Source organism: Amblyomma mixtum, chromosome 1, assembly GCF_055824585.1.
Source record: "Amblyomma mixtum isolate Tamu chromosome 1, ASM5582458v1, whole genome shotgun sequence".
Lineage (NCBI taxonomy): Eukaryota > Metazoa > Arthropoda > Arachnida > Ixodida > Ixodidae > Amblyomma > Amblyomma mixtum.
In genome coordinates, this window is record NC_143012.1 from 295,691,604 (window position 1) to 295,979,961 (window position 288,358).

Consider the following 288,358-nt stretch of genomic DNA (forward strand, 5'->3'; position numbering starts at 1 on the left):
TAAGGAATACATTCCGCATTATAAAACATGAGTCAAGAAGAGGCTAGCCAATGGCCCGTGGAATTACGAACGTTCGAATTCTAACAAGTCACTGCGATGCAGTAACAGGCTGTGGTCCCGGGTTAGATCACCGGTACAAGTCGAATTTTTCCTCGACTGCAAAGCTTCTGAAGCACCTGTACATATTTCCTTCGCAGCTGCATGGCTACTTTATTATGAATTCTAGAGAGCAATTTCTCCCTTCGCTGAAATATACTGCATCTCGGGGTTTCCAATCAATATCTTGAAATAAACATAATGCTCGTTCCGGCTGATCTAGCTCCGCTCTTGAAAATTTGCAGAGCACTGGATGCTTTCAATTCACCCGATATTATCTCTTATTTTTTTCTCTTCCTTTTAAGAACAGTTTTCGGTGTTCGTTCTTGCTTTGTTTCCGCTTAACTGAAACGATGTACAGTCTTTGTCAAAAGTATACAGCCCAAGGGGTCCGCTTCTGAGCCACGCAGCGCGGCTCCTCTTGCGCACTGGTTGACCATCATCTCACGATGACGAGAGGGGCTTAAGTCCCCAAATCTTCAAAGCATAAGACTGCCTAATATGCTAAAGAGCCCTGCTTCAAGGCTTGGACGCAAAACTCCTTGGGCTATATATTTTTGACAAAGACTGTACATAAGTAAATACGACCAAGTATGTGTTAATTACTGGTACGTGAGCAGCTCTTGCTAAAATAAAATGAAATAAGCTCCACGACAGTTCTGGCTGCACAGGGACATCATATATTTCATCAAAATCAACCAAGAATTACTTAGTACAAAATGATACTCGCTGAAAAAAAAAAACGAAAGTTTCGCTATAAAATAAATACCGGAAATAGCCCGCCGAACTTTAAATAAATAAAAGCCGAAATGTCCAACCCATACTTAAAACGAACAAAACCACCTACGACTTGTTTTGAGAAAGTATACGTTCTCAAAACAATATTTAACCAATAATTAGCACATACTTGGTCGTATTAAGAATTACGTTTGCTGAAGGAAGTCCTAGAGTCATAACAAAAAGTAAAAATGTCGAAGTTATACCATCGGGCTGTGAAACAAAAACGTGAATGGATGTTTGGTTACACAAACTTGGTCGTCATGTTCTGGTTGCATACGGAGGCCATACCTCATAACTGGAGTCCATCTGTATAAAATGATATGTGGCGCTAGCTTGTTCGTTGTCATCGTTAGGGAAAGGTAATCTTCCGAAGAGCGTAACAAGTTGGTCGCAGAGTTAATATACTAATTTTCCTCTTTCATAAACCTTAGGAGAAACCAATATTCCGATAAAATGAAGAAGCAGTCACTGGCCATAGTCAGAAATAGATTACTTAAGGATTTTTTTTTCTCGAAACGTGCCAAACCCAGAAACCGAAACTAAGTCATATTGAATTTTAATGGGATGTGAATCCATAATCTTTACCTTTTGAAGAAACTATGAAAACGACAGAGGCGCGGCAACACCTGGATGACCTGCGCGCGAATCTTACTTCAAGTCAAAAATTAGCGTGATCCTGCTTATATACAAATCAAAGTATCAAAATGATCCAAATATAATCGTGAGAGCCTTCTTTGTCAGCTTGAGCCTCATAGCTTGGACTGTTGCGAGCGCGGTGTCATTCATTCTTTATACAGCGCTACTTTGCGATCGACTGTATAGGATATGAAGATATCGACGGAAAATGGGAACCGAGAGACAACGATAACGAAGGGGTCACTAGCCCCGTCGGCAAAAAAGCAAATATCCGCCCCTGTTAAATTAGAATTTAACGTTTTCAATTGGGCTAGTTGGCACTGCCTTCTTAAATTCATTGCTACTGGCGAAATAGCCGACGCACAGAGAAAATAGCACTACTAGTGAAAGTGACAGACGCCCGCTGCTCACATTTACCTGCTTTGTGTTGGTGGAACCCCGGATTGCCCGTGATTGCACACAATGTTCTAATTGTTTTTTCTGTTCAATTGACAGCATAATCATTTTTAGCATTATTTTCATAATCATATCATAAATTATAGTTGTAGGAAAAGGTTTTAGAACAAAATTGGGTAAAATCTAGCACTTCACATAGAAAAGAGCCAAATCTAAATTTTACGTGCCGATATTTACCAGATTTTTAGTATATTCTTTTAGTACTCGGTAGTGTAGAGTTGTTTTAATTCACATGTAAAAAATAAGCAGTTCGCCTCGGGCAGATTGCGTCTATATCTGTGAAGAGTAGGGAGTGATGACTGAGCATAGATGCTTAGCAAGGTGCCTTCATTCATGTTGTAAATTACTTGCGTAGTCTCGATAGATATTGTAGGTGCGTCTTTAGGTTCCTTTCTTAGATAACATACAGAGGTCCCTACAATCGATCTGGTGACCAATTTCGTGCTCGTGCCCGGGAGTTCATTAGCGTCGTGCGGGTTGTTGCTGACATCGCGTTGATGCTCCTTCATACGTAGACAAATGTAATTGACTGCTAATTCATTTCACTGCGTCATCATGCCTGATCAGACGAAGTGCCGTCGAACTCTCCATTACGGTGTCAGTGTTCAGGTTTCCGAATACTATACAGATTTAACTCCATGAGATATAGCGCCACCGGCATTTGCGGCTTGGCATGAATATTGTTTTGCATGAATATCCGCAGAAGTGGCGAATAATCATGAAAATATTCGATTCGTATTTGAGTGGGGTTTTTCACTATTCGATTCGTATTCGGTTTGGTTTTTTTACTTTATTTTCCGTATCGATCAGGTATTGAAGCTTGGCAATTCATATTAAATTCGGTTTATAAAGAAGGGTACTATTCGCGTATCCCTGCAAACTGCGCATCATGAGAGAATTATGCATTCACTTAAAGCGTGCAAATTTAAACTCCTGAAGAGGAAGGGCTAAGACGCCGCATTGGGGATGGATTGTCACGCCGTGAACCGTTGCAACGCTGTGAGGCATCGAAGGGGGGGGGGGGGGGGGGGGGGATTGATTACTACTGGATGTCTGGCTTGAACGAGTTAGATCCAAAATTATTCGAAACGATTGGACAGCACGAGAAGTCTGTAATGAGTAGCTCTTTGGTATGACATGATTTTAAAACATAATATTGACAAGCCAAAGGGTAATACACAGGGAAGAAACAGACGTAAGTCTACATTCGTCCTGGCTAATCCTTCCCTTCGTCTCGTCTCCCGCGCAGTTTTATGCTTAAAAATGCAATACCGTATTTGATCCTATAAGGAACGCACGTTTTTTTCCTCCAAAAGTGTGCGGGAGAAAAACATTCTAATGGAACATATGTTTCATCCGGTACGACTTACCTCCTAGAGGAAACAAAATGCGCTCTTCAGCATGATTTGCGAGTTCTACAGCATAGTCAACAAATTTTATGTCAGTCCAGCACGAATAACTGGCGTTGCGCCTAGTAATTTTGTCCAAAGAGAACACTAATGGAGTTCACTCTACCACAACTCACAGCATTCAGCGCCAAGCCCAACTGTGACAAGTTCTTCCGGTAGGGTGAGGTATTATAGTACACCTAACATTATACAAATGGGGCTCAGCAAAGCAGAAATCTGGGCGAGTTGGTAAGTAATCATGATATTGTTCTCAGCGCAACAAGAACGGGAAAAACGAAAGACGTCTTTCGTTTTTCCCGTTCTTGTTGCGCTGTGAACAATATCATGATTACAAATGGGGCTGTTTATTATTATAGTTTTTTCGATGTTCAGACAAGGGCATCTGCTAAGCTCCTACGTTATCAGCAGACTGCGCACCAAAACGAAGGGATGCCGCGTTTTGATGGTGGCGAAATGCGAAAGGCGCCCGTGTGCTGCACGTTAAAGATCCCCAGGTGGTCGAAATTAATGATGATGATTATGATGTCTTCAGTCTTAATGGCACATATCCACGGCGGAATATTCCGGATACCGGCGGCAGAAAGAGGTGGGCGGAGGAGATTAAGGAATTTGCGGGGATATGGTGGCCACAATTGTCAAAGGATAGGGTTCATTGGAGAGACATGGGAGAGGCATTTGCGCTGCACTGCGCGTAGTCAGGATGATGATGATGATAATGACTTGATAGACAGAAGACGTAGAATTGGACTGGGTACTGGCTCACTCCTCAAACACGGGGAATGAGGCAGCCCACGATAAAGCTCGCGAGGATCTATCAGCCGAGCTGTGGATGCTAACTCGGACGTCGGAATGACAAGAGACGGCCATAATACCTATCGCGGAGATGACGCGGCATTACAGGCTAAAAAAGGTTAACCTTCCCACCTCCGCGCAAGAACCTAACCAAAGAACAGGAGGTATTGCGGAGACAACTCCAAGCTAAAACTCTCCCTAACCCCGCTGTCCTAAGCCATGTGTACCCGCACATATTTAAACCGGAGGGCAGCAAATGTGGCGGCAACACTACCGTAAACCACATCTTCTGGGACCGTACGACAGATCACCCACCAATATCGCTTCAGGGACTCAAGCAACCGGGCCCGTGGAAGACTTTGCTGCTCAGCTCCAAACTGGAAACACAAGTACAGGGCCTGACAAGAACCCATGAGGTCGCCGCCAGTCTCCGCTGATGGCCACCTAGCAAGAACAACTAATCCTCCTGTTACTCAAGCTGATAATAAAAGTTTGACCAACATTTGACCGACAAAAATCACTTTTTTAGAGCCAACGTGGGACATGCGTTCATTATGCAAGTAAATACTGTAAATAATTTGTCACAATCATAACTGTTATTGGTGTGAGTGAATTCAATGAGCTCAAATCAGTCGCGCAATAGTAGCCAAGATGCTAATGCATGCCTCTCTGCATCAATCCCATTGATCGCCCATGAGAGACTTGGGTATCGTCCTTTACTCTGGCTCAGCATGAGCGTGGTGGTGGTGAAACACTTTTACTGGCTTACTGGTTTTAATAGGCTTGTGTTTGTAACTTGTTAGTGCTTATAACTTGTTACTAGATCCAGATGTAAAAAAATCCCCTGGACCAGATGGCATTCCAAATCGTTTTTTGAAACGTTACGCGGAATGATGCGCGAAATAGTTGTGTTCTATATGTTAAGCCTCTGAATCAATCTTCCCTACCGGAGGAATGCAGAACCGCAAAGATCAAACCGTTACACAAAAAAGGCGATAAAACACTTGTTCACAACCACCGAGCCACTTAGCTAACTTCAACTTTATGTAAGATTCTCGAAAACACAATTCATCAACACTTGATTATTTTTCTTGAAGAGCACGATAATCTTTCTGAAGTATAACAAAGGTTCGGGCGCGGCTACTCCAAAATCACTCAATTAGTTGAAACTATACATGGCTTTGCGACGTCAATAAAACAAAGAAAAGAGACAGGCGCAATTTTTATGGGGTTTTCCAAGGCCTTTCATAAACTCTCACATCGTAAGCGGCTTCAGAAGTTGGGATAAATAATAAATAACCATAAACTATTCTATTGCAGCTTTTCTAAGAGATCGACATCAGTTCAAAGTAAAGTATTAACACATCTTCCGATGCCATACCTGTTGATTCTGGCATTCCTTCGGGGTCCGTACTGGGTTCCGTTCTCTTGTTTATTATAATAGACATTGTTAACAATCTTTCTGTCCATATTAAACTGCATACCGGTGACTGTGAGCTCTACAACACAATTAATACTGCAGGATCAAATTGGATTAAGTAATGAGTTGTCAAAAGTAGCTTGGTGTGATAGGTGGCAAATGACCGTTAACATATAAACGACTGTTTTTATCAGAATAACCAAAAATAAAAGTCTCATATTGTTCCCATTCAGCACTAAACACATCATTCTTTCAGAAGTAATGCATTACAAGTACCTCAGTCCACTGGATAACCAAAAATCTGTCATGGAGAAAATACATCGATACTGTCATAGCTAGCGCCGTCCGTAAACTCCTCGTTTTTTAGACGGTCTCTAAACCTATTACACAAGGTCTATGATCAATAACATATAGCTCCATAATCTGTCCAGCACTTGAATATGCCGTACCAACTTGGGACCCACTCAACGCATCTAATGTAAACAAACTGTTGACATGTTCATATGTTCATATGTGAACATGCATGTTCACATGCTTTTGTATGACCGCTTTACACCACTGTCTCCCCTCCCCTGACCCCCCCCCCCATTAATTAAAGTCCCAGACGCGATCTATAAGGATACAATAAATGATGGGGATGAAGATGAAACTGGAACGTGTCCAATGAAAAGGGAAAAGATTCATCTTCAGCAAATATGTTCGTGCTTCTGTAGGTGAGCTACGTCGACAATGTGATTTTCCTTCATTAAGCGAAAGAAATCGCACATGTAGATTAAAATTCTACACCACCCTATCATGGTCTTGTGCAAGACCGCAGTATTAATTAATTAATCAATTAATTAATTGAAAGAGAAATAAATATCTGAACAGATCTGTACATGCAAAATTTTGCGTTCAGTGTTTCTGGACCGACCCATGTTTGCTCTTTCTGGCATGAAATGGTAGCGCGTGCAATAAAAACATACATATGTTAGTTTCACCTCTCATCTGTGCAATTATTGGTTTTGTTGCAGTATCGTGTGAAAGTTAACGCTAGTTTTTCTATACCGTCTTGATATCATTTTATACATTTACTTCACCTCTTATTTTTGTAAGTTTATGATAAAGTGTGACTGTTTTTTAGGTATAGCAATAGATATCTTGCGTAAAATTTTTTGTGCTACTGTCACTGTTGCCTTCCGCCGGCTCCCATGCCTCGTTAAGCTGTTGCTACAGTTTTTTGCCTTGGAAACTGTCAACATTGTGAAATGTGCAAAATAAAGGTGAACTGAAATTGAAACTGAAATTCAAATTAAGAACAAAGCTCTATGTAGCAGCGCCACTCCGGTGGTCTCGACAATGTGGTCAACCCCGTTAAACAACCACACGTGTAATGTCGCTGCCATAAATTTATCCGCGAGTTGAGGGACCTGACTCGCCATCAATAGAGCATGCCACACCACCATACGAGGAGCGACATTTCCCTCAAAACACCTGCTACAAAAACAACTTTTTTTTCTTTCTTTTTTTTTCTTTTACTGTCTACCCCCAGGTTGCTGTCCTCTCCACATGCAGCGAAAACTATCCGGCCGAAGCTTTCCTTTCAGCGGTGAAGTCGCATTCGTCAAAACGGCGCCGTTTAGCCGCCCGTGAGAGCTCGGTGGGGAAAGTGTACTTCGTTGGTGACGTCTTTATTTGAAAAGCCTGTGCTTCGCCTTGTGGCCACCCGCCTACACCGATCACAAGCGCTTTGGCCTGGGGACCATTGCAAGAGATGGTATGTTTTGGGCTATTTGACGCCGCTGCTGAACGAACTAGTTCAGCGGGCTCGACCGCAGTTCAGCTTCGAGCAAATTTTCCTGAAACTCGTAGACAATAACTTTGAGCTTTCTTAACCACGTTCCTAGAGAAAATGCGACAGCATTTGGAACTTGGCCCACCCCTAAATTTTCCCAAACCAAATTTGGGAAGTAGGCCCACTCGTGATAATGAATTGAGAATTAGCGGGTATTGCTTTATATTTCACAAATATAGCCATATTTGTGAAGCCCTCCCCCCCCCCCCCCCCTCCCCCTGAGCCAAGCTTCATTTTAACCTGGTGACAAAGCTGGGGCGACGTCCTAGCCATCGTCCGGTGTTGTGTTACGTTGCTTACTCATAAAAATACGAAAAAAGAAATTGAGTTATTGAACTAAACAACCTGTCGCGTCATGTCTCGCGTGATGTTATATGTGCCATAATTTTTGCTCCACAAAAATATCGGCGGGACGACGCCGTTTTTTCCGCTGTACGGCAGCCGTAACGTTATCGCGTTAAACGGGCTTCTTTCTCTGGCACGCACCGAAAAGAGGGCCTGGGTGTTAGTGCCCGGTAGAGGGCGCATTCTTCACGTACCGTCTTTCCCAAAGGTAACCAGGCTGCATGATTTGCTTCTCACTCGCATATTGGAGCTCTTGCGGCTTCCCTTAAAATAATAAAAGTTTTGAAAGGTGAAAAAACCGAGTAGACCTGCGAAAGTAGGTGTTCATTCTACAATTGTAGGCGGCAATTAAACTCCGTCTTAGGGGTGTGGTATGATACCTTTAGCGGGTTAATGCTCATGTATGCTTAATTGGTAATTCCTACTTAAGATTCACAGATGGCGGAGAGTCCTCATATAGCACTACCAGCGCAGTGGCGCAGCGGTTAAGCGATGCGCCACTGCACTGGCAGGTGGCTGTTTCTATCCCAGCCACCCGTCGGGATTTTGTGAGCCATGTTCCTCTTCCCGAGCAGCCTCTCGCGCAGATATTCCGACGCTCGTCCGAACTTACCCGAGTAACTCGTGTAAGCTCGGGTAGTAACTCGGGTTGCCAGGCAACGGCACAAGATCGTAAGTGCCGTTTTTTTGCCAATACGCTTGTGGTGTTAGCTTGTGGTTAAGCGTTTGGTTTAGCTCGTGCCGGCTCCCTGGCCGGCTCGACGCCATCATGAGCTGTGAATCCCAGCGCCTGTGCGAGGTTGGTGTCCTCGGGGTGTGCAGGCGACAGGCGGCAGTGGTGCGGTGCCATCTGTTCGAGCGCGGCTGAAGCGGTTGCTAGGCAACGGCGACTCAAGGTCGTTTGGTGGCCGCACCGCCACGAGCATACGCGACGAGCCGATCCGGGCTCCAGTAGTGTTGCTTTCGCAACAAAAAAGTTCTCCTTACCTTCAAGATATTTATAGCTTTAGAGCTTCTGCTCACCTTACAGATATTAATAGATTGAGCGGGGCTATAACTGCTCCACTTCTCGACTGAGAAGCAAACCATAAGCCTAGTTACTTTTGGCAAAGACACTACATTAAGCGTAAATGAAATAAGAAATAATGTTTTAGACAGCGATCAGAAGCACGACTGCACATGTTCATACCCGTAAAGGAAGCAGAGCCTCACTGGCCGCTAATACTATTTTTCTACATGCAGGAGAGAGATAGGGTAAAAGGGCGAGGAGACATAAAGAGGAAAGAGAGAGATGAAGTAAATTTCAAGCACGTCAGTTAAAGGTTGAACATTTGGCAAAGCGAGAACCTGTCGAAAAAGAATGACGCCCTCAGAAAGCGGAACGGTGTCTGGCGAACCTCCATGGCCCGTAACTTATGTGGCTGCCGTCCGAGAATTTCTCATCATCTTCCCTATGAGCTCATTCTGTTTTGGTGCCACTTGGCTGAGCATAGATAGCCTGCGATTTTTTTTTTCACAGCGCACAGTACTACATGTAAAGTGGGACACCTTGCAGGCGCTGATGGACAGCCTAATGGAGGCGGCGCAGTTCCCTGGCGTCGTGGCTCTCAGCAGTAGCATATCTGTGTCGCTGGCCGCCGTGCTGCTGGCGTCGCTGCTGGCGCTCGCGTGGTGGTCCCACCGGGACGGAAGCGGCAAGGCCCGTCCATCGCTGCCCCCAGGTCCTCGGGGGCTGCCTCTGCTGGGGAACCTCCTGTCCGTGAAGTGCAACTCCGGACACTTCCACTTGACCCAGTATCCGCGGTGGGCCGCGGAATACGGAGCCGTCTTCATGTGAGCATCCTGTTGCTGCACACATCAGCACATCGGGGCACACAAGTCCAGAATGTGTAAACAAACAGCGGCCAGGACATCTAACCCGTACACGCTGGACACACTGCTAGTGACCATGTATCAAATACACTTGCTGTGGAAAATAAGGTTTGAGATCGAGGACGAACAATGCTATAATGCACGCATGAGACGGACAGAAAAATAAAGCTCTGTGCACCGAAGGAACAACAAAAATTCTCAAATAGTTTTTTATTGATCTATTGATTGAAGATTTACCTTCTTGAGCTAAATCTGTGAACATATACAGCGTGCACAATTCATAAAAAAGAAGTCAAGGACTTGAAAAATTACAAACCGATCAGTTTATTGTCCGTTGCCTACAAGGTATTTACTAAGGTAATCGCTAACAAAGTCAGGACAGTCTTAGACTTCAGTCAACCAAATGATCAGGCAGGCTTCCGCAAAGGATAATCAAAAATAGATCATATCCACGCTATCAATCAGGTGATAGAAGAATGCGCAGAATATAACCAGCCCCTATATATAGCCTTCATTGATCACAAGAAAGCATTTGATTCAGTGGAAACCTCAGCTGTCATGCAGGCATTGCGGAATCGTTGTGTAGAAGAGTGTTATGTGAAAATATTGAGATATTTATAACGGCTGCACAGCTACTATCATCATCATCAGCCTGACTACGCCCACTGCAGGGCAAAGGTCTACCATGTCTCTCCAATTAACCCTATCCTTTGCCAGTTGCGGCGACCTTATCCCCGCAAACTTCTTAATCTCATCCGCCCACCTAACTTTCTGCCGCCCCCTGCTACGTTTGCCTTCTCTTGTAATCCACTCCGTTACCCTTAAGAATCAGCGGTTACCTCACCTCCGCAATGCATGCCCTGCCCAAGCCCACTTCTTCCTCTTGATTTCAACTAGGATGTCATTAAGCCGCGTTTGTTCCCTCACCCACTAACCCTGCTTCCGATCTCTTAACGTTACACCTATCATTTTCCTTTCCATAGCTCGCTGCGTTGTTCTTAACTTAAGCTGAACCCTCTTTGTTAGCCTCCACGTTTCTGCCCCATAGGTGAGTACCGGTAGGATATAGCTGTTGTATACTTTTCTCTTCAGGGATATTGGTAAGCTACCATTCGTGATCTGAGATAACTTGCCATATGCGCTCCACCCAATTCTTATTCTTCTAGTTATTTCCCTCTCATGATCCGGGTCAGCGGTCTTTACCTGCCCTAAGTAGACATATTTCCTTACTACTTCCAGCCCCTCGCTACTAATTGCGAACTGCGCTTCCCTTGCTAGACTGTTGAACATTACTTTGGTTTTCTGCATGTTAAATTTTAGCCACACCGTTCTGCTTTAACAAAACTTCTGTTTGGGCTAGATGGTGCATAGCTTATTTTGAAACGAATTCAAGCGCACAACAACACGCACACAAGAGAGTAAAGACACAGGACAGGCGCTATCCTGTGTGCTTTGCCTGTCTAATTCATTGATCATGCTTTGCAGTTCATTTCCTGAGTGGCTTAGCAAGGCAATGTCATCAGAGAATCGCAGATTACTTAGGTATTCTCCGATAACTCTTATCCCCAACTGTACCCATTTCAGGCCCCGGAATACCTCCTGTAAACAGGCAGTGAATAGCATAGGCGAGATCGTGTCTCCCTGCCTGACACCTTTCCTTATTGAAATTTTATTGCTGACTTTATGGAGAACTATGGTAGCTGTCCAGTCGTTATAAATACCTTCCAATATTTTCACAAAACACTCTTCTACACCCTGATTCCGCATTGTCTGCATGACCACTGAGGTTTCTACTGAGTCGAATGCTTTCTCATAATCAATGAACGCTATATATAGGGGCTGGTTATATTCAGCGCATTTTTCTATCACCTGATTGATAGCGCGAATGTGGTCGGTTATCGAGTATCCTTTACGAAAGGCTTCCGTAGTTCTCCATAAAGTCAGCAATAAAATTCCAATAAGGACATGTGTCATTCAGGGAGACACAATCTCGCGAATGCTATTCACCGCCTGTTTACAGGAGGTATTCCGGGGCCTGAAATGGTAACAGTTGAGGATAAGAGTTAATGAAAAATACCCAAGTAATCTGAGATTCGCTGATGACATTGCCTTGCTAAGTCACTCAGGACATGAACTGCAAAGCGTGATCAATGAGTAGACAGGCAGAGCAGAGCGGTGGGGCAAAAATTTAACACGCAGAAGGCCAAAGTAATGCTCAACAGCCTAGCAAGGGAACAACGGTTCGAAATTGATAGAGGGGGGCCGGAAGTAGTAAGAGTATGTCTACTTAGGGCAGGTACTGACCGCTGATCCGGATCATGTGAGCGAAATAACGAGAAGAATAAGAATGGGGTGGAGCGCATATGGCAGGTTATCTCAGATCACGAATGGCAGTTCACCAATATCCCTCAAGAGAAAAGAATACAACAGCTATATCTTACCGGTACTCACATATGGGGCAGAAACGTGGAGGCTAACAAAGAGGGTTCAGCTTAAATTAAGGACAACGCAGCGAGCTATGGAAAAAAAATAATAAGTGTATCGTTCAGAGGTCGGAAGCGGTAGGAGTGGGTGAGGAAACAAAGGCGGGTTAATGACATCCTAGTCGAAATCAAGAGGAAGAAATGGGCTTGTGCAGGGCATGTAAAGCGAAGGCAAAGTAACCGCTGCTCCTTAAGGGTAACGGAGTGGATTCCAAGAGAAGGCAAGCGTAGCAGGGGGCGGCAGAAAGGTAGGTGGGTGGATGAGATTAAGAAGTTTGCGGGGATTTGGTGGCCGCAACTGTCAAAGGACAGGGTTAATTGGAGAGACATTGGAGGCATTTGCCCTGCAGTAGGCGTAGTCAGGCTGATGATGATGATGATGATGATGAGGATGATGACAGCGTGGATCGAGCGGGAAATAGACAATGGTGGAAGGAACTAAAGAACCAAGGTAGGTTTCTCAACTGAAATGCTCGTGGGAAAAGCCGTAGCATATAGATATTCACAAGGCGCTCAGAAACAGTCAGACAAAATATTAGGGAGAAGACACTAAGTGGAAATACGAACGTTCTTGTCTGCTGTCGCTGTGTCCCCACTGATTCAACTTGACTGCATCATGTTATGATTTGCTGTGACAAGGATGGAGTGGTATATAGGTATTTCCACAACAAGTCTTTTTTTTTTTTCATTCATAGCCTTCCTCGGCTAGCATACCGGACAGTCTGTAAACGCCGGTATGTCACTCACCCTTTCACTTTGCAAATGATCTTACTTGCGTACGATCCGCAAAATAAATATCGAAAAAATAAAGAGAAACATGAAACAAAAACTTAGTAATACAAGTTGCAATCAGCAGAATTCGAAATACAATCTGTGGCACTGAGTAGGGTTACGAACCGTCCAACGGAGGCAGTCGGTACGGAGGAAGAGTGATTAATGAGCTTGACGGGGCACGTTGGCAAATAAAAACTAGTGCAGACTTAACAGCAAAAAATACCATGCCATCCAATTAACGTTTATTTATGTGGTTTTTAAAGGAACCTTTCGCATTTCGCTTGCCGCTTTTATGCAACCTCCGTTGAGACCACGTTTATGACGCACAGTCCTTTGGTTCTTGTGGCCTCTTACTTCGCCTGAGTGCGTGATATATGCAAAACATTGTCGTACTTGAAGCAGTACCCATAGATATCTGAGCATTTAAGGCAGAATTTCGCCCCAATGCACCGTTTGGTTTCAAATCCGACAAACGCCCTCGCCAAACCCTCTTTGAGCGAGAGATTTTCCAGGGAAATAGCATTTTGTTCTTTACGTTTTTTTTTTTTTTTACACGAAGAAAGTTGAGGGAATTCATTGTGTATACTCTCCACCAACGTGGGTGTTGCACATAACCTCACTCTTGTCACTCTCTGTTTGATTAGGAGCGCCTGCCTTTCTTTTGTGGCTCTATAGCAAATTCCCTTCATCATTCTTTCTTCGCAAGCTGCATGTTCCTCTTGATGACGAGGAGCACAGCGAGGACAGAAGTAAACTTATCAACAAAACTACGTGAAGAGGATAAATCTGGAGCCTCGTTTCCCTGAAAGCTCCACGTTTCCTCACTCCACACCAGGATAAAACTTGCAGGCGTCAAAGTGGTGTTCCTCAATGATTACGAGACCGTCAAGAAGTTCTTCACCCGGAAAGAGCTGCTGGAGCGCTCTTCGAAATGGGCACTCAGGAACGAGATGAAAGGTAAGCCACGTCAATTGCCATCGCTGCTGGTTATGCAAAAGAAAAAAAAAGGAAAGTGTCCAGAAACGTCTCTGGATGGACAGCAGCCTCTAGGCGATTAATTCGCCGCGGTGGCTCAGTGGTTATGGTGCTCGGCTGCTGACCCGAAAGACGAGGGTTCGATCCCGGCCGCGGCGGTTGAATTTCTTTGGAGGATAAATTCTAGAGGTCCATGTACTGTGCGATGTCAGTGCACGCTAAATAACCCCAATTTCCGGAGCCCTCCACTACGGCGTCTCTCATAGCCTTAGTCGCTTAGGGACGTTAAACCCCATAAACCAAACCAAACCAGAATTTTATGCAATTAGTCCAAATCTCTCCAATGAACTGCGCATGCTGATGACTGCAAACAAAGAAGAGTGCCTATATGAGAAGGCAAAGCAGCGCAAAGAACATGGACGACAGAAAGAAACATTGCGCCAAAATACATGCGCTCGCGAGAAGCTTGCAGGCAAAGAAACCCCTCGAGTGCACATACCTCATCGAAAGAGCATGAATTTGTTCGCCCACAGTGAACTAAAAACTGATATGGAGTAGTGAATTCGGAAAACTGACATGGATACGGTCGATCCCGGATATATTTAAACCAGATATGTTGAATTACTGGTCATATCGAGCTCACAGATATCCCCTTGAAAATCCAGTAAAGGTAGTACGGGAAAGTCGCTTAGTATCATCATCATCATCAGCCTGACTACGCCCACTGCAGGGCAAAGGCCTCTCCCATATCTCTCCAATTAACCCTGTCCTTTGCCAGTTGAGGCCACCGTATCCCTGCAAACTTCTTAATCTCATCCGCCCACCTAACTTTCTGCCGCCCCCTGCTACGTTTTCTTGAAATCCACTCTGTTGCCCTTAAGGACCACCGGTTATCTTGCCTTCGCACTCCATGCCCTGCCTAAGCCCACTTCATCTTCTTAATTTCGATTAGGATGCCATTAACCCGCGTTTGTTCCCTCACCTACTCCGCCACTTCCGATCTCTTAACGTTAAACCTACCATTTTTCTTTCCATCGCTCGCTGCGTTGTCCTTAAAGGGCAGCTGCATGACTTTTTTGAGAATTTCGCGATATTCAAGGATTCAAATTTATGTAGGCTGTAGGTAAAGCATGCCAAGTGTTTCTGTACTAGCATTTAAAATAGTGACGTAATCGACGATTGAATTTTGCGCTTCCCCTCAATGCACAAGAGGAGTGCGGAGAAACTCAGCGTGACGTCATGAAAGGTATGATTTCAAATTACCGCTGTCGTCCGCCACACCCTGCCCTGACGCTTTAGACGCTGCCAAACAACTCTCGGCAGGGTTTGCCTTCGGTGGCGTTGGTTTCTCTTCCTTGAAAGCAGGCGTTTGTGCGTTGAAAATGTAGCGATACCTTCGATGACGTCATCAAGCGCCCCCCGCTTGGCGTTGTGCGCTGCGGAGAAGCTTGGTGGGCGTCCGGATTTTAATCGGCGATCACTTCACTAATTCAAGTGCTAGCCCAAAATGACTTGGCATGCTTTACCTGAAAGTTTCACACATTCGACCCTCTTAAGCTCGTTGATTTCTAAAACCGATGCAGTTTCCCTTTAACTTAAGCTGAACCCACTTTGTTAGCCTCCACGTTTCTGCCCCATAGGTGAGTACCGGTAGGATACAGCTGTTGTATTCTTTTCTCTTGAGGAATATTGGCAAACTGCCATTCGTGATCTCAGATAACCTGCCATATGCGCTCCACCCCATTTTTATTCTTCTAGTTATTTCCCTCTCATGATCCGGATCAGCGGTCACTCCCTGCCCTAAGTATACATACTACTTCCTACGCAGTATATCCATGTCCAACAATTCTGGACAAACGCATCTTTGAGCGGAAAATCATTTATGATCGCAATTGTTTCATATAATGTCAGACTTCACTATAACATTCAATATATCCGCATACCACCCGACGGCAGTCTTGTATTTCTTTTTTTTATTAATGTTTTGGCTACCCTCAAAAGCTTTCCCCATTGGTTTTCTATGGCAGTTAACTATTTGTTGCGATTGATGGAAACACTTTAAAAGAAAGATTTTGCTACATATCAGAAGAATAGCTGATTGTCTTCAATGCTTTCATAGCGGTGTCTAACAATTTTCGAAATTCCAAAAATTTTGTCTGAGAATGCTAGATATGCGAACAGCACTACATGCTACACGCGTCTCATTACATAAGAACGCTAACACTAATATTAAAAGTTCAGTACCTAATATTAGTTAACCAGGCTACTAGTTATCATGTCTTAGATGTATTCTGAAGTGCTACACCGTTGACAATGCTATGGCGAAAAAAGCACTCTTCTAACACATAAAGCCTATTCTTAATAATTTCAGAACATCTTAGGTAAAAGATGCGGTATATCTTGCTCGGTATCGTTTAGAGATTCTTTTTGGAGCTATTTCGGAAACTTTTCGAGCAGTAAACTGGCTATGATAATTGGTAGTTTTGTTATTCTCTGTAACAAGCACGGCTGGCTCGCTTTCAGGTGTATGCTCTCTGAACGGCAATGCATGGATGGAGAACCGGCGGGTGTGCTGGCAAGCAATGGTCGAGCTGGGATTTGGAAAGGACAAGATGCGGACTCAAGTACAGGTACGAAGCCCTCGGTCATCGGAGCGCACTCTTTGAACATGCGTTTGCTGTCCTCAACTCTCTCCTTTATCGAGGCGGTCGCGTAGTCGCAGTTTACTGAGTTTAAAGGCTTAAAGGCTTCAATTGTATGTGTAGAAAACTGCAGGGATCGCATACATTGCGATCGTAAGCATCAACTCTAACGAGTCAGTGCTCGGAATGATGTTAAAAGCATCGCAATGCGCCCAGTCGTACCAGGAGTGGTCGCCAGTCATACGACGTGTGGCTCCAGACTGGAGTGAAGCAGCAATATATGAGGCAGCGCAACCATTTTTGCGGCTTTTGTAGTTGCTTTGAACGTACAGGTTCGATAATTCATAGCGGGATCACTTTAATCGTGGTTTCGCATAGGGCTCCTCAACTTTTTAATAGCATCGACAGCTACTCGCGCACCCTCTCGGAGGTTCCAAGGAGCAGCGCTCGCAGACGACGCGTGGTAGACCTATCGCGCTATAGGCAGCGATAGGCTCAGTCCGCCATAAGCCAGTTGGCGACACGTGACTTCTTCGGCTTTGCACTCCGCCCCAAGGGTCCAACTGTTGGTTCCGTTGAAAATGAAGAGGGACCTTAGTTTCGCACTCGTGCAGCGCCATCTGCATGCGCCTAACATAGACGGCGGGACCATATGTGTGACAGGGTCCGGAGGATGTCGCAAGGTTCAGACAATGAGACAGCGCGCCCCCAGTTGGCACTTCTCTAAACGCAGAGCCACGGCTCAAGTGTTCCTGCTAGAGTTGTCGACACTGCACTTTTTTTAGGGTCGGAATCACAGGGTATGCCCTAATAAAGAGAAAAACCATAATAATTTTATCACTGCGCGCCTCCCCGCAAGTCTCGCGACAGTGGCTATGTTCATGAAGTAGTTTATAATGTGCTTTGTTGACGTTTTCTGTTGTCAGCATTGTATATCGTAGCTGATAACAATACACTGCAGTGCTGTTAAACACAAAGTTGACCTAGAGTGTGGGTCGTAACGGCCATTTAAGCCGTGGAAAGTATGCTGTGGAGAAACCACGTTATCCCCGTGGGCTCAGGATGGGCCGTAGACGCAGGCTAAGAAAGGAGGGTGACGTGCTAGTTAGTTGGACTTATTTACGCACAGGCAACTACACCAAACGCATCGCGCCAAAATACATACGCTTTCGAAAAGCTTGCAGGCAAAGTAACCTATTTAGTGCACGAACTCGTCGAAATAGCCAAAACTTATGGGACCGCAGCGCCGAGGGTAACCGTGGTTTCGAAATTCTAAAAACTGCTATGAACGTTACTTACGGTGGGCTACACGTCTCTCAATAATTAAGGAGCCTAACGGTAATGGTTAAAAATTTAACCATTAAGTATTTGTTAACTGTTGCTAGTAAGAACTTCTTAGCTGTATTGTGATGTACTATACCGCTGACAATGTTATGCCGAAAAAAGCGCTCTTCTATACTTCGTCTCACAAAATGTTTGCGGCACTACGGAAGGTAGAGCTCTCCTCCAATCAGGGCTGGAGGAACACAAAGAATAGTCCCTCGAATATTTGGGAAATGTATGACTAAAAATCAAAACAATAAGCATAGCAACTTAAAACATGGTTTGGACAGGTATATTTAAGCGGTAGAGAGTGTTTCAATCACTGGTGGTATTTACAGACAATCCCGTGCGGACACAGCTCTGCGGAGGCCTGCTGCAAGGTAGTGATGCGTCGCCATTTTCCAACATGGCGTCGGTCGAGTCGGTTGTGTCTCCTGTGTGCTCTACACCGACAGTGCGCTGTTTACCCAAGCAGCAGATGGCTTTAAATTTTCTTGAAGCGCTTCGCGTAGAGTGCGGGGGCAGTTCGAGTACAAATGCGCTCATCAAGAGGACGGCAAAACTCACGCAGGTGAGCGAGCGAAAGCTTTACAAGTGGACAACGCAGACGTTGAAGGCGGGCCGAGTGTTGTCACCGAAGAAGCGTGCTGGCGGAAGAGGCCGCGACCGGACGAAGAAGCTGGACGATTCTTACCTGAGCGTGCTGCGAAGGGTGGTACACAGCTTTTTCCAGAGAGGGAAAATTCCAACTATCGCGAATGTGGTGGCATATTTCGAAAACGACGACACGCTGCCGACCGCGTCCACAGCGACAATGCAGAGGAGGTTGAAGAAACTTGGCTTCCGATACAAGAAGCGCTCTCGGAATGCGATGCTAACCGAAGCGACGCACATTGTGCAGTGTCGCCGCCGGTACCTGTGCCAGATAGCGGAGCTGCTACGCAAGGGTCGGCCTATTTTCTTCACCGACGAAACATGGGTTAACGCCGGACACACGCGAAGTCGAGCGTGGACTGACTGCACTATCCAATCTGCGCACCAAGCGCATCGATCCGGACTGTCGATTAGTCTACAAAACCCCAGTGGCAAAGGTGGCAGGCTTATTGTGACTCATTGCGGAAGTGAACAGAGTTTTGTCGAAGGCGCAGCGGAAGTTTTCCGAGCTAAGAAAAACTCGGGCGATTACCACGAGGAAATGAACGGGGAACACTACGAAAACTGGTTCTCCAAGAAACTTCTCCCACTACTACCACCCGGCAGCGTTACAGTGCTGGACAACGCGCCATATCATTCTGTAAAGCAGAATAAAGTACCGCTTATGAGTAGCCCCAAAGGGACATACAGGCTTGGCTGTCCGGAAAAGATGTCGCGTGGAGCAGCGGCATGGTGAAGGCCGAGCTCATGCAGCTTGTCAGAATGTGAACACAGGTGGGGAGCGATACCGTGTGGACTGCATTGCTGAAGCTGCTGGCCATCTTGTTGTGCGCCTGCCACCCTACTGTTGCCAACTGAACCCGATAGAGCTTTTCTGGAGCGACGTCAAGGGTTTCGTGGCCGGTCAAAACACGACGTTTAAGCTCCAAGACGTGGAGCCTCTGGTTTGGCAACGCATCACGCAGGTGACTTTTGAGAAATGGGAGAATTACGTGCAGCATATTATCAGTGAGGAAGATGTGATGAGAAAACTGGACCACATCATCGACGATGTTGTTGACCAAGGAACGGTCATTGTTGTCAACCTGAAGGACGACACAACCAGCAGTGCTGAATTCAGTTGTGATGAGGACGATGAGATAATCGAACTCGTTTAACCTGCGTTGACTTCCGCACAACACATGGGCTTGTTTTGCATTTCTCTACCATCGACATTCGGCTGCCTCGGCACGCTGAAGTAAATAAATTTATATGCACATGACACGAACACTGAAAATTACTTTGACGTGATAACAGAGGAACTGATGAGAACAGGTCGTGACAAAAAAAAGTGCCGCTAGTCCCTTTAGAACAAGCGTCCGCCTGTCCAAAAAAAAAAATCAGAGAGAGAATAAAAAGACGTAAAGCGTCACCTGCAGCGAGAGAAAGAAGCTAACTATTAGTACGCCGTCTTTCACATCGATGGAGCCACCTGTCACTAGCAGTCTGGGCGACAGGCGCGTAGGGACACACTAATGTAGTGCGCGCCATCCTGATTGTATGAGAGAGCCATCCTGATTGGACGGGAGCTGCAAACATTTTTTGAGACGGAGTATATCTCAAAAAGCCTATTTTTAAATATTGTGTGGAGTCCTAGGTGAAGCACCCTGCATAAACGAACATATTTAGGACATTACAAAAACGACAAAAAGAATACCACTATATGGGCACACACCCCCAGCATTCGGAATAACGTGTAGTTGCCAGATCAAGTCGGACGCAGCAGCGGGGAATCGGAAGTCGTTGCTTTGCTTCTTGCAGGCCGAAGTGCAGCACCTTCTGGACAAACTGGACGAGATCGACGGTGCGCCGGTGACCGCGCGTCCCCTGCTGACTTCCAGCGTGGCCAACTGCGTGGCGCTGTACTTGTTCGGCCAGCGCTACGACCTGGACGACCCACGGCGCCGGCGCATGGACCGACAAGTGGAAGCCTTCTTCTTGGCCGGGGCCTCGATGCCTGTCGAGCACCTACCCGGTTGGCTGAAACGCCTGGCCGGGCGCTTCTTACCTCACAGCCGGAGCGCCTTCATGAAGCGCTTCACTGAGGAGCTCGCCGAGTTCTCCAGGTAGATGGCCCGGCCCCGTCTATATAGTTCAGCATTGCTTCAAAGATGGGTGGTATAGAGTGTCAGCCAAGGGGCAGCTGCCTTCGCAGCGATGTGATACTCCACCGGGTTTCGCGGTTTAGCGGTAGTGGGATGGTATCCACACGTCCGATGTAATGACGTCATTCATCAACGCCGGTGATAAGTTGTGCTAGGAGGAGCAAGTAGGAGCGGTGGGAGAGATGAAAATGTATAGCGCACCAAGAGACGAGAGCAAGTGAAGAATGAAAAGAGACACGCCAGCTCTTACTTGCAACAATTTAGTGGGAACCGTAGACCGGAATATGCAGGCATGTCATGGCATGACACCATGCATGCGCAGGCAACCAAATTATCTGCTACGTCACAAGTACTGCAGCTCCATCCAAGGTAGAGCAACGGACGGCTTTAACACTCAGACATCAGCTAAGTCCAGTTCAGTTCAGTTCAGTTTATTTTCCTTAAAGACCCCCTTGTATCGGGGGTATTACATAAGGGGTGGGATTTTAATGAAATGAAAGCTACCTTACCTCACTGCATCGATGATTTCGCGAGTCATTTGGCAGCCGGTTTTGATGATGGTGCATTCGTAACAGCTTGGTCTGTACCTGGATTCCTCAATGGTCTTGTACTTAGTGAGAGCACGGTACTCTTGCGAGTTCCGTCGTTGAGTGCGTAAATAACAAAACCTTCTCCTTTCAGGATGATTCGCCGATTTTGCAGCCAGGTACCAAAACTGGTCGCCCAGGCAAGAGGGAAGAAATGTAGTTGTCGCGTTTAACTGAACGCTAGAAAACACAGGAAAAGCCCTAACGCGCAGGAAACGCGGAGAAGGCATTCACGAATGTCTGCATTCACCAAAGTCATACACCAGTGAAGCCATACACCAATGAAGCCATAAACCAATGTGCACTGTTTTGTCAAGGACAAGGCGAAATGTTTTGTTTGGCCTCCTGTTGCAGACTTCCCACTATCTAGTGATATCTTTACGACAAAGTTATAATATTGAACTAGGGGAAGAAGGGGAAAAAAAACTCCCACAGGCACCTTCACCTCACACTTGCTAAACATTGTGTAGCCAATACGCCAACACCTGTTGATAGCCTGCCTTGCCTTCACCCTACGGGCGAACATAGAAAACGTACTAAGCTGGCAACAACAATCTCCTCACATCACATCATTAAGGCCGGTACCATGATGACCACTGCTGACGGTATTTCTGCAAAGTTTTAAAGATCATAATGCTCAAAAGTGTTGCATTATTCTCTTCCAAGAAATTTCGCCGCTTGTTGAAACAATGATCGAGTTCATTCGCTGATTTTTTTTTTGCCTCTTTTTGCGTAAGTATTATTCGCAGTACCATGATGGTGCTTCAGGGGCTTAACGCAACCGCCTCTTCGCGTTTTAGTTCCATGCATTTAACTGCAATATGATGGGGAAAGGTCTGTATTACTTCCATCTGATTTCTGACGTACCTATACGCCGCACATCTGGAGTTTCGCACCGATTCATTTGAATGGTTCACAGTAGTGTGAAAGAAACAGACATCTGGCGATTGCGAATGTTATAAATTTCTGAATAGCAAATCGAAGGTTCTCCTATTAACTCTTATTAGCGAATTAGCTAAAGCTTGTTTGAAATTATTCGAAACAAATTGAATATTTTCTCTAGTTCTTGAATACTTTTCAAATAATTGGTACGAAGTGGGAATGGGGCATGCCAAAGTTTTCTTTGAAGACTATCTCAATAATAGGGCCGACTCCGACGCCGTACAACATGCTGACGCGATCGGTCTGCTGCGGGATGGAGGGTGCAACGGCGCGACGCGGTCCAGTCATGCGGCGGCGTTCGTAATAATGCTCGTACAGGGCCTTTAAGTTTGTATGACGGAAGAGGCCTCAGCCAGGTTTACCATGCCTGGATGCCCGAGCTCGAAGGTCATGGCTCATACGTAGTTATTTGCGCCTCTTAGCTACCGAGGTGCAGCATTGGTTTATTCGCTGTCGTCATCATTGAAGAGAACGGTAATTTTTCTATACGTACAACATGGCAGTGATAAAGCTAATATACTGACTTTTTGTTGCCTGCTCCCTAGTGGAGATTAGCGTGGCGTCTTTTCACAAATATTGATGCTAAGCTGTAAGTTAAAGCTACGTACTGCGACGCCGCCGCCGCTAACACTTCCCTGTTTCGCACAGTTAATCGCTTTGCACAAATATTCGCTGCTTATGCGTATGTCCGTGAAAATATTTGATTCGGATCAATCACTATTCAATTCATGCTCGATTCGATGGCAACGCTGCACTATTCATACTGGATTCGGCTTTCAAAAAGTACTGTTCGAGCGGATTAATAATATGGCATGAAGTAAACAAAAGTTCTCAGTTATGCACGACATGCGACAACGAGCCGCGCGTCCAGCGCTCTGCAATGTGAAACTGTAGCACATAATAAGGTGGCCACGAGTGAAGAATACACAACGGTCATTTCTTATCACTTTGTCGTCGACATGTCATTGCAGAGAGCAGATCGCAATCGCCCAGAAGACCCAGAATGGTAGCCGTCAGCGATCGCTCATCGACTTTTACATCAACGAAATGGAGAAGCAAGCACCCAGCGCCGACCGCCCTCTCACGAGTGAGACAGCTTTCTAATATCCTGTGTTTTAACGGCATAAAACTACGATTAATCACACCAAAAGTTTTTAACCTTTCCTTTTGTGTCGCCCTTACCGCCTTTAACGTACTTCACGAGGAGAAAAAGAGAGTTATAGAATATTCTTTATGCGTTTACGTTTCCGTTTACCATGCTATAGACTGGCGGCGACTGCGCATGCGCGGTCATTACCGGGATCTGTTACCGTTGTGGCGAGTTAACTGCGGAGCTACCGCAAATTGTGCACATATTGAATCGATGCCTATTCAAAGCGACGAACAATAAACCAAATTCGCACGGAGGCGTTCATTTGACATCTTACGGGCAAGAAGTGTCTGCTCGCCGCCGCTTTTTGGCTTCCTGCCACGCTTCGGTGTTTTCGGTCCGCCTGCTAGCAATCGATGATTGCGCACGCTGTAATTTCCTATCAGAGTCCAGTCGTTCACTTTATTAAGGCGAAAGCCTTTAATGGCTCATACTGTCGTCCGCTAACAAAGCATGTCAAACGCGTTTAACTCGGGAACTAAAAAAGATAGAAGAAAAAGAAGAAAACCAATGGTTGCTTCAGATAGAGCAGGAAAACATGAACCCAAGAGCCAAGTTTCCCGACTGCAGGTTAATTAGTTCATTAATTATAGGCAAAAATGGCAAAATTGCGTCGAAATAGCGCTGACGTCCATGTAGCCACGCGAATGGTGAGACGTCACATCCACCGGAAGTCGTCACAGCATATTGAAAATTGTCACAGAATGCTCGGTAAAACGCCGGATTTGTGTCAAATTAGATGGAGAAATGTGTAATTAAGCGTAACTGACACTTGAGATCCCCGAAAGATGTGCAATTCGGGTATCAATATAGCCACGGCAACGGTGTGACGTCACATCCACCAGAAGTCGTCATGGCATAGCGTCCTTTGCTTTAGCCTCTCAACACTTTAGTTGCCAAAGTGTCCACGCAATTTTTGAAGGGACACTGAGGAGAGCACTATTAATATTTTTTTTATAGCAAAATCCGATAGTTCGGCATGTCATGGCTTTGTTGCCACTTGGCCGGCAGCGAAAGATGCATTTATTTCTAAGAAATTTGGATTCGAAGTTGAAAAAGTTTTTCCCGCCGCTCTGATTCAAACTTGGGATTCTCCTATGACGACACAGGACTAAGTGACGTGAAACATGACGTGCGCATGACGTACCGCAGACTCCGTGATTTCTGGCGGCCAGCAGTGCGGCCTAGCAGCAGCCGAAAAGAAAGCTACCGCCGGCCGCACGTTGAAGGCGTCTATCGGCTATTGCGGCCGTCGCTACAGTCGCTTCGATTACGTTTGCACTGGCGTTTTGCCAGCGTTACGATGGATCTCGTTCTAGAAGTCGTCAACGAAGTTCTCGCAAATAGACACCTTTAGCATACCGTGTACCTTGTTACCGCTAGCGGAATACCGGGAGCCCTCCTACCGCCGGAAAACAGGCGCTGATTGGTCCCGATGCTTCAGGAGCGCGCGTAGCTGCCGGGCACGTGGCGCCATCTGGCGACGTCAAGGACATTTGCGTATGCATTGGCTGCGCCTCAGGGATTTGTGACTTGTCGGGTCCGAGAGTTGCTAGAACCATTGGTTCTAGCAACACTGCTTTGTCCTATGACGTCATCACGCTTGTACTTGCGAGTTTGGCCTGTGGCGGCGATACCTGTACTTTGGTTCTTGCTCTTTTCTACGTTACAAGAGCTTTGTTGTCAGTATGAGTGGCGTTTTTGTAATCAGGAGCTGGTATTCTGTCGATACAAGCCAACTTCAATTTCTCCTCAGTGTCCCTTTAAGGTAAGTTGTTGGGCGAGTTGGTGACAATATTCCACCGCGCGACGAACGGGTCACACAAGAAGAAAATACTCCGCGACACAACACAGCGCTGTGTTGTGTCCCTGATTGTTTCCTCCTTCTATGTTCCGTTCGCCGCACTGTAGTCATGGAATATCGCTTTATTAGGCACATGTTTTCATTTTTTTCGATAACTTGTGACCGAATATGTGATCTAAACTGCTACGTGTTTCTGGTTGTCTTGAATGGACCACCATTCTTGATCGCTTACCGTGATTTTAAAAAATAAATATTTTTCCGCATCAGTGGAAGAGCGGCTGGCGTGCTTTCATTGTTCTAGGTATTCTGTCCGATTGCCGAAACAAGAAATCAAAAGAAAAATCGCTTAATTTATTTTTGCTTTTTAAGTCGTTTTAGAACAAAATAACAAGCCACCTTGGCGTTAATTCTGGGTTAATTTATAAAGTTTCCTGAAAATGCATCATGTGTTCCCAAGGCTCAGTTTCAGACATAAATTTCCCTGAAGAGGGAAGATTTGGTATATGGTTTTTGGGCTATGGGGATGCCATAGTGAAGGGCTTCGGAAATTTCGATCACCTGGGGTTGTTTAACATGCACTGACATCGCACAGTGCACGTGCCTCTAGAATTTCTTCTCCATAGAAATTCGACCGCCGCCGCCGGGATCGAGCCCGCGTCCTTCGGGCCAGCAGCCGAGCGCCATAACCACTGAGCCACCGCGGCGTACTGAAAAAGGAAGAATTCCCCAGATGAAACATTGTAGATCTCGACTGAGGTCATCGGCAGTTGAAAAGCAAAGCAGTTAGCTCTCCACCCGCTGAAAGGCGCTACTAATAAGCCATTGTTGTTTTTTCTTATCCGTGATCCCCGGAGTTAAAGAGGTTGACACCTGCCTACTCACCTGCCCTTGTGCCACCCAGGGAACGATCAGTGTTCCTTATGTTCCAGTTCTTTCACCATGCGTGCCTGAGCACTGTCTGTCAGGGCGCAGTGCACATGCTCCCGAGCACCGCGTACATCGTAAAATGACATCAGCTGTCTCCTCTTTCCATGCATTCGACAGAGTATGATGATTTCGAGAAACCGAATGCGATGCATCTTTGTCTCGCTCTCTCTACGTTGTGTTGCATCTCAGTAATTTCATTCATCCAGAATTCGGTGTACCTTTACTATACGAGGCTTAAATAGCCGATGCATTGCACTCTGAACCTTCCTGGAGAAGTCTGGTACCGACATTCGTAATCTGAACGAACAAACGTAGTGTTTAAAACAGGACACAGAAAGATGAGGACAGGACGGGGCTTCGCCCTGCCGACCGACATTCGCCCTGCGCTCAGCGTCGAAGCTTTGTCCAAAAAAAAAAAAAACCCAGCTGGCTGATAAAGCAAACCCACTGTGACGACAGAATTTCACAACTGATATCGAAAGTTCCGTATTCAAGCCGCTTTTCGTCTGTTCGTTGGAATAGCGGTCACAGGGGGCTGACAGAAAGTGAACTCCTCAGGCGGTGGACAAAAAGATCCGCAGATCTGGAGTCTTGCAAAGCATGGCGTAGATTTTCGACAGTCTCACGCTTTCATTACAACCTGTGACTTATAGCAGCATGCACGTCCTTACCCAGACGTCTTTGCTTCTTACCCAGTCCCTCTCTTTCATCTTTTACATCTATTTCCCCAATGAAGGGTAGCCAACCGAAACACCCTCTTGATTACTTCCCTCTCCTCTCTTTTTTTTAGGTTCCCCCTCTTTCTCTCTCTCTCTCTCCCTGGAGTTGAAAAAAAGGACCCCCATCCACTTTCATTTGAACTTTACTTCCAAGCCGTACAATCACTTCGCGTATATTGTCTGTTGTTTATTGTGATATTCGGCAAACACCGAAGGGATCGGTGACATCAGCGTCTGTGCTTGTGACTGTTGCAGCGTAATTAAAACGCGAGGAGGGACGCAGGGCCGAACATCATTTTCCTTTTTTTTTTCACAAGTGCACAAGTTACACGCGAGGCTCGACCACACACTGAGCTCTATTAGGATATGGAGATGTGTGGGACTTAGTGGCACTGCAAAAGGATAAAAAAGGACCTGCGCTGTTCATTCTTTCCTTTGCCGTCTGTCTTTCACCCTGTTCCATTTCAACAAACCAAAGTCGTTGTTCGTGTCGGACCGGTGCGCAGTGTCAAGCCTGGTGGCCAGCGTCAACGACATCCTGCTGGGCGGAACGGCTGCTCTGTCGCAGTACCTGCACTGGCACGTGCTCAATCTGGCCGCACACGCCGACACGCTGCAGGCTGAGTTGCATCGCGAGATCGACGCCGTGGTGGGTCGCAGCCGTAAGCCCACTTGGGAGGACAGGACGCGTCTGCCGCTTACCATGGCCACCATCTGGGAGATGTTTCGCAGGAAGGCGATCCCGCCCCTGTGCCTGCCCAGAAGGTGAGCGGACATCCACGTCGTTGTTGTGGCGCTTGGGCTTTCTCACCGCTGTTTCTTTTTCTTTTTTACGGAGAAATAAATGCTTGGCCTCCACATCATGCTTTCCTCGGTCCCGTGCGGATTCCGAGCAGCGCCGCAAGTTGCAGTTGCTATGGTGTCTCAGTTCATCTTCGCCTTTAATATCTTGTATGGTCGACTTCTGACCTGGCCCTTCAGCTCAGGACGCCTTCCTACTCCTTGAGGAAGAAGTATTAACAGAAGTTCCACTAGGATTAGGGCACTTTATTCTTGCGCTCGATTTAAAGGGTGCATTTGACAACGTCTCGCAAAAGGCAATCTTCCAACAACTAAAAGCTTTAAAGTGCGTGTTGCGAACCTATATTTACGTGAAGGCATTTCTATCGGTAGGCACCGCTACGACAGGAGTTGGTGGGACCCGCTCTGACAACGCTCCAATCCACGGCAGCAGGCAGAGCCATCCTTCAATGGACCAGCATCCCGGGTTATTGGAAAGTTTTTGGAAGCCAAACGCTACCGTACCACATTACGGGTCACAATGTTTTCACCAATACCATTCATATGCACCATGAACTGCACGTGGGAAGGTGCAAGGCTCGAGTGGAGTATTTGCGACAAAAACTCCGGATTAAGTCACATTCGTGTACGTTACGGCATATCCAAATGGGGGCGCATTCGCTATATATACGTTAGACAACGTATACAACCCACTAGTAACAGCCTTTATTAGAGCAGAAAGCCTTGCCGCAGCTGAAGCCGTAGCTGTGGCCTTTGCGACTAAACAACAAGACAGGCTCGTATAAAGCGGCCCACGTTATCATAGGCTCCCAGCACGCCTGCTGGAATTATACGGCTGTTAGACACCCCAAAATGGCAGTAGAACCCCTTACCGCTACCCCTTTACAAAAACATCATCGAATTACTTAAGCACTGCGTCATGTCTGTGTAGAGGGCAACGAGGAGGCTAATAACCTCGCTCAAGCGCTAATTAACCGAGCGGGTCCTTCCCATCAACATTTACACCATTTTACGAGGAGCGGAAGGGAGACGTGCGCTGCTCGGAGCCCCACGGTTGCCCCCTCCCCTGGGCCGTTAATCCCGAGCGCCGTTTGTGCCCTTGCGTTCGAGTCTACAAAACAGCGTGTTCATTGGTGCGCATGCAGCGTCGGCATCGCAGGCTTTGCGCGCTCTCCCGAGAAAAGCGGAAGCGCGCAGAATTGCTTCAACTTGCTTTGAATTGCTTTCATTGGCTCGCTCCGCTTCCGGCGGCAGGGCGGCGCCGACGTTTCTAGTGCGCTAGCACTTACCTTGCACTTACAGTGGCCATTCCCCGCATTTAGGAGTTGTCCGTCCGTCCGTCCGTCCGTCCGTCCGTCCGTCCCTCTGTCTGTCTGTCTGAAGCCGGTTTCGTGGCAGGCTGCTCACCTTCCCACCGTGTCTGGCGTGAGAGGACGCTCGCGAAGAGCAACCTGCATCGCAAACTAACCCAAGCAACCCTAGTTCCATCGATGGTAGCACACGGCATAGAAGGGTAGAGGCGCATCATTCAACGTTCCACCACTGCGCCGGGAGTGGTAGGAAGACTCCCAGGTATCTTTGAACGTAGAGTATGGCCAATTCCGGATATATCGATATTAACTCATTATTGCTATTCTAACTGCCATTCGTGAACACTGGATCTCAACACCGGAACCGAAGTGAAAACCGAACTGCTAGCGAGGCTTAACTGCGTAATTCGACTATCATTTTTTTCTCTATTTCAGAACGTACTAAATTTTTGGGCGAAAATGGGCACTGGGGCGACAGAACTTAGTAGTGGCGCCACCGTCGCCCATGAATCACTCTTAAAAACTCCCCGTGCGGACCACCCTTGATCGGTGGTGCCGCCATAACACAATGCGAGTGTCACTGTTATGTTAAAGGTAGGTACATGGGCCAATGTTGCACGAACATTTCAAAGTTGTCCTCTGGACGCTGAACTGTCTTCAAATCCGCTCCAGTGTACGTGTATCTCATTGTCGCAGCGCTGCGGAGGACGTGATCATCGACGGTATGTTCATTCCCAAGGGAACGACTGTATTGGTGAACACGTGGGCTGTGCACATGGATGGCAAAACGTGGAAGGACCCCGCCAAGTTTGACCCTTACCGCTTCATTGCACCCGACGGATCAGCGCCTACGTCGAGACCTGAGAACGTGATTCCTTTTACACTGGGTAAGCTCTTAAGTACCCGCGTGTTGGTTCGAAAATCTTTTGAGACTTCCAAACGGAATGGCAGACGCCGACTCGAGATATATTTGCAACGCTTCTGCTCTGCCCACGCACTTCTATGAGTAGTCATGCTTTGTCTGCGAATAAGGAAAGAGCTAGCACATGTATAGGGTGGCAGCTCTAGCGCTGTTTTGCTGTCTCTTGCTCTGGGCGAGGATGGTGGGAAACCTACGTGCGACGTCAGAGAGATGCAAGGTGTTTAAACAAGCTCCACTTTGGTTACGAAAGACAGCGTTGTGGGGGGATGTGGATAAATTCAGACCCCTAAGAGGTATTTAGCATGCGTGGGCCTCTCATAGATCATGTGCGTCGCGGCCACTGGTCTGGGAATTCAAACCACCGTGGCCGACATTCGATTCTGCGACCTTATTCTCAGCAGCAGAGCTTCTTAGATACTACGGCACCGAGGCGGATCAGTGTGATTTTAGCCCCATCGTAACAGCTCATGTACAACAGCTGAAACGGAGCAAACAAATCGACGAGGCTCCATGAAGAAGCAAAACCTCGAAGAGCACTACGCCCGCATAGCGTGCTACGTCATTAATAACGTTACGAATTGGTGCCATACGTCGTTTTGTCCCTAATTTATTTCCATGTTACTGAAATACAACCAAGATAAAAGACCGCAAAATGAGAACAAGGAGCTTCCGTGGCAGCGCAGGATGTTCTGATACTAGCGTTCTTTTTTAAAAATTTTCTTAGCGTACCATAACTCGTAAGTCATGTACTTGAACGAAAGGGACAGGATCCGCCTCTATGTTCTGCTCTAGATGCCTGTTCTGTCGTCTTTCCTCACAGGAAAAAGGAGCTGCCCTGGGGAGGCACTGGCCGCCACGGAGATGTACTTCTACTTTACGCATCTGCTTCACGAGTTCCGCATCCTTCCCGAGGAAGGCGGCAGCCTCGCACAGATAGAGTCGCTCATTGGCGGCTCAAACGATCTCGCCGGCGTTAAGCTGCGCTTTCTCAAGCGGTGACTGCGTTCGTCGCACGCTCGCCTTATGTTCTCGTAAACTGTATGCTGAATACAAGAATACTGGATTGCATAACTGCATAACATAGCAAACTGTACACCTTAGACAGCCTGCACACTGTAGACTGAAGATAAGCGGCTGATCAATACCTAACATTCGACTCCTCCAACCACTTCTCTCTTACCGCACGTCTCACGCGGAAAGGGTGATGCGTGCCTCCGCACGTAGGGCCGGAACCAAAGAGGGAGGTGGAGAACTCTTGTTGCCATCACCTCCCCACACTCCGAAAGTAAAATTATCGGGAGCGCTTCATTCATTCATTCATTCATTCATTCATTACTTACTTACATGCTGTGAGAGCGAAAACATTGACTACCTTTTAATCGACCCGCAAATATTCTGTAATTCACACTTAATCCACCCTAATCCCTGTTCTGCAACATAATCTCACGTAACCCACCAGAATTCACCATTAATTCAATGTAATGCAATCTTAATATACAACAGTCCGCCAGAATCCACCCGAAATTCAACTTATTCCACCCTACTGAAAATTAATCCAATGTAATTCACTCTTAATGTACTTTAACCCACCAGAATCCACTTGTAATCTACCACAATCTACCACATTGCAACTTAATCTAGTGTAATCCACTCCTAATCCACCCTCAATCCACCATACGGCTACCAAATCTATTGTAATCCACTCTTATGCACTGTAATTCATCTTAACAACCTTACTGCAACTTATATCAATGCAATCCACAGTTCACCGTAATCCAACATAATTCAACGCACTGCAATGCGCCAGAATGCACCTGTAATCCGTCACAATCAAGCATAATCCAACCTAATCCTAAGTAATCCACTCGAACCATCTGGCATTTATAACACCCTCTTTTCTGTGCCCTCTCGGTACACGGACAACGCCGGCTTTTCTCGTAACGGGATATTATAATCTTCAATAGACAGTTTTAGTATGGCGTGTTTTCCGGAATTGCGTGTTAGGGGTATAACGGGTCCAGAGTGCGCATGCACAGAACGCTAACGGGAAAAGAGCGTTACATAGTCAATGCGAAGAAGCCTATATCGGAGTAAAAAGGGAGTAAGCTGTACTCTCGCACATTCCCTATTGTGGGCAGGGTATGCGGCTCAAATCCCGGAGTAGTCTTCAATTGCTAAATGTACGAAATACTTAAGATTTGCTACGGAAACAGATTCTCTCTTCAAAACGTGCCAAGTTTTTCCTGTTCCGAAGATTTTAAACGAGGTTGCAACATCCCTTGTTTGCTGACCACCTCAGGTGCCGTGTTTAAATGCTCCTTCCCTTCTAGGTGCATCTTATTACTATGCTTTGCGGGGGCAATGTAGTACACTCACTCTAAAAATGTAACTAAAAATTCTTCTAGTTGAAGAAACATAAGGCAATTTGCACATTCGCAGCAATGCGGATGATTAGCGCTAGCTGGTTTTTCCTGGTGCTTTTCCGATTAATGACCTTGCGGTGTATGATTTCGTATAAATCTCAAATTTGATTATTTAGTCTTTCATGGGTGGCTTCTGCCTCCAGGCCGAGAACTTGAGGGTCCTGGCGTCCTTCACGGTCGGCTTCTGCTTATCGAGCTTAAAGTTCGACGGCCTTTGCCATCTTTGATGGGCGGCGGCTTGAGCGCTCGCCCCTTCGGGGTTAGCAAGCGTCTCAAGTTTGACCTCGACCAAAGCATTCTGTAAACACAGATGGCCTCTGCACTGTTCGTATGACGTCACCACACTTTGCCCGGTTGACAATCGTCCGACTGAAAATAAATAAAGAATGAAAAAACCATGCTGCCTATTTTTTGCACATCACTTTTGCCAACACGTGGCACTGCGATGTCAATGGTTTTTATTACGATAACCAGAACAACAACAAACTCGGGCTTCGGGAACTTGTTCGGTGTTTTATGAGTCCCATCACTGGTGATGCAGATGTTCTTTGTCTATGTAGACTTGGACAGGCTCTGCATGTTCTTTTCTTTGACTGTCTTTGCAATGTAACCGGCGATGTAATAATATTGCAGCATTTTCCACACTTGAAGGCGGCGGTTAAAAATGACGTGCTCAAGGCCAGGACGGGAGTATTGCTTGCTGAGATATACCGAGTCAAGTACAAAAGAGAAACTTTACGCGGTGCGTGAGGAGAGGAGGAAGAAAGGACTGAACACATGATATTTTTCTTAGATCTAAAGAGTTTCACCCTACAGTTGAATGCAACGCGACTGATTTATTCAAAGCATTGAGGTTTAAAGACAGCGGAGGAAAAATAGATTTTAAAGGGTGGAAATTACCAAGCGAAGGTTATCCGGTTAGAGACTAATATCAAGTGATGTTTTACGAGTAAGGCTCGGTGGCGGGAGCCGCCACCCAATTTAAATATTCAGCCTTATCCACCCAACCATCCATTCCCGTCCTCCATCGGCCCGTCTATCCATCCGTCCGTCCAGGAGTATCGCTTGATAAGACAAACGAACTCAAGTACCACGAGAGAGGCACGTTACGCGGTGCGTGTGGAGAGGGGAAGTAAAAAGCATCCATCTATCCATCCGTCCGTCCATCCATCCATCGCCACTCAGTGATGCTTTGGGTCCGTCACACGGTTCATTGGCGGATTATCAGATGACGTTGTCTACTCAAGTACCGGGCACAGGCTCGGGATGGAGCGACGAGGTGTTCGGGAATAGTCATTCGTAGACAAGGTCCCTCTATCTAAAAAGTAGCCACATTCTTTCATGTGGTCGCCGTACTTCGTTTTTCCCTTATCCTCTGATTGGCCCCTTATCTTATCTTTCCCTTTTCTCTGATTGGCCCGACGCGACCATGTAATGCTACGAAAGGCTAGTGGTAGTTTTTATTTTTGCAGCAAAGGCTCTAAACTTCAACTCGTGAGCAGAACATGGTTAAATCGCAGTCATAGCCGCACAGAGGACCGGTCCGTCAGCGGCGTCACGTCCCAGCACTATTAACGATTATTTAGCAGACGACACGTTGACGGATCAAGGTGGAAAGAAAGAGCGGTGATCCGTTGACCGCCCACTGCGCGGCCAGTTAGTGTGACCTTACGCGCCGGCGGCCGCAAGAGGCAGCACCGAGGCAGGCAGCCGATCGTTTAGCTCCTTAGGCGTGAGTTATCACAGGCACCTCATTTAGATACGTATTCAATTCAATTTATTCAGCACCACATCATAGCGCACGGAGCGCGGCAAAAAAGCCAACAAAAGTCGTCGGCTTGACAGGAACTGCGCTCCCGTTACAGACAATGGCGGCGGCAGCAGCGCCGCATTTTGTTATACTGAACAGAAACTCACCAGTTCGAGACAAAAAAAAAATAATAAAAAAACAGTTGAAGACATACAGAATGAAACAAAAAATTTTGTTATGTAGTTATACAGAGCATGTAAAAATCACCTTTAAACACTCGTTATCTAACGAGAAAAAAAATTGATGTGTAGTGACATGCAGAAGCACGAACTGCAAGAAAATCTGTGGTCACAAAAATACAAGAGTTAAGGTAAAACACAAGCAAATGCGTGAAAGAAATTTGACATCAAAAAGTGAAATTGATGCGAGGCATTGCAGTTTCCCTTTTTTAGCTCTAAGAGAATGGGAATGGATGGCTGAGGAGAGCGTTTTGTTCAGAATATACGGTAGCTGATGTTCGATCCTTTGATGTCTATAATTTGTACGGCTGGACGGAATGTACCAGGGCGGGATGCGGAGAGGTGGTCTTGTTTTGCGTGCCGTGCAACGCGGCGGTGGGTGAGCGTGCATTGTCCCCTTCGGCCGCGACCATGTGTGGGGACAAAGAACCTATCTCTGCCGGTTTCCTCTGCCCCACGTGTCATTCTATCAGGTTCCTAAAACTGCAACTAGCATTCTTTGACAATGGCCATTTATGCTGGATGTTTTTACCTGGAAGCAAGAAATCTCTGTTACCTTTCGGTTCTGCCCACTCTAAGACTGTAAAGTGAGGAGTTGTGATTAATTGTTTCTGCAATGCACTAGAAAAAAGCTGTCACCACGCTATCAACAGCAGCCTGGACAATCAATTCACACGTTTGTAAGCCGCGGGGCTCCCTAAACCCCTTTTGAAGGCAGTGGCCGAATCGCTCCTTCAGAAGCTTAAGAAAGAACGCATAAAGAGGGCTGACATTGTGGCAACTGAACGCAAGAAATTCGAGGTCATGCTGTACGTGCATAAAGGGGGCCGTAGCATCAAAAAAGTTGCGGCCAAGCAGGGAGTGAGTGCGGTGTTTTCTGCTCCTTGCAAGCTGTCGGGTCTGTACTCGCGCATTTCTCGAGGCAGGGAAAGGAACCACGTTTGCACAACGCAGCATGAGAACCGTTTCACGGCGTGTGTCGCACAGGTCGTGTGCAAGTTCCGCCGCAGTGGCTCAGTGGTTACGGCGCTCGGCTGCTGGTACGAAAGACGCTGGTTCGATCCCGGCCATGGCGGCTAAATTTCGATGGAGGCGAAATTCTAGAGGCCCGTGTGCTGTGCGATCTCAGTGCACGTTAAAGAACCCTAGGTGGTCGAAATTTCCGGAGCCCTTCACTACGGCGTCCCTCATAGCCTCAGTCGATTTGGGACGTTAAACCCCAATAAATCAAATCAAATCAATCAAGTTCCCCCTCACATGCGAGAGAGTATACATAGGCCAAACTGGTGTCGGTGTATTAATGACCGGCTGCGTGAGCACCACGCCCCCCTGTGGTCCGATGACAGTGCAAACTTGCCCCGCCATTGCAATGAATGTGGGTGTTATCCATTGTTCAGCAATGTAAAGATTCTTGGTAGAGGCAAGGGAAAACAAGGACGAGAAATCTTGGAAGCGTACTATATCAATTGATCAGGCCGTGATTGCATTAGCACAACCTCGGTGTGCTTGCTCGAGAAATAATTCGCTTTCTTAGGTGGGTAACGGTAGATGTGATATCTTGTTTGTCCTTTGCGCTGTGATTTGTGACGCTGCTGTTGTGCATGCTCTTCTGGCCTCTCTAATAAATTTCAGTTGATAGTCCGGTCGTTACGGCGTCAACACTCCTTCTCTGGTCCCTTGTCTTTTGTGACTGGTTATTTTCAATTTCCACGTGTCTGCCTAAGGAAGCGAAAACGAACTCTCGATGCGTCGCCTAGTAAAACGAGCTTCTGGGGAGCGCGGGCGTATACATAGTGCCCCGCTGTCATGCCGCTGCGGAGCCCATATCATCTCGATACTGACGCCCTTGGTGCTACCGACACCTTAATTCATTACTGCTACAGCCACCGCCTCTACTCTGCACCTGCCAAGGGGCTGAGTAAGGCGGAGGAGCGAACTCTGCGGCGCCTGCAGAAAGGAACTCTTCTCTGTCCTTCCATCGCCAAACACTTTGATCCGAACACAGATGGGCGCTGCCCCGCACTGTGGAGAGATTGGCGATTACTTTCACTTTGTGTGGGCATGTACTCAGAGTCCTTGCCTTCCCCCTTCGCCCACCCTCGCTTGAGAGGCATGGGAGACTTCCCTCCTCAACTGCTCCAAACTGGAGTCTCAAAGGGCTCTAGTAAAGCGGCGGGCCCTCGTCGTGCGGTGTCCCGGACTAAGGATACCGACCATGTAGTGGGGTCTTCTAATCCCCAAACTCTCTTTGAGCGTTAAAAAAGTTTTTCGCCACCACCTACTCCAGATCTTTTCTAAGAAACTGAGATCCAATCCTCCCTGCATTCTGTAGACAGAGAAGGCAAGAAATCAAATGTACCATCATTTGCCAATTGTACATTGAGGGGCTCTTTGGTATGACATGATTTTGAAACACAATATTGACACGACAAAGGCCAATACACAGGGAAGACACAGACGTGACTCCGCGCTCATCCCGTCTAATTCTTCCCTTTGTCTTAACGTGTTTACTCCTATAAGGGACGCCCTTTCTCTCCCCACAAAATTGCGAGGGGTGTTGATTACGCGGAGTAAAATATCCAGAAAAAACGTTTAAGTGGTACTAATGGGGCAAAAAACATTCTGGTGAAATATGTGGTTCATCCGGCACGACTTATCTCCTAGAGGAAATAAAATGCGCTCTTCAGCATGATTGCCGAGTACGACAGCATAGTCAACCAATTTTATGTCAATCCCGCACTAAATCTGTCTCGTAAATCTGTCCAAAAAGAACGCAAGTGGAGTTCACTCTAGCACAACTCACAGCATTCGGCGCCAAAGCCAACTGTGACAAGTTCTTCCGGTAGGGTGAGGTACGCCTCATATTCTACAGATGGGGCTGTTTATTACTGCATAGTTTTTTCAAAGTTCAGACAATGGCGCCTGCTAAGCATTCACTATCGTTTTCAGCAGACTGCGCGTGCGAAGGGATGTTTATCTATGGAATGGGGAAAAATTCTTCAGGGGCGTGCGTTGATTGTGCGAGTAAATACTGTGAATGACTTGTCATAACCGTAGCTTTCAATGGTGTGGGTGAATTCAGTTAACACATCACCCAACCAAGTTGCTAATGAATACATCTCTGCATGAATCGCATTGATCACCCGAGAGGAATTGCCGTTACCGGGTTATCTCCCGTGTACTCTGGCTCGGCATCAGACTGTGGTGTGGCGTGTGTGAAAAAAATGCAAATTTAAGTGCACGCACCTGTGAACTGGCAAAAAAAGGCCATTATCTTGCCTCGTGTGGATACGAGGTTGAAAGAATAGAGGCGTGAGAGAGAGAGAGAGAAAACTGGACGCACTCCGCAGACAACTGCGCTCATCAAAGCGGCGATGGTGGAACCCTGCTTGCGTGTGTTCGTCCCCCAAGCCGTCTCATCAACAGAGCTAGAGTGTACTAGAAAGGTTTCTAGTACACTCTAACAGAGCGCGCCCGAACCGTTCAACCACCACGGTTGGAACGCAATTCTGGGCCATTGTCTCAAGCTAGCAAGCACAAAACGGGGTACTTTGACTGTCTAAAGTGCGCAGAGTTGAAAGCGTTTTCCGCACCATTTTGTCTCTGTGGCACTGCTGACGTCACCACTGGATGACGTCACACATAATAATGAGTAATTACTAAGTAATGACAAATTACTAACTAATTGCTGATTACTTACTAATGTAAAAAAAACTGGTTAACTGCTAATTAATGACTCTTAAGCTTCGCCTTCAGGAGTACGATCCCCGACGAGCTTCGCAAGACCCTCAAGGTAGCGCCAATACCAAAAAACATGGATCCCAACCTCCATCGAGGCAGAAGAGAAGCGAGGGCCGAATTCATCGAGAAAACATACGCTCCTCAAGCCACGACCGTGTATACAGACGCGTCTTGGAGAGGAGGAGATACCAAAATCGCTGTAGCGGCGGTGGTCGATTCGTCTTTACGCGAAATGACCAGCGCGTCTCTCCGAGGCTGCACAGCTGCAGAGTCTGAGGAAGTAGCCGTTGCTCTAGCGGTGGCGGAGGGCTATAGAACCGGGCGGTCACTAACAATACTTACGGACTCTCAAACAGCCTGCCGAAATTACATGAATGGCAGGATAGGTCGTCACGCGCTCCGTATACTCCTCGCAGCGAGTGACAGAATTAAAAACCGGGAAGAACAAAACGACAATATCCGACACAAAATTGTGTGGGTACCGGGGCACACGGGGGTGGCAGGGAACCGAGAGGCCGACAGGATAGCTCGAGGATACATTACTTTCCGAGCTTCCGACGAGAACGCGGAACTCGCGCCAGCACCCAGGGAATACTCGGCCATACTACAAAACTATAGAGGCAGAAGAATGCGATATCCCCCACCGCACAAATCTCTCAGCAGAGAGGAAGCTGTCACTTGGAGACAATTACAAACAGGCGCTTTCCCAAACCTACATATACTAAGCAAAATGCACCCTACGATATACACGAACAAATGTCCCTGGTGCGACGAAAAACCTACACTATACCACATCACATGGGCCTGCCAAAACATAGACGTGGTCCCCAAAATTCAAAACCCGAGTGCGGAGCAGTGGGAGACTCTGCTGTCCAGCGACCACTGCGAAGACCAACAAGGTCTGGTACAGCGAGCTCAACGGGCGGCAGTGGCCAGCGGAGCCCTGGACTGAGGGCAACCGACCACTGATTAGAGGCGGACGACTTCGACAGAGAAGGCTCCTGGGGGTAGAACCAAGACGTCTCTGAAGATGCCCCCAATCCGCAGGAAAAGCCATTAGTGTAAATAAAGTTTTCCCTTCCTTCCTTCCTTCAGGAGTGGAACGCGACAGCGTGTTGTAGCGCTGCCAGGGAGTCCACGGAACGCCACCACCCGTTCGCCGCGATGCCTTGCCCTTTGAACGCAACGCTTTTTGGGGAAAGGAAATGGTGCAGTAATTATCTGTCATCTCGGTGGACACTTGAACCGCACCGTACAGGAAGGGAGGATGTGGGAGCGAAAGAAGAAAGAGAAAGAGAGACCGTAATGAAGAAAAGGAGAATTGAATTTGAGGCAAGGAAATTAAGCAGTAGCTGTCTCGTATATCTCGGTTGACACCCGTCATCCGTTTGTAGAGGAAGGGAGGAAGTGGGAGTGAAAGAAGAAAGAGGGGCCCTAATGAAGAAAATGAAAATTGTATTTGAGGAAAGGAAATTACGCAGTAACTGTCTCATATGTCTCGGTGGACACCCGTCACAGTCGATGAGTCACCTCTGGGGCTGGATGAAACGCCGACAGACGGACGGGAGTATGAGCCATTAAAGGCTTCCGCCCTAATATATTTGCCGAAAGCAGCCCTTTCGCACTTTGAGTCATCAAACCATTCCTGGCATCTAAGCCCTATTTCAAATCAGAATTTAAAACGGCATTGACGTCGAAGAAACCAAGCAACAGTGCACGAATGGGCGGGTATCAGCAACCGCAAGGCGTACATGTAAAGTGCAAAATGTAGCCCTAAATGCATTTCCGAATTATAACACTAAGGTGCAGAGTAGGCGTTCTCCTGCACGCAGCGACACTCTGGTGGACCCCACAATGTGGTCTCCCCTGTCAAACAACCCCGCGGGTAATGTTGCTGCAATAAAGATATCCGCGAGTTGAGGGACTTGACTCGCCCCTAATAGCGCATGCCACACGACAGTACGAAGACTGACACTTCCCCCGGTACACCTGCTATAGAAACAAGTTTTTAATTTGTTTCTATTTTTTTTTTTACTGTCTACCCCCTGTTTGTCGTCCTCGCCACATGTAGTGAACACTGTCCGACGGAAGCTTTTGTTTCAGTGGTGGAGTCGCATTGGTGAATACGGCTGCGTTTACCCGCCCGTGAGAGCTCGGCGGGGAAAGTGTACTTCGTTGCTGACGTCTTATTTTGAAAAGCCTGTGCTTCGCCTTGCAGCCGCCCATCTCCACCGATCACAAGCGGTTTGGCCTGGGGACCATGCCAGAAATGGTATGTTTGGTTTAGTTGGGTTTCATTGGGGTTTAACGTCCCAAAGCGACTCAGGCTATGAGGGCCGCCGTAGCGAAGTGCTCCGGAAATTTCGATCACTTGGGGTTCTTTAACGCGCACTGACATCGCACAGCACAGGGGCCTCTAGAATTTCGCCTCCATCGAAATTCCACCACCGCGGCTGGTATATGACCTATTTGAGGCTGCAGTTGAACGAACTACTTCAGCTGGCTTTATCGTAGTTCAGCTTCGAGACAATTTTCCCGAAACTCGTAGAAAAAACTTGGGACCTTCTTAAGCACGTTTCTACAGAAACTGCGATCGCATTTGAAAATTGGCCCACCCCAAACATTGCAAAGGGCCACCAAATTCGGGAAGTAGGCCCACCCTTGATAATGGATTGAGGAAAATTAGTGGACATTGGTATGAGAACTAGTGGGGATTACGGGGTGGGTTGCAGTCTATGCGTTTCAACGTTCCAAAGCAGCTCAGGCTATGAGGGACGCCGTAGTGGAGCGCTCCAGATAATTTCGACCACCAGAGGTTCTTTAACGTGCACTGACATCGCACAGTACACGGGCCTACATCGAAATGCGACCACCGCGGCCGGGATCGAACCAGCGTCTTTACGGTCAGCGGCCGAGCACTATAACCACTGAAGCAACGCGAGATGGACGATTTGGTCAGGTTAGTAGAATCCCATACGGCAATCGAATGGATGGCATTCAAAGATTCTAGTCCTCAGATTTTCATATTTGGCAATGCCGATGACATCCCGACCATCTCGACCAATCGGAGAATTAGGTTACAGAGAAACCGGGTGGTTTTGCAAGACGTCAAGTTAAATCCTATCGCAATTTTTATGGATGGTTTTTTGAACGTTGCACGTGGGGCACCAAAAAGACTTAAAGTATACTAAATCTAGGACACCGTCTTATCGCTTTTACGGTGAGAGCCATTTTTATGAGGCCCCCTCCCCCCGCCCCTGCGCCAAGCTTCATTGTAACCCGGTGACAAAGCTGAGGCGACGCCCTAGCCATCGTCCGGTGTTGTGTTTTTGTTGCTTACTCATAAAAATGCGAAAAAACAACTTTGAATTATTGAACTACACAACATGTCACGTCCCGTTTCGAGTGATGTCATGTTTCCGTTGTTTTTTCCCGCTGAACGGCAGCCTTAACGTTATCGCGTTAAATGGGCTTCTTTCTATAGCACGCACCGAAAGGAGGGTCTGGGTGGTAGTTCCCGGTAGCGGGCGGGTTTATTTACGTACCGTCTTTCTCAAAGGTAACCAGGGTGCGTGGTTTCCTTCTCACTCACATAGTGGAGCCCTTGCGGCTTCCCTTAAAATAAACAGGTCTTGAAAAGTGAAAAAAGGGGTTTTCCTTAACTTACACATATTTATAGCGTGAGGGATACGATAAGTGTTTCATTCCACGACTGAGAAGCAAACCTTGCAGCATGGTTACGTGTGTCAAAGATGGTACATTAAGCGAAAATGAAAATAATGTTTTAAACAGCGATCAGAAGTACGAGTGCACGTGTTTATACCCGCACAGGAAGCAGAGGCTCACTGGCCGCTAATACTATTTTTCTACGTGCAGGAGAGAGAGAGGGTAAAAGGATGAGGAGACCTAAAGGAAAAAGAGAAAGATCAAGTAACTCTCAGCCACGTCAGTTAAACGTTGAACATTTGGCAAAGCGGCAACCTGTCGCGAAAGCATGACGTCCTCAAAAAGTGGAGCGCTGTCTGGCGGATCTCCATGACCCGTAATTTATGTGGCTGCCGCTAGAGAATTTCGCATCAGCATCCCTATGAGTTCATTCTGTTTTGGTGCCATTTGGCTGAGCACAGATAGCCTGTGATTTTTTTTTTCACAGCGCACAGTACTACGTGTAAAGTGGGACACCTTGCAGGCGCTGTCGCGAATGTCGGCTGCTGCGAATGCCGCGAATATTTGTTTGTTCATTCTTCAAAGCTGCCGGCACGCCGATTTATCGCTTTGTTTGTGACACAAGACGCGCCTAGATTTATCTCGATCGATCACATTCCGGCGGAGCCGATTCTACTTTGCGCCAGAATGTTCCAGTAACTTTCCAAGCTTTATCTCGAAGGTTCGCTATCAGCTTTAAAAAGAGCACGGTCGACAGCATCGGGCATTCTGTTCGACGACCGCCGAGCACGCTTGTTGCTACGCCGCCGCCGAGTGATTCAGTTCATTGCGGGCGCAAGTCAGCCCAAATAAAGAGTTTCGTTTCGAAGACATTCTCGCTATTTTCCTGTTCGCCGGACTGCAGTCCGCACTACGCGACATCTGGTGTAGGTGCTAACGGATGTCCCTGTCGCCCTCACCGCCTGGGAGCCGTCAAAGTAGCCCGAGCCGTCTCGGAGAAGGTCACGAGAAATCCGCAGAAGCCGTCCCAACCGAAGGCGAAGGACGAAGCAGCCGTCGTGTCCAGAGGCGTCCACCAGAATTCGGACTGCTACCGGACCGCCCGCGAGCGAAGAAGGACTCCTCAATTTCGACGTCAGCCATGGCTACGACACCAGCCTCTATTATTTCACACCAACCCCGACTGCCGCCCGCGTTCAACGCTTCACCGGGCGAGGATCCCGAAGAATGGCTGGAACAGCTTGGGCGTGTCGCCGTGTTCGACAGTTGGGACGACCAGACCAAAGTGAACCATGTTTTCTTCGCCTTGGAAGGACCCGCAAGAATTTGGTTCGAAAACCGTGAAGCTTCTCTAGCCGTTCAAGCTGGTGTTCCTGAAGGCCTTCACGAGCATCATCAGAAAAGAAAGAGCTCAACTGCTTTTACAGTCACGCATCCAACACCCGAACGAGTCAGTGACCGCATACGTAGAAGACATGAAGCGCCGTTTTCGACGAGTCGATCCTGAGATGACAGAAGGTAAGAAGGTGGAGCTTCTGATGCGTGGTGTTAAAGAGGCACTTTTCGTTGGTTTGACCCGCAATCCACCCAAGACCGTCGCCGAATTCACCAGCGAAGCAGCCACCATTGAGAAAACTTTGGAAGCACGAGCCCGCCATTTCCCTCGACAGCTCCAAGTGACCTCAACAACCTTCTCGAATGGCGCAGCATTCGGAGGCAACCTGCGGGATGTCATTCACGAAATTGTACGGGAAGAGTTGCGTCGCCTATTACCACCTTCAAACCAACCTCAAGTGGCGACCATTGAAGAAATCGTACGCGAAGAAGTGCAACATGCGCTTGGGACCACGCCATCTTCGCCTCCAGCTCAAGCTCCAGCCATAACCTACGCCGCGGCAGTACGCAGTCCTCAGCCCCAACGAGAGAGCCGAAGACCGCCTCTTCGACGTGAACCAGCTGTTCACGAACGCCGCCCCCCTGCCCCCGCCCGCCCAGCCTACGAACGACGCCCAAGCCCCATGAAGTGCGACGCCTGGAGGACCCCCGACAACCGCCCGCTGTGCTTCCATTGCGGCGAAGCCGGTCATATACTTCGCCACTGCCCGCACAGATGCATTGGCCTGTAACGACCGCTTGGGACGGCCCGCAAATTCGCAACTTAGGGGGCCACCTCATTACGCTATCAGGACGATGTACAGCGCGAGTGACTCTCAAGGGACATACCTACCCCGCGACCTTCGTAGTGCTACGGCAATGTTCCCACGAAGTGATCTTGGGCATGGATTTCCTTAATGAGCATCAGGCGATCATCGACCTGCGATCCAAGCTGATCACACTTTCCACGGACGAGGTCATCCCATCGATGAGGACTCCGGAACATCACGGTGCACTTAGTGTCCTGGAGGAACAAGTGAGTGTCCCATCCCGCTCAAGTGTCATCGTCACCGTAGGCGCCACAGAAGCGAATAACACTGAAGGCATTATCGAGGAGAATATGCAGTTGCTTATCGACAGAGGAATCGGGATCGCAAGAGGCATCGCACATTTCCGCAAAGGACAAGTCGAAGTACTGCTGACTAACTTCAGCGAAGAATACTGGCACGTTAACAAAGGAACGACAATTGCTTTCCTCGACGAAATATCCGACGTACGAGACTTCTTCGCCCTCTCCGACCCATCCGCAGCAGATTCGCCTGACCAAGAGAACTCGCCAACTTTCGATATAAACCCAGACCTGCCCCGGAACAGACAAGACCAGATCCGCAATCATCTTCGAAGCTACAGCGAGTGCTTTTCGTCATCTCCGAAGGTCCGACAAACGCCGATTGCGAAGCATCGCATTATAACCGACCAGCACGCCCGACCACTCCGCCCGACCACTCCGCCAAAGCCCCTACCGAGTGTCGCCGCGAGAACGACAAGCCATCCGGAACCAAGTGGAAGAAATGCTTCGCAACGAAGTCATCCAAGCTTCAAAGAGCTCCTGGGCCGCACCGGCTGTTCTAGTGAGGAAGACGGCACACTTCGATTCTGCGTTGATCACCGCCGCTTGAACAACACCACAAAGAAGGATGTCTACCCCTCCCTCGCATCGACGACACACTGGACGGGCTCTGCAACGCTAATTATTTCTCATCGATGGGCCTCAAGAGCGGCTACTGGCAAATTGAGTTCGATGAAAGAGATCGCGAGAAGACCGCATTCATCACTCCAGATGGCCTCTTCGAGTTCAAGGTGATGCCGTCTGGTCTCTGTTCCGCACCAGCGACATTTCAGCGAGTAATGGATACAGTGCTGGCAGGCCTGAAGTGGCAGATTTGTCTGGTATATTTAGATGACGTCGTTATCTTCGCCTCGAACTTTGAGGAGCACCTAAAAAGGCTTCGAACAGTACTAAACGTAATCAAATCGTTCGGCCTAACCTTGAAAGCAGAGAAGTGCCACTTTGCCTATGAAGAGCTGCTCTTTCTAGGCCACATCGTTAGCAAGGAGGCAGTACGCCCAGACCCGCAGAAAACAGCTGCTATCGTAATGTTTCCGTCACGGGCCGATAAGAAAGCTGTGCGCAGATTCTCGGACGGTGCGCGTATTGCAGACGATTTGTCAACAACTTTTCGCGCATCGCCAAGCTACTGATCCACCTGACAAAGGCAGACGTGCCATTTAAATGGGAAGCCCGCAAGTGGAAGTCTTCAAGGAACTTCAGTGTCGTTTACAGTCCCCACCGATCCTCGCGCACTTTCATGACAACGCCGAGACAAATTAATACAGACGCAACTAGTGTGGGCCTAGGCCCTGTCCTCGTTCAGAAAGCTGACGGAGTGGGGAAGGTCATCACATACGCTAGCCGTTCCCTGTCCAAAGCCGAAGCTAATTATTCGACAACTGAGAAGGAGTGCCTTGCCATCATCTGGGCTACGTCGAAATTCAGCCCCTACCTGTACGGACGACCGTTCAAAGTAATTAGCGATCACCACGCACTGTGCTGGCTCGCCAGTTTGAAGGACCCTCCGACCGCCTCGCTCGATGGAGCCTGCGGCTTCGAGTTTGACGTCAACGTCGTTTACAAGCCCGGACGCAAGCACTCTGACGCCGACTTCCTGTCACGAGCCCCTGTAGATGCACCACCGCTGGACAACGATGAGGACACCTTCCTGGGACCCATCAGCTCCAGCTCTTTTGTACAACAGCAACGCGCGGACCCCGACATAAAATGCCTCATCGAATACTTGGAAGGCAAGGTCTTCACCCCACGCCTCGTTCAAGCGAGTATTGTCTTCGTTCTGTTTACAGAACGATGTCCTCGTGAAGAAGAATTTTGCAGCGAACAAGAAAGTCTACCTCCTTGTTGTACCTGCAAGTCTGCGCGGAGAAATTCTTCAGGCCTCACACGATGAGCCGACAGCTGGACATCTCGGGTTTTCTCGCACCCTCCGCCGGATTCAAGACAAGTATTACTGGCCCCGTCTGTCTGCCGATGTCGCACATTATGTGAAAACCTGCCGAGATTGTCAGCGACGAAAGACCCCTCTAACCCGACCAGCAGGATTTCTGAACACCACTGAACCCCCCTCAAGGCCCTTCCAGCAGATCGGCATGGACTTGCTTGGCCCTTTCCCGAAATCAACGTCTGGAAATAAGTGTATCATTATAGCGACCGACTACCTTGCTCGCTACGCCGAGGCAAAAGCCCTACCGAACGGAACAGCAGCAGAAGTCGCGAAGTTTTTCGTGGAGTATATTCTTCTGCGACACGGCGCCCCCGATGTGCTCATCACTGACAGAGGGACAGCTTTCAAGGCGAAACTGACGCAAGCCATCCTGCATTACAGCCAAACCAGCCACCGGAGGACAACTGCATACCACCCGCAGACCAACGGACTGACTGAGCGCCTCAAGAAAACCATCACCGATATGCTCGCCATGCATGTCGATGCCGAACATAAGACCTGGGACATCACCCTGCCTTACGTTGTCTTCACCTACAACACCGCAGTGCAGGAGACCACCCAGATGACGCCTTTTAGGCTCGTCCATGGCAGGGAGGCCACGACCACGCTAGACTCCATGCTGCCCAACGTTACCGATGAAGATAACGTCGACGTCGCCGCCTACCTTCAACGCGCAGATGAAGCCCGAAGACTTGCCCAATTAAGGATCAAAGACCAGCAGCGGACCGACTCCAGACGCTACAACCTACGGAGACGCAACACGGAATACAAGCCAGGAGACCGAGTCTGGGTGTGGGCGCCCATTCGCCGCCGAGGATTCAGTGAAAAGCTTTTGCGCCGCTATTTCGGCCCGTACAAGGTTCTTCGTCGGCTAGGTGAATTGGACTATGAAGTCATCCCTGACCAAGACTGCATCCCAGCGACGCCACGTACGACCAGAAGTAGTCCATGTCGTCCGCCTAAAGCCCTATCATGCACGGTAAAGGATGCCGTGTTTCCACATTCGGTGTTTATTTTTGGACAATCTCTTTTTTATTGTTGGTACCGTAATTACGTTCTAAAGCATCGATTTGATGCCTCTTTGAGAGGGGAGTAATGCCGCGAATGTTTGTTTGTTCGTTCTAGAAAGCTGCCGGCACGCCAATTTATCGCTTTGTTTGTGACGCAAGACGCCCCTAGATTTATCTCAATCGATCGCATCCAGGCGGAGCCTATTCTACTTTGCGCCGAATGTTCTAGTAACTTTCCAAGCTTTATCTCGAAGGTTCGCTATCAGCTTTAAAAAATGGCTGAGGCTTAGCTTAGGTTAAGCCTAGTCAGATGCGAAGCATATTGTCGCCGAGTTGCATATCGAGCACGCCGCTTGGCTAGACGTTCTTCACGCTCTTCATCAGTCTGTAGCACGCCGCAACTTTTGCTTCTCATTCCAACGAGCAGCCCTGTCTCCAGGAGGCATCTCTATCCCGTGTACGCCTAGCAGAGGCAGGCGCACCCCCTTGTATACCGCCGCTCCAGCATCACGTGTTCACTACAGCGCACCTAGCGGCAGAAGCAGGAAACACATTGGTCGCGACGCCTCGCGCGACGGCGCGAGCTGGGGCCCCGTTTCTCCTATGTCGTTACGTCACGCATCACGTGGTCCTCCTTGGTCGCGACGCCTCGCGCGACGGCGCGAGCTGGGCCCCCATTTCTCATCTGCTGTGACGTCACGCACCACGTGTTCATCCTTGGTCACGACGCCTCGCGCGACGGCGCGAGTTGGGCCCCCGTTTTTCATCTGCTGTGACATCACGCATCACGTGGTATGACATGGAGGTCACGAAAGGTCAATGGTAACGACACTGCCGCGCTCGAGGAGCTGGGTTGGGCTATTTTAGTATGCTTCGCATAAAAGCGCACGGTTGACAGCGGCGGCCATTCTGTTCGACGACCGCCGAGCACGCTTGTGGCTACGCCGCAGCCGAGTGATTCAGTTCTTTGCGGCCGCAAGTCAGCCCAAATAAAGAGTTTCGTTTCGAAGATATTCTCGCTGTTTTCCTGTTCACCGGACTGCAGTCACCACTACGTTTCAAGTGCACGTGTTTATACCCGCACAGGAAGCAGAGGCTCACTGGCCGCTTATAGTATTTTTCTGCATGCAGGTAAGAGAGAGGGCAAAAGGACGAGGAGACCTAAAGAGGAAAGAGAGAGATGAAGTAACTGTCAGCCACGTCAGTTAAAGGTTGAACATGTGGCAAAGCGACAACCTGCGTGCATGACGTCCTCAGAAAGTGGAACGGTGTCTGGCAGATCTCCATGACCCGTAATTTATGTGGCTGCCGTCCGAGGATTTCGCGTCGGCATCCCTATGAGCTCATTCTGTTTTGGTGCCACTTGGCTGAGCATAGATAGCCTGCGATTTTTTTTTTTCACACCGCACAGTACTACGTGTAACGCGGCACACCTTGCAGGCGCTGATGAACAGCCTAATGGCGGCGGCGCAATTCCCTGGCGTCGTGGCTCTCTGCTGTAGCACATTTGCGTCTCTGGTCGCCGTGCTGTTGGCGTCGCTGCTGGCGCTCGCGTGGTGGTCCCATCGGGACGGAAGCAGCAAGGCCCGTCCAACGCTGCCCCCAGGTCCTCGAGGGCTGCCTATGCTGGGGAACCTCCTGTCCGTGAAGTGCAACTCAGGCAACTTCCACTTGACGCAGTATCCGCGGTGGGCCGCGCAGTACGGAGCCGTCTTCATGTGAGCATCCTGTTGCTGCACACATCCGCACATCGGGGCACACAAGTCCAGAATGTTTACACACACACCGGTCCGAAAAGCTAGCCCGTACGCGCAGTACACTTTGCTAGTGACTATGTATCAGAGACACTTGCCGTGCAAAATAAGGTCTGTGAGGAGGAACATAAATATAGTGCGTGCATGTGAAGGACAGGAAAATGGAGCTCTGTGGGCCGGAGAAACAAAAAAAAATGATCCCGTAGCTTTTGTTTCATGAATCGATTGAATGAACATGTTTTATTGCGTGCGATTATTGGATACCTCCGTCTCCACCTCTACCCGTGACTCCTGACCATCCCCAGCCTTCCCGATAGCTTCTTGATCTAAATCTGTGAACATCTATAGCGTGCATCGAGCGGGAAATATACAATGGCGCAAGAACTAAAGAACCGAATTATCTCTCTCAGCTGATATGCTCGTGGGAACAGCCGTACCATACACATATTCACGGGGCGCTCAGAAACAGTCAAACAAAATATTAGAGAGAAGTCACTGAGTGGAAACACGATCTGTTTTCGTCTGCTGTCGGTGTGTTCCCGCTGACTAGACTCGACTTGACTGCATCATGTTATGATCTGCTGTGGCAAGGTTGGAGTGGTACAATCGCGAGCAAAAAATATTAGCACAGGTAACTGGCGATCAGAATTCTGATATCTCGCCACGCGGCGCTACGGTTCGCAGACCTGCCTATCAGGCCGTTTCCATGTTTGCAGCCAAGGGGAGGACGGCAGAAAGTAAGCTTTATCAAGCGTGCCCCGCCCGAGCGACAAAGTGTCAACCCTACGCGACAGCGCATTTATTTTGGCTCGGTTATCATGAGCAAAGATGACTTCCTCTTATTACTGTTTTTTTTTTTATGTCCTCGATGGTATGTCAAAGGGAACTCGCGGGAACAATAGATGATAGCGCTGCTTTTAGCCAGTAATTCTGCTGGTCCGTGACACTTCGCTGAACCTCCCTAATACTGTAGAATGGGAATGGCCCGGCGCTCTCGTTATCAGCCTCTTCGCCACCCGCAGCGGCACGCGTTGCCATTCCGGCGCTCCGGTGTTCCGTCATGTGTGCTAATCTCTTTTACTCGCGACAGTACATTCGTATTTCCATAACGTCTTTTTCTAGCGAAAAGCTTCATTATGAGGGTCGGAGCCGAGCTTCGCGCATGCCGTATGCCGCGACCGAGTGACGTCACGTTTCGGCGTCACTACTTAAAAAGAAACTGCGCCGAGGCTGCGAATCGAACCAGGGTCTTTGTCACTTTAAGCGGGGACGCCAAGGTAGATGTACTATGGTAGTGTAGGCTGCATAGAAGCCCATACGTTCAAAACATGGCGGCTCATGGTGCGCAGCCAGCGCCGTCTTCGAAATGCGTGGACAACTAAACAGTGACGTCATAATTAAAACAAAAACGCGACGTTGAAGTCACGTGTTTTAGTGATGTCATATTCGTGACGTCAGCGTCACGTGCTGCTTGGCGGGAAAAATAAACTGCTGAACGCCACGACGCTTCAGCGCGACACCCGACACGAGAACGAAGAAAGAAGACACGATGAGTGCCGACCACCAACGCCATTTTTAGGTAGTCAGTTCTCGTTGTGCCTTTTTCCTTCGTCCTCGCCTCAGGTGTCGCGCTGAATGTCGCAGGTGTAGCGCTGAAGCGATGAAATGTGACGCCGCCAGACAGGTTATCGCTCGCACATCGTGCAACCGCACACCTCTTTTTTGCGTACGGGGGCCCCATGGCCACAGACGATGCCCTTTTGGGGCAAAAGCGACAGAACCGCACCCAACCGAACGAAACTACACAGAAGCGCTGGCAAAAGGGAAAAGCGGAAACTGTACACGAACGATGCACACCAAGAACTCGAGCAACAAACAACGAGGAAACAGTAGGGCTGCAGAATCGAGTTTCAAACAAAAGCAAGCAGAATGGTCAAAAGATATGACAAGGGTATGACATCAGAGCACCGTTAACCTTGACATCGTCCCGCTGCCATTGCCGCTGCTCTGAGCGAACGCTGTCATAAAAATTTTTACAAAGCAAGCGCTATACTTTCTAACAAAATGCACACAACTAAAACATTTTAAAAAGGAATCACTGCAATTGTTTTCGAATGCTTTTGAAACACAAAATATGTCCTAATTATTTTCCTCTTCTAGTCGTGTTTGTCCACTCATTTTATTTTGGCGCTTTAGTTCCACCACTAATTTGATGTCGCCAGCACTTAGTTCTGGACCACATTCAGGCTCCGGCTTCGCGACCTATTTTAATTAACCTTGGGGACGCTGCCAATCCGCCACGAAGGCTTTTTTTTCCTTTCATGGTATTTATTTGCATGGTTTTGTACAGAAAGTATATACATATGTGTGTGTATATACACACGCACGAAAAAACTTCTTTTTACAGGGAACCTAAGTAGGCGCTACGTAGGACAAACACTATAGTAAACATATTAGAACTAAAAGGCCTGTAACGATATGCAGTGCATCAGGAGAGGAAACCAATCCGGTAAAAAGTCTAATTCTTTGTAAATGTCCGTTACCTGCAGCAACATTCGGCTAAAATGAATTCTGAGCGAAACGACAGGTTCAACGTTGCGGTCTTGCATGCGCGTTTTCCAAAGGCTATGAAGTCCAATCAGAAGAATCATGTCATAGGGGTTCGAGTCAGGTTTGGAAACAACGAGGTAGCGCACACTGTAAGAATTTAGAAGAAAATCTTTCCGCAGCGTCCTCTGCAACACATCCCAAAACAAAATCGCTTCTTTGCAGTCTATAAAACAATGTTCAATTGTTTCAGGCACATTGCACAAGCGGCGCTTTACAGAAGACACAAAGATGTTTTTCCTATCGAGCCATGTGTTGACAGGTAGAGTTTCGGTGTGTAATTTATAGAAAAATGTTTTGGTGCAAGGAAAATGCGCCTTTATTCATGCTCAAACCTTGAGCCTTCGTGGCGGACCAAATATTGAATACCGCATCGGCTTCAAATTTTTGGTCCGGCACGAAGGCTCAAGGTTTGAGCATGAATAAAAGGCGCATCTAGTGAGTGCATGGGTTTCATAAATAAGATAAAAGGAATATAAAAATAAAAATAAGAAAAATAAAGCACGAAATGCGAGAAATTAAATATGAAAAACGAAAACAACAAAAATAAGAAAAGAAACAAAAAGTAAAAATAATACCAAGAAATAAAATATGAACAATAAAAAACAATAAAGTGTGAAAATAAACAAAAATAAAAAATGACATGAACAAATACAATATGAAAAATAAAAAATGGCTGAGGCTTAACTTGGTTAAGCGTGGAGAATGCGAAGCATCATCGTGTCGCGTAATTTGGAGGCGCACAACCACAGCGAGGTGGGCCCCCGTTTCTCCACTGTCGTGACGTCATCGTGTCACGTGGTGTAACGTGATGTATCACGTGATTTGGAGGCGCACAACCACAGCGACGGCGCGAGGTGGGCCCCCGTTTCTCCACTGTCGTGACGTCATCGTGTCACGTGGTGTGACGTCATGTATCACGTGATTTGGAGGCGCACAACCACAGCGACGGCGCGAGGTGGGCCCCCGTTTCTCTACTGTCGTGACGTCATCGTGTCACGTGGTGTGACGTCATGTATCACGTGATTTGGAGGCGCATAACCACGGTGAAGGGCTGAAGTGGTAGCTAAAGTAGTATACTTCGCATAAAAAAACAGTGCGCCAGGAAATGCTTTCCCCTTGCAGCACTTTAGAGAGGCAAAGAGCCCCCTGAATTTTCACCGCGCAGATTTCCGTCTCCTCCTTCGCCTCCACACAGGCAGTGTGGGGACGGCCGAACGCCTCCACCGTTATCGTGGCGCTCCCAGTGCATTGTGCGCGAACTGAGACAGCCATCACGTCAAACCAAGCATAAATGAAGCTTTTCGCTTGTATATCCAGGCTTAACCAGAGCTAAGCCATTGCCTAATTTTTTGTTTTTCTCCTCCATAACAGTCCTCAGCTAGCGTATCGGAAAGTCTGTAAACACAGAAATGTCCACCCTTTGACTTCGTAATTGATGTTCCTTGCGTGCGATGCGAAAAAGAAATGTCGCAAAAAAGAGAAAAAAATATGAAACAAAAAGTGAGTAGTACACGTTGCCATCAGCAGGATTCCAATTACAATGGGTGCACTGACTAGGTTTACCAATTAACCGTCCAGCGGAGGCAGTCGGTACGGGGTAGGGGTGATGAACGAGATTTGCTTGACGTGGAACGTTGGCTAATAAAAAGTAATTCCGACTAAACCGCAAGAAATTTCATTCCATCCAATTCACTTTTGTTTATGCGGTTTTTAGAGCAACCTTTCTCATTTCGTTTGCTGCTTTGTGCGACCTTCGTTGAGACCGCTTTTATGGCGCATGGGCCTTTGGTTCTTGTGACCTGTTGCTTCGCTTCAGTACTTGATACTTGCAAAATTTTCTCCTACTTGAGGTACTACCCATAGATATTCTAGCATTTAAGGCAGAATTTCTGCCCAGCGGGCAGTCTAGCTGCAAATCAGACGACCGCCCTCGGTAATGCCTCTCCAGATCGAGATACTTTCAGGAGTTTCTAGACACTCATGTTCCTCGAAAGCAGATCTGACAGTCGTCGCCGTAGCTCAGTTGGTATAGCACCAGACGCGTAACTCGGAGGTCGTGGTTTCGGTTCCCACCGGCGGCATGTGATTGTTTTTTCTTCTACCTTTCTAATCAATTATCTTTAAGCGATGACATATTGAGTAATATTCTCCATTGAGCAAAACCACAAAACAAATTAATATAAAAAGATTCCCTGTGTTCCTTGGTTTGTGTGGCTGTTGGCTTCTCTCTCTCTCTCTCTCACACACACACACACGCGCACACGCACACGCACGCACGCACGCAACACGCACACACGCAACACGCACACGCGCAACACACACACACACAACACACCCACACACAACACACACACACACACATCGAGAAAGAAAGTTGAAGCAGTTTATTGTTCCTTCCTTCCACCAAACAACACATCCGAGTGTTGCACATAATCTTGCCCTTGTCACTCTCTGTGTGATTAGGACCCTCTGTCTTTCTTCTGTGACTCAATAGTGAATTCCCTTCATCCTTTCTTCGCAAGCGGCATGCGCCCCCTGGTAGCGAGGAGCGCATGAGGACAGAATTGTTGTGACTAAAAAAAAACTGTCTGAATAGGAGAAATTTCGAGCCTCGTTTTCCTGAAAGCTCCACGTTTGCTCACTCTACAACAGGTTAAAACTGGCAGGTGTCAAAGTGGTGTTCCTCAATGATTACGAGACCGTCAAGAAGTTCTTCACCAGGAAAGAGCTACTGGATCGATCTTCGAAATGGGTTCTCAGGAACGAGGTGAAAGGTAAGCCACACCTATATCGCCGTCGCTGCTAGATATGCAAAAAAATATAATAAATTCCCACGGAAAACGTCTGTGGAGCGACAAAAGCCCCTAGAAAATTCATTACTAGATTTTTATACAATTAGTCCAAATCTAATCAATTAGGTGCGCGTCCTCATTGCTGCAAAACAAAGAAGAGTGCCTATATGAGCTAGTTGGTTGATTAGTAAAAGGCAAAGCAGCGCAAAGAACACTGACGACAAAAAGAAACATTGCATTAAAATGCACGCGCTCGAGAAGCTTGCAGGCAAAGCAACCACTCCAGTGCGCGTAACTCGTCGAAAGAGCCCACATTTGTTCCCCCGCAGTGATGAGTTAACAGCGTTTTCGAAACTGTAAAAACTGAAATGGATGCAGCGAGCCCGGATATACTGAAAACGGATATTTCCAATTACTGGTTATATGGAACATAAAGATTATTCTCTTGAAAATCCTGTAAAAGTAATATCGGAAAGTCGCGAAGTATATCGGATTGCACTACACGCTACACGCCTCTCAATAAAATAAATGAGGAGGCTCACACTAATATTAAAAAGTTAAGTACTCAGTATTGGTTAACCAGGATACTAGTTATCACGTCTTAGATTTATTCTGAAGTGCTACACCGGTGACAATGCTATGGCGAAAAAAGCGCTCTACTAACTCAAAAAACCTATTCCTAAAAATTGCAGAACATCTTAGGTCAAACATCCGGTATTTCTTGCTTGGTCTCGTTTAGAGATTCTTTTTGGGGCTATTTCGGAAACTTTTTGAGCGGAACACTGGCTGTAATAATTGGTAGCTTTGTTATTCTCTGTAACAAGCACTGCTGTCTCCTTTCCAGGTGTCGCCTCACTGAACGGCAATGCATGGATGGAGAACCGGCGAGTTTGCTTTCAGGCAATGGCCGAACTAGGATTTGGAAAGAACGAGATGCGGACTCGAGTACAGGTACGAAGCCCTCGGTCATCGGAACGCACTCTTTGAACACGCGTTTGCTGCCCTGCACTCTTCTTTATCAAGGCGGCCGACTAGTCGCAGTCTACTGAGCTTAAAGGCGTCAATTATATGTGTAGAAAACTGCAGCGATCGCATACGTTGCGATCGTAACCTTCAACGCTAACGAGTCAGCACTCGGAGTGATGTTAAAGGCATCGCATTGCCCCCAGTCGTCCCAGGACTGGTCGCGGGTCATTCGACATGTAGCTCCAGACTGGAGTGCAGCAGCAATATATGAGGTAGCGCAACCATTTTTACGGCTTTTGTAGTTACTTTGAACATACAGGTTCGATAATTCATAGCGCGATCACTTCAATCGTGGTTTCGCATTGGGTTCCTCAACTTTTTAACGGTATCGACTACTCGCGTACCCTCTCGGAGGGAATAAGGAGCACCACTCGCACACAACGCCTGATCGGCCGATCATGCTATATAGGCCGCGATAGGCTCAGTGCGCCATAGACCTGTTGGCGACACGTGACTTCTTAGCCTTTGCACTCCGCCCCAAGGGTCCAGATTTGATGACGGCGGCCGTATCAAAACTTTTGGCTACGTTGGAAAGGCAGAGGGGCTTTAGTTTCGCGCTCATGCCGCGCCATCTGAATGCGCCTAACATAGACGGCGTGACCGTATATGTGACAGGATCCGGAAGATGTCGCTAGGTTCAGACAATGTGGCAGTGCGCCCCCAGTTGGCACTTCTCTAGCTTCAGAACCGCGGCTTAAGTGTTCCTGCTAGAGTGATCGACACTGCACTTTTTAAGGGTCGGAATCACAAGGTATGCCCTAATAAAGAGAAAAACAACAATAATTTTATCGCTACGTGGCTGCCCGCAAGTCTCACGACAGTGGATATGTGCGTGAAGTAGTTCATAATGTGCCTTGTCTACGTTTTCTGTTGTCAGCATTGTATATCGCAGCTGATAACAATACAGTGCACCTGCTGTTAAACACAAATGTGGGCTAGAGTGTGGGTCGCAACGGCCATTTGAGCCATGGACAATGTGCTGTGGAGAAACCACGTTATCCTTGGGGGCTTGGGATGGGCCGCAGACGTGGGTTAAGAAAGGAGGGCGACGTGCTAGTTAGTTGAACTTATTTACGCACATGCAACTACACCAAACGCATCGCGCCAAAATATATACGCTTTCGATAAGCTTGCAGGCAAAGCAACCTCTTTAGTGCACGAGCTCGTCGAAATAGCCAAAATTGGTTAGGCCACAGCGCCGAGAGTAAGCGCGGTTTCGAAGTTGCAAGAACTGTTATGGATGTTATTACGGTGGGCTACACGCCTCTCAATAATTAAAGAGCCTAACAGTAATACTTAGAAATTTAACTAATGAATATTTGTTAACCAACCTGCTAGTAAGGACTTGTTATCTGTATTGTGATGTAATACACCACTGAATGTGCTAAGCCGAAAAAAAGAGCTCTTCTAACTCAAAAAGCTAGGGGTGTGCGAATATTCGAAATTTTCGAATATAATTCGAATATTATATTTTTACTATTCGAATTCGATTCGAAATCCAAGTATTCGTGTTATTTCGAATATTCGACGCGACGCGAATATTCGTATCTAGCCGAATGTTCATTGTGAGCACCGGCGTTCATTTCGGTCCGCAAGCCCTATCGACAGATACATAACAACATGGCGGCGCCTACACGGAAGGAAAATTCTTTCTTCCTCCAAGGGCCATGCTGTAGCTGACTGCGCTGGTGAACTTTTTTGTGGCTATACCTGCGAAGCTGGTATAGTCAGAGCTGTGCACGAAGTACCTCGCAATACGTACCAGGTCAGTGCCAAGTGAGAGGGCATTTTCTGTGGCTGGAGGAGTCGTTTCAGTTAGAAGGGAACTACTTCTGCCTGACCATGTGGTGCAGGTGGTTTTCCTTCACGACAACCTTTTACGTCATCCCAGGAACGCGCTTTTGTGCTGATGGCAAGCTAGCCTTAATCAATGCTGTGTACTAGCCATCTTCTCTGATATTTCCACTCTTATAAGAATAATGTTCGAGACTTTGACACTTTTTGTGCAGCCACACACACCTTTTGTGTTCATTTAATCATCGATAGTTGAACTGTGATGTTCTTGGGTGCCCAAATAAATGTTTTGTAGTGATTAAATGCGTCTGTCCTTGATTATTCAATATTCGATTCGATATTCGCAACCAAGTATTCGTATTCGATTCGTATTCGAAAAATTTGATATTCGCACACCCCTACAAAAAGCCTATCTTTCAAAATAGTGTAAAGTCCTAGGTGAAACACCCCGTATAAACGAGCGTGTTTGGGACATCACAAAAACGCCGGCTAACCCGCAGCATTCGGAATAACGTATAGTTGCCAGATCAAGTCGGACGCAGCAGCGGGGAATCGGAAGTCGTTGCCTTACTTCTCGCAGGCCGAGGTGCAGCACCTCCTGGACAAGCTGAACGAGAGCGGCGGTGCGCCGGTGGCCGCGCGTCCCCTGTTGGCGGCCAGCGTGGCCAACTGCGTGGCGCTGTACTTGTTCGGCCAGCGCTACGACCTGGACGACCCACGACGTCGGCGCATGGACCGCCTAGCGGAAGCCTTCTTCTTGGCCGCGGCCTTGATGCCTGTCGAGCACCTACCCGGTTGGCTGAAACGCCTGGCCGGGCGCTTCTTACCTCGCAGCCGGAGCGCCTTCCTCAAACGCTTCACTGAGGAGCTCGTCGAGTTCCCCAGGTAGATGGCCCGGACCCGTCTACATTGTTCAGTATTGCCTCAAAGATCGGTGGTTATAGAGCGTCAGCCAACGGGCAGCTGCCTTTGGAGTGATACCTGTTAGTGGTACACCACCGTGTTTCGCGCTGTAGTGGTAGTGGAAATGTGTCCGCACGCCCGATGCAAAGACTTTCCGAGCCCGTGACATAACACACGCGGAGGAGGTCACCATTGCGTTGGCTGCATCTGATTCCAATTCAAAAACAATTATTTCCGACTCGCGAGGGGCATGTCGGAACGTCGAGCAGGGCTGGGTACCATATCTAGCCTACCGCATTCTCCAAAACAGCGTCTACACCGGGGACCCCGCGCACCGGCGTATCGTTTGGGCTCCTGCTCACATGGGCCTTGAAGGAAATGAGGCAGCTGACGCCGCTGCCCGCGCGCTCTCTCACCGGACATTCCCCTCCGACCCCGACGATTGGAACTCGAATTCACTCCCGCTTACTCCTTTAAAGACATTGTTTTACATTATTAATCTGGCCATGGTCTTTATCCCCGCCCGTGTAAAGGTCTCTCAAAGGCGGAGGAGCGGCTTTTGCTTCGCCTGTATACCAATACTTTGCTGTGCCCGGCAGCTCTCAAACACTTCGACCCTTCTTTCTCGGGCAGCTGTCCGCACTGTGCGGAGAAGTCTTCGGACATTTACCACATGGTGTGGGCCTGCCCCTCCAACCCTGCTATCCCCCCTCACCCCAACCCAACCCGGGAGGACTGGGAGGCGACCCTGCTCGGCTGCTCTGACCTGCAGGCCCAACGGGACTTGGTCGCGCGAGCCCGGGCGGCGGCCGACGCCACTGGGGTCCCGAACTAGGGACCTCCACCTAGTACTTGTAAGGGCTGGCCCCCTCTGGGTCAGCTCATGCAATACCTCCAGTAGTGCATGTGTAAATAAATGTTTTCCGCCACCACTACCACCTAAGACTCAGAGATGACGTCATTCATCAACGAAGGTGATTTGTGCTACGAGAGGCAAACCGGAATTTTGGGTAAATTGGTTTTTGAGGAAAGGAAATGGAGCAGTATCTGTCTCACACATATCGGCGGGCACCTGAACCGCGCCGTAAGAGAAGGGAGGAAGGTAGGAGCGAAAGAAGAAAGAGAGAAAGAGGTGCCGTAGTGGAGGTTGGTTGGTAACAACTTTATTCATAGTCCTGCAGAGCTTTCGCCGACGGGGCCTTAGGTCTCCCACGTGGGGACGTCGAGGCGCTGCCTCGCCGTCGCCTCGCGGGCCTGCTGGACGGCCCAGAGTTGGTCCCCGAGGCTGGGGCTGCGCAAGGCAGCGGCCAACCGCGGCGGGAGGGTTCCGGAATTAGCACCGTGAAGGTTTTTGTTACAGTCCCAGAGCATGTGAGTTAAAGTGGCTACATTGGCGTTGCAGACCTTGCATATATTTGTCGGGTATGTACCGGGGTAAAGCCTGTGGTATAGTTCCGGGTTGGGGTACGTGAGCGTCTGCAGTTGTCTGAGGGTCACCGCGTGCGCCCTGTCCAGCTTGTCGCTGGGCGGAGGGAAGGTTCGGCGGGCCAGGCAGAGGGCCTTGGTAATTTCGTTGTAGCTGGTCAAGCAGTCTTTGGTGCTATTCCACGGACGACGGTCGCCGGCGCGGTTCGCGAGCTCGCGCGCCTTGGCGTGTGCCGTCTCGTTGCGGTTGCGATACGTCCTCGATACTTCTCCCATGTGCGCCGGGAACCATTGAATTCTGGTTTGGAATTCTACCTCCTGCTGGACTTGCCGGTTCCTCAGGACTTGGGCCGCTCTCTGTGAGATCCATCCTTTGGCGAAGTTTCTAACCGTCTGACGCGAGTCGCAGAGAACCACGGTGCACGTCGCATCCGTGAGGGCGAGTGCCACCGCCGCTTCTTCCGCCTCTTCTGCGCGTTCGCACGCTACACTTGACGTTATGCAGTGGAGGTCTCCGAAATAATTTCGACCACCTGGGAATCTTTAACGTGCACTGATATCGCACAGCACACGGGCGCCTCTTGCGTTTCGCCTCCATCGAAACACGGCCGCCGCGGTCGGGTTCGAACCCGGCTACTCCGGCTCGGTAGACGAGCGCCTTAACCACTGAGCCACCACGGCGGAGATTTGAAAGTGTTTAGCACATCTCAAGACGAGAGCGAGAGAAGAACGAGAACAGATATGTGAGCTCATGCAACAATTTATTGGGAGCCGTAACCGGAATATACAGGCATGTCATGGCCTGACACCATGCATGCGTAGGCAACCAAATTATTTGAGACGTCGCAAGTATTGCATCTCCTTCCAAGGTAGAGCAATACACGGCTTTCACTCCCAGCCATCAGCTAAGCTACCTGTCGTCACCGCCTCGAGGATAAGGCGAGACAATTGGCTGCTGGTTTTCGTAGGGAAGGTGGATTCTTAATAGCTTGGTCTGCGCCTGGATTCTGCACTGGACTTGCACTTGGTGAGAACACGGTACGCTTGCGAGTTCCGTCATTGAGTGCATAAATAACGTAACCTTCTCCTTGCAGGACAATTCGCCGCTTTTGCAGCCAGGTACCAAAACTGGTCGCCCAGGGAAGAGGAAAGAAATATAGTTATCTCTTTTAACTGACTGCTGTAAAACACAAGAAAAGCCCTAACGCACAGGAAACGCGGAGAGGCCGTTCACGAATGCTTACATACACAAAAGCCATACACCAGTGGAGCCATACACCAATAAAGCCATAAACCAATGTCCACTGTTTTGTCATAAACGAGGTGAAATGTTTTCTTTGGCCTGCTATTCCAAACCTCCCACTTTCTAGTGATACTTTTACGACAAAGTTATTATACTGAACGTGAGAAGAAGGGAAAAAAAACTCCCATAGGCACCTTCATCACACACGCACAACATTGTGTATCCAATACGCCAGCGCATCTTGATAGCCTGTTCTGCCTTCACCCCATGGGCGAGTATGCAAAACGCACTAAGCTGCCAAACAATCTCCTCAGATCACATGATTCAGGCCGATACCATGATGACAGCTGCAGGCGGTGTCCGTGCAACATTTTAAAGATCATAATGCTCAAAAGTGCGGCAATTATCTCTTCCAATAAGCTTCGCCGCTTGTTGGGAAAATGATCGTTGATTCGCTGATTTTTTCCTCTTTCTGCGCAACTATTATTCGCAGTACCACGATGGTGCTTCAGGGGCTTAGCAAAACCGCCTTTTCGTGTTTTAGTGCCACGCATATAACTGTAATATAATCGGGAAGGGTCAGTATCGCTTCCATGTGTTTTCAGACGTACCTATACGCCGCACATCTGGTCTTTCGCACCGATTCATGTGAATGGTTCACAGTAGTGTGAAAGAAACAGACCTCTGGCGATAGCGAATGCTATAATTTTCCAAATAGCGAATCGAAGGTTCTCCTATTAACCCTTATTAGCGAATTAACTAACGCTTGTTCGAAATTATTCTAAAAGAATTGAATATTTTCTCCAGTTATTGAATACTTTTCAAATAATTGGTACGAAGTTCGAATAAGGCAGACCATAGTTTTTTGGGCGGCTGTTTCAATAACAGGGCCGACTCCTACGATGCACTGCATGCTGCCGCGATCGGTCTGCGCGGGATGGAGGGCGCAACGCCGAGACACGGTCCAATCATGCGGAGGCATTCATAATAATGCTCGTACAGGACCTCTAAGTTTGGTCTACGAACCAAGCTTCAGCTAGATTTAGCAAACTCTGCCTGGATGCCCCAACTCGAAGGCCATGGCTCAAACGTAGTTCTCGACCCTCTTATGTACACCCTGGTGTGGCATTAGTTCATACTCTGTCATCATCAGGAAAGAAAATAGTAATTTTTCTATACGTATTACAAGACGGTTATACTGACTTTGTGATGCGTACTCCCTACAGGACATCAGTGTTGCGTCTTTTCACAACTATTGCTGTTAATCCATAAGTTATAGCTCCGTACTGGAGCGCCACCGCTAAGATCTTACAGTTCCGCACCTTTAATCATTTTGCACGAATATTCGCTGCTAGTGCGTATGTCCATGAAAATATTCCGCCTTTATTTGGATCGGATCAATCACTATTCGATTCGTGGTCGATTCAGTAGCAAAGCTGCGCTATTCGTATTGCATTTGGTTTTCAAAAAAGTCTATTCAAGCACATTAACATAACTGCATGCAGGAAGCGTGAGTTCTCAGTTATGCACAACATGCGACAACGAGCCGCGCGTCCAGCGCTCCGGCAGTGTGGAACTGAGGCGCATAATAAGGTAGCCACGGAATAAGAATACACTGTGGCCATCTCTTATCATTTTGCCGTCGACGTGTCATTGCAGAGAGCAAGTCGCAATCGCCCAGAAGACCCAGAATGGTAGCCGTCAGCGATCGCTCATCGACATTTACATCACCGAAATGAAGAAGCAACCACCCGGCGCCGACGGCCCTCTCACGAGTGAGACAACTTTGTAATGTCCTGTGTTTGAACCACATAAGGCAACGATTAATCGCACCAAAAGGTTTTAAACCTTTCCTTTTGTCTTACCTTTCCCGCCTTTGCCGTACTTCGCGAAGAGAAAAAGAGAGTTATAGAATATCGTTTATGCGCTTACGTTTCCGTTTACCGTGCTATAGACCGGCGGCGACTGCGCATGCGCGGTCATTACCGGGATCTGTTACCGTTGTGGAGAGTTAACTGCGAGGCTACCGCAAATTGTACACATAATGAATCAATGCCTATTAAAAGCGTCGAAAAAATAAAACAACTTTGCACGGAGGCGTTCATTTCACATCTTACGCGCAAGAAGTGTCTGCTCGCCGCCGCTTTTTGGCTTCCTGCCAGGCTTCGGTGTTTTCGGTCCGCCTGCTCGCAATGGCCGATCGCGCACGCTGTATTTCCTATATTATTATTATTATTAGCTTTATTAGGGTAAGTTGTTGGGCGAGTTGGTGACAATATTTTATAGGGCGACAATATTTTATAGGTGATAATATTTTATAGGGGACATAGAAGAAGAAAATACTCCGGGACACAACACAGCGCTGTGGTGCATCCCTGGTTGTTTTCTTTTTCTATGTCCCGTTCGTCGTGCTGCAGTCATAGAATATCGCTTTATTAGGCACATGTTTTCATTTTTTTCGATAACTTGTGACCGAATATGGGATCTCAACTGCTACGTGTTACTGGTTGTCTTGAATGGACCATCATTCTGGATCACTTAGCGTGTTTGTTTTGTTTTTTTTAAGCCAATTTTCCCCGTTAGTATAAGAGCGGTTGACGTGTTCATTTTTCTGTGCCCTCTGTTCAATTGTATAAACGGGCAATGAAAAGAAAAAATGCTTAATTTATGTTTTGCTTTCTTAATTTCTTTTTAGAACAAAATAACAAGCCACCTTTGTGCTACTTTCTAAACTTTACTGAAAATGCATCATGTGTTTCCTTTTCCCTGTAGGCTACGTTTGAGATATAAATTTCCCTGAAGTAAGAAGATTTGGTTTATGGGGGTTTAAAGTCCTAAAGCGACTCAGACTATGATGGACGCCATAGTGAACGGATCCGGAAATTTCGGCCACCTGGGGTTGTTTAACGTGCACTGACATCGCACAGTACACGGGCTCTAGAATTTCGCCTCCATCGAAAGTCGACCGCCGCGGCCTGGATCGAACCGGCGTGTTTCGAGTCAGCAGCCAAGCACTATAACCCCTGAGCCACCGCCGCGGGTTGAAGAAGGAATAATTCCCCGAATCGAACATCCCTGATCTTACCTGAGGTCACCAGCAGTTGAAAAGCAAAACAGTTAGCTCGCCACCCGCTGAAAGGCGCTGCTAATGAGCCATTGTTGTTTTTTCTTATCCGTGATCCCCGGATTTGAAGAGGTTGACATGAGCCCATTCACCTGCCATTGTGCCACCCAGGGAACGATCAGTGTTCCTTATGTTCCATTTCCTTCACCGTGCGTGCCTGAGCACCGTCTGCCAGGGCGCAGTGCACATGCTTCCGAGCACCGCGTACATCGTAAAATGGCACCACCTCTGTCTCCTATTTTCCACGCATTTGGCACAGTATGACGATTTCGAGAAATCGAATGTGATGCATCTTTATCTCGCTCTCTCAACGTCGTTTTGCATCTCAGTAATTTTATTCGTCCAGAATTTGGTCTACCTTAAAGGGACTATGAAACAAATTAATTGAGATTACGTAAAGATAGGCAATCCATCACTCGTCACCCCAGCGAAAGAATTTTCGAGCTAGCATGAATAACAACGAAGTTATAGACGATTAAAAATCACGCTCCTCCTCTCCCCCCTCAACTCATACGCGCGGAGCACCAAGAAAAAATAAAGAAAACAGCTCCGGGACTGGGCTCCGCCCATGAATACGTCATTGCTGACGTTCAGTTTACGGCTTCCGGTTGTCGCACTCCCGAGGAGCAGCGTGCGTCGGCAGCGTCTCTCCGGTCTCGGCGCTTTCTTTGCTCCCGAACTCCCGGCAGAAAGAGGCGGCAGAGGTAAATTGGAAACATATGCGTGAAGGCAATGCCCTGGCCCGCGCTTGCCCGAGGGGGTCGCGCGGCGCCTCGAGCAGACGATTTTCACCGCTACCGGAAGTGCGCCCGTGACGTCGTAGCTGCCGCGGCTCGAGCGAATGACAGCGTGTGGTGGCCTACCGACGTCATGGGACTAGTGACGTCTGTTTTCCCGGTTTTGGTTTCAAAATCGCTCCCTACGAAGACACCAATCGGCCCGCGAATTTTAAAAAACGCGATTTTTAAAAAGCCATAATAAATTGCCGGCTCAGTTCCGAAGACTCATACTTGGTGTCAGTGCTTCTGAGCATAACTTCTAACATTTACAAGCGTCTTTTAATTCTTTTCATGGTCCCTTTAACTATAAAAGGCCTATAGCCGAATCCTTGCACTGTGAAGTCTGCTACCGACAAACGCCCTGGGCGCAGTGTCGGAGCTTTGACAGAAAAAATCCAACTGGCTGAACCAAATCCATTATCAGGAGAGAATATCACAATTCATATCGGAAGTTTCGGATTCAAACCGCTTTTCGTCTGTTGGAATAGCAGTCACAGTGGGGCTCACGGAAGGTGGTCTCGTCGGGCGGTGGACAAAACGATCGGCAGACCTGGACAGACTGCGACTTAGCAGCATGCCCTTCCTTACCCAGACGTATTTGCTTATTACACAATCCCTCTCTTTCATCTTTTACATCTTTCCCTAGTACAATGTAGCCAACCGAAGTATCTTCATGGTTATCCCCCGGTTCCTATACTTTTTTGCTTCCTCATTTTCGCTCCCTGGAATAAAAAAAAATAAAGTGCCCCCCCCCCCCCCCCCATCCCCTTCCACCCCACCTGTTCTTTGCAAGCCGTATAATAACAACCCATATGGTGTCTCCTGTTCATTGTGATATTTTGGAAACACCGAAGTGATCAGTGGCATCAACACATATGCTTGTGACTGTCGCAGCTTAATTAAAACGCGAGGAGGGACGCAGGGCCGAACATCATTTTCATTTTGTTCACAAGTGTACAAGTTACACGCGAGGCTCACTCACATACTGAACTCTATCAGGATATGGAGATCTATGGGAGTTGGTGGCACTGCAAGAACATAAAGAAAGGGTCGGCGCTGTTCATTTTTTCTTCTTTGCCGTCTGTCTTTCACCCTGTTCCATTTCAACAAACCAAAGTCGTCGTTCGTGTCGGACCGGTGCGCAGTGTCACGCCTGGTTGCCAGCGTCAGCGACATCCTGCTGGGCGGAACGGCGGCCATGTCGCAGTACCTGCACTGGCACGTGCTCAATCTGGCCGCACACGCCGACACGCTGCAGGCTGAGTTGCATCGCGAGATCGACGCCGTGGTGGGCCGCGACCGGAGGCCCACTTGGGAGGACAGGACGCGCCTGCCGCTTACCATGGCTACCATCTGGGAGATGTTTCGCAGGAAGACGGTTCCGACCCTGTCCATACCCAGAAGGTGAGCGGACATCCACGTCGTTGTTGTGGCGCTTGGGCTTTCTCTCTTCTGTTTCTTTCTTTTTTTACGTAGAAGTACATTCTTGGTCTCCATGTAAATCGTGCTTTCCTCGGTCGCGTGCGGATTCCGAGCTGCGCCGCCAATTCCTAGTTGATCTGGTGTTTCAGTTCATCGTAGCTTATAGTATTTGATCTGGCCGACTTCTGACCTGGCCCTTCAGCTCAGGACGCCTCCCTACTCCTTCATGAAGAAGTATTAATAGAAACACCTCAAGTTCGAGGATACTTTATCCTCACGCTCGATTTAAAGGATGCATTTGACAACGTATCGCAAGTCATTCCTCCAAGAACTTAATGCTTTAAACAGCGAGGTGCGAATCTTTATTTAGGTGAAGGCATTTGTATCGGAACGCACCGCTACGATAGAGATTGGAGAGTCCCACTCTGATAACGCTTCAATCCACGGCAGCAGGTAGAGCCATCCTTCACATTACCAGCGCCCCGGGGGATTGGAATGTTTTGAAAGCCAAACGATATCGTACTACATTAGGAGTCACTTAATGGCCTAAACATATGCACCATGAACTGCACGTGCGAAGGCGCAAAGCTCGACTGGAGAATTTGCGACAAAAACTCCAGAATGACATTTGTGTCACATTCGTGGATGTTACGGCATATCCAGATGGGGGAGCACTAGCGATAGCTTCGTTATACAATGTATACAACGTTTACAGAACTTAGTAGTGGCGCCACCGTCACCCATGAATCACTCTTAAAAACTCTCCGTGCGGACCAAACTTGATCGGTGGTGCCGGAATAACACAATGCAAGTGTCAGCGTTATGTTAAAGGTGGGTAAATAGGCCAATGTTGCACGAACATTTCAAAGCTGTCCTGTGGACGCTGAACTGTCTTCAAATCCGCTCCAGCGTACGTGTATCTCCTTTTCACAGCGCTGCGGAAGACGTGATCATCGACGGCGTTTTCATTCCCAAGGGAACCACTGTATTGGTGAACACGTGGAGCGTGCACATGGATGGCAAAACGTGGAAGGACCCCGCCAAGTTTGACCCTTACCGCTTCATTGCACCCGACGGATCAGCGCCCACGTCGAGACCTGAAAACGTGATTCCTTTTACACTGGGTAAGTTCTTAAATAATTGCATGTTGGTTCGCAAATCCTTTGAGACTTCCAAACGCAATGGCTGACATCGACTCGAGATATATTTGCGACGCTCCTGCTCTGCCCATACACTTCTATGAGTAGTCATGCTTTGTCTGCGACTAGGGAAAGAGCTAGCACATATATAGGGTGGCAGCTCTAGCGCTGTTTTGTTGTCTCTTGCTCTGGGCGAGGATGGTGGCAAACCTACGTGCGGCGTCAGAGAGGTGCATGGTGTTTAAACAAGCTCCACTTTGGCTACGAAAGACAGCGTTGTGGAGGGATGTGGATAAACTTGGACCCCTAAAAGCTATTTAGCATGCGTGAGCCTCGCATAGATCATGTGTCGTCGCGGCCACTGGTCTGGGAATTCAAACAACCTTGGCGGACATTCGATTCAATGGCCTTATTCTCAGCAGCAGAGCGTCTTATATACTGCGTCACCGAAGCGGATCAGTGTGACTTTAGCCCCATCGTAACAGCTCATGTACAACAGCTGCAACGGAGCAAACAAATCGACGAGGCTCCATGAAGAAGCAAAACCTCGAAAAGCACTACACCCGCACAGCGTGCTAAATCATCAATAGCGGTACGCATCGGTGTCCTATGTTGTTCTATCCCTAATTTATTTCCATGTTTGTGGAATAGAGCAAGGATGCAAGACCTTAAAATGAGAAAGAAGAGCTTCTGTGGCAGAGCAGGCTGTTCTGACAATGGCGTTCTTTAAAAAAAAATTTTCAACGTATTATTTTTCAACGCTCATGTACTTGAGCGAAAGGGCAGGATCCGCCTCTGTGTTCCGCTCTAGATGCCTGTCCTGTCCGCTTTCCTCACAGGAAAAAGGAGCTGCCCTGGGGAGATACTGGCCACCACGGAGATATTCTTCTACTTTACGCATCTGCTTCACGAGTTCCGCATCCTTCCCGACGAAGGCGGCAGCCGCGCACAGATAGAGTCACTCACTGGTGGCTCAAACGATCTCGCCGGTGTTAAGCTGCGCTTTCTCAAGCGCTGACCATGCTTGTCGCACGGTCGGCTTACGTGCTCGTAAAATACATGCTGAATACAAGAATACTGGATTGCATAACTGCATAACATAGTAGCCTGTATATCCAAGGCAGTCTTCAAACTGTAGACTGAAGATAAGCTGCTGATATATAGCCAACATTAGACTCCACCCGATTCTCTCTTTCCGCAAATCTCCGCACACAGCCTGGTAGACAGGGGCGCAGCCTAAGCGGGAAGTGGAGGTGGGGAACTCTTGGTGCCCTCACCTCCTCGCCCTCCGAAAGTAAAATTACAAGGGGCACTTGAGTCTACTTACGTGCTATGAGGGCGAAAGCATTGATTCATTTTTACTGCACCCACAAATCTACTGTAATCCACACTTAATGCACCGTAATCCCTTAATCCAGCGTAATCCTGCATAATCCATCAGAGTCCACACTTAGTTTAATGTAATGCAATCTTAATCCACCGCAATTCACCACAATCCGCCCGTAATCTATCACAATCCACCTTATTGCAAAATAATCAAATGTACTCCACTCTTAGTACATCACAATCCAACATACTGCAACCTAATCCATTGCAATCCACTCCTAACACCACAATCCAACTTAATTATTCAACACAGTCCCTCTTAATCTACCGTAATGCACCATAATCCACCCGTAATACACCACTGTCAATCGTAATTAAACTTAATTCTAAGTAATCCACTAAGTAATCCTAAGTAAAGAAGAAGAAATGGGCTTGGGCAGTGCATGTAATTCGAAAGGAAAATAACCGCTGGTCCTTAAGGGTAACGGAATGGATTCCAAGAGAAGGCAAGTGTACCAGCGAGCGGCAGAAAGTTAGGTGGGCGTATGAGATTAAGGGGATACAGTGGCCGCAGCTGGCAAAGGGCAGGGTTAACTGTAGAAACATAGGAGAGACCTTTGGCCTGCAGTGGGCGTAGTCAGGCTGCTGCTGTTGATGATGATAAATCCACTCGAACCGTCTGGCGTGGACAACACCCTTTCCTTTTTTTGTACCATCTCCGTACACAGGCACCGCCAGCTTTTCTCCCAACGGGGCTATTATAGTAAGGCTATCACCATAATAAAATCTGTAATAGAGAGTTTTAAAATGGCGTGCTTCCGTAACTAGGTGCTAGTGGTATAATGGGCGCAGAGTGCGCGTGGTAGGCTGTCCTCTCGCGCATTCCCTTTTGGGGGCGTCCCGAATTCCGGGGTATACTTCAATTGCTAAAAATACAAAATACTCACGATTTTCAACGAAAAAAAAATTCACTTCTTCAAAACGTGTCAAGTTTTTCCTGTTACGAAGATTTTAAACGAGGTTTCAACCTTTGTTTGCTAGCCTTAAAACCTACGGTGCTGCGCTTAAAAGCCTCCTTCCATTGCTAGTTGCACCATATTACTATACTTTGCGGGGGGAATGCACTACATTCGGTCTTAACTAAAATTCTGCTATTTGAAGAAATATAAGGCAATTAAACATGCATGGAAATGCGGATTATTAGCGCTAGCTGGTTTGTCCTTGTGCTTTTCCGACTAACGATTTTGTTTGGTTTATAGTTTCATGTAGACCACAAATTGGATTTATGCGTATTTCTTGGGTTGCTTCTGCCTCTCGGCCCAGAACATGAGGGTCCTGGAGGCTTTCACGGGCGGCTTCTGCTTGGCGAGTTTAAACTTGGAAGGCCGTGCGATCTTTGATGGGCGACGGCTTGAGCGCTCGCCCCATCGGGGTTCGCACGCGCCTCAAGTTTGACCTCGGCCAAAGCCAGATGGCCTCTGCGCTGTTCATGTGACGTCACCACACTTTGTCTGGTTGGCAATTGTCCGATTGAAAATAAAGAAACAAAGAAAAATTAATGCTGTCAGTTTTTTGCACATCACTTTTGTCAACACGTGGCACTGTACTGTCAACGGTTTTTATTAGATTAACCATAACAGCAACAAACTCGGGCTTCGGGAACTCCAAACCGCCTTTTGTTTTGTGATTGATGAGTCCCTTCACTCAATGGTGATGCAGATGCTCTTTATGTATGTAAACTCGACAGGCGCTACATGTCCTCCGTTATTCGACTTCCGGCGATGTAATGCTATTGCGTTATTTTCCACTGTTTAATGCGGCGGTTGAAGGTGACGTGTGCTCAATTTCAGGACGGGACTGTTGCTGGCTAAGACATACCGATTCAGGTACCACGAGATAGGCACGTTATGCAGTGCGTGTGGAGAGGAGGGGGAAACGGCTGAACACATACTTTTCTGTGAAGAGCTTCACCCTACAGTTGAAAGCCACAAACAGCTGTAAAGGAGCAAACAAATAGACGAATCGCCATGAGGAAGCAAAACCCTCAGTTATTTCCATGTTTCTGGAATAGCGCAAAGATGCAATACAGCAAAATGAAAACGAAGAGCTTCCATGACAGAGCAGCAAGTTCCGACCATGGTGTCCTTTGGAAAACCTTCCTTAATCCCTAGCAATGCACTTGCGAGAAAGAAGTGTGGGGGATCCTCCACTGTGTTCTGCTCTAGGTGCCTGCCCTGTCCGTTTTCTTTGCAGGCAAAAGCAGTTGTCCGGGGAGATACTGGTCATCGCGGAGATATTCTCCTACGTGACTCACTTGCTTCACTAGTTCCGCATCCTGACCGAGGAAGGTCAAAGCCTCGCACAAATAGATCAGCGGTGGCTCCAACAATACGGCCGGTGCGAAGCTGCATCCGCTTTCTCAAACGCTAACCACACTCGAGCAGTTGGCATATGGAGTAGTAAACTGCTTACGGCAGACTGGAGCCTCAAAGGTTCATATGTTTCACAACATCCGATTCAGCACATCTCCAACCGCTGCCTGGTGGCATACAGGGGCGTAGTCAAGGGACTGTAGGATGAGGCGGTATTCCTGGTGCTCCAGCCCCCTCCACCCCCCACCCTCCGCACCTCCCTCGGGAAATAAAATCTACAATATTGTAACGTGGCGGCCAGCCGAAGAATGAGGCGTGGTGAACCATGAACAAGAGATGATTTAATGGCCGCTGGCCTAGCGCGAGCGCTCCGTCCCGCGCCACTGCCAGCTTCGTCTTCGTCACAATATGCTCGGAGCAATGCTCGTCATTTTGGTGGGTCGGAGAGGGAAGTGCTGAGTGTTATGTCAAAAAAAGGGAAGAAACGAAGCATCAAAGGGAAAACAAGAATCCTAGTTCAGAGAATCTGGGGGCGAGGACAAATTTCCGAAGTAAACAGGAAGCATAAGAGGAACTGAGGGCCAAGAGAAGGGGAGACTGGAGGCACGAGACCCGCTGCCATTACTGGCACCACAACGCAAAAGAAAGCTCATTTCTTGCCATATCTGGACGCATGAGTGCATAACCTATGAGACCGCTTCTGAGGGTAAACCTATACTGTACAAACTGCCTGGCCAGATAAAACACTGTACCGTAATGGGCAAAAGGTACTGTATAGTCAGTCTCTTGAAAGCGTCAGTAGTTTCAACTGCCCAGCACAAGTGCTGGGCACCAAAACGGTATTAGAACGTTCTTTCTTGTTTTTATCAAACTATAATACATTTGTAAATCCATTTTTCTAGAGTTTCGAATAAACGTTGAAATACTATCTTCCTGTCGTTAATTAAATGTTTAAAGAACATATACAAAACTGTTGATAAGATGGTGAAGTAGCCGTTGCACTATACCCGCCGGTCAAGCTCGCGCCAGTGGGCTGCAAGGAAATTTCGGTGCGTCCTTGTGTGCCGGCTGCAGAGCGTTTGAAGTGTAGGCAGAAGCGTCGTGAGTGCGAGGCAAGGCCAGCGTTGAAAGCGAATCTACTGCACACGAACGGGTGATCAACCAATTGGCAGCTATATGAGAGGTTTGAATGCCAGTCACGTGGCATGCCTTGCTGGCTAAGCTGGTCACGTGATGTGCGTCGCCTGCCCAATCATCTCTCCACATTCTTCTCTGCAGGCAGTGCCCAGGCAAAAAAAAAAAGTACGTTCTGCGTTCTGCGCTGCGTGACATAAAGATGTCGTTCGCATTCATTTTTATGCTTTTCTTTTTTGCTCTTCGATTTCCCTATGTCTTCGCCGTTGTCGGAACCCGTCACTCAGATGGCCGGATGGCAAGAATCGAAAAGAATCAGACGATACCAATTTAAAGCAGGAAGAGCGGTTAATAGCTCCGAGAAGACCTGCAATGCGCGTGAAAAGGTGACCTCATTGTTCTCTCTTTTCTTCTATACGTACGATAAGTACTTTATTCGTATTTAAAGTAGCACGTGGTTAATAAAATTTGTAAGTACTGAAAAATGCAAAGGAGCGCAGCTATATCAGTTGAAACTCGAGCGACATTTACTGGCAAACTGTTCTGGCTTGTTCAACATTGAGTATCGGCCCTGCTTGCCTGTAGCCATAAAATCAAAGAATAACGCGTCTAGTTTTGACTCTCGCCAGTTGTACAAAAGCCTTGATCGTCGGTGTCATATAGTTTAAAATTATCTCCAAAGCACGCGTTGATTGCCTACCACTACGTATTCACGCCGGCTGTTTTCAAACGCCAAGCAGCGGTTTCTTCCTTGTTTATCGTTTATTCTTTTACACCCTCGAGAAGTGAGGCTGTTCGGTATACATGTCGGTGCCACCATCGAGAAACATGTGTAAGTTTGTCGTGAAATTTTAAAACGAGCGTGATTCTATTTAGGCCGACCATGAAAGCAGTCCTCCTGAACGCCGTCATATTGGGTCAACTGAGGGTCCCTCGTTTAGTTCGCAAAAATAGCCAATACAGTTGATAACACTGAGATAAAAAATTCGAATAAATTACAAGATTTTACCTTACAATTTGTTGTGATTGAATTGTAGCGATATTCACAAAGTATCTGGGGAGCAGCACAACGAAAACTTCGTTTCTGAAGGCAAAAGCTAAACAATGCACAGTCAGATGTTAAGCTGAAGGCATATAAACCAATTGTACGGCCAACTATAGAAACCGCAGTCATAATCTGAGATCTATCTAGTAGTAGGTATCCAGTAACGCAACGTTAACGTGCTCAAAGAGTGGCAATATATTTTATATATATTAGTATATTTTTTTATATATATTAGTATATTTTATGCTTGCCAAGAAAAAGCTGCCTATAACAGAACTTTTTTCGCTAGCATTGGGTTTTGCAACAAAATTTCTAGGTGGACGTATTTGATAAATTTTATCATGTATTTTCAATTCCGGCTCAAGATTGTACTTGCGGCCGCCTGGAAAATCACTACCTCGTACTAATCATCCCTTTATTGTAATGTCCTACATGCAAGGAGTGGATGTTTATTAGATTTCACTTAACCCCTAAAACGACTTTAATGAGCTTGACCCATACTCATTTGATAAAACTTTTTCAGTACAAAAATTTGTAAGAGTTGAAACTCGGCTGTAGTGAATGAATGTACTGTCACCTTCCTGTAACAGTTCGGACGGGACAGCAGTATTAGCAAGAAATAAATAAATAAATAAAGGAGATAGCAGCGGGTACGCGAACTCTACCATCTTCATTTGCGCACCACATCTACTTTATGCTTTCAGCATTCACGGTTAGTTCACCTGAATGTCGTAAGGGGCGCTAAAATCAGCTAGCCTCTGAGTTTTTTCTTGCTTTTTTTTTTACCAAGCTGACTGTCGCATTCTGAAACATATGCGACCTAATTTTCTAGAGTGTCACAACCAGTATGAATAAATAGTTTTGGGTCGTACCGCACTGAGCGAACGAAGCCACATGTTCCCTCGTCAGAAGCAAATAATACACGTAAAGCTGCATCGTATAAAAGAGTGAGATGTTAAAGTTAGATCCCAGCAGTTTGAACGAAAACATATAACCAAAGGTCGGACCAAAAGCGCTCACGTTAGAGAAAATGAATGGGGAACGTACGTGTACTATCAGCGTCAATTGAAACGCGAACAAGCCAATTGAAATGCGAACAGCACAACTCGCAGATATTATACCAGGGAGGCAAAATACATGAGCAGTTGATTTTACCATCGAAGCCGAAAAGACCGCTCTTCTGAAATGTAAATAGCCCACACCTGTATTTCATCTCCAGCCTCTAATATGCTTGATTTTTTGTGCTCGCGTTCTAGTTGTTTTGTTCGCGTTTCATTTGACGCTGATAGTACATGCGGGGTCTGAGTGGCTGTCTGTTACAGACTCATCAAAGCCAGTATGCAACCTGCTATAATCATCATCATTCAGCTTCTGTTCGCAGTGACGAAACAAACAAAGATATGCATGCGGCAGAAACATTTTGCAATGTCCAGCGCTATCTGGTAACAGGAATGTGACGGAAGGAAGGAATGTGGCGATGAGAAATTATTTACTATATCATAAGAAAACAGGATTGCCACGTGAATCGTATTTACTTGCAGCGCTACAAACAGCATCAAGGCTGAACCTCACAAAAGTGATGAGTCCGCTCAATGCCAGGACTAAGTAGTTCCAAAAATATTTTTTTCCCATTCACAATCTAACAATGGAATCGCCTGCCTGCTTCGGTTGTTGAAAGTGCTAACATTAATACCTTTGAGCGTTGTTTGCAAACTTACCTTTTGTAACCCTCTCCTGCCTGGGCAGCACTGCTGCCTGCAGTATTTGGAAGGGAGCATAAGTGAAAGGCACAATAGCGCAGAGCCTTGTGTACGTCAAGTGTGCTTCAGTCTGTTCCTGTCTTTTTTCCACATACCGCTAAGTGTTTCGAATATGAAGCACTAACTACTGTCAGCCCATTCTTTCGAGTTGAATATAGGAATCGTGCTTCCCCTCTACACGAATTCGAAGCGAGCCGTGTCAAACGCTACTGCTGCTGCAACTGCAGCATTCATTTCCACGTTTCCACGCAACCGTTTTGTATCTATTTTATCTTCGTCTGATAGAAAACGCACAAAAGCAATTACTGATCGCAGGTTTCAAATACCTGAGTTGCACACACCGCACACTATGTGCGTGTGGAAATATGTGCGCATGCGCTCGTGCTAGCGAGTGTTTGCTGGTGTCAGTCTTCAATTCGTTCCTGTTCTGGCTCTTAAAAAGAAATTGCATTCTTTGCTCTTCCATTTCAATCATCCAGTGACAGGCTTAGTGCAGGCTGGCAGCAGCTGCGCCGCAATAGCATACCTCGTACGGCTTGGAAGCAAGCACCCAACATTGAAACACATGCGCTGCCGTGCGTCATCTGACAACGGCGCCACGCAGCTGTTCTGATCGACAGGCCAGACATGCGGTGGTGAAGCCGACACAGTGGCCGCCGCCGGTGCTGGTCCGCTGTTAAAGCGAAAAAGACCGGCACACCACACGTGCTCCTAAAAAGCACAAAAGTCGGGACACCAAGTACATTGGTTTCTCATGTCATCGTTCAGCATGGTACAAGCAAAGTACGAGGGTTTCTTTGTAATGTTCTCGGGCGCCTGCGACGCAGTATACCGACACAACAGTAGGGGGAAAGTAGCTGCAGTGTTTTGTGTTGCATGCATATGTAGGTCGTGTTAAAATTCTTATTTTAAGAAACGTGCACTAACCACCGCTAGAAACATGTACAGATTGAGCATCAGTTTCACGCAATTCTGGGCGCCACTTTTCTACTCCTTTCTTTGTAGTGGTATGTATAAAGCTGCTGATCGGGGTGCCAAGCGGTCTAACCGAGCCCCTGGAACATAAAAGACTGATACTCTTCTGTCATAATGAGGCGGTTCTTCCTACCAGATGGACAGGGATAATTCCACAGCACCTGCAATCACAAGCTACTGAGCACAAGGAGAAGACTGGTGTTATTGTGTTTTTCTGTGAACGAAACTTTAAACTAGATGATTTAAACACGAACGTACGAGTCTGAAGGATCTCCGTGATTCACTCAGCAGGCTCATTATTGTTATTGCTCAAGTTCATGAACGGGTGAAGGCAGACCATGGGGGGGGGGGGGGGGGGGGGGGGGTTGTCAGGAACACCCGACTGCCCATGCAGGTCTTGTGGACGAATGTCAAGATTTGTTCAGCTTTTTGCCAGCGCTTCACATTACACCTACTATGCTTGGTCAAATGTTTTAGGGGAAGCCCCTAAGGTGGAGTAGATTTGTAATAAGGAAGCGCCACGACTACGCTTCGGCCAACATCCGCAAGAAATCGACGAGTACCTGCGTCGAGAGCAGTATGCGCATTTCGCACTCAACATCGCCGTCAGCCTCGCGTTTTGCGTCGCCACGCCGCAGCTACGCAGCCGCGGTATGAGGAAGCCCTCCCAGCCCCCGTAGGGGCAGGTGGATTTTCTAAATGAGCATCAGGCGGTCATCGACCTGCGATCCAAGCTGATCACGTTTTCGACGGACGAGGCCACCCCTTCGATGAGAACTCTGGAACATCACGTTGCCCTGAGTGTCCTGGAGGAGCATGTGAGCTTCTCACCTTGTTCAAGCGTCATCGTCACCGTAGATGCTACAGAAACCAATAACACTGAATCCATCGTCGAGAAGAACATGCAATTGCTTCTAGACCAAGGAATCGGCATCGCAACTGGCATTTTCGCAATGACCAAGCCGAAGTACTACTGACTAACCTCAGCGAAGAATACCGGCACGTTAACAGAGGTGGTGGTGCAAAACATTTATCAACTATTAAATAATTACAGAGAAGTCATTGGGCAGGGTCATATTGGCCCCTTCCCCTCACAATACTAGTTGAAGCCCCTATTCCGGGGTCCAATTTGCAAGCAACGCCGCCTGCGTCCGTTGAACCAGGTCCTTTTGGGTCTTGAGTTATTGACAGTCGAGCAGGGCAGTCTCCCAGTCCTCTCTGGTGGGGATAGATGGGTTTGATTGGCACGCCCAAAGCATGTGGAACGTGTCAGCCACCTCCCCACAGAAACGGCAAGTGCCATCAAAAGATGTGTTGAAATGCTTGAGCACCGCTGGGCACAGTAAAACGTTGGTGAGAATTTTGATGAGGAGGCGCTCGTCAGCGTGATCGAGTCCATTCCAAGGGCCGGGTAGCGTCGGTGCTTCTACTTGTAGTAATTGGTGATGTGTTTGAATGTAATGACCAGATTGTCTGATCGACCAATCAGCAGAAGATTCGCCTGATCAAGAGAACGCACCCACCATCGACATCAACCCAGGCATGTCCCGGAACAGACAAGACCAGATCCGCAATCTGCTTCGAAGCGACAGCGAGTGTTTCTCGTCATCGCCGAAGGTCCGACAAACGGCGATTGCCAAGCATCGCATTGTACCCAACCAGCACGCCCGACCTCTCCACCAAGCAAAGCCCCTACCATGTATTGTATTTTACTGTCTATTTATTTTTTAAAAATGTGCAAATGGAGAAAAAAAAATAACAACTTTTACGGAGAGCGAGCGCCGCGTCCTCACGGATTTGGCGAACGTGCACAGATCAGTGATAGAACCCAAAAAGAGTGACGGGACCTGACTGGAAAAAAAAAAAAAGACGTGGAAGCTTCTAACCGAACAGTACAATTTACAATTTTTATTTTACCGACGTTCGGCCCCGCACTGAAGTCCAATTGCGCAAGCGTTGGATAATTTAAAAGAAAAGTGGCGAAAAGCGAAGGCAGCAGACATGAAGGGGATCTTCGCCCCATGTGAGCTTCACTTTCATTATTTTGCTTGGTAAAAAAAAAAGGCAATTCCTTGCTTTCCACCTCCTTCATCGCATTTAATTTTGGCATGCTTTGTGCTCTCTGCGAAGCATTTTTCCGCAACATGTATGGGGACGCGAAAATGATGCGAAGGAACAACACAAGCACTAATGTTGTTCATTTTCCGGCCGCGTTCTCGCGTCGTTTCGCAAAGATCATAGTTTGGATGCTGTAGTGTCTCGTGTGACATTGGCCTCGTTTGTATGCGCTCTAAAATTAAGGAATTTCAGTAACATTATTGCCTAATTTCTGTGTCCTTTTTCAAGGAGAAGTCCCGCCACCACCGAGACAACTGGACAACGATCTGCACAGAGTTGGAGACGTGGCGTCCCGTATGGGAAAGAGGGTGCACAACCCATTTGATAGTGACGTCAGCCGTTACAATAACATCGGGCCTAATTCGGAGTGCACTCCGGCCGTCGCCGCACTGCTGGAGGCGACGCAGTCCGAGCCACAGGAGGAGGTTTTAAACATATGCCTGATTATACATACTTGAATGAAAGCTAGGCAGCAGTTTATGGCATGTGTATAATGTAAGTAATGCTCATATGAAATCGTTGAAGTTTTGTAATCATTTCTCAGGCAATACTGAATGCGAATAAAACATGTCAATTCCGTGAGGTGTTATTCTGCTGTATCAGCCATGCAACTGCAACTTAAACTGAAAGCATGGGACGCAAATCAGTGGTCATGTCAGTGAATCTGAAAGTAGCAATAAAAATTGCTGTCACATTTGCCAGCTTTTTAGCCATCATCCAGTAAATGAGAGCATATGACTGCGTAGTTCAAATTCTTCCACAATGAGGATGAACAAGATGAGCCCTGCATATTACAAATGATTTCAACCTCACAATAGTCATGTTTTTTTGCTTAATATTTTTGAAAAGACGAATCCAGCATGCCTTGTTCAGGCGGCTTTCTACTTGCTGTTATCTAGAGCATCGAACTTTAGGGATGAACGACTGAAGATGGGACGGACCCTACAGCATCATTGGGACTAACAAAGAAAAGGCCGAACAACAGGGACAAGCAGTTTCCAATTTATTCAAGATCTTTTGGGCATATGTTGCCCAGTGCAAATTAGGTGGATTCTGATGGATTAGGTAGGATTATGTTCGGTTACGGAGATTAGGATGCATTAAGTGTGAATTACAGTATATTTGTGGGTGGATTAAAAAAAGTCAATGCTTTCGCCTTCATAGCACGTAAGTAGTCTCAAGTGGCCTCCGTAATTTTACCTTATGAGGGCGGGGGTGGTGGCACCAAGGGTTCTCCACCTCCCTCCTTGGCTGCGCCCCTGTCTATCAGGCTGCTTTTGGAGACGTGCGGAAACGTAGGAGTGGGTGTTGGAGTCAATGTTAGGCATATATCAGTCGCTTATTTTCAGTCTACAGTTTGCAGACTGTCTTAGGTATACAGTTTATACTATGTTCTACCGTTTTACTCTTATGCAGTCTAGTATTCTCGTATTCAGCATGCAGTTTTATTACCACAAAATAAGCCGACCGTGCGACGAGCGCGGTCACCGCTTGAGAAAGCGCAGCTTGACGCCGGCGAGATTGTTGGAGCCGCCAATGAGCGACTCTATCTGTGCGAGGCTGCGGCCTTCCTCGGGAAGGATGCGGAACTCGTGAAGCAGATGTGTAAAGTAGAAGAATATCTCCGTGGTGGCCAGTGCCTCCCCGGGACAGCTCCTTCTTCCTGGAAGGAAAGCGGAGAGGACAAGCATCTAGAGCAGAACACCGTGGCGGATCCTGCCCCTTTCGCTCAAGTACATTACTTAATGAGTTATGGTGCGCTAAGGAAATTTTTTAAAATAACGCCAACGTCAGAACATCCTGCTCTGCCACGGAAGCTCTTCTTTCTCATTTTGCGGTCTTGCACCTTTGCTCTATTCCAGTAACATGGAAATAAACTAAGAATAGAACAACGTAGGGCACCGATTCGTAACGCTATTAATGACCTAGCACGCTGTGCGGACGTAGTGCTTTTCGAGGTTTTCCTTCTTCATGGAGCCCCGTCGATTTGTTTCCCCCATTACAGCTGTTGTACATGCAGCTGTTACGATGGGGCTAAAGTCACACTGATCCGCCTCGGTGGCGCAGTATCTAAAACGCTCTGCTGCTGAGAATATGTCAGAATCGAATGTCGGCCACGATGTCCGGAATTCCCAGACCGTTGGCCAAGGCGCATATGCGCTATGCGAGGCTAATGCATGCTAAATACTTCTTAGGGGTCGAATTTATCCACAGCCCCCCCCCCCCCCTCCTCTAAAAAAAAACGCTGACTTTCATAGCCAAAGCGGCGCTTCTTTAAACCCCATGCATCTCTGTATATACCTGACGCCGCACGTAGGTTTGTTACCATCGTGGCCCACAGCAAGAGTCGAGAAAACAATGCTGAAGCTGCCGTCGTATGTGCTAACTCTTTCTCCATACACAAACAAGGCATGACTCCTCATAAAAGTAGGCAGAGGAGACGCATTGCAAGTACATCTCGAGTCGACGTCTGCCATTGCGTCAAGTCTCAAAGGATTTCCGAACCAACACGCCGGTATTTAAGAACTTGCCCAGTGTAAAGGGGATCACGTTCTCAGGTCTCGACGTGGGCACTGATCCGTCGGGTGCAATGAAGCGGAAAGGGTCAAACTTGGCGGGGTCCTTCCACGTTTTTCCATTCATGTGCACGCTCCACGTGTTCACCAATACGTTGGTTCCCTTGGGAATGAACACGCCGTCGATGATCACGCCCTCCGCAGCGCTGCAACAATGAGATGCACGTACGCTGGAGTGAATTTCAAGACAGCTTACCGCCCAGGACAACTCTGAAATGTCCATACAACATTTGCACATTTGACCACCTTTAAAATTAACACTCGCACTTACATTGTATTATGGCGGCACCGCCGATCAAGCGCGGCCCGCGCGTAGAGTTTTTAAGAGTGATCGATAGGCGCCGGTGGCGCCCCTACTTTCTGTCGCCCGAGTGCCCATTTTAGCCTAAAGTCTAGTACCTGCCGAAAAAGGAAAAAATTACCGACGATTACGTTACTTCCTAATGCGAAATTTGAGCGCAGCAAATAAGCTGTTTCACCTTTTCGATAGTGAGTCAACCCCAGCTGCGGAGTTGGTTTCAGGGACAACGCCGCCGATGCCGACACAAACAATATGATACCCTCGCTTCCGCAGCGCTAAGAACCAGGTCTAGCCGTGGGAAGGTGGTCACGTATTCGTCGACGTGCCGGGGCCTACGTGAAATAACCGACGCGTCGGCAACTGAAGAGCACCCTATCCGCCACACAAGAACAGGGGGGGGGGTACCTTTTCCTCCTCTTTCTGCATGGCGGCGACGGTGTTCTATGCAGTCCCGTTATCTTGACTCTCTAGCGGCGTCAGCGGCATCCAGCGGTATCAGTCGGTCGCTGCTAGCGCTGGGGGGATGAAAGGGGGGCGGAGCTGGTTACGAGGCCGACGACAACGCCGACGACGACGCGAAACCCAGGAACGGACGCCAAAGAGCTGCGCTCTAAAAAAAAAATGATGGTCGGTTCGCGCAGTTATGCCGAATGCGAATTAAGCGCGTTAACAGTTCGGTTTTCACTTCGGTTCTGTTGTTCAGATCCAGTGTTCATTGATGGTGGCAGTAGTCCAGATAACGATAATGGGTTAATACTTACTTATGCGGAATTGGCCATTCTCTCCATTGATAAATCACTCGGAGTCTTCCTACCGATCCTGGCGCAGTGGTGCAGCGGTCAGGATGCGCCACAGGTCTTATATGGCAGGTACTGCCATCGGTGGAACTTGGGTTGCCTGGGTTGGGTTGCGATCCTGGTTGCTCTTCCCGAGCAGCCTCTCACGATTAACTGAGCTGCCGCCAGCCTGCCACCAAACCGGTTTCAGACAGACAGACAATGCAACGGCTAAATGGACACTCTAAGTGCTCCCGCACTAAAAACGTCAGCGCCGCCCCGCCGCCGGAAGCGGAGCAAGCCAATGAAAGTCGGGCGATTAAGGTTCAAGCAATTCTGCGCGCTTCCTTGTTTCTCAGGCGAGCGCGCGAAGCCGGCGATGCAGACGCTGCACACCGATCAACAAGCTGTTTCGTGAACTCGAACGCTAGGACTCCAACGAAGCTCGGGATTAACAGCCCACGGGAGAATGACAACAGTGGAGCGCCGCGCAGCCCACGTGTTTCAGAGCCCACGTGTTTCGATCGCCTTCCCGCTCCTCGTAAAATCTTGTATATGTAAACAGAAGAGATGTGAGGTGAGGATGGCAAGGACCCGCTTGGTTAATTAGCGCTCGAGCGAGGTTATTAGCCTCCTCCTCGCCCTCTAACCCGGCATGGTCGGGTATCCAAGTAATTCGATGATGTTCTTGTAAAGGGGTAGCAGTAAGGGGTTCTACTGCTGTCCTGCTATGCCTACCAGCCGTAAAATCACAGCAGGCTTGCTGAGAGTCTATGATAACGTGGGGCGCTCTACCGAGTCTGTCTTGCAGTTTAGTAGCAAAGGCAAAACCTATGGCATCAGCTGCGGCACGGATTTCTGCCCTAACGACCTGATGGAGACAGTTACTAGTTATTTATTCACTCATTTTTGACGCTAAGTGTGCCCCACGGCAAAAAACTTGATGTTAGTGACTAGTTACTAGTTGGTTGTATACGTTGTCTACCTAAGCTACGGCAAATACGCGCCCATCTGGATATGCCGCGAAATCCACGAATGTGACATAAATGCCATTCCGGAGTTTTTGTCGCAAATGCTGCATTCGAGCCTTTCGCCTTCGCGCGTGCAGTTCATGGTGAATATGTTGAAATGATGTTGAAATCATGGTGAAACCATTAAGCGACCCCTAGTATGGTACGGTAGTGTTTGGCTTCCAAAACTTTCCAATCCCCCTGGGTGCTGGTCCAGTGAAGGATGGCTCTGCCCGCTGCCGTGGATTGGAGCGTTGTCAGAGCGGGACTCGCCAATTCCTATCGTAGCGGTGCCTTCCGATAGAAATGCCTTCATGTAAATATAGGTTCGCACCTCGCAGTTTAAAGCTTTAAGTTGTTCGAGGATTGCATCTCGCGAGACGTTGTCAAATGCACCCTTTAAATCGAGCGCAAGGGATCGCCGATGCCATCACATACTTTTCCACCCTACCCCCCACCCCCCAATACGTTGTCTATACAGACTTCCATGAAAGAGCCCTCCCTTTCCCTACCCGATCGACCTTAGATGCCGCCCTCTTAGCCTTAAGCCCACGACCGGTGGCCCTTCGGCGGATCCCTGGTCACATGGGCATCCCCGGCAATGAGCTGGCTCACCAGCTTGCCTGCGAAACTACACCGGACGCCGGGGATCCCATGGACGAGCCCACCGACAGAGCAGGCGGTCAGGGCTTACAAACGCACTGTCGACGAATACTACGCACAGCAAAAATTCGACTTAGCTGATTTACCACCACCACACCCATCCTTACCGATCCTTGAAGCTCGCATTCTTCGCCGAATACAGTTTAATCTCCTACATACACCAGCCAAACTTTATACCGGTACACTTCCACACCTCAGTGCCCAAACTGTCCACACACATATGCAGACATAGAACACTGCCTTACACAGTGCCACGCAGCCTTCCAGTCCCCCGCCTATCCTTCCCCCCCCCCCCTCCCCGTGGCCCATCTGGCTCGCCTCCTTGGATCTGAGGCTGTAACGTGCCCTCGTCGCCTTGGCCCAGGACATACTGAACGCCTAATAGAAAGGATGTTCCAATAAAAGTGTCACACCACCATCACCACCTCCTAGTGGAATTTCTGTTAATACTTCTTCCTCAAGGAGTAGGAAGGCGTCCTGAGCTGAAGGGCCAGGTCAGAAGTCGACCATACAAGATATTAAAAGCGAAAATGAACTGAGACACCATAGCAACTACAACTTGCGGCGCTGCTCGGAATCCGCACGGGACCGAGGAAAGCATGATGTGTAGACCAAGAATTTATTTCTCCGTAAAAAAGAAAAAGAAACAGCGGAGAGAAAGCCCGAGCGCCACAACAATGACGTGGATGTCCACTCACCTTCTGGGCAGGCACAGGGGTGGAATCGCCTTCTTGCGAAACATCTCCCAGATGGTGGCCATGGTAAGCGGCAGACGCGTCCTGTCCTCCCAAGTGGGCTTACGGCCGCGGCCCACCACGGCGTCGATCTCGCGATGCAACTCAGCCTGCAGCGTGTCGGCGTGTGCGGCCAGATTGAGCACATGCCAGTGCAGGTACTGCGCCAGAGCAGCCGTTCCGCCCAGCAGGATGTCGTTGATGCTGGCCACCAGGCGTGACACTGCGCACCGGTCCGACACGAACAACGACTTTGGTTTGTTGAAATGGAACAGGGTGAAAGACAGACGGCAAAGGAGGAAAGAATGAACAGCGCAGGTTCTTTTTTATCCTCTTGCCGTGCCACTAAGTCACACACATCTCCATATCCTAATAGAGCTGGCATCGCAGACTGGCATCGATTCATTACGTGTACAATTTTCGGTAGCCCCGCAGTGTACAATTTTCGGTAGCCCCCCAGAACGGTAAGAGATCCCAGTAATGACCGCACATGCGCAGTCTCCGCCAGTGTATAGCACGGTAAACTGAAACGTAAAAGCTTAAACAATATTCTACAATTCTCCTTTTCGCTTCGGGAAGTAGTTTAAGGCGGCAGAGGTAAGACAAAAGGAAAGGTTAATAACCGATTGCTACTATTAATGGTCGTTTTTTTCTTTTGCCGTTCAAACACAGGACATTACAAATTTGTCTCACTCGTGAGAGGGTTGTCGGCGCCGGGTGCTTGCTTCTCCATTTCGGTGATGTAAAAGTCGATGAGCGATCGCTGACGGCTACCATTCTGGGTCTTCTGGGCGATTGCGATCTGCTCTCTGCAATGACATGTCGACAAAAAATGATAAAAGATGGCCACAGTGTATTCTTCTCTAGTGGCCACCTTATTATGCGCCTCAGGTCCACATTGTCGGAGCGCTGGCGGCGCAGCTCTTTGTCGCATGTTGTGCATAACTGAGAACTTTTTTTTCATTCACGCATATTATTAATGCGCTCGTATAGTACTCTTTGAAAACCAAATCCAATACGAATAGTGCAGCGCTGCCACCGAATCGAACACGAATTGAATAGTGATTGATCCGAGTCATATATTTTCACGGACATAAGCATAAGCAGCGAATATTTGTGCAAAGCGATTAATTGCGCGAAACAGTGAAGTGTTAGCGGCGGTGGCGCTGCAGTACGTAGCTATAACTTACAGATTAACAGCAACACTTGTTAAAAGACGCCCACATCTCCACTAAGGAGTACGCAACACAGTCAGTATGTTAAGGCGAAAACCTTTAATGGCTCATACTCGTGGCCATGACTCCGTCCATCCGTCCGTTACATCTGAAGTGAAAGTCTCGTCATTACACAAGTCACGACTAATCAGTCATGACTGGTTAGTCAGGACTAGTTAGTCATTAACCAACCATGACTTGCTAGTCGTCAACTAATTAGTCATGACTAGTTAGTTATTAACCAATCAAGACTAGTTAGTCAATAACCAATCATGACTATTTAATCATTATGCAATCGTGGGTCATGGGCTAGTCATGGGTTAGTCAACCAATCATATGTTAGTCATGGGTCATGACTAATCCTCCATCCCGCAAACAGGCCGATCACGGCAGCATGCTGTACGGCGTCGGAGTGGCCCTGTTATTGAGACAGTCGTTTAAGAAAGCTACGGCGTGCCCCATTCCAACTTCCTGCCGGTTATTAGAAATGTATTCAAGAACTTGAGAGAATATTCAATTCGTTTCTAATAATTTTGACCAAGCGTTAGTTAATTTGTTCACCGACTCTAATAGACGAATATTCGATTCGCTATTCGGAGATATGTAACATTGGCACACCTCTACAAATTATGAAATCGCCTCGGGTCTGTGTCTTTCACACTGCTATGAGCCAGTGCTGAATTGGTGAGAAGCATTAGATGTGTGGCGTATGGGGACGTCAGAGATCAGATGGAAGCGACCCTTTCCGAGTATAGTACAGTTAAATGCAGGGCACTAAAGCCTGAAGAGGCGGTTGTGCTAAGCCCCTGAAGCACCATCATGGTACTGCAAATAATACTTGCCCAAAAAGAGGCAAGAGATCAACTAATCAACGATCGTTGTTCAAACAAGCGGATAAATTTATTTGAAGAGAATATTGCCGAACTTGACCAAGCGTTAGTTAATTTGTTCATCGACTCTCATAGACGAATATTCGATTCGCTATTCGGAGATATATAACATTCGCACACCCCAACAAATTATGAAATCGCCTCGGGTCTGTGTCTTTCACACTGCTATGAGCCAGTGCTGAATTGGTGAGAAGCATCAGATGTGTGGCGTATGGGGACGTCAGAGATCAGATGGAAGCGACCCTTTCCGAGTATAGTACAGTTAAATGCAGGGCACTAAAGCCTGAAGAGGCGGTTGTGCTAAGCCCCTGAAGCACCATCATGGTACTGCAAATAATACTTGCCCAAAAAGAGGCAGCCACCTGACGCGCGAAATCATCGAGGCGGTGACGACAGGTAGCTTAGCTGATGCCTGGGTGTGAAAGCCATCTGTTGCTGCACCTTGGAAGGAGCTGCAGTACTTGCGACGTCGCAAATAATTTTGTTGTCTACACATACGTGGTGTCAGGCCATGACATGCCTGTATATTCCGGTCTACGGTTCCCAATAAATTGTTGCAAGTAAGAGCTCAAGTATCTGTTTTCATTCTTGACTTGCTCTCGTCTTGTGGTACGCGACACATCATCTCTCCCCCCACTCCGGTTTGCTTCTCCTAGCACAACTTCTCACCTTCGTTGATGAATGACGTCATCTCCGAGTCTTTACATCGGGCGTGCGGACACATTTCCACTACCACTACACCGCGAAACCCTGTGCTGTACCACTAACAGGCATCACTGAAAAGGCTGCTGCCCGTTGGCTGACGCTCTATAACCACCGATCTTTTAGGCAAGGCTGAACAGTGTAGATGGGGCCGGGCCATCTACCTGGAGAACTCGGCGAGTTCCTCAGTGAAGCGCTTGATGAAGGCGCTCCGGCTGTGAGGTAAGAAGAGCCCGGCCAGGCGTTTCAGCCAAGAGGGCAGGAACTCGACGGGCATCAAGGCCCCGGCCAAGAAGAAGGCTTCCACTTGTCGGTCCATGCGCCGTCGCCGTGGGTCGTCCAAGTCGTAGCGCTGGCCGAACAAGTAGAGCGCCACGCAGTTGGCCACGCTGGCCGCCAGCAGGGGACGCGGGGTCACCGGCGCACCGCCGCTCTCGTTCAGCTTGTCCAGAAGGTGCTGCACCTCGGCCTGCGAGAAGCAAGGCAACGACTACCGATTCCCCGCTGCTGCGTCCGACTTGATCTGGCAACTATGCGCTATTCCGAATGCTGCGGGTGTGCGCCCACATAGTGGCATTCTTTTAAGACAGTTAGCCGGCGTTTTTGTGATGACCTAATACTTTACACAATTTTGAAAGATAAGCTTTTTGAGTTAGAAGAGCGCTTTTTTCGGCATAGCATTGTCAGTGATATAGTACATCGCAATGCAGATAAGAAGTCCTTACTAGCAGGTTGGTTAACAAATATTCATTAGTTAAATTTTTAAGTATTACTGTTAGGCTCCTTAATTATTGAGAGGCGTGTAGCTCCCCGTAAGTAACATCCATAGCAATTTTTAGAATTCCGGAACCGCGGTTACCCTCGGCACAGTGGCCCAACAAATTTTGGCAATTTCTAAGAGTCACGTGCCCTGGAGAGGTTGCTTTACCTGCAAGCTTCTCGAAAGCGCAAGTATTTTGGCGCGATGCGTTTGGTGTAGTTACCTGTGCGTAAATAAGTCAATCTAACTAGCACGTCGCCCTCCTTTCTTAGCCCGCGTCTGCGGCCCATCCCGAGCCCACGGGGATAACGTGGCTTCGCCATTGCACCCTGTCCACGGCTCAAATGGTCGTTGCGACCCACACTCTAGGCCACATTTGTGTTTAACAGCAGATGCACTGCATTGTTATCAGCTACGATATGCCATGCCGACAACAGAGGGTGCAGACAAGGCACATTATAAACTACTTCAAGCGCATAGCCGCTGTTGCGAGACTTGTAAGGAACCGCGTAGCGATAAAATTATTATGGTTCTTCTTTTAGGACATAATTTGTGATTCCGACCCTTAAAAAGTGCAGTGTCGATCACACTAACAGGAACACTTGAGCCGTTGTTCTGCGGCTACAAATATGCCACCTAGGGGCGCATATATCACATTATCTGAGCCTTGCGACATCCTCCGGACCCTGTCACATATATGGTCACGCCCTCTATGCTAGGCGTATGCAGATGGCGCTGCACGATCGCGACCGGTCTACCACGCGTCGTCTGCGAGCGCTGCTCCTTGGAACCTCCGAGAGGGTGCGAGAGTGGTTGTCGATACCTTTAAAAAATAGTGGAGCCCTATTCGAAACAACGATCTGAAGTAATCCCGCTATGAATTATCGAGCCTGTACACTCAAAGCAGCTATACAAAAGCCGCCAAAAAGGTAACGCTGCGTCATATATAGCCGCTTCTCGCCAGTCTGGAGCCTCACGTCGAATGACCCGCGACCAGACCTTGTACGACTGGGCGCAATGCGTTGCCTGTAACATCATTCCGAGTATTGACTCGTTAGTATTGAAGGTCACGATCGCAGTGTATGCGATCGCTGCACCTACACATATAACTGAAGCCTTTAAGCTCAGTTCATTGCGACTACTCGACCGCCCCGATAAAGGAGAGAGTTGAGGACAGCAAACGCTTGTTCAAACAGTGTGTTCCGAACTTCCGATGACCGAGGGCTTCGTACCTGTACTTGAGTCCGCATCTCGTTTTTGCCAAATCCCAGCTCGGCCATTGCCTGCCAGCACACCCGCCGGTTCTCCATCCACGCAGTGCCGCTCAGCGAGGATACACTGAAAGCGAGCCAGCGGGGCTTGTTGAAGTTCAAGCTGAAGGTGAAGTTGAAAGTTTATTCCGCTCAAAGAGCTTCGTAAATAGCGCAAAAAAAAAACAGCTGTAAACGAGACCGAGCAAGATATACTGCTTGTTTTACCTAAGATGTTCCGCCATTTTTAAGAATCGGCTTTTTGAGTTAGATGAGCGCTTTTTTCGGCATAGCATTGTAAGCGGTGTAGCGCATCAGAATACAACTGAGACGGGATAACTAGTAGGCTGGTTAACTAATATTGAGTACTTAACTTTCTAACTATTCCTGTTAGTCTCCTTATTTACTGAGGCGTTTAGCCTACCGTAAGTTATGCAGTGAAACACGGATTTATCGAACTCGAAGGGGCTTGCAAAATAGTTCGATATAGCGATAATTCAAGATATAAAAAATGGCAGTACAAGAGCTTATCTGTAACCTGGAAGCAAGAATACATTGCACTCAAGCTAGTGGTTTGGTTCTTGCAGCGACGTGTCGCCGTCAAGGTGCTGGAAGCGCACACTATCTCTAGGCGTTGCTATGCCAATTACATTCTTCGCATCGAAGCTGGAGCGGACGGTTCCTTATAACTAGGCAGTGCCTATTATAAGATTCCTAATCCTGTCGCCAGTACACCATAAATACAATAATCGCTCGTTAAAATTAAGGTGCAGTTGGTTCCCACAACGCCTTCGGCAGCAAAGCACGAACGGCGACTGCCGCCGCAAGGCTTTAGTTAATTCGGTTGCTTCACCGTGCGACAACGAGGTGGCTACTGCTGCCAGCAGGTGCCCAAGGCCGCGCATCCGACCCGACTCCGCGGGCGAAGTTCTTGAATAGCGCAGTCAGGAGAAGTGCCAATGGCAGGGGCCCAGCGCGCAGTTCGATATCCTGCTCGGCTTTCCTATACTTTCACCCACGACTGTGTGTTCGATGTAGCCAATAATTCGGAATGTCTGGATTTGTTTTATCCGGGCTCGACTGTATCCATATCAGTTTTTAGAATTATGTAAACGCAGTTACCCTCCGCGCTGTCAGCCAACAAATTTCGGCTACTTAAAAAAGTTACGTGCACTGGAGGGGTTGTTTTGCCTGCAAGCTTCTCGTAGCGCATGCATTTTGGTGCGATGTTTCTTGCTGTCGTCCCAGTTCTTTTCGCTGCTTTGCCTTTTCCTAATGAACCAACCAGCCCATACAGACAATCTTTTTTTGTTGTTGCTTACAGCCATGAACACGCCCAGCTAATTGATTAGATTCGGACTGCAGTCAAACCTCGTTTTAACGAAACAGTTTATAACGAAATAATGCATATAACGAAGGAGTGACGATTTCCCTTGGACCCTCGGTCAACACAGTCTATAACGAAGTTACTGCTATAACGAACTAATCGCCGGGTCTCTTCAACTTCGTTATCACGCGGTCACACTATACACGTGGGAAATTTTAGTAATTATTTGTCTAGTGACTGCTGTCCCTGCCCAAACGTTTTCCGTGCACTTTCCTTTTTCGCATAACCAGTGACGATAGCGATTGGCGTTGCTTACCTTTCACCTCGTTCCTGAGCACCCATTTCGAAGAGCGCTCCAGTAGCTCTTTCCTGGCGAAGAACTTCTTGACGGTCTCGTAATCATTGAGGAACACCACTTGGACGCCTGCCAGTTTTATCCTGGTGCGGGGTGAGCAAACGCGGAGCTCTCAGGAAAACGAGGCTTGGCATTTGTCCTATTCAGACAGTTTTCTTAGTCACAACAATTCTGTCCTCGCTGTGCTCCTCGCTCTCAGGAGGCGCATGCCGCTTGCGAAGAAAGGATGAAGGGAATTCACTATCGAGTCACAGAAGAAAGACAGGCAGTCCTAATCATACACCGAGTGACAAGGGCATGTGCAACACTCGGATGTATTGGTTAGTGGAGGGAGTGAACAACAGACTGCTCCAACTTTCTTCCTCGAGAAAAAAAAATATAAAGACCGAAGTGCTAATCTCCTGGAAAATATGTCAATCTGGATAGGGGGCGGCGAGGGAGCTTTGAAGCTGAAACGCAGAGTTTCGCTGAAACTCTGCGTTAAATGCTAGGATATACATGGGTAGAACAAAATTTTGCAACTCCTAAGTACTCAAGCGAAGCAACAGGCCACAAGAACCAAACGCCTGTATGCCATAAAAGCGGTCTCAACGAAGGTCGCACAAAAGCAGCAAACGAAATGAGAAAGGTTGCTCAAAAAACCGCATAAACAAAAATTAATTGGATGGAATGGAATTTCTTGCTGTTTAGTCTGAATTATTTTTATCAGCCAACGTTCCCCGTCAAGCAAATCTCGTTCATCGCCCTTACCCCGTACCGACTGCCTTCGTTGGATGGTTGGTAACACTAGTCAGTGCACGGATTGTGCTTAGAATCCTGCTGATAGCACCATGTACTACTCAATTTTGAAGCAAAAAGCTTCACTAGGCTCGTCAACACCGCGCTTCGCGTGAGCCGGAGGCCAGTTTTGCCACTTCTGCGCATGCGCGAAACCGAGCGACGTCACGCGCAGCGCAGGTGGCCGCCGACTCCGTAATAAAAAAAGAAAACAATAATCAAAGAAACGAGAATAAAAAAAAGGAATGAAAGAAATAAAATATCGGAAATAAAAAATAAATAAAAGACAAACATTGCGCCAGGAAATACTCATATCTCAGTGGACATCCGAACCGCTCCGTAAGGGAAGGAAAATGAAAAGAAATTTTTGTTTTAAGGAAAGGAAACGACGCCTGTCTCTCTCATATCCTGGTGGATACCCAAACCGCGCCGTAAGGGCCTTAAGGAAAATGAAATGAAAATTGGTTCTAAGGGAAGGAAATGCCTGTTTCTCATATCTCGGTGCACACCAGAAAGGAATGGACACCACAGTACATGTCTCTAAAGCAACCTTCTAAGACAGCACCCTATTCACTACACGCGCGTGTCCTCCTCCGCCTCCTCAACTGCTCCACACTGGAGTCCCAAAGGGCTTTAGTAAAGCGGGCGCGAGACGGGGCCTCGTCGTGCGGTGTCCCGGACTAAGGATACCGACCATGCAGCAGGGTTTTTTGTCCCTCAAACTCTCTTCGAATATTAAAGTTTTTCACCGCCACCACCTGCGCCTCCGTACAGGCAGTGTATGGGCGACCGAACGCCTACACCATTATCGTGGTGCTCCCATTGCTTCGTGCGCGAACTGCGACAGCCATGACGTCAAACCAAGCGTAACTGAACCTTTTCGCTCGTATATCCAGGCTTAACCACAGCTAAGCTACTGCCAATTTTCTTTTTTTGTTTCATGTTTTTCCTCTTTTTTTGCGGCATTTCTTTTCTGTATCGCACGCAAGGAAGGTCATTTATAAAGTCAAAGGGTGAGTGACATTTCGGCGTTTACAAACTGTCAGATATGCTAGCCGAGGTAGGCTATGGATGAGAAAAAAAACAGACGTTGTAGAAATACGGATGCACCACTCCAACTTTGTCACAGCAAATCATAACAGGATGTAGTCAAGTCGAGTCGAGTCAGCGGGAACACAGCGATAGAAGACGAGAACAGATCGTATTTCCACTCAGTGTCTTCTCTCTAAAATTTTGTTTGACTGTTTCTGAGCGCTTTGTGAATATGTGTATGGTACGGCTTCTCCCAAGAGCATTTCAGTTGAGAGAGCTAGTTTGGTTCTTTAGTTCTTGCGCCATTGTATACTTCCCGCTCGAAGCACGCTAAATATGTTCACAGATTTAGATCAAGAAGCTATCGGAAAGGTTGGGGATGGTCAGTGGTCACGGGTGGAGGTGGAGACGGAGCTATCCAATAATTGCACGCAATAAAACATGTTCAATCAATCGATCAATGAAACAAAAAACTATGAGAAAAGTTTTTTTTTTGTTTCTCCTACCCACAGAGATCTACTTTCCTGCCCTTCACATTCACGCACTATAGTTATTTTCCTCCACACAAACCTTATTTTGCACGGCAAGTGTCTCTGATACATGGTCACTAGCAGAGTGTACAGTGGTGAGCAGCCTTGTCTAGAGCGCTTGAGCAGTGCGCACTTGGTAACAAAAACTGAAATTAGAGAGCAGCCCCTCATTACAGGGCAAAATTTTTGTGCCTGCTTTGTTTACGAGGCTATCTGGCGCTACTTCCGTGCAAGCGTTGCAGCTGGACCCTAGAGGCTGCCACAAAATCTGGATTTGTTTGCAAGGAAGTGCACCGCCCGAGCGCTCTAGACAAGGCTGCTCACCACTGTACTGCGCGTACAGTCTGGCTGTTTTAACCGGTGTGTGTGTAAAATTCTGGACTTGTGTGCACCGATGTGCGGATGTGTGCCGCAACAGGATGCTCACATGAAGACGGCTCCGTATTTCGCGGCCCACCGCGGATACTGGGTCAAGTGGAAGTTGCCTGAGTTGCACTTCACGGACAGGAGGTTCCCCAGCAGAGGCAGCCCTCGAGGACCTGGGGGCAGCGATGGACGGGCCTTGCCGCTTCCGTCCCGGTGGGACCACCACGCGAGCGCCAGCAGCGACGCCAAGAGCACGGCGACCAGAGACACAGATGTGCTACTGCAGAGAGCCACGACGCCAGGGAACTGCGCCGCCTCCATTAGGCTGTCCATCAGCGCCTGCAAGGTGTACCGCGTTACACGTAGGACAGTGCGGTGTGAAAAAAAAGAATCGCAGGCTATCTATGCTCAGCCAAATGGCACCAAAACAGAATGAACTCATAGGGATGCTGATGCGAAATTCTCTAGCGGCAGCCACTTAAGTTACGGGCCATGGAGATCTGCCAGACACCGTTCCACTTTCTGAGGACGTCATGCACGCAGGTTGTCGCTTTGCCACATGTTCAACCTTTAACTGACGTGGCTGACAGTTACTTCATCTCTCTCTTTTCCCTTTAGGTCTCCTCGTCCTTTTACCCCCTCTCTCTCCTGCGTGTGGAAAAGTAGTATTAGCGGCCAGTGAGGCTCTGCTTGCTTTAAGGGTATAAACATATGCACTCGTGCTTCTGATCTCTGTCTAAAACATTATTTTCATTTTCGCTTAATGTACCGTATTTGACACACGTAACCATGTTGCAAGGTTTGCTTCTCAGTCGTGGAGTGAAACACTTATCGTACCCCTCAAGCTATAAATATGTGTAAGTAAAGGAAACCCCCTTTTTTCACCTTTCAGACCTTTTTATTTTAAGGGAAGCTGCAAGGGCTCCACTATACGAGTGAGAAGCAAACCACGTATCCCGGTTGTTTTTGGGAAAGACGGTACGTGAAGGAACGCTGCCGCTACGTGGCACTGCCATCTAGGCCCTCCTTTCGGTGAGTGCCAGAGAAAGAAGCCCTTTTAACGCGATGACGTTAAGGCTGCCGTTCACCGGAAAAAAAAAAAACGGCGTCGTCCCGCCGGCATGGGTGTGCAGAGAAACTCACGGCACACATGACGTCACGCGAAACCTGACGTGACATGCTGTTTAGTTCAGTAATTCAAAGTTTCCTTTTTCGCTTTTTTACGGGTAAGCAACGAAAAAACAGCACCGGACGATAGCTAGGCCGTCACCTCAGCTTTGTCACCAGGTTACAATGAAACTTGGCTCGAGTGGAGGGGGTCTTTATAAGTATGGCTCTCACCGTAAAAGCAAGAAGGCGGTGTCCTCGATTTAGTATGCTTTAAGTGTTTTTGGTGCCCCCTGTGCGACGTTCAAAATATCCTCCCTAGTAATGCGATAGCATTTAAGTTGTCTTGCAAAATCACCCGGTTTCTCTGTAACCAAGTTCCCCGATTGGTCGAGATGGTCGGGATGTCATCGGCATTGCCAAATATGAGAATCTGAGGACTAGAATCTTTGAATGCCATCCCTTGGATTGCCGTATGGGATTCTACTAACCTGACCAAATCTCCCATCTCGCGTTGCTTCAGTGGTTACGGTGTTCGGCTGCTAACCGTAAAGACGCTGGTTCGATTCCGGCCGCGGCGGTCGCATTTCGATGGAGGCCCGTGTGCTGTGCGATGTCAGTGCACGTTAAAGAACCTCAGGTGTTCGAAATTATCCGGGGCCCTCCACTACGGCATGTCTCATGGCCTGAGCCGCTTTGGGACGTAAAACCGCATAGACCCTAATCCACCAACTAATCCCCACTAGTCCACCTACCAATACCCACTAATCCACCTCAATCCATTATCACGTGTGTGCCTACTTCCCAAATTTGGTGGCTCTTTGCAATAATTGGGGGTGGGAAAACTTCCAAATGCTATCGCATTTTCACTAGAAACGATGCTAATGATACTCTAAGTTTTTTTTCTACGAGTTTCAGGAAAATTGCCTTGAAGCTGAACTGCGGTCAAGCCCTCTGAACTAGTTCGTTTACTGCAGCTTCAAATAGCTCAAATGCCGGCCGCGATGGTCGAATTTCGATGGAGGCGAAATTCCTAGAGACCCGCGTACTGTGCGATGTTAGTGCACGTTAAAGAACCCTAGGTGGTCGAAATTTCCGGAGCCTTTTACTACGGCGTCGCTCACAGCTTAAGTCACTTTGGGACATTACACCTCCATGAACCAAACTAAACCAAACATACCATCTCTGGCAATGGTCCCCAGGCCAAAGCGCTTGCAATCGGTAAAGGCGGGCGTCCAGAAGGCGAAGCACAGGCTTTTCAAATTATGACGTCAGCAACGAAGTACACTTTACCCACCGAGCTCTCGCGGGCGGGTAAACGCCGCCGCATTGACTAATGCGACTCCACCACTGAAGCAAAAGCTTCGGCCGGTTAGTTTTCGCTGCACGTGGCGAGGACGGCAACCTGCGAGTAGACAACAAACAAGAGAAAGAAAATAAAAACTTGTTTTTATAGCAGGTGTTCTGGGGGTAATGTCTCTCTTCCTATGGTTGTGCGGCCTGCACTCTTGATGGCGAGCCAAGGCCCTCAGCTCGTGAATATATTTATTGCACCAACATTACACGCGGGGTCATTTAAACGAGGACTACATTGTCGAGACAGCCGCGGTGTCGCAGCTATACATACATACATACATACATACATACATACATACATACATACATACATACATACATACATACATACATACATACATACATACATACATACATACATACATACATACATACATACATACATACATACATACATACATACATACATACATACATACATACATACATACATACATACATACATACATACATACATACATACATACATACATACATACATACATACATACATACATACATTGATTGTCTTGTTGGCTTTTTCTTGTCGATGCTCTGTTTTTGCTTTTATTACTTATGTTTATTTCTTTTTGTTTTGAATTGAAAAAGACTGCGCATGTGACTTCTCTAATGTACAAGGTCTCCTTCAGCAAATACTGGCACTGTTCGCCGCACAGCGTGCGTGAAGGTCACGAGGCCCCGTCAGGCGCCATATGGACGCCTTTTGCCTCGTGAACCTCAGCAGATATAAAAACAAAAATCCCCAAGTATATGTACCCCGATTCTGCTGAAATAAATTTCATTTCATTTCACATGCCGCCGCGGTGGCTCAGCGGTTATGGTGCTCGGCTGCTGACCCAAAAGACGCGGGTTCGATCCCGGCCGCGGCGGCTAGAATTTCTTTGGAGGAGAAATTCTAGAGGCCCGTGTACTGTGCGATGTCAGTGCACGTTAAAGAACCCCAGGTGGTCGAAATTTCCGGAGCCCTCCACTACGGCGTCTCTCATAGCCTTAGTGCTCCTTAGTTTCTGTGGCTGTTGGCTTCTCTCATATTTACAACGAGCCCCTCATCCCCTTCCCTTGTTTGCTTAATTGCTTAGCGAGGGTCTCGATTCTGGCAGCCTTGACGCCATAGGAAGCAAGAGGGTTCTCACACAGCTTCCACCCTCGCCGTTCGATGCCGTTCTACGTCACACCAGCGGTAACTCAGGACGTTCCACGTCCGCCGCTTACGAACGTGGGTGGCGCTGATGAACACTCTCAAGGTTAGGTTATTTGTAAAACATAAATACCCCCGAAAGCAGAAGGTTTGACAGCCGTCGCCGTAGCTCAGAGGTAGAGCACCGGACGCGTAATTCGGAGGTCGTGGGTTCGGATCCCACCGGCGGCATGTGGTTGTTTTTTCTTCTGCTTTTCTAATCAATTAGCTTTAAGCGACAACATATTCAGTAATATTCTTACTTGCTCAACACCACAAAAAAAATAAATTAATTTTAAAAAAATCCCCTGTGCTCCTTGGTTTCTGTGGCTGTTGGCTTCTCTCATATTTACAACGAGCCCCTCATTCCCCTTCCCTTGTTTGCTTATCTAGTCCAGGGGATTTTTTTTTATATCCGGGTCTAGTAACAAGTTACAGACACAAGCCTAGTAAAACCAGTGAACCAGTAAAAGTCTTTCACTGCCAAAACCACCACTCTCACGCCGAGCGTGGTGGTTTCTAAAAACCCTGCCTAAATTCTAAAAAGATCATTCGCTTGGACTAGAAAGGCCTATGCAAACACGGGGCGCTGTCTGTTAAGGAACATGGTTAGCACACGTGCCGAACGGGCACATTTCAAGCGTGAAGAGTTTCGTGCCTGGCAGTCTCTGTACTTGCAGGCCTTTTTAAGGGATGCGTGTCAGGACATATGCTTTGGCATTCACGGAAGGAGAGAGGGGGGGAAGGTGTGACATAAAGAGTTCATCCGCATTCATTTTCGTTCTTTTTCTTTTTGCAACTCGATTTCCGTAAACCGTCACTGATGTCGGAACCCGTCACACAGACGGCCGGATGGCAAGAATGGAAAAGAATCACACGAAACCAATTTAAAGCAGTAAGAGCGATTGATAGCTCCGAGAACACGTGCAGTGCACGGGAAAAGGCGACCTCATTGTTCTCTCTTTTCACCAGCATGTGCGGTTAGCATTCTATTCGTATTTAAAGCAACACATGGTTGATAAAATTTGTAAGTACTCAAAAATGCAAAGCTGCGCAGCTATCTCAGTTAAAACCCGAGCGACAGTTACTGGCAAAGTCTTCTGTCCTGTTTTACATTGAGTATCGGGCTTATTTGCCTATAGTGATAAACGCAAAGAATAGCGCCTCTATAGTTTTGACACTCGCCAGCTGCACCCGACTTCACCGTCGGTGTCATTTATTTTAAATTCTCTCCAAAGCAAGCGTTGACTGTCTGCCACTCCGCTTCCACGTCAGCTGTTTTGATGATGGTGATGATGTCCTCAGGCTTAATGGCACATACCCACGGCGGGGGATTGGCTGTTTCAAACGCCAAGCAGCGGTTTCTTCCTTGTCTACCGTTTATTCGTTTACATCCTCGAAAAAGTTGGCTGTTTGGGGTACATGTCGATGCCACCATCGAGGAACATGCGTGAGTTTGCCTTGGAATTGTAAAACAAGACCGATTTTCTTTAGGCTGACCCCGGAAGCACTCCTCCCTAACGCCGTCATAATAAGTCAACCGCGACACCGCCATCTAGTTCGTGAAAATAGAAATACAATTCATAACACTGAGAAAAAAATCCGAATAAATTAAAATATTTTGTCTTACAATTTCTTTTGATTGTATTGTAGTGATAATGTGCAAAGTATCTAGGGAGCTGCCCTACGAAAACTCCGTTTCTTAAGGAAAAAGCTAAACAATGCACCGTCAGGTGTTCAGCTGAAAGCACATAGACCAATTGTACGGCAAACTATGCAAATCGCTGTCATAATCTGAGATCCAAATCAGCAATATCTAGTAACGGAACGTTAACGTGCTCAAAGAAGGGCAATCAGATAAATATTTTATGTTTACCAAAAAAATAGTTGCCTATAACAGAACTTCTTTCGCTAGCATTGGCTATTTGCAGCAAAAGTTTTAGGTTGAAGTATTTCATAAATTTTATCACGATATTTGCAATTCGGGCTCAAGCTTGTACTTGCGGCCGACTGGAAAAGAACTATCTCGTACTAATAACTCTTCCTCGTAATGTCCTACATTCTAGCAGTTGATGTTTATTAAATTTCGTTTAACCCCTAAAACGACTTTAATGAACTTGACCCATATTTATTTGATAAAACTTTTTCAGTACAAAGTTTTGTATGAGTTCGAACTTGTATGAGTCGTGGTGAATGAATGTACTTCCGCCTTCCTGTAACAGCTCGGACGGAACAACAGTCAAGAAATAAATAAATAAAGGAGATAGCGGCGGGTACGCGAACCCTGCCATCTTCATTTGCCCACCACATCTACTTTATGCTTTCAGCATTCACAGTTAGTTCACCTGAATGTCGCAAAGGGCGCTAAAATCAGCTAGCCTCTGAGTTTTTTCTTGCTTTTTTTTACCAAGCTGAATATCGGATTTTGTAACATATACGGCCTAACTTTCTAGAGTGTCACAACTAGTGTGATTAAATAGCTTTGGGTCGTACCGCACTGAGCGAACGAAGCCACATGTTCCCTCGTCAGAAGCAAATCATACACGTAAAGCTGTATCGTATAAAAGTGTGAGATGCTAAAGTTAGATCCCAGCAGTTTGAACGAAAACATATAACTAAAGGTCAAACCAAAAGCGCTCACGTTAGGGAAAATGAGTGGGGAACGTACGTGCACATGCGGCGTCTGATGTGGCTGTCTGTTACAGACTCATCAAAGCCAGTTTGCAACCTGCTATAATGATATTCGTTCCGCGTCTGTAAGCAGTGACGAAACAAAGATACGGATGCGGCAGAAACATTTTGTATTGTCCAGAGCTATCTGGTAATACGAATGTGATTATAAGAAATTACTTGCTACATCATAAGAGAACAGGACTGCCACGTGAATGGTATTTACTTTCAGCGCAACAAAGAACATCAAGGCTGAACTACGCAAAAGTGATAAGTCCACACAATGCCAGGACAAAGCAGTTCCAAAAATCTTTTTTCCCATTCACAATAGAACAATGCCTACCTGCTTCGGTTGTTGAATGTGCTAACATTAATACCTTTGAGCGTTCTTCGCAAACTTACCTTTTGTAACCCTCTCCTGCCTGGGCAGCACTGCTGCCTGCAGTATTTGGAAGGAAGCATAAGTAAAACGCACAATAGCACTGAGCCCTCTGAACGCCAAGCGTTCTTCACTCCGTACCTGCCTGTTTTCCACATACCGCTGAGTGTTTCGAATATGAAGCACTAACTACCGTCCTCCCATTCTTTCTACTGGAATATAGGAGTTGTGCACCCCCTCTACACGAATTAAAAGCGAGCTGTGTCAAAAACTATTGCTGCTGCAACTGCAGCATTCATTTCCACGTTTCTACGCAACATTTTTGTATCTATTTTATCTTCGCCCGATAGAAAACGCAGGAAAGCAGTTACTGATCACAGGTCTCAAAAACCTGAGTTGCTCTTAAAAAGAAATTTCATTCCTTGCTCTTCCATTTCGATCACCCAGTGACAGGCTTAGCGCAGGCTGGCCGCAGCTGCTCGGCAATAGCATACCTCGTACGGCTTGGAAGCACGCATCCAACATTGGAACACATGCGCTGCCGTGCGTCATCTGACAACGGCGCCACGCAGCTGCTCTAATCGACAGGCCAGACATGCGGTGGTGAAGCCGACCCAGTGGCCGCCGCCGGTGCAGGACCGCTGTGAAAGCGAAAAAGACCGGCACACGACACGTGCTGCTAACAAGCACAAAAGTCGGGACACCAAGTGCGTTGGTTTCTCAGGTCATCGTTCAGCATGGTGAGTTTTAGTGTGCGGGTAATTTATAGCTAAGTTATAGCCCGCCGACATTCGCTCACTGGAATTTGCATCCGGTTACTCCCAGTTCACAAACAAAGTACGAGGGTTTCTTTGTAATGTTCTCGAGCGCCTGCGACGCAGTATACCGACACAACAGTAGGGGGAAAGTAGGAGCAGTGTTTTGTGTTGCGTGTATACGTAGGTCGTGTTAGAATTCTTATTTTAAGAAACGTGCACTAACCACTGCTAGAAACACGTACGGATTGCAGATACTCGTGTGATGTTATGCGAGCATGGGCATCACCTTCACGCAATTGCGGGCGCCACTTTGTCTGCTACCTTCTTTGTAGTCGAACGTATAAAGCTGTTGATCGGCGTGCCAAGCGGTCGAACCGAGCCCCTGGAATATACAAAGACTGATACTAATGTAGGGGTGCGTTTATTAGGCGTCCTCAAGAGACCGAACCGCCGTGCAGGATCTGGCAGCGTAGACGGGCGTAGCCAGCACCAAGAGAGCGGGGCAACTTCGTCGTCGTCAGGCGCAGCGTAGTGTCGGCGCATAACTTCGTCGTCGTCAGGCGCAGCGCAGTGTCGGCGCATGGCGGTAGCGGAACCTGTCACAGTTGGCACACTACAGTTTCCCCCCGGTGAAAAGGAGCCATCCTGGCGTCTTAAGGGGAAGGAAGAACAGAGGGGTCGTAGTACGGCTTCAGTCGGTCGACGTGGACGGTTTCGCGGCCACGGCGACGCAAGTCCGCAGCGGGTGCAACAGGCTCAACAATATAATTGACCGGAGATGTTTGCTTGAGAACCCGGTAGGGACCATGATACCGATGCAGCAGTTTCCGCGAAAGGCCGGGAGTTGTGGGAGGCACCCAGAGCCACACAAGGGAGTCGGCAGGGTAGGAGGCAGAGGCCGCGGAAGTGTCGCGGTCATGTTTTTGCTGCCACTGGGTCTGCGTGGTAAACGAGCGAGCAAGCTGGCGGCATTCTTCGGCGTACCTGGCAGCGTCGGACAGTGGCGTGGACTCGGAAATGTCGGGTTGGTAGCGAAGAAGAGTATCCATCGTGCAGGGGGGCTCGCGGCCGTACAGAAGAAAGAAGGGAGAGAATCCAGTCGTGGTTTGTGTCGCAGTGTTATATGCGTAGGTGACGAAGGGAAGAACTTGGTCCCAGTTGGAGTGGTTGGCGTCGACGTACATGGACAGCATGTCACTGAGGGTTCGGTTGAAACGCTCGGTCAGGCCGTTGGTCTGAGGGTGGTAAGATGAAGCGGTTCGATGGATAATGCGGCATTCCTTGAGGAGGGCCTCAAGAGCGTCAGACAGGAATACGCGTCCACGGTCGCTGAGCAGTTCTTGAGGAGCACCATGGCGAAGAATCAGGTTCTTTAGAAGAAAGGAAGCCACGTCGCGGGCGGAGGCAGATGGTAATGGAGACGTTTCAGCATAACGTGTGAGATGATCCACGGCCACGATAATCCAGCGGTGACCAGCGGGAGTGGGAGGGAGGGGGCCGTAGAGGTCTATGCCAACGCGGTCAAACGGGCGGGCAGGGCAGGGTAACGGCTGCAGTGGAGCAGGCGAGGTGTGAGGCGGACATTTACGCCGTTGACAGGATGGGCAAGATCGCACAAAGTGGCGAACAAAGCGGTACATGCCACGCCAGTAGAATCGGAGACGCAGACGCGTATAGGTTTTCAACACGCCGCCGTGTGCACACTGGGGGTCCGCATGGAAAGCGGCGCAAATGTCGGTGCGTAGATGGCGGGGGATCACTAGGAGCCATTTGCGTCCGTCGAACAGGTAATTGCGACGATAGAGGAGACCGTCCCGAATAGAAAAGTGACGGGCTTGACGTAAGAGGGAACGGGACGAATTATCAGTCGTAGGGCTCGAAAGGAAGTTAAGAGTGGCGATCCAAGGGTCTTTCCGCTGCTCGGTGGACATGTCGGCAGTGGCAAGCGAGGACAAGTCGTAAGCAGACACAGGAGCAGGCGATGAAGCACTAGGTAGCGGCGAGCGGGAAAAAGAGCGTCCGCGTCATTATGCTTGATGCCAGAGCGGTAAATGACATGAATGTCATACTGTTACGGTGCATAGTTGCTAGGAGAAGACGACGTTGTTTTGGGACGTTCGGCAGTGAACGACGACGAGGACGTGGCAGTTTGTGCTGGAGTGATTTAGCTCGGTGTGCCTTCTGACTGTGGCCTGTACCGTCTGCCGCTGGGCTAACCCCCCGTAATATTTGGTGGAGGTCGTGCTGGGTATCACACCGGGACCCTGCCCTGGACCTCCGCAGCGGTCGTCAGCTTCGAGCCACCACTATGCCGTCCAACCCACCTCCGGCCGCAGCATCACCACCAGCGCCGACCGTTGTCGTGGCGCAGCCTCGCGACCCAGGCACCTTTTGTGGCACCGATGACGTCGATGTCGAGGATTGGCTCGCCATGTATGAGCGAGTCAGCAAGCACAACCGCTGGGACGCGACGCTCATGCTTGCTAACGTTATTTTCTACCTGGCGGGCACGGCGCGCGTCTGGTTTGAGACGCATGAGGAAGACCTCACCTCTTGGGACAACTGCAAAGAAAAGCTCAGAGACTTATTTGGCAAACCAATTGGGCGCAAGCTGGGTGCTAAAAAAGATTTTGCTTCTCGAGCACAGTCATCTACGGAGTCATACCTCTCCTACATCCAGGACGTCCTCGCTCTGTGCCGAAAAGTAGACAGCGCCATGCCAGAGACCGACAAGGTGGGCCACATCCTGAAGGGGATTGCTGATGATGCATTCAACCTTCTTCTTTGTAAAGATTGTGCAACGGTTGACTCCGTCCTCCGGGTATGCCGGCAATTCGAGCAGTCAAAACATCGCCGTATTGCTTCTCGTTTTGATCGCCTTCCGAACACTGCGGCGACATCCTCCTGCGAAGACCTGCCAACACTGCGACAACCATCCCATCCTGCCAATTTAACTAGAATCGTCCGCAGAGAACTGGAAGCTATGACTCCCGTCATCTTCGCCCCTCAACCGGCCGACTCTACGATTGCGCTGATCCAGGCCGTCGTTCGCCAGGAGTTTGCGAACGTGGGCCTCAATTCTGGCCTGCCGTCTGCGTCGCCCTGTTTGCCAAACACCGCTCCACTTGTTGCTGCTGCTTCACCGACTCCGACCGTACTACCACGTTACCGCTACCGGAATCCTGCGGATTGGCGCACCCCGGACGACCGCCCAATCTGCTTCACCTGTTCGCGTGTCGGCCACATTTCCCGTCACTGCCGCAGCCGTTCGTTTTCGCCACCTCACCTCCGTTCCACTTACGATCGTCGTGCAGACTACGGACCTAGCTCCAATTATGATCGCCGTGCCGGCTTCGAACCACGCCAGACGTCTTCTCGTGCTGAGTCTCCGCACGCTTTCGACACTTCGGCCCCGCGAAGGTCCAGCCGCTCGCCTTCCCCTCAGATCCGCCGCTCTCGTTCGCCGCAATTTCGACGCCCGTCCACTCCACCCTTACCTGGCTCTCACTCGGAAAACTAACCAATGCAGCTCCCGGAGGTGATGCTGCATTGATGACCCGGCCCGAAAATCCTCTCCTGACCCTCGCTCCTCGCCGCAGCCTTCTCGATATCTGCGTGGACGGTGCACCAGTTACCGCGCTTATTGACACTGGCGCCCAAATTTCTGTCCTGAGCTCCTCGTTTCGCCGTCGTCTGAAGAAGGTTGTGACACCTGCCGTTTCCTCAGCCGTTCGCGTCGCCGACGGAAGTGCTGCTGCCGTTGTTGGACTGTGCACTGCGCGTGTTTCCATTGCTGGTCGTACAACCCCTGTCGCATTCACTGTCCTCGACCATTGCCCCCACGATGTGATCCTCGGTATCGACTTTTTAACGACGCACGCGGCTCTAATTGATTGCGCCACTGGCCTTCTTCGTTTGGACTTGCCGCTCTGCTCCGAAAGCGCCGATACCAAGCCGCCTCGCTTACGTGCCGCTGAATTGACTCGCTTGCCGCGTGACGCTGCAGTCTATGTCCCTATGTCCCCGTTTCCCGCCGTTCCTGATGGTGTCTACGTCACGTACCCAATCAAGGACGTTGTCCTCCAGCGTAACGTCATCCTTCCACACACAGTCCTGACCGTCACCGGCAACCGCACCTACCTTCCGATTCTGAACTTCAGTCTCTCTCCCCAAGTTTTACCCTGTGGCATCGCGCTCGCTGAACTGGTTCCATTGGCCGAATGTACAGTTTCTGCTCTAACAGCTGTGCCTAACGCTGATCTCCATGCCCTTCCCCGCTCGGCCGCTTCACGCCCGGACCCTACTTTTGCGATGATCGCGGCGGATTTGCCACCTGACCACGCCAACGCCCTCTGCGCCCTTTTAGCTTCCTACAGTGATGTCTTCGATTTCGGGAATCGTCCTCTTGGCCAAACTTCTGTCGTGACCCATCGCATCAATACGGGCGATGCCAGCCCTATACACAGAAGGCCCTATCGTGTTTCTCTTCCTGAGCGCCATGTCATCCAAACCGAGGTGGACAAGATGCTGGCGAACAACATTATCGAGCCTTCTAGCAGCCCTTGGGCATCCCCTGTAGTGTTGGTCAAAAAGAAAGATGGCAGCTGGCGCTTCTGTGTCGACTATCGTCATCTTAATCAAGTAACGAAGAAAGACGTCTATCCTCTTCCGAGAATTGATGACGCCCTCGACTGTCTACATAGTGCCAGCTACTTTTCTTCTATTGATCTCCGTTCAGGCTACTGGCAAATCGCTGTTGACGAACGGGATCGTGAGAAGACTGCCTTTATCACCCCCGATGGCCTGTACCAATTCAAAGTTATGCCTTTCGGCCTCTGCAACGCTCCTGCTACCTTCGAGCGCATGATGGACTCGCTTCTGCGTGGCTTCAAATGGACAACGTGCTTGTGCTACCTAGATGACGTTGTCGTTTTCTCCTCAACGTTCGAAAGCCACATACGCCGTCTTGCTACTATCCTTGCGGTCTTCCGTCGCGCTGGTCTCCAACTGAACTCCAAGAAGTGCACCTTTGGCCAGCGCCAAATTAAGGTCCTCGGCCACTTGGTTGATGCGTCTGGTGTAAAGCCCGACCCTGACAAAGTTCGCGCCGTTCGTGAGTTCCCCACTCCCCGTTCCTCGAGCGATGTGCGCAGTTTCCTCGGGCTCTGCTCGTATTTTCGCCGGTTTATCCCGAACTTCGCCGACACGGCCCGTCCCCTTACCACCCTCCTGAAGAAGGATGTCCCTTTCTCCTGGGGCCTTGACCAAGCTCGCTCCTTCACGGCACTTGTTGCGGCCCTCACGGCTCCACCTGTGTTGGCCCATTTCGACCCATCTGCGCCTACGGAACCTCGCACAGACGCCAGTGGCCATGGTATTGGCGCCATTCTTGCGCAGCGGCAACACGAGCACTTTCGTGTGATTGCTTACGCCAGCCGCCTGCTCTCTCCTTCCGAACGTAACTACTCTATTACGGAGCGGGAGTGCCTTGCTCTTGTTTGGGCGTTAACAAAATTCCGCCCTTATTTGTTTGGAAGGCCCTTCTGCGTAGTTACGGATCACCATGCTTTGTGTTGGCTGTCCCCTCTTAAAGACCCTACAGGACGTCTGGGTCGCTGGGCCTTGCGTTTGCAAGAATACACATTTAATGTTGTCTACAAGTCCGGCCAGCTGCACCAAGACGCTGACTGTCTGTCCCGCCATCCTGTCGATCCCCCTGACTCCCACACACGTGATACCGACGACTGTGTACTGTCCGTATCAGACTTTCTGAACATTGGTGACGAGCAGCGCCGTGATCCAACTCTGCGCCTCATAGTCGACCGCCTCCGCAGCGACCCTTCCGATCCTGCTCTACGAATGTTCGTGCTGCATCACGATATTTTGTACCGGCGCAATATGCACCCAGATGGCGCCGACCTCCTGCTCGTCGTCCCGACCCATCTCCGCTCCACAGTACTTGCCCAACTTCATGACGCTCCTACTGCCGGGCACCTAGGCGTCTCACGCACGTACGACAGCGTGCGCAGGCGGTTCTTCTGGCCTGGCCTTTACCGCTCTGTCCGCGGTTATGTTGCTGCTTGTGATCAATGCCAGCGCCGGAAAACGCCCCTACTTCCACCCAGTGGCCAGCTTCAGCCCATCGACATCCCGACTGACCCATTTTTCCGTGTTGGTCTCGACCTGCTTGGTCCTTTTCCCCCATCAACATCCGGGAACAAGTGGATTGCCGTTGCGACCGATTACACTACCCGGTACGCTATCACGCGTGCTATCCCTACCAGCTGTGCCTCCGATGTCGCCGACTTTCTTCTCCATGACGTCGTCCTACTTCATGGCGCTCCTCGTCAACTGCTTACGGATCGCGGCCCCTGCTTTCTTTCTAAAGTGGTCCACGACCTTCTGCGCTCCTGCTCTACCCGCCACAAGTTCACGACGGCCTACCATCCTCAGACCAACGGCCTTACTGAGCGTCTTAATCGCACCCTGACGGACATGCTGTCTATGTATGTCTCAGACCACCATCGAGACTGGGACGTCAGCTTACCTTTCGTGACGTTCGCCTACAATTCCACACGCCACGATACCACCGGCTACTCTCCCTTCTACCTGCTCTTTGGCCACGACCCGTTGCTACCCTTCGACAGCCTCCTGCCTCACGACCCTTGTACCAGCAGTTACGCTGGTGACGCCATTGCCCGAGCTGACGCCGCCCGCCAAATCACTCGAGATCGCCTCGATTCTTCACAAGTCGCTCAAAAACGACGGTACGACCTTCATCACCGTGACGCCCATTACCCTCCCGACTCCCTCATACTCCTCTGGCTCCCTGCGCGTCGTGTGGGCCTGTGTGAGAAGTTGCTGCCTCGTTACGTGGGTCCTTACCGCGTCTTGCGGCAACTGAGCGATGTCACCTACGAGATCGCGCCCCTGCAACCCCACACTCCTCGTGCGGCCTCCTCCACACAGCTCGTACACGTCGCCCGTCTTAAGCCCTACCATCCAAACCCACCATCTTAGGACACCCAGGGACTGTGCTTCCTTCCGCCCGGCGGAGGAGGGGGGGGGGGGGGGGGTAGTGTTACGGTGCATAGTTGCTAGGAGAAGACGACGTTGTTTTGGGACGCTCGGCAGTGAACGACGACGAGGACGTGGCAGTTTGTGCTGGAGTGATTTAGCTCGGTGTGCCTTCTGACTGTGGCCTGTACCGTCTGCCGCTGGGCTAACCCCCCGTAATAATACTCCTGCAATCGCAGAGCCCAGCGAGCTAGGCGGCCTGACGGGTCTTTGAGAGAGGCCAGCCAGCACAGGGCATGGTGGTCGGTTACTATACAGAACGGGCGACCGTAGACATAGGGACGAAATTTTCCAATAGCCCAAATGATGGCCAAACATTCTCGTTCGGTAACAGAATAGTTGGCCTCCGCTTTGCTCAAGGTCCGACTGGCGTAGGCGACCACATATTCACGGAAGCCAGGTTTGCGTTGAGTGAGAACGGCACCCAGTCCAATACCGCTGGCGTCAGTGTGGATCTCAGTAGGCGCAGTCGGGTCAAAGTGGCGCAGGATGGGAGGCGAAACCAAAAGGCGGCGCAAGGTGTCGAAGGCGTCATCGCAAGCAGGCGTCCAAGCGGAGAGGTTGGAGCTGCCTGCGAGTAGCTGGGTCAGAGGAGCGATAATCGTGGCGAAATTCAAGATGAAGCGACGGAAGTAAGAGCAAAGGCCAACGAAGCTACGGAGCTGCTTCAGTGAGGTGGGCTTCGGAAATTCGGCAACTGCACGAAGTTTGGCGGGGTCCGGAAGAATGCCGTCTTTAGAGACTACATGTCCTAAAATGGTGAGTTGTCGGGCAGCAAAGCGGCACTTTTTCAAATTCATCTGGAGCCCAGCGTCAGTAAGACAAGTCAGAACGCGCTCGAGGCGGATGAGATGAGAAGAAAAGTCCGCAGAAAAGACGACGATGTCATCGAGATAGCAAAGACAACTCTCCCACTTGAGTCCACTAAGGATAGTGTCCATCAGGCGTTCAAAAGTTGCCGGGGCGTTGCAAAGGCCAAACGGCATGACGTTGAACTCATATAAGCCGTCAGGTGTTATGAAGGCAGTTTTTGAGCGATCAGCGTCAGCCATGGGCACCTGCCAGTAGCCTGACCTCAAATCCAGCGAGGAGAAATACTCAGCTCCCTGCAAGCAGTCCAGGGCGTCATCGATTCGTGGCAGGGGATAGACGTCCTTGCGTGTGATGTTGAGCCGGCGGTAATCAACACAGAACCTGATGGAACCATCTTTCTTTTTTACCAACACAACAGGAGACGCCCAGGGACTGTGGGAGGGCTGTATGACACCCCGACGGAGCATGTCGTCCACGTGATCAGAAATGACGCGGCGCTCAGAAGCCGAGACACGATAGGGGCGCTGGCGAAGAGGGGCGTGTGTACCGGTGTCGATGGTGTGCGCAACGACAGACGTACGGCCCAAGGCAGTCTGAGGAAGATCGAAAGAAGAACTGAAGCGCTGGAGGAGGGCGACGAGTTGATCACGTAGCGCGGGTGGAAGGTCGGCGTCAATGGCACGGTGGAAGACGTCGGAGGGCGGTGGATCATTCTGAACATCACAAGAGCTGAGCACATCGACATCGAAGGAAGCGGTGGTATCGAGAATAGGGTAGGGAAGGCAGGAATCAAGTTCTTCAATACGCCCGAGGCATTCACCTCGGAGCACTGCTGACGGGCACGAAGATGGGTTCGAGACGTAAATTGCACTTTGTCCATGGTCGATCGTCAGAACAGCAAAGGGAAGCAGGAGGCAGGGATGGCGGGAAGCGGTTTCGGAAGGCGTGAAGAAAACAGTTGAATGAGGGACGCCGACACAGGAGAGCGGCACGAGGGCAGCAGAAAACGGAGGAATGTCGGTATCAGTCGCGACCACAAGTTTGGCAGACTGCGTAGGTACGTCGCAAAAGGGAGCGTCACACAGCGGAGAAAAGGCGATTTCAGCTCGAGCGCAGTCAATAACGGCACGATGAGTCGAAAGGAAGTCACATCCCAGGATGATGTCGTGTGAGCAGTGAGACAGCACAATAAACTCGATGGTGTACAAAACATCTTGAATGAGGACACGGGCCGTACATGCGGCTGAGGGATGAATGCGCTGTGATGAGGCGGTGCGAAGCGAAAAGTCAGAAATTGGGGTAGTCACTTTGCGGAGTCGGCGGCAGAGAGCTTCACTTATGACAGATACTGCAGCGCCCGTGTCGACGAGGGCGAGAACCTTGGCACCTTCCACGAACACTACGATTACATTAGCGGGACGACACGGAGGACTTGAGGAGTTCGAAACAAGCGCAGTTCTTGCCCCCGGAACTGCGGCTGTTAGTTTCCCTCAAGCGCGGAGCTAGAACGTCGCAGCATCGGAGAAGGGGAACGGCGTCGAGGGGAAGGCGATCGGCGAGTGGTGTAAATTTGGCTATCAGGGGAAACAAAGGGGGGACAGGTGGCCTTCTCGGCGAGGATAGTTCGGCATCGTACGGGTAGGAGCGCAGGTCAGGTCGAGAAGGCGGAAGGCGCTGGCGGCAAAGCCGCGCGACATGGCCGGGCAGACCACAGGCGTAACAGATGGGTCGGTTGTCCGCAGTACGCCAGGGATTGGTAGGATGTGGGCGAACCCTTGAGAGCGGAGCTTGAGACGGGGGCTCAGACGGCGGCGGAGGACGGAAAGAAGGGGTGGCCTGGTAGGAATCGGTTGCCGGCGTATGTCGTGGCCTGGCCACCGCTTGGGCGTACGTCAGGGGTGCTGTCACAGGCGCGCGCACAGGGCTGGACGGTAGCAGATCAGCGACTTGGTCTTGCACGACACGGCGAATGGTAGGAGCCAAAGACGGGGTCGAGTCAGGAACTTGGCGGGCGGGGTCTTGAAAATGGGATATGAGGGACAGCTGGCGAGCGACCTCTTTACGAACGAAGGCTTTGATGTGGTTGAGAAGAGGGGAGTCCTCAGGAGTAGTACCGCCCAGGGCCAGAGTGGAGAGGGCTTCGTCGCAGACACCGGCACGCCGTGTAGAAGCGCGCTGCTTGCGGAGCTCGTCGTAGCTCTGGCAAAGCTTAATGACCTCACTGACGGTGGTGGGATTTTTCGCGAGGAGCATCTGAAATGCGTCGTCAGCGATGCCTTTGAGGATATGGTGGATCTTGTCCGCTTCTGGCATGGCGGCGTTGACACGTTTGCAGAGGTCAACGATGTCCTCAATGTAACTTGTGAAGGTCTCGTCGGTGTGTTGAGCGCGGTCCCGTAAGCGCTGTTCGGCACGGAGTTTGCGCACCGCAGGGCGGCCGAACACTTCCGCAAAGCTCTTCTTAAATACGGGCCAAGTGGGTAGGTCCGCCTCATGGTTTCGAAACCAGAGGTTCGCCACGTCCGTGAGATAAAAGATGACGTTACTCAGCTTGATAGTGTCATCCCACTTGTTATAGCTGCTCACTCGCTCATACGAGGACAACCAGTCGTCAACATCTTCGTCGGCAGTCCCACTGAAGAGGGCAGGGTCACGCTGCCGGATGGCGCCAGAACAAATGACGGTGGTTGAACTGGCCGCCGGTGTTGGGGCAGTCTCATCTGGCATGGTTGACACAGGCGGCAGCGTACGGCTCCGGAGTTCCAGGTTGGTAGGGGACGAACTCAGCACCTCCACCAATTGTAGGGGTGCGTTTATTAGGCGTCCTCAAGAGACCGAACCGCCGTGCAGGATCTGGCAGCGTAGACGGGCGTAGCCAGCACCAAGAGAGCGGGGCAACTTCGTCGTCGTCAGGCGCAGCGTAGTGTCGGCGCATAACTTCGTCGTCGTCAGGCGCAGCGCAGTGTCGGCGCATGGCGGTAGCGGAACCTGTCACAGTTGGCACACTACACTAATAATGAAACGGTTCTTCCTGCCAAACGGACTGGGATAATTCCCCAACACCTGCGATCACATGTTCAGCGGAAAAAAACAAGTGTTCTTGTGCCCTTCTGTGAACGAAACTTTAGAAATAGATGATTCGAACACGAACGTACAAGTCTGAAGGATCTCCAAGATCGAAGTAGCTGTCACTGCTCAAGTTCATGAACGGGTGAAGGCAGACCATTGGGGGTTGTCAGGAAGACCCGACTGCCCACGCAGGTCTTGTGATCGAATCTCAAGATTTGTTTACCTTTTCGTCAGCGCGGCCGCGGCGGTTGAATTTCTTTGGAGGAGAAATTCGAGAGGCCCGTGTACTGGGCGATGTCAGTGCACGTTAAAGAACCCCAGGTGGTCAAAATTTCCGGAGCCCTTCACTACGGCGTCTCTCATAGCCTGAGACGCTTTGGGACGTTAAACCCCATAAACCAAACCAAACCTTTTCGTCAGCGTTTCACATTACTTCTACTACACTTGATCAAATGTTTTAGGGGAAGCCCCCAAGGTGGAGTAGATTTGTAATAAGAGAGTAATTACTCATTGGAATTTACTAAAGCCCACTCAGGGACGAATTATTCTTTAACTGCGAAGTTTCTGAGAAATCTGTAAAGCTTTCTTTTATAGCCGTGTGGCTGGGCTTGGGTTGATGCCAGTGAGTAATTACTGCCTTATTATCTATTATGCTTGCCCAGAGATGTACAGCTGCCACCCCAGTGCTTGAGATGCGCCGTGAGCGTGCCAGTGTGTGCGAGTTGTAGGGCATATCAGCGCCGATTGTGCGGTGCACTGTTTGTTAAGTGCTCTGCATTTAAAGGCTATCCATGATTATGCCAGAGCTGATAGTGGTGGCGTATAAGCAGTGCACTTGTATTCTCTCTTTCCTTGTTGCATAAATATCGAGTTTCCGCAGTCTCCGAGCGCTGGAATATTTTTTGCGAGGAAATAGAAACGTCGCAGGAAAATTAATTATATTAACAAAGATTCCATCACGTACCAGGTGAACAGCCTTTGTCCTCAAGGCACATAAAACATTCTTTTTCCTTTCCTTTCTTTTATTGATTTCCGTTTTATATAATGGAGCAGGTCGGGATAAAAGCTGCTACAGTGCAGCTTGAGAGGCCTTCGACCGTGGCAGCGCGATGAAGCACAACATACGAAGCACAAAATACACAAGTCACCTGTCCTGGAAAAACAATCATCCAGATATGTTTAATAGATAGGGAGGAAAAGACCTGTAACAACACACTACATAATCGCTCTGAAGCATATGAACTCAAGAAAGTGTCAAAACTTTGAGGGGCTCATATTTTCGATATTGATGCCAATTTCATTAAGGGAATTTAATGACCGCTGTAGATTGTTCCCAAGCATTTTTTTACTATAAGTGGTCCTGTGTGTTTTAACCTCCCACTTTTCAGAGCTGCGTGTACTGCAAGTGGGTACGTTTAGACGCAAATTAGCGATGTCAAGTAATGTAGAATTAAGTTTCTTTCTGCTAAAATAGAATTTGCGCTGTAGTCGATATGTGTAAATATCTCGGATTTTTTTAACGTTATATCTCTCAAAGAGAGGGTCACTATATTCAATGTATGATGCATTTGCAATACTGCGTAAAGCCATTTTCTGCATGGTGAAAATATTGTTAAGGTTTGATTCAGTTGCTGTACCCCATACCAAAAAGCCATAATTAATGTGTGAGGCAAACAGTGCATTATATAGTTGCAGTTTAACAGAGTTAGCAAATATATATCTATTGTGATTTAGCATACCGTTACAGCAGAACGTTACAGAGGGAATTTTAAATGTATTCACAATCTCAATATTCATAGACTCGTACGTTATACTATGACTCTCTGGGATTTCTCTACCCTGTGAACGAAAAATCATCGCTTTGTTTTCATTGCAGTTTACTGACTTAAAAGAGCCGAGTGTGTCGTAATATTGTCACGTAGTGGTGACTGCAGTCTGGTGAACAGGAAAACAGCGAGAATGGCTTCCAAACGAAGCTATTTATTTGGGCTGACTTGCGCCCGCAAAAAACTGAATCACTTGGCGGCGGCGTAGTAACAAGTGAGCTCGGCGGTCGTCGAACAGAATGCCGGCCGCTTTCGGCCATGCTGTTTTGTGAAGCTGATATCGAACTTTTGAGATAAAGCTTGGAAAGTTACTAGAACATGCTAGAACAACGTAGAATCGGCTCCGCCAGGATGAGATCAATCACGACAAATCTAGGCGCATCTCGCATCCCAAACAAAACGATAAAGCGGCTTGCCGGCAGTTTTGAAGAACGAACAAACAAACACTACAAACATTCACGGCAATATCATGCTTAGCATTTGCAGCTTCGGACGCCCTGTGTCACTCCAGTTCTGTTAATGAAAGCAGAACTATCCGAACTCCGTTTCGTCCGCATTTCATTTCACAGGACTGGCTTACAACGACGAGGCTGGTCGAGCCTCTGCTGCTGACGGCTCTCACGATCGTGCTAGCTTCGGCGTTGCTGACGTACCTGCGATGCGGAAGCAGAGGTCGCAGAAGACTTCCTCCCGGTCCACCCGGTCTCCCGCTTCTCGGAAATCTACTCTCGGTGAAGCGTTCATTCTACTTCCGGGACTGCATCCGTTGGGCCAAGCAGTACGGGCCTGTGCTCTGGTATGACAAAATTTTCGGTCCTCTTTGTTCGTGTTTATTTTGCTCTGTCTTTATTTTTCTACTCGATTGCTTCAGAAGTTTCTCTGTTCTTTCTACCACGACAGCTGTATGCTGGAAATTATACGGTGTTTACATTGTGATATAAGGCGGGCCTCATAATCCCAGTTTTGTTGCGAAAGCAACACTACGCGAGTCACCGAGCCATTTCGCGGAGCTGATCAAAGGCCATACTGCGCATGCGCGAGGAGCGGTGACGTCACATGGCGCACAGCTCGCGCGCCGCCGCCGTCGCTGCGCGGGTGACTCAGAGGTGCAGCCTCCGCGCTGGCGTGCCGGGGCCGCCGCCGCTGCCGCGCGCTCTCCATCGCCTCTCTCTCTCTCTCTCTCTCTCTCTCTCCCCGTTGCTTTCGCAATCCTCCAGGTTTAACCAGAGCTAAACCACTGCGAATTCTTCTTGTACCCTTGCAGAATTACCGACCATAAAATAATGCGCGTGATCGGAGGCACGTCACTGTGATAATCAGACCAGAATACTTTCGCTTAATACTGGTGGTACAGTAATAAGGACGTCAGATAGAGGAGGACACTCAGTTGGTCGGCCATGATTGGGTGTTAGGCCTCGTGACTGCTTCCTCTTTCCACTTACCATCGTGCAACATTAGAGCTTACGGTAAAAGGCACTACAGAAAAAAAATTATTGCATATTCAGAGTTGGAATTTTTTGCACACAAGGGCGGGTATATGACCGCCAAAAAATTTCAAAAAGAAAAGCATGCACAAGAAGATTTATTACGTGGGACCATGGCAAGCACGGTGTACGTGTCTTATACGAGTATGCTGAGCGTTGTGAGCACGACGTTTTTTTTGGGAAAAAAAACGTTCTTTATTCAGGATCGAAAGTAGTTCTTTAAGAACCAGTACCACGCTGGTTTCAAGTGTTGCACAGCTATAACTAGGTAAGCCATACTTAGCAGAATGAGCAGACACCTCATTACTTTGGCGTCTCATTTTGTAAAGCATTTTCTTCCTACATATCAGTCATTCGCGCCTGCTACATCCAAACGGTTGAATGATATTCCCATTTAAACTGCCTACATTTTCGATGCACGCATTATTTACGAAACATTTGCTAAGATGGCGTAAGCAGAAGAAAAGTTTCGTAGGCTTGTTCTGATTTCGCGGTAGATATAGAGCGAGGAGCAATACTAGGACACGTTTGTTGATGTGACACTGAGGACAGACTCATCCAATTATTTTCCGCAGTTAAAGTTGATTATCTGGCTCTTTCTGGCTATGTTACCGTTTGTCTGACACACTGTTAACACGGAAGGAGTAAAAAGGGAGAAAGCTGTCCTGTGGCGCACTCCCTCTAAGGGACAGTACTTACGGTTGGCATTAGAGACACATGCCCTCTTCGAAACATGCGAAGTTCAGCAGTTACGAAGATTTTAACCGAGGTTTTTAATCTCCTCTATATTTGCTGACCTCAGTACCTCCGGTGCCGCGTTTAAAAGTCTCTTCCCATTGCTAACGGCATCCATTTACTATGCTTTGCATTGGGAATATACCTACGTTGACAAGAGTAAGCATTCCGTACGGTTAGTGATCGAAATCTACTCCGAAATTTAGGGAGCGTACCCTGCCCCTAAAAGAGAGTGCACTAGAGGACATCTTACTCCCTTTTAACTCCCTCATAGGCTAATCATCATTTATAGTGCAGCACAAGTCGCATTTAGTAGAAAGAACATTGGATTTCAAAATCTTCTCGATATTCCATTCAAACTCGTGATGTCCCAACCGAAAAGGACGGTTTGCAGCCGTTTTGAAATGCATGGCAGTGTAGCGTAGCCTCCGGGATTCGTGAAAAAAAAAAAAAAATAAAGGTGTCTACGCGCGTATTTCGCAAAGGAAATCGGGCGGGGATGGCGACACGTGTATTTGGTTTATTGATTTAGTCTAAAAAAGCTCCGTTTTCGCTGAGAGCAGCCTCTTCGCGACTAGAACGCGGCACTCTATCGTTACAGGGCAACTTCTATTTGGCCTCGGTGTACCTTTAGATAGCCTTTAAGGTCAGGCGTTCAGCAGGTCCTGGGCCAAGGGTATCAGTGCTTGGATTCTGGACAGCATGAACTTGAACAAGAGGCAGAAGGAAATCCTTAGTCCCGCTTTCTGAAATGCCTGTCCGGTTCTGGGGATAATGAACAGGCATCCCATTACGCTATTGGATTTATTCATTTATAAATAAATGAACGAATAAGACTTTTTCATTCAAAGCCTCATCGGGAAAAAATGCCGTCGGTGATAAAAATCACCCATTGGCCGGAAGGAAATGACGCCACTAGACCGGAGGCGACCGGAAGCGGTAAAGGCCTCAACGGCTTCTAGCGCTACCGCTTTGCCAGCACACGAGGTAGTTAGGTGCCCCTGTGAATTTCCACACTTCCCACCACCAATGCGACGCGCGGTCAGCAAAGACACGTATCTGTTATTGGGGAGGTGGGGGGTGGGGGGTGTCAACCCTCCTGTTGTGCTTGAAATGGGATACAGCTCCGCTGAGCTCTCCGCCGCGCCTGTCATTTCAATTAGCTCTCAGACGAGTTTCATGGCAGATTGAATCACAGAATGCACTCGCACTAGTCGCTAGAGCGGTTAATCCTGCTGCGTAGACCACCTGGCTCCTTCTGATACTTGGCGTCGCTGCAGTTCACACTGGCTCGCTGTACGGGCCCCGATTGACAAAGCTAACATAGAAAGGCAGTCAAAACGTCTATCGGCTGCAGAAAACGTGAGGAACGTGTATAGGGACATAAAAGCGATAAAAGGAGTGCGAACGAAAGAGTTTCCGTCAAAAAAGCACTCCGCTTAGTGCTAACGCGAGCAATGGTCAAGGTATAGTCTAGGCTCTCAAATGGCCACGGAAGGTTTAACCGCTGCCTCCGTCTCCGACATTTAAGACCTAAAGCATTTAGAGTGTTAAGCGCCAAGACTCTGAACTCATTCGAAGACGCTTCAGAAAAGTTCGCCCGGCTGCCGTCTCTCCAAGACGACCAAGTTGCATCAATAAACTTTGTGAAGCCAAAAGTCTTAGATGTTTAAATAGAGACTCATGAAGGACTTCGTTATTCGGAGCCACCTGCGGTACTCCAAGCGCTCTCCTTGGGTTCTTCGGTGCAAAGCTTCTAGCCGGTCATACTAGCATATAGATGCGAAAATTAAAGGTAGTTAGTTGGTACGACAATGGAGTGCATATTGCAACCGCGCAAAACGACGAGGGACGAAGAGAGGAAAGCACAGGACAAGACGCGTCCCTCGTCGTTTTGCGCGGTTGCAATATGCACTCCATTTGTAATAAGGGAGTAATTACTCATTGGCATCCACCCGAGCGCAGCCATACGACTACAAAGGAAAGCTATACAGCTTTCTCAGAGAAGCTTTCCTTTGTAGCCGTATGGCTGCGCTCGGGTGGATGCCAAAGAGTAATTACTCCCTTATTACAAATCTACTCCACCTTGGGGGATTCCCCTAAACATTTGACCAACACAGTTCCCACTTCGAGTTATTGATCAATTCGATCTCGCCCTACCATAAGCTTGCCGTCCTGGTTAGCTCAATTGGTAGAGCGACTGCTCCGGTGTAGCGGTGGTCCTGGGTTCGAACCCCGGACCAGGACGAATTTTTCTTTAACTACGAAGTTTCTGAGAAAGCTGTATAGCTTTCCTTTGTAGTCGTATGGCTGCGCTCGGGTGGATGCCAATGAGTAATTACTCCCTTATTACAAATCTACTCCACCTTGGGGGATTCCTCTAAACATTTGACCAACACAGTTCCCACTTCGAGTTATTGATCAATTCGATCTCGCCCTACCATAAGCTTGCCGTCCTGGTTAGCTCAATTGGTAGAGCGACTGCTTCGGTGTAGCGGTGGTCCTGGGTTCGAACCCCGGACCAGGACGAATTTTTCTTTAACTACGAAGTTTCTGAGAAAGCTGTATAGCTTTCCTTTGTAGCCGTATGGCTGCGCTCGGGTGGATGCCAATGAGTAATTACTCCCTTATTACAAATCTACTCCACCTTGGGGGATTCCCCTAAACATTTGACCATGCACTCCATTGTCGACCACCAACTAGCCCGCCTTCACTTGTTAGTTGGTACACCATGCGGCTTACCACCAGAACTTCGTGGCGTGTTACCGTCGAGGTAGGATGATTTCCCCATTGCTGGCCTGTGATTCTGCGGAGCACATTGAGGTGCCGCAATAAAGAGCAGATAACTCAGTACACTGCTCGTCGCCACTTGACAAAAGTCAAGAATTAATGCAGGAGCTGCCAAAATATATATCCAGCCGCGCACAATGTCATTTCCATTTGGTTCACCGGCTACCAGCACAAGCGACTATTCTTGACAGTTCGTCCGGCGTTTATTTCGGTACAAGATTATCTTACGCTCGAAAGTACCCGCAATGGGCCGTGCTTTCCGCTCCCCTCCTTGTTACTTGCTCCCTCTCACCACACGCACCTTCTCTCACACTCTCCTCTGCGGACACCGACAACAACTAGACTACGATCTGGGGGAGTGAGGCACTAATGCCAGTCGCTTTAAAAAGCGGCACCAGCCTTTAGCACCAATCCTTTCGCACCTCCCTCTTCCTCCATCCTCGCTTAGGGTGCCTACTCCGCTATGCTTTGGATTGTAAGCACCGGCTCGTCTGTAGAAGCCACTTCGCTACTGGCTGCAAGGAAAAAGCAAGGACAACGTAATTTAAAGAAGCAAAACACAGAGACCTAATTTCATTATGTGTTGGCAATGCAACAGCATTGTAAGCTGCTGCTGCCTCTGCCGGAAGTGGCTGGTGGGGCTTGTGAGACCCGCGCTGCTCTTCCCGAGCTTTCCCGATGCACCACCTGCCACATCTGGCGAATGGAGGCTTTACACAGACGAATCTGATTTGGTGACGTTACTTCTGGTGTGGTGACGTCACTACCTGGTTGGTGACGTCACGTCTTTCCAGCAAATGGGAATTATCCGCTCTGGTGACTTCACTGCCTGCCAGTTAATGTGGATTTTTCTGGACAACGCCGATGGGTCTCCGCCGGCTTTTTGCTGCAGTGAGGCATCTATACAATTGCATAAAAAATAAAGATACCCAAGACTCTTGGTCGCCCCATGGCAACGATGTAGGAAGGATACAGCTTGGCAGATTCCCAGTTCGAACTATTACCCAAGACACATGCCGAGCTGCAGTATACCGAGGTTGCATCGCCAACTGCACAGCTGCTCCAAAGCGCAAACTTTCCAAACCCCCGCCACGGGTAGGAAACTCCTGCTGGTTTCGGCTTAAACTACTTCAGCGCACTTGGTGACTGGAGGTGAACTCGTACTTAGAGCAGAACGATTCCTGCCCACGCGCGTAGCGTGATAAGGCGGCGGCCGTGGCCGAATAGCCTGAATCCCGCTCGGGGATGAAGTTTCTTATAGAAACCGTTTTGATGACGATAATGCCATGCTCTAGTCTGCTTCCCTCCGGCCGCTATGGCAGGAGTTCGCGCTGACGTCTGTATTTGCTGAACAATGATGTATATGGAAGTTTCCTACCTCTGGCCCTGTATCGTTAGAGAACCATTAGGCTCACGTGCTGCAGTCGCTTACGTTAGCACTGTGGTACGACTTTGTACGACAGAGCCGTCAGCGATGCAAGCTTCATGCGCTTTGGGCGCACGTGCAAACGCGGACCTGACAGGCTATAGCCTGTTTGTTTCATTAGCAGGGGGTGACCAAGAGCTTTTAGAGGCGTTAACTAGTCAGCTTTGCTTTCGAGGCTATACAGAATTCGCTCGACACAGTCACTGTTGCGCCTCCTGTCAGGACGTCCTCTCCCGCACCGTGGTCTTATTTGGTAGCTGCACGGGTACGCAATAAAGATTGATGCACTTCAGTGCATCCCATTCACAGTTTTATTCCTATAATAGAAGCAGATATGCATGTATACTAGTCCATAAATCATTTTGCTCTTTAAGGAGGCCAGAGGTCTGTTGATGTTGGCGCTTTCGTTTTCTGTTTTCTGAGCATCGCTTCTAGCTTTCGACATTGTTCAGGTTAAAGATGGCCGCCGCCAACGTCGTGGTCTTGGCCGACGAGCAATCCATCCAGAAGTACATGTGCAAGAAAGAGATGCAGAATCGCCCTTCACACTGGACCATTCAAAACAAGAGTAATGGTGAGCACTTGGGTTTCATGCCTCTCTCCATTTTCTATATAAGGTTATGCGGTGTCAATGTTGCTGTTTTTCTCGTGTATATGATTGTATATGTTAGCTCTGTAGGAAATTATCTGTATTAAGTCATTTTGTTGAAAAGTGCAGCTTACCTTTAAATCTTTTTTGACAACGCACTAACTATTCTTGTTTATGATTGTTCATGTAATAATTTATTGTCCAGCAGTAGATGTACGAACGTTGCCATCATTTCCAGTTTCGCTGCAGAAGATCAATAATGCCAAGCTGTTGTAACACAAAGCAAAGCCATGATCCAATGCCTTCATTACACAGCACTGACTTGCATTATAGACAGTTGAAAAGTATCTGTGCACCGTTTCTATTCTGCAACTGCACTGCAACTCCACTGCGCTGCGCTGCACTGCACTGCACCTGTGCCCATGTTCAAAGCGTTGCTACTATACTCGTTACATGAACGTGAGGTGCGCGTTGGTCGCCTCCGCAGGAATCGTGGCTCTCAGCGGCCAGGCTTGGAAGGAGAACAGGCGCCTGTGCGTGCAGATACTGACCGATCTGGGGTACGGAAAGGAACCGATGCACGCCCGGGTTCAGGTAAGCACATCAACCGAACATCTCGCTTATTCAAGCCATTTAAAGCGGTCTTGAATGTTTCTAAGGCCATTTTGACTGCTCTTTTAAGATATTACACTTTAGTTGTTTATATTCAGACGAAAACCTTATCGAGAATCGTTCGTTTCTGGCCGTACTATGTCATTCTACCTCTTCATTGGGTCAACCAGGAGCCAATTCATTCTCGGACAACCGCTCCCGTACAGGAGGAGGCGCGGCACCTGGCGGACAAGATCGCCGAGGCCGGAGGCAAGCCCGTCGCGATCCGCGAATACCTGCTGGGCAGCCTGGTGAACAACATTGTCTACTACCTGCTGGGGAGGCGCTACGACCTGGACGATCCGAAGCGGCGCAGGCTGGACAGGCTCGTTGCCGGCTTCCTCGAGTCCGGAGTTGACTTCTCCATCGAGTGGCTGCCCGCCTGGCTGAGGCGTGCTTCGCAGTGCGTGTTCCCCAAGATGCGGAGCTCGGAAGTCACGCGCCTCGCCGAGGGCGTCAGCCAGTACATGAGGTGCCGCCTTTCTCTTCCGCTTTAAACAAAGAAGCGGATAGCTTCACCACAACGCGTTTCCCGTTTGACTGCACCCCCCTGGGAAGAGGCAGACGGTGCCTCCTTGGGGCCTTAGGCGCATGCGCAGTTTAAGCCTTGCGCGCGGATCACAGATAACGCTAGGCTAAAACTGCAACTAAAAATTCTAAACTGGTAAAAGTCTTGCAGTGAAAATTATTGCACGTGCACAAGCTTTACACGCTGAAAAGAATTTATTTCATGCCGCACAACATTGTGCACGTTAGCCTAAGGTCAGTGCAAAAAGCCAAGTTAAGGGAATCGTGAGTTTGGAGAGAGGTCGAAATAGATGGAAGTACCCCAGAGAGGCAAGTTGAGCGTTAGATATAAAAAATTATTGGTACGGTTATGCGGACCCATAATTCATTGGACCGTCTATATCTGAAATACTTAGACCTTAATAAGGCGGCTTATTCAACGCAGTTCTTCGTTTTGTATCTCTTCCTAAAGATTGTATATATAGATGCATGACCTCTCAAATATACTGAGAGCGCTTAACGACGAGTACCTACCTGCCTTTCTGAGTAAGCTTCGCCTGAGTCACCCTCCGTTACGCGTTACACTACAGTCGAACCTCGTTATAACGAAACGGTTTGTAACGAAAAACTTAATATAACGAAGGAATGGTGATTCCCCTTGGAAGCACGATCAACAGGTGTTATAACGAAGGTGAGACTATAACGAAGTAATCGCCGGGCCCCTTCAACCTCGTTATAACAAGGTTAAACTGTTCATGTATATGGCAGCCTGAAATAAAAAGAAAAAAAAATGAGGAGGGGTGTGAGCGGTAGTACCTAACAAAAACTGGAACGGCTCAGTTTAATCGGATTGAATTGGAAAACGTTGTTTGTATAACAGCTTTTACAATGCTCTTTTTCTCGTGGCCCCTGTCCGGCTCTTTGGTTTCACAATGGTCACGGCGGCATTGGCAAATGTTTCTGTTGCCCTCGTGGGCTGTGGAGCGACACACTCGATCGGCCGTAGTACGAATGCCAGAAGCTTCATCCGGACCAGTGAGAGGGTCACGCTGTCGTGTGCTGTGGGAAGCACCCCGTCTCCATGTTTGCTTCTTGGCGAGATACGGTGGATCTCGCCACTGAGTATAGTGAAGCTCTAAAAAGAGCATAGTATTTATTTTTCAAATTCTGCGAAGCAACCAACTGGCTTCAACTCAGATCCGATAAGAGCAGTTTCTCGTGTAAAACCTCATTGCTCATCAGTAGGGGTGTGCGAATATTCGAAATTTTCGAATATATGTCGAATATTATATTTTTAGTATTCGAATTCGATTCGAAATCCAAGTATTCCTGTTCTTTCGAATATTCGACCCGACGCGAATATTCGTATTTAGCCGAATATTCATTGTGAGCACCGGCGTTCATTTCGGTCCGCAAGCCCTATCGACAGAGACATAACAACATGGCGGCGCCCAGAGCAATGCGCATGCATGAAGGAAAATTTTTCCTTCGATTTTTCCTTCGAGGAAGGAAAATTTTTTCTTCCTCCAAGGGCCATGCCGTAGCTGACTGCGCTGGGGAGCTTTTTTGTGGCTATGCCTGCGAAGCTGCTATAGTCAGAGCTGTGCATAAAGTACCTCTCAATACGTGCCAGGTCAGTGCCAAGTGAGAGGGCATTTTCTGTGGCGGGAGGAGCCGTTTCAGCTAGAAGGGAACTACTTCTGCCTCACCATGTGGAGCAGCTGGTTTTCCTTCACGACAACCTTTTATGTTTTTTTTTTTTTTTTTTTTTATTGATACTGTTGACCCTCGCTTGAGGGTCGTTACAGGGAGGGAATACAAATGCAATGTACAACAGAAAAAAATCATGTCTCATAACATCAAGTTGGGTGGCCCCGACACAAAATATCGATAGAACGTTCGAACTTGTGCACATCCGATTGCTCAACAACTTCAACTGGCAAAGCATTCCACATTTCGATGACATCAGGAAAAAAAGAGTACCTAAAAACATCAACACGTGAGTCGTAAGGCTTGATTGATCGATTGTGGCTTGTTCTCGCGCTGCGTCTTCCCGGAGGCTGAACATACCTATCTGATTTTATCTTGAAGTGTCCTTGAATTATCTGAAAGAAAAGCTTTAGTCTTGATTTTTTTCTCCGATTTTGAAGTGACTCGAGCCCACATGAGTTCAGCATTTCCGTCACTGAGTCCCTTCTTCTGTATCTTGACGAAATAAACCGAGCAGCCATTCTTTGAATTCGTTCCAGTTTATCTTTTAGAACTTTTTGGTGCGGGCTCCAGACGACACAAGCGTACTCCAAGGATGGGCGGATGAATGTTTTGTAAGCTATCAGTTTGACATCTTTTGTTGCATGTTCCAATTTCTTCCTCAGAAAGTAAAGTTTTTGGGAAGCTGTCGAGCACACGTTATTAATATGTTTATGCCACTGCAGATTATGTGCAATTGTGACGCCTAAATACTTGAAGGTATCAACATTTTTGAGATTATTTTTTCCAACATTATAAGAAAATAACTGCACAGTCTTCTTATTAGTTATATGCGTAAAAGTTGATTTTGTGTAATTAATTTCCATGCCCCATTTTTCGCACCAAAGATGCAAGGAATGAAGGACACGGTTTATTCTAATTTGGTCGGTAGCTTGTGTTATTCGAGAATAAATTAAACAGTCGTCTGCAAAAAGCTTCAATTCTACGGGAGACTCGGTAACCTCGTTAATATCATTAATATAAATTAGGAACAGTAATGGAGCTAAAACCGACCCTTGAGGAACGCCAGAAAATACTTCTAATGTAGAAGAAAAACAATCATCCACATGCACAACCTGCCTGCGATTGTTCAAATAGGCTTTAATCCACTTAAGAATGGTTTCGCTAATTCCTGCTTTGTGTAACTTGAAAAGTAATTTACTGTGTGGAACCTTGTCAAATGCTTTTGCAAAATCTACGCAAATGACATCTATTTGCTCTTGGGCATCTATGGCTGAACTAAAATCATGTATCGTTTCTATAAGCTGTGTTATGGTAGATAGCCCTCTTCGGAACCCGTGCTGATGCTGATAAAAGAACGCGTTATCCTCGAGGAAAGTTAGTATATGTTTACTTATGATATGTTCCAATAGTTTACAGCTGATACTTGTCAGGGAAATTGGGCGATAATTATTTGCGAGTAGTCGGTCGCCGTTTTTAAAAACAGGTGTTACGACTGCGCACCGCCAATCTTGTGGCAAGGAGTTAGTGTGTAGGGACTTTGTAAAGATTATCGTCAAGAAAAATGATATCCACTCAGCGTATCGCTTTAAAAACTGGGTTGGAATCCCATCCGGCCCGCTAGCCTTTTTAGAATCCAAAAGTAACAATTGATTAAACACGCCGGCCTGAGTCACGACCAGGTCTTCCATCGAACATGAAAGGGAGGAAGGCGGGTACGCGTCACAGTCATCATTGCTTGGTTTAGAAAATACAGACTGGAAAAAGTTATTGAAATGATCTGCTATTTTTATTTTTTCTGTTACTATGTTCTCACCAATTTGAATTCTATTGATTTCTTCTTTATTGCCACTAAGGTAAAGCCAAAACTTCCGAGGTGCCGTTTTAACGAAGCTACTTAATTTTTTATTAAAAAAATGCTCTTTTGATTCCACCAGAGCCGTTTTTAAACTCCTTCGCAATTTCGATACCTCAGCTGAGCTGTCTTTTCTCCTGCGCAGCCTCTTTATCTTGCGCTTAATGTGTATAATAGGTCGATTAATCCAAGGGTTACGGGGTTTTATTTTCTTTTCTCGAGTTGGAATGAATCTGTCAACGCAATGTTTTATGATATTCTTGAAACGTAGCCATAGGTCTTCAACTGGTTCACAATCGCAGGCATGTTCGAATTCATTATATGACATTTCTAAAAAATCTTGAATGGATGTGTCGTCTGCCTGCCTATAAGCCTTAAATTGCACAGATACAAAGGGTTGGCCACGAGTGTTTGCTCTGATCGGAATGTGCACAGAAACCATTCTATGGTCAGATATCCCGTCTTTAACAGACACAGTACATTCACCCACTCTGCCCGAAAGAAACACCAAGTCCAAAAGTGACCGGGATTCGAGTGTTACCCTCGTGTCTTCTTCCACGATTTGTTTAAGATTGTGCGAAAACATTATTTGCAGCAGTGCTTCGGAACTAGAAATTTCAGCGTTCCCAGGTAGGAGTCTGTCCCAGTTAATGCTAGGCAAATTAAAATCTCCGGTCATTATTAGTCTGGTGGTACGGTTCAAGTGAGTGCATAAGAACATATTAAGGTCATCCAAAAACTCTGGTGAAGTGGCAGGCGGCCTATACACTGCGCCAACAAGGTAAGCAACACTCGCATAAGTAATTTTGCACCAAACTGTTTCAGGCAAAGTGCACTCGACCATTACTGCATCTATAGATCTTTTGACAATGATTGCAACACCCCCACCACGAGTATCCCTGTCCCATCTGAACATCTGGTAGTTTGGGGGCACTATACAGTGACTAGGCACACCGTTGTTTAGCCATGTTTCGGTTACGACGAGCACGTGTGGACTTTCTGTCATTAATACATATTCTAACTCGGTTACTTTGTTAAAAAGGCTACGAGCATTCAATGATAAGATTCGTAGCTATGACGGGGTGAGTTCAGGTGTTGAATCGGCGGAATTATCCGAGGCGTAAGAGCCATCATGCGAGTTGCCTGCTTTTCGAGTGCGTTGCTTGAATTTATCTCGGGAGTTCAGGAGCGAGCGTGCGTCCTTCTCGTTGTCCCATGTGTATAACTTGTCATTTATTTTGAGCTTGTCGTCGATCAAAAAGACCTTCTCGCCCTGCGCCCTTTCAGCAGAGGCACTTTCCCACAACTTCCTTCGCACCGCTACCGTTTCCTTTGCATAGTCATTGCTCACACTAACCGATTGTCCTTTCAGTTTGCTACAGTTCTTCAGCACTTGTTGCTTTTCTCTGCTGTCATAAAATTTCATAATAATTGGCCTAGGCCGTTCTTTGTTCTTTTTCCCTATGCGATGGATTTTTTCGACGGTTTTTACTTCAACTCCCAGCGTATCATGAAAAATTTTATCTATGACAGCTGCCTTTAACTCCTTCTCTGAATCGCCGATTTTTTCAGAAACACCAAAAACCAGCAGATTGTTACGACGACTATAGTTTTCATACTCAATCAGTTTTCTGGCCTGTTGCTGAACTGTTACCTCAAGATATTCAATTCTTTTGTTCAATTGTATCACTGCCAGAGAATCAGTCAGTCTATCAGTCTTTTCATTCAGCTGGCCAATATCCTTGCTGATATTAGTCAACCGGCAGTCAGACGCGGCTTGATTATCTATAATCGTCTGTAACAGCTCAGCTGTCTTAGGTCCGGGGTTTTCTTCTATGTCTCCCGACATCAGCAGCAACAGCACGGACCAACAGTCAATAACAATGCAATGAAGCCTACCAGGGCACGGCAGGACGACTAAAAATCTATTGTCACTACGGTAACAGCAGTCTGTGGATGGGGAACCAACCTGCACAAACAGCAGCAGCGGGTGAGCCATGCTGTCCGCAGGCCAGATGCCGTGCCCTCTGATCTGGTCGGTGTCGCGTCGTTCCTTAAGTAGATCGGCTGCTGGTGACGTCACATCTCGTGGTCGATATCCCTTGATTGTGTTGTTGCTTGTGACGTGGCACGCGCAAAGCATCAGGGGTTGTATCACGGTGTTGTTGGTCGTTGATACCGGGGTGGGCGTCGCATGCAAAATCCACGGCAGAACCTGCACAAACAGCAGCAGCGGGTGAGCCATGCTGTCCGCAGGCCAGATGCCGTGCCCTCTGATCTGGTCGGTGTCGCGTCGTTCCTTAAGTAGATCGGCTGCTGGTGACGTCACATCTCGTGGTCGATATCCCTTGATTGTGTTGTTGCTTGTGACGTGGCACGCGCAAAGCATCAGGGGTTGTATCACGGTGTTGTTGGTCGTTGATACCGGGGTGGGCGTCGCATGCAAAATCCACGGCAGAACCTGCACAAACAGCAGCAGCGGGTGAGCCATGCTGTCCGCAGGCCAGATGCCGTGAGCCGTGATGCCGTGAGCAACGCGCTTTTGTGCTGATGGCAAGTTAGCCGTAACCAATGCTGTGTACTAGCCATCCTCTCTAATATTTCCACTCTTCTAAGAATGATGTTCGAGACTTTGATACTTTTTGTGCAGCCACACACACCTTTTGTGTTCATTTAATGATAGATAGTTGAACTGTGATGTTCTTAGGTGCTCAAATAAATGTTTTGTAGTGGTTAAATGCGTCTGTCCTTGATTATTCGATATTCGATTCGATATTCGGAATCAAGTATTCGTATTCGATTCGTATTCGAAAAATTTGATATTCGCACACCTCTACTCATCAGACATTACACCATCTACTTACCCCTCCCTTCTGCGAGACCATGCTGCTTGTGCTCTTCTCCTTGAAATGGTTCACCTGATAAGAAACACAATTCCTAATTGTGCACGTTGATTTCTATCTTTCCTCTCATTTCTCTTTCCCAAGTTCTGCACAGAGGAGGACTCCGTGCTCCTTTGTTGGGCATGGGTGCTTTAGTCGTGGCCGGTGTACTGTGCTTTGACTGTGACCGTGACCTTGACTATGTTGTGACTTTGGTTTTGTCTTGTTTTGTTTTGACTATGTTTTAACTTCCCTAAGTTTCGTCGTGGCGGGCATTCTGTGCTCTGTCTTGATTGTTACTGAGACCTTGACTATACTGTAAATTTGATTTTCTCGTTTTTTTTTTCTTCGCGGACTGCACGCTGTGCTTTGTCTGTCTGCCTGTGACTTTGACTGCGATGTGCCTTTTGTTTCCTCTTCTTTTGAGTTTTTTTTTGTTTTTACTGCTCTAATTTTTTAATTTTTTTTTCTTTTCTTTCCAGCATTTACCCATTTTTCATTTATCTTGAATTGGCGTTAAGCCTGACAAAGCTTTACTAGTCGGGCTGGCTCTCTCTCTATTGTATGTTTTTTTTTTTTTTTCCCCGCGGCCGCGGCGCTCGAATTTCGATGGAGGCGAAATTCTTGAGGCCCGTGTACTGTGCGATGTCAGTGCACGTTAAAGAACCCCAGGTGGTCGAACTATCCGGAGCCCTCTGCTACGGCATTCCTCATAGCCTGAGTTGCTTTGAGACGTTAAACCCCCATAAACCATAAATTTTTAAGTTTCTTTTTTAGAGCGCAGCTCTTTGGCGTCCGTTCCTGGGTTTCGCGTCGTCGTCGTCGTCGGCCTCGTAACCAGCTCCGCCCCCAATGTCACGCTTTTCAATTGGTCGAAATGCTCATGACGTCACAGTGCGCGAATTTCAAATGGGGCCAATTGTACTTTGGCTAGTAACCATGCAACCAATCAAAGGGATCGTATAGTGATGCTGCAACTAAGTTGGACTGAGTTTAGTTAATTGCTTAATTAATCAATTAGCCTAATTAATATAGAGGAGAATGAAGAGGTCAGAAGAAAAGAAAAGAAAGACGCGCGCCGCAGCGACAACAGCGTCCGCGGAAGGAGACGCTGCTGAAAAAAACAGATAAGTACGAAGCCGCGTTCCCTCCACCACCACGCACTTCCCCACTCAGTAAGACGTTGCTCGTTTCATATACGTTGTGTCGAACATCCTAGACAGTTCCAACAATTGACAGGTTAATGACAGAACACGATGGATAGAAATATAATAATATAAACATGAAATAGCCTAATTAACCTTTCTAGTTAGACCGCATAAATCAATAAAACCGAGAACGAAATTGGTCGAGTTGGGGAATCGAACCAGGGTCTCCGGAGTGCGATACGATCACGCTAGCCACTCCGCGATGCCAGCTGAATGGTTTGGAATGAACAAAGGCGCGTCTAGCTAATACGGCGTCTTCGTTCACTCCCATCTTCCCCCTTTCCCTTACGGCGAGGTGCAGGTGTCCACCCAGATATGCGAGAGAGATACATTTCCTTTCCTCAAAAAATAAATTTACCGTCCAGCAAGGCGTACAGCCGAATTGGCGATGGCGTTCTGTGGACGCGTCATTCGCTGGCAGCACTTGATTCATCATTCACAACCACATTCTTAACGTACGCTCCCTTGCCGCACATGCCAAGGACGTACACCACGATCACATTCTGCGCCATTCCTCTGTACTTTGCTTTGCTGAAACCTGGATGGATCCCGAAGAGCCTCTCGAAATCATAGATTTCCTATACTGCTGTGGTGCTCGCAGAGACCACAACAGAGCGGCGGGAGTCGCTATCTACTTGCGCACAGGTCTCTCTGCAATACCAGTCGAAATGTTTGGCACGTCACATGAAGTTAGCGAACTGTGCGCCGCAAAGTTGCCCAACGGCTTGCTGGTAGTAGCTGCCTACTTCGCCCCTACCGCACTCACGAAAGACGTCGTGCACTTCCTGCAACTCGCATTAACCGTCCATCGATCCACACCGATGTTAGTAGTGGGGGACTTTAATGTTGACATAAAGACAAACAGCAATTTTCTAACACTTATGCGGGAGAACATCTCGTTCCTCTCGCTCGTAACGCGTCCCACGGCTGTGACAACTTCGCGAGGCACTTGTATAGATCTCGTCTTTGAGAATCAAGCATTGGTGTACCAATTCGAACATATATCACTCTATTTCTCCGACCACAAAGCTTCCTTCATGACTGTCAAGAACTGTTAGTGGAGTCTTTGTTAAAGGAATACGTGTGAAAAATAAAAAAAAAAATTATGTGATAGCGCATACATGTGTTGCTCGATTTCTTTGCCTCAATCTATCGAAAAGGTGAAACAGCTTATTTGCTGCGCTCAAATTTCGCATTAGGAAGTAACGTAATCGTCGGTAATTTTTTTTTTTACATTTTCTGGGAGAAGCAATAAAACGGTAAAAGGGCTTCAACTTCCTGTGCTATCGTCAACATCGTTACGTCATTCTTGAGCCAGAAGAGGCATATTGTGTAACCTGCTGCGCACAACGTTTGGAATTTCGCAGCCTGCTATTCTGCCAGCTTTAATGGCCCACATGTCTATCGTCCTATGTCACAAACATGTGAGAATGACCTTCGCTCGCAGCTGTTTGCTCGGGAGATCAAAATTTTATGTCCGTGTACCTCCACATGTCCAAACTTTGCCTTTCGGTTGTAAACAGGTATATTCCGTCATTCACTACAGGATGCTGGTAGGGGTGTGCAAATATTCGAAAATTTTGAATAGCGAATCATATATCCCTCTTTTCAATTATTAGAAGGAATCAAATAGCGTATTTTAAAAATTATTTGAAAAGAAAAGAATGCGTTCTCAACTCTTCGATTGGTTTTCGAATAAGGCCCGCCATATTTTGTTTTTCCAACCATTGTTCCAAAAACAGCTCACGCCGACGCCCGCGCACCATCCTTCCGCGAAAAATACGACGGAGAAGAAGGGTTGAGCACCACGACGCGGTCCATTTGTGTGTTGTCATTCATAAACTTGTACAGGGCGTCTATAATTGGACGCCGCAGCAGAACTCAAGCAAATTCAGGAAAACTTTACCTTGATGCCCGACCTCGGAGGTCATGGCTCATACGTTTAGGTGCCATCAGTCTCATTTCCTACGGTGTGCTTCTAATGCCGCCTGGTACCCACCGATTTTCTAATCGGTACAAGTCTTCCTCCGGCCTGGTGATCGGCGTTTCTGGGGTGAAATGATTGGGAAAAGTGTATTCGACCAAACCAAGCAAATGGTAATTTTTCTGTAGCTATAAGTTGATCGTTTTAGAGTTAAAATTACCGAAGACACTTTGGAAATTCTAAAGTGCGCTTGGCGAAAGCCTTGTGGTCAACCCAATGCATATACCATGTTGTACATGGCGCCCCAGTGGAATGGCCACAGTGTTCGCAGATATCTCTGAATTACCCGAAGGTGCTTGTAGTAAACCAGGGGCTCTCTGGGCCGCTTCGGAGCAATGCGTCTCACTCACTCGACTGCAATGAGAAGTCTGGCGAAGGAGCAACGGTGCATTGATTGATTGATTGATAACTTTTATTTCCACCGATTTAGGAGGTCCCCTACTCCCCGTCCCTGGCACGCAGGCCTAGGGGACGGGGGACGGGACCTCCGCGACTAAAGACTGGCGAAGATACATTGTCTCTTCGCGGCTTCAGCCGCCAGGCGGACAGCTCGTTTCTGGTCGGCGGGGACCTCGCTTCGCAGAAGGGCCTCCCAGGCTTCTCTACTTTTAATGTTGTCCTCAGCACCCGGGGATCCAGGGCATTGCCAAATTATATGATCGAGGGTCCCTCTCGCTCCGCAGGTCTTACATTTGTCACCTTTTTTATCGTCTAACGTGGTTTGAAATAACCAGACAGGGTTAACGAAATTTCCGGCCTGTAATCGTCGCCAGGCGATGGCCTCTGTATTGGTTAAGTTTGGATCTGGTGGTGGCATTAGACGCCTGCCTAACCTGTAGTGCACGGCGATTTCCGCGTACGTTTGCAAACGTTCGTCCATCCCCTGGCGGTCGGGCGGCTCTACAGTTACCCGGAAGTAGAGATCTCGGGCTAACATGTGGGCCGCCTCGTTACCGGGGACGGATGTGTGTGCTGGGACCCAAATTAAGGTGATCTTGCGATCAATTTTAGCTGCGGACAGAATTCGAGCCGTTTCTGGCGAGACCCTGCCCTTTCCGATGTTGCAGATTGCTGTTTTGCTGTCACTAAGAATCAAACTAGCCTTGGTTCCGGCGCAAGCAAGCGCTATTGCGACCTCCTCGGCCGTATCTATGTTTCTACTCCTAATGGAGGCGGCAGCGACTGGTGCACCTCGGCCGTCGACTACTGAGGCGACCGCCGCCCCCGACCTGCCACTCGCTGCGTCCACGTAGGCAACCTCATTTGCCCTGATATTTCCGGCCCTTTTAACCAGCGCCTCCGCCCTCTTCTCCCGTCTTTCCCGGTGATGTTCTGGGTGCATGTTGCGGGGGAGGGGGGGAACGATGATATTCTCGCGACATTGTGGCGGTAGGGCGACCTTGTCGCATATGCCCCTATCTACTTTTCGGCCGACCCACTCTAAGATGGTCCGGCCCGTATTTGTTGTACTCAGTCTTTCGAGCTGGGCGATTCGCACCGCCTCGGCGAGTTCAATCCACGTATTATGCACCCCCATTTCCAACAGGCGGTCTGTAGAGGTGGAGATAGGTAGGCCCAGCGCCCTCTTGACGCAACGCCGAATAATTGCGTCGATCTTCTCTCTCTCGTTTACCCTAATATCGAGGAATGGCGTGGCATAGCATATTCGGCTAATAATATAGGCCTGCGTCAGTTTCAAGAGGCTGCTTTCTTTGAGGCCCCTGCCCTTCAGCGCGACCCTCCTGAAGATCCCTGTTACTTGCGCAGCGTAGTTGCTGAGCTTCTTGATCGTTCCTTCATTGTAACCGTCCTCTTGGATAAAAAGTCCGAGGATCCTGATGTGATTAACTTTCGGTACAGCTTTGCCCTCTACCTTAATTTCAAAATTCCAGTCGCGCTTGCACCGGAGCGCTTTCGGATTGTAAACAAAAAGTTCTGATTTCTGCGGCGAACACACAAGGCCCCTTTCGGCCGCGTAGGACACTACAGTGTCTGCCGCTGCCTGCAGCCGCTCTTCTATGCTACCGTCACTACCACTGTTCAACCATATGTTGATGTCATCTGCGTACAAGCTAAATTTTATGCCGTCTATGTTCCTGAGTGCGGCGGGAAGGCCCCTCATTGCCACGTTAAAAAGGAAGGGGGAGAGCACCGATCCCTGTGGCGTTCCCTTACTTCCCAGGTAAACCTTGGGGAATTCTAAGTCCTGAAATTTTAGTTTTATCGTCCTGTGCGACAGGAAATCCTTGATGTAATTATACGTCCTTTCGCCGACACCTATGTCCTGAAGCCCCGCAAGGACGGCCGCATGCTTAACATTGTCGAAGGCTTTGGTTAGATCTAAACCTAAAATCACCTTCGCGTCTTTGGATCTCGAATTTATAATGTCATGTTGCAAGCGAAGCATCACGTCCTGCGTACACAAGCCCGGCCGGAACCCGACCATCTCGTGCGGCCACAGGTCGTTCTGCTCCATGAAGCGTGTCAGTCTAGCCTGGATGACGCGTTCCATAAGCTTTCCTACGCACGAGGTTAGGGAAATTGGTCTGAGATTTTCTAATCCGGGCGGTTTACCCGGCTTAGGGATTAGCACCACGTTTGCAGTTTTCCATTGCTGAGGGAGACGGCCGCTGCTGCCACTGCTGACGCGCGCGCGCTCGTTCTACCGCAACTGTGTGACGTCATGGTTGCTATGCACAGCTGCGCCCCCAACCGGCGCGCCGGTTGCTAAGGAGGGGAGGAGGTTGCACCGCTGCGCGGAGGAGAGGCCACAGTTACCACAGTTGGCACGATTCCAGCGCACGGACGGACACCGCGAGTATGAGCCATAAAAGGATTTCGCCTTAATACAGTACTTCGTGTTGCAACCTGTCAGCGGAGAAATGTAGCGCCATTTAGCAGCTATATCTATAACTTCATAACACATTCATAACCCGGATGCAGTCCCATTGCACTAATGCACATTTTGACGGTAGCATTGCACTCGTTCATAATAAGGAGCGTTCGTTATAACTGAGGCCGCTAATCGCATGCTGGGATACATAAAAAGAAATTTTTCTCTCGCTTCTTCTTCTGTCAAACTAACACTCTATAAATCTTTGGTGCGTTCTAAGGTAGAATATGCTTCTTCAATTTGGGACCCGCAGACTAAATCATTGATAACAGCTCTTGAAGCTGTACAAAATCGAGCAGCCCGTTTTATTTTTTCAGACTATAATCGTTCCCATAGCGTGACACTCATGAAAAATGCATTGTCATTACCACCCCTTGAGACGCGCAGAAAAGTGTCACGACTGAGCCTTTTCTTTAAAATTTTTCACACGAATGAATACCTAAAAAGAGCACTGTTCACTCCACCTACATACATTTCATCACGCGTTGATCATCCGCAGAAGGTCGGCATCCCACTCTGCCGCACTACTGCTTGCTTGGCATCTTTCATTCCGAGGACGTCATCGGAGTGGAACCACCTACCTGCAGCCTTACTTACTACTAACAACATTGAAGAATTTAAAAAACGGTTGCGGGATCATTTTGTCGTAGATTAGATAAAATGGTCATTTTATTTATTTTCACGTTGCTATCCTGTGTACAGCGATTTCGCCAATTTTAAACATGCATTTTCGTTATTTTTGCCGCTTACTGTTGCTAACTGTGTTGTCATTGCTTTGTATTATAGCTTGTGTTATGAGTATTTCTAAATGACCTTATGCCTTAACACTACTTTGTATACTTTTGTTTTTCAAACCTAAAGTTTTTTCGCGTTTCATACTTTTTTGCAATATTGTTTACTTGTATTCTCTTAACATCGAAATCTTGTGTAATGATGCTGCTAAATACGCGCGTTAGCTATTGTTTTAAATAACCCGTTGTGTATATATTCTGTACGTATTTGTAAACTGCTCACTGCCTTCTCTAATGCCCTCCAAGGGCCATGAAGGAACCTGAAATAAATAAATAAATAAATAAATGGGCTCTAGTATGTAGTGCCCCAGAGAGACGGCACGAATTGGAGCAGCTTTCATTGAAGTTAACCGCCTCGCTAAAGATATTATCATAACAGATTTCACCTGCGGTGACCCAACAGAAACCCGAAAAGCAGACGATTGCCGCTCTCGATATCCCGACATTGATTCACCATCCTCAAGCAGCCAGTTCGGCTGCTTGAGTGTAGGTAAGCAGTGTAATCAGACACATATGTCCAGACTTCACCTCAGCACGAACGCCGTCCTTATGCGTCTGGAAGAATGTAAATGAAACACTGGGAAGCGATGACAGCATCCTAGAAACCGGGCTTTCGATCCTTGCCTTCAAAACAAGGGAACGTAAGGTCCGACGAGCAGACTGGGATTGCCTTCCGAATGAGGCGACGCCTGTCTCCTCTCCACAGAAGGGATCTAAGAACTACAAATCGACCCCCAAGACGCCACCAAGACAATCAACTCCAAAGCCAAACAACCAACGTAGATCTAAGGAAAGCTCGAAATGGCCTACTACGGAGAAGGAAGCGGCAAAAGCGTAACCCCACACTAAAACAGCGCATAGCGAACATCATGTCCAAGGCAGAGAGACCTTCGCCACAAAGCTGACACAAAACAACTGGCGTAGCATCTGCGACCACCTACAAGGTACGTTAGGTACCCCAGTTAAAAGAAGACCGAGACAAGCAAAGTATTACGAACCCTGCTACGCCAAGCACAGCAGGATGAAGCGGACATTCTGCAACAGCTACAGCGACGTTATATCAGCTCCGGCTCTCGTTTTGCTTACTGGGGCCATCCAGGCAGTACACTCAGTGTACAACGGACATCGAGAAGCACGGACCGGCAGCAGACTACATTCAGCAATTGCTCCTCAAGAGCATTGACGACCGATCGATATAACAACTAATAACCTACAACATCTACCACTTGAAGACCAGGACCCTCCCACAGTAATGACGGCATGCAGATGTCACCATTATAACAAAACGTGGCAAGCCTCAATCGATTCTAAATTTACCACCTATATCGCTCACATATATCCTGTATCGGAAAACTATTAGAACATGTTACACTGGCCAGACTACAACTGCATCTAAAAGCAAATTATTTTCTTCCCGACCCACTGTGGATACCGAACAGGGTTGCCCACTCAAGATCCTCCTCAGATCAAAGAAGAAATTACGTGCATAGAGAAGCCAAGCTCGGCCCAAACACGGGCACTCCTGGTGCCAGATCTACAAGGAGCATTTGACGACGTTGCTCACGACTTGGTGTTTGAAAACCATGCCGCCACCCTCTCTGGGGAAAGACTTTGCAACTATGTCCGTGCTTTGCTCAGAGACCGGATGGCCCCAATAAGCTTCGGCGCAATGAGGTCCGATACCATACAGCTGACTGGGAAGGGCACGCCACAAGAATCGGTGCTGTCGGCAACACTCCTGAAAATAGCCATGTCCAATAAACAACTACCTTCAATCAATCAGATACCAGACATCTTCCACGCCACCTACGCAGGTGACATTAGCATTGGACCGACGAAGGCTCCGGTGGGGAAGTGGGGCCTTTGTCAAGAGAGAGAGAAGGGAATTTTAATGAGAGGACAGGAGGAGAGGTCGGCCGGTGTGGAAATACAGGACGCATGCAAGCTGCTGCTGACACTGCAAAGCGATACGCCGGAACAGGAGGACTTGCATGTGCAGCCGAGTAATCAGACCTTCGGCTGGTCAGCAGAAAATACCGCAAACCAGAACTCTCCCCAGACATTAGACTTCGAATAGAAGGCAAGACGGTCCCTAAACTGAAGAGGTACCGGTTCATGGACCTCCACGTACAGTCTAACGAAGAGGCCACACAGACACACACAATGCACATACTACGGAAGCAAACAGAGCAGATTACGCCCATTATCTGAGAATCTCCACTCACCGCAGTGGGCCATGAGAAAAAGGCATGCTGCGAATCATACAAGCTGTTATCATAAGCCGAATCAGACACCAAGGGCCATGCTAAAATCTAACTCAGAGACCAGGCGCTTTGATGTTCTCATCCGCACTGCAGTCCAGACGGCCACCGGGAGCTTCCCCTGTATGTCTTCGAAAAGGGTTTGCTGGATCTGGGCATCCACAACAATGTGGAGCAGCCGGTGGGGGCATAGCAGACGTGACAGATCCTCTGCTTACTCAGACCGCAAAGGCGCTACAGCAACGCCTCAAATATCCAAAAGCAAAACAGCACGTGCCCGAAGCACTACCTCTGGCATCTTCGATGAGCGTAGTTGGTTAATGCCCATATAGGCAGAATTGGTCATTCTTTGCATTACATTCATAGATCCGTGGGAGTCCTCATTCCACTTCTTGCGCAGTGGTGCAGCTGTTAAGCGATGCGCCACTGCCCCGAGGATGGCAGGTGGCGCCACAGGCGGGCCTTGTGCAACCCAGGTTGCTCTTCCCGTGTGACCAATGATTAACTGCCACCTGCCACGGGCGGCGGCATCACAACCTGCCACGGTGGGCAGGTTGTGATGCCGCCGCAAGGTCACGTGACCTAGCTGGCCCACCTGTTTCCTAGGTTGCTTCTCAGGGGATTTTTCCGGGATTTTTCGCCCACGGTCAACGACGACGCCAACAACGACGCCGGATTTTCTTCGACACGAGTTCCTTAACGCTGTCGCGTTAATACAGGTAGCTCCTCTGCCGCGCAACATGCACCCGGAGCCAAGGCACGCATAAAAGCGCGCGTGTATAGTCAACAATCATGCCTGTTTAGTCTTGCGAAAAGTCTTCAGCTTCACAAGCTTTGGTCGTAAAAAACTGTGCACAATGGAAAAACAAAGCGCAGTCTTCTGAACTGCATGCAGCAAAACTGTCGACGCAATGTTAACTGCACGCTTGCAGCAAATGGTGGAAGTGTATATTTTCGTTTGTTTCGCAGAGAGCAAATAAATCACTATCGGAAGATGCCAGAAAGCGAGCGCCCAAGAAGCTTGGTGGACTCTTTCCTGAGGGAAATTGACAATCGGGAAGCCGGCGATGAATACATCACAAGTACGTCTGTCTCTTACTTGCTCTGTTACTTCCTTTTTATTTTGGTCATTCATTAATTTTGCATTCACTTCCTCTACTGTTTCAGTAACAAGGGCAAACGTGCTTGCAAACCTTTGTCAAAACTTCAGAGCCCTGGGAGTTTGCTTCTAAGCGGTGTAGTGGGGCTCCTGTGGCATTCGTGGAAGTCCTATTAATTGAAGGGGGCAGAAGCAGATATCTTCTTACGCTCAGGAGACTGGGACCGCTGCGAATGCATTACAAGCCATAGCTATAGCTCATAAGTGAATCCGCTGGGCTTTAAACTTTTGACAAATGCTGCACCTCTTTACGAATCGAACTCCTGAATGCGTTGACTGGACAGGAACGTTGGCAGAATATCTTTTCCGCGGTTCAGAGTCAAGACGCGCGCGTGCAGTGTCCCACTTGGTGGGCAACGCCTCTGACATGGTGGTGGCTGGCACGGCGACCACCACGATGACCCTCAGCTGGCACCTGCTCCGGTTGGCAGCGCACCCCGATGGATTGCAGGCGCAGCTGCAGCGGGAACTGGACGCCGTCGTGGGGCGGGAGCGGCCGCCATCCTGGCACGACCGTGCCGGCATGCCACTCACGATGGCCGCTGTCTGGGAGATGTACCGCTGGAAGATGGTCACGCCCCTCGGACTGCCCAGAGAGTAAGCGGCGGTTTCGAGTGCAGCGTCCTCCCGCGCCTTCCGAAATCTTGTGGAGGGTTAGACAGTTTCAGCTAAGCGAACAGCTAACAGCGCATATGTATGCACAATGTAGAGCATAAGTCCCCAGGCCGCAGGGTCTGCTTTTCAGCAGTACAGTCGGCTGCTTAAGGCCTCTATAAAAATACCAAGGTCATCAGGAGTGAGAATGAGACCCCTCCCCGTGCAGAGATTTCGAGATTCAGCGGAGCCCTAGATGACCCACTATACACTGCTCAAAAGCAGACACTGTGGCCCAGGAACTTCTGGTTTGCTTTTATGGGGTTTATCGTCCCAAAGCGACTCGGGCCATGAGGGACGCCGTAATGGAGGGCTTCGGATAATTTCGACCACCTGGGGTTCTTTAACATGCACTGACATCGCACAGTACACGGGCCTCTAGCATTTCACCGCCATCGAAATGCGACCGCTGCGGCAGAGAACGAATGCACGTCTTTCGGGTGAGCAGTCGAGCACCATAACAACTGAGTCACCGCGGCGGCTTCCGGGAACTTTTGGCCAACCCTGTACATATACCGGATAAGCATGACGCTTGTAGAGCATGCGCAGTGGCACGTCACAGCATGGCCACTGCGCATGTGCGGAGTAGACCCGATTGGCCTTGTGCATGGCACTTATTCATCGTGTACTCGCAAGTCAAACCACATTTTTTTTTGTATTGTTGAAGAAAGCGCCGAAAGCTGATACTGCAACTTCTTCCGTTCTTGAACTAGGTTTGTACAGCACTGTAGCCAGAATCATGACAACGCAAAGGGGGTGTTTTGTAAATGTCTATAATACGAGTCCGGTTGCTAAAACTCTCTAACAGTATTGCGTGCATACTATCAAAGCTAAACGCTTGTGGGATGCGGGGCCTGAAAAAAAAAGCCTGGAATATTCACGAATTATTGTTAGTGCAAACAAGTACGCCTGCTCAATCCGCGCGAAAACTCGAGCTTTTCTAGACATCCCGTAAACTTCTGTCACCGATAGTAGAATATTTGTAAAAAGCCAACCGGGCTGTGCGGTGGCGTTACCACCGTGCTCTGACTCCTGGCACTTCAACATTGTGAACTGTGAGAAGAGCAGCGTTCCCCTTCTCACTGCCTCTTTTATTAGGCCGGATCCACCCCTATATCTGAGGTTTAGTTGTAGCCTCGGAATATTTAGGCCACTTTTTTCCATATTTACTTCAACATGGTACCGCAGGGTATTCGCTGCCTCTTTCTCCTGCGTGCTGTTACCGCTGCTCGTGTGGTGCAAATTCCTGCAAGAGCAGTTTATTGAAGACATGAGTGCAGTTAGATCATTTGTTTTTCTCTGCCAGCTAAAGGCACGCGCGGATTAAGGCACTCGTCCTGTATAATATTTATTTAAGCCAGAAGGCGTGCGGCTCGCCATAATCATTGGAGCCGTCAGCCGAACCGATGTGCAGAAAGAATACTAGTCGTGTTCCTCCTTTTTTGCCATCTGCTGCAAAATGCGGTTAGCATTGTGATCCACTTAATATATATGGCCCAGTCATCCGAGACATTTTCAAAAACGCAAGCATCTTGCAACAAATACATGCGGATATCGTCCAGTTGTTTGGAACATGGAGATGAACATGGCTGAAGAGCTTGTCGAGCGCAAACGTGTTGTTTCCAAAGGCAGCGTTTCGCCAAGACGCCCTGACCACCATCGATACCTTGGCAGCACGCAGACAGACTGTTTGTCACCATGCAGGGCAGCAGAGGACACCTACGTGGGCGACCACTTCGTGCCCAAAGGAACCGTCGTGCTGGCGAACATGTGGGCGGCTCACATGGATCCCGACCGCTGGGAGCACCCCGAGAAGTTCGACCCCGCCAGGTTCTTGAAGCCAGACGGCTCGGCCCCGCTGGTTCGTCCTGCGGGCGTATTCCCGTTCGGCGTCGGTACGTTGGTTGGCGGTCGCTTTTGGGAGTATGTAGTCTGAGCCACATTTCAGACAGGCACTTCGGCGAAGAAAATAATTGAACGCATCGATTATTTTATAATCCCAACCAGAGATAAATTTAATTTCAGCACAGTTCTGGGTGCCCCAGGCAAAAAGCGGTTCGGCAGCTTGAAGGTGCCTGGCCTGAACGTGTGCCGTGCACTGCTCCGGTCCTGGAGGGCATCTCACTTGCCCGACAGATTCAGACTATATGCCACGCAAACGTTCATAACTGCAGTTCTTGACTTTACTTCATTCCTCACTTTTATCTCTTGCCCCTTTGCATCACGTTTCCACCTAATGCATAGCAGCCAACAGGAACACTTTTCTGGTTGACCTGTCTGCGCTTCCTAAAGAGCGCAATCAGGCCGGACATTCAAAAGCACATAAGTTAAACCTCCTTATAACGAAGTTGAAGGAGTCCGGCGATTACTTTGTTATAGCCGTAGCTTCGTTATAGCCCGCGCTGACCGGGCTTCTAAGGGGAATCTTTATTCCTTCGTTATATCCATTGTTTCGTTATAAACTGTTTCGTTATAACGAGGTTCGAATGTATTAAAGTCTACGGCATAGTACAAAGTACAGGCTGCTCCAATCTCAATGTAAACAATCAGTCTACACAAAAGCACAAATTCTACTGTTACTTTTACACTCAGGATGATTGTGTCTTATGGACATTATTCGTACGTAGGAAAAGTGCTTGGAACAAAAAACAAGTGTGCTTTTAACTCATCCTTATGAAGTAATCATTGGTTGAATGCGGATAACTTGTTCCCTTTTTTTATTAGAGCTACCTGTACACTGTGAATGTGAACACAAATTCAGAGGCTCATACTTCTATTAACACCATCTGTCGGGCTAGTTGGTTGCGATACTTCTATTATTAAGGAAGAATCAATACCTAGATCAAAATCAGAGGACAGTATCATAATTCAAAAAAGGTAATAGGCAGACGATTGATGATTCCTGGCTTTTTATGTTCCAATGTCTGATTCAGACCATATTTTAGGGTTATATATTAACTTAAACCACCTCAGGCTCTACAACGTGTACAGGAATCTCAGCGCAGTAGGCAAAAGCACGAAAATTACGTTGACATGTCAGGTGAATTCACCATTATTTGTGTTCGGACTTTGAAACCATTACATGCGTCGATACTGAAGCCTATATCTTGGAAGAAGCCTGATTTGACAAAGCAAGTGCGCTCTGCTGGCTAATGAGTCCTTTTGTTTATGCATTATAGACATTTATATTCTATCGGAACAAAACTTAACGAAAGAAAATTTGGTAGAGTTTGAACACACCAAGATGAACACGGTGATGAAAAGACAGTAAACTCTTTCCAAACTGCATACATAAGTAGTTGCTTACAAGAGCGCGTGTTAAGGAGAGTGCTTTTCTCTCACGAGCAGGAAAGAGGATGTGTCCCGGCGAACCCTTGGCCCAAGCTACGGTGTTCCTGTTCGTAACGTCACTGCTGCAGAGGTTCCGCATTCTTCCCGAAGAAGGAAGCAGCCTGAACATAGATGGCGTGGATGTTTTTCCCAGCCGGGTGGCCGGCATCAAGCTGCGCTTCGTTCCTCGCTCATAACACAGCGGAATGATCTTAATAAAGAGCGACTTTGCATGCCTGCCCACCCTGCGGCCTGTGAATTATGCCCTTCTTTCCTCATTTTCTTTTTTAACCCCTCATGCTTGTTTCACCACTCATCAAGTGTTCATACACATGTGCCTGGTATTACCTACTTCATTAAAACGTTTTCTAACTGCACTTCGTAAATCGTTTTAATGTCGCATGTGTGGTCAAACTACGATATCAACATTGTGGAACATTTCCAGCCTCCGAATATAGGGCAACTGAAAGTACCTCCGTGAGAGTAAGTTGTGCAGATGATCCGCGGTCAAGAAATTGAAAGCATAAATGCGCTTGAGAAGCCTCTAGAGCGATATGCGTAAGCATCAATACCGCGAAGCAAATTGCGAGAGCTGAAAGGCGCCTCGTGAACGCGACAGTTATAAAAAAAAAGCAAAGAAAACAAGAGGGTAGGACACCCACTACTGTCGAATTAGTGATTTCACAGAGCGGCTGTCGCATTCCTCTAACAGCCGCCTTATTATCTGAGAGAATAGTTTTGGCTCCGGTACCTGTACATGCGAGATCTATCGCAGCCTCTTCAGCTATTAAAGCGTTACGCGTATTAATGGGTCCAATTAATTTCGTGCATACTCTAACACAGTTAAACACTAATTTTTTTCCCAAATCAATTGCAGAGTGGAATGAATTGCCGAAGTGTGTAGTGAACAGCCCAAACATAAAAACGTTTGTTGATAATTTCAGAGCATTTTGCATGTGAAAGCCTTGCCTTCTTGGTTTCTTTTTTCGCATCATCGTTTGCTCTTGCATGACCTTCGTGCATATCTTGTTTTTTTATTTGTATCTGTGCTCATGCCCGTGCTCATGCCTGCTTGGAGTCAAGCGACTCTGCAGTATTAAATAAATAAATAAATAAATAAATAAATAAATAAATAAATAAATAAATAAATAACCTTCTGGGAGTGGTCCCCATCTACCACAGCTATGACTGCGGCCCCTTCTAGCCCGCAGGCCGCATCGCAATAGGCTAAATCCTGAGGAGGGTCTTTCATTAGTTTACTTTGAATAAATTTTGCTCTAGGCCCCCTTCGTTCCTTGTCATGGATCGGGTGCATATTCTTAGGAATCGCTGCAATTTTGAATAGTTTCCGTGTTTCAAGTTCCAGGGGTTCAGCGACATAGGGTGGTTCACCTGACGGAAGCCGTAGTTCTTGTATAGTAGTTTTCGGCCAGCTACAGTGGAGTTGAGCCTCCAGATCTGCGCCTCCCTGACCACTTTGGCAATCTCTTCCCAGGTATTATGCATTCCCACAGCTAGAAGCTTCTCTGTCGAGGAGTTGGGGAGGAAGGGGGGGGCCTAAAGCCCCTTTGAATGACGTTCTGATCATTATGTCTAACTTCTCCGCTTCGCCTCGCGGACCGATTGATTGTAAAACATTTTATTCGCCGGGAAGAGCTTGGCAAGAGGTCGCGTTAAGTGGTCGAGAGTACATAGCCCTCGACGACTTTGTCAGCCCACTCCACCGCCAAAACTTGCGGACCGAAAAGAAGCTAACATTTCAGCGTTCAAATTTACCGCTTTTAAATTGCTGATAAGTGCTGCCCTGCGGCGGCTAGCAAAACAGACTTCGCTTCCCGAAGTGATGTACGTGGAAAGCATAATGTGTTTAAAAAACACACACTTTAACCTTTGTTTGCAACAGCGCTTAAAAATTATAGCGTAATATACACAATATCAGAGAAATTATTTTGTGGGCTTGCTAGTAAGCTTTTGGGTAAAGCTCAACGCTGTCAAGCCAAGCCGAAGTCATATTTGTATGGCTTGATGCGTTTGCGTTGTGTTTATGGCGCGTTCTTTTCGCGTTCAATATTCTGCAGCAGACATGCGACCTATTCCTAATCCGAGTACTGACTCTGCGTCATACCTTCGGGGTCGCTGGTACCAAAATCCTCTGTTCAAGCGTTACTGGCGCCACTATAACAGCACGTTGCAATGGTTTCAGCAGCATCAGCAGCTTATGCGAGACGTCACTGGGCGAAGCGTAGTAGCCTCAAGTGAAGGTGAGCTCCAGTCAGCAGAATAGTTGAAACTTTAGCGTCACTGTGGGCCTTGGTGAAACCCGGCACAAGCATCATGCATCGATAGGGCACGAATGGGTCATGGCGTTTGTAGACCTCTCGCGCCGTTTGTTCGCGCGAAGTGCTGTACACATGCATGCTTCTGTCATCGCGTGCTTCAACTGTAGAGAGCAGATTCTCGGCGCGTTTCATGGCGAAACACAGCGGATGGTATTTCAAAAATAAACGTACAGGCCTGGCTTCAATTGATTGCCAATACTTGTAACTGGATTGTGCACTCGAGCTTTTGTTTGTACTTATTCTACTTTGTTTTCACCAGGCTTGAAAAGACCTTTCTTCAGCTTTGATGGAGTTCTGAACCTTCTTTCGGCATTAATAAACTTCTTTGTCTTCACTGATACAATTTCCTTTTGCTGCAACTATAATTTCATTGCATTCAAGGGTGCGGTGTGTGGACGGCGCATACAGACGGCGCCAAGATCTTCATAGCGGCGTGTCAAGTTAAATTCACGGTAGACATGACGACTCTGTAACACTGCTGAAGAAAGTATCATGAAGAAAGTATAAATAAAATGAACAAAATGCAGCGGCAGCAGCATCACATATTGACTGGCGAACGGCCATAGTAAATGTTGCATTATCAGTTTTCGTTCCCCTCATCGGGATTGAAAGAAGCGCTCAGCCGATTTTTCATGTGGGCCAACAATTTTCAAAGCGGCAGCTGCCACCTCTCATCTCCCCTTGGCGCTGTCAGTGGTGGCGCATTCGGTCATCTGCACAGAATAGGTTTCGTATTCTCTTTTGCCAGAGTGTATTGAATTAGTAGTGATTTAACCAAGATTCATGGTATTTGTTTCTTCCACGAAAACGTGTACTCCTTGTGAGTTGTAACTTTCGATATGACCTAGAGTGACACAAAGTTTCGTTTCCTTTTTTGGAGTGCTGACCTTAGGCTGGAACACCCTCTAAACAGGAAGGAGTAAATAGGGAATAAGCTGCCCTCTAGAGGAGTATGCTAGAGGACAGCTTACTTACTTTTTACGCTTGTATAGGCGTGTTTGTGTTAAGAGTGTACAGATAGGGCCAGACCTTGGCAGTGCTGAGGCTGAGAGGGATCGATCACATCTGGTTCTCTGGTCCTTAATGCGTAAATAATAATGGAATAATCGCAGGTAATTCTAGCTGGACATGAAAATCTTTTTTTTCTTGCTGACTGTACTCATTTTAAACTGTTCGCAACATATTCTTGATTAATGGGGCATAATTGTTGCCCACCATAGGTGTGTATGCTGAATAATCCTAGCTGAGCTCGGATTGTGGCCTTATGTGTGATTTTTTTGCCTTGGCTTGCAGTACCTATCGCACATACAGAGCAGGATGATAGCAGTTTTGAGATGCCAGTAACCGAGGACCTGATTGCCTTCTTTGAGCAAAGTGCACAACACCGCAAAAGCCTCTGTAAGTATTTCATGCAGTTAAACCTGTGTTGCAAACTTTTTTTGTTCCTCAACTTTGTGTAGGACTTAGGGCAGCTCAGCTTCAGGCATTTTCAATGGTGCAATGTCTCACATCATCAGAACTTTGATAATGCTGTGGATGATGGTGGTGAAAGCATTTATTAAAAAAAGGCTTGGGTTACGAGAAGACTGATTGGGTCCCTAGTCCGGGACACTGTAGGTAAAAGCTGCTGCACGTGAGGGCTTGCGTTCCTTGACATCCGAGCTGGACAGGGCCGTCTCCCAGCCCTCCCACGTTGGTTTATTTATTATGTCAATAGTGCTATTTTTCTTACAAGCCCATACCATGTGGTATAAGTTTGACTTCTGGCCACAAAATTTGCACTGTGCTGAAAAGGACTCAGGCTCAGTGGTGTGAAGCATAGCTGGATTATTAAACAACATAGTTTGTGGCCGTCGGAGGTGACATTCTTCTGATTTATTAAGACCCCTAGTAGGCCTCGGTAGTGTCTGCCTCTCAAGGCACAAATGTCGTAGTATCTCTGAGTATGTTGTTAACGGATAGGAGGAGCCTAAAATCAGTAAGGAAGGACGTAGAAGGATTCCAGGGAAGAAAACCTCGGGCCGAAGCTTGTGCACGCTCGTTTCCTTCAACCCCTTGGTGACCTGGTGCCCATATCGGCTCCTTCCGTGCAGGTGGAGTACTAGATTGACTCAGAATTTTGCAGGCCAATGGCATGATTCTGACAGGCATATAATTTCTATAAGCCGGCTAGAATCTGTAAATAATGTATTTCGTAGCATTTGTTGGAGTTGTGCTTATGGCATCTAAGTGCACACTCTATCTTGTCTGTTCAGCACTGTCCTCTTTTGTACATAGCTGGACCTGACTTCTTTGTGCTTTTTGTGGCGTAGCAGCAATTTCTGGTCATCCATTGTGATACTTAGCCTAAAAGAAAGGTATCTAATCTAATTGGCTTTCTTTGATATGTAGAAATAATTATGTGTCTCCCATCGCCCTTCTTTTTAAAAACTCATTAAGTTTTGCCATTCTTGGCATGTTCATTGCATTTATTCAGCAGCTTTCAGTGCACCAAGCTTGTTACTGCTCAGTTACTAATGTTGTTGGTATCCCCTGGTGACAGTGTCACTGCAGAGTGTAAAAGGGACATAGCTATTGGAATATGCATGTGAACCTCAGTGCTATATTTGAGATTTCACTGAAGTTCTCACCCTGTGAAGTGATTTGTTTTCTTTCAGTTGCTTTCAAAATGAGAGCACCAAAATTCTTTCCTTGTTGAGCAACATCACAAATGCTTTTTTGTTCCTAATGAGCTGTAATTGACGAAGTCTCAGCCCCAACATAACTAATAACAACAAATACTCGAAAAACAGTGGAAATGATAGTGTGGCAACCTTGTGTAGGAATCACATTTTATTCTTTTAGCATCAGCATTTGTAAATATGTAGATTTCTAAGTGTTAGGCAGCAAGTATTTAGTGGGCCCTCAGTGGGGTAGGATGGGAGCAAAATCAGATTACTTGCATTGTGACCTACATCTCTACATCAGGCAGCACTTGTGAATGCTCCAAGGTGTATGTTTTCATCATTCCATGATGGTCTGTAACAATATATTCATGTTATAGTCGGTTACAACTAAAGAACAAAGTTGCAAATACCTTTCAGACGAAGCCCTTCAACCATGGACATCGCTTGAAAGTACAGTCAGGCCAGAATGAAACACGCAAAGCACCTGTGAACAAAACAAAATATTTCAGCCGTGTACTTTCGACTGCAGTGTGCAACATGTTCATAAACCGGCTCTGAAAGAATATCTCACTGCAAAGTAGGAAAGTGCAGCATAGGAGTGTTCAAGTTTCATTCCAGCCTGACTGTACAAGGCAAATGAGTGCGAACACCATGACAAAAAGTCAGTGCTGGGGGGCCTCCTTTCAGGAGCACTTGCTGCTTTAGTTTTGAGTCATGTCTGCCTGTAGTTTAAGGTGGCGGTTCCACTGCCGCCATCTTGCGAGTAGTTCATATTCTGCCACCAGGCTACGACACTGATCCATCACTGAGAAAGTGTGTACCTGTCTTGCCCCCAGCGACCCGAGACTGGTTTTGGTTGAGATGTTGAGATACGTGTCCGGTCCTTTCTTGACCCGTGCACCTGTGCTGCGTGAAGGCTTTTCTTTTGTTGCTGCACCTGCCTTCAGAGGATTACAATCGACCCATGGCAAGCCCGGCTGCTAGTCCCCGTCGTGCGTGGGGGGAGGTGTTGGCTGGGGTGGTTCCGCATGCTTCTTTCTCTGCCTGTCCCTCGCCAAACCCAAAGAGAGTGGGGCTTCCTTTATTCGGTCTATGGTTCCGGAAGGGTGAAGGGAAAAAGTTGGAGAGCCGGGGCAAAGAGGGTACTGTCTTTGTCCAAACGGCGTCAGAGGTGAGGTGATCCTTATTCGGGATAAGGATGCCAGCACGGGAACAGAGGACCGTTTCCTTCTCTCTCTTGTTTAGCCTTATCTAAATAGCCGCAGAAAGCTGTACCGTCGATGTTACCATCTGGAGGGCCTCCTTTGAGGGAATGTGCCGTTTCGTTCTTGAGTTTTACGCGACTACAGACTTTCCTGTTTTCAATGTCGTGACATATATTAGTGGGAGCAAAGAAAAAGAAAAAAATAATGCTGCCCAGCCCGCATCGCAAAAGGCACAACGTCGACACAGTGGAAACTTGGGAGAGTTAGTGATAATTGTAGACATAATTGCACAGAGCAAATTAGTAAGTAAGCGAAAAGAGGAAGCGGACGCCAAAAATAAGGAAGGTGTGAAATAAAGAAAATTAATTATGTTTATGCCCCATGTATATATTTCTAGCGTTTTTTTTTTTTTTTCAATGAACCTTATAGTTGAAATCGGTGCCTTTCTTGTGTCCTTCCTTCTGCCCTCGTCTTTTGCGCGTTCAATCACTTCGTCACTGTTGATGCATAGTAATATTAGTAGTAGTCGGAACACTCCTGGTCTAGAGTGTAACCTGCTAACTATAGCGCTGAAAAAAAATATTTTTTTATCAAATGATATTGCATCTATGATAAGAAAACTATAACAAAGACAGCTATACAATTTAGTCAACGCTCAGCGTATGCCTGTCCAACCTTATAAACTATGGTTGGTAAAGAGAAAGGCAGAGAGAAGTGGGCAATTGTCAATTTCTGTTTACCCTTGAGATGAATCGACATTGCGCAAGAGACGTGAAATTGCTATTGAGAGGGTTAGCACCGCAGGGTGTCGGAATGTGTTTTCCTCAGAAGCAAATATTCGTCGTACATGCGGCGGCACCTTGCAACCAATTCCGATCAACTTCGACGGAATTTTGCCAAGGCTCACAAAAATGCAGTATACAGATGCATACCATTCACGAGGCGGACTCGAGACTTTTTTATAGACATTGTACGAAGAAGAACGGGGGGGGGGGGGGGGGGGGGGGGGGGGGTGCAGGAATGCTGCCAAAAAAAAGGGGTCGGCTACAAAGCGATAGTTCTGTAGGCACTTAGGGCGACCCCCTCCCCTCTCTCGTTTGGACCCTCAACTGCGTGCTCTTATTCATTTTAGACGTACGTCTTTCTTGTATCCAGTTTGCATCATTAGGTTGCTTATTCCCTCCAGAATTTTCCATCGCGTGCTGAAATGTACATCTTTCTAACCTTGCGTCGATTTGCCTCGATTTGGTTGGATCAAAGATTGAAAAAGTGCGCCCGCGTATGTGTGTGTGTATGCGTGCGTGTCCACGCGCGCGTACCTGGAAACTGTAGGAACAGCTGCTATAGACCTTATGCGAAATGCACTGCCATCTAGCGGTCGTCGCGCGCGATCCGCCATGTTGGAGGATAGCCGCCGGATTCACAGCACGTACTGGTGCACGCTCGTCGCGCGCGCTCGAGTTTCACCGTCCTCAGTATGCCCACATATTGCTTACTGCCTTGCTTTACGCAGAAGGGTCACACAGACGCCCAGGGAAAAAAAGGCAAGAGCACTTGATCTGAGCGCATTTCTATTTTTGGACTGCGATCCCCGACATCGGCGACACAAATGTTGCAGTACCGTCGCTACATGTCGAGACGTCGCGAAACGCATTTCGTTATCGCTATGTAGCGAACGAAATTAGAAATAAGCTTTGTAGGCACGAAGAAAATATCACACAAAAGTAGTTTTTCTCCTGCGATTGCCCGTGAAATGCTGCGATTATCGGCCTCGCAAGAGAGTAATCGTGATCAGCTGTTCAGTGGTACGGGTCGCGCTTTGTGAGAACCGTCGCTCCTAGCGTTATCCGCCGCAGCGGTTACACGCGTTAGTTTTAAGTGTGAATATTTGTTTCGACGGAAACACCAGCAAGTATCAAGTGCCCGTGGCACGGAACGTTTGTGCACTGCAAGTCAGTCAATCGTTTCTGTTAGACCAGGGAAAGGTGCCTATTTTGTGGAGCGACGGCTTGATTGCATGTAGCGATTTCACTTAACCGACCGGTTTCCACGAAACCGTGTGTTGTGTAAAAAAAAATAAAGGACCGTAAGGGAAGCCGCTCAAGCGGTACCATAGTTCCAACTAGTAGCGGGAATGCATAACGCATGTAGAATCCTCCAAAAATCTCAGTGCACAACTGCTTGCTCGTCGTGGTAAAGCCATAGACACTGCTGCATTCACGGGCTGCGTGTTTTTAACGGCGATAGTCCAATAATGGTAAACAGTTGTGTAGTGGGGTCGTGCGAGGACCTAGGGGTCTATGTGCCCGGTAATAATAATAACGTGTTTTCTTTCTCTGTCTAGGGCACTAGGGCAAACTAGGGGCTCTGGGCGCTAGAGCACTAGGGCAAACAAACAAATGCTGTATGAACTTTTCAAGGAAAATGAAAAGCGTCGCATGTTGACAGGCCACTTTTTTCCACACTGCCAACATGAGCGTGAAGTTTACTATCGTTTGCTTTCGGTGTCGACGCAACACACAGAAAACGCTACCACAACAGCAGCAATTCAAGCGGCATGCCCGTTCGCAAAAAGTATCCAACCAAATAAAAACTGACTCAAACTAGACTGAAATGCGCACATTTTTAGCCGTAAACGAAAATTACACTTGCTTCGTACATTTCTTGGTGTTCAGCGTCGGCAAACTGATGTAGGACTCCGTGAAAAACTTGTATCTCCGTACCCGGTGGCGTTCGGAAAGTGTTTTGGACGCGTAGTGTCTGCGAAGTCGCTTGGAAACTTGGGCATCAGAAACAGGTCGACTGACCATTCAGTCATGTTCACAGGCTCAAGTGACAGGAAACAAGATTTTCGAGCCAGCACAGCAGTAAGGAAGCTAACGCAGGGCACGCCTAAATCCAGAGAGCAGAGGCGGAACGAGCTTCAGTCATCCTCCAACATGGCGTATTTACGCTGGTTCTTCTTTTCTCCGATAGATGGCAGCAATTTTGCATAAGGTCTAAACTATAGCCTCGTTTACATGAACCCGACTTCGGCGGGTCGAGCCAGGAGATCGAGTTGAGCAAGGTCAGCCCAACTTGACTGCATGTTTACATGAACTCGATTTTAGCGAGTCGCGACCGGTTCAACAGCAGCGGCACCAAGCGTCGAACAGCGCAGCGGGAAAGGGCAGTGGCAGCCGGGAAGATTGCGGCATGCACGGCTGCCTCGCAGGCGCTACGGCGCAAGCGAATAACAGGTTCGCATTTATCACCCCTCCTTCCACTAACCCGACTCAGACCGGTTTACGTGCTATCTGCTGTTGGGGTCGAGTGAGTCAACCCACCCCCTGCAGCGGAGTTGACTGGACTCGCTCCCTCGACTTCCGGAACCGACTCGTTTACATGAACCCAGTAACCGGTTTTCAGCTCAAATCTTCCACTCAACCCGTCATGTAAACACCGCTTATAACATGCTTGTAATCATTTTCCGAGAATTCCTTTTCCTGCCGCGCTAGTCTACCCCGCCTGCAGGAGGGGCGCTCAGCAAGGGGAGGGGGCGGTCCTTTGTGCCAGTTCCCGAAAAGGGGACTTCTCAGCACTATAGCCGGTTACAACAAAAGAACGAAGCGGCACACGCAACTCAGACGGAACTCTCCAGCCAATCACGTCGATTTGTGTGGCTGTGCATGCAGCCAAGCCTGCGAAAGAGAACGAAGGAGTCGGCGCTTTGTCCCCGTGTCGCCGACGGTGGATGTCCTTTGTTCGGGATAAGGCTAAAAGAATAATAACGCAAAAAGAAAGGAAGAGATTTTGCTGCCCCGGCATCCGCCATCGTCTCTAGGAGCACCTGAGCAGGAGCAGGGGAAAAGACAGGGAGAAAGGCGAAGGTACTAGTAGGTGTGGTGCCCCCGTTTATTGTCTCAGCTGCACTGGCCACTAAAGGGGGAGGGGGGGGAGAGAGGGCTGGGCTGCTCACCTTTTGCATAGATCCGCGCGAGAGCGTCTTTTTCGCAAAAGCGCTGAATGTTACAGGTGGGGTCATATTCGGCAACAGACGGCCGTGGCAGCTTCAGTCTCCACTGCTGTCGCGGCGCACCTGTGGAGACCGAACAGAAAACTGTTCGGTCGACGCGCTTGGCTGGGCGGTCTCCTTTGATGGGCATGTGCTGCTTCGTTCTTGAGTTGTACCCGACTTATATACCACATGGATTCATTTCAGCGGTGGAACATGGCGCCCTCTGAACCACGGCATTCGTTTGAAAGAAGTGCGAGTCTAGTTCAGGAAAACTGCACCTGCTCCATGGTTAGTGCTGAAATAGTGCAGCTGCAGCCACCATGGAAGCAGATGATGGTTTGCGGGTTGTGATAAACGGCGGAGAGTCAAGTAACTTTCACTCGTCGACAAGCTAGAACGCTGCTCGAGTTCTCCAAAGAAACGGATCGAGGCTGGTTCATGGCAACATGATATTGTGATGTGCGGTTTGCACATTTCTTCATGAGATACGAGAGGTTGGCTGCCGCTGATGTAGGCTGTAAACAGCTGGCTGCAATTCATTGGTATCGCAAAGGCTAGCGACGACCAGGCCTGCACTCGACCATCCGTTTGGAAGCAGACAGTGCCAAACTGCGCTCAAAGTGCCGGAACTAGCGGTACACACCCGCCGCACCGCCGCTGCTGCAGAACTTTGCCGAACTGGTGCATTGAGTGCAGGCGAATCGAGCGCTCTCCAACTTCTCCTCCACAGCGCTAGCCGGAACAACGAACAACCGGCAGCACGAAGCGAAAGCCTGTCTCTTCCCTTTCCTGTCGCTTTAGCAATGCCAAAGCTGTCCTCGAAAAATAATACGACGCCCAGAATGCGTTTCGTAGCGTCAGGTGAAAAAAATTGGCAGTGGCTTAGCTCTGCTATGCCTGGATATACGTAGCGTAAAGTGATCCGGTGTTTCGGCCGCACGTTTCGCCTTGGCTGCTCGACGGCAAACTGCCAGGCGACAACCTCGGGATCGGAAGAATTTACATTTTCCAGTCTTCTGCGCCGTTTGGCAGCGGCTCGACTCTCTTTAGCTTACCAGAGCTTACATGTTCAGCGCGACCGTCATTTCTCCGCGCACCCTCCTCGCGCATGCGCAGTAGCGCGCGGCGCAACTGTCGTAAACACGAGGTCACGCGTCGGAGAGGAGCGCACGCGGCGCCGGCAGCGAGGAGCTCGCACCGGCTGTGGCGAGGAGGCGACGCACCGGCGGACCTGCGCCTCTCGTGACGTCACGCGGTTCTCGCGCATGGGCATAACAGGCGGCGCACACTCGCGCAAAACTCGGCTCTGACCCGCGTAGTGTGGCTTTACTAGCTTTACGCTACAAAACAATCCAGCAAAGCAATATGGCGGAAATCTGCTTGGAAGTTCGACACACTCTACATAGGGCAAAATCGAGGGAAACGTGCGAACATCGTAGAGGTATCGTTCCCTCTCGTAAACACCTCCTGATTGTAGATATTTAGCAGCGCCACACTCGTTATTTTTTTTAACTGTGATTATTTAGTACGCGTGCATGTGTGTAGATGGCGCTACTTACTAAATTTATCTACATTTATCGCATGTCGCTGCGTTATTGCTATTATTGTTTGTATTCTGTGGACTTTGTTCTTGGCAATTGTTACAAGTTGATTAAAGGAATGAGAGACCGACATTTTAAGAGTATATTTGCCAGAAAAAAAGAAGCCGCGGAACGTTTCAAGAGCTTGTGTCCTTCATGAGGAGAACAAAAAAGGTAGCTAAAATCAACTAGACATTGCGCATTCCCCAAATGCCGTAGAGTAAAGGCGATGCTTAGCCGCGTAGAGCGATGTATTAAGTTTCTTCACGCAAAATCTCAAAACTGCCACGCGCTGGTTACCTGAACAATTTTGCATTCCGTTTTTAACTATTTCGAAAAAACGCTAATTTTGATCAGGAATAACTTTTAAACTAAACAAGGCAGACGGATGAAATTTTCAGAATGGAAGGGCGATTAGACGATCTCAAACTGTACAAAAAGGCGCCGCAGTGCAATGCATATCCCAAAAGTTATTGCAGATTACATTGTTCTGTTTTCTATGCTTTTCAAACATGCGTGGCTAATAAACTAATCTATACACGTACTTCTAAATGCTTAAATATGTTTATTAGCATCCGATCTCAAAGTATCTCGAAAGATATTTCTCTAGGTGCAAGAGGTTTTTCACAATTTTGCATTTCCTGAGACAAGTTGAGCTCAACTGCCAGTTTTCATCTTTGCGTTTTCTTTTACAGTTGAAACAAATTTGCAGCTACCGTTAAACAAAATGCATCTTTTGAAAGCAGAGAAAAGTAGCTTTTCGGAGATATCTGAACCATATTTATGAAGCGAACGAGCGAGGTACAGTCGACGTACAAATATCACCAAAAATGGTTCCCGCTCACCGTCAGAGTGGGACCGCCACCTTAATTTGTACATGAGCTCACTCATGCCCTGATTTCCTTGTCCTCCAGTGTACATACTTGCAGTAGGTATGGCTGAGGGCCCTCATTTTCTGTGGCGCAAATTTTGAATTCCGCGACTTGAGAACTAATAATCCTCGAAATTCCGCTGGTCACTTCAAATAATGCCTCTGAACGAACTTCGCGTTATATTCAGAACCAAAGTAACAATACAGTGCGATTTTTTTTTTTTCCTCGAAGCTTTTCAAGGCAGCTAAAGCGACCTTCGCCACCAGGCTTCAGAGCCGATAGGAGAAGTCAGCTTTTTAATCACCTTGGGGCGCGGTGTACAAGTGCAAAGGACAAAGTGGCTATGGATATCGAAAAAAAGGCGTTGCGGGTCGTTGAGAAAGAGAAAGCGCTGAAATAGTTGAATAGAATGGGAACAGCAAATAAAGGGCAAACGGGAGCATGGACTGCGGCTGCTGCTGCGTATACGTTAATGGAGAGAATAAACATTTATTATGCAAAAAGGAGACCAATAAAGAGTCGGTGGCTTGGCTTTGCTCCATTGTAGCGCGCATTTCAAACGTTGCCTCTTTATTAACATCGATGTATCCGCTGCGTCCGTATATAAGCATGCCGTCTGCGTTTAATAAATGGGAAGGGGGGGGGGGGGGGGGGTGCTTGGCTATAGTTAGCTTGATTAGCTTGAACAGTTTAAAATTGTATTGTAATCGCGAGAATACTTTTTCAGAAATTTGCCTGTGTTCTCAAACTCTCCCCTCGCCTAGAGTTATGTTCATGCAAATGAGGTATTTTTCCATCATGCTGTTGTTCCTACTGATGCCCGTAATAAATAGCGTCAGAAAAGAGCGTGTGGCTGCTGACAAACTATTCCGAGAAGAGTTCTTAAATGCGCGATTTTTCGCGAAATTGCAGAATCGCGGATAGGGCCCTTAGGAATGGCTTTTTTTGAAACAAGGGAGTTTTGGACACGTCGGTCCTTGGGCCCCCGCACGGCCCCACTGCACTCAAAGGTTCATGTCTCGAAGGCTCATGACGCTGGCAGCCCGGCATGTGGCGATGGCTTGCTTGGCCGGGTCCTCGGAGCTCAGTAGGGTCTCCCAAGCCTCCCAAGTGGTAAGGTGCTCCAGGCCCCGCGGGGGAGGATCCGCCGGGCAGAGGAAAAGAATATGGTCGAGAGTGGCTTTGGGGTAGTAGCTGAGGGTACAGGAAGGGTTCGTGTGGACTGGGTGATATCGCGAGCGTATATAAGGGGAGGGCAAAGTGCTTGTTTGGAGCCGCCTCCAAAGTGTCTGATGGTAATTGTCGAGGGAGGGATGAGGTGGGGGGTAGAGCCGACGCTCGGCTTTGCAGGCCTGCGTCATTTCACTGAATGAGTGCGTGCGCTCCCGCTAGAACCCCAGGTCGGAGGCCGCCGGTGCCCGGTTGAGAGAAGCTCGGGCTAAAGCGTTGGCGGCCTCGTTTCTTGGATTCCCGGAGTGGGCAGGCACCCATATCAGCTCCACATGGCGGGGCGGGTGCGCGGCGAGGGAGTCCAGTATGCGAAATGCAGGGACGTGAACTCTCCCGCGAGCAAAATTTAGTAAGGCAGTTTTAGAATCTGACCGTATATATCGAGCCTCCGTGCGTGTGATGGCCAGGGCAATGGCGGCCTCTTTGGCCTCCTCGGAAGTGGCAGTAGGGGATATGTGAAGGGTGGCAATCGGTTGGAGGGAGGGGTTTGCGATGACTACAACCGCGTCTTCGCCTGTTCATGCAGCATCTACCCAAACGGCAAACGGTTCCGTGCCATAGTGTTTGTGGAGCGCCCGAGCGTGAGCTCTGCGTTGGGGTTCGTGGTAGGTGGGTTGCATGTTTTTGGGGAGAGGTTTGATAAGTAGTTCGCGGTGAATATGGCGGGGTACCTGTAGCTGTGTGGGATCCGTGGCTGGTAGGCGTATACCGAGGGTGTGTAGGATGTGTCTCCCGGTAAGGAACGTGACAAAATCCTCTCGTGCCCTCCCTGTGTGATGGAGCTGCGTTCTGTTTTATGCGCGCGCAGGCAGTTCGAAGCAAGAGGAACAGCAGCAGCAGCCCGAGCCACGGCGGCACCAGGCAGCGCCCTCTTCGGGAGCGCAGCATCACCAGCGGTTGTACGGAGCGACCGCCGGAGCTGCGGTGCGCGGCATGGAAGTCGCCTTGCAGCTCGCCTTCGAGCACTTCGCCGACAGCCATCAGGCCAAGCACTGGCCCAACATCCCGCTGAGGCTGTGACGACGTCTACGTGTGTCCGCTGAGCCACCGATGTTTTGTGCATGATTGCTCGCCATGAAAGAAGCAATGTCTTTCAGATTTTCTTTTTGTAGTACATTTTTTTTATTTATCAAGTGATGTTCGGACGAAAACTTCGGTGACATTACGAGTGCAGTAACATCCCGTTCTCTTTGCATCTAGGTTTTGAAACGGTGACGTGAATAAAGGAATTTCATTATTATGAGAGTATTTTGAAGACCGGAAGGTTACTGTGTGTCGCGTGCGTGCGTGGGTGGCACTTGTGACATTGTTGACGTCATTTATGGGGCCTACGGCGCCCATGTTCACGCTTTTAGCAAATGCGTGTAATCACAAGAAGTGCAGAAGCTTCCGCTGGAATATCTTTGCTCGGTGTACCAGATAAAGTGCGTTACGCCTTGCGATGCAGTTTCCCTGCAGTGACTCCAAGGAGGAAAGTTTTTCTTCTGCCGTCGCTTCCCGTCAGTGTTCCCATGCACTTACACTTGCGCACTAATACACTGCCTAGCCGCCGCGGTGGCTCAGTGGTTTTAGTGCTCGGCTGCTGACCCGAAAGACTCGGGTTCGATCCCGGTCGCGGCGGTCTAATTTCGGTGGAGGCGAAATGCTAGAGGCCCGTGTACTGTGCGATGTCAGTGCACGTTAAAGAACCCCAGGTGGTCGATATTTCCGGAGCCCTTCACTAGGCGTCCCTCATGCCTGAGTTGCTTTGGGACGTTAAACCCCGGAGCCCTTCACTACGGCGTTCCTCATAGCCTGAGTTGCTTTGGGACGTTAAACCCCCATTAACCAAACCAAACCTATCAACCATCGCATGTCTACCATCGCATGTCTCCTAGAGGAAACGGGGCCTTTAAACGGGAAAAACTCGAAGAGGGTGCAGAAGGTTTGGCGAGATTTTGCAGGCGTTTCAAGAGTTGGACCGAAACTCGAAACGAACTGAAAGTTTGTTCTAATTAATGAGACTTTGAAATAACGGGAGGAAGCCGATCGGGCTGATGCACTGCGTTGCGCAGGCAACCCGCCTGGGGAAGCGTCTTTTCGTGCGTTTGTGGCCATTTGGCGCTGTGAACAAGTGATGGATCTGTGTAGTCTTCGAGCACGTTGGCATCACATTGGCGCCGGCCGTAAAAATTCGCCGGTGTGTGGCCGCGACAGGTGAGCAGAAATTAAAAAAAAAAAATTGGCAGGACAGAGAGAGGCGATGGAGAGCGTGCGGCAGCGGCGCGCCAGCTGTGCGCCGTGTGACGTCACTGCTCCTCGCGCATGGGCAATATGGCCTTTCATCAGCTGCGCGACATGGCTTGACGACGCGCGTAGTGTTGCTTTCACAACAAAAAAAGCTGAGGAAAAGGGTGTAAAACGACGAATGCACTGATCGGGCACCCCGACTTGCCATGAAGTTTACAGAGCGATGTGCGTTGTGCATGCTGGGTGCAAAAGCAAAGCAATAAATGAAATGAAATGATATGTTGTTTACTCATATATAGACTACATAAGGTTTCTTTTTTTGTAATCCTTTTATTTATTTCTTTTTACTCCTGTACTTTTGTTCTCAATGTTTTCGTCCTATGTCTCTAGGATCTTTCAATATTGTTCGTATATATAGCCCTGTTTTTGATCTATGTATTGTTTTCTTCACTGTCCCACCCCCTCTGTAATGCGAAAGCCCTGAGGGTAAAATAAATGAAATGAAATGAAAGCTGGCGCGGCCGGCTATGCCATGGCAGTCCGGGCATGCACCTAGCACAGACAGCTGCGCAGTAACCGTGCACAGTGAAGCACTCAAGGCAGTCACGTGATCGGCTTTACTGGCGCGCGACCTCACGTTGCTGGTAGAAAGGGAAGCCGGTGCGCTGTCGTAGTCGCCGCATCGGGCAAGTCGGCTGCGCAGCTTGTTCGAATTAACCGTTGCATACGCCCACGCCTTCGAATGATTCGATTTGGCCAGTTTCAGGACCTGGTTCTTTTGTCCATTTGATTGGCTTAAGCCCTGTTCTTTCTTCTCGAAGGGCCCCGAACAAGAGAACAGTGGTGTTTTCTCTTGGTAAAGTATACATGCGAATTTGACTGGACCGTGTCCGTTCGAATCTGGCTGATAATGATGCCGATGAGTAAATCTCGACAAAATGGGAAAGGTTTTGGGAAAAGTTCCAAAATATATTCAGTGTCATCCTTGTGTAGAGAAATTCATAGACGCCTCCCTAACGTGACCACTACGCATGTGGTATAGAGTAACCGAGTACGCTGCTGTCCCCGCGTGGACGTTGTAAGAGCGAGCGTACTTCGGGGCGGCCCTGCACCCATTGGTCTCTTGTCCCTTTACGGACGCAATGGTTCTCGGTTATTCCGGTTTCTCTTTTGCATAAGCCGCGAAAAGTTTACCCTGTATAGACACAATAGAGAAGTTTACCGCTCTAATCAACCGTCTTGTAGTATCTCGCGCGCAGCTGCATCCTAGCTCAGTTGGGCGGCACACCCTACGCGGGAAAAAAAGCTGCTGCAAGGATGAGCTCTAAGAACGGCTGCGTTACAGATGGTCCGCGCTGTCATTGCTCAGAATTAGAAGAAACACCTGTGTGATGGCAAGCTTGATAATGAAACGTTCAAAGAAATGCTCCTCAGCGGAGTTCGGCATACGCAGTTCAGTTTCAGTTTGGAAGGTCGGTTGCGCCTCTGTTCGATTCTTCACGGGTGCACACTTGTTTAGATGAAATGAAGCATCGAAGCAAGTTTTGTATATCGCTCTGCCCGACTTTATGCTAGCCGCATGGCTGTGAATGGCCGCTGGTATACGTAGATCGTTATAGGCAAACTATTCAATCTCCGTAAACGCATCATTCAGAAATTATATCTCCGAGTGTTGTAGACGTCTTCCTTTAACCCTTCCACCAGCCACCCTTATTTCATTTTTCTTTTTATGCAGAAATGACATACAAGATTTTCGCTGCAACGTCGTTGCGTTCGCAGTACTGTAGAGCACGTGGACAACACTAAAGAGCGTATACCTATTTTTTTTTTTTTTGTAAGCGTAAACTGTGTATGATATTCAGGTGAGCTTGGAAGAAGAAGAACAAGCAGCAGCTAGACGAAGAAGATATAACCTCGACAGAATATATGGATGGTTACTGAGAAGAAGAATATATGGGCTTTTATGGAAGCTCCAGCAAAAGAAGGAGCAGACGCTATGCGTGGCCATTACCTGCTATAGTGCAATCGGTGGGAATGCGCTCCCACAGCACTTGTACGCAGCGCTTCCCATTTAAAGCCCCCACAACGAGCCATTTTCAGATCTCGATTAGCAGCGCACGTGCACAGCTTCCTTTTGGCCGACGCGGGAATTTTGAATTGCCGCGTCGAATGATGCTGGACACACTCACTAAGCTAAAACGTGCGGTAGAAGCGACGGCGCGATCAATCCGCCGCATAGCTAATCGCAGACAAGGGATGAGGGAAAGAGATTTATGCCGACTAGTGCAGGCCTTTGCCCTAAGCAGGATATTCTATGCCACCCCTTATCTCAAATTTGCGAAAGCAGAAAAGGACAAATTGGATAGCATGATACGGCAGGCCTACAAAGCTGCGTTAGGACTCCCACTAAATGCCTCAACCGAAAGGCTTATGAAGTTAGGAATACATAACACCTACAATGAACTGAAAGAAGCCGATTTAATGGCTCAAACAGCGAGATTAGCCAGTTCCAGCACTGGCAGGAGTATTCTTAGCAGGCTTGGAATTAACTTTCAACCTACGAATAAAGATGCTAAAGTAGACTTACCCCGCAACTTTAGGACGGCCCTACTAATCAAACCACTCCCCAAAAACATGCATCCCTTACATCATGAGGGTAGAGACAAGCACGAGCCAAAGCCTTATATAATAAATACGGATAGTGCGCTGGAACACTTTATGTAGATGCGGCAGAATACAAACATACCAATGCCTTTGCAATTGTGGCTGTGAACGAGAATGGTGACCACATCATCTCGGCAACAATCAAAACGAAATCCTCTGAAACGGCAGAAGAGGCGGCTATAGCCCTCGCCCTAGCGCATACCCAAGAGATCATCATCCTCAGCGATTCCAAAATGGGTATCAATAATTTCGCAAAAGGGCGAATTATAACCGCCTCCCTTAGAATCCTTAGCGCAACCAAATTCTCACCAAATTATTTCGAACTGATATGGGTCCCAGCTCATTCGGGGAATCCGGGGAACGAGGCAGCCCACAATAAAGCCCGAGGTTTCGTCGACCGGGCAGTGGATGAGTCTGGCTCCCTGAATTTCACGAGGGACTCCATGATCACATATCATGATCTCACCAATCATTTTAAACTAGAGAGGAGAATTTTGCCCCCTCCGGACAAGAGCCTGACTAAAGAACAAGAGGTCACGTGGCGTCGTCTACAGACGAGATCGATACACACCCAATCACTCCTCGCGCACATTTATCCAGATCTTTACAACCCAAGCTGTAAACACTGTGGCCAGCGAGCCACCTACGATCACATCCTGTGGGAATGCAAAATAGAGCCACCTCCGGGTGATCTAGTTACCCCTCCTTCTCTCGAGCGGTGGGATACCGTGCTGGCTAGCTCTAACCCCAGAACGCAAGTTTTGGCGGTGGAGTGGGCTGACAAAGTCGTCGAGGGCTGCGTACTCTCGACCACTTAACGCGACCTCTTACCAAGCTCTTTCCGGCGAATAAAATGTTTTGAAGTCAATGGAAGAATCTGGCAAAGCAAATCGCCCGACCACCTTGGCCTTGATACGGCTCGCTAAGCCTGAGAGAACTGACAGTGCTGATCGCTGTTGTTGCAACCGGGATGTTTTGAAGTTATTGGTGGCTATAAAGTGTTCAGCAGTGCGGAGCACAGTACTTGCGTGCTGGACGTGAAGTCGCGCTCAGTATGACTTGCAGCTCGCAGGAATATGTATATGTGAAGCAGCAGAAGTGCGATTGTGGCTAAAATTTCTGCTGCCAGCCGAAATGGTATAGCGTCTCCTGCAGGGTATCATGCGACACGTGCTATTGCTGTAAATCGCAAACCATGTTAGAGTTCGGAGCAATAGCGCAAACAGGACAAGGGACCAAGAACGAGTAGACACACACAGCGCTATGTGTGTCTGTGTGTGTGTCTACTCGTTCTTGGTCCCTTGTCCTGTTTGCGCTATTGCTCCGAAGTATAAACCAACAAGCCCGAATTTCAACGTTGTTAAAGCATGTTAGAGTCACCGCCGGTGGTGCGTTGCCGCAAACGTTGTGCGCCGCATGCCAAGGTGCGCATCAAAATGGCGGGGACGGTTTTGTCGCATCGAACGCTGGATTTACAAGGCGCACACCTTGCGGTCACGCGGTTACACCGAGGTAATGGCTACAAAGAGGAAATTTCGCCTCCCCTTCAGCTTTGTTATTGATACCGAGATGTGTGCGTCGGGAGAACTCAAATATATCGTGCATGAAGAAAAAAGAACTGTAGTTGTTTCTGAAAAACTGTCTCGTTTGTATAGTGTAACTTGTACTAATTATTTGCGTTTTTTTTTCGTTTACTTTTCCTGTGGTTTTCACAAGCTGAAAAATATGTGTGCATCTTCAACCCTGCATATTAAACCGTCCGAACATCTGCATGTGTAAGCAGCCCTTGCCTTTGGACGGGTGCTTCTATCGCGCTGAAGTATGCATTTTCCAGCCGTTTCAATTAGCTCGAGCTGTGCACTTCAGCGAGTGAGCGTCGGTTGGAATATTTTGTCAGTAGTAAATTCCTATAGGATATTGACTATTTGACTATATGAACCTACGATGTAGTCTTAAGCTTGAAACAGTCTGATGAACACAGAATCAGGAAAATGGAAATAAGTTGTGATTTTTTTAAAGTCCTCTCTGTGTGCGGCAACATGCAGTTTGAATGCGTCCTATACTCAACAGCACAATCTCGGTCACTTGCGCTCTGGAGTTTCCGATTAGGCGGCCATAGAAATCAATCGTGCCAGAGGCGGGTGGCGCGCGCGCGGTAGCCAAGTAGCGGTGGCGCATCTGGTTCCGCGGTAGCGGCGGTAGGCACGCGCATGTCAGGTAGCCGCGAGCCTTGGATGCGAGAAAGCGGAGAGGCGGTTACGGGAGTGAGCGCGGTAGCAGAGTCTACGCGGCTGTACGAAAGACACCTGAACTTCAAGTCTGGCTGCTTTTGTTTCTTATAACGACAATAAACAACAGCAGATAGTGTTCGAGCTGAAAGGATTGTCAAATGGAGACGTGGTTCGCGAAGTTTGGTAGTGTCTCGGAACCATCGAGACTTCCCAAATACTAGTCTGAAGCTGGCGGCACTCTTCATTACTTTCGTTGCACTTCATTAGTTCGTGGCGATGTTAGTTAGTGGAATATTACAGTTAAACAGCACACGGAGGCCGATCATGCTACTTTGAAGCGAAAAGGGGGAGTGACTGCGCGCAGTAGCATGGGGAAGGCACGCGCGTAGTACTTCCGCCGCCGTGGTGGTGCGGCGCGGCTTACGAAACGAGTAGGTAGCCGGCCCCTGTGTTCCGTAAATGTTGTAGGCTGCCGCAGCCAGCGCGGAGGGCACTGTTCGCCAGTGGGATCGAGTGTGTTTCGGCAAGTGGACTGATGAAGAGCACGCCGGATTTTCCTGCGGCCAGGATCATCGAGCAACGGCGGCGGCACGTCACGTTCTCGGAAGGGAGAGGGGGGTCCGCGGCGAGGTCAGCGGCTCGGCCAGCCTCCTCCTCTCCTCTCCTGCCCGGCCCGCCGGGCTGACTGCTGCAGCGAACAATCTGGGACCCTCTTTGTTCGACCTGTTGAGCGAGTCCGCCGGGACCTCGCCGCCGCCGCCGTAGCAGCAGCAGCAGGAGCTCCGCGCTCGAGCCATGGCTGGTCGGATTCCTTGGGCCCCAAGAGGTGCACCGCCGCACCGGAGGTGAGGTTGGAGCCACTTCGAGCCGGTGCTAGCGCCGGGCCTGCACCCGGGAACCTTGGCAAGGCCGGCGTGGGCCGCGGAATGCGGGCGGTCGGTTCGAACGCGCACTTGACGTGCCGACCTGCGTTCGAAGGCATGGCCGCGGAGTCGTCGAGTTGCGATCCCGTGCTGGACGTTGTGTCAGCTCAGTAAAACAGCGCTCTTATTTCCTTCGATTTATTTGTTTTTTTCTCTACATCCGAAAGCTCGGCCTTACCACTTGCAGGTGTATGGAAAAGCCGTCTTGTAGAAGCGATCGTTTTCGTCCGGCATTCTTTTTGCCTGTTTTTATATTTTGTGTACCTGTCAGGAACCGTGCGAAAATCACGAACCATGTTAATGTCCATGTCGCGATGCGCTTGTAAGTTGCGCTTAAACTTATGGGTGAGAGTCAAGCAAATAGTTTGCATAAATGTTTGAAAGTGAAAGTCTGAGGACCGCAGAGCGGTGGTCGGAATGCAGTGCAGCGCTAATTTACGGCGCAGTGGTCTGCGTGCAACGGCAGCGCGCTCGCTGCTGTCAAACTCGCGCCCTTGCGTGCACTGCACCGCTTTAAACCGCGTAGTTCCGGAGTGTGACCTCGCGTGTCTTGGGCGCGGATGTTTCGAAGAGGAGTGCTTCGAGAAATCTTTGAGGCTGCAGTGGCCCGTTGAACTCTTCGTTTTAGGCATCTTTCACCCCATATAATTGCTCCTTTCTGGCGCAGTTAAAGTATCGCAGCAAAGGTGCTCCTCGTGTTGGCTGCCTCCTGGTTGATTAGTCCTGGAAGCTCAAGAACATTGTACTTTCACCCCGGTTTGGTTATCCGGATTATCAGCATTTACGGCGCTTCTGTGTACGTGCTTAATAACGGTGTTTGCCCCGTCGACCTGCGCGTTTTCAGCACGTGAGGGCGCGCTGTTTTGTTGGGTGGGCGGAGTCGCTCGCTTCGTTCTAGCCCATACGCATATGCCTATAGTTGGTATGCTAACTTATCCGCAAGCAACATGAGGGCGCGCAGTCTTTTTAATTAACTAGAAGGTGTTGTGAGTGTGACACAGTGCTGCGACACTAATGCGTGCGCATGTAGTGTGCCAAAGTTCTGATTTCTCATGGAGAGAACCACTTTCCTGTTCTCAGAAATAACTTTTTATCAAACTGAGAGTTGTTATATATGGCGCAACTTTGAACAGTTAGTCATGCAGCAAATTCAGGCATGTTCTTGTATATTTGTGAGTTTATAATGAAATATGAAGGAGAGGGCCACTTGCTGAACATTACAGTATCAATATGAGAGAGAAGCCAACAGCCACAGAAACCAACGGACACAGGGGATTTTTATTTTTTTTTTATTTATTTTGTGGTATTGATCAATTTAGAATAATACTGAATATGTTATCGCTTAAAGCTAATTGATAAGAAAAGCAGAAGTTATCAAGTTATTTATGTTTCATCGGTACTGTTTTGGCCATTTTATTTTTATGCAATATGTAATAAACCACTGACACAAAATCGTGCTGCAAAAAATTGGAAGCTTTAAGCTGCTGTGAAGATAGCCTTTGAATTTGTTCCTGTATTGAATGCATTGTATAGAAAGCAGTTTAAAGATTGCATATTTGAATGCTACAGCACACCAGCCTAAGCAAACAAATTTCAGCATATATTAAGCACAACATCACTGTACCAACCACTTTTTGTACTATTTTGCTTAAAAAATTGGAATGTTTGGACATAGAGAATTTAGTGTGAGATGATCTGCTGCAATAAAATTCTGTAGACATACAACGCAACAGTTAGTGCATGTTAAATGGAACCCGATACACTGCCAACGTAAGCAGAATTAATTATTGAAAAGGTTATTCATGTTTTACTATGGTACACAAGTATGTGCAGTACTACTGTGCTCTAATATCGTTGTTAATGCAGAATAATGAATGATAGCAGGATTTTTAATTGTGTGAATATGCTGTTTGAAAAAAAAATATCAAGTTACTGAGCATTTATATATTTTGTTTGAATGAACTTCCATCTTCTTCATTCTATCCTGTTTTCTGCCATGGCAGTGTGTTATTTGCCTCCATCTGGTAATCGCAGCTTTCATTCTGTGGTTGCGCAGTGTGACATTATTCCTTTCTTTTTAATTTCTTGTCTTTTCATTTAACATCAGTTCTTTCCAGCTGGCATTGATTATTCACAGGCTATATGCCATGGTTATTATGGAGGTCAAGTTTTAATTCTTGCGGGCAAAGAGTGCAATGTGGACGCTGCTGTTCCTTGCAGGGACCATTCATGACCCGTAGCCACCATGTGGCAGTGGCTCCTCTGGGCGGCCTGCTGCCTGGCGGTGTCTGCAGAGCTTGTGCAGGAGTTTGAGGTGGCAGAAGGCGTGCCCGCTGGCAGCCTGGTGGGTGTCATCGGGCGTGACACGGGCACGCAACCGCCGTACCTGATAGTTCCTGCACCTGGCTCTGCCGTGGATTCGGACCTGAGCATTGACCAGGCTTCCGGGCAGGTGCGCACCAGTGTGGTGTTGGACAGGGAGCTACGCAGCGAGTACTCCTTTGTGGCTATACCGCCTAGTGGTGACAATGTGCGGGTTACCATCCGTGTGCTTGACGTCAACGACAATGCGCCCATGTTTCCTGTGGACAGCATGTCCCTTGAGTTTCCAGAGAACACGCCGCGGGATGTGAAACGTACCCTAAGCCCCGCGAGAGATCGGGACTTGGGCGAGTTCAGCACGCAGCACTACCGAATAGCCTCTGGCAATGTGGATGGGGCGTTTCGCTTGGCTTCGCATCGGGAGCGGGATGATGTGTTGTACCTGGACTTGCAAATCAGCGGTGCCCTGGACCGGGAGGTGACGCCCTCTTATAGCCTCCAGGTGGAGGCTTACGATGGCGGCCGCCCACCTTTGCGTGGCACCATGACAGTCAACATCACTATCCTGGACGTCAACGACAACCCGCCTGCCTTCAACCAGAGCCGTTATGTTGGGCGTGTGCCAGAGAATGCCAGTGTCGGCACTGCTGTGCTGCGTGTTTTGGCGACTGATGCTGATGCGGGTGACAACGGCCGTGTGCGTTACTCCATCAACCGGCGCCAGAGTGACCGTGATGGTCTATTCACCATCGATGCTGAATCAGGCTTGGTGTCTGTCAGCAAGCCTTTGGATTTTGAGGCCAAGGACACTCATGAGCTTGTGGTAGTGGCACGTGACTGTGGAGACCAGCCTTTAGAGGCAACTGCCTTTGTCTCAGTGCTGCTGACCGATGTGAATGACAACCAACCCAGCATCAACCTCATCTTTCTGAGTGATGACGCATCCCCCAAGGTGTCGGAGGATGCACGTCCTGGAGAGCTGGTAGCTCGTGTCAGTGTTAATGACCCAGATTCGAAAGCAGAGTATGCCAACGTCAATGTGAGCCTCAGTGGAGGAGATGGCCACTTCGGTTTAGCCACGCAGGATAACATCATCTACCTGGTAATGGTGGCACAGCCGCTGGACCGGGAGACGCGCGCTCGCTATGGGATGCTGCTCACAGCTACCGACCAGGGCAGTCCACCACTGAATGCATCTCGGGCTTTTGAGTTGGCTGTCACCGACACAAATGACAACGCACCCGAGTTTGATCAGGATACGTACCATGCCAGTGTACTGGAAGTGGCTGATCCGGGAACATCTGTGCTGCAGCTAACTGCATCTGATCGTGATGAAGGGCGCAACTCATTGCTGCGCTACTCGATACAGCACACCCCGGACACGTACTCGCAGTGGTTCCATGTGGATCCACGCACAGGCCTGGTGACTACACGCACTCCCATTGACTGCGAGACAAGCCCTGTGCCACGTGTCACTGTGCTCGCCACAGATAGTGGAGAGCCGCCACTCTCAGCCAGTGCTACTCTCCTTGTCACCATCAGCGACGTCAATGACAATGAGCCCATATTTGACCAGAGCTTCTACAACATCACCGTGGCAGAGGATGAACCTGTTGGAAAGTGTGTCCTCAGGGTGAGTGTTTTGTCATGAACATATAGTAACCATAATTTGCTGACTGCAGTTCGTACCTGGCATATAGTGCACAGGACTGAGTTCTGGCTGAGCATTCTATCCCTGTTGAACAGGTGGTTGTGTAATTCCTATAGTGCCGCAGTATACTTTTATTTGACTTGTTATGGTACTTAACAGATGGCTAAGAGCTTTGGCTAAGGGCTGCAGTGTTGACATAGGCTCTTTCTTTTCTCATGAGTCAGCACTTAACTGTTGAACTGACCACAAACCTTGATGTGAAGAAAGTCTAGATGGGTGATTTTTAATTCAAAAGCATTGTATGGCTCATCACTTATGAAACCCAGTGGCAGTGACCAAGGAAAGTGGTCTTGACATCACCATGATCTCGCATGCTGTCAGCAGTAAACCATAAGGTAGTAATGGGTGATCATAGGCGACGAAGCAATGACATTAGCCAAGACGGCAGTAGGTTTTTAACTTAAAAGCATTGTATGGCTCATCAGCAACGAAACCCGGAGGCAATGACCAAAAAAGTGGTACCAAAATGTCTTGACGTCACCATCGTCTCGCATGCTGTCAGCAGTAAACCATAAGACAGTAATGGGCGATTATAGGCGATGAAGCAGTGACATTAGCCAAGACGGTAGTAGTTGGTGATAGTTATAGTTATAGTGGTAATGGTAGCTTCATAATTTTAAAGGTCATTACAGAATAATGATAAGGTCAATAATAACAGTGGCAGTGATAAAGGCCGTTAGGCCAACAGCCTTTAGGGTGAATGCCTTTAATATAAATGCCTTCAGGGTAAAGGCCTTTAGGTAGAAAGCCTTTGTGGTAAAGTCTTTTAGGTCAAGGAATGCTTTTGTATTCACAGCATATAAAGACCTTAAGTGCCCACTGTAACTTTTTCAAGGATGCAAGAGACGCAGATTTTGCCGTAAAAGAGCATATTTGAGAAAGAAAAGAAATAGCATCAAGTGCCTGTCGTGAGGACTCACTCTGCAGTTTTGATCATTACGAGTAATGACAATATTTAGATCGACAACTTAGCCTCTTAAGTTCTTGCAAATGCCAAGACTGAAGACCAGATTAAGAGAGGACATAACTTGTGACTACTGGTGATTTTTATAAAATCGACGCTATGCTGCGGCGGTGCCACGAACTTGTCTAATACTCCTGTCACATGGGCTCCACAAAGGCCTTTGAGAATTGGGACCTTATGTTCATGAAAAACATAAGGTCGTGCTTATGTTCATACAAAGGTTTAGCTAAAAGTAAGCGCTCACCTTCAATGAAAAAAAAAAAAATGATAGGGTTTTAACATAGTTAGACTGAATAGACATGCAAAAGCATGTGTTTAGCCTCATTGGCTCATGGTTTTGCTTTACGGGGTTGTCGGCACGTCTGGCGACGATAGTAGACTCAGATTAAGCTCTGATCGAGGTTAAGCTGATCTGATCTGTTCACGCCGCAGGTGGAAGGTGATGAAGACAACGGCGTACAATGCACAGTGCGAGAATGTGTTGCAGTTTAACATGAGGCATGATTGGCTGCCGCGGTAGATAGTGCTCTCAGGCGGTGACCTGCATGTTGCAGGTGACAGTTTACAAAAAAAAACTGGAATACAGAATAAAATTTCAAAGTAAAAGACTTTGGATGGAACCTCCTGTAAAGACAATTCTAGAAAAATAAACAGTCAGCAGTTGCAGACATTACACCATCATTAGCATCAATAGGGAGCAGCTAGTGATTCATGAGAAAATATTACAAGCAGTTTTGTTTGAATGAAAATGATTGCATGCCCAATCACATAATGAACAACATAATAAATAAGTTATAAAATGATGTATATGGTAATACTGGCACAATTTACCTTGAAAAAGACAATTAGGGTGTTGTAAAAACTGATGAAGAGCAGATTTAAAGGCATTAATCTTTAATGATTGTTTAATAGTAACTGGTAATGGATTCTAAAATGTTGTATCAGAAAATTTGAACAGTTTGCTTTTCGTAATTAGGGCTTAGTTTAGGCAATAAGAAGTTATTGTTAGCAAGACGTGTTTCGTTGTGACACGGTATTTGGTCGCTGAAGTTTAGCAAAAATGGAAGTAGCTCTCTAACAGATTTACACATAAGGGTACTAAAATTCTAGTCAATTATTTTAGGTACAAATAAAATATTGTGTGATCAGAGCAGACAAAGAGCATTTTCTATGCAGTGACTATAAGTGATAAAGCGTATAGCTTGATTTTGGATGATTTGCAGGGAAGATAAATGTGAGTGGTATGTATTTCTCTGTGATGAAATGTGGTACTGAATGTGGGTGTGGATGAACGAGTAATAGAGGGGAATGAGAGTGGGAACATCAAAATACGGGGTAACTTTAATTATTACTCTAATGCCATAATCTGTTTTTCAAGAAATTAATGTGATGTTAGTCCGAAATTTGAGATGTTTGTCAAGTACCACGCCTAGAAAGGACAAATGATCAGCGACAATGATTGAGTTTGGACCAATGTTAACAGACGAGTTTTTGCAAATAATTTTATGCTGTGAGCTGAAAACTATAAAACTAGATTTGGATGCATTAATAGACAAAAAATTCTTGTGGCACCAGTTGAATACGTTCTCCGCATCAGCTTGTTTATGTGTGAATCCGAGATTAAGATGGTTGTGTCGTGTGCATAAAGAAAGCAGTTAGAATTATGAAGGCACATAGGGAGGTCATTAATGCATAATAAAAATAGGAGATGACTAAGAAGTGAATCTTGCGGAACTCCAATGCTAGTATTCTTGTATTTTGAGTATGTCCCTGAGATGAATATGAATATGGCTTGTTTTCTATTGATTAAGTGGCTTCTGATTAGCTAAGTGCAGGTATGCCCATAGCATCAAGCTTGTTGAATAGAATAGCATGGCCGAAGGAATCAAAAGCTTTGGAGAGGTCAATGAATATTGTGCCAGCAAAGCTACCCGCATCATTGTAGGGTTGTGGCACCAGTTGAATACGTTCTCCGCATCAGCTTGTTTATGTGTGAATCCGAGATTAAGATGGTTGTGTCGTGTGCATAAAGAAAGCAGTTGGAATTATGAAGGCACATAAGGAGGTGCCTTCATTGATGAGAGCGATCACAGCTAATTCATTAGAAAATCCCAGTATAAAACTAAACTGGTTAGGTGAGAGAATGTAAAATTTTGTTAAGTAGCTGTTTAGTTGTAAAACAGTGACTTTTTCAATAATTTTTCTGAAAAATGATAAAATGGCAATTGGGCGGTAATTATAAATTTTATGTTTATCTCGCCTTCTGAAGGCAGGAATTAGCTTAGCCTTTTTCAGTGCAGTAAGGAAAATGCTAGATTTGAAGACCAGGTTAACAATATAAGCGATGGCATCGCAAATAAGATGAGCAGTTAGCTTAATATGAGAGGATTGTATATTGTCCAGACCTGGACTGGAGTCATTGAGATTGCATATTTGCAGATTTCTCGTGGAGAAAAGGAAAATGCTATGGGGAGATTGTTGTAATGTTTGACTTGCGGCAATATTTAAATCTCCTGAAACTAAAGCAAATTAATCACTAAATATTTCAACAATGTCTGTGGGTTTTTTGTATGCTTTCTTATCTGAAATAATTGTTGATATAGGAGCTTTTGAGCTGTTTCTGCTTAGGAAGGCATTAATGACCTTTCATTGCTTATAAACGTTTTTTCCAGTGAGATTAATTTTTCTGTCATAGTAAAACGGTAGGTGTAACATTAAGAGATCAGAAGCAGGCTGAGTGGGTGAGAAAACAAACGCGCGTTAATGATATCCTAGTTAAAATCAAGAGGAAGAAGTGGGCTTGGGCAGGGCATGTAATGCGAAGGCAAGATAACCGCTGGTCCTTAAGGATAACGGAGTGGATTCCAAGAGAAGGCAAAGCATAGCAGGGGGCGGCAGAAAGTTAGGTGGGCGGATGAGATTAAGAAATTTGCGGGAATACGGTGGCCGCAACTGGCGAAGGACAGGGTTAATTGGAGAGATATGGGAGAGGCCTTTGCTCTGCAGTGGGCGTAGTCAGGCTGATGATGATGATGATGGTGAGTACTTTCTCTTAGCTGTTCTGAGGAGCAAGCCTAATACATCAGAATATTTCTTATAACGCACTAAAAGTCGCATGTTAAATGGTTGCTTTTTCCATTTTATAGAAGTTACCGTTTGTTCTCAAACTGTTTAAAAGGCTAGAACTCATCCAGGGATTATTCGTTGGGGAAAATTTCTTATTTGCACATCGATAAGTAGAACGCGCATCAATAGCTTTAGAGATAATAATAAAACTACTTGAATGCATTATCAGTGTCTTCAAAAGCCTTGATTACTGACCAGTCAACACTAGCAGTCGGTTCTAGAAATAATGCCAGTGTGGGACAAGTGGGTTCAGTCTAAAAACAGACCTGCAGTTTTGTTGTTTTTCTATGTGTTTGTCTCACACTAAACTTTTTAGAACCGTGTTCTTAAAACTGTTTGTATTTCCATGCATTATATGCTCCATCCCAGTCAGAGACCTCCTCAGCCTATTAGGAGAGCTTGTTAAATGTGTTCCTCTGCGCATAGTCGTGTGCATGTCGTCTGCTCGCGCCGTGCACAGATATAGTTAGAAAGAAGTATAAACCGACACTGCCTACGTACCACAAGCATAAGCATGCTTATGTGTGCTAAAACGCAAGCATTTGGTGGGACGTTACACCATTTGTCACATTCGCACTTTTAGTTTAGCGTGTGCTGACGGAGACAACGATAATATCAGCCTAGTGGTGCCATCTGGTTGTTAAAATGGGAAGTGTTTTGTCAACAAACCAATGCTTCTTGTTAGGACTACAAACGGCAGAATCGTCACCCTGAATAAAAAAATTAAGCAAATGTATCGCTCATACATTTTGTTATAGGCGAGGTGACAGAAGTGAAAGCTTGGTGCCCGATTAATGGCCAGTGAACGTGCTGAAAATGGCAGTAACAATGACGGATTCAGTCCAAGGCGAGGGGTCCTGCTTCGAAGGGTGCCGCCATTTTGGAAATGATGTTTTAGAGCACTCAGAAGTCGTGCACGCTGAACTTCGGAAATAGCGTATTGAAAACGAGTGTACGTTAAGGCTCAATATGAAATAGCGTTTGGCGCGTGTGCACTTTGAAGAATGCTATTACATATACCCGTATGATTATTTTATACTGGCACTACATTCTGCAGTGTCAGGATGTTGCCTGTGTACTCACTGCAGCTTTGGTAGTGCTGTGAAGAACTAGTGGGATGGAGTATAGGTCCCTGCCATGAAAGATAATAGACATGTTGACCTTCCATATCTGAATAACTGAAGCAAGTACAGTCAAACTTCTCCAACATGAATTTTCAGGTACTTAGGAAAATATTTGCATTGTACAGAATCCATATTGGTGATCCAAAAAAAAAAAATTTGAACAGCGAAGTATAAAATGCATTGTCGTTTACTTGTGTTCTTGCATTTAAGTAAACTAGCTTGTGGTGCTCTGCTAGACTTTTTTTTCTTCACTGTCACCGAAGAGGCCTTTCTGGAACTGTTAAATATATGCACTTACACCCTGGATTATGCAGGGCACTGCAGAACGTTGAGGGCATGGAGCACTACGAGTACTACAAGATGTCAATGTAGTTTAATGTTGTCAGTGACAGCTACATGTAGGGCTTCTGAGGTGTGGGGCTACCATCGCTGTTGTCATAGTATGTTAAAACTGAAAACTCCAGCATTGAGCATATTATCCTGAGAATATTTCTTATCTGGCCTTGTGATCTAGGTGTGCCTGGCTTTGTTGCTGGGACTTGAATTTTCAGCAGTTTGTTAGTTAATGGTGGTTTAGGTAGCAATTAACTTGTCTTTTTCCAAAATGGATGTGAATGTAATATGATGGTTATCTGCTGCGCATGTGGTCACCCCATACAAGTCTTGAAAGCTGCATGATTCTTGTGTTTCTATGATCAGCAGATATCTGCTGATTGGCATGTTGCTATTCTCTTGTACAAGGAGTATTATTGTCTATTTATCATAATAATAATACCAGTGATTTGTGTGATGTTGTGAACACTGCACATATTCTGCTTTGTTGTTAAAAAAAAAAGATAAATGCTGTGACTAAGGCGACCGTCATGTTTCTTCCAGGTCTCGGCCAGCGACCCTGACTGTGGTGTAAATGCCATGGTAAACTTCACACTGGGTGGTGGGCCCAGCAACGACTTCCGGCAGCACTTTGCTGTGCACCCAAGCTCTGGGGAGCTCTGCTTAACAGCCAGCCTTGACCGGGAACAACGAAGCTCTTATGAGATCCCCATAGCAGCCACTGATCGAGGTGTGTATAGACATTAGCTTTGCCATTGACTGAGGTTTGATGAGCCTGGCCTACTTGGCATGTTGCAGGTGGTTTGAGCACCATGGCCATGGTGAAGGTGTATGTGCGAGATGTGAACGACAACCGGCCCATCTTCTACCCGCGCGAGTACAATGTCAGCCTGCGGGAACAAGACGCTTTGGCTGCCACGCCTGTGGCTGTGGTGGTGGCCAGTGACGCCGACTCGGGCCTCTTCGGAACTGTCTCCTACCACATTGTCAGTGGCAATGACCTGGGCCTCTTTCGAGTGGACCCCACTTCAGGCAAGAGCACGCTGCTGTTCTTGAGCACCAAGCAGTAAAACACATTTTAGCTGACAGATACTCAAGGGACACTGAAGACAGATTGAAGTTCATCTATATCAATAGATTACTGTGCTCTAATGATAAATACACTTCTTTCACTGAAAACAGTGCTTTTATAGGAACGGTAAAATATGATATGCAGGTATTGACCCCCACCGGCCATTTTCACTAGCAAACTGGGGTTGTGTCAAGGCAGTTCTTTGCGGGCTATACCTTCAGGATAGGCTAGTCCGCTATTTATTCTTTCAAATGGTGATCACTGAGTCCTTTTCGGTCTTGATATCACAAATTTGAATTGGAAATTTTTTGTATCAAGTTTTCTCAGTGCTGCATGCTTCTTTTGCTGCTGAACAATCGCCAGCATAGCCGGAAAGAGCCATAAGATCGATTTTTACTGAGAACAAAAAGAAATAACCGAAGACTCTTTCCCTCCGACCTGACACAGGGTGTACTTCTTGCCAATTAATCGACAGGCCAGGTCTTTCCAGATAAGGTTACTGCTTTGTACTTTGTTCTTGCATTTTACTGTAAATAACTGAATAAGCGCAATGACGTGTGTTGCAGGGGAGCTGCTGGTGGTGGGGCGTCTGGGTCGATCGCAGCCATTGCACGAGCTCCGGCTGGCTGCACAGGACGGAGGTGGCCTGCAGTCACTGCTGGAGGCCCGCGTGTATGTGAGCGTGCTGGGCAGGGGACAGCAGCCACCCCTCTTCCAGCGGCCGCGTTACGCCTTCCAGGTGCGCGAGGATGCTGCACCGAGCACCGTCATTGGCACCGTAGCTGCCGCAGCTGCTGGCGCTCCTGGTGAGAAGCCTTTTGCCTGCATCTCATGTCGACTGCACTTTTGAACTCAGGTTCACATCAGTTCAGATTATATCATGCCTCACTTGGGTCTAAACATGAATTTGCTGTGTATGCAAACTTAAGAATTTGACTTCCTTGTACACATTCAGGCTGAGGTTCACATCCTCTTATACTGACTCGGGCTTCGTCAGACTGACTCATTTGAACTTAGACTTGCATCAAATAATTTATACCCTTATGTGACTTCATGCCATATAGGGGCAGATTAGATGGATCCTTGAGTGACCCAGATAATCTTTGGGCTTGTTTATGTTCTTAGTAAAATCGAGGAGGTGCTAAAAAGCAAAGGAATGCTATATATAAAGGCATAAAAATTACTGAAAGAGAAAACATTAGTTTATATGCCCTCACGTATGAAGTGTCGCACAAACACACTGTTCTTCTGTGTGGCAGCTGTCTGGCCTCTTCAAGAGCTAGATTCGTAATGTTGAACCTGCAAGTGTTGCACGTTTCTGTATTTAAATAGATTCTCATTTGGCCTTGGCTAACAAATTGTATTTTTTTTTAAGTTGACAGCGCTTCCATTATATTTTTTCAGCTCTTGATTAAGTATTGCTGTCTAAGCCAGGATATAGATTGCTACATTGCACATTCTTGGGGCACTTTTTTTTTTATTCAGCACGTGTGCCACAAGGCTTAGGATTAGAAAGGGGGACGGGGGATATGAGAGAAAACTAGACAAAGAGGTAGTGACCGGTTACAAATGTGGTTTAATGACATGCTGGTCAGGATAGCACATCGTTACGCCCGCACTCTCCAGATTGCATATTTTTTTACAGTTCATGGTGCTTGTTGTCTCTGCCTAGTGACATTATTTCGTTTATCATCTTACGCTGTCAAACCTTGTTATAGTGAACATGTAAAATATCGTAGCATAGTTCAATATAGTTGATGTTTGTAACATAAAATTTCTTCAGAAACACATGCAAGAGCAGAGCCATCTAGTCATTGAAGGGGTGGCAACTCGGCCGATACTTACGAAAGAAATGGGGAGGCCTTTTCCAAAGTTTTAGCTCTGGCCCGAAGGCGCTTGCAGCCATTCCCGAGGCAGTAAAAAACTTAGTGCCAGTTAGGTTGACTTCTCTGCACAGCACCACTAGCATGCAAAGGCAGTAGCAAGTGCTAGATGGAGTGGCTCCCCATATAACAACTGTGCTACGTCGAAAATAGCACACCAAAGCGAAAGCTATCGCCATTTTCACCGTCTCCGTGATAGCCGACATAAGCACATGACGGTTACTGCAAGGCTGCATCCATTCATGTCGCTGCTTAGGGGGGCACTGTCTATGGATGTGAGAGGTGTGAATGGGCACTGACTGTTTGGCTTCAAATCCCACTGTCTTCCTTGGTGCTGTACGCCAGGGTGAGATAAAGCACGCGTCGGCGCGAACTCTTGTCGGACCACCACCAGACACTTGTGTAGTGTAGCGAAGCCTGCTGCATATCATCTGAGTGGGCACAGCTTTGAGCTAGGGAGTTCGATATATCCATTCTAGGGCCAACCGTGGTCAATGTATAAAGTGAAAGTTATGTGTGTTTGTTAAAAATATGTAGGAAGAGTACAATATAACCACAATTCGTAATATATGTGTTCGTTGCATCAAGGTTTGACTGTATTTCCTTGAGCATGCCTTTAAATCGGTGCAGTTGAGAAATATTGGGCTGCGCATTACTCCTTGGGGCTAGGTGATTGCTGTCCTAGATTGCTGATGTATCTGTTAGCATTATAAACTCGGTACAAGAAGCATTGTAAATGATATGAGCATGTGTTTCCTGAAGCAGACCTAAGTGCATTGCTTAGTTTCCATTTGAATGAAATTAAAAGGCTAGCACACTCTGGACGTGGGGCACATTTTTTAGGGAAGAAAACACTTGTTAAAGGGGCTGCGAAACACTACTTGGGGGGATCCCGGCTATACTTCAGGTGGGTTCTTTATGTCACACAGATGCTGACTTAAAAAGAATTACAGGAATCGATGCACAGGAACGGGAGTTATTCAGTGAAGAAATTTGAAAATACAAGCAAACAAAACGCTGCCCTCAACTCGATTTTGGCGGGGCTTCCTGCTCCTATTTCGCTCTTCCAATGACGGCACCTGGCGCAGCCAATCAAAACAGCCAGCCAGAGCACGTCGCGGAAGTTTGTACTCCATGGTTGCCTGCTCTCTGTAACTCGTTCTTGCTGAGACTGGCAGCGTCGTTTCTATGCCAGAGCGCCCCTGGTGGTGTATTCTTATTTTACTTGCTTTGCAGGGCTTTTATCTAAGACAAACAAGTTGTTTTTGTTGATCTAATATAAAACGCAGACAGGTGACAAAATGTGTCTCTATTTATTCACACAATTTGCAGTATATTTACTGTTTGTCCGATCATCAAGCTCGCGCCAGGTGATGTCATATCCGCTGCTAAAAACCCGCCACTGTGTGGCGACACCATCAGAGCCAGGAAGTTGTTTTTGGGGGGGCATTAAAATATTAAAAAACGGAATATACGCGGTATTACCGATGCTAATAGCACCATTATAACTCACTGTATGCAATCAACAGGCAAAACAGTTAACTAATATTGTGTTTCTGGGTACCTTTAAGCATGTGTCAGTCTTGGACCAATGTATTGATAACCCCTTAGCTTGGCTTCTCATTGGGTTCATTGTTTCTTAGTGATCTGGCGGCTTGCTTCTGGCTGCAGCATGTGTCAGGTATTTGTGAAAGTGCAATGTAGTGCACATAGAAAAATTACTAAAGGTTGCTTTGTTCACAGAAGCCTTCTTTTGTAATATTCTTTGGCGTGTGCTGCCTTCTCAATGGAAGCCAGTGGCAGATGAGCAGCTTTGCGGAGTGCAAGCTTTGTTCTGAAAAAACTGTCACTAATTGTGATGACTGTTCACAGGAGGTCAGCCACAAGTACGCTACTCCATCTACTCGGGGGATCCTGAGGGCTACTTCTCAATTGATGCCTACCTGGGCAGCATCCGGGTGGAACGACCCTTAGATCATGAGGCACATCCATTCTTATTGCTGAATGTTCAAGCTACTTCTGGAACCCAACCACCGGCCTATGGACACACGCAGGTACTGTCTGTTAGGCATGTGGTTGCTGAGATTTGGTCGCAAAATGTTTTAAAATGTGATTTTAATGTATTAGGTGGCGTTTATGTGCAACACTTTTACAATAGATGATGAAATAATTAATATGCTCATTGTGCTGGTGTTCTGTGCTCGTGCATCGACTGATCATAAGACAAGTTCTTGGTCCTTGGTAAGACAGAACTAAAGCACACTGCCACTTTACATACCCACCATCATGCTTCTCTTCTCCGTTGTTGGCGTTACCGAGTGTGGAATGCAGTGGAGGGTGAAGGACGGCGATGGTGAAGAGAGCGTGAGGAGGAAAAAGGTAGGGCAGTAGCGTGAGAAAGGCTCCACCATTTTTACCAGCTAAGAAGTAACGCCAGAGTAGCACACGCCTTTGTTTGGTCGCTCAAGAGAGGCCCAGCGATGGCGGGTTGCTGTGTGTGCTGAAGAAGCCGAACCCAGATCCGCCTCCATTCGGCACTGCGTGTTCCACCTATGGTCGCCTACGGTTCAGATACCGCAGCAGCTTTGCTCAAAGATAGCATTACCGAGAATCGTAATCATCTGTCAATTTTTTCTCCTTCCCTACATACACCTCACTGTTACTGCCTTCCAGCACCACCGCCATTCTTTCTTTTTTTCCTTCTCGCTTGGTCAAAATGAGTGGTTGAGCTTGAAGGCAATCTCCGGAAAGAACAGTAGGCATTGCTGGACAAGCTCCTCTGTGAGTGCTGTTGTGTAGCTTTTGTACCATTGGAAATGTTGACGCATTTTTAAAAGCAATAAAAGCAATAATTTGGTGCTTGGTCGCAATTGATACGAGACCAAACACTCTTACTATGTGTGTAAAGTTCTCAGTGCAGCAAAGCCCTAGGATGCCTTCAAGAAATGTACAGTCCAAATGAAAGGCATTTAATATGATGTTAGGTTGGATGTTGCTTTAAATCTTTTGCGGCACATTTCTTCACCGCATGTGTAATTCGGTTTCCTGCTCTGCAAATGCACATTCCACCCACTGGTTGCCATATGCTCTCGTCCGGACTGCGGCAGGTCATGAGACATGAATGTAGATTTAAGCACACACTGTATAAAGAGTAACCATACCGTATACACCACACGCTAGCCTGTTTACCTTGCATGCTGTGGTTCCATGGGAATTGAAAAAACTTTATCTTTCTTTTAGGTGAGCAGCTTTCGTGTGGTATTTCTATAGCTGTTATGACTACCAAAAATGCGACAGTAAACAGATTTGTGTGTTTTAGTGCATGTTTTGTGTTTGCTCCTGTGGAAAGCCATGATCTGATTGGGCACAGCTTTGTGGAACTGGCAGTGCCAGATCCAAACAAGCACTTTTTTGCTTTGGAATTTCCCAGATAGCTCCACAAGTGCAACTGAAAAGCAGCACACGAGGCATATAGCGGGGTCCTACTGCAGCTTGAAATAGCACCTTGCATTATATTCAAAGCCGTGCATGTACAGGCACTATTGCTGCAACGTTGTTGGGTTTGAGAGTGGGCCTTCTGCGCAGGTGAACGTGACGATCTGGGATGTTAATGACAATGCGCCCCGGTTCGAGAGTGCGGTGCTCAAGCTTAGCCTTCCTGAGAACGTGGCGGTGGGCACGGCCACGTACGTGGCACAGGCACAGGATGCTGATGCGGGGCGCAATGGAGCAGTGCGCTACACTCTGCTGGAGGCACCGCCGGGCCTGTTTGAGCTGGGACCCCGCTCAGGGCGGTTGGCCCTTCTCCGGCCATTGGACTACGAGGCACAGCCACGTGTGCGCCTTGTGCTGGGTGCCGCCGACGGAGGCACTCCAGCACAGTCGGCCTCCATGACTCTGCTCATCGAGGTGCAGGACGTCAACGACAATGCGCCCATCTTTGACCGGCCCGCGTACAGCGTCAGTGTGCTTGAGTCCCTGCCAGCCAACTCACACTTTCTGCAGGTAGGGCCTCTCTGTTGTCTATCTTTGTTCTGCACAGCCCAAAGATAAACAGTCACTAATGCTGCAGGTATTCTGATATGCAGCGTAGAAAGATGGAAAGGTTTCACTATAGCAGATTGACAGAGTCATGAAAAAAAAAGCTAGGTGGCAGTGTAGCGCCAGGGAGCCTGACTTCACAAGCCAGTCTTGTGAAGGCATTCCTTGCAGCCAGATCTCACCAACATGGTATGAAACTCCTGTGAATGTGGAGTACTGGTGCAAAGCTTAGAAGTCAAGGTACCTGTATGCTTAGACATCTGTGCGTGCACAGATATCATTTGCACAGTAAAAAAAAAAGAAAGTATGGGGGTCAGTGCAGCTTTCTCAAGGGTAATTTTTTGTTTATGGGAGCTGAGGGGGGACACTCTTCTTTCTCTGCTTCCTCCCTTCCCTCACTTTTTAGATCTGTACCTGGTTTTCACTGCATTTCTTAGGATCAAACAACCACTAATCCAATTTCTTGCTCTATTGACTAATAGGACAGCTGGCTGTGATTTGTGCTAGACATTCTGTTCACCAGTTAAGCCATATGTCTGGAATGGATGAAGACATACTCCATCTGACAATGCAGGTCAGTGCCACGGATCGAGACACAGGCAACAATGCTCGGCTTACCTTCCGGCTCTCTACCAGCAACGAGTTTGGCATTTTCCCGAATAGTGGGCTGTTGTACCTGCGTGAACCACTGGACCGGGAGGCCTCTGATTTGCACCGGCTCACCGTCGCGGTCGTGGACAACGGCAGCCCCGCCATGTCAGCGACAGCCAGCATTGAGGTGCACGTCCTGGATGCCAACGACAATGCACCAGAGTTCAACGCTGGTGCACTAGAGTTGACTGTTCCGGAGAATGTGCCAGCCGGGCACCTGGTCGGCACACTGCAGGCTCACGACCAGGACACTGGCAGCAATGCTGCTCTCCGCTACAGCCTGTTGCAGGCAAACAGCAGCTTTAAAGTTGACCCTGTCACTGGTGAGTGGAGGCCTGCTGTCTCATGCACATTGTATGTTCGAGAAGTGTATATTTAGGCATGTTGGTTATTCGTGCTGTAAGTTGTGTAGCATAATTCCAGTCTCTAAAGGGCAAAGAACCACTACTTGTCTGTTGTGCCTCCCAGCTTGTCTGTAGAGCTCTTTAAACAGTGATTGCAGGTCAAATGCATCTCAGTATCTCCTTCAAAGGTAACACAGACCAAAGGGAGATATATTAAACAATTTGTATGCTGTTATTTTGAGGATATGAAAAGAAAAGGAGAATAATTACTGTATAAATGCGCGTAAGGTCCGCACTTTTTTTTTCCAGATTCGAGGACCAATTTTCGGGGTGCTTCCTATATATGCGATGCGCGAAAAAAAAAATTGAAGTAAAAACACGCCAACCAGGGAATGAGGGGATTTATTCTGCATTCAGTCATTCATGGAGCATTTCAACTTCGAGCTGGTGCTGTGCTCTGGTGCTCGCTCATCCCACAAGAAGCCGCGCAGCATGTCCGCTGTCAGTGCGTAGCCGTTGTTCCACACTTCCACCACATAGCAGAGCAGCTCTGCCAGTTCTGGAAACTCGCACGGTTTGCCTTGGAAAGTGCGCTTTTTGCGCACTTCTTGGCCACATCGAATTTCCTGCCTGCCGCACGCTTGGCATGTTCGAGAGCTAACTTCCAGCCGTGTAGCTATTAAGGTGCTTGCCCATCTTGCTAAAACTGCAACGCTCGGCGGCAGCACGCGAAAGCCACAACTGCGGTGACTACAGTGAACTAACACGCCACAAAAAGCTGGAACTGGCGATACTGATGCCGATGTGGATAGCGGGAGCTCACGGCGGAGGAAAAAGTTGACGATGATGATTATGACCCGTGGCCTCAGGCCCCATTTGTGAGGGCACTTGGAAGCTCCTGTGCGCGTCCTCCGCGATCAACCACACTGTTTCTCACAGCCGGAGCTGATCGCGGAGGCCACGGCGCGTGCATTTGGAAGGCTATTCCCGTGTGGGTAATGGAAAGTTCGAGCGCGACCCTTACATGGATATCTTTTTTTAAACATTTCCTTTGGGAAAACAGGGTACAGCCCTTACATGCGTTTATACGGTAAGTTGACCCAGGGGGGTTCAAGCTGTTTTCTGACACATCCAAAAACAAGCTGCTAACCCTTTGCACCACAAAACTGATGTGAATAATCATTTTTAATTGTGTTTTTTCCGTTTTGGTAAAATTTCTCTGTTTCATCCCTAGCTGGCACTGCTTAATTGGAATTTGTGGTGCTGTGCCTTTCAGAGAATGGAATCATGCGTGTGGCACAGGACTAAGGATGAAACGACAGCTGTAGTCGTTGACCTACTATGATGTAGGGCCAGTGCTTTAAGGTCATGGGTACAAATCCAGTCTTGGCAGTTGTATTTAAGTTGAGAGGAAGTGTAAAAAAATGCTCGTGTGCTAGGATTTCCATGCACAATCAGCATCCTTTAAGTGGCTCAAATGAGTCGAGCACTGCACCATGGCGTCTCCGATAGCCCTTGCTGCAGCTTTGGGATTTTTAACACCGTGAATTTAAAATGTTTCATGGATGGCCAGCAGGTGAGGTAATTCTGCCTTGTGTTTTGTGCACGTGTGTAGGCGATGTACACAGCCTGGCACCTCTTGACCGAGAGGCCCAGGCAAGTTATGAGCTGATGGTACGAGTTGAGGACCAGGGCACACCTGCTCTCTCAAGTACGGCACGTCTGCGTGTTCTGGTGGCTGATGAGAACGACAATGCACCAGTCTTTGTGGAGCCCCTCGACCGGGTGTTGAGTGTGCGTGAGCACCAGCCTGCTGGTAGCGAGTTGCTGCAGGTGCGCGCCGTTGATGCCGACGAGGGGCCCAATGGCCAGGTGGTCTACGAGATTGTCCCAGGTTTGGTGCTTTCCTTTACTTGAGTGAATACAATGGGATGGCAAAATTTTGAATGCTCTATTACGATGAACAAAATAAGATCGCGTTGCTGTGCATCAGGTTTATAATGGAAAATTTATTGTAACCGGTATTGCAGCTTTCCAGTTTTAATATGGCACCATTATTTTAGATATGGCACCGTAATTTTGAGTTTAGTGAGAACTGAAAAACACCAGTTTCTGGACCCGTTTGCTTGTGATGGAAACTATTTTGACCAAGTTTGCAGATTCACTGCAGGTTTGGTCAATGAATCTGTAAAACATGCATATTTACTCTGCTGACCTCAAATAGCTTAGTGAATGAAAAGATTCCAAACTGTGCGACAGTTTTACAGTGAACAGTGGGGGTGTGCAAATAACAGAATTTTCAATAGATTGCGAATAGTATCTACTGTTCAGTTTGATTCGCACCACACTTTCACTGTTTAAACCTCCTAAACATTAAGAAATTATAATTCGTTTTTTCATCTAAGCTGACTGCAAAACATCACAATATTCCCAAACTGCAGTAGTTAGCACTTGTCACATGAGTTAACTTGCGCTTTCCTCATAGTATTGACTGCCAGCGTGCTGTAAAAGCCTGCGCACAGTAATGCAAGGCCTCAAATAAAACCATTGTGCTGACAGCCATCGAGATCCACCGCGCCGCGGCCACTGTGCGCTCATGGGTCGGAAAACAAAGTGCAGCACCACATAGCATATCATTGCATTGTGCCACGATGCAGTCAACAACTAGCTGTGAACTTGACTGGCAGTGATTCTTATTTTAGATCGCTACAAGAGACGCTGCGTGCACGGAAGCTTGCCTGGTTTTTAGAGGATAGCAGAACGGACTAAATTGCAGCCCGCATGCGCTGCTGTGGCTGTTTTGTGGTGACCGCTTTGATTGCTTTGAATTTGCATCAGTTAGAGTCCAGAACTGCGTGTCTTAAGCCACAGAGGACAAGAAATAAAGCCTGTGACAGAAACATTGGGATCTAAGCCAGCCCGTGCAAACCGCACCATGTACAGCATGGCCTGCACACAGGGGATCTAATGGTGTGGTTTTTTGTTTGAAAGCCTAAATGTCTAAATTGAAAAAGCCTAAACTGAAAGCCTAAATGTAAAACTTCACTGCTTAAAAATGTTTTACCACTTGTGCCTATGACTGCTGTCATAGTCTGTGATGTTTAAGAAAAAAAAGTTAGTGCCAGTATTGCAGGCTGAAGCTTACGTCCAGTGAGGTGCGAGGGCAACATTGCGTATGTGTACTTAGTACAAGCTTGCACAGCATTTAGCGTTGAAATTCTGTTTGGCTAACATTTTGAAAGTGCAAAGAATGCAATAAGTGAAAGGCACAAGTTAAAAGGCTAACAGCTGACTACTTGGTAGGAAAAGTGCCAGTATGCTGAATCGTGCAATTGCACCATTGCAGACAAACACATCGGCGAAATCTCTTAGGACCAGTTGTGTGTGTATACACTATTTGTGAAACAAGCATAAAGCGCTGCTGGAAGGATAATCGTTGTAAGCAAATGTAGACTGTCTTAGTTCTTTATACAGTCAAGCCCACTTATAACAATATTCAAGTGCCATGGAAATACCATTGTTATAACCAATAATTGTTATAACAGGGTTGTGCCGAAAAAAAAAGAAAGGATGACAAACTTCAGAGCATTTATTGACAGTAAATACCCAGAGGGGTTTGATTGTTCTAATGCCTGTAAAAGCTCGTTAAATCAAACTTCAGGGAACCGGAACAATGTTCACCGTTCACCGATGACCAAAGCACCGCCATCACTGCGCCACCGGGAGCCTTGCGCACCTCCACGTCACAGGAATCAAGCCGGCTTTTTGGAAGCTATTCTTATGAAAAATTCAAGAAGCATGCAGAACCAAGGGTGCGGTGACAGCTGACAAGAGAAAAACCGCGCTGGCTGCATGCACGCGCGCTGCACTGACTGATTAGGGGTACGCATGGCGTGCGTAGCCAATGCAGCAATGCAGCAGCTCTCCTGACGCGATGACGCCTGCCTCTTTTGCTTTCGTGGCGTTGCTGCGCCAGCTTAGTCCATTGGTCGGCCCCACACATGCACGCTTTTGTGTTGTAAGCATGGTTTTGCTGGTGTGGTTGTAGCATTTCTTTTCTTTTTCTGTAATGGTCGACACTCAATTACCAGATTTAATTGTTATAACCAATAATGTGCCTTGACAGCATTGCTATAAGCAGTTTATTTTACCATAGAACACATGGCAAAGCTGATGGTGCCATGACCGACCATTGTTATATCCGATATATTGTTATAACCAGTATTGTTATAAGTGGACTTGACTGTACATGATGCACCATGGATTAACACTGTCTCTGCAAGTGTAGACTGCCTGTGTTTTTGTTAGGTGATGCAGAGAAAAACTGAACTCTCCTTGCAACCATGCACTTACATTTTCCGTGAGGTATACCCCATGGCCCAATGGCTTAAGTTTTAAGGCAGTCGTAATAATTGCCATGATTGGTGGGCCGGGTGCAGGTAGTGGCCAGTTGCGGGACGGGCGAATGGCCTTCGCCATCGATGCACACACGGGTCGGCTGACGACACGAGTGGTACTTGACCGGGAGAGCCAGGAGGAGTTCTCTCTGGTGCTGCTTGCACGAGACGGGGGGCGACCATCACGCGAGGCCCGGCTGGCATTGCTGGTGCGCGTTTTGGGCCTGCACCAGCCACCTGGTGTGGCTGCCGGTGGTTCCACCCGAAGGCTGCGCGTGCGTGAAGGAACCGCCCCCGGCACTGTGCTCGGCTCCCTGGCTCCGTACCCAGCCGGAGCGACATTCCGTCTGTTGGGTGAACCAGTCGTCTTTGACGTGGGTGAGCTGCACCTTCACAGTTTTTTGCATTGGATTTTTCACCTAATTTTATTTTTCATTTATCTTGGGGGTGTTCAAGTTTCAAGCAGTACGAAGAGGAGCAAATGCATAAATAACACTAGTGATGTTATCAGTAGCAGGTGTGAAGCTAATTATGAATACTGCTATACCCTGATTGCTCACAAGGCCTGCTGTTCATTATGATGACAGCATCAGCAGGAGTAGTAGCATTCTGCAGAATGGACATTTTTGTGGAAATTCCTGCTTCCTCAATTACCCTTTGATCGAAAAGAAAACGAAACAACAGCTTGCTCGTACTGCTGCTACTGCCATTCAGCAGTAACTGAAGTAGCCGCGCCTCCACTTCCCTTTAATAGAAGGAAATGGCTTTTTTATAACCTCTTCATTTGCATGCCACTCATTGTTTACACTCAGGGAAGAAAACTGGTTCTGCAGATATTTGTTCATTGCACCAATTTGCTAGAAGTAAATTAGCACTCATGGAACATGTAATGTATTAGACTGTTAGCACATCAATGAGAACAACAGACGAAACTCTGGGATTGCTGGTGAAAGTGGCCACTGAAGGAGGGTGATTTTATTATCAAAATATGAAATTTCGCTGAATGCTTTGGGTATTTGCGTTCAAAGGAGGTTGTGTCCAGCTAGCTCATTCTGTGAAGTTTGGTGGCCCTTAATCTTAGGGTGGTGGGTTTGAACCTTATAATGGTGTCATAGTATAAATACTTCCAATCCTGATCAATCCCGATCATGGGTGAAGTTCCGAGCGCACTTAGCATGTAATGCCGCTACATGTTCTCACTCCTCGATCAATGAGCTGCCCTGCTAACGGCCACATGACACTGCAACACGCATAGTTGTGCAAATGGTGGCAATCAAATGGGCCTGACATCAAGTAAAAGAAAACAAAAACACTTCTGGTGAAATATCTCTTGGCTGGCTGTGACGCAATTACTGCAGGTTTAATCACAAATGCATGCAAAACACCACACTACCAGTCCACGCATGTGGGTGCTGCAGTTGTTCAAAGCTGCTCAGGCAGGAGTGATTAAAATAAAAAGGGTTATTTAATTGTTTTTACCTTTTATAGACCTTTTCATGACCCTCGGTAAAACCAGCTTGCTGGGCTGTGGGAAGAACGTGGGGGAGCTTTACCTTCAACTCTCTTGTACTATGAGCACAGCCCACTGCTCATTATGGCAGTGCCCGTCGACCTCTTTTTGAAAAGGTCTACAGAGCCTCTTTCTGTTCAACTCATTTTTGGTTTGATTGTTTCCCAAGCACAAGTACAGCAGTCCTTGACTGGGATCTGAAAGCTTGATTGCGATTGCACTGGGTGTTTAGCAAGATCAGATCTGTATTGATATCGACCGTGGTAATACGTAGTCTATTATAATTGAAAGCCCCGAGTTCGACCGTGGTAATAGTCTATTATAATTGAAAGGCCCATACTTGGCTAGCTTGGGTCACAAGGGATGCGTAGTTCACTTCCCTCTGCATCATACAAGGAACATTGATATGTGTTCAGTGACTAGCCAGTGGGATGCTGGCAGTGTTCACCAGAATGGACTCATTTACCAATTAGTATTTACAATGTGTACAGGTTGTGGACCAAATGCAAAATGTACAAGCATGCTCGATTAGGAGCGTATAGTGAGCTGAACATACGGTTGCTTTTTGCTCTGTTCTGGCGTGAGAGAGAAAGGGGCTCATTCTTGGCTGGTGAGAGAACGTGGCTGGAGGGCCACTGGGAGCGAGCTCGTGCAGATCCTCTATTTGCATATGGAAGTGAAAGAAAGAGCACCTCACAGGACAGTGGAGACTAGTGGCCCCAAAGGGTGATTATTGCCTTCGAAGCAGCCAAGCGACGCCATTGGGCAGCTAGGCTTAGTGTGATGAGAGGGGAAAAAAGGGGCTAATAAATCCCAACTCTGCCAGTTCAACAACAAGCAATCTCAAAAATTGGGGTGTACTATAGTTTCATAGAGGCAGCTCCCTACAAGGATGTTGCATACTTGCTGCTAAATTGCTAGTGTCGGTGCCTATCAGGCTTATGCGATGTTTATTAAAGCAGGCGTGTAAGCACTGTCGGTGGTGCTGCTGTAGTTTGAGGATAGTAAAATTTGAGAATGTGGGAAGGTATGCTTATTTATTGTGCTTTGAAAAATTTGCTCAGAAGTACCTGCATGCTAGTGCTTAACGTGTCAGCTGTTGCCCTTGGGTATGTGCAGGCCAGCACTCTGGGGACGTGTACACCGTGGGTGAGGTGGACTTTGAGGTTGCCAGTGAACACCAGCTGCAGGTGCGACTGGATGATGCTGGCATCACCAGCCTCATCAATGTTCAGGTATGGCAAGCTCCACGCGTGCTTTCCTTAGCCATGCATGTCAGGCATGCTGCAAACGCTTGGTCGGCTGTTGCATATTCAAATGGTGCACGAACTGGAGTTGGGAGAACAGTGCCATTGAAGCCTGAACTGTATTCAAGTGCCATGATGCCTAATGTGTGTGGCAAAAAAAGTCTAATGCTGAATGAAATATTGATTATTAATAATGTGGACTTGCATAAGTCTATAATAATGGCCAGAACATGATAAATACCGTATTTACTCGCATAATAGGCGCACTCGCATAATAGGCGCACTCGCATAATAGGCGCACCCCTAGTTTGAGCGCGAAAAATCAGATTTTTTTTTATTTCCGCGCATAAAAGGCGCACCCCGAACTTGGCACTGTGATCAATACTGTATTTACACGATTGCAAGCCGACACCTCGCCACCCCCCGCTTTTTAACAAAGTTTTTGCTGAACTGACTACTAGTCCTGGTGCGGATCCACAGCACGTACAACAACATCGCGTAGAACAGCCGCACACAGTTTTCAGGGATGCTCACTTTAAATGTCTGTTTGGAAAGCTTCATCTCCAGCCGGAAACGTTCCCGACTTAGGCCCGCAAAAACCTCGGCGCTAGGAGTCGCGTACGAAAATTTAGGGACGCCGCAGTCACAACTGCTGCACTTCTCGGCCACGTCTATTTTCCGACCTGCCGCACGCTAGCCGTGTTCGAGATCAAACTCCCAGCCATGTAGCTGTTAAGGTGCTTGGCCGTCGAGCTAAAACAGCAACGCTCCGCGGCAAAGCCATAAACCACGATGAACTATCGCGCTACCGCACATCCCGGCACTTGACAGCAACAACAAAAAAAAAACAAAACAAAACGAGCTGGAGATGCTGATGGCGATATGGATAGCAAAAGCTCGCGGCGGAGGAAAACGTTGATGATGATAATAAGCTCTACCTCGGGCGCCCTCCGTGGGGGGCGTCTGGAAGCTCCTGTGCGCGTGTGTGGCCTTCACGATCAAGCGCCCGTTGCGCGCAGCCGGAGCCGATCGCAGAGGCCTCGGCGCGTGCATTCCGAAGGCTATTCCCGCGTGGGTCGTGGAAAGTTTCAGTGCGGCCTTTACACGGATCTTTTTTTTAAAAATATTTTCTTCGGGAAAACGGGGTGCGGCCCGTACACGAGTGCGTTTACGCGGTGTGTTCAATTTTGAGAGTCGAAAAATTTCCGGAAATTTTACCCCGCGTAATAGGCCCACCCCGAACTTTGAGCCGGATTTTCTGGAAAAAAAGTGCGCCTATTATGCGAGTAAATACGGTAGCTGTCTTCATCTCTGCTGACCCAAGGTGTATTTTTTCTAGGTCTCAGTAGTTTTCTCCCGACTCTTTCTAGGATAAAAAGCTATGACTTACAATTCAAATGTGCAACGACTGGTTGCTTTGAGAGAGTTCTTGCTCTGTGTTCTCAGCGGTATTGATGGCTGTTCATTACTCAGTGTCATCTAGCTGTCTCTTCTGCTCTGGTTGGAAAACAGCATTCTAATGAAAAAAAAAAAATATTTTATTAAGCGCTATTGTTGATTTGTGTAACTACACTCTCCTTGTTTTATGGAGCATGAAATTTATTGTCAACATAGCATGTTAGCTTATCGCATGCCATGACATCCTTGCTGACTTTATTTTCACACTCATGAGAGTGCTTACTAATAGGTTCAAATGGGCAGAAAGCGGAATGTATGAAAAAAAGTTCACTTGCCCATCTGCATAATGAGTCTGATCAGTCCGCATGATCAGTCTTGTTATTCGGGTCATGATTGTTTACCAAACTTTGGAAGTGCCACAGGAGTCCTCCCCTCTGCTTTGCTGGCTCATGGTATGCAGATTCAAGTGGAGGACATCAATGACTGTGCACCCACCTTTCCGGAGGACCCCGTGCACCTGTCCATTGCAGAAGACACCGCTCAGGGCACCATGGTGTGGACATTCGCTGCCCAGGATCTGGACAGTGGCGACAATGGCAAGGTCTGTGCTGCTCTGAACTTGTTAGGAGTCTATTTGTATCGCTCACCAAAAGTGAAGCTCCATTCGAGCCTACTTATAGCGGCCCCACTTATAAGGAACACTCACTTAGTACGAACAAAGATGACTATTGTGATTGTGATCATCATCATGTAAATTATGATCATCATAATTTAGATTATGGTTTTTACGGCTAATCTCGGATGTAACGAATGTCCACGAGCACAAAATTTGATTACAGGAACACGCAGTCGCTTGGAAGTCTTGTACTGGGGCATGCTGAGTGGTCTTCATTTGCGGTCCTATATGAACACCGATACTGCTTTTGCATTTATTGCATGAGACCTTGAAAAAGACATGGGTTGCGTGAAGAAAAGAAAAAAAAAAAAGTCCTGTGCTGGTGCACAACACTACCTTGGCGTCTGCATTCTTTGCTTTGGGACTTGCTTGCTGTGGGAAGCGACCTTGCGGTAGAGGAAGAGTGGTACTCGTGAGCTATCAACAGTACCTATCTTCTCCCTCGAACGCGAGACCATGTGAATCGTTTTATGGCGGGTCATAAAAAGAAAGATCTTTTCACGCCTGAACTGAACTACGAGAAGAGATGTGATCTCATCCCGCACTGGAGCGCATTTGACAGTTGTGCCAGTTATTGTCTGCGCCCCTTGCACTGGTGACCGACTCCTTAGAAGTAAGCATGCGCAAATAAGGAGTTCTTAGTTCAAAGTGAATACTATGCGAATAGTTATCTTGCTTGAATGGTTTCAAAGCAAAGCGCACATATTCGAATCAAAGCGAACAGTTGGTGACTCGCAAAATACTATTAAAAGAAAAAGAGACAATTCATTAGAGCCCAGTAGCATGCGCCGAAATACATGGTTTCCAGATTTCACTAATGCAACTGAAGTAAAGAAAAAAATAAGCGAAATTAAAAAAAAATGCTTTCAAACTTGCATTAGGCAATATTCAAACAGCAGCAAGCCAAAGTGCCTGAAACGTCGTAGTCTCAAGCACATATCATGTAATTCTTTACATGCTCCTGATTTAAGATATAAAAGTTGTTAAGAGATTTTTCGGACACTGTAATTTCGGATGCGCCACACCTGATGCCGTACTTTCCCCAACCTCATTCACTTGGCACACAGTCACGTGCCCACACTAATCTGAACGAACAAACGTAGCGTTTAAAACAGGACACAGAAAGATGAGGACAGGACGGGGCTACAACTTACAACTGAATGAAATCGATAAACGAAAGACACATCCCTTCTCGAGCAAAGACACGCATGCTCAAATTTGAAATAATGACAAAACTGTGATAAACTAGAAAAAACCGGCAAAAGAAAAAGAAAAAGAGATGAAAAGGCGTGGAATAGCCACCGGTCATGAAACTGTTTACAAACATTAAGTGCGTCTTAGAAAGTTTCTTTCTTTTTCCATTAGATAAATAGAAGGTGTGCTAATGCACGTGTCATTACCGCGTTGTGATATTTCATGAGCTTCGATAATGACACGTGCATTAGCACACCTTCTAGTATTTATCTAATGGAAAAAGAAAGAAACTTTCTAAGACGCACTTAATGTTTGTAAACAGTTTCATGACCGGTGGCTATTCCACGCCTTTTCATCTCTTTTTCTTTTTCTTTTGCCGGTTTTTTCTAGTTTATCACAGTTTTGTCATTCTTTCAAGTTTGCGCATGCGTGTCTTTGCTCGAGAAGGGATGTGTCTTTCGTTTATCGATTTCATTCAGTTGTAAGTTGTAGCCCCGTCCAGTCCTCATCTTTCTGTGTCCTGTTTTAAACGCTACGTTTGTTCGTTCAGATTATGTATGACCAACTGGCCCCACAGTGTACTCTGCCCACGCTACGCATGCATGATCACGCATTCGTATCTCGGCCTGAGTCGTCCTTTATGCGAAAGTAAAAGAATATCGGTGAAGGAACTGTGCATGCGCGGGAGATGGCTGAGCGTTCCACCATACACTAATCAGAAGACGCGGTACCGGCGATTTCTGAGGTGGATCCTTGCATAGGCCAACTTCGTAATGTTGCGCATTGCATTGCTCCGGACAGAGGCATGTAGTCGGCATTGGCCAGCACAAGGTGCAGCAAGCATGATGCGAGCATGCCCTCTTGCACCGCCAGATGCGCTGCTGCATAAATGCTTGGGGTGCACCTATCTTCGGAGAGAACAGGTTTAAATGGACACGAGCACTTTCGTCTGGACATGCGAAAAGGTAGCAGAGAAATGTGGGGACATGTACCTCCACGCCAAGATCATGAGTGCTAGCAAATGGCGGTGCTCTGCGAAACAAAGACCGATCAAACTACTTCGTGGTGCCAGCTTTTCTCATTGTGGTACCTACAATTACTGGAATTTCATCTTTTGTCTAATTTAAACCGTCAAAGGGTGTAAACAGTAAGGTATTGCCTGCTTCGAAGTTGGTTTCCAGCAACACCACAACTATCAAAACCAATGCCAACGGAGTGCTCACCTCGGTCATGTCGGTGGTTCTGCATTCTTATCTTTTTTGTTATCTTCGCCTTTCAAGCCTTCTATGCAAAGGGTGAAGCACAGTTCTCACTGCGGCATGTTCGCTTTTGCATCTTGGCTTTGCCCCATCACGTGCGCTCGTCAACAGAATGCCGTACTTTGCAGCTGCCGAAGGCTGAGTTTGTAGGCACTGCCGCCACGCGTGTGCACAACGCGTGCCGACGTCCAGAGCGGTGCGATCTCACGCAAATGTCAGAACGCTTATAAGACCATCGATTGCTTCATTCAGCAGCCTATTTTCTCGAATTCTTGTACTTCGAAATACTTAAAAAATATTCATGGTGTTCGAATATTCAAACCATGAATTGAATAGCGCATTATTCACTTCAAAGTGCGTAACATTCATATATTCGTACAACCCTACTGAGGAGCTAGATTAAATGTTACAAACTGAAACAGCCAAGTGCCTACTTCATCAGACGTGTGCTTGCATGGCTCCAGGCAAAGATGGTTGCAATAAGCAAGGGCAGCAATGCAGAAAGAGAGGGAGAAAGGGCAGAAAGTGGGGAGTGGTAACGGTGCAGACAGGGGTAAGCTTTCCAACCAGAACACCGAAGGGATTACCAGCCCTCACTGGGGAGCCCTGCTGTGGTCCTGCCCTTTTAATGTGATAGCATTAAAAGCCTCATCTGGAAAAAAAAAATGGTGTCGTTGGTCATAAAATTCGCTATTTGGCTGGAGGAAAGGGCATCACTTCCACCTGTGCTATCGCATTGCCAACACAATATAATTAGGTGTCCCTGTGAATTTTAGTCACACCTACATCGTCTGTGACGTGTATACACGGAATGATGATGGCGTCAAAATACATTGCTTAACTGCCCTCGCAAGGCAACATTGGCATGCAAGCTTCCACTGTATGTGTACAGGATGCGATTCTAAATGGTAGCATCTAGTCTCTGCTCTGGGCAAGTGAAACGGGCTAATGAAATGTAATTTAATCTTATATTTTTATTTTGAATTTTGTAAGTTGAGCAACTTTTGTTCGTGTGCTCCGATTTCTAATTTTTTTTTGCACTGGTCTGTAAAATGCGCGAGGAATGTTTTGAACTCATCCGCCCACCTAACTTTCTGGCGCCCCCTGCTATGCCAGAAAGTTAGGTGGGCGGATGAGATTAAGAAGTTTGCGGGGATACGGTGGCTGCAGCTGGTAAAGGACAGGGTTAATTGGAGAGACATGGGAGAGGCCTTTGCCCTGCAATGGGCGTAGTCAGGCTGATGATGATGATGAATTAGCAGCAAAAAAAAAAAATGCTGCAGTGCCGCTTTAAAGTTGTGCCTCAGCTCAAACGCTAGTGGTTCTCATGAAAAGTATGTGAAATACATGCAGCTTGCAGTATTGGCTTGCCATCTTAATAGTAAAGTACCATTTTTAAGTGGCACTTGTACCTTTTCAAAAAACCTTCTCATTTTTGTGTGCATGTCTCTCTCTCTCTGTGTGTGTGTGTGTGTGTGTGTGTGTGTGTGTGTGTGTGCGCGCGTGCGTGCGTGTGTGTGTGTGTGTGTGTGCGCGCGCAGCCTATATCCTTTAGGCATAGCTGTAGAAAGCAAACAATGGCTTTTTACGCGCTGTGGTTCACAAGACAATTCAGCAAGTGTTTCTGCACATGCAGCTGGTGTACCGGCTGGAAGAGGAGTGGCCGTCTGTGGGTGCCTTTGAGGTGGAGCCGTCCTCAGGGCAGTTGGTGGTGCATGCACCCTTGGACCGGGAAGCCCAGGCCTCCTTCGTGCTCGTAGTGTCAGCACAGGACCAGCCGGCCACTGGAAGCCCCCTGGTGGCCCGAGTCACCTGCTTTGTCACGGTAGAAGATGTCAACGACCACAGCCCAACGTTTGCTTCGGCTGCAGAGGCCAGTGTTGCTCCTGATGCACCCTTGGGTGCCATCCTGCTGCAACTCATAGCCGTTGATCTGGATGCTGGGGAAAATGGCCACGTCTCTTACCACATGGCAAGCGGCAATGAGGCGGGCTATTTCTCCCTCAACCATGACACAGGTGAGCCTCTCAAGTTTATTTCATTGTATCAAAGTGTTACCAAAAATTATGTACAGGAGGAGGTCCCACAGTCTGTGACTGTGTCGTACATGCCGAGTGTGCTGGGCATTTATGTCAGAAAGCTACTGTTCAGCCCATTGTCACACATATCGCCATCCGCCACAACTGCAAGATTTTGGTCGCCAGCTGACTGAATATTCCTACAATGCACATTGTCTGGTGCAATGCCCATGTGCCCCGCCGCTGTGGCTCAGTGGCTACGGCGCTCGGCTGCTGAATTTCGATGGAGGCAAAATTCTAGAGGCCCGTCAGTGCATGTTAAAGAACCCCAGGTGGTCGAAATTTCTGGAACCCTTCACTAGGGCATTCCTCATAGCCTGAGTTGCTTTGGGACGTTAAACCCCAATAAACCAAACTAAACCAAGCAATGTCCATGTGATTCATGGCATAAGATTTACAGGCTGCTAATGAGTGTATTCTGTTAGAGTGAGTTGGGCTGTGGCATTGCCCAACTTTTGCAGCACTGTCAAAACGGTTACTTGTGAAATACATACTGCTGTTACTGTGATCGGGGGGCATGTAGATTGAAAACAAGGCTCAACTGACTTAGCAGCTGTTCCACTTGGGTCTGTGCTGCCTGTGGTTACGCAATGGAGCCCTATTGCACTCGCCAAAACACTATACCATTAGTAACAATCCTGCGTTCATGTTGGATATCATGGGGGTGGTGAAAATGACGATCGCTTTCGCTCTGTCATACTGCTTTCTACGCGACACTGCTGAGATGCGGGGAAGCCACTGTAGCTGGTCCTTAACCTGTGCTTGCGGTGTTGTTTGTGAGGAAAGGAAATGGCGCAGTAATTGTTTCACATCTCAGTGGACACCCAAACCGCAAGGGAAGGGAGGAAGGTAGGTGTGAAAGTAGAAAGAGAGAAAGAGGTGACGTAGTGGAGGGCTCTAGAATGATTTCGACCACCTGGGAATCTTTAGTATGCACTGACATCACACAGCACACAGGTGTCTGTGCTTTTCGCCTCCAACTTAACTGTCGCTCGGTTTTTAGCGGCCTTCAGAATAGCCATGAGCACCTTTGAAATGCTGTTAAAACCTGGGAAAATTTCTCTTTGTTTCTCTAGAAATGATCGCCTGAATTTTTGTCCCCTCAATGACTAAACTGCACCGCTACTGTCTGCGTTCCTGACGAAATTTTATATTACGAAGTTCGGCTTTATTGAACTATTTGTGATTTTTACCCGCTTACTATATAACGAGGTTTCACAGTGTTATCAAAAAGGTAGTGTGGCTACCAGCACACAATTCTGCAAAAAATGCTAAAATTTGGAATTTATCGTGGAATCCCGGGAAACATAAGGGCCTTAGTCTTGGTATATCACGACCAGTGAGCCACAAACATCCATGCCCCAACAGCCATGATATACACGTTTGTGGGTTTTTGTACTGCAGTTAAAACTCGATTTAACGAAGTTGAGGGGTGCCGTGAATTATTTCGTCAAATTGAGAACTTCGTTAAATTGAATGAGGCATTTCTTGGGCACATAATTCGGTACATTCGATTATATGGTATGATGGCATCCAGAAAGCTACCGCAGCATCATATTTGTGAAGCGTAAATGCTCCCAAAATGAAACTGCGGACCGCGGAAACGACCGGCACCGCTAGCTCGTATGAAAAGAAACAACAAAAATTCTTACTCAACAAGAAAGGCCCGAGGGGACTACAAATTTATTTTCCGCCAAAGAAGTCGGTGATCTTTGCCTGCGTGCGCTTTGTGAGCAATGGCCGCACCGATTTCTCGTAGGTCTGAAGTGCGTCCAATGCGTCTACCGTCCCCTCGTGTGCGCCGGCAAAATGTAACAGCAGATCGAGAGCATCCATCACCTGACCTGGTGTCGGCACGGGAGCTTCGGCACCTGCAGGGTCGTCGGCAGCGTCTTCAGCCGTCACTCCCTCCACGCTTCCTACAAGCCGCAACACATCGGCATCAGTCAAAACTTCCGTTGTGACTGCGTTTGCGTCGGCGTTCACGTAGTCTCAGAAACTTATGCCTGTGGGCACTTCATCCACTGAGCGAAGGTGTTCCCAGGCATCTTCATCCTCGTGCACGGTGCTCGCGCAGTCCGGACCAGCTTCGGCAGTTTCAGGGCCTAGTGTACCGAAACCGGCAGTCCTGAAGCAGTTGACAATTATCGATGGCCTCAATGCTCTCCAAGCCGCCGCCACCATCTCAACCGCCATAAAAATATCTATTTTCGTCTCGCGCTTCAGCTCCAGGTTGAGGAGAACTCTGTCGACGACTCGACGCTTGTATGCATACTTCACGCTATTAATTATCCCTTGATCCAAGGGCTGAACCACGGACGTTGCGTTTGGGGGGAAGTAGCGGAGCTCCACGCTGGTCAGCTCGACCTCTGCAACGTAGTGGGCCGTGCAGTTATCCAGCAACAGGCACACTTTCCTTTTCTGGCGACACATGTCGCTGTCAAATTCCTTCAGCCATGTAGCGAAAATGGCACCCGACATCCAAGCTTTTGAATTGGCAACGTAGTTCACAGGAAGCTTTTTGGTGCCTTTAAAACAGCGCGGCCTCGCACTCTTTCCGATGACAAGCGAGTCTCGTTTGTCGGCGCCGTCCATGTTGACGCACAGCAAAAGAGTCAGCCTTTGTTTGCTGTGTTTGCCGCCGTGGCACGCCTGCCCCTTCAGGGCGAGTGTTTTTTTAGGCAGCATTTGGTAGAATAGACCACTCTCGTCGGCGCTGTAGACGTCGCTGGGGGCATATTTTCCCAGAATGTCGGGCACGTTTTCAGACTGCCAGTCGCCGACTACAGCCATGCTTACGCTGCTCGCTTCACTGCTGAGCACTTTCCCGACGATGCCGTGTCGTTCTTTGAAGCGCGACAGCCAGCTGGGACTTGCCTTGAACTCGTTGTCGCCCAGCAAGCACGCGAAAGAGCGAGCTTTTTGTTGGAGCAGGTCTCCACTCACGGGAATATTCTTCGCCCACAAATCCATAAACCAGGCGAAGAGGGCCTCTTCCATTTTGCTTTGAGGTGTAGTCTTCAGCGTTTTTTTGCGCGAGAGATTCCCCGACGAAGTGGCACGGAGGATGTCATCTTTCCCTTTCAATATTGTGGAGAGAGTACTCGCTGGAATGCCATGTGCTGCAGCCACTTCACATTTCTTCTGTGCACTTGTCACAGCACGAATTATGTCCGCTTTCTCGACCAGGGTAAGCCTTTTTCTTTTCTTGCAGGGCTCCATCTGCTAGTCAGGAGGGTTAGCGGCGCACTTACTCGCACACACCACGTCCGCGTTCACGATAGGAAGGCTAGACTGATGGAGGCCTAACAAGCTGAGCTTGACAAAGACGTGCGTTCAAAGGCACGGGGAAATATCTGCACAAGAGTGAACACAGAGCACAACACACAAACACACACAAAAAAAAAACATGCGAACTGCAACAGCGCCATTTATGAAATTTGGCACGAAACTTTTTTACTGCTGGCGCCATCTCGTGAGCTCGACTCAAAATTAAAACTCGTTTTGCGCCGCGCAGTTTGAAAAAAGCAGCGGGCCGAAGATGCTCCGCGCTGTTACCGCTGACTCGCAATCAATAAATTTTGGGGTGCTGTCTACAAAATAGACCAAAAATTAACACTTTTTCACCTTTATTTCTCGAAAAAAGGTTTGTTAAATCGGGGCAGATCACGGAATCGGTTTCGTTATTTCGGGTTAGTCAAAGCATTGAACCCTATGGGCGTCTCAGGGGGAATTAGGATACCTTCGTTAAATCGGGTTTCGTTAAATCGAGTTTTGACTGTATTCTGCTTGTGACTTACGGTGTGGCATGAACTCGTGCAGGGCTGCTGACAGTGGCACGATCTCTGGCAGAGTTGCCTGAGCGGCTTACCCTCAATGTTACGGCCAGTGACAATGGGACACCGCGTCGCAGCACACATCAGGAGCTGCGTGTGCGTCTCAGCGAGGCACCACGTCGGCCACCTCGCTTTGAGCAGTCGCACTATGCAGCTAACGTGTCGGAGGACGCTTCTGTGGGCACCGCTGTGCTCACTGTTCGCGCATCAGGTATGTACATGTTTTGTTGCTCTGTACTGCTGTGACATTTTGCAACAGCTCTGAGAGAAGGCAGGTGTGTCGAGGCATAAAAAGAAGGGACTGTAGCATCAGTGAATGTACTGTATTAAGTATTCTGCACTTAATTTATGGTCCTCCTTCAAGTTGTTGTGCTGACTAGCATATTTGTTTGAATACAGATTGAGTGTTGTTTTATTTATTTACTTTTTTCTAGAAATGTTGTCCGAAAGTATCCTTTCAGAAATATTGATATGCTATTACATTAATAATCATCATACAACACGCACATTCATATAAGACTATGTTAAAGCAAACCACTGGACCGAAATCCGTTACTCATAAAGCATGCTGCCAAACGCAGATTCTTGTGAAAATGCGAGTCCAACCCTTCTGCAGTGAGTACTGCTACAAAGAAATTTCTACCCTCCACAACAAATGATTTTAATGCATAAGCATTAGACCGTTTATTTGAACAAAAGCCCAGTGGTGGCTGGTCTTTGAGAAAGCAGAAAAAAAAACTTGGCATATTTATGGCCTTGAGCGGGATCCGAACCTGCAGTGGCGCGAACAGTTCAGCTTCACTGGCTGCTGTTTTAGACTGCTGGACCATTGGTACACCCTTTCGCCATGCATGTTATAGTACTGCCAGCCTATCGTGTTGTGCTTTGGATATCGCTGTCTTCATTAACTTTCATCCGCTCTCAAATGCAAAAGCTCATGGCCAATTGCGGCATGATGATGGTGGTAGAAATCAGTTTGTTCATTTCAGTGTGATGTTTTTGTTTCAGTGGTAGCAGGTGGGGCAGGTAGCAGTGTTAGGCCTTTCATGATAAGCGGTAGCTAGTTTTAAACGGGTTTTGTGGCAGCTTCACCGCACAGCATGTGAGCCCTAGTGACACTGAGAAAGCCAGCAAGTGGTGTGTAACAGTCTGCTGTTGCCTGGCATGCCGACAGGCAGCACATCACTGCAGGAAGCACACTGCCGGCTTGGGTACATCTTAGTCTTGCTTTTGAGCCAAAGGCAAGTGTTATAAATATTCTTCTTTTCTGGTGCACCTTGTGGTACACCTAGTACAGGCACTGGTGCGTATATGGGGGGCAAGACGACTGTTCTAGGCGGAGTGTCAACAGGACGAAATGTTGGTGATGGACTCATAACGTGTGTCGCAAAATGTCCTCGAAGAATTGGAGCAACCGCATTTCTGCCTTGTTATCGAAAGCATTGATATTGAGGTGCAGGTGACCCCTATTTAATGCACGATGATGTGAGCGCACGTGCGCATGGTCGCCATGCACCTGGTCTTTGAGATTTCCACGATAGTACCGCGAAAATCGTGCCATGGAACCAATCTCGGCACAGCAAAAGACCAGAGCTGACAGATTTTTTAAAATTAAGCATTGTTCATTAACTATCCTCTTCAGTGTGTCATTGTTCTGGTCTAATTTCCCGACAACAAAGTTTCTGCTTCGGTGAAACTTTCCGCGGATCCTGTGAATTTTTGTGGCAGGTTTTGACTGTATTAACCTGTGCATTGGTATGCATCTTTTGCCCAGTGCTCGTAACCGAGTTTTCCAAGGGTGACAAAGTGAGCTGTTTGTTATGTGCAGGAGGTGGCAACCTGTCATACAGCCTGCCAGCTGGGGGTGGCCACTTTGGTGTCGACGTAACTACGGGTGTAGTGCGCACACTGGCACCGCTCGACCGAGAGGCCCAGGCTCAGCACGAATTTGTGGTGTTTGTAAGTGACGGGCACAACCAGGCGGACAGTTGCCTGGTGCTGGTGCGACTGCTGGATGTCAACGACCAAAGCCCTGAATTTGATGACTCGTGCCGAGGCTTGGCTGTACCTGAGAATGGACCACCTGACGTGCACACCCTGGTTGCTTGGGACCGTGATGAGGGCCTCAACGCCCGTCTGCTCTACTCCATTGCAGGTGCAGTCACCATCTTTACTATCCACCACCTGCCATCATGGAAAGGTGTGAAAGCACAGCTGCTGAGTTTACACGCTGCCCTCATTGTTTGCAGCATGTGCAGTAAAGCTTCGATAATTAGAACTTGGTGAATCTGAAATCCCAGCTAATGCGAAGAATTTCTGCGATTGTGTAATTTTAAGTGTCAATTTCACCGGGTAATTCGAACTGATTGCCTGTACCAGCCTGGTTCAATCTAAGGTGTGAGGTGCTATGCAGGAATTCCCAAATCCGGTGAAGCAACAACCCTTCGGTGCTGCCAATGCTTGATCTGAAAAGCGTCTCATACCCAGTACTCCCAGCACAAAAACCAGTCCATGATATGGCTCGCGCACCACCGAAGCGCTTGCCTGCAGAGCAGAAGATGGGCTTCACTTCAGTGCAGTAGGGGATACCAGTTTAAATGCTGTGCTGCTGGCACTTCGTCAAGGCAGCGTTTAGCGGAGGCACTAACATCGAAGCACCTCCCATCCCCACGATGTGACCATTCTTGTTGCAAGCTGTCAATGAGTTGACTTGTGCCATTTTTCGGTGGTGTGCCGTGGCTAGGGAGTTAGTTCACCAGTATCTCTGATTACTTTCAGTAATTGCAAAATTTGTCCATTTAAAGGTAGCATCTTCCCGCAACAAAATTTTGTTGTTTGGGTCCTATTTTTTGTTGTGCTTAGGTAATTCGGAAACCCACTAAAGTGTAATATTTTTTGGGGTCCCAGTGATTTTGAATTAATTAATGAGGCTTGAATGCATGTGTAGATATGCAGCAGCATGTCAGTGGGAACAAAATTGTCAGAAAAATGCACTCCTACCAGACACGATGCCCTTGGCACTTGAAATAAGAAATAGTCCCAACAAAATGATTTGGTTATACCTAAGTTATTGAACAGATGGTCACGTTTCTTGCTCAGGCAAGCCAATTATGTTATGAGAATATAGCCAGCCAGTAAGCATTTGCAACGTATGCCATTCTTCTTGTTCACACTGGCTTAATCTACTATACTGCAGGGAAATCTCATTGCTATTATAATGAGAATAATGAATTTCACATATTTACTCACTTTTCACAGATCATGTGACTAACACTTCAATTTCAGTTCAATTCAGTTTTGTTTTGCATTTTTATACTTGTATTGCTGATGGGAAAACACCTATGTCAGCAATGCACCAATACTATGAATCCATATTTTACATTCTTAGCTCTTAAATCGGTCAGCTGCTGTAACAACTTCTAAGCAATTGTGAAAGCCAACACCAATGGGTGCTCTCAACTTGGGTGCACGCTGACTGTTCCGTCTCTCTCCTAATCTTTACTATCATCATTTCTGTCTCTCTGTCTTGAGTCCTCTGAGCGACAGGCATGGTGCACCTCTCACTGTGGTATGTTCACTTTCGTGTGTGGGTTTATATGAATGCGTTGCCAAATCGCGTGCACCTTTCATTTCAGAGAAATGAGTTCACAAATGTATCTGATGCGAAGGTACACAATTTCTTTGGCCAAGTTTAATGAGTGGAATTATTTTCAGACTGTCATTGTAACAATTCTTCCTGTGTGCCTGACAGCTGTGAGCTCATCCTCTGGCCACTCCTGGTAGCAGCATAAGACACTAGGTGGAATTTACTGAAGGTGTTCTCTTCCTCACCTTTTTTTTTTTTTTTTCAGAGGGCAACGTGGGAGACAAGTTCCGGCTGGAGCCCCGCACGGGCCGGTTGACAAGCGCACCATTGGACAGGGAGTCGGTGTCCGAGTACCGGCTGAGTGTTCATGCCACCGACCAGGGTAGCCCTGCACGGACTGGCAGCTGCACGCTGCTGGTGACTGTGCTGGACGAGAATGACGAGGCACCGCGATTTGAGCAAGCGGTGTACAGTGCCAGCGTGGCTGAGGATGCTGCCCCCAACACAACTGTGCTGGCTGTGCGGGCTCACGACCCTGATTTGGGACCCGGTGGCCGCGTCTCATATTCGCTGGCGAATGAGACAGCAGCCCTGTTTCGGATAGACAGCGACACTGGCGTCCTCACCACCACAGGGTGCGTACAACTCACACATGTTTGCTACATGTCAGGCAGCTTAGTTTCTTTACGTAGAAAATCCGGTGTCTGCATTGTGAATGGCAAATAGGAAGACGTAGGTTGGCTCAGGCAGCTACCTCTGGAGAAGCAACCTAGGTGGTCTAGCTAAGTACAGCCAGCCAAATCTTTAGCTGGCGTGCGCGACGGCCGCTTTTTCTGTGCTCCTGTGCTTTGGGATGAAGCAAACTTGCGGAAAGCTCAATATTAAGCACGGGCTTAGTGAGCCTGTGCTTAAATTTTATATTTTCGCAAGTTTTCTCTGTCATAAACTACAGGATCACGGAAAATGTGGCCGTTATGCACGCCAGCTAAAGATTTGGCCGGCTGTACGTGGCCTTGTGGGGTCTGGCAGGTGGCAGTTAAATTGATGATTTATTGTGAGCGGTTGCTCGGGAGGAGCAACTTGGGTCGCACAAGACCCACAGGTGGCAGCACCTGCCATCACAGGGCGGTGACGCATCCCTTAACCGCTGCACCTTTTTGCAAGGAGTGAGATGAGGACTCCCAGGAACATATGACTGTAAAGTTGAGAATGACCAATTCCGCATATACGGGCATTAACTCATTAACTCTATCATGTCATATCCTTAAGGCGGAGCTTAAATGTCCCTTCCAATTTTTTTTACCAAAAGGTGTGAAAGGTAAATCCTTGCATAGGTAGGACAGGGTACTTGTATTGCCGCATATAAGTCGACTCCAAATATATGTTGACCCCTTTACTCCCATCCCTTGATGACTGAAAACAGTTGACCAAGTGAAAGGGGGTTTGTGCACAAATAAAACAGGGGATGGAGTTCACGGTGGGTGACGCAAAACGGCGGGCAGAATGGCAGGCAACGCAAAAGACAGCCAGTCCAACTGAAGCAATCTCATGCAGCGTGGCAGAGCTTCGTCTTTCTCAGTCATCTTCCTTGAGGCATCAGGTGCAGCCATCATGGTTAGCTACAATTCTAATAGTCAAACGGTCTGAAAGATCCGTGAACTTAAAAAAAATCACTTTTTCACTATAAACCAGCTTTAAAAATTGTGAACTTCTACGTTTCCCATGTTCCGTTTGCAAGCAGCAATATTGGATTGCATTTGACTCAGAATTGCACTTTAATTGTGTTATATAATCTCTTCTCTTTTGTACCGATTTTACTCTTGCTTGTTTATGCAGTGCAAAAACTGTGTAGGAAGTGCCAGTGTTATCACCCACCTGCCATTTGCTGACATAGCTTATGACCTGCGCTTTTCAATAACTGTCCCTGCGTTCTATGTTGTGACCAATACTAGATTTTAAATCACTTTATCTAGAAGTATGTTCAATGACCATTTGCATTAACTGAAATGGCCTACTTTGTTGTTCACAAGTGATGGCAATGACTGCTGCTGGCCACCTAAAGCATTGCTTGATAGTCTGGGTCACTACGGCGCTTCCTGTTCATTGTATACGCTTCCTGCTATGTAAGCAGTAGTCAATTTCAGGTCACTGTTGTTAAAACTGCACTCGGTGGACGTTTGCATTTGCTAAAACTTCTGATTCGCTCACCACAATCGCCAAAATTGCACACACGATACCTGCGGATGCGCTAGGACCACTCGTCACAGGAAATTCATTGTCGATTAAAATTTATAAACTTGGGAGGCATTTATCACTGGTGAGCGTTGAAGTTTGCATTTGTGTGATGTATCCACTTTTTCCGCTTATTTCTAATACGGATAAGGGCGAGGCAAGGGCAGATATATTCATGCTGTCACGTCATCAGCATGAAGGTTTCGCTCAGCTGCTGATCTGCCTTGGATAGGAAGGGTCGCGTTATCAGTCTAGTGTGACTCTAGTGACCACCAACATCATCGTTGCGTCTTGTACACACTGAAATCGAGGGAACAGACAAAAGTGAAACTTGGTTGCAGCAGCGCTATTGCAATATGGTGAGTGAATGCTGAAACTTTTGAATGCATTTAGAAATTGTCGAGTAGCACTACGGTAGTCCGTCGAGTCTGTATGCCATTCCAAACCTCAAATTCCATTCGAACATACTCGCGTAGCACGGGTACTACCGAATGACAAGATGGCAGTTGATAACTCTTTCATACTGGCTTGTGTTGGCGACATTTCACACAGCTATGCATTCAAAATTTCATTAAGTATCGCTGTCGTGTCTAGTGTACTTGCAAATGTATGGCATTAAAAAGCTGCAGTGTAACGAACACCAAACCCAATGCGCTGTAATGACCCTGCTGCTTCATCCGCACCGGTTATGTATCTGGTCATAATGCTTTGTGGGCACAAACTTTACGCAGATAAAGAAAGAAGACACAGGACAACTTCAGACTCCTCCTGCTTCCTATTCTGTTGTGGCACCTGCATTTAACAGCAATGCGATCTCCTTATTTGAGTGGTCATGTTAGGTTTTAGTCATTTTCATTTATAAAAGCAAATGACAATTTAATTCAGATGGTACCATCGAAAGACAAATACAAGCAGAGGATGCATCTTCTGTTCTGCCACTGCAGTGATGCTGATTGTGTTGCAGGCTGTTTGATCGTGAGAAGCGGGCCAGCTATGCCTTCGAAGTGCGGGCTTCAGACAGTGGCCGCTACCAGGCACACTGGGCCCATGCTCGAGTGCAAGTGACGGTGGTGGATGTCAATGACAACTGCCCCCGTTTCCTGGAGTTCCCCTACGTGGCCCACGTTAGCCCCCATGCACCCCTTGGCTCTCAGGTCGCCTTGGTACAGGCCCATGACGGAGATGACGGCCCCAACGCAGATGTATTTTACACGTGAGCATTGCGTACTGGCATTTTGACATGAGTGCATGCTTAGCAGTTGTACATGGACAGAGTGTGCCTGCATCTGCAAACAGCTGGGGGTGTTATTAGCTGCAGAATTTTGATTAGTCCACAAAATCCTGCAGTGCTGTTGCAGTTTTTTGCTGTGCAAAGGATGCATATTTTTGCTCATGGCGGCAGCTTTCGTTCACGATTTTCCAGGCTTGCCAAATGTATGTTTGTATAAAAATTAGTGCACATAATTGGGCCTCAGCTTGTTGCATGCTTTCTGTTCAAGCATGCAAGTGTCAACCTGGTCAGGCTGGGCCGTGTGGTCAAAGGGTAAATTGGGGAAGGTTGTGTTACCATCAGGCAACTTCTCCTTACAGCCTACCATGTTCAAGTGAAAATACAGCCAACAGTAGAATTTCAGTGGTGCGATCACGGTTGATATCAGTATGTAAAATTCCCTGGCCGAAGTGCACTGTATACATTGTGCTGGATTTCAGGTGTTCGGATTTTGTTCATTTTATTTGATACAAATTTCTGATGATACAAATATTTTCCGCGACTCCATGAGATTTTTGTCATCTACATTTTGCTATATTACTTATTGCCACCGTTACTCTAACTTGAGGACCACAATGTGCTCTTTAAAAAAACCTGCAAAGCTTTCATTGGTATGATTTGTGGCGTTTAGCGTCCCAAAGCTGCAGATGGGCTGTGAGAGATGCTGTAGTGGAGAACGCTGGACTTATGTTGACCACCTGGGGTTCTTTACCATGCAGTGACATCTCACAGCACATGGGTATTTTTGCATTTAACCTCCAGCTAAGGTAGCCAACATGTCATCATTACGGAGTAAGGGGTACTGATCCACCTTCAGACAAGGGTTGATGGTAGTTTTGTAGTCGCGGCAAAGGCAGATGCTTCCATTCCTTTTCACAATAGGTTCAGTGGGTGTAGCATACGCGCTAGTAGCCAGAGGTGTAATGATGCACATCTTTTTTATTTTGTTTAGCTCTGTTTCCACTGCTCTTTGTAGCATGAACGGAACACCTCTAGCCTTCAGAACCTTGGCTTGGGTTCCTTCACAAAGGATCAGTTCAGCTCATTCTTTGAAGGCGGTGCCAGGTTCGTTGATGAAAAGATTGCTGTGACTTTCCAGCAAAGCATTCACTTTCTGTTTCCAGTTCCTGGACATGTCTTGAGGTCATGCCAGGTTGTTTAAACAGTATGTTCTTCCAGTCTGGCCGACTTAAGGGGAGAATAGACAAAACAATAGCCGACTTACCCACTGTCTGCCTTATAATGCTGGACCCTTGTTTTCAACATAAAGTGGGAGCTTCTTACTGTGATTGTTGTGCTCCATAGTTACCGTGACCAGACCCTTAGGCTTCACCAGGGCTCCTTTATAAGTGTGCGGAGTCAGTGAAGTAGGCCGTAGTTGTCTTCTGGGAAACAGCTCCTATTTCCAATGTTCAAGGACATGGCGATTGGTTGCAGGTTCACAGCACTGACTGCTTGCACTCGTAACGATGCTTCATTGTGGACAGATGCCAGCATCTTCATTCGTCTTTGTGGCCTTTCCTTCGTTGAATTATGAGAGTGCACACAGCATACATATTGAATGTGTCCCTTTCGGATGCACTGAAAACATGTGTCTTCAATGTGAGGACATGCATCATTGTGGTTATGTGGCGATCCACAGCAAAAGCAGCTGCAAAGCACTGGAGACTTCTTTTCTACACAAACTTTGTGCTGGTATGATGCCATGGACCCACTGGTATGCATCAGTGCTGCATCTTTTGTCGCTATTTGCACCCTTTGGTGGCCTTCTGAAACAGCTTTCTGTCTTGCATGAAGGGGTGTGTTGGATATCTTCCCTATGATGGCTGAAAATGAGACGGTCGTACAGAGCTTGGTCAATAAAGCTTCCAAAGATGCAGCTCTCCACCGGGCTTTGAAGTTCTGCAACAAACTGTGCGATGGACTCGCTGTCTTCCTGCAAATGTTTGTAAAACTTGCTCGCTTCGTTATGATGGAAGGTTGCAGTGAAGATAATCACTCAGGAGTTCCAGCAGAGTGTTAGACGAAAAAAATGAAATACAGGTGTCGGCATCACTGGCTGATTTCACAAGTAAAATGCATGCTACTACACCAATTTTTCTGTTCAGAACCCAGAGGCTGTGCTACACCACCATCCACTTTAATACAGTGGCAGTAAGGACGCCATGAGTTTGAATCGACTGGTGGGAAGATTTTTAAATCCAATTTTCTCGGTGATAAATCTATCTTTTGCTGCCGGACAAGCGCCTGCATAGCCAGAGAGAGCCAGAGTCTCAAAGTTTACTGAAAGCAGCAATTCAATGGAGTTGTCTTTAGTGTCTCTTTTAAATCCTGCAGTCAGCAGGTAGCAACATAATCAGTCATAGCACCCTTCTTAGATCGATCAGGCATGTACTAACCATCAGGTGACCTTGCCATCATCATAGCAATCATGTGCGTTGATGCACGCACATCGGGACATGCATGCAAGCACTCATAACAGTAAGGAATGACTAAGAAGTAATGGTGCACAGTAATAAGGTAGTGAGGGAGTAAGGGAATACAAGGGACTGAGACAGTACAAAAGCAAGGTAGTGCTTATCCTAGAAGATACTCTGTTTAATGTAGACAGTAGCGGAGAACATTCTTTTTGTATTGCCACAGATGTGTCTTTGTTAGAATGCCAGTCATCCACCAAGTTGAGTGTGGAGCTTGAAGGATGTTGTATTCCTGGATCTGCAGTACACCAAGTGGAGGCAAGCTGCACCTTGATGCTGACACAGGCCTGGTGACTGTGGCTGCCAGCCTGGTGGCCGACAGTGGTCGGCTGCTGCGCCTCGACCTGGTGGCTCGCGACCGTGGCCGACCCTCCCGCATGGCCAGCGGTGGGTGCTACTCATAGTGCAGTTGTGCCATCTTATTGCAAGATTAATTTTTCTTGGACTCTTTGTAGTGTATAGTGGTATAAATACTGTACCTACTATAAACCTTTGAAAGTATTATCTTAATCAAAAGCCCCTGGTTGTGTGGGGCATGAATTACTTGTGCTGTTGTCTGCAATTGCTGCGTATGCTTCCTTCAGGCATGAAGGAGGCATTGGAATAAATGCTTATCTTGTCCCATTTTCTATGTCTGTAGAGTTCCCCCCCACAAACGGCAAGTGCTAATTCCAAAACAGCTGCCCTAAACCGCCTTTATTGACTCAGAAGCCTTTTGCAGTTGCATGCCAACTAAATGCTGGTTTGGTCAGAGGTTACTGTAGAGTCTGTTGAGGCACTGTTGTGTAGGGGCATATGACATTCGTATAATTAAAATTAATTCTATTCCACACCATCATTGTAGCTCATTATTGCATTCATGCCTTGCTTTTATTCTGTGAGCATGTTTTATTCCAACCTGTTTGTGTTGTGCTGTGTAGCAAATGAAGTTACTGTGCACTTCAAGTATGGCCTCATTGTGAAAACAGTTTTCACTCTTGTCTGCACTTGCTAAATGAGACTACTGCAGGAGCGCATGCGCTTCCTTGTAGCACTTAGTGCGTTCAAAGGAAGACAGACAGGCAGACAGTTTTGCATGATGGTTACCACACCTTTATCCCCTACCCATTACCTTCTCCTCCTCTTCACAGTGTTAAATAGGACCATGTTTGAGTGCATCAGTGCTACCACACTTCTCCTGTTCTCTCGGCCGCACATTTTTTTATACAAACAGGAAGGCATGAGGGCTCAAGAATGTAGAGTTAAAAATGTCAAAACAGTGGTGTGGTTGATGGCGGTGGCTGGCTTTGTGCAGGTGTGCTGGAGGTGTGGGTGGGACCTGTGGCGGGCCCACATCTGGAGTTCTCCAACGCGAGCTACGTGGCACAGCTGCCGGAAGGGGCCTCCACGGGCTCGATGGTGCTTCAGGTGCGAGCTTCAGCCAGTAGCCAGCCTGGCCTGGCCGTCACCTACAGCCTGGGACCTGACCAGGACCAGGGGCCTTTTGCTATCCACCCCACCAGTGGTCAGTAACATGCACGGTCTCTGTAAAAAGCACATGATGGCTGGCCGGCACCAAGGTTCTAGCTCTCTATATTGTGCATGAGATGGGAAAGGTTTTTTTATTGCGAAAGCAATACTACTTGCACTTTCACGCCTTTGCCGTGCCGCGGCGGTGACCACCATTGACCTTCATTTGACCTTGACTGCATTAGATTGGATTAGATTGGATTGGATTGGATTAGATTACATTAGATTAGAGTAGATTACATTGGATTTAATTGAATTTGCATTGGAATGGATTGGATTGCATTGGATTGGATTGTATAACCGATGCATCACCACAAGTCTAACCACAAGCACCACCACTAGCTACACTACCAGCTGTGCCGTGGCGTAGGTACGGATATTGCTTTCGCAATTACCGGGCTTAACCAAGCTAAGCCACAGCGAATTTTTTTTTTGTTTTATAGTTCATGCAGATCTCACAGTCGGTGCAACACTTGCTCTGCCTCAGTGACTTGTTTTTCCATGGCTGACCCACACGCACTTGTAGCACACAGGTTGTGTGACAGCACTAAAGGAGACTAACAGCATTGAATTTACTTTTTTTTTTTTTAAGGAGGAGAGGAATTTTGACTTAGTTCAAGTGACAATGGCCAGAAAATCTTGCATGCTTCCCAAGTAGCAAAACACACAGCCAGCAAAGGATGCAATGAGCAATACCTTATTGGTCTTGCTGATGTGACATTTGTAGGATCTTAGGTGTTAGGCTACATTGTTTGGATGTGTGTTTGGCCTTTGAATGGAGATGTGGAGAGTAATTAGGCCTGCCAAGATATGCAGCTCATGCTCAGTTATTGTCTGACAAAGGGCGTGACCTGTTGTGACCTATTTTTGGCTTTTCTTGCATTTCAGCAGTCAATTGAAGACTGCTTACTTGTTAACACAGTGCACTCATTTGACGTCATTTATAGGGCTGACCTTCTGGTAGGGGCGTGCGAATATTGAAATTTTTGAATATGAATTGAATATGAATGTAAAGAAGAAATGGCTTTGAATATCGAATCTAATATCTGTCCAGAATAAAAAAATTTTTCAGAAAAGGAAACAGGCAAGTGCCATTGCCTTTACTTTTTGTTTTTCCAAAATAGTATACGGTCTTTGCAACTGAAATAAGTGAAACTAGACCAATTGAGCACGATATAGAAAAAGTATGATATGGTCATGCAAAATGAAATCCATAAAATGACACATTACTGACAACTAAAAATAACATGACTGCTAGTAAAACCTGATTAATTCAAAGTTCAAAGGACCGAAAAAAATTATCCAAATTATGCGAAGGTCGATTATAAAAATGTTGCGCCCCTGGAAAAAAAAAAATTGCCAAAAAATGTGAAAATACAGCGAAGCCTCATGAGGAGGCTCCATTGCACGAACACCAAAAAGCTGTTGGATGAGCGTCCAGTGTCGGCATGTTGGAAGAACAATGCAGACGTAAGCAAGAGGAGCGCACATAGGCATCACGGAATTGCTAGACCGCTTTTAAAAAAGAATAAGAAATGACCAGTGATGCGCCAGTCACATATAAAGAAGGCTTGAAGCTCACTTCAGAGTAATTAGTCCCCACAATCAGTGAAAGCATGGGCTGATGGCTGCCATCACCGCAGGCTAGTGGAAAAGCTCAGAAACCGAAACTACGCGGCCAGGCTATTTTTAGCCTAGCAACAGAGACCCTGCAGTCGTCATCACGCCCGCCGTTACACACTTGTCAGAAGTGCATGGATTACAATGTGCTATGCAATAGGTGAGATTTTTTCACAATTGTTTGCCCCTTCGGGAGCCTCGTGCAAAATTTCGCAACTGAGCTTTCCCGCATATCATGTTTGACCAAAATGAGGTGGCAGAGCTCACGCTAGGAGAGTTAGGAAGGTGGCGGGGCGAAAGCCATAGACATGGGCTTTAAATTTGTAACACAGTATGAAAGGCTCAAATGAACAAACAAACCCCTGTTCGAAGCAGGTGGTCGCCCATCTTGTTCTCATCGTGTATCGTATGTGGGAAAGCCTACTTGCGGAATTTTGCATGAGGTCCTATAGCAGCGTCTGAATACGCTCAGTTCACATGATAAACAACAGAGAAAAAAAAGTGAAGAGGATGCCTTTGTACTGTTTTCGTGGCATTTTAAACTTGATCTTCAGATAAGTTGCCCAGATATTGTGGTTTTGTTGCGATCGATTGTATGAAGGTCTGCGTGGTATTCTATCACTGGCCAATATTTGGAAATTCTATAATATTAATTTCTTGAATTGAATATTAATTGAATGTCAAACATATTTTTATTGGTATTCTAAATTTGGAATATTCGCACACCCCTACCTACTGGAAGCATTTTAATAATTGTGTCTGCCGGCTATGAAGTGGAAAATGATATGTGTAATGTTAAGAGACAGGAGGAGAGCAGAGTGGGTCAGGGAACACATGTGGATTAATGACATCATGAGCATGAAACAACCTCACATTAATCTACTTCAAAACATCACTAGTCTTGCTTTCTTTTTTTTTCACTCTGGCTCACTGCATCCTTCAGCAACTGCTATTTGTGCGCGCGCGCGCGCGCGTGTGTGTGTGTGTGTGCGCGCGTGCGTGTGTGTGTGTGCGTGTTTTTTTCTGACTTTCGCATCCTGCTCGGAGGCGCTTCGAAGGTGAACAACAGCCTAGCAGTGCATCTCTCTCTTATCTCGCTCTTTTTTGCAGCACAGCAATTACGAACTCCATGAGCAGGCACACTACGTGCCTTTCTATACACCAAGAGCAATGCGCGTAGCTTGGATATCCGGCCATCCTTGCACCATGATAGCGCGTGTTACTATGCCACATCATCTAAAAATGCAGTCCTGGAGTTCTTAAGTCCTAAGTCAGCAAGCCGGTGCACTTTGTGCATATGCACCTTTTAGTCTGTGAAAGGCAACATGCGGCATGTGACGTAAGCATGGTGACGAGATCTGACCATGTCAAATCTCTGTGTCAGTGTGGGCGTGATGGTGTTCTGTCTTTCCACACTGGCAAGAAAGCGTCTGCCGCATAAAGCGCACTACCACGAGACTGCTTCCCCACAGCTTTGCCCGAAGGTGCGCAGAAGCTATTCTGTGGGGATGCGCTTTCTTGCATAGAAGCAGTATACCGTATAAACGCGTGTAAGGGCCGCACTTTTTTTTCGAGATTCGGGGGCCAATTTTTGGGGTGCGGCCCATACACACGACGTACGAAAAAAAAAAAATTTTTAAGCAAAAACACACCAATCAGGGAATGAGCCGCATTTATTCTACGTTCAATCGTCACTTATTTCGACTCTGAGCTGGTGCTGTGCCCTGGTGCACGCTCATCCCAAAGAAGCCGCGCAGCATGTCCGCTGTCAACGCGTAGCCGTTGCTCCGCATTTCCATCAGATAGCAGAGCAGCTCTTCTTACAGTTCGGGAAACTCGCACGACTCACCTCGGAAAGCGCGCTTTTTGCAGCTTGTGTTTCTCAATGCACCCTTTTGATAGCACGATCATCGGAAGCACTTCTCGGCCACGTTGAACTCCCTGTCCGCCGCACGCTTGCCGCGTTCGAGAGCTAACTCCCAGCTGTGTAGCTGATAACGTGGTTGCCCATCATGCTAAAACTACATTACTCGGCGGCAGCACGCGAAAGCCACAACAACGGAGAACGCGCTAACACGCCATAAAATGCTGGAGCTGGCGATACTGATGCCGATGTAGATAGCGGGAAGACGCGGGGAAAAAAAAAAATTGACGATGATGATGATGGCTGCGGCCTCGCGCGCCATCCATGGACGGTTTTTGGAAGCTCTTGTGCGCGTGCTTGGCCTCTACGATCAAGCCAGCGCCTCCTCTATTTTTACAATGCCATCCACATCGCCCGCTTCGCAGTGGGAGCCGTCGGTACACCTCATTTCAGTTACTTGCCGCGCTGCGGCGCTAGCCAGATGGTAGTACTGCTTGCGTCATGCTTGCCTATGGGCGCGTGGTGGTGATAGCGCTGTCCTAATCCTACTCCTGGCGTCTGTCAGATTCTTGCTTCCTACCCCTTCTTGTGTAGCTCTCGCTTCAACCGCGGCGCGGCGCTTTTTCCAACGACAATCGGCTGGAGCGGCAGCTTTGCTCATCGTTTGTAGAGGTGGTGGTGCCGTTCGCTCCGCTAATCACTTGAGGATGGCAGCTGGCATACGTGAGGCACTGTTTGAGGTGTTTGCGCCACTTCTTATTGCTCTTCCTTGCCAGACAAGTAGAGTGTTATAAGTTTTAAGGTTCGTTCGTTTCGTGGCATAATTGTCAACGAAAAGTGTTTTGTGCAGATAAATGGTATGGTCCGCAATGCTGACGATGTGTCCTCGCAGCAACAGTAAAATGGCACTAGTTAATTATGCCCAGTAGGGCTGTTTCTTTCAGTTTTTTGTGAGGAGTGGGAGATTTTAAGCTCGTTTATGTGGAGCTGAGGAACTTCGCTGCACGAACAGTACAAAAGAAGGGGACGTTTACGTGCATTTATTCACATATATTTATAACAATTTACATTAATACTATATATAACTCATTATATTTATAGCCATTTACATTTATAGAATGGGTGTGTATTTGCTTGTATTTGCAGGTATTTACAGTCTTAAGAAGTTTGCTTTGTAGCGCAACCACTTTTGTATGCGCGAGGAGGACAAAGCATCTCATGCGCGAGTCAACAACAATCAAAACACACACCTAACGCCCAGATGGAGACGCCAGTTCGTACGCCTTCATGTGTTTGGTCGCCTTTTCTTGCGGCGCCGAACGATAACGCCGGTAGAAGAGACTCTGACGCGGCGCCGAAGAAACTCTCCCTTGCGGTTCGGCCTTTACAGTGACTCCCCCTGAACACGTGCTAAAGCGGACTTGATTTCCGTTTTATCTGCGTCCTTTTCTTCGAGCGCTTTTTTTTTAGTTTCGCATCGTTTTATTAGTCCCTGGTTGTAGTCAGGACCAGGCTGAACTTCCGATATGCTTTGGCAACAGCTGCTGCGCCGTGTACAGTCGAACCCGGATATATCGAATTCGAAGGGGATCGGAAAATAGTTCGATATAGCGAAAATTCGATATACAGATATAGGCTAAAACTGCACTCCCGATCATAACAAATTGTGGCTTACCGTTTGGAACAGCCGCGAATCACATAGTATGGGCACGCAATGTGAAAGCGCTTTATTTCGCGGAAAAAAAATCACTAATTTTGGGCTGCTTTTTTCCCTGGGAAACGAAGTTCAAAACACTGGCCTCGATCTTCTCGAGACTGTCCAGGTGCGAGAGCACAGTGCCTTCCATTTCGCCGCAACAGCGCCGAATCAGGCTAACGCTGACGGCAGTTCAGTGGCTGCGCACGGACGCGTTTCTTCGACAACACAGTTGCCCTCGTCGTCGCTGGAGTCGGCGTCTTGAACGCCAGCTACCGCTTGAAGTTCGCTGTCAGCGTTAAAGTCCTCAACAGTCACTTCGGACGGAACGGCGCCGAGAAAATTGGGCAAGTCGCGAAACGCGTCGTCCAAGCACTCATCGTCATCTAAATCTTCTGGGCATTCATCTCCGGCCACTTCAAGGCCTGCCTTGCCAAAACAGTTGGCTACTGGGGCCTGCTTCACGTCGTGCGTTGAAACACAGGCACACACAAAAAAAAAAAAAAAACACGCGAGGCGCAGATGGAGCGATAAGAGCGAAGCCTATGCGAGCGGCAGTCAACGTGACTGCGAAGGAACGACAGAGGGAAAAGAAAGATCAGGGAAAAAGATAGGCGCTCTGGGCTTCGTTTTTTTTTTTTTTTTTTTTTCTGAGCGCTCTCTTTTCCCCAGACCCACGATGTGCCCACGAGCGACCGTTTTCTCTCTCTCTCTCTTTCCCCAAGAAGCGTGGCTTAGAACCGTCGCCGCGCGTCTCGAGGGTGTTGCTCCATGCCGCACTCTCTCTTCGCTAAGCTCCAACGACCTTGACGGAGCACATGCCGGCGGTACAGGAGGAGGGGGAAAGCTCGCGCCGGTGGGGCGCAAAAACGGGGAACAAAAAAAAAAAAAACGGGGGCCCTGCGCCTGCTGACTGACTGCGGAAATGTTCTCCGCTGAGGCGGCTGAGGACCGGACAGGAATGTCTTTGGGGAAAGCGCGCCTTCCAGGGGCACGGCGCGGCGTTCGATATATCCAATATCCGGCGAAAATGGAATTCGATATACAACGCAACTGACCTATACTTTTACATAGTATTTTCAAGGGGGTAATCTGTGTGTTCGATATAGCCAATAATTCGAAATATGCGGGTTCGATATATCCGGGTTCGACTGTATTTGTGTATGAAGCTCATTTTTCGCTTCTCAAAGCAATCGTAGCTGCAGACTGCCAAGGACAGAGAATAATCTTCATCTAGTTGTCGTAACAATGACAGCTGATTCTGACAAAAGTACAGCTACGACTTGAAAGCTATAGCTATCTGGTAGTTTCGAAGATTTGCCATGCCTTCTTTATTTCATTCTCCAATCTTCCTTACTTAACATGATTGAATCCAAAGCCAAAATAGCATAACTTATTACTAAATACGTTTACCATCTGATTTCATATTTTCGCCAAGCAGTTTCAGTGCCTCTCCCGGAATGTTTCAGCGTTGTAGCTTAGCTAAAGGACCAACATGATTCGACTAAGCCGCCACAGCCTTTCGTCGCAATGCCAACGCCGCTGCGCCGCACTCTGTGACTCCTTTTAAAACCAGCGCCTGCAGCGGCTCCGCGATGACCAGCGTCACGGTGAGCAGCGCCACGAACAGCGCGCTGAATGACGCGTCCATACCTGACAGGCAGCCTGCTGACCATGAACATGAAGGATGCAGAGCGCCGCTTCTCGAAGATAGATTGAAATGATAAAAATGGCCTCGTCCGCTTTCCGCTGTCTGACGCCACCCAGATGGTACTCTCCCCCACAGACGCATAGCGGGTGCGAAGGCTAGGAGACGGGGGAGAGTAGGAAAGGAGAACAGGAGATGGTTTTGGATGGTCGTATCGGCCCTACTCGGCAGGCATTGTAAAAATAGAGGAGGCGCTGATCAAGCGCTCCGCGATCGAGCGCGCCGTTATGGTAGCGCCGTTGTTCGCAGCCGGAGCCGATCGCGGAGGCCATGGCGCGTGCATTTAGAAGGCTATACCCACCTGGGTCATGGAAAGTTCGGGTGCGGCCTTACACGGATTTATTTTTTTTTTAAACATTTCCTTCGGGAAAACGGGGTGCGGCTCATACACGGGTGCGGCCCTTACACGTGTTTATACGGTATTTGATATTTCTATTCTTTCATTGATGGTGCCACATGGGCACCCCATGAGTGCCCGTGAACTGCCATGGTTCGCAATCGCTGCGAAAGTTCTTCTTCACCGAAGGGCACGCAAGACAGTTCATCTTAAGTGGATTTTTTAGTCCTATGGGAAACCAACCAAGTGATCTTTCATTGTTCATCTTGTCCTAGAATTCATCTTAACTGAGTTCATCTTAATGGGAGTCTACTGATTTACATAATCTGACAGGCTTCGAATTAATGAGGTTCTACGGCATTGTGTGTTCGCGCAGGCACCGTGCGGGTGCGCGATTCCCATCAGCTGGACTATGAGGAGCGGCCCGAGCTGGAACTACCTCTGCGGGCACGTGCCGAGACACCGTCGGGGGTTGTGCTCCATGGCTATGCCAGGCTCCTGGTGCAGCTACTAGACGAGAATGACAACTCACCTCGCTTCTCCCAGGAGCGCTACGTGGCCTCTGTGTGGGAGGGTCGCTCCCGTGGAACGTTTGTGGCTCAGGTGAGTTGCCTTCGATGCACTGCAGGAACCCTCCACAGGCATGCAGAGCTGCTCCACTTGTCCGTGGAAAGTTCCAGAGCTGTCCCTCTTGTGTCCACATTAACATTAGCAATGAAATTTGTCTCACAAGTCTTGCTTTAAAATGAAGGATAGTTCATGTTGGCGTGTGAGCAAAGCACTTGCCTTTCTCATTTGCTCAGTTACTTACATTTTGGCTGCAGGTGTCGGCGCTGGACGCAGACCGGGGCAGCAGACTGGTGTACCACATAGCAGGTGGCAATGTGGACCAGGCATTTGTGCTGGAGCCACCGCTGAGCGGCCAAGTGCGCACCAACACGGTGCTGGACCGGGAAATTCGTGACACCTACTTGCTCACGCTGGTGGCTACCGACGATGGTCAGCCTCCTCGGACAGGATCGTGCACCCTGCGCATCACAGTCATTGATGCCAACGACAACCAGCCTGTCTTTCCACCAGACAGTGTTGTCAGCATTCGCGAGGGTGTGTCTTTTCATCTATGCACTTCTTATGTTTTCTTTTCATTCATTATTCAAATGTTAGGCATGCTGGAGGCAGGGATATGGAGTGTTTGGATGCAAGACTGCAACAGTGGTGCCAGTGGCCACCCATATTGCTTAAAGCTTGGCAGATTGCTTTGTAGCTTAACTAGGTTGGTTTGCCTTCCTTTACACATTGTGGTAAAACACAAAATCTCCTTTCCAGCTTAAGTAACAGTACTTTCAGTTACACTGCGTACTTTGCCCCCAAAATTGTGCAAGTGCACGCTAACTGCGGAAATGAGTGCACTGGGCATGTGATTTAAGCAAATGCACTTAAAGGGACTATGAAATAAATCTATTGAGATTACGTAAAGATAGGCAATCCATCACTCGTCACCCCAGCGCAAGAATTTTTGAGCTAGCATCAATAACAACAAAGTTATAGATGATTAAAAATCACGCTCCTCCTCTCCCCCCTCAACTCGTACGCGCGGGGCACCATAAAAAAATTAAGAAAACAGCTCCGGGACTGGGCACCGCCCATGAATACGTCATTCGCTGACGTTCGGTTTACGACTTCCGGTTGTCCCACTCCCGAGAAGCAGCGTGCGTCGGCAGCGTCTCTTCGGTCTCTGCACTTTCTTGGCTCCCGAACTCGCGACAGAAAGAGGCGGCAGAGGTAAATTGAAAACATATGCTCGAAGGCAATGCCCTGGATCGCGCTTGCCCGAGGGGGGCGTGCGGCGGCTCGAGCAGACGATTTTCACCGCTACTGGAAGTGTGCCCATGATGTCGTAGCTGCCGACGTCATGGGACTAGTTACGTCTGTTTTCCTGATTTTGGTTCCAAAATGGCTCCCTACGAAGACATCAAGTGGCCCACGAATTTTAAAAACCACGATTTTTAAAAATTCATTATAAATTGCCGGCTCAGTTCCGAATACTCATACTTGGTGTCAATGCTTCTGCATCACTTCTAACATTTACAAGCGGCTTTTAATTCTTTGCATGCTCCCTTTAAGACGTTGCTGGGTTCATACTTTATGGGTCATAGAATTTTATATGCCAAAGCTAAACTATGATCTGTAAGTCACACAGTGGTGGGGTGGTTGGTAAAATTTTGACAGTACAGGATTCCTTAATCGGCACAAAAATCAGTGAATGGGTATTCCAGCATCCTGCCTCCAGTGGAACGTGGCTGTCCATGAACTCGTGTTTAAAAGCTGAATGCTGGGCCTTTGTTTGCTTATATATGTACATTGATATCTCATTAATTAGACCGTCATTAATATGGATAATTCAAACTGCTTCCAGGCTCCCGTTAAATGCCCACATAAACCTGTTGTGTCGAAACCTGGTTTATTCAGACGTGCCGGGGCTGGCATCGGTTGATCGGGATGGGCTTCCGAAGTGCCGAGGCATGACCGGCTCATCAAGTAATGGTCCAGATATTTTATCTCAGTCCTGAACTGCAAATGTCATTGTTCCCCATGCTCGTATGACATGCATGCAAGGGAAGACATGTTGACAATCGGCAGGCCCCTATCAAGACCAAGAGAGAGATTCTGGCCGCATAGTTTCGTTTTCGGATCTTCACCCCCAGCCGCACGCCATTTAGAGAGATGATTGACTTGCTGCTGATCTCTCCCTCTCTCTCTCTCGTGCTTTTTTTTTTAAGACACTTGCCACTCTAGCACCAGTGCATGCTTCTCCCTCTTTCGTTCGCGTGCTATTTCCATTCTTCGAGTGCGCAGAAACTCGACGCTTCAGCGCTACTGCATCGCACTCTGATAAAAGCCACGAAGACCCTTACTATTATGGAGCAGTAGTGCTTCCAACACTCCCGATTCTGTGTATGAATTAAAACTTCTGACAGAACTGCAAAACATCACTGTTGTCAAGCAATTTTTGTTTTAAAAGAGGATGACCATGGCCCAGATTTTCACCAAATAGATTTTACTTTCATGCGAACAGTTTTTAGCAGTTTTTTAGGGCAATTTGATAATTCGATATTTGGACAGTTCGGACGCTTTCTATACCAGGCCTTCAATGGTTGATTTGAGTAGCAGAACACATTTATATTGGTCTGTCTTTTGCTTATGGCTTGTGTCTATCTCATCTTGAAACACTTTTCTGGCCACTGCACTGGTCAAGCATGAAAGCTCCAGATTGCACATTGAATTTGCAAGCTAGCAAAGTGAAGCATGCATCAAATAAAGCCTTGCACACGCAGATGCCCGGGTGGGATCCACAGTTACCACGATCACGGCCAATGATGTGGACACACACCCGGTTCTGCGTTACTCTTTGGCCGAGCCGGGTGGTACCTTTGTGGTGGACCACTTCTCCGGCCGCCTGCTTCTGGCTGACAGACTTGACTACGAGCAGCAGCGCGAGTACCGGCTGCGACTGCACGTGTCGGATACAGCACACGTAGCTGAGACTCTCGTGACTGTGCGTGTTTTGGACACCAATGACCATGCACCCCGCTTCCTGCAGCCATCCTACAATGTGAGTTGATGCCTCAGGGACACTCTGACAACTTTGCGGTTGAGACTGGTTGAACCAGAGTCAGAGGTAATTGGCTATATCCACCTTTCCATTTCATATGGGATCCGTAAATAGGATAAGCTGAAATGGCGACTCATGAAAGAGGCTGCAACAACTCTTGTGTTTTGGCCTTTGTGCGTGATTGGTCTTTCATTCAAAGAGAGACCCAGGGATACATAGTATCTAGCTGCAACATGATATGTGGTGATGATTGTTGCTGATTCAAAGAAGTGTGGTGCGCCTTAACTATTTCCTTACCGTGAAAAAATGACCATTTTTGAGTGTTTTGAAATAAAAATTATTTCTTCAAGAAGTGCTGAATGCACTGCGCATTGTAATATGTCAAACTGTAGCTTATTGATTACTCTTCTGAACGAAAAAAATACCACAGTTTTGTGTGCAAAGCTTTTCATGAATTTATTGGTTAAATATGGTGGTAACACGCACACACACAAAAAAAATTAAGCCACTGCACTGAGGCAAAAAAATTTATTAAAAAAAATTTAAGTGTGCAAAACGTTGCACATATTCTTAGCTGCCATTCTTGTGAGTGTCAGCTGCGTGCATAATGCACGGCACTTTCCGGGGCCTTTCAAGTTGGGTGATATGTGCCACTAGAAAAAGCAGTCGCGTGAGGACGTGAAGTGGAGGTAGACGTGGGACGGGCTGCACATTACACTTGTTCTGAGCTCTGTTCTTGTGGTTTTTTTGGTTTTTTTTAACAGCAGGGCTTGCGGTTCCTTTTTTTTTTTTTTTTTCAGTTGGTAGTGAATGAGTTTTCGGGTAAAAAGGGGGCATGGCCTTCCTTGACATCATCATAATCAAAAATCTGCTGGTGATTTGGTATATTGGACTCTCATGGAAGTATTCTATGAGTACTGTGAAGTTTCTTATGTTGGAAATTCACATACTAGAACTGAAATAAAGGGCTGGGGAACATGAGCATCATCACCAGTCTTCCCATGCGTTTGCACCTGAGCACTTTACTTCGCAGAACTGTCATTGCCAAACCTGTTTAGATATAGGTACAGTGAAAGACTGCTTACATGTGTCAAATTATGGCTTTGGTAAAATACCATTTCTTCCTTTGTGCGCAGGTGCTTGTTTCTGAGTCAGCTACGGTTGGGTCGTCTGTGGTTACTGTGAGTGCCACTGACCTTGACTCTGGTGACAACGGTCGTATCCACTACAGCCTCACTGGCTTCTCAGATGGCTTCTACATTGACAAGCAGTCAGGTGAGTTTGCATTTGAAAAATGAAGGGCCTTATGTCCGAAAATGTGAATTAAGTAGAATACAGTTGCCAACTAATTTTCGGGCTTGGCTGGGCCCAAATAATGGTCCGAATTATCCATGAACTAAAAAGAAATCTCTTTTTTCGAAAAAAAATGGCTTCACCATTTCCCACGTTCTGTTGCAAGAAATAATATTGCAGTAGAACCCCACTGTTATGTTCCCAGGTGCTGTGTTTTCCCAGCTGGTACGTTCTCGTGAGTCAGTCTCATCCAAGTTCCCTTAGAGAGCCATGCAGTACAGACCCGCCTGTTGCGTCGCAACTCTGGCAGCGTTCCCACATGCTGCATTGCAAAAATTATGGAAGACACTTTCAAGACTAAAGTGTGAAACGGTGGAAGCCTGGCGCCATTGCCAATGATGTTCGTTAGGGTCTCAGGCCGCCGCGCGCGCCGATGCGATGAGTAAGCCTGCGCAGCGCTGAGCCGCTCCGGACCCCGCGCCTGACGACAGTGACGTCACACACGCGCGCCAATCAGGAAGCACGCACATGCGCCTAGCAACAGCGACGTCACGGCTTGGAGGAGACCGATCAGAAGGCTGGAAAGACTGGACAGGTTCTGCTAACGGACATATGACCTTGACAGTGAGCCATTAAAGGCTTCCGTGTTTGCCTTGTTGCTTGCAGCTTAAAAACGCAATTTCTAGGTACCAACAAACAGTTACTATGTAAGGAAGATTAAAGTGGCTGCCACGAAAACGGTGCAGAACCATGCACACATGCCCAAGTTTAGCCCGCTCCGCTCGCCCTCCCTTTTTGCTGCTGCCTTCCTTCCTCAGACAGCTGCTCAGGCAGACAGTGAGCCAACGAAGGGCATTTAGGACAGTCTGTGCATGCAAACGATCGCGAGAGCCACAAAGCCTCGCCAGTTCCAGAGAAGCATGCTGCCTATACCAGAAATAAAAAAATAAAATGCCAAACAATGATGATTGTTATCTTTACGCATGCTTCCCGGCTACTACGTTTCCCGGACGGTATGTTTTTTTCCTGCAGCCCCTTGACGAACATAACAGCATGGTTCTACTGTAGAGTGTACAGTCGACACTGGATATATCGAGCTCGAAGGAGATAGTGAAATAGTTCAATATAGCAATAATTTAATATATGAAAAATGACAATAGATAGGTGTATCTCTAACCTAGAAGCAAGAATAACCTGCTCCCACGCTACTGACGTTCTTCTTGCAGCAACATGCTGCCTGCCAGTCTGCTGGCAGTGCATCGTTCATTATGTGTTGGTAGGCCTAACCTGATTCGCATCGAAGCCATAGTGAGAAATTCTTTGGAACTAGCCTCTGCTTGTCATAAGATGTCTAATTGTATTACCAATACACTATAAATAGAATAATCACTCATTAAAGTTAAGGTACAGATGATTTCTGCAGCGCCTTTGACAGCGAAGCACGCCAGGTGAGAGACAGCGCTAGACTGTTAGTTAGGTTGGCTTCACCGCATCACAGTGATGTTGCCTGGAAATTGAGTGCTAGAGAGCGAAGGCCACCCTCAAGCACACCGCATGTTCACCTCGTCGCTTGGTTTCAAAGCGAAAGTGCTGCCAGCAGGTGCCGAATGCCACGCAGCCAACGCATCCCCACATGCAAAAAGTGATCAAATAATGTCACTAGGAGAAGTTCCACTTGCTGGGGCATGGCGAGTAGTTTGATATGTCAAACGACCAGCGAAATTGTACTTCTTTATAATGCAGAATTCCTATACTTTTACACAGGGTTTTCTAGGGGATACTGTGTGTTCGATGTAGCCAATAATTTGAAATATCTATGTTCGATACCTCCGGCCTCTACTGTATTTGGGCTAGAGTCACGCGAAGACTGAGAGAGGGACGAAGCAAGTGCCTGTAACTGCAACCCCACCCCCACGTGTCTGCCATCTGGCCCACACCACTGGTGGTGTTGCCTAAGCCACAGCGGCTGCTGCAGCTGGCCTATTTTCAATGTGATCGCATACCCTGGCTCGCATGCTCTTTTTTGTAAACCACTTCTGTGGAAACAAAAATCACGGCTGTAACTCAAGTGTCAACAATAAAAGCCAAGTCTATCCAAGCCAGTTCGTCAGACTGACACTGTTTAAACCTAAGGTGGCGCCTTCATGGTGGCAAAAAACCATTGGATTGTGAAAATGAAGTCCGCTTGTATTTATATTAGGTCAAAGAAATATAACTTTCAATAAAAAGAAAAAAAATTCCACAGTATTTCTGGCACCTATTTTAGTGTGGTAGTAAGAAAAATTTGAACTTTTGGATTCCACAAAGCCTGAAATGTTGGTGAATCTGTACACGTTGCTTTGAGGTGCATTACGGCTCCTTAGCAAAGTCTTAAATTTATGCAAATCTAAATTATTTGAGCCTGAAAAATCGGTCGGCAACTGTGAGGCTGTGGTTCAGATGATTCCCCTGTGATGAAAAATGTAGTGCTAGTAAAGAGCAGTAAGTGACGTGAGTGGTATGTCATCACATATGCATCGATATTACCTTAAGCAAAGGCTAGAAAGGAAACTTGATGTAGTCTCATTTAACTTGAAAGTGCAGTTTAATCTGCCAAGTATCAGCAGCATAGAACAGAAGCACACACCACTTGAAAAGTTTTGCATATGTCTTGTTATGCCCTGCTGAACTGTGTTGTTTTTGAGCAATAAAGAGCGATGGAATGAAAAGTTACTTCGACACAGTGCTGCTGTTTCAGCCAAAGCTTGCTAGTGGGAAGTACTGCTAGTTTGTGGCCAAGCTCGATAGCAGCTAGCTAATGGCCTCTAGATTGCAAAGAGAGGTGGTCATGCAACTTCAGCTGTGACACGGGTCAAAGCGTGGTCTCTATTAGTTTGCAGAAGGTGAATTTGGGGTGCATTACTGGTGCAGGCACGGTGTACACCAACCAAAGTCTCGAGTGGGACCCAGCACAGTCTGTGGTGCAGCTGCTCGTGCGGGCAACGGACAGCGGTCACCCAGCAAAGTCAAGTGTCATTCCACTCCGCATCCACCTGGCTGATATCAACCAAAGTGCTCCCAAGTTCTTGGAGACCGTCTACAGGTAATTTCTTGTTTTTTCATAACCAGCATACTTATTCTGGGGAGTACGCAGCGATGCCAGAGATGTTTGCCTCACTAAACTAAGCGATAACAAAGCCACTTTTGCGCTGCAATTAGTAATCTGCATAAGGAGAAATGGTCAAAAACTTATGGGAGCTATGTTTTTTTTTTTTTGTCTTCAAAAAATTTGCTTCCTCAGTTGCAAACACCAGTGTACAGTTCTTAATAAATTAAATGTGGTAACTCAATTAAAGTGACATTGTGGACACAATGCAGTTAGCCTATATCAATGGGTTATGGCGTTTTTATCATGAAGAGACCACTGTCATAGAAAATGGAGCTTTTGTAAGCTAGAAAAGTTAGAAAAATGTAACGTATATACTCGCCTAATGAACCCACTCGCATAATGACCCCCCCCCCCCCCCCACTTTTGCTGTTCAGAATTGACTTTTTTTTTTTACCTTTAGCTTTTTGTAGCGGGTTTCTCAGTTTTCTTTCCCTTGGTGGTGTGCCAAGATGCTGATGCTGCCCAGCGGTAACATCGTGGGCGTGTTTATTTATCCTTTGAGGAGGGCTCCCGCCGGAGGGGTTGGGGGTGCGCCAGGACGTTGTGTGCCCTAAGCTGAGGCCTAAACATTCGCATTACACGCTCATAATAGTCCAGTGTGTTTTTTTAACCTTGCGTAAAAAATGCACACTTGACCTTCAGGGCCGGTGTTGAGCATGTTCGCTTTATCTTGCCACGATTGGCCAGCACAGCCAGCTACCACAAAATTGTCGGATCACGTCAAAGTGAACAATGCTTAACACCAGCGACACGAACGCATCTGACCACGTGCGTTTGTTGATGACGGAAGGGTGGACAGACGTACAGTAATCCCTCGTTATAACGAAATCGCTTTACTCAAAATATCGCTTTATTCGAAATTTCTTCCGGTCCCGACCAAGCACATGCATTTTAAGCCGCATTACTCGAGGCGCACAAAGAGCTTGACCCACTTAGAGCGAAGTGGCGAGCGTAGGCATCGCCACCGTGGCAGCGACCCTTTGCGCATGCAGTGCCAAATTAATACTGCGGACGAATTAGACTCATGCAGGCATAGAACAGGCCACAAAAGTACCAAACCCACGATCGATGCCCTGCCTAGTAACGGGCGCCAAGAGAGTGCCGAGTGTCCCCTGCTCAGTGGGGTCAAATTCCATGGTGCAGCGCGCCCGAACCGTTAATCTCGGTTGGAAGCGCATTCCTGGTGTTCCCTGTGACAGAATCCACACGAAAATAAAGTTTTCCTCGCGCTTTGCGATGCCAGAAAACCGCGGTGTCTTGGATGCAGAAAAGTGGCCTATCATGCTCAATTCGTGCCATTCGACTAGACAAACGTTCTAAATGCATGGTAGGGTGACTGAATTTTGTTGTTACGGTGGGGACATGTGTACGAAAAGCGAGCGTGATTAACCTCGGCGCCAAGTTGCGAACGGCGCCGCAACGTCCGATCGCAGCTCGCCGCCTGCGTCCAAACTGCTAGATGTCAACGACGAGCCGCTCGCGACAAAAGCATTGACAGGAAGCGGGAGCCAATGTGAGCGCAGAGAGCGTCAGCGTCATGATGACGTAGGGCGCGCTCCTTTGAGCCGGGCCGGCCTTTCCACGGCCGGTCTCGACGTGCTCGCTTGCTCGCGCGCATCGAGACCAGCTGTGACTTGCCAGCCTTGATGCCGGCCGCCGGCGTCTGAAAACGCGATAGTATTGTTTGTTCAAGTTCATAGTAAGCCCTGGGATCGATTAATGTAAAAAATGCATCATTTCTGACAATCGTTGGCCAATACCGAGTAGCTGGTAGAGGTGATGACAGCGATACAAGCAAATTTCATCCAATAGCCGCTTTGGTGCTGCTCCTGCCTGATGCGGTTCGCCTGCCGTCTGCTAGCTCCGTTGCTGAAGGCGTCGCGGAAATCTAACGTATCTTTTATTATGGGACTAGTTGACAGTAAAGGGGTGCCGAGTGTAGCGCCTTTATTTGAGTGCTGTCCAGTCCTGAAGCGCTGACAACTGTGGCATCGATGCGAAACCGGCTAGGCTTAGCGGCGACCAGGGAGCAATGAGCAGTTTGTCACCCGGCGTTCCTGCGGGCGGCGTCGTTGCTGAAAGCTCCACTCTTGCACAGGCATGCTGTCATTGCTCGAATCTAGGAGGCAGACTTTATGGTAGCATGGCTGCTTTGTATTTTCTTGTGTGAACGTGAAGTAAGCCGAGCCTGCCGGCCTGTCGATCAGCCTGGATCCCGTCTGGATCACAAAAATGAGCTAAAGCTTGTTCTTGATATAGATAATAAACTCTGGTATAAGAAATTTGAAAACTGTATCATCTTTGAGGATCGCTGACCAATACTGAGTTGCTGGTAGAAGTAACAACTGTGCTACGAGCAAATTTTGTAGCGAAAACTACATTGGCCACGAACTTGCGATTGCGCGGTGCTCCGACGAGGCACAAAGGCCGACCTTGAGCCATTGCCTAGCAACCGCCACAGCTGGCGGACGCCGCGCGGCATCATCCACCAGCTTCCTCGCAGTTGTGGCGCAATTAAATCTCGACTGTTTTAGCTTTTTTTGAGCGGTCGCTTATATCGAATTATCGCTTATAACGAATTTTCCCGTCATGTCGCTGACTTCGTTATTATGAGGGATTACTGTATATTAAATTTTGACCCTCCCAAGAAAGTCTGTTTAAATTTTTGCCCGCATAATGAACACCCCCCCCCCCCCCCCCCCCCTTCCCCCAAACTGATGTCAACTTTTCTGGAAAAAATGGATTCATTACACTAGTGTATATGGTAATACATCATCAATCAATTTTTCAGACTCAAAGGGACCCAGAAAATGGTCCGAATAATCAAACAGTCCAAAAGATTCGTCAACTTCACGAAAATAATTTTGCTGCGAAAAACCGGCTTTAAGGATCGCAAACTTCGCTGCTGCCCACGTTCCGCTTTCAAGTGATTATACAGTAAAAGCTCGTGAATTCAAAGTTCAAGGGATCAAAAAAAAAAATCTCCAAATACCTGAAAGTTAACATTTTTTAATGGCCCAAGAACCGCTTGCATCCCCACAAATTTATTTTGTGCAAGACTGGACTTGGGACTTGGACTGGAGTGGGCTTGGGCAGGGCATGTAATGCGAAGGCAAGATAATCACTGGTCCTGAAGGGTAACGGAGTGGATTCCAAGAAAACGCAAGCGTAACAGGGGGGCATCAGAAAGTTAGGTGGGCGGATGAGATTAAGAAGTTTTGCGGGGATAGAGTGGCTGCAGCTGGCAAAGGACAGGGTTAATTGGAGAGACATGGGAGAGGCCTTTGCCCTGCAGTGGGTGTAGTCAGGCGGATGATGATGATGAGGTACACTGTATGTGAAAGTCGGGCGGTGCCCATATTACGTACACGCTCCAATGCTTGCTTCGGCATGCGCTCCGCGCAACCACTCACGCCCACGATACAAATTTTCCTCGCATTCATTTCCAGCCGGCAATAAAATTTTGTGAGATTGAAAGTGCGGCAAAGTCTTCTTGGTCATATTGAAGCTAAAAATACATGGTGTTCTATGGATGCGAAGTCATGAAAATTTGAATACTGCATTACATGACGCAAAACCCAGGAACGGGTGCTTAACAGCTGTCACTGTAAGACTTGATAGCGTATTTAGATTTTTTCTGTGAAGCTCTGTCTACAACAGACTGTTCAGTGGACCATGATAAAATGTGTTATTGTTTGGGGGTGTGGTCGTATAAAATAATACCAATTGCAACTTTAGTGTTTTACAAGGCAACAAAAATGCATTGCACCTTCAAGCTAACCTTGAATCACAAATGGTGGAACTTTCTGTACATTTTACAGAGCCAGTGTACCAGAAGACACACTTCCAGGCTCAACACTTCTGCGGGTGTCAGCAAGTGACCTGGACGGCCGTGTTGAGTACCGGCTTCTGGACACAGGTGGCGGGCGGTTTGCACTTAGTCGTGGTTCCTTGGTGCTGGCACGACCATTAGAGCCACGAGCTCGATATGCACTGCGTGTCGTGGCCACGGATCGGGGCCGCCCACCACGCAATGCTACAGCACAGCTGCTTGTCAATGTTGAGGGCCGTGGGCCACCGACATTTGCACAGAGCCACTACGAGGCAGTCGTCTCAGAGGCAGCGCCACTGGGCCACACGCTGCTGCGCCTTGGACCTTCATCTCCGGGTCTTCGCTACACCATCAGCTCGGGAAACCGGCTTGGCTGCTTCCGGCTTGACGTTGCTGGCGACTTGGTTGTGGCCTCAGCGCTGGATTATGATGCCGTTCCAGAGATGCGACTCGTGGTGCGTGCCACAGACAGCAGCCGGGCAGCATTAGCCAGTGTACTTGTGCGTCTGCAAGATGAGAACGACAATGCACCACGGTTTCCATTGCCCGAGTATGTGGCTTCAGTAGAGGAAGGTGCGCCCGTAGGCAGTGCTCTTCTGGTGGCACGAGCTGTGGATGCTGACCGGGGACCATTCGGCCGGCTTAACTACACACTCGTTGAAGGCACTCAGTTGGCTGTTGTGGACACTGCCACAGGTGGCCTCACATCAGCCACTGTGTTTGACTATGAAGCACAACCTCACTTCCAGCTCACTATCCGTGCCACTGATGCTGGCGGCCGTTGGGCCACAGCCCGTGTGCATGTGCACGTACTCAGCCGTGATGAGTTTGCGCCAGTATTCGATCAAGAAGAGTACCGGTTTGCTGTACCTCTGGGTGCCCCAGTGGGACATTTGGTGGGACGTGTTCACGCACACGACCGGGACCGTGGCCCTGACGGCAGAGTGCTTTATCAGATCCGTGGTGGAAGTGCCCATTTCCGTGTCAATGCATCTTCCGGCACATTATCCGTGCGTTCTCCATGGCCTGGGGGAAGCGGCAACCGCCTAGAGCTGGTAGCCAGCTCTGGCCGCCGTGGCTCCCTGCTGGCCACTGCTGGAGTCAGCCTGGAGGAAGCACCGGCGACACCGGCTGCTGCATCGGCATCTCGCGGTCTTCCTGCCTGGGCCCTGGCGCTGCTGTTGCTGGCTCTGGCAGCAGTGGCTGTACTGGCTGCAGCGGTGGCACTGTTGCGTGGGCGACTGCAATCTAAGCGACCTGCTGAGCCCAGTTTGGACACATCATTTGACACGGTCGACTTACGACGAGACCCGTTTCCAGCCTTCTACGAGCGGCCTGATGATGCAGCGGGTGCTATGCACACCTCTGAAGTTTCTGAGCAGTCCAGTGGCCGTGGCTCAGCCGAGGATGAGGATGAAGAGATTCGCATGATCAACGAAGGCTTGCGACCTCAGGGCGACAGCGGCTCCGACTTGTCCGTGCGGAATACTCATGAGTACTTAGCCAGACTAGGCATCGACCCTGCGGCTCCCATTGACTCATGGGCCAAGGCGCCCAGTGCACCAGCAGACGATGAAGACCTGTCCAGCCTGCTGTATGCCAAGCTGGATGAACCAGCTGAGAGCCTAGGCGAACCATCCATGACCGGCTCCCTAAGCTCCATTGTGCACAGTGAGGAGGAATTGGCCGGCTCATACAACTGGGACTACCTACTTGACTGGGGTCCCCAGTACCAGCCATTGGCGCATGTTTTTGCTGAAATTGCAAGGCTGAAAGATGATGTGCGTGCTGGAGGTGCCCCACCACGTTCCCCTGTTGGGGGTGCAGTCGATGACAGCTATGCAGCTGCCTTGTCACCTTCCTTCTCACCTGCGCTGTTGCCCCTTGCCTCAAGGTCACCTTCACCACTGCCCTGTTTACGTCGTACACCACCAGACTCATAAACTTCCATGTGCCATCGATGGTGTTTTCCCCTAGTGAGGCATGTTTTTGTAAAAATTTGACCTTCCGTTTTGAGCCATATTTTTCTGGGTGCAAACTGGACTTCTTGCATAAGAAACATGTAGCAGCAAGAAAGACTGAATTCATTGTGTAAAGTTATGTCTACTTTTACCGTTGCCACAACCATGTGAAAGTGTTGATGCCTGTTTGTGTGTGTCCGGTTTGTGAAAACATCTTTTTGTGTACATGCATTTCATAGGGATTTTTTTGTCTGTGTTCTACAAGATGGGCACAGAAATTTACACTTAATTTATGTGAGGAGCTAATACAAGCTCATTACCCATGTGAGCTAACAGGTCTCATCACTGCGAGTGCAGGTCATTATTTGCCACTGCCGTTATTTTAATTTTATACTCCTGCAAGATGCTTTCTTGGCTTGTTTCTTAGAAACTGCACCTCTTACATGAATTTCATTTCCATTAAGCTTGCAATGTTGTTAATATCATAATGTCATGGTCATAACAAAATTAGTTTCAATTAGAACTTATTGAAATCCTACTACAACAGCAGATTCAGAGTCTGCCATTTGCATAAGTAAGGCCAACCTGTGAAGCCTGTCAAAAATGGCGATTTAAGTGCAGATTGCTCTCTAGCATGTTCAGCCTAAACCAGAAGTGCTGGAAACTTCTTTGCTGTTCATTACAGTAGTCAAAACACAGCTACTGATCTAGTAAAGCCTTTGTGTGATAGTAAAACTATAGCACATCCAGGCTGCATTGTCATTAGTCATCACCTGCAAATACTGCATTTCGCGCACTGATGACAGCGTATAATTTATGCCTTTATTTGTTTCGTGTTAGCATACAGTGAGAAAGGAATGGACTACAGCTTACTGAGAGCACATTTTCTTTCAAAAGGCGTTACTATAATTTACATTGTTTAGACCTGTGTAGTGGCAGTGCCGCTGCCAATAGCTGCAAGCAACAAGCCAGAAACTTTTGCAGATTCCTATTGTGATCATTGTCATTGCGGTATTTTAGTGCCAACTGCCATATGAGAGCTGTGATGCAGATGGGATTTTGGCAGGCCATTTTTACAGTGCCTTGGTATCACTCAACACTTTGTGCCTTCATCCTCCTAGACTTGTATTAAGAAGAGTGCAATTTTTTTCTTGTGTACAAACTTTTGGCTGGACACTACTTTGTAAATATGTGCTTGTTATGTTGCCCCAGAGGCCGCTTGGAACTACCTCATAAGTGCGGCTTGTGTGCCCCGAGCACACCAGTACCCTTTGTGGTGCAGTAAGAAAATAAAGTTGGCTAGTTTCCTTTGGCATGTCTCTGTGTGCATATAAAGCGGACCCTTGGACAAGTTGGCTTGATGTTGGTGAAACAGCAGAGGGGCTAGGACTGCAGAATCCCACAGCGCGCTGTCTGTGTTGTTCTTCTTTTGTCCATGTCCCTGTTTCATTGGGGTATATGTGCGTGCAGTGATGGTGATGATAATGACGCAGACGACAATGGTTAGTTATGAGCAGGAGTTATGCCAAAAAACACCAATAAAAGTACACTGAATTCATTTTTTGAGATTCGGTTTTAACCAAAAACGGTCAGTATTTCTGGCATGCATGTCACGACTAGCTGGCTATTCAGTGCCAGTTACAGTTGTAAGGAAGTGCTGGAACCAGGAACGCAGTGAGGCAATGGTAAATTTCATTCATTCATTCAAATTAATCAATTAATTAATTATATGGTGAGAAATGGGCGAAGGGAAAAGCCATTCTAACGGGGCGTGAGGGTTGCAGATCGGAAGGCTACACCTCCTAGCTAAGCGCTGTCGGCTAGCACAGAGCACCATCTGCTCAGTCTTAACCCTGGCTTAGGGCCATTGCTTGGTTAAGTAAATTTTTGCACTTCATTTATGGACAGTGATAAACAGCACAGAAATGTCATGTTCTGGCTCCCGCAATGTTAACCCATTCGCTTCTAAAAATGGTGATTCGATGTCCTCGCTTTAAGGGGGGACCCTGGTCTTGAAAAGAAAATTTTATTAATCTAGATATCGTAATTAAATTTTCAGGCCACATGTATTTTTGTGTGCTGATTTTAGACATGTCATTTAATTTCGTGTAAAACAATTCCTTGAGCACTTGTGCAATTTTTATGCAAGTATTTTGGCAAAAGACTTGAACAAAATTTGCTGCAGGAAACTCGCTGAAATGCATGCCAGTGGGTTCTCTTGACACCAAGAAATGCAATAAGGGTAAAATTGTCTTCCTGGCTATCGTACAACTTGAGTTATAGGGTACTGAAGCTGCCACTTCAGAAATAGGAATACACACTTTTCTTCTCATTTCTGAAGTGGCAGCTTCAGTACCCTATAACTCAAGTTGTATGATAGCCAGGAAGACAATTTTACCCTTATTGCATTCCTTGGTGTCAAGAGAACCCTCTGGCATGCATTTCAGCGAGTTTCCTGCAGCAAATTTTCTGCAAAGCTTTTCCCAAAATACTTGCATAAAAATTGCACAACAAGTGCTCAAGGAATTGTTTTACACGAAATTAAATGACATATCTAGAGTCAGCGCACAAAAATACATGTGATCTGAAAATTTTATAACTGCGACTTCATTAATAAAAATTTTTTTTTCAAGACCAGGGTCCCCCTTCAAAATATTCGTCTTAATTGCGCATCAAGAGAGTGCGCCAAATGCTTGGTGGCTAATTTTTAGATAATTTTTAGATAGTAGTTTTCACACCACAGGGCACAGTTATTCACTAGTTTTGAAGACATATTGCAGGAAAAAACAATTATTTTCTTGCGGTTTCTTTGGAATACGACCATGGTTTCGTGGGAAGACTGAAATTTCAGGGGCTTGGAAACTCATGCGCTGCTTTCTGGAGGTGAGCGGTATGCAGTCTGCAAATAGCCTAATCTTTTAAATTATAATGAAAGCACCGAGTGTGGCTTAATCAGACTTAGCTTGAGTCCCAGCTTGAAAGCCTGAAAGCTTGCTAGGAAATATTAGCCAGTGTGATGTATTTCATTGTTTACAACAGCTACATACTTACCAAGAAACGGCTGATTAAGATTCTGGTATACCAAGAGGAAAGTTCATCTCGTCGAAAAGATCACATACGTGGTTGTCTTTCCCCCCTTTACAAGAGCACTGGAAACCATCTCTAGCTCCATCCTAAATGCGTCGAGCTTTGTCAATGGAACCATTTTGATTGCCAAATACCTTCGAATTGCAGCATCGGAAAATCCTAATCACATTATGCACATGATTAGTATACAAAGCCGAGGTAAAAACATGGAAGCTGTCAGAAGTGCAACAAGTGCCACTTCGCACTTCACACGCCTGAGTGCTTCAAGATTTTTCACAAAAAAGAGAAATATTACTTGCTCTAGCTGAGTGACTCTCTTGACAGCCAAATAAAATGCAAATTCCTTGCATGCATCCTTTTCAGCGCAAGTTATTGCAAATTCTCTCCGGCAACCCAAGTCATGCTGTGCCCTTGCGGACTGATTGCAGAAGCGAAGGGATTAAGTGGCTGTTCCACGGGGAATCGCATGATACGCAGTCCTCTCATTCAGTAAAGTACAACCAGAGTGTGAAACTCAAGCTTTTAGAAGTAAACTTTTAGCATGTTTTTTCTCGCAGCTGGATCATTTAACTTCGACCTTTTTACTTTTTGTTACGGGTGTATGACTTCCTTTTTCAAGGAACATTCTTAATTAGACCATTTGTGTGTTAATTACTGCTACGTGAACTAATCTGTAAAAAAAAAAATGGCTAGGTTAAACTCTAGTTCACACTTTACTGCATAGGGGCATCATATATTTGACAAAAAAAAAAAGAAACTTTGCATTAATATTTGCCGCAAAAACAAAAAACTGAAAGCTGGCATTCTGAAATAAATGCTGAAAAAGGTGTGCTGAATTTCGAAAAATAAAAATCGAAACGTCCAACCCCAATTATGAAGAAGGAAAAGGCTCACTGTTTCGCTCACGGTGGGCACCTGAACCATGTTGTGAGGGAAGAGGTGAAAGGAGGGAGAGAGAAACATTGATGCAATCAGTAATGCCCTCAATAATGTCAAGACACTCTTTCAAGGTTTTTCCTTTGGTGCGGTTATGCGCACTTGTATACCAACTGCAGGCTCAACAGCTGCCAAATTTCTTGTCGAAAGGTCATGTGTGGTTACGATGTAGGCCGAGAAAAGATTTTTTTTGATCAGAGCGCACTAATTGATAAACATTTCCACTCGTCAACAAGGAGAGGCAAAATGAGTAAATGCGAAAGGCAGTTCTAAGAATGAAACAGGAGCTTCCCCTTCATCCTACACACTACTTAAGAGCTAGATTATGAGAAGTATCAGGTTGCCATAATACCAAAAGTCGCTGATTACACATTGAAATGGGGTTCTGGGTTTTGTTCTATGTTGAGCAGTGTTCAGCAATGTTGTGACAACAGTGTCGACCTTTTTCACGAGTTGTGACACCCTCTGGAAAGTGCATGAAAGTTTGTCTGCTGCACCGATAACTGGTTTAAAACATTATGTTAATGCCCGCTGGCATGATCCACTTCTACAAGATGCCAGCTGTGCTTGTGAAGTGGCACGTGTGTGCATGCGCTCTACCAGTTGGTGGTTTGATTTCAACCAGTGCAGCATGATAGACAGCAGAGCAGGAGAGGCATGCCTATACAGAGTAGCCATGTGAAAAACAAAGGTTATGAACTAAAATTTGTTTTTATTCAGGGGCGTTTCTTCAGCATTACAAGCAACACTTTGAAGCTGCTGTTGATAGGCAGCTTTGGTATGTTACAGTTACAATATGCCAAGCATAGAAGCATTTTGCTCGTCATGTAATGTTTTGACAGCAACATTGACAAAAATTGCAGAGCACTGCAGCTGGGTATACAAGTGGCATTATTTGCCACTAACGTAGTGCCTTATCATGCTAGGTTGCAGGGGTGTAATGTTCTGGTGTATCGCACACTATTTACTGAACATCAAGACTTCTAACGGCATCTACAAGGTGAGTGGCTGCCACATAATGTACCTGAACTCCTGCGCTGCAACCGTTACATGTAGATGGCCTGCACTTGGATTTTGAAGTGCAACAATGCGAAGGACAGAGGAAGATGGCAGTACAAGCAACAAAACGCTTAGCACTCGTATTGTCTTCTTTTGCTGTTGTTGCACTTAAAGATACAGGTTCTTTGTGTCATCACCAACTGCCCAATTCCTTTCGTACTGCAAGAAATTTACGGTCGTGAAGAGGCCGACTTGAAGGCTCATGTGCACTGCTGTTTTTGCCAGCTCCGGTTATCAATAAATTAAAATATATAAGGTGCCTCAAAATGTTTGGAGAAAATATTTCGTGGTATGCACACTGTTTTGTTTGTTAATTTCTAGAGTTTATTGTTTACTCTGAAACTTGTCAAATGTGATGCACAAAGTTTTTTTGCTAATATTGAGCATCTTTACAGCAAGAAAAGAAATAATCTGTACCCACAGCTGTATTACACTTACGAAATACACAAACTCGTATATCATGAAATTTCAACAGAGAAGAAAAACTTTAGATGGCGATTAAAAAACTAGGGGATGCATTAGGTCACCTAAAGAGCAGAATGCGATAGCATTACATTCGTCGCAGCTTCTGTTACCCTACGCGGCACATCAGCAACACAAACAAAAAAAATTAAAATGTCCACCGCTTCTTCTCTCACCGCAACAGCTCCTCCCTACCCTTTCCCCAAAAGACGCGAGTTCGATCCCGGCCGCGGCGGCTAGAATTTCTTTGGAGGAGAAATTCGGGAGCCCTTCACTACGGCGTCTCTCATAGCCTGAGTCGCTTTGGGACGTTAAACTCCATAAACCAAACCAAACCTCTCCCTCTTAAAAATTTATACGCCCCTCCTAATTCCAGTTCCTGGTGAAACCCCTGGGCTCAGTAGCCGAGCGCTCTAACCACTCTGAACAATTGTGCCGAAACAGGAACGGCGTGTGGAGAGAAAGGTGACAAAAGAGGAAACCATGCGGTTGGGAGCCGCCGCGCTGGCTCGATGGTTGTGGTGCTCGGTTGCCGACCCGAAAGACGCGTAGTTTGATCCCGGCCGTGGCAGTCATGGAGGCGAAATGCTGGTGGCCTTGTACTGTGGATTGTCGGTGCACGTTAGAGAACCCTAGGTGGTCCAAATTTCCGGAGCCCTCTACGGCGTCCTTTAAAGCCTGAGTCGCTGCTTTGGGACGCTAAACCCCATAAACCATAAACCTAAACCCCATAAACCGAAACTACTCCAACCATGCGGTTGGAGTAGTTTCCCGGATTGTACAATGCCAAAAAGGCGCCATCAGTGATCTGGAATAAACCGGCTTCGTAGCGTTGCATCTCTCATACAACTTGTCTCATCTGCAGTGAAAAAAGCCAGCGATAACAGACCCCTGGATACAGCACAAGCATGGCAGTGAAGTCTGACACGTCCCTCAAGCTGTCGTTGAATTTCGCGCTACATTGCTGTAACCATGCTGTAATTTTTACTGGACCTTTTACTGACTCACGCAAATTAATTAAATATAATTAATTTATGCTACCGAAAACTAATTCAGCCTTTCCTATTTTCTTTGCAGGCCTGCAGGCCCTGCAGGAGTGTCACCTCTTTTAAAACGTCGATCTTTTTAGAGTAGTCGTGTCTTAAGCGGAGAGATGGCGCGACCGTTCCAGGCGCAATTTGACGCGCGATCATGCCGGCGATTATCTGCGGTATCCGATGCCGCTTTCCTCGACTCGACTTACGTAACTCCAGCCTCTTAACGCTGGCGCTTCTGCTGGGACTGAAATTTTCTCACCAATAGTACACCATCAGTGATCTGATTAATCATTAGCAGTCATGAGCGGTTCAAATGAGGCTGTCTCGCTAAAAGTAAGCGAGTGGTTGAAGTGGGACAAGGTAAGCATTCTACCGTTCTACTGCTCCCATCCTGCTGCGCTATTTAATGTGCGTCCTTGAAGTGCGTGAGCGGTGCATACGGAGCGCACAGTGCTGGCGTATTTGCAAATGAGTTCTAAACGATTGCGCAGAGCCGGTTTCGTGAAAAGACCTGAAGTTGTCAAGCTTCCAATTTTTTAGAATTCTGATCAGTGCCTCACGTAGTACTACTTTGCTTTGCATTTGCTGAATGAACTGTTATGCTGCGTAGACCGTGGATTCTTGTCTTGCATCATTGGAACGTATCGTCGAGATCGTGGTCGAGATATACAGAACTTTGTCTCGTGACAAGCGCTGACGCTGATTCGCGTCAGTGTAGGTGATTAACTCGCGTTAGGTACCTGTTATATAAGTTTAGTCGTAGTATTGAGATGTCTAATTTGTATGCAGCGTGCCTCAAACCCGTAATCGTATTCAGTCCCATTCAACCAGAATATTTTGGCATTGCTGTTGAACATTTCAGGTAAATCTTACACCTGTTATTCTCTACTGGGTTCCAAGACGGTAGTATTTACCCAGGAAATTGAAGTAGGGCCGTTGAATTATATTATGTGTGTTAGCTGAATACAGCGTTGTAGAAAACCTTCTCCCTAAATGTGAACATAGGAAAAGTTCGACATAATTACTAAAAAAACAATAATTATAATAATTTGCACCTGAACTGTACTTGTGCGAAGCACTCCAGTTGCTTGAAAGGGTTGCTTCGATAATTTTTAGAAGACTACATAGGCACAAATGATTAGTTCACAAAAAACTAAATGCCCAGTTGGTCACTGCATCTAACAAAAGACCTCTTACTTATTTATCACACATTTCTGGGCACAGATACATCCCACACTCTTCAATGATCACAACTGCAGAGGCCGTACTTTCCTTTTTCCTACACTTAACATAATATTTCTGGGTAATGCATAGTCTCCATTTACACTGCGTGGTTCCATTGAGCTCTGTGCGCACAGGAAGGAGATCTGTGTAGAGTGGAAATTTGGGCTAGTTGGTTCATTGATTAAGTAGAGACAAAGCAGCGCAGCAGACAAGGGCAACAGACAGTATGACAGCACACATGTTGACTGTGTACTCTGTACTCACTAACATGATGTAGTGTGACATACTTTTAATTGACTGTAGGCAAGAAGCATAACTTCTGCTGCTAGGTGCACTTTGCACAGAGACAAAAGCTAAGAGGCACATGCAGGAAGGTAACTAGTAGTTACAAAAGGCTTTTACATCTTGTAATTATTCTTTGTATTTTTGGTTTTCTAGCTCGGGCATGAATATTTATTGCACATCATGATTACACAGTATGATGGTGCTGTTTGAGAAATCATTGGCATTTTGAGAAAACTTTGCCTTGATGTATTATTCTACATTCCAGGTTTCAAAAAGGTTTTGCATGGACTCATTGTAACTTACCCTTTATTCCTTAGGCATTGCTCTTTTTCTATTTGGGAACCTAATCCCATAGGCCTTTTTTGAAAATATTTCCTTGCTGGTTTTAATGAATATTACATGTTGTACTTAAAAGCCAGCACACTTGTTACTTATAAGCACTCCTTCCTCCATGCGCTAGCTAAACATGACTGATAGCTTTTTTTTTTTTCATTTTTGTTGCTTTTGAATGCATACAACTTATCTGGCAGGAAAGATACTCCAGCAACCGTCACATGTTGCAAGAAGTGCTTGTGTGTTTGTGAGAAAGTGAATGCCGACTTGTCCCTTCTTTGAATGCGACGTAGGCCAAAAGATAACGCCGTCGTACCATGCGATATCCGGTCCGTTCTTCGACGTGCGATGCTTACGCTGGAGGGTTTGTTGCTTAGAGGTCAAGTGGCTGTCCTGCTGCCTGGGGGGTTCTGTGCATGGCAGTAGGTGGTGTCTTGGTGCACACCGAGGCATTGCAGCAAGGCTCTTTAGTGAGGTGCATCTGGAGCTCTTCGCGGTGTTAACTGGGGGATGTTTTCTCCGCCTTTTTAAGGTGCATGCAGTGCAGCCTGTTTTTCAGGGCAAAATGCTCAACTGTATGCAACAGTGTGCAACAACTGGTGCAACTGTGGTCTATTTATGAGAATTGCATGGGTAGCTGCGGAAGGACAGGAGAGACAACAGCAGTCAAGAGATACCAGTAATCAGCTGTGACAGTTAAGCACTGCATTGTTTCAGAAATCACTGTTGGTGGTTTGCATTGCAGTGCTGGTTGATGCGATACCCAGCTATGCGTTACGTACCGTGTTACGTTATGTCGCATTATGTACCCTCTGTTGTCAAGAAACAGTTTTCGCAATGGCCTTACATTTCATTTAAGTGTGTTATGTCAGTATCCTTACGAGGAACAAGGTGACTACTCTGCAATACAGAACGCATGGCGTGAGAGGAATGTGGTAAAAAGAAAATGCCTTTATGCAGCAGAGGCTTATCTTTTTCAGATATGGAAGTGCCTCATTTTTGTTAGGTTGATTTTTATGCCTGAGGTGACACCTAGGTTATCTGTGTGGTCTGATTGCTGCCCTGCCCCCAAACAGTATCTCCAGCCTTTGCCCAAGAATGAATGTAGCATGTGATATCTTTATGATTTTATGGACAGTCTGAGGCACTACTCCTTTAGGTTAGATGAACTGAATCATGTTTTATTGCCAGCATAATTTTCATGCAATTGATATTTGCAAGCTGACTAAAAGTAAAGAAAAAAATGCGACCTCTCGCTTTATTCACGTCACAGAAAAATTTAGCTGAAACCTTTTCAAAGAAAGCTGGCTACATTACTGAAGAACTTGGCTAAATCCCCACAAAGCAAGTTGGCTATGTTACTAAAAAATTATAGTGAAATCTCACCACAAAGCAAGTTCATTGCATTACGGAAAGCTTGCCCATATTTTCTTCAAAGCAAATTAGTTGCATTACAAAACATTTGGCTGAAATATTCCAATGGGTGGTTTGCTGCATTACTTAAAAGTTTATCTGAAATCTCACCAAAGCGAGTTAGTGATGTTATTAAAAAATTTGGCCGAAATGTTAGCAAAGGATATTGGTAGCTGTTGTCTAACTGTGGTTGCCATACTCCGTCATAGAAGTGATGTTCTTGTGCTGCACAATATAGTGCCATTATATCAGTCTTCTCTTTGATTGTAAGATTACGGTACACGTACAAGTGGCATTTATAGTGCCACTGGTAGGTTCCCATGTGTGCAAATTAAACATTTTATGCGGTACGGCATAGATTTTTCAAGATACCAGTTTTTTGTTCAAGGGCAGTAGCTTTAAAACATTGTTCTCCACTTTCTTCCATATATCAGGAACCGTCAGAACACAATGTCTCATGTTTCAATTAAAATGACTAGGAAATGTCTAGAGCACTGCGGGAGCTCACAACCTGGGTGGGGTCACACTCCCATCAAAAATTGGTCAGCAGATTTTGGAGTGTGGGAGGCTTGCCTACTTGGGAGTGGATGTGTGACGTATAATGCATATCTGCATGAAAGCACCAGTGTTTTAGCGACAGACACGAGCATGCCGTTCCGATTTCCATATCACATTGTTGCTTTCATACTGCCGCGAACTTCTACCTCTGCTATCGGAGCAGCTATCTCTGCTGCATAGTCTCGGCGTTGGTAGACACTTCTCTTAGAAAGCCGCCTCTATCACTTTAATGTTGTTTGGGTGTTTCTTTATGGTTGGTAGACGGCGTTTTTTTTGTTCTTATTTCCACTTGCGGCATTTCTGCAAACACTGCACTGTCTGCAGATATGCGTCTGCCGTCGGCTTACGGCATATCTGCAAACACTACGAGCAGACAACGAGCAGACGACTAGGTGTGAAAGAACATGTTTAAGATATGTGTGCTCTCCTGATTTTTGAGGACGTCTGTAACTTCCATAGTGGTGCAAGGAACTGTTGAGATGGAGTGTAGGATAAACTAAGGTGTATGATAAACCAAAGTTAGCACATGTACCAAATCAGTTTCTTGTGAACGGCCCCCTTCTTTAAGGTAATTAATAGAATGAAGTGCATCGCTCACTAATATGTCAACCTGTGATGCCACTGTGATTACACTCCCCATTGTAATTGCTTGGTTTGAACTGCATATGTGGGCTCTTTTCCTTGAGCTTTGCAATTAATACTAGTTAGTACCTTTACTCCTAAGAGAAGACATGACAGCATGGATTTTAACCTGTAAGACAAATATTTCTGCTTGGTATCCTAAGCTGTATATTGCCTTGCTCAAATCATGGAATGTATAACAGAATTCAGAGCTTTCAGAAGGGCGTAGCATAAGATGGTGTTTGCGTTTCTGGACATTATTTCTTTTTTTTTTCTGCTTGTTAGAATGAAAATACAAGGAAGCATATTGAGCAGCTCCACAAGACTGGAGATGTTAACCAGCTGCAGCGCCTTCTGCTGGGACGGCTACAGTTTGGAACTGCAGGTAAAATGTTCAAGGGCATCATTTTTTTTTTATTATGAACAAAAGTGCAGAGGTGGGGGACGTAGCGTGGCCATGCGCATGAAAACAAAACAACTACGACAAAAAAAAAAAACTAATGATACAGGATGAAAAAAAAATGCAACAATGACCTTAAGATGGCAAAAATAAAGAAAAACTAGAAATCGGCCTAATGTGCCAAAAAAGACAATTCTTTTTCTGTCAAAGTGATGGAGAAAGTGCTTGCACCTACATAACCCAAGAGCCGGATTTTCTGTGCTTTAATAATCTCCGCTTTGGTAATTTCTCTCTAAATGGGCAAAAACAGAGAAGTGATCGCTGCAGTTATGCTCTCACAGTCATTTGTTAAGACAGTGCTTTGTCTGGGCAACACATTTTTGAGACCGGTAAATGGAATGATGTAGGTTGTGCTTTTAATGCAAACGCACTACTTAACGAGGTCTAACCAACTCACTGAGTTTGTGTGAAGCTTGACCTTGAAGGTGACCTTGGCAAAACCTAGCATAGCAACAGCCCATGCAGAAATAAGATAAATATTGCTGTGACTGGGTTCCGAATCTGCAGTGATGCGTACAGATCAGCTTTGCTGGCCACTGCACAAGGACACTATGCTATCACTGCTGCCGATCACGCCTCGTTTTAAACTGTAACACATCCTTGCACTCTGTGCTGCACATCGTTGTCTTCACCAAATTCCATCTGCGGCACGAACAGATCAGGTCAGCTTAACCTCGATCCAAGCTCAACCCGAGTCTAATATCGTCGCCAGACATGGCAATGCCCCAGCAATGCAAAATCATAAGCCAACCAAATTAAGCATATGCTTTCACATGCCTACTCATTTTAGCTATGTTAAAATCCTGATGATTGATGCCCCGCCGCGGTGGCTCAGTGGTTACGGCGCTCGGCTGCTGACCCGAAAGACGCGGGTTCGATCCCGGCCGTGGCGGCTGAATTTCTTGAAGGTGAAATTCTAGAGGCCCGTGTGCTGTGCGATGTCAGTGCACGTTAAAGAACCCCAGGTGGTCGAAATTTCCGGAGCCCTTCACTACGGCGGCTCTCATAGCCTCAGTCGCTTTGGGACGTTAAACCCCAATAAACTAAACCAAACCTGATGATTGATCACTGATCATTGATGTTGTGCTCTCAGTCATTTTTTTGGACATTGCTTTGTGTGGGCACCAGATTTTGGACACAGGTGAATGGAATGATGAAAGTTGTGCTTTTTTCTGTGTGTCCTTTGCTGTTTCTTTTTGTTGCTAATTGTGCGTGTGTTCTTAGGCTTCTAATATAGACATGCATGACTTGAAGTAAAACCAGATTAAAGAGGAAGTGCTATGTCCTGTTTTCTTTGTCTCCCTACTCTCGCACCATTCTGTGCTTCTGTCCACAATGGAATAAATTTGCCTACTGGTCCAGCTCCCTAATATTTTCAGTTAATTTTTTTTTTCTACGCGCATTGCAGTGATGGTGTTCCAACTCCTCCCTGCTTACATAAAGAAAATAAAACCTCTAATCTCTACGCTTGTTCTTGTGGAGTGGGTACATCATAATTGCAGTAAAATATGTAATCTGCTGTTCTGCTGATAAGAGGTTATAAACGGTGAACAGAGTCTTAGTGGATGTCGCAATTAAAAAAACTGATTTCATGTGTGCGACATGTCTGTTACGAGTGTAGGCTGTTATGAACCTATGCCAAAATGCCAGCTTATGCCCACAACATTACTAGCATCAGTCAGAATTCCTTTATGAGTTGTGTATAGCTTACTAGCAAGTATTTTTCCAGTTTTATCTGGTGATGGAACAACCTTTGGTTTGGACATGTATCTGAGGAATTCACTTTTTAGCTGGCAGCGTTTTGCTGCCATGGTGATTCTTGAGCTATTATTAGTGAAGGCATTTAATTAAGCATATTTTTGTATGTTTATAAAAGGCAGAATGCGAGTCAGACCTCAATAGAAGTCTAGCATCGCACTGCCAACGGAGTCTTGTGTGCTTACACCTTAGATTGGCTTTTTGAAGCACGAGCACATTGTTTTAGTGATACCATTATGTCTGTTAACCAGATGTATTGAGTAACATTTTTTAATTACATTCCATGAAATATCTCAAATGGAGAAAAGCTTGGGAGACTGGAGGAAATGCTGCAAAATTTGAACTGAGAAAGATTCAGTTAATATCTCTTGCTTGGCTTTAAATGCCATGAGTTATGTTTGCAGTCTGTTTTTAATTTCTGCAATTTACAATAATGCTACCATTGTCAGAATTTTTTTTTTCTACATCTCCTGAGGAGAAGAAAAAAGCTTGGGTGCTTTTTTTTTTTTTTTTTTGGGTGCATTTCACTGTTACTCTTTTCTATGGTCCCTTTTAGTGCAAGTGGACAAGGTCAGGATTGATTTTCAGAGCTGCAAACGTTTTCTCTCTCTCTGTCTGTTTTTACAGCACCTGGAGAGAAGAGCACTTCAGATCATACTCTCTCACTGGTTACTACCTCTTGCGTAGCCCTTCAACCTTAGGAATCTGAGGGTGAAGTGCTACGCATAGGGAAGGTACACTGACATTGCACTGCAATGTCAGTGCACGTTTAAGAGCCCCAGGTGGTCGAAATTATTCGGAGCCCTCCACCTTGGTGTCCCTCATAGCCTGAGTCACTTTGGGACACTAAACCTCATAAAACCATTTCTCTTTGCCATTATTTCACTGCAACTTAACTGCAAGTGACATGCAGTTTACTCTTGCAGCAATTCTTCAAGACATTTTTTTTTTGTAATATTTAATACTTCTGATTCACTAGAGGCAATATATAAGTGTACTATATAAACCTGCCTTGCTTCACTGACCTGTACATATTTTTCAGTCCTTTCCAAATGTTATTTTATTCGGCATATAACATGCCTCGTGCCCCCCTCCATTTTTTCTGTCGTCAAGGGCTCCGCGGGGTAATGGGCCCGGGCTATGCCGCCATGAATGATCTGGTCATCATCCAGACTTCACAAGGTGTGGCCAAGTATGTCCAGAGCGCACTCCCAGATGCCACAAAGAAAGGCGTTGCCATCAGTTTTGACGGCCGCTACAACAGTCACAGGTGGGCATCTCCTGGCTCCGGCATGCATTGCGGGCTTGTAAACCTCAGTTCATCTCTAAATGTATTAACTGTAAAATCGTGGCTTTGGTAAGTTTGTGTGGAAGCTTGCAATGTTGTGTTGCCCTATGGAGCTCGCCATGTTTTCAGTGAAGCACTGACTGCAATGGTCGTCACAGCTGTGTGCATGGACATGCGGAGCAGCCTCATTGTCATTCCGACTCTGTTGTTAGATGATATAGGCGAACTTCAATCTGTTCACAGTGCTCTTTTATTAAGTAGACACTGTCCCCGAGCAGCTTGACATTGACTTTAACTACTGGTGACATCATATTTATCACTACTGCTTGCGTGCAGTGTGTTTTGGGAGGCAGTATTACTTTATCAGCCTTGTTGTCTTCGTGCTTGTACTGATGTCGAATGCCTGTCCAGTGCACAAACAGCAGCAGCAGCGAGTGCTCTCTCCTGTCGTCTTTCAGATTCGCAAAACTGGCTGCTGTGGCATTCCTGCAGCTGAACATTCCTGTGCGCCTCTTCAGCAAGGTGACACCTACACCGTTCATTCCCTTCACTGTCCTGAACATGGGCTGTTCAGCAGGCATCATGGTCACGGCTTCTCACAATCCGAAGGATGACAACGGCTACAAGGTCCCTCTTTTTCTCTCTTTCTTGCTTGTTTTTGCTTTTTATCCTTTCTAGTTTTACACCTGATACAAACATCTCCAGTTGAATAAAGTTATGCATACGTTTTACTTTTTATTTTTCAGGTATATTGGGACAATGGCACTCAGGTGAGTTGTCTTAACATACTTTATATACTGATAGCAGATGTGTGGTTGTCTAGAAGGAGTGCGTCTAAATACAAAGCTAGTCAGCTTTCTCTATATATTTCGAAAAAAAAATGCAGTGGGGCTGTGCTTCACTTATGGATTTGCTTTAGCTATTTTGAAGTTCTACCTTGATTTGTGTCCGTCATTACCATCAGCATAGTTCAGAAGCATAGTGTATTTTAAGTATCACTATACTATAGCAGCTTTGATAGCTCTGGTCACAGCATAGAGCAGCAATACTTTGCCAAGCGTCAGCGTGATGCTATGTAAGCATTTGAGTTAGTTAATACATGAGATGGTGTAAAATAGCTCTTTAGCATGAGAGGGTGAGTATTATTATGCTAGATAAAATGATTTTGTGCTATTCTCTGCAGAATAACCCACTGCAGAGTCGGTTTTTTTTAGTTTGTCATGGTCACACGACTCGTACATCTTGGAAGGTAGCAGGTGGTTACGTGACAGCGGTGCTGTTTCATTGAATAGCAAATCAAATTTAAAGCCAGTCAGTCTGCTTCGAAATTTTTCATTCATTCAGCATTGCTTGTAGCGTTCAGTAGTGTTCAAAGTTCTTGTTTGCATTTTGTTGAAATGGCATTACTTAGGCCCTGACGTTGATATGCAGCCTTGTGCTGTAAGCAGTGCGCAGGGCCATTTGAAGGGCAGCTATTTTTTTCTTTCTTCTGTTTATATTGAGTGGAATCAGGTTCACTTCACACAGCATGTCATCTTTGCACTGGCTATTCACTGGCTTATTATTTTGCAGATCATCTCTCCTCATGACAGTGGTATTCAGGCCAGCATTGAAAAGAATCTGGAACCATGGCCAAAGGCATGGGACGTTAGCCAAACCGACACGAACCCACTGTGTACAGACCCATTGGCAGAGGTCACCAAGAAGTACTTTGACATCATTTCGTCTAACATATTCGACAGGTAAGCATGTTTCACTTAGTTGGCTGACTTTGCTTGGCTTTTTTCTGACTTGTTAGCCTTTTCGCAAGCAGCAGGAAAGAGCATGTCACCAAGTGTGTATCACCAAAAGTGCACATTGCCATATGGTGTTTGTATCACATGCTCCTTTTCATGGCGTTCAGTCTGGAAAAGAACACACAACATGCATGCTGCCAAGTAACACGCACTTGTTGGTGTGGCTACATGTGTGGTTCGGTGAGCCAGTTTCGGTTTTCTGGACATAGTGGTCAGAATTCCTTGTGCTGCAGTGCTGATGAGAATCACATTTTCTAAAATCTAAAAACTAATATGGCTATTGCTGACAGCAAGCTACAAATGTCTAAATGCGATTTGATGTCCTGGTCTAATGGGATTAACTTTTATGTTTTGGCTGGCCAGCTTGCTGGGCAACATAGCTGTTTACTGATATACGTCACTGGAGGTGATACCATGCCAAAGAAAGCACGCTTTTAACTTGCAAAACCTATGCTATTGCAGCAAAACCTTGTTAAATTGGATTTCAAAGAAGTAAAAAAAAGTTGGGGGCACTTTAAGCTCCACCTTTAAGGCATGATGCAGTAGGGGGGGTTCCTTTTGCCCACGCAGACACATTCACTGTTTCCTCTTTCACAATCATTAATTGAAAGACCACACAACATACATGCAATGCCCCCCTTTAACCAAGCCATACGAATGTGCCTGCATGGCATAGCGGTAGCGTGTTTGACTTTCAGCCTGACGGTGGTCAGGGGTTTGATTCTTGTGTAGGCTACATGGGTGCAGTTACTAGGAATACAGTGATACGTCTGCTGTGCAACAGCTTGAGGGGTGACACTTGTAACACGAGTCGTTGTCCGGTTGCTTTGATTGCTGAAAATCCAATGCCCCGCTATTGTGGCTGGTGCTATCTATGGGAGCCTCTTGTAACAGACAGCTGCCTTTTCCACCAGTCTGGATTGTTCCATCGCTGACACCGGCTTTTCTGCGACACGGACCCTTACGCTGTCACGTAACATGTCCAAATTATCTGAATGCCGAACTATATAATGACTAATGACAGCACCCCCCGCATTACTGACAAAAACCTTTCGCGTGAAAGTAAAATTCATTTTGTAAAAACCTGAGAAATGTTCACCCCCTTTCAAGATTAAAACTTTGCGGCAACAACGATTTTTCGAGGTTTCATCGAGCACTTTTAATTCTTGCAGTACTGCTTCAAAATGGTAAAGGTCTCCGCGACTTCTTTCAATCTGCTGCGCGGTAGCTACTGCGCTAGAGCTTGTTCGCATGTGGCATCGCATGTGGCATTGCATGTTAGGAGGCTTAACCACAGTAAAGGCGAATGGCATGTGATGAGCACGGAATTTCAGCGTGCTGGAAGATTAATACCATGTGGGCAGAAGCAAGAGAAGCGTGAGTTGGCGCCGGAATGGCAAAAGGCCTTCAAAAAACAAAAACTATAAATGTGAATAACAAGTATATTGTTCTGAATGGCGTGCGGCTCAGCCGGCTGGCTGATAAGCGCAGCTGATAGCAGCTGTGCTGCAGGCTGGCAGCGAAGCCAGCAATTCGCTCTCGCCCTACCATAAGCTTGCCGTCCCGGTTTGCTCAATTGGTAGAGCGACTGCTCCGGTGTGGCGGTGGTTCCGGGTTCGAACCCCGGACCAGGACGAATTTTTCTTTAACTACGAAGTTTCTGAGAAAGCTGTATAGCTTTCCTTTGTAGCCGTATGGCTGCGCTTGGGTGGATGCCAATGAGTAATTACTCCCTTATTACAAATCTACTCCACCTTGGTGGATTCCCCTAAACATTTGACCAAAGCTCCGAAAACGAAACTACGTGGCCGGACTCTCTCGGCCTATCGACAAGGGCCTGTCGATCGTCAGCACACATGCCGTTGCGTGCATCTCAGAGGGGCATGTGAAACTGTAATATGAATATGCAGTTCAGGCCTGAAGACGAATATCTGAACGATCGCTTGTCGATCCGGCCATACCTCGACGCGGTGTGACTTCAGGAGCCAATCTGAATTATTCGATGCTTACCAGCCAGCCCCCAGGCATACAAATAAATGAGCTTCTGACTCCGTAGACTTACATGGGCATTTGGCAGGACTCCAGTGGCAGTCCGGATTATCCGAATTTCCAAATTAACTGGAGTTAAATTGACGAGTTTTTACTTTGCTAACAGTCTTTGATGGGACAGCCTGTATGCTGGGAAGTATGGTTTGTGTAGTACTCATAAGGTTTGATTTTATTTCGCGAGCAAAAATGAAAAGTATTGACATTCATTCACTGCATCATATGTAACATATGTAGTGCTAGTTTCAATCCAAGTGCCATGGAAAGGCCAAATTCTGAGGAGTTTTGAAACTACCAGTACTTTTGCACATGGGCCTAATACAGGCCAACTGTCTTGAGTTCAGCTTGGCACTTTGCTACAGCCTGATGACAGGACCTGTATCTGATTGTGCTTTATGGCTCTTGATGTCACCGGCATTATGCGACATTACAAAAATCCTTTATCTGTTGTCTTAATTTCTGCGTTGGGTGTTTTTGCTGGAAGGCATATTTACTGCAGATGAGCGTGACTGCACCTTTCACTTGCATTCAAAAGTGTTTTGATGTCTTCATCAGCATGATGGGAGTGTTCTCAGCTTCTTTATGGGTGTCGCCAATTGGTGCTGTAATTTTGCTGTTTTTTCTTCCTTTTGCAGAACCATAAATGAGAACTGTGGTTTGACCTTTACGTTTACATCAATGCATGGTGTGTCTCACCCATACATGGTACAAGCATTTGAGACATGCGGCTTCAAGCACTACATTCCAGTCAAGGAGCAAATGGACCCTGACCCCGAGTTTCCGACTGTCAAGTTCCCAAACCCGGAAGAGGGGAAAAGCTCTTTGGTAATATCTAGTAAATATGTAGACTGTTACTGTAGAGAGACGTGTCACCCAGACTAGAGCACCCACTCCCAGCAGGCGTGAAAACACAAATGAGGAGAAAAATAAGATGTGTTGTCACCAGGGTGTCGAACCGGAACCGAACCTGAACCCGAAACCGGAACCGAACCCGAATTTTTGCCCGGAACTGGAACCGAACCGAACCCAAATTTTTTTCGCCATCTTGGAACTGAACCCGAACCGGAACGATTCAAAGGAACCGTTCCGAACCGGTTCGGGACTCGGTTCAGCCGCACACTTTGTGCAACACGGCATACTTTTTTCTTTTTTTTTTTGTCAGACCAAATGGCATATGCCAGCGCGTAGATTTACCCAGCGAGAGCTGTCGGCGCTATGAAGTGCGAAAATGGCATCCAGTCGAAATGGCATCCAGGTCAACAACAAAACTAAAAGAAGTCTCGTGTAGAGGAAGAAAGCTAATTGGCATTTCCGCAATGTGCTTTTGGTAATTGTAAAGTATTTTACGCCAGATTGACGTGAAATGTTGGATTTTACAGTATGCCCCTTTCAAATGCTTACGTACAGCTTTACTCGAATTGTTAGCTCTGCTTTAACTCGTAAAGCACTGACTGAGAATGGTTTCCTTTTTTTGTGTGTGTCGAGTACCAGAAATATGTGAAGCATAGGCGCAATGACCCAATCACGTTGTGCAACATTTACTCTCTGAGGCGCAGCCGCCGCGGTGGCTCAGTGGCTATGGTGCTCGGCTGCTGACCCAAAAGACGCGGGTTCGATCCCGGCCGCGGCGGCTAGAATTTCTTTGGAGGAGAAATTCTAGAGGCCCGTGTACTGTGCGATGTCAGTGCACGTTAAAGAACCCCAGGTGGTCGAAATTTCCGGAGCCCTTCACTACGGCGTCTCTCATAGCCTTAGTCGCTTTGGGACGTTAAACCCCACAAAAACAAAACCATTACTCTCTGAGGCATTCCTTGTCTCAGACAGCAGATAATGAATAAGACCCCTCATGACGGCTCAGTGGCTGTGGTGCTCGGCTGCTAACGCCAAGGTCGCGTGTTTGATACCGGTGGCGAGGTCGCATTTTGATAGCGACGAAATGCAAAAATGCGTGTGCTGTGCGATGTGAGTGCACTCTTAGGAACCCCAGCTGGTCTACGCTATTTGGAGTCCTCCACTACAGCGTTCCTGATAGACTACGCGCCGCTTTGACGCGTTTGAACACACATAATACTATTATTACAAAACAAAGAAATATACATGTGTTTTCTTTTTAAAGAATCCGAATATTCTTTGTTGCACGCGACGGAAATAAGTAATGAAAGGCGGGCATGTAGCAGCGGTACGATACTTAGAAAAAAAAAATAGTGATTACACAAAGAGGCAATGCGGAAATAGATGCGCTCGCTGAGATGTGAAAAACACCTAGAAAGGTGCTACTGAAATGAAATGTTACTGCGATGAAGTGATTTTCTGTTATGTCGAATGTCGATGCATTGAAATTTTTCTGCTTATATAAAACAAATGACAATCGCTAGCAGGCAGCTTCGTCACGCTGCTCTCGGACTGCTGTATCTTGAATTCTCTGACGGGCGGCTTATATCTGTCTCTGCCGCACGTGAGGAAACCAAGGAGCATAGGGGGCGTACTTTTTTAAAATTAATTTCATCAATCGGAGCTTAAAGAGTAATTACTTTGAACGATAATTGATTAAACTGAAAAAAAAAATACACGCCGCCAATAGGATCCGAACCCTTGACCTCAGAATTTTGCATCCGGTGCTCTACCAGCTGAGGTACGGCGACGATTTTTTCCTTTATTACAAGGAAATAGTGCCGAAAAGGAAAATCGGAGTAAGTCCATGCCACAAAACACCAGGCTGTGTAATACGAGCCAACCAAATCCCCACCTCCCTAAACATTCTGGGTTTTTTGCGCAAAAGACACGACACAAAAGAAACGAGGTAGACAGGACAAGCGCTTCGGACTGCTTCGGAAGCGCTTGTCCTGTCTACCTCGTTTCTTTTGTGTCGTGTCTTTTGCGCAAAAAACCCAGAATGCTTAGGCACCAACTAGCCTGCAAAAACATACTCCCTAAACATCACAAGTCTGAGAGGCACACCCATGCATATACGTAGATAGGGGAGCCAGCAAGGCGGCCCTTCCAGGGCCACATATACTCCCCTCGCCAAATGGCACTACTCACGGAACAAAAATTTCGATGACCGCCTTGATTCGGCAGTGGTCCATCATACGGCTCTTGAGACTAAACAGTCACAGCAACATAACTAGATCACACGGCACAACACAGTTTTTCTCCACTGGCAAAAAACGGGTACTAATCCGTGTGATTTCAATGTCCTTCTCAAGTGCACGTTCGCCGTAATTATGTCCCAGAAGAACGTAGCATCATTGCACAGAATAAAACAATGATCAATGGCCTTTGGCGCATTGCGTAGGTGTCAATTTACCGTTCATGACACAAACATTCTCCTCAGCATGAATTAATGCCTTGACAGGCAGCGTCGGTGTGTGACGTTTAGAGAAGAACGTTTTTACAGCAGAAGAAATACATGTACATTCGCTTAACACGTTTTAAAGCACTGGTGTTAAGGAACTCCAGAAAAGGTTGGCGATAAAACAGTACAGGAAAGAAATACCCTGTAAGTACATGATTCGTCTGGCTTCTGGAGAGGCTATACAGGTAGTCTAAAGAAAAGCGCACAGTGAGGAAATTTAAGGTGTCCGCTACTTCCGCGCGGCGCCGACGACTGTAACTTTTCGTGCTTTCGGGGGTGCAACCCGGGTATAGTGCAACCGAACCAGCAGAGTGTTCACCAGCGCCAACCTCGTCAATAGCAGCGAACGTAATGCGTCTTCTTTTACCGAGAGTGCCACATAAAAAACGTGGTCGAACGGTGAGGGCGGAAGCTGTGCGAGAACCCTCGCTTCGGGTTGTTTGTGTCTGAGGCGAGAGGCTTAAGGTTGGTTCACATGCAAGCGAATGGGCGACTGAGCGGTGCATCCCAGCGAAAACTTTCAACTTGTTGGAACCCCGCCGCTCACCACCGCGACGACTCAAAAACAAGTTTTTGCACCGCGGCGTCAGGATTCGCTAGCGTTTTCGCGTTCTTTTGAGGAACGCTTTGCGACGGCACACGTGCAGCCTTCACAGCATTCCACCTTAGGTAGATCGGCTGCAGGTAGATGGGGTATTCTAGACCGCAGCTATTATGCGCCCGTTCCCGCGTTCTGCGTCGCAGTCGGCGTAGCGAGCGTAACCGGTTGTCCAAGTAGCAGAGCGAATTAAACGCCACCTGGAAGGTGGCTGCCACGGGAAGACCCCAAGAGTGGCTAGCCGCATAATACACCACATGCCAGGTAGCGTGGGATGATTGGCTTATTGGGGTTCAACGTCCCAAAGCGACTCAGGCTATGAGGGACGCAGCATGTGATGAGTTGGGCTTAAACTTCGCATTACCGACAATTACAACCGTATGTCAAATTTTTTGCCAGTGGGTGCCCGGATATGTGCCCACCGAATTGTGCACGCGTGTGCATTTACATGCTTAAGCGCGCGCGCAAACACACACACACACACACACACACACACACACACACACACACACACACACACACACACACACACACACACACACACACACACACACACCACGGAAATTTTTGAGAAAGGATATTCTAATCCTGAGTGGCAATCGCGCCAGTGGTGGCGGGCGCAACCGAAAAGCTTCGTTTACTGATGCCTTAGGTTACTCGGCCATCTTCGAATATTATTTTTATTGTTGCCTCATGGAATCTCAGGAACCTACCTGACCTCGTCTTGCCTTACTGGACTGGGTCGAATTCCGCGACCTCGGTATACGGCCTCATGCCACTATCACTCCCTTGCTCTGCCCGCACATAAAAATTCTTCAAGGCGCACACGTCAAGAAAGGGCGAACTGTCAGTAGGTTGAACTTTCGCAGCATATACGATCTGAGCTAAAATGAACTGTTCTCTGAACAATGACCTCGCCGAAAGTGGCGATTCTGCGTGTTTATCAAGCATACATAGCCGGTGTACACTAATTCTGAGTTCATTTGATTTCGCGGCTCTTGCGTAAATTTAAATCTTTTTGTAGCGGACAGTGAAAAATCTCGCAATGAGCAAATTTTGCAGTGCTGTTTTATATGCTGATATCACAAAGAAAACTAAACAGCAAAACAAGGTTGAATAAAAACCTACGTTCAGAATTTTTTATAGCCTGGACCCGTTTGAACCGGTTCGACACTATCCGGAGCGGTTTGAACCGGAACGGAATATTGCTCCGGAGCCGAACCCGGAACTGAACCCGAAAGGCGTGAACCCGAACCTGAACCGAACCCGAAAAAATTCCGGTTCGACACCCTGGTTGTCACAGGACAGAGTGCTAAATGTCTACTCACGAAAAACCTCTTTTCTTGAACCCTTTTCTTTAGTTGATTTCTGTACCAAAGGCAGTAACATGACCACGGGCATCTGTACAATACCTTGCCCATGAAACCTGAATGGTGTTGGCTTTCCAGGATGACTCTTTCATTGGCCAGGTGGTGAATACAAGTTACTTTGGTTTTGACGTATTGTATAGCTAATTTCAGTGCTATTGCCATTAGCCCCAGTGACTATTGCTGTAAACATGCAGTGTAGTCTAAGAACTGGTAAAAACTCCGTCACTGTTTTGCTCCAAACTATGCCAAGGTGAAGAGCCTGTTGAGTATCTCGAGAGTCTGTTTTTATTGATATAAGTGACGCCTGCCGTTGGCGAGATGAAGGAAAGTGAAGCCTGAAGAGGAAAAAAACAAACAAAACAATGTGCTCCCGCGGTTTTGGTCTTGGGAACGGTTTCACATTTGTGTTTTAAACCTGCCTGCTATAGTTGTTGGATGCAGCCTGTTATAGAACTGGAGGCTGCTGGAAAAACCCGAAACCCATGAACAGAATGGTTTCTGATCTAACCTGAAAGCTGTGGATTAAAGGCTAAGCAATTAAATGCTTGGCCCAAGTCTTTGCTGAGAGGCAGAGGTAGTAAACTGCAGGCAAAAGGCATAAGAAGTAGCTTGAAACATCACGCATATCCTGAAAAGTGTGGAGCTTGCTGAGCTTCATGCACCTTCGTTAGCACCAGTGGTGTTTTGGCAGAGTTTAGTGCAGAAGGAGGCTGAGGTGCATGTCCTTGGCAGTGGACAGATGGTCTTGCAAACATACCACGCGATCTGGAGAGATGGCGTCCATCTATGATATAGTGTGTGTGCCTGAAATACAGATGTTGTACACAAGGCTTGTGTATAACTTGTAGCGAAGAGTATTTAATGCCACAGTAGGCACTAAGTAAAGACCAGTTTCATTCATTAACTAGGTTTTACGGCTTCTTGATTTACTTACATTAGCCATAGCGGTGCATTCTTTCATGTTAATTTCATGTGAATTCAGTGTGTTGCACATACACCAGTCTAATCAGTTAATCAACTTACATACCACTTTTTAATAAGGGTTAACGTTTTTCACAACAAACCACCTAGTTTATACGACCGTCTCAGGAAACTTTTGAGTTACGGAAGGATCTTGAATGCCTGCATAAAGGAGCACAAAGCCGTTCTTTGAACAAGGTAAAAGAAAGTAGATTCAGAGAATTTCCCACGGCCATGGATTGATAAGCAAGACCTCTCCATCTGTTGGAGCTTTTGTCAATTTCAGATACAACATTAACTTCTTATTTTGCATTTTCTGTGACATATCTTCACTAAATTTATCAGTGCTATGCGATGTCGCTTTCTATATGTCCCCACTGAGCGCATTGTGAAATCACAAGTGAACATGCTGAGTGAAACAAGTGTTAGATCAGGGTAGACTTTCTAACAAAAGTAGTGTGATTTTCAAGAAAACAAAGCAGCCCGCAACGTGATTGTGCCATAGAAGGCAGTGCATCGGCTCAGGATGTGGAAGGCAGCAACTGAGATGAAACAAGAAGGAATGTTTTAGTGCTTTCCAAAATTACTACTTTAGGGAAGCATGTATCATTGTGTGCGCTGCCGTTTCCATCGAATTGAACTGAAAGATGTTTCAGAATTGCAGTGAGCTTTAGCATGTTCACTGTCGCTGCTTCTTGAGATGCACTTCTTGTGTGGCGAGTGAAGGTTGCTATTTTGTTTTCCAGGACTTGTCATTCTTGACTGCTGACAAGGCAAACAGCAGGCTGATTCTGGCCAATGACCCTGATGCAGATAGGCTTGCGGTGGCTGAAAAACAACCCACGTGAGTTTTTACACGCTTTCAGTCTGATTATCAGTAGAATATTACAACTTCTGTAAAGCTCATCTTTCCAACACACTCGGCGTAGTTTACTAAATACATGGGATATGCGTGGATGATCTAGGCATTGCAATGCTTGTTGTGAATCCTGATTCATGGGTTGTCTTAGGGTTGTCAGGAGCAGACTTTGCTGAAGATCTTGGGCTCTTAACGGTGTACTTGGTTCCATTGCTTATTGCTTGTGCTTCATTCATGCTCACAATAAAAGGTAGCACCGATGCTGCTGCTTTTTTTTTTTGTCCCTTATAATGAGTTTTTGCTTGAATGTTCTGAGGCAAGACTAGCCCTTTCCTCTTCCTCTCTTTCAAGTAGTCAGTGCAGTAGCCGTATATAAAAGCAGTTTAGGAATGGTCTGCACAGTTGCAATAGAGTGGAACCTTGATGATGCGATCCTGGTTGATTTGAATTTTGGGATAATACAGTCGAACCCGGATATATCGAACCCGCATATTTCGAATTATTGGCTGTATCGAACACACAGATTACCCCCTTGAAAATACTATGTAAAAGTACAGGACAGTTGCGTTGTATATCGAATTCCATTTTCGCCGGACATTGGATATATCGAACGCCGCGCCGCGCCCCTGGAAGGTGCGCTTTCCCCAAAGAATTTCCTGTCCGGTCCTCAGCCGCCTCAGCGGAGAACATTTCCGCAGTCAGTCAGCAGGCGCAGGGCCTTTTTTTTTCCCCCGTTTTTGTGCACCACCGGCGCGAGCTTTCCCGCTCCTCCCGTACCGCCAGCGTGTGCTTGGTCAAGGACATTGGAGCTCAGCGAAGAGTGCGCAGCATGGAGATGCGCGGCGACGTTTCCAAGCCTCCTGGGGAAAGGAAGAGAGAGAAAACGGTCGCTCGTGGGTCTGGGGAGAAAAGAGAGCTCAGAAAACAAAAAAAAAAGTGAAGCCCAGAGCATTGATCTTTTTCCCTCCTCTTTCTTTTCCCTCTGTCGCTCCTTCGCAGCCGCGTTGACTGCCGCTCGCATAGGCTTCGCTCGGACCACTCCATCTGCGCCTCGCGTGTTTTTCTCGTGTGTGCCTGTGTTTCAACGCGCGGCGTGAAGCAGGCCACAGTAGCCAACTGTTTTGGCAAGGCAGGCCTTGAAGTGGCCGGAGATGAATGTCTGGAAGATTTAGATGACAAGCAATGCAGAAAGTTGGGCGAGTTGGTAATACATGTTGAACTTAGCAAAGCGCAATAAAAAGACAGGGACAAGAAGAAGAAGAAGCACGCAGGACAGACGCTTGACATCAACTAGTTCTTTACTCAGGAAAAAACACATATATACAGATACATAGAGGGCAGAAACAAATTATAAACCAAGCAATGAATCGGCTTTATCACAAGTGTGTTTAGCGTGAACAGGTATCAAGGTAAGCAATTTCCATGCGTGATAAGGTCAGGGAAGGAGTGCTGATACAATTTTCAGCTTTCTTTACAATGCGATAAGCCTCTATAATTTCTCTGTCAAGCCTGTTTTTTCCTTTACCGCACGTGCGTGTGGCGTTGAACTGCGGCTCATTTGCTTTACATTTTTTGCATGACTTGCAGTGTTCTGCTAGGTGCCCATCCGTTGCTACAGCTTGCACAGCACGACGGTGTTCCCTCAACCTATCGTTCAGGCAGGTCCTGAACGATAGGTTGAGGGAACACCGTCGTGCTGTGCAAGCTGTAGCAACGGATGGGCACCTAGCAGAACACTGCAAGTCATGCAAAAAATGTAAAGCAAATGAGCCGCAGTTCAACGCCACACGCACGTGCGGTAAAGGAAAAAACAGGCTTGACAGAGAAATTATAGAGGCTTATCGCATTGTAAAGAAAGCTGAAAAATGTATCAGCACTCCTTCCCTGACCTTATCACGCATGGAAATTGCTTACCTTGATACCTGTTCACGCTAAACACACTTGTGATAAAGCCGATTCATTGCTTGGTTTATAATTTGTTTCCGCCCTCTATGTATCTGTATATATGTGTTTTTTCCCGAGTAAAGAACTAGTTGATGTCAAGCGTCTGTCCTGCGTGCTTCTTCTTCTTCTTGTCCCTGTCTTTTTATTGCGCTTTGCTAAGTTCAACATGGAGTTAGATGACGATGAGTGCTTGGACAACGCGTTTCGCGACTTGCCCAATTTCCCCGGCGCCGTTCCGTCTGAAGTGACTGTTGAGGACTTTAATAACGCTGACAGCGAAGTAATAGCTGGCGTTCATGATGCCGATTCCATCGATGACGAGGGCAACTGCGTTGTCGAAGAAACGCGTCCGTGCGCAGCCACTGAACTGGCGTCAGCGTTCAGCCTGATTCGGCGCTGTTGCGTCGAAATGGAAGGCACTGGGCTCTCGGACCTGGACAGTCTCGAGAAGATCGAGACCAGTGTTTTGAACTTCGTTTCCCAGAGGAAAAAGCAGCCCAAAATTAGTGATTTTTTTCCACGAAATAAAGCGCTTTCACATTGCGTGCCCATACTATGTGATTCGCGGCTGTTCCAAACGGTAAGCCACAATTTGTTATGATCGGGAGTGCAGTTTTAGCTTATATCTGTATATCGAATTTTTGCTATATCGAACTATTTTCCGATCCCCTTCGAATTCGATATATCCGGGTTCGACTGTATCAGTTTGTGAAATTTCGTGGCCAGAGTGCATTGTGTACATTGCGCTGAATGTCGGATGTTCCAAAAACTCTTCTGCGCCACTACGGATGATACGAACGTGCGAGCCGCAGCCTCGAGCACGAGGCGCTGTCTGCACATTATCGACACTACGATTGCATTGAGTGCTGGTGCACGGCCCATACAGTTTTGCATGATTTTAAGGTTATTGCGTTCGTTCAGAGCAAATTGAACTAATAAATTTTTCCTTGTGGTGCGGTTCCTTGACCCGCAGTAAAAATGACCGTGATCACTGGAGGATTCTGTCTGCTAGGTAAACTCATATACAGTAATTCTTTCAGCTTTTTTGATAAAATAAATGCCATAAGAGCGATTTAATTTGAGTACTTTAAGCGTGAAGTAATCTTCTTCAAGCACGGTGATTAGATCAGTGATTTCATGATCATCAGTTGTGCTGTATGGACCATGAGCAGTTAGTGGGATGGGCCGTCATGAAGAAATCCTGTCATCTGTAAACAGTTCTGCATGCATTCATTTCTCATATTTCTGTTCATGTCAATTTTGGATGACATGAACATTTTTCATGACCCTGTGAGATTCATGTCATCAAGATTCTACTATATACAGTCGATCCCGGATATATCGAACTCGAAGGGGATCGCGAAAAAGTTCGATATATCAATAATTCGAAATATAAAATATGCCTATTAGACGCTTATTTTAAAACTGCGCAAATCTCGGACAATTTCCCGGGATCGTAGCAAGTGGGAACTTACCGATTTACTCCTCTCAAGTCCACAAAAACGAAAGCACAACTCCACGATCAGCGCGCTTTATTTCGCAAGAAAAAAGTCAGTGAGCTTTGCTTGCCTCTTCCTCTGCACCATGCAGTTCATTAAGCTGTCCTCAAGCTTGTTGATAGTATCCAAATGAGAAAGTCCAGTGCCCTCCATTGCGCCACAACAGCGACGAATGACGCTGAATACGGATGCAAGTTCAGCCGCAGTGCATGGCGGCTGGGCCTCTTCGCACAATCTTCGTCACTGCTCGGGTCCGCTTCCTCGGTATCGATGATGTCAGCCACGATGTGAGCATCAGAAATTAGGTGTCTGCGGGCCTGCGGCCAGCAGGGTTTCCCTCTTCCCAGCTCCTTATGGCCATTCCCATTTCCTTTCACACCCCCCACAAAGTTCCCATCAGTGACTAAGAGCGCAGCTGTCCAAGGCCAGCGCCGCGTGAACTCTTATTAGGAGAAGCCCATTTGCAGGAGCGCGCGCTAGTGGAAGAAGCCCACTTCCAGGGTGGCGCATACTGGGAGAAGCGCACTTGCGGGGGCTCGGCATGGCACGGAGTTCGATATATCAAATATAGGGTGCGCAGAAGTTCGATAAACGTAAACAAATTTCCTATACTTTTGCATGAGATTCCCAAGGGGATTCTACATCTGTTCGATATAGGCAATAATTCGATATATCCGGGCTCTATATATCCGGGATTGACTGTATATGCATTTAGTGAGCAAATCAAGCATTGCTTCTGTTAGGCTCAAAGTAGGTGCCTATTTTCTTGTTTCTGTGTGAATTTTTTGCTAAGTGTTTGGCATTTCTTTACACTATTTCTTTACACAGTGCCTAATTAATGTCAGTTTCTAGCATTCTGAAGCCACACACTGTTTTTGTAATTTCAGTGGTGAGTGGAGAGTGTTCACAGGCAATGAGATTGGAGGCCTGCTTGGCTGGTGGCTTTGGCGTTGCTACCGAGCGAAAAACCCCAGTACTCCAGGTAAGCAACCGTTCACTGTTGTTGTTGTCTTGTTTGTTTCTGCTGATGCACTTACTTTGGGAAAGGGGCGTAATGCGTAGTTTCCCTCATCTGTTCATCTTCTATGCTGGGCTGACTTTTTTTTACATTGCTTTGCAGCGGAAAATGTTTACATGATCTCCAGCACCGTGTCTTCAAAGATTCTCTCCACCATAGCTGCAAAGGAAGGCTTCAAGTTTGTTGTAAGTAAAACAAAGCATTTTCATCTTGCTTCAGCATTAGCCTTACCTGCATGTAATTGCTGAGCACACTGTTGAAGAATCTGATGCTTGAACGAACTCTTGAGGCTGTCTAAGCTTTGAAGTAGGTGATGCCAGAGGTAGCTCAAGTTGACAAGAATCTTTGTTACCAAATGTTGAGTGTTTCAACTATTTGCAAATTGGTTTAAATGGAATTTCTCCCTATCCTTCAATGGGACTGTGCTGTTCCTATCTGTCTTCAGCAGCTGGGATTACTTGTGGCTGTCCATTTCACTCTCACATCTAGTATAAGAAAGCTGAGAAGTTGCATGGCTGCTCTCAACATCACCTGAAAGTAGTAATACTTTTGATAAGATAAGGGACACCAAAGGTAGCATGTAGTTACATGCTAATAGACAGTAGCGACATTACTTAGCCCACAACATGGACATAAGACAGTTTTTTGTACACACGTATACATAGAGCTTTGGGGGGGGGGGGGGCTGATAGGCTGATAGAACATATCGTGGTAATTGCTTTATGAGTACAGGAGGCCTAGAACACTAGAAAGCATAGAACTCTAAAAAAACAATAAAACAACTGGTATAGATTCAGTAATTTCTTCTCTTGCACAAGTGAGAGCATTATGACTAGGTTTTGTTGAGCACGTGGTGCTTCTATGCCCTAGAGTTTGTTCAGTGGGTTTCAAGCATAGTACTATAGCTGTGGCCCTAGGATGCCAACACCGACATGGCAGTACATCTATGTTAAGTGATGGTATCTATTTATTTTCTGCCCTCTACCCATCTGCAGTGCTCTCCAGGGTTGGAACTTGCCGCCACTGATGTCAACACGAGTATAGAATAAATAAGGTTTATTAAAACACGCTTGTCCCATAAGTGGGCAAGGCAAATGTTAGGCACCGGGCCCAGTACTAAAAACACAGTTGCCTTAGTAATAAAATACCTTAAGGCAGAAATGGTCAAGTATCCTTGTTTGTACAGGCCACAAATTGTGCTTGCAAGCTGTTACGAGGAGAGAATGTTTTGACAAGCTGGGCAAAAGTGGAGTGTGAACTTCACAGCTGACCAAGTCTGTAACACAGTGCCTGGACCAAATGCTAGTCCTTGCACTAGAAACCCACACTATGGTTGTTGTGGTTAACAAGCACACATGTGTAATTGTCAGTTCTGCTGGTCATTGTCAGCTTCCATTTTGGCAGCTGGTTCTTTGTTTGTTGGGTCATTTATTCTGACCCTAATAGAGTTCAGTATTGTCACATAGCGGTGACGGCAATCCGGCAGTCAAGAAGACAGTGAAAGGGCTTTGAAAAGAAACTTTAACAAGCGGATCTGTGCCGACAAAGAACTGAATGACTCAGTGGCGACAGTAGCAACGAGTGTGCTCGGCGATCATTGACTAAAATACCTGCTGCTCTCAGCCATGCTCAGTTTTAAAGCTGGCTATGAACTTTCGAGATGAGCAAAGTAGAATCTGCTCCACCTGGCTGCGATCATTCGAGATAAATCTGGTCGCACCTTGCGTCACAGACAAAGTGATAAAGAACAGATAAACATTTCAAAGCTCCGTGGCAATGTTGTGGTTTCTACTACTTGCGTTTTGTGGTGTAATGGTTGATACTACATTAGAATAAATGGCATGTGTAGCCAGAAGTCTGACAGCACATGTGATGTAATTAGTCTTCTCCCTTCTTTACTCTTTTTTTTTCTTAACTAGGAAACTCTCACTGGATTCAAATGGATGGGCAACAAGACTTGCCAACTCTTGAAGGAGGGCAAAACTGTTTTGCTTGCTTTCGAAGAGGCCATTGGTAAGTGTAGTTTATAGTACACAGTTTTGCACACAGTCAAATTGTTAGAGTCTTCTTGTTTCAGCGGTTGAGGTCATCAACGAGCAGGAAGAAAAAGAAAAAAATGCTGCATTTGTATCTTGGTTTTGAATATAATGGGGGTTGCATTAAGGGGATGATTTGAAGAAACTTAAGTCACATTATATGTTTGCAAATTTGAGTATGTGATCCCACACAGTAATGATGGTATATATGGTTATGTTCTAGGGCAGAGGTTCTCACTTTTCTGCCCCAAGGAACCCTAACAGCCTTCAATATGTGCCAAAGGAAACCCCTCTCCCCCCCTCCCTCCCCGTCGCATTCTGTTGGTGTTGCTAGTGAATGGAAGCTTTGTACTTTTTTTTTTCCTCTGTATTGTTCACTTTTGCAAATTTTGTTTGTTTTCTTGTCTTCAGCAGTTAGTCCAGCGATGCCCAGCTCTCACTCATGCTTCAACCTCTTGCCCAAGACAAGGATGCAGAAAACTGTCGCAACAGAAACAGTTAGCTACCAGACAGCATTTTCAGAGCCATGCCATCTCCAACAAATTAATGCACTGGCGTAGTAAAAATTTTCACTGGTCCGAATGACTTTACAGAGGGGTCCTGTTCATCCTCAAGTGCATTTAGGTGCGCTTCAACTGGTGGCATGAATTATTTGTCACATAGAACCTTATTTTGAAGTTAGGCTTGTGTGTTCCTGTTTTTAGCTGTAGAAAAGAGCAACCTTCTTCTCTGACTGGCCTAGGAAACAAAGTTTGTATAATTGTGAATTCTGGAAGGATATCTGCGTCGCTGAGAAATGGTTTGTGTGTGCATGGACGTTCGAAAGTGGGGTTGGGGGGGGGGGGGGGGGGGGGCAAGGGGGGGTGGTCGCCCCCCTCCATGGAATTACGGATATTATTTATGCACTAGTTCCTTTTTGGTGCTAACCTATCGCCGCCCCAATCCCCGGACATCGGGTGCCCCCCACTGGAAAAAGTTCTGCGGACGCCCTTGTGTGTGTGTGCTGTATAGATCATGTTAGCAGTGTCATTACTTTGCAGTTATTTTGATAAATTTTTACTCTCCGATATTCCTTTGCATGGGGAGAGCACATTGCTGACTGTTAGGACGGTGCGCAGGTTACATGTGTGGTACATACGTGATCGACAAGGACGGTGTGAGTGCTGCTATGCATGCAGCTCAGATGGCTGCTTACCTGGAGACGAAGAATCTTACCTTGACAGACCAGCTGGGCGTCTTGTATGACACGTGAGTGTTGAAAGATACCTTCACTTCTTGAAGGCGCTGATGTAGAGGACCATACTAAGCTGTAAGAATTATGACACCTGCCAGTCTAGAGGCCACACACATTGTGGGTTGCAGCCCGTTGTGAACTCCGATTTTTTACTGTTAAGTCTGCCTATAAGTTGTTCCTTTGTGTTGAGCAGTCCTCTTTGTGATGCTGGTACGATACAGTTACATTTACTGCAGGTATTGTCAACGTTCATGAACATTTTTAGAAACCAGAAATGCTATAATTTTTTTTTAGTGGATAGCATGTGAAGGGAAACATAGTCATGGGCTTTTGTCCTGCTGTGGACATGACCTTGTTGATTATATACTAACATCAAAATTGGTCAGTAATTATTTGCTACTGGTAGGCAAAATTTATGACTTTCCTTGGTTCAGGCTTGCAGCCTATTTTACCTGCCATGTGATGCAATTATGTACAAGTAACAAGCAAAGCTTGTTTCATTGTTATGTAAGGCTCAATATTCAAAGAAATCAATGTCTACATCACTGTACAAACGGAGTAGTCATTGTAGGCATTAGTTTCACTACAATATCATTTTCATCACCCTCCATGCTGGTGCAGCATACATATTGCCATTGCTGCCTTTGGGAGAGGATGCACAGTGGTCACAGTTTTGTAGTGCACAGTTAACTGCGATAGCACTGACCTCCCCTCAGCACGAAGAGTAGATAACGCTTGTGCCACATCATAAGACACTGGCACAAAGCACAAAGAAATCGTTACTTACAGACTGGAAAATATGGCAGTTACTTTCTTGGGAATTGCGGTTTTCAAACAAAGTAGGTGTTGCTTGAGCCTTGGTCCAAAGAAGAAGTTGCATGAGTATTGTCACTTCTAAAGAAGAGAATGTAGAAGCACGGCCGCTCAATGGAGAGCGCACTGGGTGCGGCCCGTCGCGTCGCCCGAAAGAGCCGTATCGCGCCTAGTTCTCATCGCCACCGCTGCGGCGCCACCGCTCCGGGACGAGTCCGGGCGGAGATCTGCGCGCAGCGGCCGAGGCAGTGCTTTCGTTTAGGCGTCCGCGCGGTAGGCGCTTTATAATTTTAGCATTTACAAGCTGCGTTTCACAGATTATGGTGGTGCCACGTGCAAGTTTGCTATTGATAGCGTGATAGCGGCATGTCACCATCACTGCGCTTTTCCAAATCGCCCGTGCGTTTACAGCGAGAATCGAGGCAGAAGTGCGCTTCGCCGAGTGGTCACCCATTCGGTGACAGGCGTTTCAACCACTGTAATAACTTATTACATATTACAATCTTGAACTCGGGACAAGGTTTCGGGCCACTTATTCAACATGCACTTTTTGTAAACTTACGTTTGAGGTCGTAACGTTCAGCATTATAGTTCAGCCTGTTGTTCCGTTTTCGCTGGAAATAGTTTCAAGTGGGTACCACCCCGTACGAGGGTCATCCCAAAATTAAAGACTGCAGTTTTTTTTATAAATCGAAAGACATTTTTATTTTAAGCAAATTACAAATCACTTAAAAGGGACACACACACACCCCGACGCGGTGGCTCAGCAGTTACGGCGTTCGGCTGCTGACCCGAAAGACGCGCGTTTGATCCCGGCCGCGGCGGCTGAATTTCGATGAAGGCGAAATTCTAGAGGTCCGTGTGCTGTGCGTTGTCAGTGCATGTGCATGTGCATGTCATGTCAGTGCATGTGCATGTCAGTGCAAGAACCCCAGGTGGTCGAAATTTCCGGAGCCCTTCACTACGGCGTCCCCATAGCCTCAGTCGCTTTGGGACGTTAAACACCCATAAACCAAACCTTAAAAGGGACACCATTATTCTACTTTTCCACATAATCGCCGTTGGAGTCTATGCATTTTTACAGACGCTGTAGCAGTTTTTGTATGCCCATGTCATACCAGCTCGCCGCTATGCTGTTGAGGAAGCGTTTGACCGCATCTTTCACTTCGTCATCATCAGTGAAGCGCCTTCCATCGTGGTGTTCTTTTAGCTTTGGAAAGAAGTGGTAGTCAATTAGTGCCAAGTCCGGACTGTAGGGTGAGTGGCTGATAACGTCCTATACAAACTGTTCTAGGAGAGCGATGGTTTGACAGGCAACGTGGGGGCGAGCGTTGTTCCTCTTCTGCGATTTTGAATCGCCCCTCTGAGTTTTTTAAGGGTCTCACAATATCTGTCCGCCAGGAGCCAAGAAGTCTACCAACAATACCCATTTTCGATCCCAAAACACAGTTGCCATGACTTTGCCGGCAGACGGTGTTCGCTTGAATTTTCGCGGCTTGGGCGAAGATGAGTGCCGCCACTCACGTGAATCTTGTTTGGGCTCAGGCGTGAAGTGGAATGTCTAGGTTTCATCACCCGTAACAATAGAATGCAAATATCTCCGGTTCATCGCCAGAACGCAGAAGAAATTCGCAGGAGGAGTCAACGCATTGTTGTTGATGGTCGTCTGTGAGCATTCGCGCAACCTGTCTTGCGCACACCTTCCGATATTTCAACTTTGCTGTTAAACTCCTATGAATAGTGCTTCTAGAAACGCCAGGAACCAAAATGCAGAGTTCGTCGAGTGTGATCCTCCGATCTTGCTGCATCATTTCTTCGACCTTCGCGACTGTTTCATCAAAAATTGACGGCCTCCCGCTTCTTTCTTCGTCGTAAATTTAAGTGCGACCAGCTGCGAACTTCCTACACCACTTGGGGAAGTTTTTAACATCCATGCAAGACTCTCCGTACACTTCCGTCAACTGGCGATAATTTTCGATTGGTTGAACGCCATTTGCGTGAACTTCGCTCCTGGCGGTAGTGACAAACGGGAGCTCCATTTCAAATGGTTGCCGGGCCAAGACTGGCAGTCCCTTTCGCGCTGAGTCATGGGTTGTTTGGAAGACGGGGAACAATGAACACAGCAGTATAGCGAGCAGCCACGCATATAGTTTCCCGGCGGCCGCAGCCCTTTGGAGACCTCACTATTGGGATTACCCTCGTAAATATACTGCTGACACAAACAGTTGCAAAAGAAACAACAAAAGACAGCCAGTTCAACCAGACGCCAGCAGGCTCAGCCAATGTTTTTCGTTTTATTTTGAAGCCACTTGATGCACCGAAGGAATTCAAGCCTATTTTACAAGCGAAGAACTTTCCTCAAAAGCGGTTTATGAGCAAGTATGATTTTTTCCACCGTATGATTGATGTTTTCTACCAAATCGGTCAGCAGTGGTCGCATTAGTTTGGTTAGAAAGGTTTTGCAGAGGTCCTCGGTGTGACTGCGGTCTTCTCTCTTGCAAATCAACTCCGGACATTGCTTCTGCGGGAACTCATGGTAACCGATCTTCGGATCTTTTTTTGCGTTTGTGGCGCACAGCGGCACGCAGCAGTTGCGTGGCATGGTGTCGCATGCGCTTAGGACGCTGTTGACACAGGCACCGATGACAAGCACGCAGAACTAGCAGAACCACGCGGTCATGCAGAGTAGTTACAGCGAAACCACGCGCCAGCACAGCCAGCGCACTCCTTCCACGTCGGCGGCTTGTCACGGAGTGGTGGCGCCCCCGCGGAGAATAGCGGCGGAAAGTTCAACTTCTCCCAATACGCGCTTCCCCAGCCATTGAGGCGCGACGCGGCGGGCCGCACCAAGTGCGCGTCCATTGAGCGGCCGTGGTAGAAGCATGTTTTGTGTTTGGTTTGGGTTTTTTTTTCTTGGAGCTGAGGCATTTCTGTTTTAGTGTGCTGGCACTAGTGCCCCCACTTGCTAATTTTGTCATTGTTTGTTTGTCCGGTCCCACCGTGCCTGCCATGGTGGGTGGTAGTTCAATTATTGATTGGTCATGAGAGGTTGCTCAGGGAGAGCAACCTGGGTCTTACAAGCACCATCAGTGGCAGCAGCTGCCATCGCATGGTAGTGGTGCAGCGCTTAAGCGCTGCACCACTGTGCTAGGATTGGTACGATCTATGAATGTAAAGTAAAGGGTGACCAGTTCTGCACACATATATGGGCATTAACCCATTAATGCTATCTTGTCATGCCCTTAAAGGCGAAGCTTACCTCTGATTTCGATGATCTTTGTCTGAAGCCAGCTAAACCTTGAAAACCGATCTTTGAACCAAATATGAAGTGCTAGCACACATAATTTGCATTTGGCCTGACCACTCTAAATCGTCGGCAATCTTTTTCTTTCAGTTATGGTTACCACGTCTCCAACAACTCTTACTACATCTGCCACCACCAGCCAACGATAAAGAAGATGTTTGAGCGACTCAGGAACTTCAGTGGAAAGAACACGGTAACAGTTGCTTCATTTATAAAGTTTCTTTTGCTGTTTGCTATGTGTATGTTTCATTTACTGAGGTCTATTTCACGTTCTACAGTACCCACGCAGCCTTGGTCCTTATACCATCAAAAACATAAGGGACCTCACTACTGGCTATGACGACACACAACCTGACAAGAAGGCTGTAAGTATCGCTTTGACAGCTGATGGGGAGTGTTGATCTTTTTCTGTTACGGGTAATTAGTGTGGTAGGGGTTCTGTGAGTTTGCAGCAGTTCTTGAAAAAAAAAGACAATTGCACACTGTTTAGGTACATTTGCATTTTCAGTTGTTAATGAAGGCAGTAATGGGCAGTGTTCAACAGAGCAAGGCTGCAGCTGGGGTTTGGGCATATTCTGACTGTGATTATAATGATTCACCTTGTGTGAAACTCGTAGAAGAAGAGACAAAGATATACCTAGCTCATTCCCCACATTGTAACAAATGCTTTCGACAAAGGCTGTACAAATGCAAGCATATTGTTATGGCTGTACAATTTAGTACTGAAGTCCACAACTTGAAAAGCAGTGTTGTGGAGGTTGATAGCACAAATAATTGCAGCATTGTGTAGGCAGTGGTAGTGGTAACTGAACATTGCATATAATGACCCCCTGTTTCATGCTCTGGGTGTTTTTTGGTGCAGATAAATAGTTATTTCTTTCCTTTCTTTTTATGCTAAGTAAGCAGTTCTGTTGTTACAGGAGTACTTCAGGGCATGTCTGATATGTATAAATAACTGTGTCTAAATTTTCAGGGAGAGTTTGAATTTTTGCACTGAATATTTATTTCAGATACTACCCACCAGCAGCTCCAGCCAAATGATCACATTCTACTTTGACAATGGTTGTGTCATCACCATTCGGACAAGTGGAACAGAGCCCAAGATCAAGTATTACAGTGAGCTGTGCTCAAAGCCTGGTGCTGACAGAAAGTAAGCCTGCTGTGGTGGCACCCAGCTCTATATTTCATCTCTTGATTTGGCCTACAGCTGCCTGGTGCCTTTACCGAGAACTATGGTGTAAGATTTGTGCTGCAGGTTGAGAGCAAACTGTAGGAGGTGCTCTGGCACAAGTGACTAGATCAAATGGTGTTACAGAAACAAGTCCATTATTGTCCATCTGTCAAGTCACAGTGATTGGAAGAAAAACATGGGTGAATTATCTGAATGGCACAGAAACCAGGTGCTCTGTTCACTTTTGGCATGTGTCAAGCATGTTCTTGCTTGGAGTGTGGTTCTCTGGACGCACAACAATGTGCCATATGGGGCTGTTTGCACTGCAGTTTGCACTCCAGTTTGGAGGCCCTAGCTAGGAGCTAGGAGGCTCTTATCTCTTCAGAGTGCTGTGATTACCTGTTGTGTACACTTGCCGTCAAAAGTAAATGGAAGGTGACTTTGTCAAAAAAATTTAATTTCTTTAAATCTAAAGCATAATGGTCCGTGCTTGTTGATGCGCAGTGAAATTCGCACAATCACAATTAGGCTGCGCATATGTATTCAAGGATGCATGAATTAGGGGGCCAATGATTAAATTTTTTCGTGAATATTGCTTTCCATTTACTTTTGACGGCACCTGTACAGTCAGGGACAAAAGTCTCCGGACCACGTGTTCCTCAAACGAAGCTTATAGCTCTACTATCAGACAGCCGCTGGAGACCGCACTTGTGGAGATGAAAGAGCAAAAGATTAACATTTACCTCCACAAGTGTGGTCTCCAGCCGCCGACTAATAGCAGAGCTCTCGGCTTCGTTAGAGGAACACGTGGTCCGGAGACTTTTGTCCCCGACTGTACATGCTTTCTTGCACCATGCTAAGGACTCGGACATCTTAAAATTTTTCATAGTGCATACAAGCATGTGAAAAGTAAGCACAGACTTAGATGTCTTCACTTGCTTCACAGACATGTCTTCACAGACTTAGATGTCTTCACCTTGCTAAACTTTGGAGGCATTTTGTGCTAAGGTGCGAGAGTATTAGTTCCAGAGTAGTGCATTGGCACAGCGGCATTTAATTTCTCCTTGGTGGGCAACAAAATGCACTCAGATCACAACAATGATCGGCTGTTTAGTTCTATGCGTACTAGTCTACTCATAGGTTAGTGAGTTAGCTGTAAGTATTGGGTAATTCAGGTCTGTTGCAGGGTAAAAGGGTAAAGCCCCTTTACATGAGGGCTTTACCCCTCATGTAAAGCCCTCACCCGAGGGCCCTTGAGGTATTTGTAATAAATAAATAAATGAATGAATGAATTAATAAATGAATGAATGAATTAATGAATGAATGAGTGAGTGAATGAGTGAGTGAGTGAGTGAGTGAGTGAGTGAGTGAGTGAGTGAGTGAGTGAGTGAGTGAGTGAGTGAGTGAGTGAGTGAGTGAATGAGTGAATGAGTGAATGAGTGAGTGAATGAGTGAGTGAATGAGTGAGTGAATGAGTGAATGAATGAATGAATGAATGAATGAATGAATGAATGAATGTACTTTCTGAGTTTACTCACGAATCTGCTGCTGTTAGTGCTTTCTTTTCTAAAGCTTCAACAACTCTTTACACTTCTCACTTATCATGTTTTGTTATAGTAAAGTAAGGACTCCACATATGGCTAAAAAAAACAGGAGAGAGGTGAGAAGAAACAACCAGTAAAATGGAGGACACAGCAATCAAAATCTCTAATTCTGTATGGAGGTAAAACTAACAAGAAAAAAAGTGAACAAAGGCTTACTTATATTTCATCCGGTTTAGCATGACAGATTTCTGATGCTGCTATAAGTAAGTTTGCACTTGCGATAGCATGAAAAACTGTAGATGACATTGGATAGGGAAAAAAAAAGGTAGTTTTGTCACTGATCAGTGTCGAAGAATATCTACAGTGGATAGGAAGTTTTCAGCTACTAATGAAAGTAGTACTTATTTTTTTCATATCCAGTGTTTTGTGCAGTTTTATATGCTGTTACAAGTGTAACCTTATGGCAGCATCAGAAATCTGTCATGCTAAACCAGATTAAATAAAAGTAATAACAGAACAGGATAAGCGAGAAGCACAAAGTGAGTCATTGAAGCTTTGGAGAAGAATGCAGTAATAGCTGCAGATTTGTAAGCGTGATCAAGAACTACATTTTCTTAGTTCCCCATGTAGAGGTATGTATCAAAGTAAAGACCTCCACACGAACTAAAAAGTAAATAAAACACATTGTTGTGAATCTTACTGCATTGATGCGATACCTTGGGGAAATTAAAGAGGATGGTTTGTCAACGTGACACTGAAGTACAACGTGCCTCCAAAATTTAGCATGGTCATTGTGTGTTTTTGGGTTTAATGGGAGACCATTGTAAAAAGTGCAAAAATGGCTCGAGGCATTATCTTAATTATACTCTTTCTTTTCAAAGAGTTTTGAACAAATTTCATGAATGTGAACTTTTCTTTGGTTTTTCAGGTCATGGAAAAAGCTGGAGGATGAACTAAACCAGATTATATTGCTGATGGTTCAAGAATTCTTCCAGCCCGAGCTGAATGGCCTTTGTCCAAAAGCTGATTGAATAGTCAGTGTAATTGTTGTTCCAGGCCTCCATTTATTTTTTAAAACTATTTTATGCAGGACCATAAAAAATTTTTCTATTTAGGCTTCTGCAGCTTTTCCGTTTTTTTTTTTAAATTTCAAGTGAAATGCGTTGCAGCAAATTAATGTGGCAGCTTACATATCGGTGTCGTTTTCCAGCTAGCAGAAGAAAAAAAAATCTCTAGAATACAGTATGAACTGCACATGGCTTTGCTGTTTGCCTCACACGGCGTAGATGTATTTGCTTAATATATGGCACCTTATTATGATTTTATATTTTGCAGAAATAAACATATTCCTTGTTTATTTGTGGTCTTCAGTAAATCAAAATTGGTGGAAAACATTTCTGTACCAAAATTAAGCACAGCTAGTTTTCCTGAAAAGTGCTATAGGCTTAAACAATGATAATTCATTTTAGTATTAGTGCGAAAGAAAATTGGGGCACCTCAAATCTGCCCGTTTTTCCCACTTGGACAGCTTTGTTTTTTCGAAAGGCATTCTCAATTCAATCTACGGATCTGCATTCCATGCCAAAGCTATTGAACGTATATAACATAGGGCATTATGTCACAAAACTGTACGTCATAACTGGATGGCTGCATGGGACTTTTTCTATGCCATTTCAGTGAGTTTAATTTTTTGCATTGCCATTTGTACACCAGTCAAAGAGACTGCTTCAAGATAGCAGTGGACACGGTTCTATGAAAACCTTCATCACCTCTAGTGCAGAGAATGACTGTAATAAGTTGCTAAGGCTACTTAATGCTTGCGGCATTTTATTTGTTCAATGGAATCATCATGCATTTGTTAACAGAATTTGAAATTCAGTCTCTTTGTTATTTTCAGCACATTTCGTACAAATTCTGATGCACCTTTTTTAAAAATCCTTTCTAGAAGAGAGTTTCAAAATAGCCCGTTTGCATTTCCCACTCTCTTGAAGCAATGAGAAACATAATTTGTGACATATTGTCTCTATAGAGTAGCAACAGAAAGCAAAACAAACTAAGAAAAGTGACACTGCGTTTTTTTTTTGTCGCAACAAAAAATGAATAAAGATGTGTACAAAACTATAGTAGGATACAACTTAAAAAAACAGCAGTTGCTAACACTGGGCCGCGGTCCGCGGCGTCCTGTATTACTGCGCTGGCCAATCGCAACTGTAAACGAAATCAGCTTTTTAATGTTTGACTATATCAAACAATCCACGTATCAAAATAATAGAGCTCATAATTCTTTTTCTCGTTATAAGCTTCTTGTTTAGGTAATAAGAAACGTTTAAGCAGCGGACTACTTTTTTGTCGTGGAGGAATTCTGTGCACAGAGGCTGAAAGTGGGCGGAGCTTCACTGCAGACTTAAGTTGTATACGACTATAGCCTGACACTTCTTAAGAAAAAGCATTGCGAAAAGTGGAAGAAAAGCGTATATGGATGCCACCGATGAGTAAAAACCTGAGTATGTCAACCAGTGATACCCAAGCATTATCCCTTGCCAAACTGCCAATTATCTTTCCTTTTACATGTAAAATGTCAACATTTTTCGGTATACTTGCATGGATAAGATGCCACATGCATAGATATAGCATAGAGTTAATGCATGAATTCTTGAATCATTATTGATAAGGATGGCCTGAGGCCTAAGCGGTGAACACAGTGGGAGGGTTAGGCAAAGATTATAATGCTCAACTCCGAAGTGAAATCCAGCAACCCAGTTGGCATTGAATAGGCGCTGGAGGTCTGGATGATATCCGCACGTCCAAATGCGGAAGCGGTCGTCTTCTGGACACCCAATGGATACCATATATGCCCACGCCGGATATTCTGACGTAATTCAGACACCAACATTCGCATATGCAAATGTTGTAGAGACGTCTGTGTGACGTTCCACACTGCATTGGGCGTTTGACTTACTTTCGCAGTCACCACAGCTCGGTTTTTCCGACCTCTGTCGTATAAACCATTTTTTTACCTGTGATTCCTTGGGCGTCCGTCGATGTCCGAAGACTGACGTGCCGACATTTTTTGGGTTATTTTGTGCCAGCTGCTAAAACATAACAGTAATACCTGCATGGCATTATCTGAACACCCAAAGATAAAACTTTAGCAAAAACGGTGATGCAAGCTTGCAGACCTGGAAACCGTGACAGCAGGGTACTCTTAATAATTAACAGCTCTAAGCTGACAAGAACTGTGCAAGGTGCAAAGAGGATGACGAAGCACTACAACACTGCACAACGAGAATGCACAGTTTGCACTCTAATCTTTGAGGTCATGGGCTCATCCTATGCCCAACTGTGAAGGGGGACCATTATGTGCTTGTGGTCAGTATTTAATAAGTAGCATTTCTGAATGAAATTTTGGGATCACATATGCAATCTAAGGCAGGCGCAATCTAAAAGGGTCCATGAAAAGGGTGTTCGAGGTTACCTATAAAGGCCACTGAGTGTTCGTTGCCTGTACTGGACCTCAAACGCTAACCGATCATTTACAATATAATTTTAAAAATTCGCGCTTCCGCACTTCGCGACGACTTGGAGTGCCGAGCTTTCGCCCGAATCTGTGCGCAACGCGTCATGCCGCACTCTTTACGTCACCAGCGAAGGGCTGCATTGGTTCGTCGTGACTCCTCTTTCTGACGTCACGCAGCTCCCATGGCCGCGGCCGCAAGCTCCGCTCCCTCCTCCCGCGCGCATCGGCAGCCGGCGGAGGCGCCGACATGTCAGCGTACAAAAAGTGACGAGAGAGAGAAAGGCGCGAAGACGCGTAAATTAAAATTTTGACGGGTGATAACTCAGCTTGACAAAACGCATTAAGAACATTCTTGCTCTAGGATATTTGGGGAGCGGTGTCCTTGGGCATACTGGAACTTTATTGGGAGCCCCTTTAAGAGGTCCAGATGCAAGATTGTATTAGGTTGAACATTTACTGTATGAACAGTGAAAAAAATCTGGTACACAATGCGAGAAACATACTGCTATGTTGCTGTTGACACCATCAGCTTCCATTGGAGGTTCTCCCCTCTCTTTTGTTCCTTACCATATCGTCCCATCGAGCGTTTATTTACCGACGCACTGCCGCCAGGCGAAGTGATTTTTTAATAAATTCTGCCTTTTTGACCGCATTTCAAAATGTCTTCGGAGGGAAGTCCTCCGTGAGTCCCGCAGAAATCGCGATTCAGCCGTCCGTTTCCGGGTGGAATTTTGTCCTTACCGTCGATGTTCGGATATGGTACGAAAATGCAGATCTTAATTGGGTGTCCATCGAACACCGTTGGCCGTGGGTGGAAGTATCGTGGACGGACATCAAGAGGGCATTCATAGGATATTGGCATCACCCCAGACTCAAAAGCAGGATAAATCTTCATGAAAGGCACCCTAACAGCAGTTACTGCTGTTACCTTGCTGAACCTTGCTCATGTGCTCATGATTCAGAGGAAAAAAAAGTGCTCACAAAAAAGTGCTCATAAATACGGTCAGGAAAAAAAGTTGCTGACAGTTTCGCATCGCTAACCATGATATATTGTGCGAAAGGAGGTTTTAGCGGGTGGACATCAAGGCCACGTACCTGAAAGCGCGTTTCCTTTCCTTTTGTGACTTGCTGACAGATGGAAGTTAATGAAGACGGCGACGTGCAATGCACAGCGCCGCTGCGGCGATAGCATAGCGCTCTCGTGCAGTGGCCGGCGAAGCTGATCTGCTTTGCGCCGCCGCGGGTTAGAAACCCAGTCGCTGCAATATATTCATTTCATTTCTTAAGGTTGGCCAGTCACCCTAGCTCATTCAAAGTCTCGTTTATTTCTCGTCATTTCTCGCTTCACGTGACCAACTTCAGAGGCGTCACCACACATCCGTATTTTCCAGGTTATGAGGCCAGTAGTGCTTTCGCACTAAAAGAGTGTACCGGAATACCGCGCCCATGCCGGACAAATTCATACGTCCAGAAAGAGCGAATCCGCGTGACATCCACTCATTCGTTTTTGGCTGACGTTCAAAAGCGGATATCCGCCGGACATCTGGTGGTTCACTAACGCTGGATTTCGATTACTGACGAAAAAGGACACCCGGCAGACGACCTCCGGACATCCAGTGTGGCCCATGGATGTTAGGATCTAAACGGGATGGCCGGTGGATAATCGCGGTCCACTGGGCGCTGAGCCGGAGTGCACAAGTTCGAACCCGGTCGCGGCGGCCGGTGGTGGTGGTAAAAAACATTTATCGTGCATTAAATTTTTACAGAGGGGTGATTGGGGCAGGCCCTATTGGCCCTTTTCCCTAACAATACTAGGTGGAGCCCCTATTCCGGGGCCCCATTGGCAAGCAACGCCGCCCGCGTCCGGTGAACCAAGGCCTTTTGGGTCTTTAGGTCCTGACAGCCGAGCAGGGCCGCCTCCCAGTCCTCTCTGGTGGGGTTGGGGTTGGGGGGATAGATGGGTTTGATTGACACGCCCAAACCATGTGGAAGGTGTCAGCCACCTCCCCACAGAACTGGCACGTGCCATCAAAGGATGTGTGGAAATGTTTAAGTACCGCCGGGCACAGTATACACAGTGTTAGTGAGAATTTTGATGAGGAGGCGCTCGTCAGCGCGATTCAGTCCCTTACAAGGGGCCGGGTAGCGCCGGTGCTCCTCCTTGTAGTAATAGGTGATGTGTTTGAATGTAAGGGCCAGATTGTCTGATTGGGAGTAGGCTTCCAAGGACAGGGAGATAGCCCGGGGAGAGAGTGCGCGGGCGGCCTGATCGTTTTCTTGGAGTACCTGGTGACCGGGGGCCCAAATCAGGTTATGTGGAGTTGGATCTGCGCATCGGCAGCTATATTCCAGTATGCGCCAGGCAAGCGGGGGAGCCCAGCCCAACTCATAGTTCCGACAGGCCCCTCGCGAGTCGGTGATGATGTGTTTCGACTTGGGATTAGTGAGAGCCAGAACAATGGCAATCTACTCCGCGTTTGTTGCGTTGTAGGCTTTGAAAGTGATCCCGTTAACTGTGTGTTGTGTACGACTGCGGCCGTGTACCACCCCTCGTGGTGTGGGCCGGCAACGTCCACGTAATACACATGTTGTTGGTTACCATAGTATCGCGCCAACGCTTCCGCGCGCGCCTGGCGACGACCGCTATGGTCTTCTCTGGACATGTTGCGGGGAAGGGGTCGGACCCGGAGAGCGCGTCTCCAGGGTTCTGGCACTCTCTCCCTTTCCTCAATATGGCAGTCATGTTTGATGTGTAGCCGGTCCAAGAGGCGGCGACCGGACGTGGTCTGTGCAAGACGCGTGTATGTTTACCACGCCCAAGGCCAGAAGTCGCTGGTTGGACGTGGCGACCGGGAGGTCGGGAGCCCACTTGATGACTTTCCGGTAGATGACCTCCAGTTGGTCATAATCGTGTTTGCGCAGATGCAAGTAGGGGGTTGAGTAGAGGATTCTACTCGTTACGAAAGCATGGGCAAGCCGCAGTGCATCCTTGCTTCGTAATCCCGCCCCGCTTGTTGGAGACCCGGCGGACCATGCGGCCCACCTGGTCTCCCACCGTGCGAAGTTTGGCTAGGGTAGTGTCGACCCTGCGTTGATGGTGTATGAAGAGACCAAGGACGCGGATCTCCTTGGACTCCCGGATCGGTCCCGAGGGGAGACTGATGCGAAGCGGAGTTGTGTCCCGAGGGGAGGGACGTATGTGCACAAATTCTGATTTAGATGGGGCGCACTGAAGGCCGCAGTAGGCCGCGTAGTCGTCGACTAGGGTCGCCGCTGCTTCCAGGCAGGATTCCATGTGGCCCAGGTTACCTTGCGTGGCCCAGATTGTAATGTCATCCGCATAAAGAGCGTGATGTATCCCGGGCAAAGAAGACAATTTGGAGGGAAGATGAAGCATTGCCAAATTGAAGAGGAGGGGAGACAGGACCGCACCTTGAGGTGTTCCCCTCGAGCCGGTGGTGTATGGCCCATGTTCCGCATCTTGTATGCGTATGTAGGCTTGACGGTCTGTAAGAAATTGTCTTATGTAGTGGAATGTTTTGTGGCCACAGTTGGTGTTACTGAGGTGGTCCAGGGTTACTTCGTGTTTGACGTTGTCGAATGCGCCTTTAAGATCCAGGGCCAGGACCACCTTGTCGTTGTGGGGACATTCGACAGGATCTAAGATGTCGTGGTGAAGCTGCAGAAGTATATCCTGTGCTGACTTGTGAGGGCGAAAACCGAACATGGTGTCCGCGAAAGCTCGAAACACAGCACACTTTCGCGGCGGCCGCGTTTCGATCGATGTAGGCGAAACGGAAAAGGCGCCCGTGTGCTGTGCTGTGTCGGTGCACGGTAAAGATCCTCGCGTGGTCGAAATTGCTCAGGAGATCTCCACTACAGACCCGCTGCGGTGGCTCAATGGTTAAGGCTCTCGTCTACCGAGCCGGAGTACCCGGGTTCGAACCCGACTGCGGCGGCGGAGTTTTGATGGAGGCGGAACGCAAAAGGCGCCCGTGTGCTGTGTGATGTCAGTGCACGTTAAAGGTCACCAGGTGGTCGCAATTATTCCGGAGGCCTCCACTACGGCACCTCTTTCTCTCTTCTTTAACTCCCACCTTCCTCCGTTCCCTTACGGCGCGGTTCAAGTGTCCACCGAGATATGTGACAGACACTGCGCAATTTCCTTTCCTCAAAAACCAGTTTCCACTTCGAGTTATTGATCAATTCGCTCTCGCCCTACCATAAGCTTGCCGTCCCGGTTAGCTCAGTTGGTAGAGCGACTGCTCCGGTGTAGCGGTGGTCCCGGGTTCGAACCCCGGACCAGGACGAATTTTTCTTTAACTACGAAGTTTCTGAGAAAGCTGTATAGCTTTCCTTTGTAGCCGTATGGCTGCGCTTGGGTGGATGCCAATGAGTAATTACTCCCTTATTACAAATTTACTCCACCTTGGGGAATTCCCCTAAACATTTCACCAACACTGTTCCCACTTCGAGTTATTGATCAATTCGCTCTCGCCCTACCATAAGCTTGCCGTCCCGGTTAGCTCAGTTGGTAGATCGACTGCTCCGGTGTAGCGGTGGTCCCGGGTTCGAACCCCGGACCAGGACGAATTTTTCTTTAACTACGAAGTTTCTGAGAAAGCTGTATAGCTTTCCTTTGTAGCAGTATGGCTGCGCTTGGGTGGATGCCAATGAGTAATTACTCCCTTATTACAGTTTACCTCCACTACGGCACCTCCTTAACTCCCACCTTCCTTCCATCACGGCGCGTTTGAGGTGTCCACCAAAGTGAGACAGTTACTGGAAGGGGGACTGGAAGGCTACGTGCCACTGTGTAAGGCAGTGTTCTACGTCTGCATATGTGTATGGACAGTTTGGGCACTGAGGTGTGGAAGTGTGCCGGTACAGATAAAGTTTGGCTGGTGTACGTAGGAGATTAAACTGTATTCGGCGAAGAATGCGAGCTTCACGGATCGATAAGGATGGGTGTGGTGGTGGTAAATCAGCTAAGTCTAATTTTTGCTGCGTGTAGTATTCGTCGACAGTGTGTCTGTAAGCCCTGACCCCCTGCTCCGTCGGTAGGCTCGTCCATGGGATCCCCGGCGCCAGGTGTACAGTTTCGCAGGCAAGCTGGTGAGCCAGCTCATTGCCGGGGATGCCCATGAGACCAGGGATCCACCGAAGGGTCACCGGTCGTGGGCTTAATGCTAAGAGGGCGGCACCTAAGGCCGATCGGGTAGGGAAAGGGAGGGCTCTTTCATGGAAGGCACGCAGAGCTGCCTGCGAGTCTGTATAGACAACGTATTGGGGGGCGGAGGGTAGGGTGGCAAAGTATGTGATGGAATCGCCTGTGGATATGGTCTATGTAACATGCCTCAAGAGCTCATTCAAGCTATGTATTTCCATCGAGCTTTGTTCCATCGAGTTTGTTGATAGCATAAATAGAAGCAAATCGAACTCGCTGATCAGATGTTTTTCTTTTGGTTGGCTCTGCGGCGCTGTGACTGGCACAGCGCTCAAACGATATCAGACATCTTCCTTTGCAGGTAACCGTACACCGTTCCTTAGTATAGCAAGACAAATCTGCAACAGCATCTCTGCAGCAGATTCCACACAATTCTAGTGTGTTAACCGGATACATTATGTAGTTAGTGTATAGTGACAAAAATGGACCTCATGTGGGCGTTCATAGTGGCCCGCTATTTGTTTTTCTGATGGCCAGCAGACATTCAATAATGAAAGCATGGCTAGCGATATCCATTGTACGTCCGATTAAGGTCCAAACGTCCAAAGCTAAATCGGCATATATGGGAAAAACGGAAAATTCGAAAACGGATGTCTGAATCTGAATCTGGGCGTCTGCCCGACATACAGGCGACTTCTGCGATGTGGGGTTCCCGCCTATCAGGGATCTGCCGCAACATAGCAACCGAATAGGTTGTACTGTTGTACTCTAGGGGCTCTGCTGAGGTGAGGAGAAATGAGCCAGCAGAGCGGTATCCTGGCAAAGTATAACTGTCTGAAGGGGAAAGCAGGAGACCCACTCAGCGCGCTGGCTGGTAGTACAGTCTTCACTTGAGTCCTGCGGATCGGGGCTTCATTCTTGTTCGCTCCTCTCGGTGGCTCGAGGTTTGGCGCTGCTGGCTCGGCGGACGAAGTTCTGTGGAAGCCGTACACCTGTCTACCTCTACCCACCCCTCTTCGCTCCATTTGGCGGGAATTTTAAATCGTCTTTCCATAATTCCCAAAGTTGGCTACTTCAACAATAGATGGATAACAGATAGTTTCAGCATAGAGTGTAGACGTATTGCCGGTTTCCGGATGACTGCTGCGCACGCGCAGTGGCAGGTGCGCGCCCTTCTTTGCTCCACATATGGTGCAACTGCGCGTGCGGAGCAGGCATACTTTAATCCTGTATACGTCTCCGCTATGTTAAAACTGTCCAATGTGCTATCGGGCGACCAGCTGACATCTTCAAGCATCTTTCTCATTTTCCTCAGCTTTGCGTTGGACGATTTCTGCCTATCCCGCTGGCGTGGTCTAGATAACTGACGCTATTGTGACTGCGTCCGAAGGGAAGAAGGCGCGACATGCCTGCCGCGGGTACGGCTCATTTTGTCGTCCGATTTCTCGGATCGGCGCTCTCCCACGGTCGCTGATTGACTAATACGCTGGGCGCAATGAGCTGCAGTCATCACTGCTAACGTCAGTGAACCCGACTTGCCAGAGGAGAGATCAAGGTATTTCCTTCTCATTCATGGCGAAAAATGTGCCGCAGGCGTGGGAACCGCAGATTTCGCAGACCAGCAGCTCGTCATCTCTTGTACGGCAGGTGACTTGGTGGCATCTGGAAGGTCGTCTTCGCATAAACAGCATGAAATATTCGTGCGAATATTTCGTACAAATACGAATATTTCATGCGTACGAATATTTCATTACACAACATTGCTTATTAGCACGCAACACTTAATGAACGCCCTCTATGACTGGGTATACAGGGTGTTTCACCTAAGTCTTTACGAAATTTTTAAAAATATGCTTTTTGAGTTGCAAGAACGCTTTTTCGTCAAAGCATTGTCAGCGGTGTTGTACATCGGAGTATAGCTAAGACGTGCCAACTAGCAGAATGGCTAACTAATATTGAATATTTAACTTTTTAACTGTTAGTGTTAGGCTCCTAAATTATTGAGAAGCGTGTAGCGCACCGTAAGTAATATCCTTATCAGTTTTTATAATTTCGAAAACGCGGTTACCCTCGGTGCTGTGGCTCAACAAATTTTTCCTATTTCGAGGAGTTACGTGCACTGGAGAGGTTGCTTTGCCTGCAAGCTGCAGATTTGGAAGCTTTGGCTGCAAGCTTTGGCGCGATGTAGCCAAAATTTAGCCAAAGCGCCGAGGGCCCTGGCGCAATGCCCGATCCCTGAACCCATGGCTCATTGCTCGCACATCTCTTATCTACTAATATGTGGTGCTAGTTGATTCGTTGTGGTCAGCAGTAGCAAAAGTTTAGTTTCCCCATGCATACCACATGGCGGCCATAGAGTTCATATATTGACTCTCTGTTAGTGGAGATCAGCGTTGCGCTGTCTGGCAGCTATATATATAACTTTATGAATTAAAGTGCCATATCGCAGCGCCATCGCTAGTGCTTCATTGCTTTCGCTCGCACTCCACAAGCCGAATCGAATATTCGTACGGATGTTCCTCTCGGTACTTCCGATATTCTATTCGTATTTGATTCAGTTGTTAGCTGCGCTAATACGTATTCGACTCTGTTTTGAAAAAAGTACCATTCGCACACCCCTATAAATAAGATCGATGAAAAGGCCGGCTAAATGGGAAGCCTACTACTCGCGCGACGGCGCCTTTAAAAATTTTTCTGGTCGTTTACCCCTGTTGTATAATGCAAATTTCAGCTACAGCTGTGATGGAGAAAATTGATGATGGTAGTCGAAGTGTTTAGAAATGCGGGTGTAGGAGGGTAGGCGAGCTTGTGGGGGTGGGGGGTGAAAATGCTGGCGTAGCCTGGTGCAATAACGGTAAGCCGTGGGGATGGAGCGTTAATTGCCCGTGAGTAGGTGCAATAAGCATTCACTGGCAGGCGGGTAAAGGTGTAAAGGGGGGGGGGGGGGGGGGGGCGGGGATACGTGGACGACGACATGATTTCGCCGCACGACACCGATACCGCGGTGATGTAAATGTCTGAATTAGTCTCTTCCACAGCTCATCAGCTTCTCTTCGTGCATTCACCTTTATTTTAACGTCACACTGCACGTAAACATCGTCAGTTAGTGTCGGATACTGCCTGATTCCGAAAAATCGCATTTGAACTGGCAGAAATTATAAATAGGTAAAATTTGTAGGTATATTCGTTGGCATCTATTGATAAAGTTCATGCATTGCACCTTTCCTGGATGAACCGATTTACCATTACTTACAAATAGAAGTGAGATAAAGACGCTTGCAATCCACGACATCAGAGACCTCTGTTCTCGTGCAACGAAAACGTATCTCTTGTTTAATGCTAGAAGAACATAGGAGAATTAAAAAAAAAAAAGCCTTCTTTCTGCGCGTCGTGCACCGTAAACCGCGCTGCCGGAGAGAGCGCTAGCCACGCCTACGAGCGCTCGTCACAATGTGGCGCTGCTGAAAGGGCACGTGACACCCGCGCCACTGTGTGACCGCACAGCGTGAAATTTTAATATTTTAAACATTGACAGTACGCGGACTGTACACCAGAAGTTACGGTATATGAAAGGATGGCGGTAGGTGCCGAACAGGGTGGTAAGTTACGGAGCAGCTTAAAAAATGAAAGGAATCCAGGCGAAAGTAAACGTTTGCTTTTGCGCTTTTCGCGTACATCGGAATCCAAGAGCCGAACTTCGAAGGAAAAAAGTATTTTTACGGCAGTCGGCTTCGCTGCAGCCCTTCTGTGTATGCAGTGAAAACAGCTTTCAAGAAGCAACCGGACGCACTAGCAATATCCGCACTCTTTCGGAGTACGGATATTTGGTCCTATCAAATATTGAACCGAAAAATGCAGTATTCGATTCGGGATTTGAATGAACTTGTACTAGCCAGCAGCTTCGAATATGTGCGAATTGTGAGGGCGCTGAAAAGCATTTCTTCGTTCGTAAGAAAACGAGTGAAATTCGCTTTCACAAATAACAGGAATGAAAGAAAAAGAAGAAAATGGTCGGTACACAAGAAAAAAGGATCGTATTTCGCGCGTTTCTGTTGCTTTGGTCAACCAGAGTAAGGGCTTTCGTGCTCTTTTTTTCCCCCTATGCAGTAGAGTTTTGTCCATGCTACGAGGCACTTGCTGTGTTCTTCCCCACAATAAAGCTTTTTTCCCGCCTTGTGAGCTCGCGAAGTTTGCTTTCTTTTGCTGTGAGTGAAGAAAATGAATAGCGAAAGCTCGGAGGTAAACAGTATAGCTGCGATGTCATTAAAACAAAAATCTCTGCCTCTCCCGTAACCGAGAGTAGAGTAACATGAAATGTTTACGGGCCTAATGTCATCTCGGTGGACCCCCGCACCGCACAGGAAGGGAGGAACGCCACCACCCGTTCAGCGCGATGCCTTGCCATTTGAACGCAAGGTTTTTTGAGGAAAGGAAATGGCGCAGTAATTCTCTGCCATCTCGGTGGACACCCGAACCGCCCCGTAATGGAAGGGAGGAACGCCACCACCCGTTCGGTGCGATGCCTTGCCCTTTGAACGCAGCGCTTCTCCCCCGGGCCCCTGTGCGCCTGCGCGGTTTTGCTTCGATGCGCGAAGCCTATAAGAGATCACGTATGACAGCGAAGTGTATCGTGGCATTTATGTGCTTTTTGCACGCGTTATTAGAAATCGGAAATTATAAGTCCGTGCATTATCAAACGCACAGCGACTGATATCTTGATAAACATTGAGAAGGCACTGGCAGCAGTTATTTTTTTTTACTCCTGTGGAGACCAACCGGCGCTTGCATGCCGGTCGCGTAGGAGGGCTTAGAGAGTCTCGTTAAATCTCGTTAAGTCTCGTACGGTGCCCGGATGTTCTCGTTTCAGAGCCCGGATGACTGGAATTCAGTGCCCGGATGAGTGGATTTCAGTGCCCGGATGATGGCTCTCGGTCTCGGCGTGACGCCACCACACTGCCGACAACGGGGGCTAAAAGCATTTCATGCTTAAAAAATCTCTGCCTCTCCCGTAACCGAGAGTAGAGTAAGCATGAAATGTTTACGGGCCTAATGTCATCTCGGTGGACACCCGAACCGCACCGTACAGGAAGGGAGGAACGCCACCACCCGTTCAGCGCGATGCCTTGCCATTTGAACGCAAGGTTTTTTGAGGAAAGGAAATGGCGCAGTAATTCTCTGCCATCTCGGTGGACACCCGAACCGCACCGTAAAGGAAGGGAGGAACGCCGCCACCACCCGTTCGGCGCGATGCCTTGCCCTTTGAACGCAGCGCTTCTCCCCCGGGCCCCTGTGCGCCTGCGCGGCTTTGCTTCGATGCGCGAAGCCCCTAAGAGATCACGTATGACAACGAAGTGTATCGTGGCATTTATGGGCTTTTTGCACGCGTTATTAGAAATCGGAAATTATAATTCCGTGCATTATAAAACCCACAACTCCACTGATATCTTGATAAACATTGAGAAGGCACTGGCAGCAGTTATTTTTGTCTCGTTTGGAGACCAACCGGCGCTTGCATGCCGGTCGCGTAGGAGGGCTTAGAGAGTCTCGTTAAATCTCGTTAAGTCTCGTACGGTGCCCGGATGTTCTCGTTTCAGAGCCCGGATGACTGGAATTCAGTGCCCGGATGACTGGAATTCAGTGCCCGGATGACTGGATTTCAGTGCCCGGATGACTGGAATTCAGTGCCCGGATGAGTGGATTTCAGTGCCCGGATGATGGCTCTCGGTCTCGGCGTGACGTCACCACACTGCCGACAACGGGAGCTAAAAGCATTTCATGCTTAAAATCTTTGCCTCTCCCATAACCGAGAGTAGAGTAAGCATGAAATGTTTACGGGCCTAATGTCATCTCGGTGGACACCCGAACCGCACCGGGGTGGAACGTTACCACCCGTTCAGCGCGATGCCTTGCCATTTGAACGCAAGGTTTTTTGAGGAAAGGAAATGGCGCAGTAATTCTCTGCCATCTCGGTGGACACCCGAACCGCACCGTAAAGGAAGGGAGGAACGCCACCACCCGTTTGGCTCGATGCCTTGCCCTTTGAACGAAGCGCTTCTCCCCCGGGCCCCTGTGCGCCTGCGCGCCTGCGCGGCTTTGCTTCGATGCGCGAAGCCCCTAAGAGATCACGTATGACAACGAAGTGTATCGTGGCATTTATGTGCTTTTTGCACGCGTTATTAGAAATCGGAAATTATAATTCCGTGCATTATCAAACCCACAGCTCCACTGATATCTTGATAAACATTGAGAAGGCACTGGCAGCAGTTATTTTTTGTCTCGTTTGGAGACCAACCGGCGCTTGCATGCCGGTCGCGTAGGAGGGCTTAGAGAGAGTCGTTAAATCTCGTCTCGTACGGTGCCCGGATGTTCTCGTTTCAGTGCCCGGATGACTGGAATGCAGTGCCCGGATGAGTGGATTTCAGTGCCCGGATGACTGGAATTCAGTGCCCGGATGAGTGGATTTCAGTGCCCGGATGATGGCTCTCGGTCTCGGCGTGATGTCACCACACTGCCGACAACGGGAGCTAAAAGCATTTCATGCTTAAAATCTCTGCCTCTCCCGTAACCGAGAGTAGAGTAAGCATGAAATGTTTACGGGCCTAATGTCATCTCGGTGGACACCCGAACCGCACCGGGGAGGAACGCCACCACCCGTTCAGCGCGATGCCTTGCCATTTGAACGCAAGGTTTTTTGAAAAAAGGAAATGGCGCAGTAATTCTCTGCCATCTCGGTGGACACCCGAACCGCACCGTAAAGGAAGGGAGGAACGCCACCACCCGTTCGGCGCGATGCCTTGCCCTTTGAACGAAGCGCTTCTCCCCCGGGCCCCTGTGCGCCTGCGCGGCTTTGCTTCGATGCGCGAAGCCCCTAAGAGATCACGTATGACAACGAAGTGTATCGTGGCATTTATGTTTTTTTTGCACGCGTTATTAGAAATCGGAAATTATAATTCCGTGCATTATCAAACCCACAGCTCCACTGATATCTTGATAAACATTGAGAAGGCACTGGCAGCAGTTATTTTTTGTCTCGTTTGGAGACCAACCGGCGCTTGCATGCCGGTCGCGTAGGAGGGCTTAGAGAGTCTCGTTAAATCTCGTTAAGTCTCGTACGGTGCCCGGATGTTCTCGTTTCAGAGCCCGGATGACTGGAATTCAGTGCCCGGATGAGTGGATTTCAGTGCCCGGATGACTGGAATGCAGTGCCCGGATGACTGGATTTCAGTGCCCGGATGAGTGGATTTCAGTGCCCGGATGATGGCTCTCGGTCTCGGCGTGACGTCACCACACTGCCGACAACGGGAGCTAAAAGCATTTCATGCTTAAAAACTGCGACGACACTTTGGCAACGAAAGTATAGGGAAGAGCACCTGAAGTTTGCTCCCACTGCACCAGCGCCACTTCTCCCCTGCCGGTCATTTTGACGTTTCCGTCCGGGCACGTCGTCGACGGAGCGCATTGAGCCAGCAGCCTGTCGGATGGTACGCGCGTGCTGCTCGCGCAGCTGGCACTCTCTTTCATTGTGAGCACGTGCCGTCCTGCTCGCGGGCGCTCAAACGTGGTGTTGCCGCTCGCTGTGAATTCCGCGACGTTCTAAGAGTGGAGAAACTGGTTGTGTGTGGGGCTGTCACAATAGTTCTCTGAACATCAACGGCCAAGGACTGCCTGTGTAATTCTACAGATTTCCTGGTGATGTACGTCCTACATTCTTGGGGAAAAAAAAATAATATTGGAAAATTGTAACATACAGTAACGGAAATATTGAAGGTTCTATATGCAGCAAAATCTTAATATTTTTCATCGCTCGTATCGAGCAGTTGACGATAGGAAAAACGTTAATACGAAAAAAAAATGCAAGCCTATCGATGGGAGATTGCTATAGTGAAATCTTCCAGTATATGAAAAAAAAATGCGGTCATACATTTTTTACTATTCAAAAATGTTTTTGTCCGGAATGGTTGAGTACGAAATGGATGAGAACGTGAAACGGCAAGCCTCGATAACTGCTATGGGCAGGGTGAAGTAAGCTTTTTCCTGTTACTAGACACGTTTGGTATGTTGCACGCGTAATATTATTTCTGAGCAGTTTTTGCTGTAATTCACTAAGCATGTAGTGTTTAGTAAAGCTCGCGCTAA

General features: G+C 47.3%; 8 protein-coding genes across 9 annotated transcripts; 7 read left to right on the forward strand and 1 right to left on the reverse strand.

Annotated features, from left to right (window-relative positions):
- Positions 1-7,195: 7,195 nt before the first annotated feature.
- Positions 7,196-30,933, forward strand: LOC149372137 (vitamin D 25-hydroxylase-like). The gene is made up of 9 exons (XM_089585853.1): positions 7,196-7,345; positions 9,324-9,601; positions 13,733-13,854; positions 16,396-16,502; positions 20,292-20,596; positions 23,136-23,251; positions 27,271-27,529; positions 29,572-29,762; positions 30,618-30,933. The coding sequence occupies exons 1-9, from the start codon at positions 7,343-7,345 to the stop codon at positions 30,794-30,796; spliced, it is 1,560 nt and encodes a 519-aa protein (XP_089441979.1). The 5' UTR covers positions 7,196-7,342; the 3' UTR covers positions 30,797-30,933.
- A 9,133-nt stretch (positions 30,934-40,066) lies between these two features.
- On the forward strand, positions 40,067-68,689 carry LOC149372138 (vitamin D 25-hydroxylase-like). The gene is made up of 9 exons (XM_089585849.1): positions 40,067-40,222; positions 48,518-48,795; positions 54,094-54,215; positions 55,078-55,184; positions 57,634-57,938; positions 62,284-62,399; positions 65,673-65,931; positions 66,883-67,073; positions 67,928-68,689. The coding sequence occupies exons 1-9, from the start codon at positions 40,211-40,213 to the stop codon at positions 68,104-68,106; spliced, it is 1,569 nt and encodes a 522-aa protein (XP_089441975.1). The 5' UTR covers positions 40,067-40,210; the 3' UTR covers positions 68,107-68,689.
- A 10,514-nt stretch (positions 68,690-79,203) lies between these two features.
- LOC149372139 (vitamin D 25-hydroxylase-like) lies at positions 79,204-93,414 on the reverse strand. The gene is made up of 8 exons (XM_089585860.1): positions 93,143-93,414; positions 90,334-90,459; positions 88,677-88,782; positions 86,849-87,153; positions 84,572-84,687; positions 83,843-84,101; positions 80,346-80,540; positions 79,204-79,477 (listed from the first exon to the last, which is right to left on the reverse strand). The coding sequence occupies exons 1-8, from the start codon at positions 93,412-93,414 to the stop codon at positions 79,303-79,305; spliced, it is 1,554 nt and encodes a 517-aa protein (XP_089441986.1). The 3' UTR covers positions 79,204-79,302.
- Positions 93,415-100,378: 6,964 nt separating this feature from the next.
- LOC149372140 (cytochrome P450 2J4-like) lies at positions 100,379-142,537 on the forward strand. Its single transcript, XM_089585869.1, has 9 exons — positions 100,379-100,510; positions 113,883-114,109; positions 120,201-120,322; positions 120,825-120,931; positions 121,156-121,460; positions 138,049-138,161; positions 138,577-138,835; positions 140,597-140,787; positions 142,241-142,537. Exons 1-9 carry the CDS (start codon positions 100,508-100,510, stop codon positions 142,417-142,419), a joined length of 1,506 nt encoding a protein of 501 aa, XP_089441995.1. The 5' UTR covers positions 100,379-100,507; the 3' UTR covers positions 142,420-142,537.
- Positions 102,596-104,119, forward strand: LOC149372141 (uncharacterized). Its single transcript, XM_089566513.1, has one exon. It carries the CDS (start codon positions 102,837-102,839, stop codon positions 104,046-104,048), a length of 1,212 nt encoding a protein of 403 aa, XP_089422639.1. The 5' UTR covers positions 102,596-102,836; the 3' UTR covers positions 104,049-104,119.
- A 1,701-nt stretch (positions 142,538-144,238) lies between the features above and the next one.
- On the forward strand, positions 144,239-157,351 carry LOC149372142 (uncharacterized). The gene is made up of 3 exons (XM_089566514.1): positions 144,239-144,483; positions 145,855-145,959; positions 156,920-157,351. The coding sequence occupies exons 1-3, from the start codon at positions 144,267-144,269 to the stop codon at positions 157,129-157,131; spliced, it is 534 nt and encodes a 177-aa protein (XP_089422640.1). The 5' UTR covers positions 144,239-144,266; the 3' UTR covers positions 157,132-157,351.
- A 5,970-nt stretch (positions 157,352-163,321) lies between these two features.
- On the forward strand, positions 163,322-232,785 carry ds (dachsous cadherin-related 1). Its single transcript, XM_089566515.1, has 25 exons — positions 163,322-164,080; positions 166,379-168,113; positions 174,282-174,468; positions 174,537-174,770; positions 175,377-175,616; positions 178,566-178,747; positions 180,279-180,698; positions 181,309-181,708; positions 183,345-183,623; positions 186,169-186,504; positions 188,756-188,871; positions 190,742-190,882; positions 195,047-195,428; positions 199,311-199,535; positions 201,153-201,479; positions 203,176-203,545; positions 206,107-206,355; positions 209,134-209,276; positions 210,184-210,393; positions 218,000-218,226; positions 218,448-218,727; positions 220,959-221,236; positions 222,373-222,511; positions 225,440-225,611; positions 229,499-232,785. Exons 2-25 carry the CDS (start codon positions 166,404-166,406, stop codon positions 231,450-231,452), a joined length of 9,201 nt encoding a protein of 3,066 aa, XP_089422641.1. The 5' UTR covers positions 163,322-164,080; positions 166,379-166,403; the 3' UTR covers positions 231,453-232,785.
- A 5,400-nt stretch (positions 232,786-238,185) lies between these two features.
- Positions 238,186-272,895, forward strand: Pgm2a (phosphoglucomutase 2). Of its 2 annotated transcripts, none has more exons than XM_089566517.1 (16): positions 238,186-238,411; positions 242,771-242,870; positions 245,817-245,973; positions 246,450-246,618; positions 246,738-246,761; positions 247,564-247,733; positions 250,469-250,658; positions 256,863-256,960; positions 261,306-261,400; positions 261,539-261,621; positions 263,356-263,449; positions 264,591-264,720; positions 268,914-269,016; positions 269,102-269,188; positions 269,834-269,973; positions 272,467-272,895. In XM_089566517.1, the coding sequence occupies exons 1-16, from the start codon at positions 238,352-238,354 to the stop codon at positions 272,567-272,569; spliced, it is 1,803 nt and encodes a 600-aa protein (XP_089422643.1). In that variant the 5' UTR covers positions 238,186-238,351; the 3' UTR covers positions 272,570-272,895. The 2 variants fall into 2 exon arrangements, with proteins under 2 accessions (XP_089422643.1, XP_089422642.1); XM_089566516.1 differs by lacking the exon at positions 238,186-238,411 and adding an exon at positions 240,138-240,425.
- The last annotated feature ends 15,463 nt before the right edge of the window (positions 272,896-288,358 follow it).

Excerpts from the sequence above, each read along its gene's own strand:
- LOC149372137 (XM_089585853.1), top strand. Across the intron at positions 13,855-16,395 it reads ACTCAGGAACGAGATGAAAG|GTGTATGCTCTCTGAACGGC; the intron begins GTAAGCCACGTC and ends GCTCGCTTTCAG. Across the intron at positions 29,763-30,617 it reads CGTGATTCCTTTTACACTGG|GAAAAAGGAGCTGCCCTGGG; the intron begins GTAAGCTCTTAA and ends CTTTCCTCACAG.
- LOC149372138 (XM_089585849.1), top strand. Across the intron at positions 54,216-55,077 it reads TCTCAGGAACGAGGTGAAAG|GTGTCGCCTCACTGAACGGC; the intron begins GTAAGCCACACC and ends TCTCCTTTCCAG. Across the intron at positions 55,185-57,633 it reads AGATGCGGACTCGAGTACAG|GCCGAGGTGCAGCACCTCCT; the intron begins GTACGAAGCCCT and ends TACTTCTCGCAG.
- LOC149372139 (XM_089585860.1), bottom strand. The coding sequence starts at position 93,414 with ATGGACAGCCTAATGGAGGCGGCGCAGTTCCCTGGCGTCGTGGCTCTC. Across the intron at positions 80,541-83,842 it reads CCCCTGTGCCTGCCCAGAAG|CGCTGCGGAGGGCGTGATCA; the intron begins GTGAGTGGACAT and ends TCATTGTTGCAG. Across the intron at positions 79,478-80,345 it reads ATCCCCTTTACACTGGGCAA|AAGGAGCTGTCCCGGGGAGG; the intron begins GTTCTTAAATAC and ends CCTTCCAGGAAG.
- LOC149372140 (XM_089585869.1), top strand. Across the intron at positions 114,110-120,200 it reads CAGTACGGGCCTGTGCTCTG|GTTAAAGATGGCCGCCGCCA; the intron begins GTATGACAAAAT and ends GACATTGTTCAG. Across the intron at positions 120,932-121,155 it reads CGATGCACGCCCGGGTTCAG|GAGGAGGCGCGGCACCTGGC; the intron begins GTAAGCACATCA and ends GCTCCCGTACAG.
- LOC149372141 (XM_089566513.1), top strand. The coding sequence starts at position 102,837 with ATGCCGTCCAACCCACCTCCGGCCGCAGCATCACCACCAGCGCCGACC.
- LOC149372142 (XM_089566514.1), top strand. The coding sequence starts at position 144,267 with ATGGCGCGTTCTTTTCGCGTTCAATATTCTGCAGCAGACATGCGACCT. Across the intron at positions 144,484-145,854 it reads CGTAGTAGCCTCAAGTGAAG|TACCTATCGCACATACAGAG; the intron begins GTGAGCTCCAGT and ends CTTGGCTTGCAG. Across the intron at positions 145,960-156,919 it reads ACAACACCGCAAAAGCCTCT|GCAGTTCGAAGCAAGAGGAA; the intron begins GTAAGTATTTCA and ends ATGCGCGCGCAG.
- ds (XM_089566515.1), top strand. The coding sequence starts at position 166,404 with ATGTGGCAGTGGCTCCTCTGGGCGGCCTGCTGCCTGGCGGTGTCTGCA. Across the intron at positions 188,872-190,741 it reads CCAGCCTCATCAATGTTCAG|ATTCAAGTGGAGGACATCAA; the intron begins GTATGGCAAGCT and ends CATGGTATGCAG. Across the intron at positions 209,277-210,183 it reads ACCCTCCCGCATGGCCAGCG|GTGTGCTGGAGGTGTGGGTG; the intron begins GTGGGTGCTACT and ends GGCTTTGTGCAG.
- Pgm2a (XM_089566516.1), top strand. The coding sequence starts at position 240,153 with ATGCCGACTTGTCCCTTCTTTGAATGCGACGTAGGCCAAAAGATAACG. Across the intron at positions 247,734-250,468 it reads TCGTCTAACATATTCGACAG|AACCATAAATGAGAACTGTG; the intron begins GTAAGCATGTTT and ends TTCCTTTTGCAG. Across the intron at positions 261,622-263,355 it reads AGGAAGGCTTCAAGTTTGTT|GAAACTCTCACTGGATTCAA; the intron begins GTAAGTAAAACA and ends TTTCTTAACTAG.